Genomic DNA, 288,358 nt, shown 5'->3' with positions numbered 1-288,358 from the left:
ACTTCCTGCAGGAAGGGTGGGGCAGCAGTTCTAGTTAGTGTAGCTTACCCCCTGCTAGGGGACTGGTGTGCAGGGGCACGTCTCTGCTGGACGTGACCACGCCAGCGGCCAGCCAGAGCACCTAAAGCTCTGCTGGCCATGGAGACCAAAGCTTGAAGCCTCAGGAGCCAGGAGGCAAATTCCCTGGCATAATTTAGAGTCAGACTACAGAGAGAAAGTGCAGCATCTAGAAGAAAGCAAATATTCTATTTAAGCCTGTCAGTACAGCAGAGTCAGAGAGAAACAGATATAGCAGAGTGGAGTTTGCCTGCCAGTTTCATGCTAAAGTCACAGCGCCGATGCCTGCACGCAACAGTGCGGTCACAATGTATCAAATGGCATTGTAGCACAATCTCTATTGCTCCTGAGGAAATGTGGAACATTATATCCACGTAGAAACGCGTCGAGCATATAAGCTAATGCAGAGCAATTTGGCTTTTGTATCACAGAGATGGAGCTCACTAGGCAGGTAATTAGCAGTGACATTAAGCTGCTGCCTTAGGCTTCATTCACACGTCCGCATTTCTGTTCCGCATTTTGCGGAACGGAATTGCGTACCCATTCATTTCTATAGGGCCGCACGATGTGCAGCCCGGATCCAGAAATGCAGACCTGCACTTCCAGGTCCGCAATTCCGATCCCGAAAAAAGTAGAACATGTCCTATTCTTGTCCACAATTGCGGACAAGATTAGGCATTTTCTATTAAGTGCTGGCAATGTGCGGTCCACAAAATGCGGAATGCACATTGCCGGTGTCCGTGTTTTGCGGATCCATGGATCCGCAAAACACACATGGATGTTGCAACACAGGCTGTTGCTCCCATCCACTGACCAGTATAGGGTATGAATATAGGGATGGATACATAATAGCAGCTAGTCAGTTGTTGTGATTCCCAGCCTCTAGTGGCCGTTATGGTGATCCGAGTTCGCTTGTATTCACCAATACATACTACAGTGAGCAGATTCACTGCAAGCGTACTTTGCTTTTTGGTCAGGTTATCCCATGTGTAGATGGCATTTTTGTAAGTCCCTCTCTACAATCTGGGTTTCCTGTATGTCTGTTTTTTAATCGATTTTGATATATGAACCCTTCTTTACCAATTCTTGTAATACATTTTATTATTTTTGTTTTTTGTTTTAAACGTTCTATCAAGCTGTGATTATAATACAGAGAGAAAGTGCAGCATCAAGAAGAAAGCAAAGATTCTATTTAAGCCTGTCAGTACAGCAGAGAGAAACAGATATAGCAGAGTGGAGTTGCCTGCCAGTTTCATGCTAGAGCCTGCTGGGACCAAGACAAAGCTTGAAGACTGTTTCTGATAAACGTTTATTCAAGTAAAGCTGCTGTTCAACTACATACAAGGTCTGGACTCAATATTTCTTTCAAATCCCTCAATTATTCCCCCTATTTATTGCTTCGGAGCCAAAGCCTGGGGTCCAGCGGTATCTAGGTAGGAGCACCGTGACACATGTAAAGAGACATTTTAGGCTACAACATACCACTCTGCATTCCTACACCTGGGACGCGTGTTATATAGAGGGCCTTGGGGGAGGCGCCCGTTGCAGTATGTGAACACAATAATTAGTGATTATGGATTATCACCACAGTAGAAACAACATATATGAAAATTGAATTTTGAGTGAAAATATAACAGTTACCCTATAAATGTCTCTCTTTTTGAACTGGGGATTTAATACATAAATGTTCATGAATAAATTTAAGAAATTGCTACTTACTTATCTATCTGTATGGTTTCTACCTGTATTTTAGACCAGAACTTCATTATTTGGTGCAATTTGGACCTCAAAATATCTATAATCCAATGATTTATGTGCTAGTATTTAAATGGATATTTAAGCGAAAGAAAAAAAAAATTGTCCCGAAGCTCCACGTGTTGTAAAAAAATAAAGGAAATTTTTCTCACCTCACCGATCCCCAGCTGCTGCAGTTATGACAGTGGTCAGTTATTATGCTTTGGGTGGAGTGAGAGGTGTGGCCTTGTAGGGAAAAAATTGCCGTGTCAGCATATATTGTCCCTCTTTGTGATTTTCAAAAGTTGGGAGGTATGACCCATTAATCATTTTCTTCCAGCTAAGGCTAGTTTCACACGAGTGGCAAGGAACTCCGGCAGGCTGTTCCAGTGGGTGAACAGCCTGTCGGATCCGTGCTGCCGCTAGTGCACGTGTGCCCCTGGACTACTGCTCCAGCCCCATTGACTATAATGGGGGCGGGCCAGAGTTCCGGCGGCAGCACGGCAAACATGCCAAGAGGCGGCCAGAATAAAAAACTATGATGTCGTAGTACAGTAATGAGCAGTAATACAAGACACAACCCATGGGCAGCTGTGGTGCTGCTTCTGGAAAAAGCAGCCATATTCATTTCATCCTGGGCAACCCCTTTAAATAAAAGTATGAATGCATTAATTCTCGGTTAATTCAGAGATTAATTACTCTTTTTGCATCACTCTAAATAAAATGGGCAATAATTACTATGCTAAGGGGACTACTTTTGTGATTTGTTTTTGCCAAAATGTTAGCACACATCATATTACACATTTATTACTCAGATGCTCCTAAAAGAATGACTTTTTCTAAAATTTCCTATTATCATTTTGGCATGACCAGTTTTTGGCTATATTTTTTTGGCAAGTTTTTGGTGGACAGATATTTGGCACATGTCAACAGAATCGCGACGTATGTGGACAAATTGTTCGGGTCATTTAGACAGATTTTTGGCACATGTGGACGAATTTTTAGAGTAAGCCAACAAGTACCGTAGATGGTATATACTAGAGTAGACAGACTAAAGAATCATATATTTTTCATCCAGGATCAGCACTACGATAATTTGTTTACAAATTTGTATTAGTAAATCTGGGCCAACATATTCAGTAGTGGTGAGAGAAGCGAGCTTCGGATCATAGATCTGAAACTTCGCTCAAAACTTTTTTGAATGTTGTACGGAGATGAATATTTTAAAATTGTTTTCAAGTTGAGTAATTGATGTCCGAAGTTATGTACTGAAGTCTCGCGTGACTTCGGAGATAACAAATTTCAGATCGGCGGAGCCAATATATTTGAATGGAGACACTATGATCCTAGCCTCAGCATGTTTCTGAAGCATGGAAACAAATGAACAGAACGTACAGGCTCCAAAGCTCCATTCAGAAGTTCCTCCAGTAAGAGTTGTAATATACCTAAGCAATTTTTTTTTTATGGGGAGGCTTATCAGGACAGTGCCCAGGGGTGTAACTACCATAGTGGCAGATCATGCGACTGCTATGGGGCCAGGGCAAGAGGGGGCCCAGTTGGGATTATTCCCTCTTCTACTGAGGGTGAAAACATGGTCAGGACTCTACCCTCTAAAGCAGGCATGATCAACCTGCGGCCCTCCAGCTGTTGCAAAACTACAACTCCCAGCATGCCCAAACAGCCTACAGCTATCAGCCTACAGCAGGGCATTGTGGGAATTGTAGTTTTACAACAGCCGGAGCGCCGCAGGTTGAGCATGCCTGCTCTAAAGGAACAACTTTTAGAAAATGAGGCAGTGGAAAAATGGCCCAAGGGTCATTGAAAAGGGTTTAGGCAGAAACCCTTTGGTCCTGTGTGGGGGCCTGATTTGATCCTTGCTATGGGGCCTTTACTTCTCTATGTACGCCACTGACGGTCCTTTTCCATATTCTCTACACCTGCATGTGGACGTCATCTCCTGCACAAGTCAAAGTAGAGAGCAACTGCTGCTCTGATGGAATGAATGCAACCATACCTTATGTAGGGTTATATGTGATATAGAGATTTATACCTCAGGATACGTCATCAATATCTGATCGGTCAAACGTTAAGAAGAACGGACAAGCTGTCCCAAAATATCGACTTTACTAGAAAGTTCTATAAAAATAACAAGTAGTCCTCAGACATTGTATATGTTTAGGTAAAACAAGCATCAGTGTACAGTCTACAGGTCACACAGACTGTATGACCCAGTCAATGTCACTATAGCAGGGAAGGATATCCAAACACATAAGCCAGATGACAAAAAGTCTATACATAAAGCATTGTATGGCCAATACATCATATTGTATAAACATGGATCTTGTGCATAAAGTCAACCATGGATCAAACGATTAGAGTAAAAATGTGCTGACTACAATATTGCATAACCTTTGACCTCGGGATTCTAGGAAAATCACTGTCCCATTCTCCTGTGAAAGGTGAATGCATAAGCCGCCTTACAGTAAATGCTCTTTGTTCAATGTGCTGTGTGATTCCTGTATGAACTGGATATAGCATCCAGTTGTTCTACTGTGACAATGCTTACCCATGGCTGTTCTTGTTACAAATAGTCACACAGATCCCACCACCAAAATAGACTGTGACCACCAACTCCATGCATTCTGCACGTATTGTTCTCTCTCATGGCATCTATTCCATATGCTGGTGATATCTGCAAACTACCAATATGGACCTTAATAAACATAAAGTTTGTTATGTCCTTATTGGAACATGTGCTTACTCACAATTTATTTTCTTTATGGGGAGTCCTTCTTCCTGCAGCTCCAGGGGACTGCAATGGGGGCGTCCTGTGTGCCCTCATATGCTAATCTGTTCCTGGGGCTGTGGGAGAGGGAGATTCTACAGACTGATCCACCTATGGCCAATAAAATCCAGTACTGGGGTCGTTATATTGATGACCTGCTTATCATCTGGCAGGGTACTGATGAAGAATTTAGGGCGTTTATTGAATTACTGAATGTGAACAATAAAAATATTAGATTAACCCACACAACGAGCCGTACACAGGTGGATTTTCTGGATATCAGTCTGTGTGTGGATGATGAGGGTCGAATTACAACAGACCTATTTAGGAAACAGACTTCAGTAAATGACTTATTATCAGCTAAATCGGCTCACCCCCCCCCCCCCCCTCCCCAAATTGATTAACAGTATACCGATAGGACAATTCCTAATTCGAATTGCAGGCTGAAGAACTGCGAAAAAGGTTTTACGAGAGGGGTTATTCCACAAGCTCCATAGAGGCGCGGAGGTCCAGACGATAAGATCTCCTTCATACAAGTGTGAAAAACAACACCTGAGGAAACACGGTTTATTACCACATTCAGTGCGAGATGGTGGGAAGTTCGCGGAGCCCTCGAGAAATATTGTGATATACTAAAAATGGATCCGCAACCGAGTATGGCAATTCCAGCACACCCACACATTACCTATAGGAGGGCCAAAAATGTAAGAGATCACTTGGTGAAAAGTCACTATACAGTAAAACAACCTGGGATCTTCGGTTCAAGAGTCCCCCCATGGGGTAATAAGGAATGCGGGAGATGTGTAGCTTGCACAAATATGGATAAATCTGATGTATTCTGGCATTCCTCGCAGAAAAAAAAAAAATAGAATTACTTACCCAATCACATGTACGACCACTGGGGTCATATATTGGGCCATTTGTCCCTGCAATAAGATCTATGTGGGGATGACCTCTCGGCAGTTCAAAAGGCGTATCCGGGAGCATGTGTTGGCGATAGAAGCGGCTAATGAGACTGGTGAAAATTATATCCTGACAACAATTCGGGGACATTTTAAGGAAGTACACAATTGTGTAGGATATCCCCTAGGGGAGGTAAGTGGAAGAAGCTCCTGAGTCAGAAGGAAACACGCTGGATATATGTGCTTAATACCATCACACCATTCGGTTTAAACTATGGGAATAGTTTTGCCCGTTTTTTGTAGGCTTCTGTCCTGCTCCTTTGTTTTGGATTATCTGCCCACTTCTAATATTGCACATATTGTCTGGTTTGAGACGGAGACATCTTCCTTTGCCATTTAATTATGCAGACGCCGCGCTAATAGGTGGGGCTATTGCGCTGTGCCCCGATCATGTGACCACATAATGTGATAATTGTCACGTGACTCTTAGTGGTGACGAGTCTCGGGGTAGCACCGTGAGATTAGCTTGCTGTCCGGTTATTTTCAAACCAGCACAGGTGGTTTGCGAGTGGACGGATCATCATCAATGGGAGGGGTATATATAGGAAGGGTAGGGGACGGTATGCCCCCCCTCCCCCCCCCAGTTTGGTCAGAATTCTATACCTTATTACTGTTTGCTCCTTTCCTGGACTATCAATGCATGTATTCTAGTGGTGGTTGGGCATTTGCCCTTATTAAATATAGCCTGTATTTGGCGTTCAGCATATACTTATTATACTGTGGTTCTGTCCTTTCCTTCCACCACTACTTACAGATCATTGGATAGTGGGTATAATTGTCTATGCTGCCCATGTGATTGAGTGTATACTGAGCTTATTGCCCAGGTTGTTTTACTAACAAGAATAGTGTGGTGTTAAACAGGCAGGAAGTGCTCAAACCCATATGCAGTTGTGTGCATATATACAGTACAGACCAAAAGTTTGGACACACCTTCTCATTCAAAAAGTTTTCTTTATTTTCATGACTATGAAAATTGTAGATTCACACTGAAGGCATCAAAACTATGAATTAACACATGTGGAATTATATACATAAGAAAAAAGTGTGAAACAACTGAAAATATGTCATATTCTAGGTTCTTCAAAGTAGCCACCTTTTGCTTTGATTACTGCTTTGCACACTCTTGGCATTCTCTTGATGAGCTTCAAGAGGTAGTCACCTGAAATGGTTTTCACTTCACAGGTGTGCCCTGTCAGGTTTAATAAGTGGTATTTCTTGCCTTATAAATGGGGTTGGGACCATCAGTTGCGTTGTGGAGAAGTCAGGTGGATACACAGCTGATAGTCCTACTGAATAGACTGTTAGCTGCTTTTTTCTTGCCATAATACAAATTCTAAGTAAAGAAAAACTAGTGGCCATCATTACTTTAAGAAATGAAGGTCGGTCAGTCCGAAAAATTGGGAAAACTTTGAAAGTGTCCCCAAGTGCAGTCACAAAAACCATCAAGCGCTACAAAGAAACTGGCTCACATGCGGACCGCCCCAAGAAAGGAAGACCAAGAGTCACCTCTGCTGCGGAGGATAAGTTAATCCGAGTCACCAGCCTCAGAAATCGCAGGTTAACAGCAGCTCAGATTAGAGACCAGGTCAATGCCACACAGAGTTCTAGCAGCAGACACATCTCTAGAACAACTGTGGAGAGGAGAGTGTGTGAATCAGGCCTTCATGGTAGAATATCTGCTAGGAAACCACTGCTAAGGACAGGCAACAAGCAGAAGAGACTTGTTTGGGCTAAAGAACACAAGGAATGGACATTAGACCAGCGGAAATCTGTGCTTTGGTCTGATGAGTCCAAATTTGAGATCTTTGGTTCCAACCACCGTGTCTTTGTGCGACGCAGAAAAGGTGAACGGATGGACTCTACATGCCTGGTTCCCACCGTGAAGCATGGAGGATGAGGTGTGATGGTGTGGGGGTGCTTTGCTGGTGACACTGTTGGGGATCTATTCAAAATTGAAGGCATACTGAACCAGCATGGCTACCACAGCATCTTGCAGCGGCATGCTATTCCATCCGGTTTGCGTTTAGTTGGACCATCATTTATTTTTCAACAGGACAATGACCCCAAACACACCTCCAGGCTGTGTAAGGGCTATTTGACCATGAAGGAGAGTGATGGAGTGCTGCAGCAGATGACCTGGCCTCCACAGTCATCGGACCTGAACCCAATCGAGATGGTTTGGGGTGAGCTGAACCGCACAGTGAAGGCAAAAGGGCCAACAAGTGCTAAGCATCTCTGGGAACTCCTTCAAGACTGTTGGAAGACCATTTCAGGTGACTACCTCTTGAAGCTCATCAAGAGAATGCCAAGAGTGTGCAAAGCAGTAATCAAAGCAAAAGGTGGCTACTTTGAAGAACCTAGAATATGACATATTTTCAGTTGTTTCACACTTTTTTGTTATGTATATAATTCCACAAGTGTTAATTCATAGTTTTGATGCCTTCAGTGTGAATCTACAATTTTCATAGTCATGAAAATAAAGAAAACTCTTTGAATGAGAAGGTGTGTCCAAACTTTTGGTCTGTACTGTGTATATATATATATATATATATAAAGGGGAGCAAATCTTGCACTTGTGGCAACGGGCCACAAGTGCAGGATTTGCTCCCCTTTATATTTATGCACAACTGCATATGGGGTTTGAGCACTTTCTGCCTGTTTAACACCACGCTATTCTTGTTAGTTTGCTTGTATATGGAGGTGTATAAACTCCAATTTAAATGTGCCTGCTTTCCATCCACAGGCTACATTTAGGTGCACCTGTGAAGCCTGGGCCATACCAGCCAGTCTTGAGTGGGACTTGCAGACTCCTCCCTCCTCCCATTGCTAGCATGGTAGATGCTGGAGTTGACTGGTGAGTTATCTGTGAGTCGGTCCTCACACTCCTGTAATTCGTCCACTGGCCCCTGGTATTGCCCATATGGCTCAGGTAGGTGAGTGTTAGGACCCGAGCTACTTGAGAAACCTTGTCGCGGTGCTCGGGCTCAGACATGTCCTCCTGATGGGACATGTTTGCTAATCTCTCAATTTTATCATCAGTTTGAGGGCTTAGGAAGATCGCAGAGTGCACCTGTCCTTGTTGTTACCAGGTTGTTTTACACCTGTATTACTTTGGGGATAAATAGGTAATTATTGGATATGTTTTATATCCTTTTTTACTTTATTATTCTAGCCTTCTTTCTCATACCATTTTAGTATGTATCAGGATTGGTGTCTTATATCTGTTGTGTGTGTCTTTTTTTGATTAATCGATAAAGAATTGTTTTATAATTTGATATGTGTGGTATTTTTGATTCGGACTGGTTGGTTAGGGTTCGACACATATGTTGTACCCTGTTATTATATTTGTGGATGTAGTTTGTAATTCTCCAACTAGTCTATGTCTTTATCATGGTTGTGTATTTTCACGTTCATGATAATGGTTGTGATTTATAATTTTTTTCCCACGTAATGTAAACTAGAACTTTACAGTCATTGAAATGAGGACTAAAACCTGGATTTATGACCCAATCCTGGCACTACAGAAGAAAGACTCCGGATCTCTGAACTCCTTAGGTCTTATTCCCACAACTGCATCCTGCAAAAAATTGTTTCGCATCTCTGAGAGTCCATGTTGCATTACTGCAGGGTCCATTTGTCCTTTATTTTTACATCCATTTGTCATTTATTTTTCTTATTCCCATAAGGGTCTTTTGACACTATGTTTTAATCTTCCATTTAGAGTATGCACCAGCAAACATCCCAGAGTATCCATTAAACAGACCAATAGAAAATCATTAATTGATGGACACCATTTTTATGCTACATGAAATAATGCTGCAGACTACACTATTGCACACAGAGGCAACCTGCAAAAAACGGATACCACACAGTGTGTGTTTGCTTTAACACAGATGCCTATAGGGAACAGATGCCACTCGGGGGCATCCGTTTTATGGGTCTATATAACAGATGTTGGGACAACTTTTCTGTCAAAGGCTACAGGCTCTATTGTAGGAAATGGCTGCACCTCAATGGGGAGAAGATGGGAGGTTGGAGGAGTGTTTAAACTAGGGACTGGGGGAGGGTAATTACATTATAGGAGTGCAGAAAGAGATCGGGGGCAAGGTAATGGGACTGGGGGAGGAATGGAAGGAGGGACTAGAACAGTTCAGAAGGAAAAGTGTAGAGTAAAAATATACATAAACCTCTTAATTGTATGTAGACTAATGCCAGAAGCCTGACTAATAACAATGGGGAACTGGAATTGGTGATATGTGAGGAGGACTATGACATAGTGGGAATAACTGAGACATGGCTGGATGATAGCTATGACTGGGCGGTTAATTTACAGGGTTACAGTCTGTTTAGAAATTATCGCCAAAACCGGAGAGGGGGAGGGGTCTGCCTTTATGTAAAGTCCTGTCTAAAGCCCACAGTCCGTGAAGATATAAGTGAGGGACATGAATATGTGGAGTCACTGTGGGTAGAAATACACGGAGGCAAAAACAATAATACATTACTAATAGGAGTTTACTATAAACCACCTAATATACCAGAGTCCACAGAAAATCTACTACTAAACGAGATAGACGAGGCGGCAAATCGTAATGAGGTGGTTATTATGGGGGACTTCAACTACCCAGATATAGACTATAACCAAAGACAATTACCTCTCCCAACTGGTTCAGGACCCGACTAGAGGGACGGCCAGACTGGACTTAGTATTAACCAAAAGACATTACAGAACAACAGACGTGCAGGTTGGGGGACACCTGGGAAACTGAATGCTGTAGATCTCATAAAGGAAATCAGTTTCTATGAGGAGGTAAGTTCTAGACTTGACAGCGGTGAATCAATGGATGTCGTGTATCTGGACTTCTCCAAAGCATTTGACACTGTACCGCATAAAAGGTTAGTATATAAAATGAGAATGCTCGGACTGGGAGAAAACGTCTGTATGTGGGTAAGTAACTGGCTCAGTGATAGAAAACAGAGGGTGGTTATTAACGGTACACACTCAGATTGGGTCACTGTCACTAGTGGGGTACCTCAGGGGTCAATATTGGGCCCTATTCTCTTCAATATATTTGTTAATGATCTTGTAAAAGGCTTGCACAGTAAAATATACATTTTTGCAGATGACACTAAATTAACACGGAAGATGACAGTATACTGCTACAGAGGGATCTGGATAGATTGGAGGCTTGGGCAGAGAAGTGGCAGATGAGGTTTAACACTGACAAATGTAAGGTTATGCTTATGGGCAGGGCCACACCGCCAATTAGGCAAGGTGAGGAGATTGTCCTCAGGTGGCACGGCCCTGGATCTAAGTGTGGGCAGCGGCAGAGGCAGCTTCCATTGTGGAAGCGCTCATCTCTTTATATTCAGCTGTATCGTCGCCCTCCAGACAGTTGAAGGCTGCAGCAGGGCACAGGAGCGTCGTCTCCCTGCCCCACTCCTTCTGATAGGCTTCAGGCCTCGTGCTTGTAGACTGTCAGAGGCCGGCGCAGGTGGCGCAATGACATCATTATCATATCGCCGCCTGAGCCGGGAAGCACACATAGCAGGACACACACCGGAAGAGGCCTGCATCACATCGCTAAAAGTGCCATGGAGGTAAGCAAGTATGTGTTTATTTATTTTTTATTTGATACCCTGCAGTTTGGTCAACTTGAGGAAGGGGGAAAGGAGCATTATAAGGGCATCTACTGGGGGGACAATATAGGGACTATGGGGGCACTATATAGGGACATTTCTTATTCTGGCACAGACTATGAAGTGCACTATATAGGGAAATTCTTATTCTGGCACAGATTATGGGGGGCACTCTGGTGGCACTATATAGGAGAATTTTATTCTGGAACATTATGGGTTGCACCATGGGGGCACTATATAGGACAATTTTATTCTGGCACAGATTATGGAGGGCACTATATAGGGGGATTTTTATTCTGGCACAGATTATGGGGGCAACAGATAGGGGAATTTTACTCTGTCGTAGATTGTGGGGCGCACTATGGGGAAGGGGGGAGACAAGCACTATAGGGGCATCTACTGGGGGCACGATATAGGAGAATTTTATTCTGGCACCGATTATGGGGGCACTATATAGGAGTATTTTATACTACACATTGTAGGGGCACTATGGGGACATTATCTCTACTGGGGGCACTAAGAGGGGGTATTTTTGTACTGGCACACACAAGGGGGCATTGGCACATGTTATGGGGGCACTATTTGGACAATGGCTATACTGGGGCCAGTAAGAGGGGTATTTTATGTACTGGCACACAGTAGGGGCATTGGCAAACGTTATAGGGGGCACTATTGGGACATTGGTTCTACTTGGGAGTACAGAGAAGGTATTTTTTGTACTGGCACACATTATAGGGCCATTTTTTTTTGTACTGGCACACATTATAGGGCCATTTTTTTTGTACTGGCACACAACAGGGGTATTTTTTTTTTCTACTGGCACACATTATGGGGACATTATTTCATACTGGCACACATTATAAGGGGCATTTATATGCTGTTTCTTTTTCTGCAGTAAAGTATTGGGAGGCACAGTACTGGGGGTGACAGGTTGTGGTGTTCAGAAGGTGGGGAGGATGATGGAAAAGTAGAAAACTAACATGTCTGTCAATCTCTGCAGAGATGAGACCCGGCTGAAAGAAATGATCACGGTGGTCTGGTCTGAAAGGAGAAGGTGAGGAAAGAGAATATCTGCATCTGAGAAGTCACTGGAAGTAAGGAGGTATGGGGACGCTGTATTACCCTGTATGTTCTGTAGTGCTGTATATAATGTCAGGAGGTAAGAGGTTAGGTTGAGAATTTGGCATGGGAGGGGGGGGGGGGGCGCTGTTTCAATTTTCGCCACAGGCAGCAGAAAGGCTAGATGCACCCCTGCACATGGGAAGAAATAATGCAAGTCACCAGTACATACTAAATGGTAAAACACTGGGTAATGCCACACGTCAGTGTTTTGGTCAGTGATTTTCATCAGTGAATGTGAGCCAAAACCAGGAGTGGAGCCTCCATAGACAAGATATAAATGAAAGATCTGCACCTGTTCTGTGTTTAGAACCACACCTGGTTTGGACTCAAAATCACTTTTGGAAATAACTGACAGAACATTGACATGTGCATAAGGCATACTACTGACATGGAAAAGGACTTAAGTCATTTTAGTGGACAGCAAACTAAACTGTAGAAACCAGTGTCAGACAGCTGCTGCCAAGGCCAATAAGATAATAGGTTGCATCAAAAGGGGCATAGATGCCCGTGATGAAAACATAGTCCTGCCACTTTACAAATCTCTGGTCAGACCACACATGGAGAACTGTGTACAGTTCTGGGCTCCTGTGAACAAGGCAGACATAGTAAAGCTGCAGAGGGTACTGAGGATGGTAAGTTGCAACTAAAGTAATAACTGGAATTGGGAGACTACAGTACCCAGAAAGATTATCAAAATTAGGGTTATTTACTTTAGAAAAAAAGACGACTGAGGGGAGATCTAATAACTATGTATAAATATATCAGGGGTCAGTACAGAGATCTCTCCCATTATCTATTTATCCCCAGGACTATGACTGTGACGAGGGGACATCCTCTGCGTCTGGAGGAAAGAAGGTTTCTACACAAACATATAAGAGGATTCTTTACGGTAGGAGCAGTGAGACTATGGAACTCTCTGCCTGAGGAGGTGGTGATGGTGAATTCACAAAAAGAGTTCAAGAGGGGCCTGGATGTATTTCTGGAGTGTAATAATATTACAGGTTACAGTTACTAGAGATGGGTCGTTGATCCAGGGAGAAATTCTGATTGCCTGATTGGAGTTGGGAAGGAATTTTTTTCCCCTAAAATGAGGAAAATGGTCTTCTACCTCACAGTTTTTTTGTTTTTTTTTTGCCTTCCTCTGGATCAACTTGCAGGATAACAGGCCGAACTGGATGGACAGATGTCTTTTTCAGCCTTACAAACGATGTTACTATGCTACTATATTACATGTGTTAGGACCGTTCCCAGCACATACAGAAAATAGATAATGTGACACAGTGAGGGGAATGGTCTGGGAAAACAGGTATTTTCCTCCCAGCATGTGCTGCTGGGTTGATTTGCACCCAGGTGGGGCCAAATAACGGACTGAATTTTAATTGCCGGTCCGGGTTTTTGGCAGCACCTGGTTGTCCTTAAATGGGCAGCTGGGCTTAGCAGCAGGATCTCTGTATTGGGATCTGAGGCTTAAGGCCAGGTTGGAGGGCTGAGACCCATGGCCCGAGGAAACAGGCCCCCTAAAGCCTGCCGTGGACTGCTGGAGGCAGAACTGACATCAAGGTGACTTGTCTTATATGAACTTTCCAATTTGTGTGAAGTAACACCAAGATATACTTTCCATTGTGTGTGAAGTAAACACCAAGACTGCAAAGTAACTCATTACTTTGTGCATTTGCCTCAAGTGTGAATAAACACTTAAGTTTTTGCGTTAAGAACTTGCCTTTTGCCTCTGTACTGTGTCTGCTTACCCTATCTACCAGAACAAAACCCCACAATTGGTGGAGGATGTGTGCAAACGCAGTGAGTCAGGCGTGATCGCCTAAGTATTGTTGTTTCTCATTTTTCCTCCAGGCACGGTTGTATGTCTTGCATTAAACCAGCTAAATTTCAACCCGTGACCCTCGACAAAATGGAGGCCACAATTAAGGCTCTTGTGGTGGCTAACCAGCAGCAGCGAGAAACCAACCTGCAACAATGGGAGGCTAACAGGCAGCAGCAAGAAACAAACCAGCTGCTGTTACAACACGTGATGGCTATACAGATGGCAGAAACACCCCAAAGCGTCCATAATGTCCGGAAAGCGATCTTTAAGATGACACCCTTAGATGACTTCGAAACCTACCTGGCGATGTGCGAGAAGGTGGCCACAAGGGAGAAACTACCCCGAGACCAGTGGGCTGAGGTTGCCGCTCCGTTCCTGGTATCTGATTCTCAGCGGGTGTATTTCGACTTGCCGGACGATCAAGTGGCCGACTACCAGAAAGTGAAGGGTGAGATTCTGGCCAGACTCGGGGTGGATGTGTTGGTCCGGGCCCAGCAGGTACATCAGTACCGTGAGACCCCAGTATTATGACTTGTTTCACCTCTTGCAAAAGTGGCTACAGCCTGATGTGCTGAGTCCCACGGCTATGCTGTATCGATCATTAGCTGATATGTTCTGGAGGGCTTTGCAACCCCCTCTCCATCACTGGATCAGCCAGGTGTCTCCTGGAAATGGTGGACCTGGTGGAATGCTATGAGGCTACTAAGAATCTACAGGGGGGTTATTTTGGGAGGGGGGGCAATCAAACCCCAGGATGTACGCACTATGGGCCTGGCTCCGTTAGTCTGCTGGAAGTGTCAGGAGCCTGGCCATGTCAGGGCTGACTGTCCTCATCAGGTTAAGCCTATGGACACTAATTGTGGTTATCGTCAGTCGCTATATGCCAGGAAACTGTGTGCAACAGGTACACAGGAATCTCTAGACCACTTGTGCCAGGTGGAAGTGGGAGACACTCAAGCAGAGGCGCTGCTGGACTCGGGGAGCTTGGTGACCCTAGTAAGGGCTACCCTAGTGCGGTCCACTGAGTATACTGTCCGGAAAGTCGGGGTGATGTGCATCCATGGAGACTTAAAAGACTACCCCACCGCGCTGGTGTCATTAGCCACGGTAGCCGGCAGGTGGACACACGAGGTGGCAGTCGCCACAAATCTATACTACGAACTCATAATTGGGAGAGACTTTCTAGGCTTCCCAGTCCTATGGCCGGTTGTGAGAGTTACTGATACCCGTGAGTCAGGGGTAAACCCAGGAGATTGGATTTGTTCAGGAGGTAGGCCAGAACCCTGGGAACCTGAGGCCGAAGGGCCAGCAGTAGGGGTAACCGCCACTTCGGTAAAAAGGGGAAACAACACCGCTGAGTGTCTAAGGATGGGAAGGACTGGGACCTCCTTCTCCCCTATCTTATGTTTGCAGTGCGAGAGGTGCCCCAGGCCTCTACTGGGTTCTCGCCCTTCGAACTGCTATATGGCAGACATCCTCGTGGTCTGTTGGATATAGCCAAAGAGGCGTGGGAGCAACAACCCACCCCATATAAAAGTATTATTGAATACGTCACCCAGATGCAGGAACGTATGGAAACTGTTTTGCCTCTTGTAAGAGAGCATATGGAAGCAGCTCAGCGAGCTCAAAGTCGGGTCTATAAATCGCCAGGCTCTGGACCGGATCTTTAACCCAGGAGATTGGGTTTTGGTTCTGGTATCGACCATGGACGGTAAGTTCCTGGCCAGGTGGCAGGGACCCTACGAAGTAATCGAAAAACTTAGAGAGGTAAAATACAAGCTACACCAGCCAGGGCGGCGAAAGCTGGAGCAGGTGTACCATGTGAATTTACTCAAACCTTGGAAAGATAGGGAGACCGGTACTGATGACCGCCCGCGGCCGAGTTTTCTAGGGGAAGAGGTTCCGGCCCCTCAGTCTGATGCAAGGGAAGCGGTTGCCACAGTGAAGATTGCTGACAGCCTCTCATCTAAACAGACTCAGGAGGCCAGGGAGTTCATCAGCAGGAACACGGATGTGTTCTCGGACCTCCCCAGATGCACTTCCACAATTCAGCATGCCATTGTCACTGAGCCTCAGGCAAAAGTCTGGTTAAAACCATACCGGGTACCCGAGGCTCGGCGACAAGCCATATCGGTGGAAGTGCAGCTAATACTGCAACTAGACATTATTGAGTAGTCTAAAAGTGAGTGGGCCAGTCCTATAGTTTTAATACCCAAACCGGACGGGACGTTACGGATCTGTAACGATTTTTGGAAATTAAACGAGATTTCCAAATTTGATGCGTATCCCATGCCCCGGTTGGATGAGCTTATCGAGAGGTTAGGACAAGCCTCTCCAAAGGGTACTGGCAGGTACCCTTGACGGAGGCTGCCAAAGAGAAAACTGCCTTCATCACACCAGAGGGGCTGTACCAATATAAGGTGTTATTTTTTGGTCTGCATGGCGCCCCCGCCACTTTTCAACAACTTATGGACATTGTGCTTCGTCCACATAGTCGGTACGCTTCGGCTTACCTGGACGATATTGTCATCCACATTACCGACTGGGAAAGTCACCTACCCAAAGTGCAGGCTGTAGTAGACTCCCTTTGGAAGGCTTGGCCCCGACCTGTCACTACTAGGCAAGTAAAGTCATTCTTGGGAGTGGTGGGCTATTACATGAGGGTTGTCCCCCACTTTGTTACAGTGGCCGCGCCATTGACAGGGCTCTTGAAGGGAAGCAGGTCGGTGATAGTTCGCTGGGATGATCAGGCAGAAGGGGCTTTCTCCGCTCTGAAGTCGGCCCTGTGCGGGTCCCTGGTTTTGGTGACGTCCGACTTCAAAAAGGAATTTATAGTACAGACCGATGCCTCCAAAGTAGGCCTCGGTGCTGTACTGTCTCAGGAAATCAATGGGGAGAAGCATCCCGTTGTCTTCCTCAGCCATAAGCTCACCCCAGCTAAGACCAGGTACAGTATAGTGGAGAGAGAGTGCCTGGCTATCAAGTGGGCACTCGAGTCTCTCGGTTATTATTTGTTGGGGAGAAAATTCCGCCTGGTAATCGACCACTCCCCTCTGAAGTGGATGAGCCAGGCCAAAGAGAAATTTTTTATTTCCAAAGGGAAATAGTTCCTTTCCCTACAGAACTTGAAATTTACAGAGGAACACAGGGCAGGTCGGTTGCAGGGAAACGCGGATGCCCTGTCCCGAGTACATTGTCAGGGTTGAACAAAGGAGGGGGGTATGTGACACAGTGAGGCGAATAGTCTTGGAAGACAGGTATTTTCCTCCCAGCGTGTGCAGCTGGGCTGATTTGCAGCCAGGTGTGGTCAAATACCGGACTGGATTTTAATTGCCGGTCCGGGTTTTTGGCAGCACCTGGCTGTCTTTAAATAGGCAGCTGGGCTCAGCAGCAGGATCTCTGTGTTGGGATCTGAGGCTTGCTGCCAGGTTGGAGGGCTGAGACCCATGGAGGGCCGAGGAAACAGGTCCCCTAAAACCTGCCGTGGACTGCTGGAGGCAGAGCTGACATCAAGGTGACTTGTCTTATATGAACTTTCCATTGTGTGTGAAGTAAACCACAAGGACTGCAAAGTAACGCATTGTTTTGTGCATTTGCCTCAAGTGTGAATAAACACTGAAGTTTTTGCGTTAACAACTTGTCTTTTGCCTCTGTACTGCGTCCACGTACCCTATCTACCAGAGCGAAACCCCACAATACGCAGTGAATAAAGCTCTAAAACCGGTTTCTTAGTTTCTCAGTTTTTTTTGGTATCACGTAGCCAATGCTCACTCGCTATATAATGCTGAAATCTCCTGGATTTATCCCATGAGTCACAAAAATGCATTGCATCATATTATGTTTATGTGACTCACAGTATAAATCCAGGAGATTTCAGCATTACATAGTGAGTGCAGGTCTTTTCTTACACATTGCAGTACAGGACGCCGTACCCAGATGCGAGCACCACACTTGATTTGGAGTGCCAACTATTATTATTTTCTAGATATTGCATTAGCAAAGGATGTTTAAAAAAAACTGATAGCACACAGATTTCAATTTCTTTACACTCCTATTGACTTTAATGGGTGAGTCTGGTAGTCGTTCATACATGACAATATTTTTTATTTTTTATACTCAGTAGGCAAGCAATAATTTCTTAACAGCAGATGCAAATAATTAAGGTAACAATGCCTGCGACAGTGCAAGTCACAGGACCCTCATAACCAAGCCAGCCACAAATATTTTGAGGGTTGCTGTCCCTGGGTGAAAGAATGTAATTCCTGAGACCGCCTGGTGGACAGTGGAAGAGAAAGAACAGTCAGTGCAGTAGCAGTAACAGTCAGTGCACAATCAGCTGTCCTCTTCACCCTTCTGAATGCTAGCCACCTGAGCAGGCTTGGACTGGCCTAGAGGTGAACAGGTAAATCCCCCAGTGGGCTCCTGAGCAAGGTGGGTGTAGTGCCCTGGAGCAGGGGTACTTTGAAGTCTGGGCCTTTGTGGACATTTGCCCCTGTTTCCCCTATGCAAAGTCATCAAATCCTTACTTTATTTAACTTTAATGGGTTAACTTACACTGACTTATACTGTGTAACTGTATTTTATATGTTTATTGTGATTATATATATCCTGTTCATTTGCACTGTGTTTGTACCACACTTTCGAAAGGGTTAATGAATACTGAGAAAGGTTTGGGACTTTCTAGCTAATAATGAGAAGCTAATAATTTTCCACAGTTACCATAAGGGTTAAAGAAGAACAAGTTTTTGAGGGGAAAAGCCAGACTTGTTTACCACCAAAAACAGACCTTTTGGATGTCTGGTTTAGCTCTGTTATTATGTCTGTAGGTTTGTTTTTGTCTGGAAAAACTGCTTTGTCATTCCTATTAGGTATTATTGAAGTTCTAATGCAAGTCTATGACAGACAGAAATTGTAACTTTGTATTGGTTTGCTACAAGAAAATTTAGACTAGCATATTCATGGTCACTGGTGCATATGCATCAAGCGAGCATTCAGAAAGCTAATAACAGTATGGCTGCACAACATTTCACATACAAGCAATAGAACTGAGAAATGGAGATCATTCTAAATTAAAATTTTATTATACCTACTATAAATGAAAAAATAGAAGCTTTTTGCGCACATTTTTTGATCAAACGTGTGTCGGGCCCATCTACCAGGCGTCAAGGTGGCTTCCGCAGATGGGTACCTAACACTAACAGAACTGCCTCTCTTGGACTTACCTAAGACTTACCCAAGTTCTCTGTTTTATTGTTTGTATGTGAAATGTTGTGCAGCCATTCTGTTATTAGCTTTCTGCATGCTCGCTTGATGAATATGAACCTATGACCATGAATGTGCTAGTCTAAATTTTCTTGTTGTATAGATTGAGGGTAGCGGCCTCTTTTAGACAGCAACGCCCATCTACCTGGGACTTCTGAGCAGAGTATAAAGGAAGCTGGGTCCTACACTGCCCTGAATATTGTAGGCTTAGGCAAGTCCAAGAGAGGCAGTTCTGTTAGTGATAGGTACCCATCTGCGCAAGCCACCTTGACTCCTGGTAGATGGGCCCGACACACGTTTGATCAAAAATGTGCGCAAAGAGCTTCTATTTTTTCATTTATAGTAGGTATAATACCATTTTAATTTAGAAGGATATCCATTTCTCAGTTCTATTGTTTGTATGTGAAATGTTGTGCAGCCATACTGTTATTAGCTTTTTGTATTGGTTTGGGATGTTTCTCCACTCAACCCCTCCCACTAAAAGGTTCTGGTTGAGCTAGAAACTGTATATAAGGAGAGCAGTCAGAGCCCCTAGGGTTCTGCAGTTAGGGATCAGTGCATAGAAGAAGAGACTCTGCCAGACTGCATGAGTGACCAGATCAAGGAGCCAGCCAGACTACTGAGCCACGTACCCTGGGCCTCCAGCCTTTGGCCAGGGTACCAACCTTCTGAGAGAGGAACAGCTAGCTCAGGCCTTGCCTCAGCACCAAACCTGTCTTCTGCCCAGCAGGGGACTGGAGAATCCAGCCCAGTGCCTTGCCTGCATTGTTTTGCACTTGAGTTTCTCCAGTTAAGAAGCACCCTGATTTACTGCAGACCCTGACACTCTGGACTTATTTCCCATTGGGTTGCACCATGCCTTACTATCCCTTCCAGAGAGCAGAAACATGTGGTGACACCCTGACAGTGTCCGGGGTACCCAGCGTAGCATTAGGGCCAACCCAATCCCGGCCACTGTCTCCAATCCCCCACCCCCTGCACAATTGACACAGTAGACTGACAGCACTACATACAGACAGGCTGTAAATTAGGTGGCTGAGATGACATCTAGGCACAGAGTCAGGCCAGTCAGTATCCTCTTTCTCCGTGACCTGCCTTCTCAAAAAATCATCTTGAGTATGTTGCTGGCGCCCAGAATAAATCTTACTGGTGGGTCTTAGACGCCGCTGACGACACTAGAGAAATCTCCCTGTGTGGCACTTCTGCCACCCATGTCACCGGCCAATTTGCAACAGTTCCGATGAAGTCTGTTGGTTACAAAAATGCCTTTAGGAAAGATGTCTGATAAAACGCAGGAAGTAATGGTATGGTTTTTGTTACGGTGCAGAGTGTGCAATCAGACTAAGGCTACTTTCACACTAGCGTTCGGGTGTCCGCTTGTGAGTTCTGTTTGAAGGCTCTCACAAGCGGCTCCTAACGCATCCGTCCAGCCCTAATGCATTCTGAGTGGATGCGGATCCGCTCAGAATGCATCAGTCTGGCAGCGTTTGGCCTCCGCTCCGCTCGCGGACACCCGAACGCTGCTTGCAGCGTTCGGGTGTCCGCCTGGCCGTGCGGAGGCAAACGGATCCGTCCAGACTTACAATGTAAGTCAATGGGGACGGATCCGTTTGAAGATGACACACTATGGCTCAATCTTCAAACGGATCCGTCCCCCACTGACTTTCAATGTAAAGTCTGGACGGATCCGTCTGAACTACTTTCACACTGAGAATTTTTTCTAAGCTATAATGCAGACGGATCCGTTCTGAACGGATCCAAACGTCTGCAGTATAGGAGCGGATCCGTCTGTGCAGACAGCAGACGGATGTGCTCTGAACGCAGGTGTGAAAGTAGCCTAACATAGTATTGCTCAGGTGCCCTACACCTTAGTGATAAAAGCATGGCAATATCTGTAATCTTACTCAGTGACTGCAAGTTGAATATAAGAGGACCTAACATTTCAGGGGCAAAGCAACTGAGCTGTTAAGAGAACGGCACTCTAGAAAGGGAAATCTAGATTTATAGTATAGGTTATAATACAATCATTATAATTTGGGCATTGTTGTCTTCTAACCACTTATCACCAGTCCTAAACTTATTTCAGTCCATTTGTGGAACTCTGATAAAGAGAAAGCTCTGCGGCCAGCGCACACATGAAGGCAGGCCGGACCCGCTAACAGCGTCACTGGGATGTTAGCTCTGCTCTCACTCTCTGCCAACATTAGTCTATTAGATTCTGTGCAAATATTGACCTTCTGGCTGATAACGCGGTCACATGTGGGTTTTATCACCACTGTCAATATGGTGTACATTTGTAAGGCTATAATGGCACATTGATACCAGGTAAATTATACAAAGATGGGATGAAGGAGGTACACACTCCAGTGAACACAGTGCTGCTCAGCATCCAAGTCTGTGTGTCTGCTGTATAATGCAGGCCCAGCAGAAAAGAAAAAAGAAAACGGGCAGAAAATCATTCAGACTGTGTCATCATCCTAAACATGGTTCACTTAGTGACCCTCCAAGCTCCCTCTAAATAAGGTTTGTTTGCTTCAGTATAAATTCAGAACTTGACTGATTCTCAGCTTTTAGCATTCTATCGCTGCTGTACTATAAATCTGCTCTCTAGTCACTGACTTCCCGAGCCAATCTGTGGGGGGAAAGGGAGGGGGTGCAGCAGCCTGAGCCAATGATGAGACAGGAGGCGTGGCTCAGACTCCCTATAGCTGAGCCGTAGTCACAGATCACAGTAATTCAGCCGAGCTAAAAAGCCAAGCAGCAATATCTGGGGATTAAAATTAGACAGTCATCCCCTTGTAGATACTGACTTACATATCGTTTTGAGCCCCTGACTGGACAGTCACTTTAGAATAAAAAAAAGACACCATTCATAATCAGACCTGCAGGGGTTGACTTGGAACGTAAAGTGGCCCTGGAAAAAACCTAAAAGCGCCCCCCATGTTGTAGGCAGGTCCAAATTGAAATAAGGTGGGGCCACACAAGTAGGCAGGGCTGACATAGTAGGTGGGGTCAACAATATCATAGTGCAACACAAAATACCTCCCCAACAAAACTAAATACCACAGTGCTGCACTATGCAGTGCAGAAGCTGTCCCTCTGTGGAGCCCATCAATAGCTGCGTGTTCTGTCCTCCGCCAGTTGTCTCCAATTAAGATATACAACATGGCTCCCTTTCCCCGCTGCAATATTCAACTGCATCACCGTCCTGAGGACAGACATACAATTGAATGGAGGGCAGCATCTGCAGCTGCCGGACTAGTTCAGTACATGACCAGCCGCAGTAAGGCCTCTTTCAGACTGGCGATATTTCCGCGCGGGTGCGATGCGTGAGGTGAACGTATTGCACCCGCACTGAATCCGGACCCATTCATTTCTATGGGGCTGTGCACATGAGCGATGATTTTCACGCATCACTTGTGCGTTGCGTGAAAATCGCAGCATGCTCTATATTGTGCGTTTTCCAGGCAACGCAGGCCCCATAGAAGTGAATGGGGCTGAGTGAAAATCGCAAGCATCCGCAAGCAAGTGCAGATGCGGTGCGATTTTCATGCACAGTTGCTAGGAGACGATCGGGATGGGGACCCAATCATTATTATTTTCCCTTATAACATGGTTTAAGGGAAAATAATAGCATTCTTAACCGCCTCCGGACCGCCTAACGCAGGATCGCGGTCCGGAGGCAGCAGTCTGAGGCACAGTCACGCATATATGCGTCATCTCGCGAGACGCGAAATGCGTGCGAAGTAGTTTGAAATCAAAATGTGTAAAAAATGGCCTGTGAAATCCAAAAGGTGCTCTTTGGAATGTGGGCACCTTTGCCCACCTAGGCTGCAAAAAAGTGTCACACATCTGGTATCGCCGTACTCAGGAGAAGTTGGGGAATGTGTTTTGGGGTGTCATTTTACATATACCCATGCTGGGTGAGAGAAATATCTCGGCCAAAGACAACTTTTCCCATTTTTTTTTATACAAAGTTGGCATTTGACCAAGATATTTTTCTCACCCAGCATGGGTATATGTAAAATGACACCCCAAAACACATTGGCCAACTTCTCCCCAGTACGGCGATACCACATGTGTGACACTTTTTTTGCAGCCTAGATGCGCAAAGGTGCCCAAATTCCTTTTAGGAGGGCATTTTTAGACATATGGATCCCAGACTTCTTCTCACGCTTTAGGGCCCCTAAAAAGCCAGGGCAGTATAAATACCCCACATGTGACCCCATTTTGGAAAGAAGACACCCCAAGGTGTCACAAGTTAGCGGAAATTGATTTTTTTTTGTTTTTTCTCACAAAGTCTCCCTTTCCGCTAACTTGAGACAAAAATTTCAATCTTTCATGGACTCAATATGCCCCTCAGTGAATACCTTGGGGTGTCTTCTTTCCAAAATGGGGTCATTTGTGGGGTGTTTGTACTGCCCTGGCATTTGAGGGTCTCCGCAATCATTACATGTATGGCCAGCATTAGGAGTTTCTGCTATTCTCCTTATATTGAGCATACAGGTAATGAGATTATTTTTTTTCCGTTCAGCCTCTGGGCTGAAAGAAAAAATGAACGGCACAGATTTCTTAATTCGCATCGATCAATGTGGATGAAAAAATCTCTGCCAAAAAAAAAAAAAGGAGGGGAAAGGCGTCTGCCAGGGCATAGGAGCTCCGCCCAATATCCATACCCACTTAGCTCGTATGCCCTGACAAAACCCATTAATCGATGTGGATGAATAAATCATTGCCGGGATTTTTTTATTTTTATATATATACAAAGTGTTTTCCAAAGCATAGGAACACCGCCTCCTCCTCAGCTCGTATGCCTTGGCAAACGTATCTTTTACTGCAGAGGAGAGATCTCGTCTTGTAGCGCCGCATACACCGACTTTTGTGTAATCTGACAGCAGCGCAATGCTTCTGTCAGAATGCACATCAGTGCTGCAGCTAGTCGATCGGTTGGTCCACCTGGAAGGTAAAAAAAAAAGAAAACAAAAAAGAAAAAAACAGGCCGCAACTCAATAAATTTATTAACTTTATAATAACTTTTGAACAGAACATATAAACTTTAACTTTTTGAACATAACGTTAACTTTTTTGCTTACTGGTGATTTTTTATTTTTTTTTACCTTTATAGGACAAACCTCTCCTTCCCCATGGGACAATGTGCAAAGCGCAAATCGCCCAAAGATGTGGCGAAGTACATTATGCACTTTGTTCACAGGTGAAAGGAGAGGTTTGCAGCAGCTGTGTGTGAATGGGTCCTAATCGCCCTGTGTGCCTGTCCTGTGAGATGTGATCCCTATGCTAGGTGTACCTGTGTGTGGTACTTCCGGAAACACTCTCCAAAGCATAGGGCAGGGTGGTCAGGGCAGTCAGGACAGAAATAGCGGGTGTCAAGCCTTATTCCACTCCTGCTACAGACACGACATATTTTTCGGGGTGACTGTTGGGTTGAGGTACCGGCAACGACACTGGGGAAATGTCGCTCGTGTAGACGGCTAACTACACTGGTGGATGGGGCCACGGAACCTCCTGGATACAGGAGGTTCTTGATGATCTCTTCCTGAAATTTGAGGAAGGATCCTGTTCTCCAAGCCTTACTGTAGAGAACAAAACTATTATATGCAGCCAATTGAATTAAATATACAGACACTTTCTTATACCAGCGTCTGGTGCGTCGGGAAACTAAATACGGAGCCAACATCTGGTCATTGAAGTCCACCCCTCCCATGAGCAAATTATAGTCGTGGACACAGAGGGGCTTTTCAATGACACTGGTTGCTCGTTCAATTTGTATTGTCGTGTCTGCGTGAATGGAGGAGAGCATGTAAACGTCACGCTTGTCTCTCCATTTCACCGCGAGCAGTTCTTCATTACACAAGGCAGCCCTCTCCCCCCTTGCAAGACGGGTGGTAACGAGCCGTTGGGGGAAGCCCGTGCGACTAGTTCGCGCGGTGCCACAGCAGCCAATCTGTTCTAGGAACAAATGCCTGAAGAGGGGCACACTTGTGTTGAAATTGTCCACATAAAGATGGTACCCCTTGCCAAATAAGGGTGACACCAAGTCCCAGACTGTCTTCCCACTGCTCCCCAGGTAGTCAGGGCAACCGACCGGCTCCAGGGTCTGATCTTTACCCTCATAGATCCGAAATTTGTGGGTATAGCCTGTGGTCATTTCACAGAGCTTATACAATTTGACCCCATACCGGGCGCGCTTGCTTGGGATGTATTGTTTGAAGCCAAGGCGCCCAGTAAAATGTATAAGGGACTAGTCTACGCAGATGTTTTGCTCAGGGGTATACAATTCTGCAAATTTCTGGTTGAAGTGGTCTATGAGGGGTCGATTTTGTGGAGCCGGTCAAAAGCTGGGTGGCCTCTGGGACGAGAGGTGCTATTGTCACTAAAGTGCAGGAAACGCAGGATGGCCTCAAATCGTGCCCTGGACATGGCAGCAGAGAACATGGGCATGTGATGAATTGGGTTCGTGGACCAATATGACCGCAATTCATGCTTTTTGGTTAGACCCATGTTGAGGAGAAGGCCCAGAATTTTTTTTTATTCGGAAACTTGGACGGGTTTCCACCGGAAAGGCTGGGCATAGAAGCTTCCCGGGTTGGCGGATATAAATTGAGTGGCATACCGGTTTGTTTCTGCCACGACTATGTCCAAGAGCTCCGCAGTCAAGAACAGCTCAAAAAATCCCAGGGCCGAACCGATCTGAGCTGTCTCAACCCGAACTCCAGACTGGGCGGTGAAAGGGGGAACTAATGGTGCGGCTGAAGTTGGGGACTGCCAATCAGGGTTTGCCAGCACCTCAGGGACTCTAAGGGGTCTATGGGCCTGTCTGTGCGGTGGCTGCGACGGGGTAACTATTGCACGTGCCACCGTACCAGCTTCAACTGCCCTTCTGGTGTTCGCCACTTCACCATGTTGTACGGCAGTGCTGGTAATAGGTCCAGGGAGGGCTGTGCTGCTGGTGTATGCCTCACCACGTAATCCGACAGCGCCAGCCCCACTCTTCTGCCCTTGAAGCGGATCCTGCGCAACCTGTGGTCTAGCAACACGGGGCCGGGTACGCCTGGTGGTATCAGGGACCTCAACCTCCTCGTCCGAACTTTGTGTCAGAGAGCCACTGCTTTCTACAGGTTCGTATTCTGACCCGCTGGATTCATCAGATGAGGGTTCCCATTCCTCATCCGACTGGGTCAGAAGCCTGTAGGCCTCTTCAGAAGAATACCCCTTGTTTGACATTTGGACTACTAAATTTAGGGGGTATTCCCTGAGACTACCCAAGAAAAAAAGCAAGCCTGTCTTACAAATGGGAGGTTAGCGAAGTACCGGAGGCCGCTGCGATTGATAAAAAATATCAAAACTGATTTTTTTTTATCGCCGCAGCGCTTGCAAAGTGATTGTACAGTGGTAAAAAAAAATAATAATTTTGTTGTCACTGCGGCGGGGCGGGCGTGGGTGAACGCACGTGTGGGCGACCGATCAGGCCAGATCGGGCAAACACTGCGTTTTGGGAGGAGGGCGAGCTAAGGTGACACTAATACTATTATAGATCTGACTGTGATCAGTTTTGATCACTTACAGATACTATAAAAGTACAAATGCTGATTAGCGATACGCTAATCAGCAAATCAGTGACTGCGGAAAGAAGACACCCCAAGGTATTTCATGATGGGCATGGTGAGTTCATGGAAGTTTTTATTTTTTGTCACAAGTTAGTGGAATATGAGACTTTGTAAGGGAAAAAAAAAATCATAATTTTCCGCTAACTTGTGACAAAAAATAAAAAGTTCTATGAACTCACTATGCCCATCAGCGAATACCTTAGGGTGTTTACTTTCCGAAATGGGGTCATTTGTGGGGGTTTTCTACTGTCTGGGCATTGTAGAACCTCAGGAAACATGACAGGTGCTCAGAAAGTCAGAGCTGCTTCAAAAAGCGGAAATTCACATTTTGTACCATAGTTTGTAAACGCTATAACTTTTACCCAAACCATTTTTATTTTTTTTACCCAAATCATTTTTATTTTTATCAAAGACATGTAGAACAATAAATTAGCGAAAAATTTCTTTTTTTTTTTGAAAAAGTAAAATTTTTTGCAAAAATTTCGTTAAATTTTGATCAATAACAAAAAAGTTAAAATGTCAGCAGCAATGAAATACCACCAAATCAAAGCTCTATTAGTGAGAAGAAAAGGAGGTAAAATTCATTTGGGTGGTAAGTTGCATGACCGAGCAATAAACGGTGAAAGTAGTGTAGTGCAGAATTGTAAAAAGTGGTCTGGTCATTAAGGGTGTTTAAGCTAGGGGGGCTGAGGTGGTTAATACAGAATGCATAGTACAATAGGGCTGGAGGGGTTAAAAAAAATAAAAATTTAACTCACCTTAATCCACTTTTTCGCGCAGCCCGGCTTCTCTTCTGTCTTCATCTGTGAGGAAAAGATGATGATGGATCATGTGATTTACCATGTGATGAGCGCAGTGATGTCAATGCAGGTCCTTTACCCAGGTCCTGAAGAACGAAGACAGAAGAGATGCTGGCTGCGCGAACAAGTGGATTAAGGAGAGTTAAATAATTTTTTTATTTTTTTTAACCCCTACAGCACTAATTTACAAAGCATTTTGTATTAAGAATGCTATTATTTTACCTTATAACCATGTTATAAGGGAAAATAATACAATCTACACAACCTTGAACCCAAACCTGAACTTCTGTGAAGAAGTTCGGGTCTGGGTACCCCATTAAATTTTTTATCACGCGCGTGCAAAACACATTGCACCCACGCGATAAAAACTGAACAACGGAACACAATTGCAGTCAAAACTGACTGCAATTGCGTACCTACTCGCGCGGGTTTGCCGCATTGCACCAGGGACGCCTCCGGAGCCAAAACGTGACGCCCGTGTGAAAGAGGCCTAAGGAGTGCTTGGGCAGGCTGCTGGGCATCAGGTCACCAGGAAATTTCCCTGTAGGGTCTATGGCCAGTCCACCCCTGCAGACTTCAGATGTGGCATGTCATGTCCACAAATAAACACGGAGACTGAAGAGAGAGACCAAGGATCAGGTCAATTATTGGGAACAAACTTTGTACAAATACTCGTTCTCGATAACTGGCCTGTTTAAAGGTGCCACAGATCACCCGACAAATGAACAAACGCTTGTCTGTTGGGTAACTGCATCTTTTGTGTGGCAAAACACAGATGCCGCCCGTGTGCATTCTGCAATGTGCGGAACGGAACGGGCGGCCCATTCTAGAAATGCCTATTCTTGACCACGATTGTGGACAAGAATAGGGCATGCTCTTTATTTTTTGTGGGGTCGCAGAATGGGGCAACAGATGCGGACAGCACACGGTTTGCTGTTTGTGTCTTTTGCGGCCCTATTGAAATCAGTGGGTCTGCACCCGTTCCGGAAAATTCGGAATGGATGCGGACTCATTCATACGGTTGTGTGAATGAGCCCTAAAGGATCATTGATCGACCGGTATATCATCGATCACACTCATTATTGGCCCAACAAAGGCAGCCCATTCACAAACCAGCGCAATCTAAAGCTAGCCATAGACTTATGCCTGAACAGCTATCCTGCCCAATATGACAGAAAGAACATAAGATGGATGGAGAACTGCTTGTTGCTGATATACCTCACTGTCTGGAAATAAAGTTCATCCAGGACCTTCGGTTTCATAAACAGTATACTATAATGAACAGTAATCAAATAGAATGGGTAGCTCGGTTGTTGGCACTGGTGCCTAGTAAGTGCTTAGTCCTAGGTTCAAATCCAACCATGGGCTACATCTGCATGGAGTTTGTGTCTTCTCTGTCTTTGCTCCCATGCTCCAAAAGACATACTAATAGGAAATTTAGATTGTGAGCTCCACTGGGAAAGTGAGTGACGAAAATGTTGGTGTAATATACACTCACCTAAAGAATTATTAGGAACACCATACGAATACGGTGTTGGACCCCCTTTTGCCTTCAGAACTGCCTTAATTCTACGTGGCATTGATTCAACAAGGTGCTGATAGCATTCTTTAGAAATGTTGGCCCATATTGATAGGATAGCATCTTGCAGTTGATGGAGATTTGAGGGATGCACATCCAGGGCACGAAGCTTCCGTTCCACCACATCCCAAAGATGCTCTATTGGGTTGAGATCTGGTGACTGTGGGGGCCATTTTAGTACAGTGAACTCATTGTCATGTTCAAGAAACCAATTTGAAATGATTTGAGCTTTGTGACATGGTGCATTATCCTGCTGGAAGTAGCCATCAGAGGATGGGTACATGGTGGTCATGAAGGGATGGACATGGTCAGAAACAATGCTCAGGTAGCCTGTGGCATTTAAACGATGGCCAATTGGCACTAAGGGGCCTAAAGTGTGCCCAGAAAACATCCCCCACACCATTACACCACCACCACCAGCCTGCACAGTGGTAACAAGGCATGATGGATACATGTTCTCATTCTGTTTACGCCAAATTCGGACTCTACCATTTGAATGTCTCAACAGAAATCGAGACTCATCAGACCAGGCAACATTTTTCCAGTCTTCAACAGTCCAATTTTGGTGAGCTTGTGCAAATTGTAGCCTCTTTTTCCTATTTGAAGTGGAGATGAGTGGCACCCAGTGGGGTCTTCTGCTGTTGTAGCCCACCTTTCTTTCCCATTCTGACATTCAGTTTGGAGTTTAGGAGATTGTCTTGACCAGGACCACAACCCTACATGCATTGAAGCAACTGCCATGTGATTGGTTGACTAGATAATCACATTAATGAGAAATAGAACAGGTGTTCCTAATAATTCTTTAGGTGAGTGTAAGTAATAACTAAAATAGTATTGCAGTGTCCCACTGCTAGTGTTGATGCACAGTATCCCATAGGCTATATATGGAGAAAGCAGTGAGAGATTCCTAGTTACCAGGCAGGGCTGGCACCACCACTTCACCTATAGCAGGAAGCTGCAGCAGACTATCTAAGCTGTGGATAAGTACACAACTCAGAGCAGTGAGGAGCAGTGTTAGGGACCTATCTGCTCCTCATTGGCCGTCCCAACAGGAAGCCACTTTTTGTATTGCAGGTCAGTTCCTCTACATGGTTTTTATTGGTTGTCCTGCCTAGGAGCTAACAACCCCAATGCAACTAACTTGTGACCCATGTCTGGAGGACACATGGTGGGACACTCCCTAAAAGCTATTTTATTGGGGTACAGAGTTCTAGGTTATACTGGTGTACGTTTTTTTTGGGGGGGGGGGGGAGGGTTCTCTCAGTTTCTCCCCCCATCCCCCAGTTTTCTTATATGTATATGGGGTCATTTATTGCAGGTATTGAACCCTGAGGAGATGGAGTCAGCTTGAGGTCAGTTGTACTGATGTACAAGCCAGTTTTTCTAATCTGCCCCTGGTTGCTAGGGTTTTTTTATTGGATGTTTGGACCAAAGCGTGAAAATTTGACATCTGTGATTTGCTGTTATCTCCAGTGGCGGGAAGGACTTTTTAAATCCGGTTCTCTGGTGATTCATGTCAGTCGGGGCACAGAGGAGCTGTAATACCGTGCACCGCCCACCCTCCCCCTGTTCAGTCGCAATGTTTGTTGTAGGGGTTTTGTCGCCCACCTTTTGCTTGATGGACTTGTTTTATGACTTAAGAATGATCTGGTGGTTTTAACTATTTCTTTCATTAAGGATATTTTATTTATTTATATTTTATTCTGGCTGTTATTTATTAATTACTTAATCCTAAATAAACATTGCGACCAATTTTATCCACAAGGAAGTATCTGTGTCTTTATTTATTTATTTGCTTTATTATTAGTTTGTTAAGTATTGGGAGTTGTGCTGCCATGATGAATCACAGCTGGGATGTGCCGTTCACACAGATGAGACCACTGAGGCTGGCATTGGCAGGAGCAGTCACGAGACCACCAGGCTACTTCCTGATCCTGCATGGACCACAAGTGGCCAAGAACAAGGTAGAATCTGGACCGGACATTTATTTTTTATTTATTTTTCAAACAAGACACAGGTTAATTAAATTGGAGTCGGCTCCTAGGCAGGACAACCCCTTTAATATGTCCACTTTTCCATACAACCGATATCATGTCAGAACATTAGTGCTGGTACTTGGAATTGAACAATCTGGAGCCAAACTGTAGTGAAATGAACACCACAGAAAGTACTTTATATATACTACAGCTATGCTTTAAGCTTGTGAGGGTGTTTTATTACCATGATGAAACTTCTTGTTAAATATAGGATTGAAATTTTCATCACTCGTGAGCTGGTGAAAAATGAGCCTGCAGAGGAGACTTACGTAAATGAGAAGGGGTCAACCGTGAGCTTCATCAATGGGGGTAACGTGAGAACGTGTCACATAAAGGACACACAAGACTGACAGGAGCAGGCTGTCGTAAGCAAGGGATGGTCCATTACCAAAAAGTGTCAGTGACCTTCATCAACATATACTAAATATTATGGTATAATTCACTATAGAACTGCATTGCTGGAAATTTAAAGGGGTTCTCCGGGCTTTTAATATTAATGACCTACCCTCAGGTCAAGTCATCAATATCAGATCGGCAGGGGTCTGACACCCCGCACCCGCACGATCAGCTGTAAGAAGGGAAGGCGCGCACAGTTTGCACATGCCGTCTCCCTTCTCTCTTCCTGGAGAGACAGACGAGGGACAGCATGTGCACACAGTGCGCGCCGTCCCTTCTTACAGCTGATCGGCGGGGGTGCAGGGTGTCAGACCCCCGCGGATCTGATATTGATGACCAGTAGCGGACTGGGGTGCCTAGGGCCGACCAGTAAAATTTATTTTAGGGGCCCACCGTACAGATACATTCAAAGATTTCCTGCTCACACAGCAGAAAGATGCTACCAGATGATTGAATATGGGGGTCCCTGCAGCAACTGAGAAGGTAGGTCCTGGGGAGAAGAGGACACTGGCAGCTTTCCTCTACACCTAGAAGTCATCTCAGCTCTGATCGTGTCTATAATAATAAACTGGGGAGTTTCTTTAATAATCTATCAGGTTTTATATGCACATAGGCTGGTGGAGGTGCTGTACATTGAATATATGTATGTAGTGCATTAAGTCTACTGTGTTATGTGCCACTTGTGTAGAAGATGGGGGACTAGGGGCCCACCGGGGGATTCACCTGTACCCCTGTGGGTCAGCCCGAGCCTGTTGATGACCTATTCTGAGGTTTGGGGGAGAGAAGGGGGCTCATCAATAAGACTCCTAAGCTTGTGCATTGTATTGAGTGGACTCTGGTGCTCGGCTGGAGCTGCTGAAAGGAAATGCTTCAGCTATAATTTTTTCTGCCAGTTAAAACCAGAGAGTGACACATATCCTTTTTTTTTATTTTCTGATTGTAGATTTTTTTATTTCCTATTTCCTGAACATGATAATGAGGAGAGCCATCTTGCCCGAGTTGTTAACAGCATTTGGAGATAGGCTTTATAGCAGCCATCATGGGCCATAGACACAATAGACCGCAGGGGACTCATTGACTTATATGGGAGATTGTTATAGACATGCTCTGTGACCTTGCAGAGGTAATTTTCCCGGGAGGAAGTAGATAAACTGTGATATGACGTCGAGTGAATGGTAGATTCTGTGTTATCTATATATAGAGGTGTTCTCTATCATTGTAATCGTGCCTGTGAAGAAAAGTAATCTGTACAGATCGAGGGATGGCATCTATTATTACACCTAATGACCAATGTGAAAACTGCAGGATTTCAGGATTTTTTTTTTATATAGATAGTGACATGAAAAAATAAAATAAAAAAAAATCACATAAAATAATGTCAAATATTCTAATAAAAAAATGTCTAACATAAAAACGGGTGGGTTCATTTATCAAACTGGTGTAAAGTAGAACTGGCTTAGTTGCCCATTGCAACCAATCAGCCTGTTGTACATTATACCAGTTTGATAAATAACCCCATTGATTTAAACAATAGATCGTTTTCTGATGATACATTCCCTTTAATAGCAATTTTTTTGTTTGTTTTGAAGCCGGAACTTCAATGTTGCTCAAAAATACTATACATTGTATTGGAACAAAACTTATGGCTATGATGGGGCATGACTTATTATTCTTTGGCTCATGATTTTATGCTGAAGTTACGGTATATGTAGATATTCAGCCTCGTCTCATAAGAACTGCATGCTTATATGCTTATGTCAATTGCAATTCATTGGTTTTAGGCCTTGTGAAGAACTCCCCAGCAACCGTTCGGTTATTTTTGCTCCTGCTACTTAATCCCCGTGGATACCTACTCCTAAGGCCTCATGCACATGACCGTTGTGTGCACCCGTGGCCGTTGTTCCGTTTTCCGTGATTTTCTGCGGACCCGTTGACTTTCAATGGGTCCGTTGAAAACTCAGAAAATGCACCGTTTGTCATCCGCCTCAGTGATCCGTGTATCCTGTCCGTCAAAAAAATATGACCTGTCCTATTTTTTTGACGGACAACGGTTCACGGACCCATTCAAGTCAATGGGTCCGTGAAAAAACACGGATGCACACAAGATTGGCATCCGTGGCCGTAGGTTACTTTCATACAGACGGATCCGAAGATCCGTCTGCATAAAAGCTTTTTCAGAGCTGAGTTTTCACTTCGTGAAAACTCAGATCAGACAGTATATTCTAACACAGAGGCTTTCCCATAGTGATGGGGACGCTTCTAGTTAGAATATACTACGAACTGTGTACATGACTGCCCCCTGCTGCCTGGCAGCACCCGATCTCTTGCAGGGGGCTGTGATCCGCACAATTAACCCCTCAGGTGCCGCACCTGAAGGGCTTAATTGTGCGTATCATAGCCCCCTGTAATAGATCAGGGGCTGCCAGGCAGCAGGGGGCAGACCCCCCTCCCTCCCCAGTTTTAATTTCATTGGTAGCCAGTGCGGCCCCCCCCTCCCTCTATTGTATTATCATTGGTGGCCAGTGCGGCCCCCCCTCCCTCTATTGTATTATCATTGGTGGCCAGTGTGCGGCCCACCCCCTCCCTCTATTGTATTATCATTGGTGGCCAGTGTGCGGTCCCCCCCAGCCCCCCTCCCTCTATTGTATTTATATCATTGGTGGCCAGTGTGCGGCCTCCGCCCGATCATTGGTGGCAGTGAAGAGTTCCGATCGGAGTCCCAGTTTAATTGCTGGAGCGCCGATCGGTAACCATGGAAACCAGGACGCTACTGCAGTCCTGGTTGCCATGGTTACTTAGCAATATTAGAAGCATCATACTTACCTGCTGCGCTGTCTGTGACTGGCCGGGAGCTCCTCCTACTGGTAAGTGACAGATCATTAAGCAAGGCGCCGCACAGACCTGTCACTTACCAGTAGGAGGAGCTCCCGGCCGGTCACAGACAGCGCAGCAGGTAAGTATGATGCTTCTAATATTGCTAAGTAACCATGGCAACCAGGACTGCAGTAGTGTCCTGGTTGCCATGGTTACTGATCGGAGCCCCAGCAATTAAACTGGGACTCCGATCAGAACGCTCTGCTGCCACCAATGATCGGGTGGGTGGGGGGAGAGGGGAGGCCGCACACTGTGCCACCAATGATATTAATACAATAGAGGGGGGGCGGGGGGGCACACACTGGCCACCAATGATAATACAATACATGGAGGGAGGGGGGGGCCGCACACTGTGCCACCAATGATAATACAATAGAGGGAGGGAGGGGGGCAGGGGGGGCCGCACACTGGCCACCAATTATATTAATACAATAGAGGGAGGGAGGGGGGCCGCACACTGGCCACCAATGATAATACAATACAATAGAGGGCGGGAGGGGGGGCCGCACACTGGCCACCAATGATAATACAATAGAGGGAGGGGGGGCCGGGGGGGGGCGCACTGGCCACCAATGATAATACAATAGAGGGAGGGAGGGGGGGCCGGGGGGGGCGCACTGGCCACCAATGATAATACAATAGAGGGAGGGAGGGAGGGGGGCCGCACTGGCCACCAATGATATTCAAACTGGGGAGGGAGGGGAGTCTGCCCCCTGCTGCCTGGCAGCCCCTGATCTATTACAGGGGGCTATGATACGCACAATTAACCCCTTCAGGTGCGGCACCTGAGGGGTTAATTGTGCGGATCACAGCCCCCTGTAAGAGATCGGGTGCTGCCAGGCAGCAGGGGGCAGTCATGTACACAGTTCGTAGTATATTCTAACTTGAAGCGTCCCCATCACCATGGGAACGCCTCTGTGTTAGAATATAATGTTGGATATGAGTTTCCACGATGTAACTCAAATCCGATGGTATATTCTAACAGAGGCGATCCCATGGTGATGGGGACGCTTCAAGTTAAAATATACCATCGGATTGGAGAAAACTCCGATCCGATGGCATAATAGGGACTCCTGACTTTACATTGAAAGTCAACGGGGACGGATCCGTTTGCAATTGCACCATATTGTGTCAACGTCAAACGGATCCGTCCCCATTGACTTGCATTGTAAGTCAGGACGGATCCGTTTGGCTCCGCACGGACAGGCGGACACCAAAACGACTTTTTCCTTCATGTCCGTGGATCCTCCAAAAATCAAGGAATACCCATGGAAGGAAAAACGGACATGGATCACGTACCCCGGTACGTGTGCATGAGGCCTAAGGCCGAGTTCACACGGGCGAGATTTCCGCGCAGGTGCAATGCGGGAGGTGAATGCATTGCACCTGCACTGAATCTGGACCCATTCATTTCTATGGGGCTGTGCACATGAGCTGTGATTTTCACGCATCACTTATGCGTTGCGTGAAAATTGCAGCATGCTCTATATTGTGCGTTTATCACGCAACGCAGGCCCCATAGAAGTGAATGGGGCTGAGTGAAAATCGCAAGCATCCGCAATCAAGTGCGGATGCGGTGCGATTTTCACTCATGGTTGCTAAAATGACAGTCTATTCACTGTATTATGTTCCCTTATAACATGGTTAGTAGATCAGTCTGACTGCAATTGGGTACCTACTCCCGCGGGTTTGCCGCAGTACACCCGGGACGCATCCTGAACATATCCGTCACGCCCGTGTGAACTCAGCCTAACAATAGACATGGACATCTATGTGTATCAAGGACATGTGTACACACACTTCTGGACATTGTCTGCTTCTAACCACAAGACTGATCTACTTAATGAAAATACACAAGATAACACTTTAGGCCATTGTCTTGGAGAAAACACAGTGATTGCTTGTAAGCCATGGGACCAAGCCCCTGTTTTGTAAATTGAGTTTCTAAAACCCCATTGTCTCGCTGGCTCAGAGGAGGAGTTTGATGCTGCTTAAATTGAATGCCCTTGCTTTTCCATTAAACGGGTTTTGTTCCAGCATGAAGCTTTGGCTCCTGTGTGGATTATTATGCGACACCAGCGATATTTTACTCTGTGGAATCTTGGCGATATTATTTCATGGGAATAAGGGAATGACAGACGGTAACTCATATGCAGACCGTCACAGGCCTCATGCACACGACTGTATGTATTTTGCGGTCCGCAAAAATCAGATCCGCAAAAAATACAGATGACGTCTGTGTGCATTCTGTATTTTGCGGAACGGAACAGCTGGCCCCTAATAGAACAGTCCTATCCTTGTCCGTAATGCAGACAATAATAGGACATGTTCTAATTTTTCGCGCAACGGAAATACGGACATATGGAAACGGAATGCACACTGAGTACCTTCCGGGTTTTTTTTCGGACCCTTTGAAATAAATTGTTCCGCATATGGTCCGCAAAAAATCCCGGAACGGACACGGAAAGAAAATAAATAAAAAACAAACAACATCTCTTAGCAACCATCAGTGAAAAACGCATCGCACCCGCACTTGCTTGCGGATGCAATGCATTTTTCACGCAGCCCCATTCACTTCTATGGGGCCAGGGCTGCGTGAAAAACGCTGAATATAGAACATTCAGCAATTTTCACGCAACGCAGAACTGATGCGTGAAAAACAATGCTCATGTACACAGACCCATTGAAATGAATGGGTCAGGATTCAGTGCGGGTGCTATGCGTTCACGTCACGCATTGCACCCGCACGGAAAACTCGCTTGTGTGAAAGGGACCCAAGACTGTGCAATGAAACCATGTGAGTACTGGGAAAATAAATGAACTACTGGCAGATGGAGCACACCCCACAACATTAACCATTACATGAACAGGATTGGATCTACTACTGGAGAGAACTTTTTGGAAACTCTTTAGGATCAACACATAGGATAGGGGATCATTGAGACATCCACTTACTAATCCTTTGCAAGATGATTTATCTTTTTCAATCAAAAACATTAGATAATAATTTGTATTAAATATCTGAGCTATTAAAGGGGTTGTCCAGGTTCAGAGCTGAACCTGGACAGCCCTCCATTTTCACCCAGCCAGCCCCCCTGACATGAGCATCGGAGCAGTTCATGCTCCGATGCTCTCCTTTGCCCTGCGCTAAATTGCACAGGGCAAAGGCATTTTTCTGAGTTCCGGTGACGTACCGGGCTCTCTATGGGGCTGACAGGAACCCCGGTGACGTCACCGGCACTGATGGGCGGGATTTGGCTCTGCCCTAGCCAGTAAAACGGCTAGGGCAGAGCTAAAGCCCGCCCCTCAGAGCCGGTGACGTCACCGAACACACTGCTGGGCGGAAGTTACCGCCCGGCAGTGTGTTATTGAAAACACAAGAGCCTGTGCCCTGCGCGATCTAGCGCAGGGCACTGGAGCGCATCGGAGCATGAGATGCTCCGATGCCAGGCTCAGGAGGGCTGCCGGGGTGAAAATAAGGGTATGTCCGGGTTCAGCTCTGAATGGAAGCCAATGGCAAGCGATTCAAACATATTGGTCTTAAAGGGCTTCTGTCACCCCACTAAAGTTTTTTTTTTTTTTTTTAGCTACTTATAATCCCTATACTGCGATAGATCAATCTATAATGCTATTACTCATTTTGGTTCAGTAGTTAATTGAAAAAACTGACTTTTATAATATGCAAATGACCTATCTACCAGAAAGTAGGGCGGCTACTTGCTGGTAGTAGCCGCATCCTCCTTTCATAAAGACACCCCCTCCTCATGTTGATTGACAGGGCCAGCGAATGCGCTCGTCCTCTGCTGGCCCTGTCTGCATTAAAAATCTGGCGCCTGCGCCGTACCTGTCTTCAGTCGGCGCAGGCGCACTGAGAGGAGGACGCTCGCTCGGCCGCTCCATCCCCAATGCGCCTGCGCCGATGACATCACATCTACACCCGGCGCAGGCGCACTGAGAAAGGAGCAGCTGAGCGAGCGTCCTCCTCTCAGTGCGCCTGCGCCGACTGAAGACAGGTACGGCGCAGGCGCCAGATTTTGAATGCAGACAGGGCCAGCAGAGGACAAGTGCGTTAGCTGGCCCTGTCAATCAACATGAGGAGGGGGTGTCTTTATAAATGGAGGATGCGGCTGCTATCAGCAAGTAGCCGCCCTACTTGCTGGTAGACAGGTAATTTACATATTATAAAAGTCAGTTTTTTTAATTAACTACTGAACCAAAATGAGTAATAGCATTATAGATTGATATATCGCAGTATAGGGATTATAAGTAGCCAAAAAAATAAAAAAGACTTTAGTGGGGTGACAGAAGCCCTTTAAAGGGGTTTTCCAGAATTTTAATGGCCTAGCCACAGGATGCTGAAACTACACAGCTCCATCCATTCACTCAAATGGGAGCAGCGCTGCAGTAACCAGGTCTGTCCTCTACAGAAGAGACAGAGCTGTGTAGTTCCAGTGCCGGAGCTATTTGGGAACATTTGATCTACAGGAGGGAGGGTGCAGGGTGTCGGACCTTCGCTGATTTGATATTGATGATCTATCCTGTAAATAGGTGATCAGCACAAAAATCCTGGACAACCCCTTTACTCCAAAGTTTTTGGGAGGAAGATTCAACAAATGTATTAAGACGCATATAAAGCCAACCCCTTTCCATATGACCTCTTAGGACATGTGGACGTTATAGAACGGGTTGGCATAGTGTCAGCATTGACAGACACTATGTAGTAATGCATTTTCGCTGCAGTGGGCAAAAATATTAGCTTTCCATGTTTTATTTTTGTAAAATAAAAATACAAATAACCAGCTTGGCAATCCTGCTCTGTACATAGGAGCAAACTGCCCCTGCGTTGGGCAACAAGTTTTTTTTTCAGAATTTTTGATGGTGTTCAATGCAGATACTGAGTTATGCATAAAAACACACAGACAGAACTCTTTTGTCCAAGATCCTTTATCCATTAAAGGCGTTGACCAATCTATACATAAATTTGTAAAAAGGTCATAGACAGTAATGTTTCCTACATGTAAGCATAACTGCATATTTAGTACTGCACCCCAGCTGAGACCGTGTAGGCCCCGGCTGCCTCTGTATTGGTGTTGTAAACACAGAAAGCTGGAATCCCCCATGTCCATAGGACACAAGATGACCACTTCCTGGTACTGCACCCTTGCTGTATTCTGATTTGATTGTTCAGAATCTAATAATTCCTCCTGCATCCAAAGGGAAACCAATGAAGAATACAAAAAAATGTATTCATTCAGCAACACAGAATGTGTAGAAAAATGTATCACAAAAAATATATCTTGTGGAGGTACAGAAAGCTTTATGAGATAATATTAGCTCCGAACTCGGTTTCGGTTCCATAGCAGGGGAGAAAACACAATATACATTCATTTGTTACTTTAGGTAGTTTACAGTTTTTTTTTTTTTTAACTCCGACAACCGTAACCTTTCATAAAATTTTAAAAAGTAATATTCACCTAGCCCCATTCCTACGTTGAACGGAGAACACCATGCTCTACTCGGCAGCAGGCGCAATGCAGAGACATCATCACACCTGCTGAGCTGAGCAGGAGATCGCACAGGCTGGGAGATTTTCCCCATGCTGTGCACTTTTTTGCCCAGCCCAGAAGGGATGATGATGTCACTTCATCGCACCTGCTGCTGGGTACAGCACAGGTTGTGGAATGAGACCCGGGCTGTAATGGATGACAGACAGCAGCTGGACTTGAGCATGAGTTCGCTACTGTGGGAGAAGTGAGAGGGTGGAGAGGATGGGAGGGGTGATTCTGGCAATGAGGGTGGTTGTAGTCCTCCTTGGGGCACACCATGGAATTTGTGGGTCTCCTGCCTGGTGGTGGCTGGGGTGCCCTTGAAGTTAGGTGAGCAGCAGAGTGCAAAGCAGGAGATCAGGCGCCCAGATCAGATATAGAAACCAATGATCAGGCCGGCTCGGATGCAGTAAATATAGTCTCTCTTTTACTGAATAAATGATGGGTGTCAGAGTGCAAATACAAATGGCAGTCATAGTTCTCAGGTATCAGAATGGCTTTTTTCCAAAGGCCGTGTATAGATGATGGCTACAGTGTTGTTCCTCCATGAGTCTCTAAGGGTACTTTCACACTAGCATTTTTCCTTTCCGGCATAGAGTTCCGTCACAGGGGCTCAATACCGGAAAATAACTGATCAGGCATATCCCCATGCATTCTGAATGGAGAGTCAAAAGATAAAACCGTAGCGTGCTACGGTTTTATCTCCAGCCCAAAAAACTGAAGATATGCCTGAATCCTGGATCCGACATTTTTTCCCATAGGAATGTATTAGTGCCGGATCCGGCATTCAAAATACCGGAATGCCGGATCCGTCCTTCCGGCCTGCGCAGACCGGTAAAAATGTGAAAAAAGATACAAGATGGATCCATCTGTCCACATGACAAGCGGATAGACGGATCCATCTCAGAAATGCATTCAGTCAGCAGCAGATCGGCGGATCCGGCGAGCAGTTTCGACGATGGAACTTCCCGCCGGATCACACTGCCGCAAGTGTGAAAGTAGCCTTAACACAGATACATGCAATCTTCCCAAATGACCAAAGGTAATGCAATTTCTCTCAATATCTCTCTGCAATTTCCAACTGAGGGGTGCAGTCCTGGATCGGATGGCCAGTCTGGCTCAGTAGTGTGGCAGGCGCCAGAAGCAATATAACCCAAATTGTGTGCATTAACAACTGCAGTTGCATGCATGCATTACCTTTACTGTCTTTGGCCAAGCACTGTCCCTTTAAATGGTCCTCAACCTTCTGCAAAAATTCAATGGGCCAGATTTATCATTAGCTCAAGTCAGAATAACTTTTTTCTGCTCTGCACTATGCTCGCCAGTTTTCTGAAAGATTTACTATTGGGACTATTTGAAAATTCGCAAAAAATGTGCAATTTCACTCCAGTGAGGACCATGCTTATCTTATGAGACTTTTTAATAGAACATGCGACTTTTTCGTAAGGACGTGTGACTTTTGTAAAGCCGCTTACTGACGGATAAACTGCTACCGTCAAATCACATTTATTACAGTCTTAAAGGGCCAATCATAAATCTGACTTGGCTAAAACTGACTTTAGCCATATGTGAAAGTGGCGGGAGCTGTCAGAGTAATGACACAATAATATTTACACAATAATAGCATTTTTGAAACAAAAAAAAATAAAAAATAAAAAAATATCAGGTTTTCTCCATATTCTGGGAGACCATAGTCTTTTATTTTTTAGGCGATTGTCTTAGGTAGGGTCTCATTTTTTGTGGGATGAGACGACAGTTTGGTTGGTATGATTTTGGGGTGTGTATGACTTTTTGATTGCTTGGTATTACACTTTTTGTGATGTAAGGTGACAAAAAAGGAATTTTTTTACTGTTTTTTTTATTTTATTTTTATGGTGTTCATCTGAGTGGTTAGTTCATGTCATATTTTTATACAGCACGTTCTTACAGACGCGGCGATACCTAAATAAATAAAAAAAAAGTATACATATTAATTTTTTTTGTTTCATAAATGCTGTTATTGTGTAAAACTTATGTTTTAGTGTCTTATAGTCTGAGAGCCATATTTTATTTTTTATTTTTTGGGCCATTGTCTTAGGTAGGGGCTCATTTTTTGCGGGGTGAGGTGACGGTTAGATTGGTACTATTTTGGAGGTATGCGACTTTTTGATCACTTGGTATTGCACTTTTAGTGATGTAAGGTGACACATTTTTATAGAGCCGGGCGATACCTAATATGTCTACTTTTCTTTTTTTCCCCTAGGCACATCAAGAGTTAATACGCCGCCATCTGTGTTTTCACCGATGCCGGCGCATACAGCAGGGGTCCGGCTATCAGTGACTGCCGGACCCTGCCGCTGATCGGGCGGGCGCAGCTTCTGCACCCGCCCGATCAGTAAACCTTAATAGTCACGTCCCACTGCGCCATACTATTACGGCGCTGGGCTGAAAAGGGGTTAAAGTGGGTGTGTACCTCAGAGAGATCATAAAGTGCTTAAATAACTTAAAGTAAGAGTACAGATAGATTCCAAAAATAGGAGAAGATAATAAGGCGGCACTCACCCAGCAGTAGTACATACTAAAATCCTTTATTTCATCTAGGATGCGAGTAACCCATTTCTAGCAGAGTACACAGGGGCGGACAGCGATTCTTTCATGCATAGCGGCGACGGCTGTTTCGGGGCACAAATGCGCCTCTTCAGGCCGCTGACGTAAGAGTGTGTGAACACGCTGCCTTTTAACAACCATGGGGAAGGTTGTCGTGACAACGCATGACACCCTATCACCCTTCTGGTAGACAATACAATAAAAAAAGACTAATTGTCTATCATAATAACAAAACAATACAGCAATATGAACATCACAGAAATACATTGCGATCATTACGGTCATTCAATCCAAGTTCACCTGGGGCATTCACACACAGAATACACCTAGCTTTTTTCTATAACAATAATCTATGCCTATTTCCTCCTGTAGGGGGATTGGGAACTTGTTCAATGCCAGCAAACTCAAGAGTTCTACAATATATATTTATAATTGTATTTGGGTCTTCTCTCATGTAACCAACTGCGGTTTGTGTCCTGGATAAAACGGCTTCTCACCAACCTATCCCTGATAGTGTGACGCTTTCTAAAGGTAATCAATGCACCTGGACACCTTGAGGTCAGAATTAAAAAAAAACATTAAACGCCAACACAGCGAAATTATTCATGTCCACTCAGTATAAATATTATGCCCACGGCAACAAAGCCACAAAAGTGTTATTGTGCCAAGTCAAGAAGAGAAAAGTTGCGTCCTATATCTCCCATATTAAATCCCACGATTTTTAGGTAGTCCATAAAACAGAATTGATAGCAGTACAATTCTGCAAATACTATAGCCAGCTATACAATCTGCAAGATGCACCAACCCCATCCCAAACCATTTTGAAAAAAACAACAGACACAAAATTGGCGCAATACTTTGAATCTCCCCTCACTAACCAAGACTCAAGCTGACAAGTTAGGCTCCCCATATACCCTCTCCGGACTACAAGCAGCTTTAAAAGATTCTCCTTCAAACAAGAGTCCGGGCCCAGATGGACTTCCCGTCTTTTATTATTCCTCATTTAAAAGAGATCTTATTGCCCCGTTTACTAAGTGCAATGAAGCCCGGGAAGGTAAAACATTCACTAGAGATATGTTAACAGTGCAAATCTCTATTATTCCCAAGCCTAATAAAGACCATTCTCTCTGTTCAAACTATAGACCAATTTCGCTTCTCAACAATGACCTTAATCTGTATGCAAAAATACTTGCAAATAGACAAGCATTACTTACCTGAACTCATATCAGCCTAACAAGTAGGCTTCATTCCTGGTAGGGAGGGAAAAAATAACAATCAGGATTATAAATCTCATACAATTAGCTAAAAAAACAAAAAACACCACTAGCCATCTTAAGTATGGATGCAGAAAAAGCCTTTGACAGAGTAGACTGGCTCTTTATGGCTCAAGCAATGACTAAACTCGGGATACCGGATTCCTATATAGAAGGTGTTAGGACTATGTATCATGCACCCACAGTGCGCATCTTGGTGAATGGCACCCTTTCCCTGACGTTCAAAATATGAAATGGTACTCAACAGGGTTGTACCCTCTCACCTCTACTTTTTATATTGGTTATAGAAACACTTACAATCTTTCAGACAAGATAGGGACATCACGGGGATGAAGGTCGGGTCCACAATGCACCAAACAGCTGCATTTGTGGATGATGTCCTACTACTCATAACCAACCCAAAGTTGGCTTTCCTGGCAATTATATTAACATTCCAGACTTTCCACTTTTTATCTAACTTTTCAGTAAATCTATCAAAAACCACAGTCTTAAATGTGTCCATAAGCCCAAAAACTGTGGCTAACCTGCAGTCAACTACACCCTTTCAATTAACCAACCACTCAGTAATATTTCTGGGCATAGTAATTACACCTGAATTTTCGCATCTGTTCCGAGAAAATTTCCAATCACTGCCAAAACAAATGTAGGATTTGATAAGCTCATGGGATATCCCGTTTGTATCATGGTTTGGTCGTAGGACACTTATCAAAACAATACTTCTGCCTACGATTCTATACCATCTCCAGTCTTTACCTATCCCAATTCCCAAGAACTATTTAAAAAAACTACAAAATATCTTCACAAAGTTTCTTTGGAGTGGCAAAAGAACTAGATTACCCCTCAAATATACAACACAACACCCTAGAGACGGAGGGCTCTGTTTCCCCGAACTATACATCTACCACAAAGCAGTAATGTGTCTCAGCTGCCTGGAGTGGTTACGCCCAAGCTCGGGGCGACTTGACCTAATAGTGGAGGAAAGCATGTCGAACCTTCCATTACACTCTATAATTTTCCTAGAAAGATCCCAAAAGGGAGATATACTACAAACACATAGCTCTATCACTGAATATACGACGAGAACATGGCAGAACTCAAATTGGTCAGAACATTTCCTAACAAACCATTTTGCCCTGATGCAAATACGAGATGTCCTATATCAATCCTCTTGTCATTTTAGAGCAACGCTACCTGCGAAATCCAAAACTCTCTCCAGAAATGACATCCCTACCTTCGCTGACTTAAAAGTACACCCTCAGTTAACAGATCTCTCTACTTTTCACTCGTTGCATATTATTCACTTTATGAAGAACCACCTGAAAAACCTCCCTGATAAAGCTGATCAGCTTTTAAAAAATTGGCTCTTCAAGTCAAGGACCCAAAAGGAAAGATATCGAAACTATACATCTTCAAGTCCCTATCACGCCCAGATAGATATACGTTTATCTCAAATTGGGAATCAGAACTAAATATTAGGTTTCAAACAAAAGAGCTGAGCAGTATCCTGATAGCCCCCTTTAGGGTGTCCGGTGTGTCAAACTACAGGAAAGTAGTTTTAAAGTACTGACCCAATGATACTACACTCCACAACGCCTTCACCTTATGTTCCCTAAGTGTAGCCCCATGTGCTGGAGATGTAACTCAGAAGTAGGCACTCAGTCGTATTTGGTCGACTTGCCCTAAAATAACACCCTATTGGCATGAAATTTGTAAAATACTGTCTGATACAGTTGGGACAGTTGTGCCAGTATCACCAAAGCTGTGCCTCTTTGGGGAGTCTTGGATGCCCTAGAGACACACAAACCTTCTGTAAAATAAGCTTCATCCAGACTGCTTATAGCCGTTTACTGGAAAAAAGCAGAACCACCTCCGATTCAGCAATGGTTCCAAAGATGTGATCAACTGTACCAGATGGAACAGATAGCACACTGGGACTCCCGAACGCCCCATCGATTTGAAGTCGTTTGGAAACCTTGGAAGACTTTTAGAAAATTTTAATACCTAGAAAGAGGTAGTAGACAACAAGTTCTTCCCGTCCTAGGGATGGTATTTCGGATATCCCATTGGTGGACAGATAGACCTACTGAACAACTTCATAGTTAAAGAAAGAGTGCAATATATGAATTCCAACCTTGTTCCTCAAATAGGACGAATTTGTGACAATCACCCTCCCCCTTCTTTCTCTCCCTACTCTTCCCTTAACCTCTATTACTTGTTGGTCTCTCCCCCTCTTATTATTATGTTACATCTGCTCCTGACAGCGCATTTATTGGTACTGATCTTCTCATGTACAAAGCTGGTTTATCACCGTCTGTAACCAGCGCTTAGATAGGTATAGAGAATGCCATTCTTTGTCATATGTGGGGCGCTCTAGTATTTACAATCTATACTGTACCACTTGTCATCTTTGCATTAATACATTTATTTGTCTTGTTATATATTCAGGAAAAAGACTTTTCTTAAATCAAGGAGTTGTATGTTTGACAAAATGAATAAAAACTGTTTTAAAACCTAAAAGGTAATCAATGGTCTATCTGCATATTCTGTAAGTGCACTATCCCTTCTAAGAGTCTCCCAATTCCTATAAATAGTCTTCCTTATAACCTCAGCCATCAGGCTGAATTTAAAGGAAAAACAAACCTCTTTCTTAATCTGTCCTTCATTACTGAACTTACTTCCATCTGAAGCTCTATTCCTACTAGTAAGAAGATCACTCTGGGAGAACTTCCTTGCCCTATCAAGAGCTATGTCTAACATCTCTTGGGTTATCCCCTCTTATTCAGTCGTTCTTTCAATTTCATGGCTTGTTTTTAAAAGCCCTCACTAGTACTATTAATACGGAGTCTGATAAATTGCCCGTAAGGGACCAACTTCTTCACCGCATACGGGTGGAAGCTGTCATGGTGGAGCAAGGAGTTGATCGCTGTGGGCTTCTGATACCCACTAGTGACCAACTCGTCACCAACCACCCCGACAGTCACATGCAAAAACTCAAGTTTGGAACCTCCGAAGTTCAAAGAAAAGAACATACCCATGTCATTACTAGCATTAGGAGTACAGATAGTCAAGAGAAATATATCCACCATTTTATGTTGAATGACAAGATTGAACAGTTGAACCACCCTCTTATGCATACCGCCATTTTGTGATATCTTTTCAACACATGTTATGTACATGGACTATCTGCTGCGGAGGCGGCAGTGTTATATATGAAGAAAAGTTGAAGTTAATAAAGAAGTTATTTCAAGCATTTGGTGTGCTTTTTAAACCTACTGTTTCCATAGAACGGCGCTAGAGGAATAATTACAGAGTAATAGACAGTCTGGTTAGACTAAAAGTCAGAGATACCAAAATTCTTCTAATGCCACAGTGCAAAAGGCACTTCATAGTGCTGCGCCTGCGACAGGGATGCGCTCAGATGGAATCCGTGATTTGTGGACCGCAAAACACTTATGGCTATGTGCATGAACCCTTAATTGTAGGGACAAAATAGGATCAAAGGAAAGGAGGAGATATAGTGAGGGCTGGGATACGTTTTATGCATTTTCTGCATGTGTTCCTTTGACAAAGAACTTCTTTGAAAAGCAGTAATCATTTTCTTTATACTGTGTATCTCATATTAAATACACAACGCATTTGGAAAGTCTAAAGACTTTGCAATAAATTAGCAAAGATTTTGAACATTCTGTTTTCACTTTGTCATTTTGAGTGCAGAACGATGGGGAAAAAAAGTTTTTTTTTTTAATTTTAACACAAGGCTGCAACATAAAATGTGAAAAATGTGAAAGGGTCTGAAGACTTTTTCTGAGTGCATTGTATTTGCTGCTATTTTTTAAGACACGCAATTGGTCATCTGGTTTAAAAACGTGGCAGTAAACTATCAGTCTCCAGAAAATATAATTACTGTTAGCTGTGAGAAGAACAAGCCTCTTAATTACATAACAACGCTAAATTGAGTGCTGAATTCATATACAGCATCTGCAGATGAAGAGCAGTGAGTGAGTAATCACGTGGATGACATTCTCTGACAGATCTGCTTTAAATAAAGATGTCCCCCTCTACTGCGTAAGACACAACTCAGTTGACCCCGGAATTTCCTCTCTAAATATGTCACCAGACAATATTCATAGATTATTTACCGCTCTTCAAGCCCTATGGTGAACTAACTGCCTTGTGTTACAGCCAAATATGTCAAACTCTGGCTCAGTCCACAGTACCTGCTGCCATTTTTCTGCACCCCATTTCTCATGTTTTCTTGCACAGTTGAGTGGAAAATCAACTATGCACAAAAATCTAGGAAATGGGGGCAGAAAAATAGCAGCAGATGTTGTAGACGGAGACAAAATCTGACATATTTGGCTGTACCTGAAGGCATTGTGTTTGCTGAAGGGCTGTAGAGCAGCGGTCCCCAACCGCCGGGCCGCGGCCCAGGACCGGGCCCCGGAAGATTGTTTGCCGGGCCGCGGCAATACAGAGCAGCAGAGACGCCAGGTGCATGAGCGCCCAACATGCAAACACACACAGCCCGCGGCTGTACAGCGGGAAGGAAGGAGAGCGTTCCTTCCTTCCAACTGTGATGCCAGCCACTGCCACCAATGAAAATGCTTGATAAGGGCTAGTGAGGCAGGGATTGGTTGGGTCTTACTGCCCCACCAATGGAAATAAACATGACGGCCCGAGAGAGGGGGGGGTTGTCGGCATCCAGTTTCAGCTACTATCTGAGGGAGTGAGCGGGAGAATGACCTGCCGTTCCTCTTCCATGTCAACTTGAAAATATCAGCAGTGCAGCCGAGACCAGTGCAGCAGGGACCAGTGACCACTAGACCCTAGTCAGTTTTGTGCAGCCAATTCAGGTATAGTTACCATGTCAGCCTGAAATAAAGGCAGGGAGATATCACTGTAAAAGTAAGGCCTATTTCACACTGATTCTGCATTATGGTGAGTCACATTTAAATAATAAATGTAATTGTTATATAGTGTTATATATTTTAATATGCACCTTGTGTTTTGTTATGCGCGTGAATCAGTCAGCGCCGACCAGCACCCCTAAGCCCCGCCGGAGAACCCCCCACCCCACCTGGTCCCTGGGAAAATTGTCTTGCACGAAACTGGTCCTTGGTGCAAAAAAGGTTGGGGACCACTGCTGTAGAGCGGTACAAAAATGAGTGTCTGCAGGCAACAGTGAAGAATGTTGGAGGTTCTTTGTAAGTTTGGAGCTGCATTTCAGCTAATGGAGTTGGGGATTTGGTCAGGATTAATGGTGCCCTCAATGCTGAGAAATACTTACCCAGATGCTTATTCATCATGCTGTACCATCAGGAAGGCATCTAACCGTCTCCAAGCTTATTCTGCAGCAGGACAACGACCCCCGCACATACAGCCAATGTCATTGAGAACTATACTGTTTGTTTGCTTTTGCATGGCAGCCATGGTAGTGTGCACCTGCACTTTATTATATATTGTTTGGAGGTGCTGGTCTAATTTTATTTCTTGTAAGAACCATATTCAGCATAAAGGACAAGGACTTGTTTCTATAACTGTCAGTGTCCAAATCTGCCCAGTGCCCCAGTTCAGCGTGCGCACTAGGTATAGGGATCTGGCTGAAGCGAGCAGACGTTAGAGAGGTAGATGAACTGAGGTAGGCGGATCTAATGAAAGGGAGGGTGGCGATTTCACTTCAGAAGGCGGCGCTGGGCACCTAAATGATATGGCTGCAGCCGGGCACCCTTCACCATGAGACGTCCCCTTGGACACATTTTGAAGTGAGTGACAGGTGATATAAACCAGTTTTTTATGATTATAGAGCCACAGGCGCATTTGATAAAGTCACTTTAGGATTCAGTGTATTACTAGGGACATCGCTATATGTTTAGGTTATAGGCCTCATTTCTGATGACAGAACCCCTTTAAGATTCATTATATGGATGTGAGGTTAGCTCAATGACACAGCAGAAACAAAACAGAAAGCATAGAGTTAAACTGTTGTTGCTGGGAAGAATTCTAGACCAATCACAGCCAGGCTCACAGCCTGTGTGGGAAATCTCCCTAGTAGGAGCTGCTAGAATTATTACACCAGAGGAAAGAAGCTGAACAGACATTCACTCCACAAAGATCTGTGTTTTATGGAAGCAGAGAGGCGAAAATAGTTTAAAACAGTAATATAATGTTCCTACTGTTAATATAGTGATTAGAACTGCATACTGAACCAGTTGTGTGTTTACTTACAGTTCCATCATTTGCAAACTACAAAGTTCACAATCCAAATTCCATAAAACCATACCAGATCATACTCAACCAATCTGCAAATAGTTACTGCTAACTGCATATTGCAAATTGCAATTAAATTCAGCAAGTGAACTCGTAGTTAGACCTCAGATATACCTCTCAGAGAGATCATAAAGTGCTTAAATAACTTAAAGTGAGAGTACAGATAGTCAAGAGAGAAATATATCCACCATTTTATGTTGAATGACAAGATTGAACAGTTGAACCACCATCTTATGCATACCGCCATTTTGTGATATCTTTTCAACACATGTTATGTACATGGCCTATCTGCTGCGGAAGCGGTAGTGTTATATATGAAGTAAAGTTGAAGTTAATAAAGAAGTTATTTCAAGCATTTGGTGTGCTTTTTAAACCTACTGTTTCCATAGAACGGCACTAGAGGAATTACAGACTAATAGACAGTCTGGTTAGACTAAAAGTCAGAGATACCAAAATTCTTCTAATGCCACAGCGCAAAAGGCACTTCATAGTGCTGCGCCTGCCACAGGCATGCGCTCAGACTGTATCTGTGATTTGTGGACCGCAAAACACTTATGGCTATGTGCATGAGCCCTTAATTGTAAGGACAAATAAGATCAAAGGAAAGGAGGAAATAGACGAAAGGCTTGGATACATTTTGTGCATTTTCTGCATGTGTGCCTTTGACAAAGAACTTCTTTGAAAAGCAGTAATCATTTTCTTTATACTGTGTATCTCATTAAATATACTATGTATTTGGAAAGTCTAAAGACTTTGTTTGCAATAAATTAGCAAAGATTTTGAACATTCTGTTTTCACTTTGTCATTTTGGGGTATTGAATGCAGAACGATGGGGAAAAAAATATTTTTTTAAAAATTTTAACACAAGGCTGCAACATAAAATGTGAAAAAAGTGAAAGGGTCTGAAGACTTTCCGAGTGCATTGTATTTGCTGCTATTTTTTTAGACACTCAATTGGTCATCTGGTTTAAAAACGTGGCAGTAAACTATCAGTCTCCAGAAAATATAATTACTGTTAGCTGTGAGAAGAACAAGCCTCTTAATTACATAAAGCTAAATTGAGTGCTGAATTCATTTACAGCATCTGCAGATGAAGAGCGGTGAGTGAGTAATCACGTGGATGACATTCTCTGACAGATCTGCTTTAAATAAAGATGTCCCCCTCTACTGCGTAAGACACAACTCAGTTGACCCTGGAATTTCCTCTCTAAATATGTCATCAGATGATATTCATAGATTATTGTGCTGCTCTTGAGCCCTATGGTGAACTAACTGCCTTGTGTTACAGCCAAATATGTCAAACTCTGGCTTAGTCCACAGTACCTGCTGCCATTTTTCTGCACCCCAGTTCTCATGTTTTCTTGCACAGTTGAGTGGAAACTCAACTATGCACAAAAATCTAGGAAATGGGGGGCAGAAAAATGGCAGCAGAAACCTTCTTGTTGAGTTCCTTAAAAAACTGTTTACCTAGAATTGAAGATCTTGAACTGATAAAAATAAACTACTTCTGGTGTACAGTGTGTCTGGCCCATAGATAGTGTCCAAATCTGCCCAGTGCCCCAGTTCAGCTATTTCTTCCTTGTCCCCACTACAATGTACTGTATTTTTGCCCCATAAGATGCAATTTTTTTCCCTCCAAAGTGGGGGAAAAATGTCCCTGAGTCTTATGGGGTAAATACTAATGAGCGCTTCCATTATGGAAGCGCTCATTAGTACCGGAGGACCAGGAAGCAGTGAAGGCTCTGTACTCACCGCTTCCTGGTCCTCGGCTGTCGGCTGTGCAGTGGCTGCGCACAGCATGAGGGCGCTCTGTGACCTCACGCTGTGCGCACTGGTTCACAGCACAGCCAAATGAGAAGGATGAAGAGCGCTGGCGGTGTGGAGTGGCGGCGTCTAGAGCAGGAGGGTGCATCGGGGGGGCTTAAAATGGGCCATGGTGTCTAAAAACCAGTCCAGCAAAATCTGCCTTCCAAAAACTGTATGGCGCTACTTTTCTTTTGCGCCCTTATATCAGTTTACGCATATGTGGGGTATTTCTGTAATCCCCATTTTAAAAATTAAAAAAAAATTGATTAAAATGGAAAATCTGCCCAAAAAATGGAAATTTACAAATTTCATCTCCATTTGCCTTTCATTCTTAAAGGGTTAACAAAGTTTGTAAAATCAGTTTTGAGTAAATTGAGGGGTTTCTACAGTGGGGGTCATTTATGGGGGGTTTCCACTATGTAATCCCCACAAAGTGACTTCAGACCTGAACTGGTCCTTAAAAAGTGGGTTTTGGAAATTTTCTTAATTTTAAGAATAGCTTCTAAAATTCTAAGCCTTCAAACGTCTTAAAAAATAAAATGACATTTTCAAAATGATGCCAACATAACGTAGACATATGGGGAATGTTAAGTAATAAATATTTTATGAGGTATCACTTTGTTGTAAAAGCAGAGAAATTATAATGTTGAAAATTGCAAAATCTTTGGTAAATTTGGGATTTTTTCATAAATAAAAGGTGAAATATATTGACTCAAATTTATGACTATCATGAAGTACAATGTGTCACGAGAAAACAATCTCAGAATGGCTTGACTAAATAAAAGTGTTCCAAAGCTATTACCACATAAAGTGACACTGGCCTGGGCAGAAGGGTGAAAACTGGCTCGGGGTAGAAGGGGTTAAAACATTAAGGGCCTGGACCCCTGATGTTTTGTCCCAGGCCCCGAATGTCCTGCCTGCCAGATACATACAACTGTATTGCCATCCTCATGACAGCAATACAATTGAATCTAATGCCCCGCAGAAGGACCTGTGATGACATCACAGGTCATGTGATCATTTCCAAATCATTTAGCTGAAAAGGACCTGTGATAATGTCACTATTATGCTCTGCCTCTCCCTTCACTTACCTCTCCTCCATGTACAGACCTCACCACAGCTTCTTCCCAGGACTTCTCTTCACTGCTGAGCCGTCCTCTCCTGCACTGTAGTGCAGGAGAGGACGGCTCAGCAGTGAAGAGAAGTCCTGGGAAGAAGCTGTAGTGAGGTCTGTACATGGTGGAGAGGTAAGTGAAGGGAGAGGCAGAGCAATGCTGGGAGTTGTAGTTATTTAACTGGGATTGTATGTTAGGGCTGAAGGGAGGGAAGTTAATTACATGGGACAGTGGGGTGATGTTATTTACATGGCACTGAAAGTTGAGGGGTAATGTTATTTACATGGTGCTGTATGTTGAAGGTGGCTGGAGAGATGATGTGATGGTATTTACTTGGAACTCTATGGCGGAGGGAGAGAAATAATGTTATTTACATGGGACTGTATGGTGAAGGGGCTGAGAAATTATAATTTCTGAGGACACTAAACGGAGGAATATAACTACAGGGGGCATTATAAATACTGGGGGCACTGTAGGGGCATTATAACAGTAGGGGGCAGTATGAATAATGGGGGGCACTGTGGGGGCATTTTAAATCTTGGGAACATTATAGGCGCTCTTATTACTACTGGGGGCTCTATAGGATGGACTTAAAAATCTGCATTATTTCTACTAAGAGCACTATGGGGTCTTATTACTGCTGAGGGGTCTGTAGAGAGCTTTACTACTACTAGGGGAACAATATGGTCCTTATTTCTACTGGGGGCTTTGTGAAGGTATTAATAATACTGGAGGGCTCTTCTACTAATGGGGGCACTCTTGGGGAACGTTATCACTGTTGGGGCACTGTAGGGGGCCAGTATTACTAATGAGGGCATTCTAGAAGGGAATTACTATTGGTGGGACTATGAGGACCACTATTACTATGGGGGGCACTAATTTTTCTTCAGGATAGTATTTGGGGGTAGAGAAAAGTGAGGAAGCTAAGATGTCTGTGTGTCACACTCTGCAGAGATGAGGCGGCTGAGAGAAGTTGTATGGACTGAATGGTGAAGATGATGACAGAAGTGCTGCTGTATAGCAAGTACTGTAAAATGTCTTTAGCGCTATTGTTTGCAGGGTGGGAGGGTTGGGGTCCGTTGGTCGACTTAGAGAACTGGGCAATATGCATTGGGCTTGGGCCCCGGATCTTTTTAGACCCTAGCAATGCCCCTGCCTGTCACTGTTATTAATTGACTTGGATTAATTCCCCTCACACCAGAAGTCAGTTGTTGCACAAATTCTGATGGCCACAAAGTTAGTTAGACACTGGAAGGAAGAAAATCCACCCACATTAATGAAGCATTGGAGTATGCCATTATGAAAAAATACTGGCATTTCAGAGCATCAATACCTGGAAAATCTGGATGGAAATCCCATACTTCAGAGAATAGGGTTAATCCCTCAGGAATATGTAACTAGCCCACACAAGTATTTAGTCTTCCTTATGTTTGGTTAGCATCTCCCTGCCCGTATAGATAGTAAGTTTACTTTATATTCTTTAGATTCCTGTGATTTACTTTTTTACTTCCTTTTCCCCTCCTATACCTTGCACACCCCATTCCTCATTAATGCTTTCCTACCACCTATTCAATGACTGTTACTTCATGGGTTGGTGATGTTCAGTTTGACCTATGGGAATTTCCATTACCAGAAGCTACAGGGAAGAACACACACACTTTCCTCTCTTGCAATAAAGTTTGTTCTTTATCACATTGACTATAAGCTCTTCACTCCATGCTTGAAAAAATAAATCAAATCACACAACTTTCAGTACACGACCTGTTACTGTATAGTTTGCAGAACTCAAAGGCCATCTAGGATAAGAGCTTCAACCTCTGATATAAATAAAATAAAGGAATAAAATGAATGATGTAAAAGACAAAGTTGCAGCAAGCTTTCTTCTATTTTTATTTAAAATAACAGAACCCCAGATGATATTAAACGCCATGAAACGAGTGTGAACAGAGTCTAAATGACATTCATGTTACATCTACATGCAGTACAATGGCAGGTGTCGGCTAGTACGAGTAGTCGGGTACATGTACTTCTTGAACTATCCCTTTTTGGTGCAGCTCCATAATAAACCGCATTAAAAAAAGTTCAGAAAAGTTATGACACCCCCCCCCCCCCCCCCCCCGACGCTGCCTTTCTTACAGTCCTGGGGTCCCCCCTGTTCTATCCTTCTTACTTAGCTGGAGATGGCTGGGACTGACGCTTAGCCAGTCACCGGTTGGGTTGGTCAGAGCAGGGAGGTGCGAGCACTACATGTGGCAGTGCCAACTGGCAATTAAAGGGGAGCTGCTGCTTCAGTGCTAGTCAGTGGACTGGAGGGACCATTTACTGATGATACAATACTCATACAGTATAATACAGGAATAATCTGTGAGAGTTATATAATGGTACAGCATGCCAATGGCTGAATTAATTCCAGCACACTAGGACAAGTGATCATTGATTGCCTGTCAGTCCGCAGCTATTCAATTACATTCCCACTCCGAAGGCAGGTATACAAGAAAGCACCCAGACCTAAGAGGCGGGGAGCCCAAAGATACAGTCATTACATGCAGCAAATGATTATTTCTAGTGACAAGAGAGACACTTAGGATCTAAGAAGTGAGAGTATCCTTATTTTGCACCTTTTTTTCTGGTGCATTTTACGCCAACATTGTGTGTTATCTGCTGTGGGACATTGTGTGTTATCTGCTGTGTATTAGTTATTTGCACCATTCCGGTCAGCATGTAAATTATGACTTTTTATAATGTATTATCTATAAAAAGAATTATGATGTATAAGTAAAAAATGCTTTAAAAAATGCTTTTCCTGTAAAAAAAAAAAATAATAATAATTATGTTATAGTATGGGGGGAGATGGAAAAAAAAAAAAAAAAAAAAAACAGTAAACATAATTTGCATTGCTGCATCAGTACTATCAAATTACCATATTCTACATTTCAAAAGGTAAATGCTGCAAAAAAAAAATGTTTTTTTCTTCAACCTGCTCCATGTACCCCAAAATGGTACCAATGAAAGCTTCAACTTGTCCCACTAAAAGTAAGCCCTGATAAAGCTACATCAATGGAAAAAACAAAACTATTAGGCCCCTTTCACACGGGCGATTTTTCCGTGCGGGTGCGATCCGTGTCGCATTTCTCTGTGTCGGTCTGCATGTGGTTTTTGGCAGCACATGAGGGAGAAGTTTGCTGGATCTATTTCAAGCCCTCGCGGAGCGAATTATCGGCAGCATGCCCAAAAATCCTCGAAGCATGGATGTTGAGAAGCTCATTGTCCTGGTGCAGGATAGGCCCTGCCTCTGGGATCTCCGTTGTTCGGACTACCAGGACCGATATAAAAAGGACGCTGCCTGGGAGGAGGTTACCCAGGATCTATTTGCAGCCATATGGCAAACGACCAAAGGGCAAAGTCGCCGGAATTTAAGTAAGTTAACAATGTATACATGTTTGATCTATGTTGTCCTCCCTAGTATATAGGCCTTGTTATACCTTTGTTTACCTATCACTTTAGAAATTGATCCATGTTCCTTTATTGCCTTTCTATTACCAGTTGAAGAGGTCAAGAATCGTTGGCGGAGCTGCCGAGACCAATTCCGTAAGGAAATGAGAAAGCAGGGGCGGAGCGGGGCTGGTCTCCCCAAGAAAAGGCCGTACCTCTTCCGGGAGCAGCTAATGTTCCTCTGCGCTGTCATGGATCTGCGTCCGTAAGTCCATTCTACACAATAAGCTATACGCACTGTATGGGGAATTTTTACATACTGTGAATGTTTTGAATGGATCAATGTGAAATGTCATATTTATCACTAGCAAACATTCACATTGCTCCTTTCTTAACCTAAAGTAGGAGATTAAAATGATAAGTTGAGTAAAGATTGATGGTACGTAAATAATGTAGCAGGATGAACCCACATGCTCTATGGGACATAAGATGTGTAATAAATGTATTTTCAAATTTTCGTTTCCTCGTTTTGGTTAAAGTTAACACGATAGTATACATGAGTATAGACCTTATATTTCTGAGTGTGTGGGTTATCCCTGCTACATCTATACTACCACAATTACCACATATGTCTATTTTAGGTTGGCAGGGGAGTTGCTAGTGTGTGAAAACATCTGAGGCACAAGGCCACTGTCCAACACCCCCGTGAATCAAAGTTCCACCCATGAAGCTATGTCGCTATCCCCGGGGGGGAGGGGGGCATCACACTAGTTATTAACCCCTTTCAGCAGTCCCCCCTTCAGTGAATGGGGGAGTGCTGAAAGTGGTTTAATAACTACTGCGAAGAGACTAGCCATCTGTGCGACCCCCAGATCAACCCCCAACCCCCCTTGTACTAGTTCCGCTACTTATCTGCTGCGTTGGCATGAGTTCAGTCACTTCTGTGCCATCGGTGCTCAATCGCAGCAGATAAGTAGCGGAACTAGTACAAGGGGGGTGAACAGGGGGTTGGCCAGTTCCAATCAAAGGAAAAATTCACTGGAATATTTCCTTAACATTCTATCAGCAATCCAGCATAACATTCAGGGCACTGGACCAAACATATGGGGCACAAGCCCCGAATGGTTAGCCAAAATGAAACCTCGGTTTGTTGGGCCTGTTAGTACTATGTGACAAATGTAGATGGTGTAGCTCATGACAGGAATATGTTAATCGTTTTTTGGCGAATCGTCATGTTTATATATTTTCATCCTTTTGTAGAACGGAGGACAACCTAGAGGAGGATGAAGGAGAATCAGCACCCCAATTGTCAAGTGCCTGTGACGAGGAGCCGACAGCTGGGCAGCAGGAGAGTCTTCCGGGACCAACACCAGCACCTTCCGAGCCTCCTGCAGCATCAGGAGCTGATTCCCCCCCCTCCCTCTGGCTCTACCCATCAGGTCCAGACGATGGGCAAATCCCCCTGCCGAGTCCAACGTGAATGTCCAAGTTTTGGATTATTTATCTCGGGCTCGGCAGGAGGATCATCACGATATGTTTGCCCGTAGTCTGGCCCATTATATGCGGCAGCTACCTCCAGAACGATTGTTACGGACAAGAACTTCCGTAGAAATCGTTCTGGAGCTAGCGAATTCGCTTCCTGATCCCTCGATCATGCATGATGCCCTCGAAAATTTACGCCGCTATGGGCAACTAATTGTCCCCAAACACCCCACTGTTTCCCAGCCATTCCCTGACCAACCACAAATGCCCCCCCCAAGGGATCATTATGGGCCACTGATGGCGCCATATGTTCCCCCGATTCAGGGGGAGCCGAGCTATGGTCCTCCGGGACCCTCGCCCAGTCGAGCTGCCCCACCACAATGCCTTGGCCCCCCTTCCCAGGCCCAATATTCAAGGGCTCCTTCCCAGGGCCAATATTCCGGCCCCCCTTCACAGGGCCAATATTCCGGCCCCCCTTCACAGGGCCAATATTCCGGCCCCCCTTCACAGGGCCAATATTCCGGCCCCCCTTCACAGGGCCAATATTCCAGGGCTCCTTATGAGGGACAAGGTCCAAATCAGGCTGGACCCTCACAATATTCTGCCCCTCCTTATCAGGGATCTTGTTCGCCATCAAGGCAATATGTAAATTTGTAGGAATTTGGGCTGATACATTTATTTATTTTCATATACCCCCGATTTTATTTTAATATTGTGTGAAATTAAACACATTTTTATTTTCAAGCTTCTAATGTGTGTGATTTTATTTTATTGTGCATACACATACCACAATATATAGCTAGTACATTTGGACTAGACATTAGTAACCACATAGGACACATATGAAGAGTTAATTTTGCACACTAACACTGAGGTTCAATAGTTTTTATTTTTAGGGCTTCTTACATCAAAATGTTGGTCATAATAAATGTAAATGATTTAAAATGAATAAACAGGGCACTCAAGGATAACCGAGACCAAGTACTATAAGCAAATATTAGCTTTTATTACTACAACGAAAAAAGTTGATAAAACAATGTAGCACAATATATCACAAATATAACAGATAAAACTATGTATCATAAGGATTAAAACATGGGTAAGCTGTAGACATAGTAAATTGTATTTGATGACCAGCTGATAAATGTTCAACAATGCGATCTAATAAGCCTCTTAGTCCAATGGGAATGACTCCGAAAATAATGTCAATATTTCATTAACTGCAGTATTTCAAATAAATATGGCGACGTCACGCCAAAGCAATCTAGGTAGCGGCGTCCCGCTCCTGAATAGCTTGCAAAGAGAGATAATCCGTTACCTTTCCTTCGACCTGTTGTTCATCCGATGACATCGGATGAACAACAGGTCGAAGGAAAGGTAACGGATTATCTCTCTTTGCAAGCTATTCAGGAGCGGGACGCCGCTACCTAGATTGCTTTGGCGTGACGTCGCCATATTTATTTGAAATACTGCAGTTAATGAAATATTGACATTATTTTCGGAGTCATTCCCATTGGACTAAGAGGCTTATTAGATCGCATTGTTGAACATTTATCAGCTGGTCATCAAATACAATTTACTCTGTCTACAGCTTACCCATGTTTTAATCCTTATGATACATAGTTTTATCTGTTATATTTGTGATATATTGTGCTACATTGTTTTATCAACTTTTTTCGTTGTAGTAATAAAAGCTAATATTTGCTTATAGTACTTGGTCTCGGTTATCCTTGAGTGCCCTGTTTATTCATTTTAAATTATTTACTGTATTGAGAGAGTGGTCTCAATTCACAGGAGCACCTGGTGTGGTTTCAGTGTCTTAGTGCGACATTCCTTAATTTATAAATGTAAATGAGTTTGTTTTATTATACATACATACAAAACATAAAAAAAAAAAAAAAAACGCAGCACATCCACGTAGTAGGAAAAATGAAAAACGTTATTCACCAAGCATGCAACGTTTCAATCCTCTCAATGGGATTTTCCTCAAACCGAAAAAAAACCATTTGGACAAATTAGAGAAATTTTGCCACATTTTGGAGGTAATAGAGAAATGAGGTATTAGTATATATTTCACCTACCAGGTAGATTCGACTCTTTTTTGGCAAAATATGTAAGCTCGCAACCCACGTCAAGGGTCCTCATTATCTTGCGAGTCCCTAACTTCCAAAAAGCAAAACTGAACTAAACTCAAACCATCCTGGTTATGAAAATAGACTGCCAAACACAAAAGTCCATGAATTGACGACTACTGTGGAAATGGAAAAGAACCGATAGGGGACATAAAATAATCCGAAAAAAATTCACGCACTCTGAGTCCAGCAGATACAGATCGTCCAAGTAGTAAAGTGTCTCTTGATGATGGTGTACTGTACACTTGGGCATCTTCTTCTGGTGTGGCCTCATAGGTGCGTATGTAGTTATGCAGCACTACACATGCCTTGATGACCTGATTGACATTTTGTGGTGCCAGCTGTATTGACGACTGGAAAACACGCCATTTATTTGAAAAAATGCCGAATGTGCACTCCACAAACCTTCTGGCTCTACTTAACCGATAATTAAAATTGCGCTTCTTGGCATCTAAACCGCGTCGAGGATAAGGACGCATCAGGTGGCTAGAAAGGGCAAATCCCTCGTCCCCTACGACCACATAAGGCGCAGGTGGCCCAGTAGAGCCAGGAAGGATTGCTGGCTGTGGTACGTCCAGTTGGTTGGACTGAAGCCAGCGACCCATTCTGGAAGCCCTGAAGATGCGAGCATCTGCAGAACTTCCATAGGACCCAATATCTACAATGATAAACCTGTAGTTTGTGTCAGCCAAGGCCAACAAAACTACAGAGAAAAACTGCTTATAATTATAGTATTGGGACCCTGAGTTCGGTGGCTTCTTAACCCGTATGTGCTTCCCGTCAAGGGCACCAATACAATTCGGAAATTGAGCCCTTTCCTGGAAGCCATGGGCTATATCAAGCCACTGCTGCCTGGTTGGTTGTGGCAGCACTGAAGCCTTCAGTGTCAACCAAATGGCGGCACATGTAGCCCGTACCACGCCAGCAATTGTGGAAGTGCCCATTCGAAAAACAAAATGCAAACACGAAAAAGAATTACCAGTCGCCAGATATCTGAAAAGAAAAAAAAAATGGAATTAGATACTTTCATAGCATATGTTGGTAAATCGACAACATTACTTGACATTATTTAATGGAAAAGTAGCTGGTAAATATAAATGAAACAAGCACATAGTGGTATATTTAGTTAACAAATAATTTATATTCTGATATCAAAGTAAATAAGGAATAGCATTTAAACCTTGATAAAGTTCAAGACAATTAACATATACACACACAGGTGAGGTGTCCTCATCATTACAGGCCGCATTTGAATAATTAACCCCTGCGGAACTGGATTCTGGTGTGACTAATCTAACCACACACAGTTTCTCACTACAAATCAGGGAGTTTCAATACAGGTCTACTTCATTTACGCACTCAGGCAGATAATATTTAAACTTTACAATACATAGGCCATTGACCTAAAAAATATGTATTGTAAAACAGGGTGGCATTAAATAAGTATTTAGTATGAAAATATATATAGTCTTACCTTAAAGTAATAATAAGCCGTTCTTCAGGTGACACACTCCGCCGCATATTGGTGTCCTGAAAAGTTAAGGAAGGCCTCAACTCCTCCAACAGACGATCAAACGTAGACACCGACATGCGGCAATAATTGAAGAACTTTGGAGGGTGCGCACGGAGCTCTGCGTACAAGCCAACAAAGATACCTTTGCTGGCACGCAGCGAAAGTATTGGATGCACCCACATGCGCTTCCTCCGCGGCTCCTCCTCAAGCATTTGGGGGTGTTCGCTAAAAAAGCGGGAGACCAGCCAGTGCAAAAACACATGGTCAGTGGATGACAGGGTGAAAGTGGACATCCTGCAAAGGAAAATCCACTAACAAACACACACACCAATCAACACACAAACCACTCCACCAAAAAATGGAGCTGTCCAACAAAACAATGCATGATGGGGGTATTTATATGGTGTGTGCAGTTACAGGTGAATGTAGTGGATTGATCAGTTTTTTTTAACGCGCGTTGAAAAAAACGCATGCCATCCGGATGTCACACGCACGGGAAAAACGTCGGAACGCGAGCCAAACGTATAATGAACTGACAGCACTCGCCTGAAAAATCACAAGCTTTTAACTGAACGCACCCTGAACGCATCCGGCTAAAAAACATGACGCCCGTGTGAAAGAGGTCTTAAAGTCTTTTGTAAGTGGGTTGAGACAAAAACAAAATACTTTATCAAAAAAATTTCCTTTGTGAAAATTAGACTCACTAGTGATACTATGCATTTACTGACTAATGTTGTCAATATGTCATTATATCCTGATCATGTACAAAACAATGCATAAGCGATTGTATTTCATTTACTAATGAATATGGTTTGTGAAAAATTAAATAAAAATTAATACAAAAATAAATAAATAAAAAATTTGACTCTACATCATTGGTCACTGGCTGCCCTTAAATAGGACTATTCCTTAGGATAACATAGGTTTTATAGTTTTTGCGTTTTAATTTTTTCCCATTACGCCATTCGCCGTATAGGAATTATTTTTTCTATTTTAATAGTATGGGCGTTTTCAGTCGCAGTGATACCCATGATGTTTATATTTATTGTTATTAGTTTGTTATTTATTTATTATACGGAAAGGGGGGCGATTTAAACTTTAATATTTTTTTATATATTTAACATTTAAAAAAAAAATTGTCATGATTTTGTGGCTCATATATCAGCCTATAAATTATGTTTTTTCATTTTGTTCTATCAGGGATTTTTAAAATGCCATTTAACCACTTCAGCCCCGCTAGCTAAAACCCCCTTCATGACCAGGCCACTTTTTACACTTCTGCACTACACTACTTTCACCGTTTATCGCTCGGTCATGCAACTTACCACCCAAATGAATTTTACGTCCTTTTCTTCTCACTAATAGAGCTTTCATTTGGTGGTATTTTATTGCTGCTGACATTTTTACTTTTTTTGTTATTAATCGAAATTTAAAAATTTTTGGCAAAAAAATGACATTTTTCACTTTCAGCTGTAAAATTTTGTAAAAAAAAACGACATCCATATATACATTTTTCGCTAAATTTATTGTTCTACATGTCTTTGATAAAAAAAAAATGTTTGGGCAAAAGTTATAGCGTTTACAAACTATGGTACAAAAATGTGAATTTCCGCTTTTTGAAACGGCTCTGATTTTCTGAGCACCTGTCATGTTTCCTGAGGTTCAACAATGCCCAGACAGTAGAAAAACCCCACAAATGACCCCATTTCGGAAAGTAGACACCCTAAGGTATTCGCTGATGGACATAGTGAGTTCATAGAACTTTTTATTTTTTGTCACAAGTTAGCGGAAAATAATGATTTTATTTTAATTTTTATTTTTTTTCTTACAAAGTCTCATATTCCACTAACTTGCGACAAAAAATTAAAAATTCTAGGAACTCGCCATGCCCCTCACGGAATACCTTGGGGTGTCTTCTTTCCAAAATGGGTCCCTTGTGGGGTAGTTATACTGCCCTGGCAATTTAGGGGCCCAAATGTGTGAGAAGTACTTTGCAATCAAAATGTGTAAAAAATGGCCTGCGAAATCCGAAAGGTGCACTTTGGAATATGTGCCCCTTTGCCCACCTTGGCTGCAAAAAAGTGTCACACATCTGGTATCGCCGTACTCAGGAGAAGTTGGGGAATGTGTTTTGGGGTGTCATTTTACATATACCCATGCTGGGTGAGAGAAATATCTTGGCAAAAGACAACTTTTCCAATTTTTTTATACAAAGTTGGCATTTGACCAACATTTTGATTGCAAAGTACCGTATTTTTCGCCGTATAAGACGCACTTTTTTCCCCCCAAAAGTGGGTGGGAAATAGCAGTGCGTCTTATACGGCGAATGTAGCCGATTTTGCTTAGTTTTCAATGATACACCCGCCGCAATGCCGTGCGGCGGGTGTATCAGCTGTGAGGGAGGAGGGGCTGGGGGCGGCATCTGCATTTATAATGACAGCGGGGCCCGTGCAGTGACTGTATTCTACTACACGGGCCCCGCTCACTGTATAATCATATCCCTAATACCGTAGTTAATTGTTGTGTTCACTGCATGTAAAAGCATAATGTGCGATGATGAGCGCTGTCTATTACTTACAATTAGAAGCGCTCGCCGTTCGGAGCAGAGAGGAGGCAGGAGGCAGGCCGGGAGGACGGGCGCTGGCAGTGTGAGTCATACGTCACGCGCCTGCGCCGCCTGCTTCATTCATGAAGCAGGCGGCGTGGGCGCATGACGGATGACTCACACTGCCAGCGCCCGTCCTCCCGGCCTGCCTCCTGCCTCCTCTCTGCTCCGAACGGCGAGCGCTTCTAATTGTAAGTAATAGACAGCGCTCATCATCGCACATTATGCTTTTACATGCAGTGAACACAACAATTAACTACGGTATTAGGGATATGATTATACAGTGAGCGGGGCCCGTGTAGTAGAATACAGTCACTGCACGGGCCCCGCTGTCATTATAAATGCAGATGCCGCCCCCAGCCCCTCCTCCCTCACAGCTGATACACCCGCCGCACGGCATTGCGGCGGGTGTATCATTGAAAACTAAGCAAAATCGGCTACATTCGCCGTATAAGACGCACTGCTATTTCCCACCCACTTTTGGGGGGAAAAAAGTGCGTCTTATACGGCGAAAAATACGGTACTTTGCAATCAAAATGTTGGTCAAATGCCAACTTTGTATAAAAAAATTGGAAAAGTTGTCTTTTGCCAAGATATTTCTCTCACCCAGCATGGGTATATGTAAAATGACACCCCAAAACACATTCCCCAACTTCTCCTGAGTACGGCGATACCAGATGTGTGACACTTTTTTGCAGCCAAGGTGGGCAAAGGGGCACATATTCCAAAGTGCACCTTTCGGATTTCGCAGGCCATTTTTTACACATTTTGATTGCAAAGTACTTCTCACACATTTGGGCCCCTAAATTGCCAGGGCAGTATAACTACGCCACAAGTGACCCCATTTTGGAAAGAAGACACCCCAAGTTATTCCGTGAGGGGCATGGCGAGTTCCTAGAATTTTTTATTTTTTGTCACAAGTTAGTGGAATATGAGACTTTGTAAGGAAAAAAGAAAAAAAAAGAAAAATCATCATTTTCCGCTAATATGTGACAAAAAATAAAAAATTCTAGGAACTCGCCGTGCCCCTCACGGAATACCTTGGGGTGTCTTCTTTCCAAAATGGGGTCACTTGTGGGTTAGTTATACTGCCCTGGCAATTTAGGGGCCCATATGTGTGAGAAGTACTTTGCAATCAAAATCTGTAAAAAATGACCGGTGAAATCCGAAAGGTGCACTTTGGAATATGCGCCCCTTTGCCCACCTTGGCTGCAAAAAAGTGTCACACATCGGGTATCGCCGTACTTAGGAGAAGTTGGGGAATGTGTTTTGGGGTGTCATTTTACATATAACCATGCTGGGTGAGAGAAATATCTGGGGGGTGATCAATGACAGGGGGGTGATCAGGGAGTTTATATGGGGTGATCAGGGGTTCATAAAGGGTTAATAAGTGACGGGGGGGGGGTGTAGTGTAGTGTGGTGTTTGGTGCGACTTTACTGACCTACCTGTGTCCTCTGGTGGTTGATCCTAACAAAAGGGACCACCAGAGGACCAGGTAGCAGGTATATTAGACGCTGTTATCAAAACAGCGTCTAATATACCCGTTAGGGGTTAAAAAAATCAGATTTCCAGCCTGCCAGCCTCACAGGAAATCCCGGCCCTCGCGAGATGACGCGTATATGCGTCACTCTGCGCAGGGCTGCCGCCTCCGGACCGCACATCTGCGTTAGGTCCGGAGGCGGTTCAACTCAATATTGCTCATTTCTTATCCTGGCCTGCCATCTGGTGGCCAAAATAAGGATTGCAGCATGAACACTTTCAGCCTTGTCAGCAAGGCTGAAAGTGTTCAGCTCAACTACCGATGCCCCAATTGGCCACACTGGGCATCGGTAGGAAGCCCGGAAGTGCGAGCTTCCGGGTTTTTGCACATTTAGGCTAGGTCTACACAACGACATTTGTTGCGCGACTTTGACAGATAGGGCGCAACAGTTGTCGCGCGACAATTTTTATAATGGCAGTCTATGGTGTCGCACTGCAACATGTGGCCAATTATAAAAATTGTCGCGCGACATTGGTGCAACAAAATGTCGCGCGACAAATGTCGTTGTGTAGACCTAGCCTTAGATGCCGTGATCTCACTAGGTCACAGCATCTAAAAGCATTTAATTACCGCGTTATTGCCCGTCACGGTAATTAGCCGCAGGTCTCTGCTGTATAAAAATGCTGAGAGATCTGCTGGCCATGGTGCCCGCTGGCGGGTTCCACGTTTACACATCGCTCCAGCGAACGGGTTATAGAACAACGGACTGCACTCTTTATAATTAGGTGTTCACAGAAGGACTGTTAAGGGCCCTTTATATGGGCCAAGAATCCTGCAGATAATCGCTAACGAGTATTCATAAAAACGTTTGTTAGCGATTATCTGGAGGTGTAAATGTACTGCCAATTACTTTATTAAAAATTGAAACGCTTGTTCATTAGGTATTAAATCATTTGTGCGGTGACAAAAATTATCATTTGCCTCTGCTGCTGGCAAACAACTAGTCAGTATGGGACGAGCGATGGCCTTAGCCATACTCTGGAGGAGATTGCTGCATGTAAATGCAGTGGTCTCCTCTGCTGACGAGCTGGTGATTGTTGAAAAAAAACACTTCCCACCCGACAATCTGCTGCTGTATCGTCCCGTGTAAAGGGACCTTTAGGCTGGAATCACAAGTGACTGATGAGTTGCGGAATTGCTGTTGTGGATTTTCGTGTGGCAAAGCTGCAGCGATGTACAGTACCAGCAAAGTGAATGAGCTTTCAGCAATTCTCAGGCACAAATGGCAGAAAAAAATCTGCAGCAGAAACTGACCTGTGGTTCAGATTTGAAATTTACAGCATGTCAATTTCTACTGTGGATTTCATTGCAGATTGCACCCTTTCCAATGTGTCGGACTGGGGTGTTTAGGGCCCGCCCGTAAAATTTATTTTAGGGGCCCATCGTACAGATACGTTCAAATATTACCTGCTCACACAGCAGCAAGATGTTACCAGATGATTGAATATGGGGGTCCCTTCAGAAACTTTGAGAAGGTAGGTCCTGGGGAGAAGAGGACACTGACAGCTTTCCTCTATACCTAGAAGTCATCTCAGCTCTGATCGTGTCTATAATAATAAACTGGGGAGTTACTTTAATAATCTATCAGGTTTTATATGGACCTAGGCTGGTTGAGGTGCTGTACATTGAATATGTATTGTCTACTGTGTTATGTGCCACTTGTACAGGAGGTGGGAGACCTACCTTGCTCAGGGGCCCACTGGGGGATTCACCTGTACCCTTGTGGGCCAGTCCAAGCCTGAGTGCATCTAATCTGCAGCATGTAAAGCCAGCTTTTGGCGTTTCTTCTACTGCAGATTACAAGGAGAAATGCTGCCGAAAATCCGCAGCTAATCAGTCATTTGACTCATTTGTGAACCCAGAAATCATGTAGAAAATTCACAGCACCCCTAATATAAATGCACAATAGATGTAATGTGTATTAAATCAAAGCAGGTGCTTCATGTGACAGAAAATTACAAAAAGTCCGTTCCTTTTCAGCATCAGGACATAAAGGATAATTCCAGATTCAATTGTGCAACGTTTCGGTCTATAGTAAGACCTTTGTCAAGCCAAATCTGGAGAATGTCATGAGGACAATATGAGTGCGGCCTTGGCGCTCCCCATTTTCTATCACACGAAGCACCTGCTTTCATGTAATAAGGATTTCACTTATTGTGCATTTAAATGAGGAGGGGTGTGAATTTTGTACATTCCCTTAGCTAGGACATGTAGCAGTGAGATGAGACCCAAAGCCAGTGACATCTTGGGAATGTAGGCCGCATTAGGGTGCCTCTACACGCAGAAAATTCTGCCACTGAAAATCAGTTCCGTTAATTTGAATGGAGAGGCAAGCACATGGATTTCTGCAAGCTCCATTAGGCCTCATGTACACGAATGTGTGCCGGCTGTTCCATACATTGGGGGGCCGCAATTTGCAGTCCCCCAATCCATGGCTAACATCTGTGCGGTTTTCGCAGAAAGATTCAACCTGAATGGGTCTGATCAGACCGCACCATAAAAAGAAAATAAATAAATAAATAGAACATCCGCAATGCGGTGCACGAGCGGCACGGGCCCTTATATTGCGGACCAGCTGTTAGCGGGCTGCAATAGGGGCACGGCCGTGTGCTTGAGGCCTTAAGGTGAATGCAAATGATTTTCAGTCGCGGAATTTTCTGCTGCATGTGAAGGGGTACGATATCAGAGGAGGAGAAGGAATCAAGATGGTAGACACTCCATAAACGTGGCATCAACTGCAGGCATATACAAGACATACACAACAGCCTCTACTTTCTTATTTAATAATAGCCAATGCGCACTATATAGACAAAAAATAAATTGCCGGAGAGCTTCTTAAGATGTTAAAGTATCACATTACCATTTTATTGTTCTAAAACAAAGGGTGTGTCACAGGTACTCTCCTTCTACACGTCATAGACACAATTTAATACCCTGATACACCAGAACCTGCTCCTTCAAATAATCTCATAATAATTTGGCTCTGCGTTTTCTACTAATCCCACCATTCTCCGAGATACACGGGAGCTGCGGGTTTATAGCATATTAAACATAAAAACTTGCCTGCACTTTCAGGTCTAGGCAGCAGAGTATAAAAGGTAGACATGATCTTATGTGTAGGACGTGACCAGCCGCACATACTTTCCGCAGAGCGAATAGAGAAAGTCAAATGAAAAAAAATAAATAAATAGTGGATTAACACATGGTCTAGTGCTTGATGGAGGGCTAGAGGCTGAAGCAGACCTAGCACGCCAAGGGAATCTGCAGTTATAATGGCCCTGGCCGGAGAACACATGTTCTACACAGGGAGGAAAAAGAACTGTTTTAGAAAGCGCTCGTCGTCTCAAAGCCTAAAACTATTTTATTATTCTTGTATTTGTCAATTTTTTTTTTATATATCATTACATCATTACTTTTTAAAATTGTAAGATACCCCTGACATTTAAATTCTATTTATATTGGGGAAAATAGTAAAAAGTTAAAAGAATTTCTAAAATTATTACTCACGGTGTATGTTTACATAGAAATACTTAGGCTACCTGTACATGTACTCCGTATGCATTCCGTATTTCCGTTCCAAGATATTACATGTCCTATTATTGCCTGCAAATCACGTTCTATGGCTCCATTCAAGTCAATGAGTCCGCAAAAAAAAAAAAAAAAACGGAACACATACGGAATGTATTCCATATGTCTTCCGTATCCGTTCTGTTTTTGCGGAACCATCTATTGAAAATGTTATGCCCAGCCCAATTTCTATGTAATTACTGTATACTGTACATGGCATACAGAAAAACGGAACGGAAAAACGGAATGGAACCAGAAACACTACTGAAACTAAAAACGGATCAGTTAAAAACGGCCAGCAAAACACTGAAAAAGCCATACGGTCGTGTGAACAAGCCCTAATACAGTACCAGTCAAGTGTAGATTAGACAAATCTCATGTAAACGCTGCTTATTTTTCTTTTTGTGTGGAAATCGACCTGCAATTTGACTGGAATTTTGCAGCATGTCATTTGTTTGTGCTGTTTTTGGGGCAGATTTCACCCTTTTCATTGGAAGGGTAAGACCTACGGAAAACCCACATGAAATCTAAACCCAAATCAGCAAATAACACATGTGGATTTGGTGCAGAAATGCAAAGAAATCAGTGTGGAAATTTGTGCAGAATTTCGGCAAATCTACCCACAAAGTGTATGACAGATTACAAAGTCTCGTCTGCACACAGTGGAAAATTCTATTCCAGAAACTGACCTGTGGTACGGATTTATATCTGCAGCATGTCAATTTACGCTGTGAAATTCCACCATGGATTTCCCACTAAGGCCTCATGCACATTGCGGATCTGCAAAACAGGGGTGACGCCCTTGTGCGTTCCGCAATCTGCCGAACGGAAAAGGCCGCCCATAATAGAAATGCCTATTGTCAGCAAAACGGACATGTGCTGCTATTTTTTTCCTGCTGTGCCCGTAGAGTGCACAAGTGCTCCCTCCAACTTTTAAAGGGCCAGCACATTCACCCTAATCTTCCCCAAATCTTCCCCAGACAATGGTTGGCTACCCTGTGGTACTTAAGGCATACCTCCCACCCGTCCCAGATCCGGAGGGACAGTCACACATTTCGGCAGCTGTCCCATGGTCCTAGGATGGCTGAGGTATGTCCTGATTTCAACTGTATCTGCATCCTGAGGACACAGACATAAATTGAATCCAATGGTGAAGCAAGGGGCTGTCAGCCCCCTGCTTCACCATTCATCATGCTGTGCACTCTCCAGCAGCAGGTGTGATGTGATGACATCATCATGCCTGCTCAGCTGTGCAGGAGAGCGCATCATCGCATCATGCCTGCTGCTGGGGAGAGCATCATGTGCTCCATTCATCAGGGGAATGGGCATATGTGAGTAATACATTTTTTATTTTATTAACACTAAGAGGGCAACAATATTGTAGGGAGGACACTAAGGGGGAAGCATTGTAAAGGGGGCGGCTCTACTGTAAGGAGAGCCTAACTTCCACGTGGGTTACTAAACGGGCATTCTACTATGTGGAAGCACTAAGTGGACATTCTACCGTGAAGGTGGCACAAACGGAGCATAACTTCTCTGTGGGGGCAATCAGGATGTATAACTACTGTGAAGGGACACCAAGGCAGCATTCTACTGTGTGAGGACACTGTCAGGGAATAACTACTGTGTGGGACACAAAGGAGGCATCACTACTGTGAAGACAACACTAACAAAGCATTCTACTGTATAGGGGTAGTAAGGGGGAATAACTATAGTGTGGGGGCACAAATAGGACTGGGCGGGTTTGTATAGATAGTTAAAAATAATTAGCAGTGGCTCGCTGTGGTAGTGCCTCCGTGGACTTTTCAAAAGTTGAAGGACATGTATAAGGCAGATTTCCTTGTGGGAGGTTACCTAAGCAATAGGTTCTAGTTCACTAGTGTCTTGCAAACGTGTCCTGTCTCCAGGGCCGGTGCTACCATAAGGCAGACCAAGCGGCCGCCTTAGGGCGCACCCTGGGGGAGGGCGGAAAAATGAAACATGGAGGGGGAGAAATGTGACATGGGGTCTGATGGCTGACATTGGGGGCTGATGGCTGGGGGATGATGTCTGACATGGGGTTCTGATCTGAGGTCTGATTAACATTGGGGGTCTGATTGCTGGTCTGACCTGAGGTGTAATGGAAAATATTTTTTTCTTATTATCCTCCTCTAAAACCTAGATGTGTCTTAGAGGGCGAAAAATATGGTCCTTAAACCAGCCATTGTCTGAAGCAGAGAGAAGATACCAGGACCACAGAGAGGAAAAGAATGGGGGGGGGGGGGCGCCAAAATGTAGCTTCGCTTGTGTTGGCAAAAATCCTTGCACCAGCCCTGCCTGTCTCTGCATTCATCTGCCCATGTGCCTGCTTCCCGGATTTCACCCACTGCTGTTTGACCTGACTTCTGCCTGATCTCCATTTATCAGTTCACATGAATTCTGTCTACCTTGACCATGGCTTGTCCCTCTATTGCCTAATCCTTCAGTGCTCCATACTGCTGTCTGTTGACACCAGTGCATCAGCCTTACCTTGAACAGAGAATTTTCCAAGAGGTAGCAGCCTCGTGGTTCCCCTGCAGCAGAGTACAGATACTTGTATAGGGGTAAAAGGGTGAAGGCTAGGGGAGCCACTTAGATAACACCCTTAGGAGTAGCCCCAAGTCACACAACAGATCCACATCCTCTTCGTAACATGCCACTGGGGATCCTAAAATTAGATTATCAATAGCAATGTCCGGGAATAACTCTTTAAAGTGGTTGTCTTATTAGGACAATACTTTCTTGTTAGAAGGCTTCCCACACAATAAGGGGATCACAGGTTGTGCCTCAGTTGAGACCTACAGCAATAAGAAAATGATTACACTTACCGGTAATCGGATTTTCCTGACCCCACGACAGCACCTTAGAGAGATGGCTCCGCCCCCAGGACAGGAAACCTGCAGCATAAAAAGGTGGAGCCTCTCTCCCACCTCAGTGAGTTTCCATAGCATTAGAGGGACTCCCCCTTACGTTAGTTTACATTTTATACATATATACACTTTTTGCGACACCCGTGAACACACAGCTCTACACCAAAGGGAGGGAATAAAGAGGTGCTGTTGTGGGTTCAGGAAAATCAGATTACCGGTAAGTAACATTTTTCCCCTCCCCACGACAGCACCTTAGAGAGAGATTTCAGAGATCATCCTCAGGGTGGGTGACAGTGCCCAAGACCTTTGTGCCAAAGAGTAGGTCAGAAATACAATCGAGCTGAAGCCTATAGTGCTTATAGAAAGTGGACGGAGAAGACCAGGTAGCTGCCCGACAAATCTGTTCTATAGATACACTGGCCCTCTCCGCCCAGGAAGTAGACACCGCCCTTGTGGAGTGTGCTCTCACAGAAACAGGAGAAACACCAGATACTGAATATGCCAAAGATATGGCTTCTCTAAGCCAGCGGGCAATACATGCCTTAGAGGCCGTATTACCTTTCTTAACCCCACCGAATAGTACAATTAAGGCAGAAGATTTTCTCCAATCTTTAGTTACTCCCAGATACTGCAAAATACACCTCTTGACATTAAGGGAATGCAGCTCCTTTTCTCTGTCATTCTTCGGTTCTGACTGGCTAAAAATTACCTTTTAAATTCCACGCCGAAAGGTGTAGAGACTCTACCTCCGGGTGGAATACTGGACCCTGCGACAACAGGTTTTGGGATCTCTAGCAGAATCCATGGGTCCAAAACTGACATGGCTCTTAAAAGGGAAAACCATGCCCTCTTCGGCCAGAAGGGCGCTATTAGAATCACTCTCGCTTCCTCGTACCTGATCTTCCTTATCACTAGTGGAATTAACTGCAGAGGGGGAAAGGCATATCCCAGAGGGAAGTTCCATCTCTGGAGGAAGGCATCCACTCCAGATGGGTACTCCCTTGATATGAAAAACAAATGGAATTCCAGCACTTACGATTTTTGGTAGCTAAAATCTTCATCTTATTCAGGCAGTAGACAAAATAGACAGGACAACTTAAGTTTGCTATACTTGTGGGTGGATGTCCGGTCTATTTTGTCTAATGCCTGAATAAAAGACGAAGATTTTAGCTACCAAAAATCGTAAGTGCTGGTATTCCATTTGTTTTTCATATCAACGATATACAGGCTCACCAGCCTTTTCCGTGCACGCAGGTGTCTTGGATTGTTGGGTGAGCTGGACTTTCTTTGTGCATATTCACACCGCGGGTACTCCCTTGGACTGAGGGAAAAGAACTCTTCGACTTTCCTGTTTTCCCTTGTGGCGAACAGGTCTACTGATGGAAGACCCCATAAATCCACTATTTGGGAAAATACTTCTGGATTCAGAGACCATTCCCCCTGACGTAACCTGTGACGACTCAAGAAATCTGCCTGAGTATTCTAGACTCCTCTTATGTGTATGGCTGAAAGATGTAGAACTCTCCCTTCTATTTCTTTGAAAATCCACTCCAGTAAGGACTCTGACCTGGTTCCCCCTTGATGATTGAGGAATGAAACAACCGACTGATTGTCGGACATCACTCTCACATGCCTGTTCTGGATTATTGGTAGAGCTGCTCTCAAAGCTAGTAAGACCGCCCGTAGCTCTTTTCAATTTGAAGAAAAATATCTCTGACCCTGGGACCATTCTCCCTGAGAAATCTGATCCTCCACATGAGCTCCCCCATCCCCAGGGGCTGGCGTCAGTAGTTACTACTACTGGTTTCGGAAAGGACCAGGGAACTCCCAGAGTCAAATTCTCTGCTTCCACCAGTTCAGGGATGAAAGCATTGGATCTGATAGCTTTATAAATCGACTCCAGGGAAGTCCCTGCCCGTCTTGTGGCAGCCAGGATCTCTACTTGTAGTTGCCGAGAGTGCCTCTGAGCTCACTGGACCGCTGGTATACAGAACGTCAGAACTCCCAACAGGGACATAGCTTTCCTTATGGACAAGGCCTCTCCTGACTGAACCCTCTGAACTGCCTCTTGAACCCAGGCAACTTTCTCCACTGTGAGGAAAGTTTTCTCCTGTTTGGAATCCAGTACCAGACCCAAGAAAAACCTGACTTGTCGATGGCTGCATCCTGGACTTCTGGAAGTTCAATAACCATCCTAGGGATTGCAGGACATCCATCACACTGACACATGTCTCCCGAGACTGGGCCACCACCAGAAAATCGTCCAGGTAAGGCATAAACGTGATATTCTCCTTTCTGATGAAAGAAGCCATCTCCGCCACCACCTTGGTAAAGATCCAGGGCGCCATAGAGAGGCCGAAGGGTAGTGCCTGAAACTGAAGGTGAAAACCGAAATCGGATCTTACAGCCACCCTGAGGAATCTCTGGTGGTCTGGATGCATCGGGATATGATGGTAGGCATCCTTTAGATCCAGAACCGGCATATGGCATCCTGGAGATAAAAGATAGATCGCTGACCTGATAGTCTCCATCTTGAATTTCCTGGCCTTCAGAAATTTGTTCAGGCGCTTTAAATTTATAATCGTCCGGTATGACCCATCTGTTTTTTTCACTAGGAACAGAGTAGAATAGAATCCTCTCCCTTCCTCTAACTCTGGGACAGGAATCAACACATTTTTGTCTGTAAATTTTTTTATTTCTTGCATTAGTGCGAGAGAAGATTTCAAGATCACAGGACTTTCTGTGGGATATTTCATGAATTCCAACTTTAGCCCTTCCTGTAGAAGTCCCACCAGCCATTTTCCTGCAATCTTTTCCCAAGCAGGAAGGAAGAATTTTAATCTTCCCCCTACTGGGATCATGGCGTCATTGTTTTCCCTGTTTCTCCGCACGAGCGGAGGCTGATCTGAATAAAAAAAATTAAAAAAAACTTATTCCCAGATCTAGGCCTCCCTGTCTCCCATCTGCTTTTTATTCTGGAATCTGGACGGGTTCCGAAAAGGCCATTTATATTGCTTAAACTGGATAAAGGACTCCTGGGGAATTTTTTTTCTGTCTGCAGCCTTTTCAAGCAAAGAGTCTAGTTCTGACCCGAAAAGAAATTGTCCGTCACAGGGAAGGCCACATAGCCTCAGTTTCGAAGGCATATCTCCTCCTTTCCAATTTTTAAGCCACAAGGCCCGGCGTGCAGAATTAGAAAGGGATGCGGCTCTGGCCTCCAGTCTCACCGCATCCACTGAGGCATCCGCAATCAAATCTGCAGCCTTTTGGAAAGTAGGTATAGATGCTAACAACTGCTCCCTAGGACATCTGTCCCTCCAGTCTATCTAGCCACAGAGACATTGATGTGGCGGCTATACTAGGCCTGAACGCAGCCGCAGAAGACCCCCAAGTACTTTTAAGTGAAGAATCTATTCTTTTGTCTAAAGGGTGTCTTAAGAAACCCATATCCTCAAAAGGCAAGGAGGATCTCTTAGAAATTTTTTAAATAGCTACATCTAGTCTTGGGGCTTTATCCCAGGAGGTAGATGCTTCCTCCTCAAATGGGTACTTCTGTTTAAAGGTCTTTGAAATAAATGGCTTCTTATCCAGCTTTTTCCATTCCTTCTCTACTACTGCTAAAATAGACTTGTGAACTGGGAAACATCTACGCTTCCTTTCCCTCAGACCCTCAAATACGGAATCCTCCACTGATCTATCCTCCCTGGTGTCTAACTCTAGGGTAGATCGAATAACTTTAAGTAATTTGTCCGTATCTTCAGCCGGGAATAGGAATTTTCTTTCTCTCGCCTCATCAGAGTCCCCATCCATAGAATGAGACTCGCTGTCTTCGGACTCCACATCCGACTCCTGCCTCACCGCTCTTCTCCTTTTTCTATCAGCTTTCAGGGACACTTTAACCTCGGACATAAGAGACTTAAAATCCCTCAGAATACCCGGAGTCTCTTCTGCCACAGTTTTTTCAATGCACTGCTGACAGAGCTTCTTAGCATACAAACCCGAAGCAATAACTTCGGCTCATCGGAGCCAATACATTCTAATACTGTACGGAGCTCCTGCTCTGTACAGTATTAGAATTAAGTTTTATGCAAATCGACTTCCGATGTTTCATCCGAAGTCGATTCGCTCATCCCTAATGGCTATATAGCCATTATTGAACACTTAATTTTCAATAAAATGATACAGTGCTGCCACCTAGTGGCCCATATTGATATATTCCACTAATACCTATTCGTGCAGGTTCCCCGATCCCAGCCGGGGCATGTTGTTTCGGCAGTGTGCGGCTCCTGCTTCTGGACTGCTTAGATGCCTCTGCATGTAACTGGTTCGGTAAAGTAACAAGTGCAAGTAAAGTGGTAAAAATGTGTCTTGAGGAAAGCAATGTAAAATGTATTTTATTAGACCATCTAAAAGTTAGGGCTAATAAACTGCCAGTGTTGTACTGGCTATAGACCCCACAGGGAAATTCCTGGATGGGCGATGCCCAGGGGGCCACCCAAGCCCTTCTCATGGCACAACATTAATACATACAAGGAACATTAGGTATTTATGCACCAGGCCAGCAGCCACAGGTGCCCTCCTGAATTCAACTGTATTACTGTCCTCAGGATGGTGATAGGGCAGTATTTTATGCTGCACTGTGGTATTTGGTTTTGCTGGGATGGTATTATGTGCTGCACTACGGTATTCTTGGCCTACTTCTGTTGTCCCTTCCTACTCGTGGCTTATATTGACTCTGCCTACTTGTGTTGCCCCAACTTCTGTCAGTTTGGACTCTCCTACAACTTAGGGCTACTTTAAAGCAGCACTCCCACAAAAATGTTTATTCTCTGACCTGTTAAAACAGGTCCGGCGCTATAATAAGGCAGACCAAGCGGCTGCCTTAGGGCGCAGAGACGCCGAGCCAAGGGGGAGGGGCAGAAAAATGAAACTTAAAAAAAATATAAAATAAAAATCCCTTGCGCGCCGCCGCCCACCCGCGTTCTTCTCTCTGGGCTCCCGACAAGTTTGAGGACCTTTCCCACTCAGCCAATCAGTGGTCGCAGCTGTGTCACGTGTCAGGCCAAGTAATTTCCCACTGAGCCAATTACTGGCCTGACACGTGACACAGCTGCGGCCACTGATTGGCTGAGTGGGAAAGGTCCTCAAACTTGTCGGGAGCCAAGGGAGAAGATACCAGGACCACACAGAGGAGAAGGGGAGCTGCTGCAGACAGGACCAGGACCAGGTGAGCATAATGTTTTTTACACAAGATTAATAGGGGGGGTGACATGGGAGGACGGAAATGTGCCCTGGATGGTGGAGAAATGTGCCATGGAGGGGGAGAAATGTCACATTTCTCCCCCTCCTTTTTACATCACCCCTTTGTGTCACATTTCTTCCCCCCCCCCGATGACATATCATCCCCCCCCCCCCCCCCCCACCATGTCACATTTCTCTCTCTCAGTGTTACGTTTCCCATTCCACCCCATGTCACATCACCCCCTCCATGTCACTTTTCTCCCCTTCCATGTCACATCACCGCCACTGAGTTCCGGTGGGGGGGGTGGGCGCCAAAATGTATAATATCTCGCTTGCTCAAGCAGGTACTTCCTATTTGCGTTTTAAGCCTTTTTTGTTCCTATAAATTATAGTTTTGTAATTAGGTTAAAGAAAAACAACAAGTTGTTTCCTTCACTTTGTGAGTTTGAATTCAAATTGCTGGAATAAAGAGGGTTAGGAGACAAAAATGGGTGCCTTTTTAAAGTACAACTGTGTTCAACTAAAATCAATTTCTCTCACGCCACAAAAAATTTCAGGCTGCCCGTACATGCTCAGGATTGATCTGGCTTTGGCTACTTTCACACTAGCGTTCGATCGGATCCGATCATAATAATGCAGACGAAAGCTCCGTTCAGAACGGATCTGTCTGCATTATATTAGCAAAAAAATGCTAAGTGTGAAAATAGCCTGGGACGGATCCGTCCAGACTTTTACATTGAAAGTCAATGGGGGACGGATCCGCTTGAAGATTGAGCCATATTGTGGCATCTTCAAACGGATCCGTCCCCATTGACTTACATTGTAAGTCTGGACGGATCCGCACGCCTCCGCACGGCCAGGCGGACACCCGAACGCTGCAAGCAGCGTTCAGGTGTCCGCCTGCTGAGCGGAGGCTGAACGCCGCCAGACTGATGCAGTCTGAGCGGATCCGCATCCATTCAGACTGCATCAGGGCTGGACGGAAGCGTTCGGGTCCGCTCGTGAGCCCCTTCAAACGGAGCTCACGAGCGGACAGCCGAACGCTAGTGTGAAAGTAGCCTTTCTTGTGCAGTTTTGCAGCCAAAACCATGTGTGGATGTTAAAGTGATCATTAGGAGAGAAAAGTAGTAGGCCCCTTTCACACAAGCGAGTATTCCGCGCGGGTGCAATGCGTGAGTTGAACGCATTGCACCCGCACTGAATCCAGACCCATTCATTTCTATGGGGCTGTGCACACAAGCGGTAATTTTCACACATCACTTGTGCGTTGCGTGAAAATCGCAGCTATTTTACTATGCATTCTGTATTCAGAATGCTATTATTTTCCCTTATAACCATGTTATAAGGGAAAATAATACAATCTATAGAACACCGATCCCAAGCCCAAACTTCTGTGAAGAAGTTCGGGTTTGGGTACCAAACATGCCGATTTTTCCTCACGTGAGTGCAAGACGCATTACAATGTTTTGCACTCGCACGGAAAAATTGCGCATGTTCCCGCAACGCCCGTGTGAAAGAGGCCTTAGATTTACCATGTCAGATTAGATCACTGGTTTCTCTAGTGATGAAGGACCAGAACATTGCTTTACAAAGTATATGTACTGTAAAATATGGAAAGTGTAATCCTAAATAAAGCCCTTCCATTATATAAGTACATTGGTGTTCCCGCTCCTGATGACATCTACTAGTTCACGCTTGTCACAAATCACAAGGTTTCAAGGACAGGGTCTCCAAGCTAATTGTGGAAACTCTAAATGAGGTCAATGGGTTTTCATTTAGCAGAGATATCAATATCTAAGGCCTGACCCGCTAGACACAGCGTATCATCTTCCTCCAGTTGTCCTCAGAGATGTGACCTCTACTTTCTAAGCAATAAAACTCTGATAAATAAAATGCATTGACTAGTTCATTAATACTGTACTATTATATATGGGTAGTAAATAGAGATTTGCATCTACTGCTGAATAATACGCACACCTCCCAACTTTTGAATGTCCAAGGACAATATCAGCAACAAGTGTAGCAGCAATTATATTTTACACCTCTCGGGTACTTTCACACTAGCGTTTTTCTTTTCCGGTATTGAGTTCCATTGAGTTTTATCCTAATGCATTCTGAATGGAGAACAATCCGTTCAGGATGCATCAGTTCAGTCCCTCTTATGTTTTTTGGAGGGACAAAATACAGCAGCATGCTGCAGTTTTCTCTCCGGCCAAAAATCCTGAACACTTGAAGTGTATTAGTGTTGGCATTAAGTGTTCCGGAAAAATGCGCAGACCTTTAAAAATGCATTTTTTTTTATATCGGATCCGGTATTTCAATGCATTTGTCAGATGGATCCGCATCTGGATTCGTCTGACAAATGCCATCAGTTTGCGTCTGGATTGCTGGATCCAGCAAACAGTTCCGGCGATGGGAACTGCCTGCTGGAATCCTCTGCCGCAAGTGTGAAAGTACCCTCACACTGCCCATTGTCTATGTATAAACGCCCAATTCTACCAAGGTCCCACATTTCCCCATAGAGTATTTATTCCCCCTTGGGGTCTCCACACTGTAGTGATGCTCTCTTAGGCCCCATGCACACAAACATGTACTTCCCGTTGCCGTATTGTGGATCCGCAATACACGGGTGCCATTCCGTGGGCATTCTGCATCACGGATGCGGACCCATTCACTTGAATGGGACCGCAAATCCGGAGATGCGGAATGGAAGCATGGAACAGAACCCTACGGAGTGCTTCTGTGGGGTTTCCCCCCGTACTTCCGTTCCGCAATAAGATAGAACATTTTGAGGGCCGCACCACGACCACGGGGTGCACATGTTCGTGTGCAGGGGGCCTTAGTGCCCCATTCCAAATACAATGCTCCTTTAGTGTCTCTACACATTTTTTATGCCCTGCAAGTGACTCCCTAATAGTAAGAATGACCAATTAAAGCTCCCCTCACAATATTGCTGCCCCCTTAGAGCCCCGTCACAATAATGCTGCCCTTTTAGTGCCTACTCATAATAGTGAGCCTCTGCAGTTTAAATAAAAAATAAAAAAAAGTAATCCTTACCTAGCCCCGTTCCTCTGAAGAGTGGAGCACATCCTCCCCGGCCTGGGCTCTTTCCTGCTCAGCGCAATCGATTACATCACTGAGGTGCACATGCCGGTGAATGGTGGATGGCTCCCTGCTTCACCATTGTATTGAGTTGTAGATGCGTCCTCAGGACGAGGATACAGTTGAAATTCTCACATGCCACTGAAATCTGGGACTTTCCCACCGGATCCGGGATTGCTGGGAGGTATGAATACCTATTATACATAGCTATGTATCTATGAACATCAGGCTACAATAAGATAAAGGCTATATAATTGACGTAATTAAGCTCTGGTAATTATACTGGTCACCTATGGCCTGATGCAATGATCGAGCAAGGACTGTGCCGAGGTGACGTACAGAATGTTTGATGAAAAGTTGTGCAATTTCCTAACATACTTTATATTTAAATTACAAACTTTTCAAGACCTGAGTGATGAAAAAAATCCAACTTCAGTATGCTTTAATACAGTGGATTATGAAATCGATCACACCTCAGAGTTCCTGTGTGGGACTAATAAAGTGGTAAAAATAAGAATGAAAAAGATTTATTTATTAAAATCCACCTCTTTTCCCCAAAAACATTTTCTTTAAAAAAAAAAAAAAAAAGTTTTTTATTGTGCAAAAGTAAGCATACCTCAAAACTTTTAAAAACCCTAAGGAAGGTAGAAGACTCAGGCTACTTTCACACTAGCGTTCGGGGTTCCGTTTGAAGGCTCTCACAAGCGGCCCCGAACGCATCAGTACTGCCCTAATCAGTGGCGTACATACCAGGGTCGCAGGGGTCGCAGTTGCGACCGGGCCCGGCACTCCAGGGGGCCCGGCCGCCTGTGGACCCCCCCCCCCAGGCCGCTGGCAGGGCTCCCGCTGTACTCACATGTAATGGAGCGCTCTGGTGGGGCCCGGCATTAAGTACAGTGGCAATTTCGGGCCCCATCAGAGCGCTCCATGCCACCATTACATGTATAATATGGGGGGTGGGGGGGCCGGAGGGTCAAGTAAGGGGGGGGGGGGGGGGAGCACGCACTCACACACACACGGCCGGCAGTTCAGTTTCTATAGTGAAGCAGGGAAACCTCTCTGCTCCCTGCTTCACTGATCTTCAGAGCTCAGGAGCTCCCCCTGCTGGCCCCAGATCGCGCTGCTGCCTGTGGGAGGAGACCTAAAAACCCGGCAATCTGCCTACTCTCATCAGGGAAGAAGGGAAGTATGTAAGATTTTTTTTTTCTAATGCTGCAGACTGGGGGCAGGGGGGCAAGGGGGCAAAGGGGCAGAGGGGAGGGGGGTGGATTGATGGGAACAACTAGAGTGAGGGGGCACAAAAGTTGGCATCTCTACTGAGGGGCACCTAATCTGCCATAACTAATTTGACGGGGCACCTAATGTGGCATAACTACTGTGAGGGGGCACATATAAAGGCATAACTATGAGGGGGCACATATGAAGGCATAACTACTGTGACGGGGCATGTAATCTGGCATAACCAATGTGAGGGGCACATATGTGAGCATATCTAATGTGAGGGGCACATAATCTGGCATAACCACTCTGAGGGGACACATATCTGGGCAAATTTACTTTGAGGGGGCACATAACCGGGCATAAATACTGTGAAGGGGCACATAATCTGGCATTATTACTGTGAGAGGACACGTAATCTGGCATAACCACTCTGAGGGGGCACATATGTGGGCATATTTACTTTGAGGGGGCACATAACTGGGCATAAATACTGTGAGGGGCACATAATCTGGCATTACTACTGTAAAGGGCATATAATCTGGCGTTACTAGGTGAGGGGCACATAGTCTGGCATTACTACTGTGAGGGGGCACATAATCTGGCATTACTACTGTAAGGGGACACATATTTGGCATAACTACTATGAGGGGGCACATATCTGGGCATAATTACTGTGACGGGAACAAAGGTGGGCATAACTACTGTGAGGGGCCACAAGGTGGGCATTAGTACCGTGTGGTTGCACTTAGGGGAAATGTCCTAGATTACCCTGCTACACATTGGCATGGCTCAGTCTTACAGGCCAGCTGGTGATTTCACAGGGGCAGTCACCATCCCTTCCTTATGTGATTATTCTTTTTTTCTCACCACAGGGACCTTGTTCTGGATCCAGCGGACATCACGCCGACGCCAGCGACACCCTGGATGAGGTAGGACCAGATTTTATTAGGACTGGGTGAGTGTAGCCATGCATTGGGCTTAGGGCTCTTTAACACAAGCGGATCCCGTGCGAGGAATCCGCTGCGTAAATGAGAGCCAAGCCCCGTTCCGGACAGCAGAGACACAGAGCATTAACATGATTGATAACGCTCCGTGCCTCTCTGTGATCTCTTTACTACAAAATCACAGAGACATAAAGTTGTCACCGTGATTTTGTAGTAAAAAGATCAGTCAATCATGTCACTGCTCCGTGTCTCTGCTGTCTAGAATGGGGCTTGGCACTCAGTCACGCAGCGGATTACCCGCACGGAAAGAGCCCTTAGTAAGAAAATCTGCCGGTTCTTTGCAAAAATGTTTGCACTGTGGCCCATAACACTATAGTTACACCACTGGTAGGGGAGGTGGTGGGGGGGGGCTAGGAGGCAGGTTAGGGGGGGGGGCAACGGGGAGGGGGCCCCATAGATCAGTTTCGCACCGGGGCCCCATGGATTGTGTGTACGCCACTGGCCCTAATGCATTCTGAGTGGATGCGGATCCGCTCAAAATGCATCAGTTTGGCACCGTTTGTCCTCCGCTCCGCTCAGCAGGCGGACACCCGAATGCTGCTTGCAGCAAGTCAATGGTGACAGATCCGTTTGAAGTTGACACAATATGGCTAAATTTCAAACGGATCCGTCCCCCGTTGACTTTCAATGTAAAGTCTGGACGGATCCGTCTGACTAACTTTCACACTTAGAATTTTTTCTAAGCTATAATGCAGACGGATCCGTTCTGAACAGGTCCCATCGTCTGCATTATAGGAGCGGATCCGTCTGTGCAGACACCAGATGGATCCGCTCTGAACGCAAGTGTGAAAGTAGCCTCAGCAGACGGGTTGACGTAACTGCCTCATGTCTGCCTGTCCGAGAGCGCGCTTCACCACAGTATTCCAAACCATCTGATAAAGATGAAATCGGGACATGCCACAGCCCTTCCAGGACTGCGGGACAGACGCTAAAATCTGGGACTCTGCTGCCAGATCTGGGACAGTTGGGAGTAGGGGTGAGCGAATTGCGCTTCAGATCCAAGATCCAAAATAGATTCGTTCCCCAGCTTCGTTGTAATGCTGTACAGAGACCTGTCTCCGTACGACATTAAATGCATGGGCTGCGCGGCGGAAAAATTCAGCAAGTTCGAAGTCTCTGGTGACTTCTGTGAATAACTTCGGCCTTCCATTCTATGACTTTAAAAACAGAAATCCAAAGTCTGCTTTGGTACTGGTCGGTACCGAAGCAGACTTCAGATTCCGGTTTTAAAATGTTTTTAAAGTCATAGAATCGAAAGGCGAAGTTCCTCACCGAAGTCGCTCGAGACTTTGAAGTTGCCGAATTTTGCCACTGCGCAGCCCATACATTTTAATGCTGTAAGGAGACAGGTCTTTGTACAGCATTACAACAAAGTTGGAGAACGAATCGATTTCGGATCTCGGTTTCGAAGCGCGATTCGCTCACCCCTAGTTTAGAGGTATGAAGTAGTAAGGCTATTTTCAGATATGTTGTACAGCCTTCCAGCAGGTAGCAGGTGAGTTTACTTGTGACCATTCAATCCTGTTTTTGTTTGAAGGTAATGGTCCTCAATTATTTTTTTATTTTTTTAGTCGAAGAACAGATCAATAGCTACATAAAGTACATGAATTACGGTACTTACCTATGATATATACATTACAGCTCAGGTACACGTCTGCCACCTAGTGGTATTGTAGTAACATTACACAAAAAGCATCTGTTCTCCTCAAATACCTGTAACCCACTGGAGATCTGGGAGGCAGTGATGGCCAGTTCGCAGTGTTCGTCGACGAACACATGCGATCTGCCATCTTTATTCCCAAGTCCGGCGATGCAGAGGCAAGTCCTTAGCTGTGCCTGTGCCGCTCTGAAACACATACGGTCACCGGGAGCAGGCAGTTCCGAGAACAGCCTGATGAAGGCTGTTCTCAGAACTACATGCGGTCACCGGGAGCAGGCGTTTCAGAGCAGTTCGCGGCGCAGGCACAGGTAAGGACTTGCCTCTGCATCGCTGGACTTGGGAATAAAGATCGTCGGCGAACACTGCGAACTGGCCATTACTGCTGGGAGGTTCTCTCTTATTATTCCCAACTTTACTACATTAAGGGCTCATGCCCACGGCCGTGTGCCCCAGGCCCGTGCTGCAGACTGCAAATTGAGGTCCGCAATGCACGGGCACGACTGTGGAGCAGCCGCATGCAGATTGTGGACCTATTCACATCCGACGGTCCGCATCGCAAAAAAGTAGTGCATGCACTACCTTTTTTGTGGTGCGGAGGTTCGGCCAGAAACACCATGGAGGCACTCCGTAGTGCTTCTGTGGGGATCCGATCCGTGCCTCTGTTCCGCATCTCCGTGATTGCGGACACATTGAAGTGAATGGTTCCGCGATCCGTGGTGCACACGGCTGATGCCCGTGTATTGCGGAACGGCAATACACTGCACCTGTATGCGGGCTGCAATACCGCCACTGCCAGCCACCGGCCGTGTGCATGAGCCCTAAGGGTCAGTTTGTAGATATGCCACCTTCCTCAGACTGCCCTCCCTACTATCACAGACCAGTCCACAGAGAGGTTAGGAGGAGATTTATAAGATCCTGAAATTGCAGCGGTTATTAGGAAACTCCTGGCCTGGATGGGTTCACTCCAGTCTTCTATCAACATCGTCCTTTTCTGACCAAGGTATTCACATCCTGTTTATGACCCAACAATTAGAGGTGCACATCAGTGTCTTACCGAAACCAGGCAAGGAACATACTGTCCCATATCTTTAATGAATCTTTTCTAAAGCCTTTGCCGGCAGACCCTTCTAGCTATTGTCCATGTCGGATTTGTTCGAGGAAGAAAGTCCCGGGATATAGAAAAAACACCTTGCCCTTAGCGTCTACAGATAAAACTCCTCTGATGCCCGTGTCTGTTGGGTGATGCAGAAAAGTCTTTTGACCGGGTAGGAAGGGTCTTTATGCCACTCTTATCTGCACCGATTAAGAGCACAAACTGGCGAGCGTGCCCCTAATCATCTTTACTCTTTAATGGTGGTGCAGTATTTGGCTGCATTCATCCAGAGCCATCCCAGTATCTAGGACAAAAGTAGGGGGTCCATTTGCAGCGAGCTCTAGAGGAGCTGGCGCAAAGGATGGGAGTAGTAGTAGCCGTGATGAGGTCGACAGGACTATTTTTTCCATCATGTATAACAGTTATGTGTCCCCATAGACATGTATCAGACAAAACAGAATGCCTCCTAACCGCCTAACGCAGGATTGCGTTATGGCGGCGGTCGATCTGTTCCTCCTTGACGCGTCATCTCGCGAGACTTCCTGTGAACGCGCGCACACAGGAGAGAGTGTTCACAGGATCGGGAGGTAAACGAGTGGATCTACAGCCTGCCAGCGGCGATCATTCGCTGGCAGGCTGTAGATGCGATTTTGCTAACCCTTGAAAGGTATATCAGACGCTGTTTTGTTAACAGCGTCTGATATACCTGCTACCTGGTCCTCTGGTGGTCCCTTTTGCTTGGATTGACCACCAGACTACACAGGCAGCTTTGTAATAAGTAGCACCAAGCACCACTACACTACACCCCCCCCCCCCCCCCCCCCCCCCCGGTCACTTACTGATCACTGAGTGGGGCCTCAAATGCCAGGGCAGTATAATACCCCACAAGTGACCCCATTTTGGAAAGAAGACACCCCAAGGTATTCCGTGAGGGGTATGGTAAGTTCATGTAAAATTTAATTTTTTGTCACAAGTTAGTTAAATATGAGACTTTGTAAGAAAATAAAAAAATAAAAATAATATATATATATGTATATATATCATTTTCCGCTAACTTGTGACAAAAAATTAAAACTTCCACGAACTCACTATGCCCATCAGCGAATACCTTAGGGTGTCTACTTTCCAAAATGGGGTCATTTGTGGGGTGTTTCAACTGTCTGGGCATTGTAGAACCTCAGGAAACATGACAGGTGCTCAGAAAGCCAGAGCTGCTTAAAAATGCGGAAATTCAAATTTTTGTACCATAGTTTGTAAACGCTATAACTTTTGCGCAAACCAATAAATATATACTTATAGTATTTTTTATCAAAGACATGTAGAACAATAAATTTAGAGAAAAATGTATATAGAAATGTAGTTTTATTTGAAAAATTTTACAATTGAAAGTGAAAAATGTCATTTTTTGGCAAAAATTTCGGTCAATTTCGATTAATAACAAAAAAAAGTAAAAATGTCAGCAGCAATTAAATACCACCAAATGAAAGCTCTATTAGTGAGAAGAAAAGGAGGTAAAATTCATTTGGGCGGTAAGTTGCATGACCGAGCAATAAACCGTGAAAGTAGTGTAGTGCCGAAGTGTAAAAAGTGGTCTGGTCATTAAGGGGGTTTAAGCTAGGGGGGCTGAGGTGGTTAAAGGCGTCAGTTTAGCGTTCCGTCCTAGAATTCCGTTATAACATAATGGCATAACGTGAATGTGAACCCGTCCTAACAGTTTGTATTAGGGCTCATGCACATAACGGTATTTATTTTGCGGTCCGCAAAAATTATGGATGACGTCCGTGTGTATTTTGCATTTTGCGGAACGGCACAGCTGGCCCCTAGTAGAACAGTACTATTCTTGTCCTGTGGTTTTGTCCACATTATGGACATGTTCTATCCTTTGGCGGAACAGACATACGGAAACGGAATGCACGCAGAGTAAGGCCTCATGCACACGACAGTATTTTTTCTCGGTCCGCAAAACGTGGTTCTGTTGTTCCGTGATCCGTGGCCGTTTTTGCTTCCGTTGCGCTTCCGTGTGTCCATGTTACCGTTTTTTTTGCGGCCCGTCAGAAATCCTGGAATGGTTAAAAAAATGGCATTTTACTATCTCCACCCAGGATACTGGTATAAATCAGGGGCACCTGAGTATGCATTGGTGGCCATTTTCTGTAGTCTTTCCAGAGTACAGAGGTTATTTTGGCTGCTTCTCTTTGCTGTATCACCATGTCGGATTCTGAGGAAGAGGTCTTACTGCATTGGCTCGTTTCTCGGCAATGGGGTCCGCGCACTCCTTTGTTGAATGAGGAACCGAGTAGGAGGCGGCGATATTGGGTCCATCCAATTGTTTCACAACGGTACCAGAAAGGACACTTCCATACCCTCTACCAAGATCTGCGGCTGCATCTAGAGAAGTTCTTTGCCTTCTGTCGGATGTCAGTGGGTACATTTGATCGCTTGCTGTCGTCTCTACGTACTGTCCTTACCTTTATGGACACCAATATGAGGCGCAGCATTACTCCTGAGGAAAGGCTCATCGTCACGTTGAGGTAAGCAGTATAGTACTTGTAAAGTTTCACCAGTAATGTGCCGCGCTTGTGTCAGGGGGAACATGTGCTTGAAAATGGCTGCTGTGAAACATGTGCTACTGTTTCCTGAAGTCACCTTCTTTTTTAATCCTATTTTTATTGGGGGGTGTATTTTTTTATTTAACCTCTTGAAAACCTGCGACATATGATTCTTTTTTTTTTGGGTTAGGTTTATTTTAGCAGCTTTAAAACGTGTGTTCATCTAAAGGGCTCCAGACACTCCATGATTTCTCGCCATTCGCCTGTAGTTTGTTTAAAATTGTGTTTTTAGTCACTCAGCCATGTTACTACAGGCTGTTACATGCCTTTTTTGGCATCTAGACAATTTTGCACAAATACAGGTTTCTGTGTTTGTGTTTTGGAGTGTGTGAAAGAATTGGGTCACTCTGTCAGGTTCTCTATCGGTGTGTACCACCCTATTAGAAGTCTATATCCCAGTCTGTTCACTTTTTTAGGGGATTGTGCTGCTGCCAACCCCTCAGATTTCCTTGGAACGTTCACATAATGCCTATTGGTCGCAGATTACTAACCTTGCACATGACTATCTGCATTTTCCAAAGGGTAGAAACACTGTTTATGTTAAAAATTAGTGCTAGTACTGCCCCCACCCCAAATGATGCTCTGGTATGGTTTGTATTCCCCATTGCCAATATAATTTAGTTTAAGCATCCATGGACATGGTGCAGTGATGGCAAGCCGTTTTCAGACAGAGTTGCGACTGGTCATCCATCATTTGTCTACTTTACTGCCAAAAGCACACCAGACAATTTTGCATGAATACTGTAGTACAATATGGTTGGGCCTTTTGGTTTTTAACCATTTGCTAGACAATGCATGAATTAATTCCATGCTGCCTGTCGCTTGAATTGTGTGCTTTCGGCAGATCAATGCTATGTAAAGTCTAGGGTGTATATTTGATAACCCTCGAATTTACAATGGGTGTGGGCGCACACAGAGAGGCCCTTCCCATAGGTTACGCTCCACTAGACATAGTGTGGTTTAAAATCATGTAGTGTATAGAACGTTGTTAAGGAATCCAGACTCTGTTGTTCCGTTACTTTTTTGTTTTTGTTTCTCTCAACAGATTCCTTGCCACTGGGAACTCTTTTGCATCCCTGCATTGCGAGTTTCTATTAGGAACCTCCACGATCTCGAGTATTGTACGACACACTTGCCATGTCATCTGGAAGCAACTCCGAGAGACGGTGATGCCGCAGTCCAAGGTGGACGATTGGCTTCGGATCGCTGAGGGCTTTCAAAATTCTGCGCAGTTCCCAAACTGCATTGGGGCAATGGATGGCAAGCACATCCGCGTGAAGAAGCCGCCACACTCTGGGAGCCGGTACTTCAATTATAAACAGTTTTTCTCGGTAGTGCTGATGGCAGTTGCTGACAGTCATTACCGGTTTATAATGGTAGATATCGGGTCCTATGGAAGCACTGCGGATGCCCGCATCTTTAGTGCTTCTAGAATGGGTGAGCGGCTTCATGCCAACCAGCTTGCCCTGCCCGAGTCCAGAACACTGCCCGGATATGCAGGTCCGCCGGCTCCATTTGTCATTGTGGCAGATGACGGGTTTGCATTGACTCCACATGTTATGCAGCCCTTTCCAAAGCGTGGTTTGGATGTCAGGAGGCGTATCTTCAACTACCGGTTGACTCGTGCCCGTCGGTATGTGGAGTGCGCTTTCGGGATACTTTCTAGCAAGTGGAGGGTGTTTTTGTCATCCATACAGATGGCTCCAGGGAATGCTACCCTGGTGATTCAAGCTTGTGTTGTTCTGCACAACTTCACCAGGCTTCCTCTTCTGTAGACTTGGAAGATCTTCCAACATCTTCAGATTTGGGCTTGGAAAGGACCCTGCATAGACGACCAGGGACTGCAGGCATTGCAGTTCGTGAACTCTTTGCAGACTACTTTCACAGCCCAGAGGGGTCCTTGCCATGGCAGAGGGACTCTATTTGTGGCAGTTTTTGAAATCTTCTGGGCTCGTTAGTTTTTTGTTATTTCCTAGATAGATTACTTGAAATTATTGTATTAGTGGAGTGTAGGGACTCGCAAGGCAATGAGGACCCTTGACGTGGGCATGCGGGCTGAGATTTTGTGGACTTCGCATATTTTATTCGATCTACACATTAATTTAAATGATGCTTTGGTCTAAATTTAGTTAGACTATTTCATCTTTAAACTTCGATTATTTTGTCGATAAAATTTTCTAATACCTCATCTTGAAAGTAATTAAATTTAAAGGTGCGGTGCATCTTAACCCCTTCACGCAACATCACGTACATGTACGTGGGGGAATATGGTGCCTCACCGCATCTCCACGTGCATGTACATGATCGGCTTTCACTGTCAGCGCAGGGACCGAAGCGCTGAAGATTCAGTGAAGCCGGCGTGCTGGGGTTGCTAGGCAACCAGAGAAGCCGGAAGGAGTTGTATTAGACCCCTGACCCGCCCACGATCGCTGTGATTGGTCCAATACTGCAGAGTGACCAATCGCAGCGCATCGGGGCAGGTAAGGGGGGGTTAGGGAGGGACTGTGTGCTTCTCCTTCTCTGATCGTCCCCATTCCTGTCAGGGAAGGGATCAGAGAAGGAGAGAGTGACAATCTACAGTACCTGACACATGTATACTAGTCACGGAGCACTGCTACTTAGCGCTCCATGACTAGTATACTCGTCATGGCATTCAACTGTCACCATGTCTGCAGACATGGTGACAGCGCTGAGTGCCGGCTGTTACACACAGCCAGGCACTCAGGCTCAATGCCGAGGGGGGGTCCTGTGATCCCCGTATCGGCGATCGGGTAGTTAGGAGGGCTGCTGTACCTTTGCAGCCCCCCGATGGAGAGGGAGAGAGCTCCCAGACAGCCCCCCCAGAGCCCCGTCCTTACCCTTCCCCGTCTGCGCAGTTCTGAACATAACTGAGCAGACGGGGAAGGTTCCCATGGCAACAGGACGCCTCTCAGGCGTCCTGCTGTCCATGGTGCTGAACAGATCTATGCTGAAAGCATAGATCTGTTCAGTGTAAGTAAAATATAGTACAGTGCAATATATATTGTACTGTACTGTATTATACAGACATCAGACCCACTGGATCTTCAAGAACCAAGTGGGTCTGGGTCAAAAAAAAAAGTGAAAAAAGTAAAAATCAAAAAAACACATTTATCACTGATTAAACATGAGAAAAATAAAATTCCCTACACATGTTTGGTATCGCCGCGTCCGTAACGACCTGATCTATAAAACGGTCATGTTACTTTTCCCGAACGGTGAACGCCATAAAAATAAAAAATAAAGAACTATGATGAAATTGAAATATTGCCCACCTTACTTCCCCAAAAAAGATAATAAAAGTGATCAAAAAAGTCGCATGTACTCCAAAATTGTAACAATCAAACAGTCATCTCATCCCGCAAAAAATGAGACCCTACTTAAAAAACTATGGCTCTTAGACTATGGAAACACTAAAACATCATTTTTTTTGTTTCAAAAATGAAATCATTGTGTAAAACTTATATAAATAAAAAAAAGTATACATATTAGATATTGCCGCGTCCGTATCGACCGGCTCTATAAAAATATCACATGACCTAACCCCTCAGGTGACCACCGTAAAAAAATAAAAACGGTGTAGAAAAAACTATTTTTTGTCATCTTAAGTCACAAAAAGTGTAATAGCAAGCGATCAAAAAGTCATATGCACCCCAACATAGTGCCAATCAAACAGTCATCTCATCTCGCAAAAAATGAGACCCTACTTAAGATAATCGCCCCAAAACTGTAAAAACTATGGCTCTTAGACTATGGAGAAACTAAAAAAATGTTTTGTTTTAAAAATGAAATCATTGTGTACAACTTACATAAATAAAAAAAAAATGTATACATATTAGGTATCGCCGCGTCCGTGACAACCTGCTCTATAAAATTACCACATGATCTAACCTGTCAGATGAATGTTGTAAATAACAATAAAAAAAAAACGATGCCAAAAAAGCTATTTCTTGTTACCTTGCCGCACAAAAAGTGTAATATAGAGCAACCAAAAATCATATGTACCCTAAACTAGTACCAACAAAACTGCCACCCAATAGTAGTTTCTAAAATGGGGTCACTTTTTTGAAGTTTCTACTCTAGGGGTGCATCAGGGGGGCTTCAAATGGGACATGGTGTAAAAAAAAACTGTCCAGCAAAATCTGGCTTCCAAAAACCATACGGCGCACCTTTCACTCTACGCCCCGCTGTGTGGCCGTACAGTAGTTTACGGCCACATATGGGGCGTTTCTGTAAACAGCAGAGTCAGGGCAATAAAGATACAGTCTTGTTTGGCTGTTAACCCTTGCTTTGTTAGTGGGAAAAAAATGGGGTAAAATTGAAAATTAGGCAAAAAAATGAAATTCTCAAATTTCCTCCCCATTTGCCAATAACTCTTGTGCAACACCTAAAGGGTTAACAAAGTTTGTAAAATCAGTTTTGAATACCTTGAGGGGTGTAGTTTATAGAATAGGGTCATTTTTGGGTGGTTTCTATTATGTAAGCCTCGCAAAGTGACTTCAGACCTGTAGTGGTCCCTAAAAATTGGATTTCTGAAAAATTTCAAGATTTGCTTCTAAACTTCTAAGCCTTGTAACATCCCCAAAAAATAAAATATCATTCCCAAAATAATTCAAACATGAAGTACACATATGGGGAATGTAAAGTCATCACAATTTTGGGGGGTATTACTATGTATTACAGAAGTAGAGAAACTGAAACTTAGAAATTTGCAAATTTTTCCAAATTTGGGGTCAATTTGGTATTTTTTTATGCAAAAAAAAATAAATTTTGGGACTTAATTTTTCCAGTGTCATGAAGTACAATATGTGACGAAAAAAACAATCTCAGAATGGCCTGGATAAGTCAAAGCGTTTTAAAGTTATCAGCACTTAAAGTGACACTGGTCAGATTTGCAAAAAATGACCTGGTCCTTAAGGTGAAATAAGGCTGTGTCTTGAAGGGGTTAATAAAGTGTTGCATTTGGAGATACTGTGCATGTGTTTTTTGGCATGATAGACAAAATGAGAAGGTCAATGGTTTGTGGAATGTTTTTTAAAAAAACAGACACATTTTGGGTGCACCAAAGAATTTTTTCAGAAACTATTCTGCACCGAAACAGGTAAGGTACAACATTGTTTTAAAAAAAACACAACAATCAAATTTTCCACTGAAAAACAAACACCAAAAAATAAAATTACAACTCAAACAGGTCCTGAGTAAAAGACCCTGCTGGAAAGGAGGACCGTGGCCTTCCCTGAGCCTGCTGTGGTGGGACAGTGGGCAAACTGCCCTGGTAAATGGCCTGTGCTGGCCCTTGCATATGGCCATGGGGTGGCCCGTACTGGGGTTGTGGTGCATAAGGCGCCTGCGTCGGTTGCCTTTCAACTGGAAATTGTCCGGCCATTTGGGGCTGCCCCTCACTTTCCAGATCCTTCCTCCAGCTATTTAATCGACCCAGAATGTCCCCATGATTTGGGATTGCAAACAGCCTCAATACTACCGCAATTGAAGCCACGCACACATTGTATTCTTCTTCCGGCACTTTCTTCATCAGGGGCCCTAATCCCCGAAGCATTTTCTCCTCCACTCTGTCACTCCACCTCTGTGCCAGAAAATCAATGACGCGTGCGTCAATAACCTCCCGACTCTCTGGCACAGAGGTGGAGGGAGGGACTTGGCGGCGGCGTCTTGGCTGCGGCTGCCTGACACGGGGTGGACTGGAGAGTGGTTGTTGTTGACGGCCCTGAGAAGAATCCTCCGGGTCCTCTGCTGGCGTCGGTTCGGGGCTTATTGCAGGTGAAAGTAGAGCGGGAGTTTCACTCCCATCCGAAGAAGACTCCTCAGAGGGTTCCAGACTGTCCACAGTACTGTTTTTCAAAGACATGTAAAAACTCAATTAGATATTTCTTTCCAAACTTTTCAGAAAATCAACAGTGATATTAGGTGTTATCAGCCGTATACATACACTATATATATGGAGTGGCTCCATACAACATAATGAAAGAGAATACGCAATAAACACATGCATCTATGTGAACAGTGCAATTATGAATGTAATTCCAATATATAGGGCAAGATGGGTCCCAACTGGTAAAGCGCTAATGGTAAGGTAATGGTAAAAGGGTTGTGCGGGCTGAAATTTTCCAATGGTAAAACATGGTTTGCTGGTTGAAGCAGTCCAGCGAAAGAAGAGGAATACTCATTCCAGGCACAAAACCAGTGCGGATATTGACGCCATCTCACCAGTATGTGGCCTGCTTCATCCATACCAACATACAAGACGTAGGGTCTAACTGGTTGAACTTCTTTTACGGCTAACTAATAACATGTACTGGGCCACAATTGTGCATGATGAGAGCAGTCATTCTGAGACGGCTGGTCAAGCCTAGAAGGAACATCATTTTAAACCATTATCATAGGATTCAGGTTTTTTTTCAATGTACACGAACAAACCAAGGAATCAATGGTGGTCCTGGTGCCATACATTGAAAGCAATGTAAATGACGTGGGCTCTATATGGGAACTCTAAAAGCACCCGCTAATGTCAAAACTGATATAATAAATCAGGACTCGCATCAAAACGAGAGACATCCACATTTTGAGGTATAAATGACCTATCCCTATGAAAAGTTCCAAAGATTATCGTGGTGTAAGAACAACAGGAGCCAAACACGCAGAACATCTGTATGATGAGATAATGCGTGCAGAGCGCACGTGGCTTGTCGTTTGTGAAATCCTTTCAATATTCCAAACATCTATGTTCTGGGACCTGCCCAAAATTGATGCAGCAGGAACCAAACAGAGAGGGGGGTGCTATATGCGCACTACACGTGTCGTCTCATCATACAGCTCAGCAGCGGGATTGACTGGTGTGACTCTTCCACATAAAGTGATGGACACAACCAACCCCAGGCATGTGCAAACTGTTGCCCACCATCTGATGCACAACGACAACTCCAAGCAGGACTGGTTAACTTACAGCTATTCAGGCATGCTTGGCGTGTGCCTTCTCAAAATGTGGGATTGTGTCATTTTGTACATGGCAGGCCCCCAGAAAGTATATGCCTTCCAAAGTACAACACAAATGAAGCCATTACTTTCGTGTACACATTAGGTGAGGCATACACAAATGAAAGATTAAGCACAATGAGAAATGGCTCAACAAATCATAAATTACTTACGGCCTCAAGTCCATAACGGGTTTGAGAAACTGCAACTGGGCAGTATATATGTACGGTCTCTTCCGGGAGGGACCCTCTCCACTACGGCCCTTGCTGGAGACCTCACGCCGAAATTGGTCCCGGCAACTGGCCCATTGTGTTTTGGTTTGTTTCACTGTTCATAATGAACCAAAAAAAAAAAAAAAAATTAAAAAGGATCCAAACAAACCAGCATAAAATGTCATTTTACAAAAAAGGGAGCAAATAGGGAATAACAAGGTACCATCAAAAAAGGACAGAATAAACAGCACATGGTACAGACCAGCAGGTGTCTGGATACTAATGCAGACGAACAAGATGGAGGAGACTAGTCGTGTAAGCCTTGTGGCCCTAACTTTATAAAAAAAAGTGTAGGTCACAACTCTAAGATGCTCAAATACAAGGACATGTGTCTGGGACAAAAAGGACACAAACATGTGATTAGAAACATGAGAACTGTATGCTGGAGCAAAGGGTGGGACAGCCATTTACACTTAGAAATGGTGTTGTATGGAATGTAATAGACGTCACTTTAACAAAGCATGTGCGGCCCTTTATGGAAAATGAAGCTGAACCGCACAGAAAACACTATTGGGAACTCAGGGTTAAAAACAAAATCTGGTTGCCATCCAGTGGGCACGCACAGCACAACTACATTGCTCACACTTACCTAAGTCGGCACGGCCTCTGCTATCTGCTTTGGCCCAATCGTTTCGGCGGAGGCTACGGGCCACCTGCTCCCACGCAGCATCCTTTCTGGTACGATCCAGATACAGATTGCTGCGGGTATCCCAAATCTCAGGCCTCGCCTGGACCAGGGTGATTAATTTCTCAACATTCCACCTTGGCATTTTGTCAGGGAAATTAATGGCTGCCTCACCACACAGAGAAGCTTCCAGACACAGGTGGCTAGAAATTAGCATAACCTGTGACCCGAAACTTCCTGTACATATTATTTTTTTTCAATTTATTGCCACAACTTTTGCCAGACAGAGTGCCCATGGCAAATGAAATAAATAAAAACGGGCGCGGACGCGGGTGTCAAACGGGTGTGCAAACGCGTTTTTAACGGCCCCATTGACTTGAATGGGGCCGCGATCCGTTAGCCGTGAAAAAAATAGGACAGGTTATATTTTTTTCACGGCCTAGAAACACGGGTCACGGGCGCGGTGTAAAAACGGTGCACAAGCCGAGTTTTCAACGGACCCATTGAAAGTCAATGGAGCCGCAGAAAAAAAACGTCTAACGGCACAACGGCCACGGGTGCACACAACGGTTGTGTGCATGAGGCCTAAGGCTACTTTCACACTTGTGTTCAGAGCGGATCCACCTGGTGTCTGCACAGACGGATCCGCTCATATAATGCAGACGATGGGATCCGTACAGAACGGATCCGTCTGCATTATATTGTAGAAAAAATTCTAAGTGTGAAAGTAGCTTCAGACGGATCCGTCCAGACTTTAAATTGAAAGTCAATGGGGGACGGATCCGTTTGAAAATTGAGCTATATAGTGTCAAATTCAAACAGATCCGTCCCCATTGACTTAACATTGTAAGTCTGGAAGGATCCGTTTGCCTCCGCACGGCCAGGCGGACACCCGAACGCTGCAAGCAGCGTTCAGGTGTCCGCCTGCTGAGCGAAGCGGAGGACAGACGGAGCCAGACTGATGCATTCTGAGCGGATCCGCATCCACTCAGAATGCATTAGGGCTGGACGGATGCGTTCGGGGCCGCTTGTGAGAGCCTTTAAACGGAACTCACAAGCGGAGCCCCGAACTTCAATGGGTCCGCAAATCCAGACATGCGGAATAGTGCGGAACGGAAGCACGGAACGGAACCCTACAGAGTGCTTCCATAGGGTTTCGTCCCGTACTTCTGTTCGGCAAAAAGATAGAACATGTCCTATCTTTTTGCGGAACGGCCGGATCGCGGACCCATTAAAGCGAATGGGCCCACGATCCGCTGCGGCTGCCCCACGGACTGTGTTCGTGCATTGCAGCCCGCATTTTGCGGGCCACAGCATGACCACGGGGTGCACACGTTCGTGTGCAGGGGGCCTTAATGTTGTAAGTATCCTACTCACTCGCTTGCTGTTTTCCTCTCAGTAGCAGAGACCTGCTGGCGCGGTGGTGCAGACACAGGTACGGTGTTAGGCTACATTCACAACACAGTGTGAGTTTTGAGGTCCGCAAAAAAAAAAAATGATGATATCCGTACGGCATCCGTTTTTTTTTTTTTTTCGAATATATTGTAACAATGCCTACCCTTGTCTGCAAAACAGACAAGAATAGAACATGTTCTATTTTTTTTTTTGCGTGGCTACGGAATGGACATATGAATGTGGATAGCACACTGTGTGCTGTCCCCATTTTTTGCGACCCCATTGAAATAAATTGGTCTGCATCCTATGCGCAAAAAAAAAAAAAAAAAAAAAAACGGGGAAACAATATATGTTTGTGTGCATGAGCCCTTAGGCTGAGTTCACATTAATGTTATTATCCGTTCTTCTGATCTGTTCCGACACCGGAACTGCCCGCCTGATCCGGAAAAACGTGTGAAAACGGATTACATTTGAATCCTGATCAGGATTTTGATCACAATGAAAAAATGCATTGGAAAAAACGGATCCACCATTTATGGACTTTTTTTCAAATTTTTCTGGTTTAATATGCAAAAGCCGGATCCGGTTTGACTGAACACACGGCGCCGGATCCGGCGTTAATGCAAGTCAATGGGAAAAAGGCCTGATCCGGCATTCAGTCAAAGTGTTCAGGATTTTTGGCCGGAGGTAAAAATACAACATGCTACGGTTTTCTGAAAAGCCTGATCAGTCAAAAAGACTGAACTGAAGACATCCTGATGCATCCTGAACGGATTGCTCTCCATTCAGAATGCATTAGGATAAGGGCTCATGCACACGACAGTATTGCTTTTTCAGTGTTTTGCGGTCCGTTTTTTACGGATCCGTTGTTCTGTTTTTTGTTTCCGTTGTGTTTCCGTTTCCTTTCCATTTTTCCGTATGCCATATACAGTAATTACATAGAAAAAATTGGGCTGGGCATAACATTTTCAATAGACGGTTCAGCAAAAACGGAACGGATACGGAAGACATACGGATGCATTTCCGTATGTGTTCCGTTTTTTTTGCTGACCCATTGACTTGAATAGAGCCAAGCACCGTGATTTGCGGACAAGAATAGGACATGTTCTATCTTTTCACGGCACGGAAATACTGAAATACTGAAACGGAATGCACACAGAGACACTTCAGTATTTTTTGCTGAACCATTGAAATGAATGGTTCAGTATATGTTCCGCATACTGAACTAAAAAAACGTCCAGTATACTGAACGCAAAATACTGTCGTGTGCATGAGCCCTAAAACTGATCAGTTCTTTTCCAGATTTGAGCCCCTAGGACGGAACTCCTCGCCGGAAAAGAAAAATGCTAGTGTGAAAGTACCCTTGGATGGAAATGGCTTAACTGGATGCCAAATGTGCTTAAATGATGCGCATGATCTATTTTTCTACAGGATCCGTTTTTTTTTTCTTTCGTTTTTTTCTGTTCCTCTGAACCCGGCCTAATGTGTGGTGAGGGGGGGGGGGGGGGGTGTGTGTGTCAGGATTAAACCTTTCTGGGACAAAGATTAGCACTGATACCTCCTGCGCTGCCAGAGGATGCATGTAATTTATGACAGGGCGCAGGCCTCATTATAAATTAGGTGCATTCTCTGTCAGTCTGTGCACTTAAATTGAAATCTACTCCAGTTCATAGCTAATATAGAATTCATTCGTTTACTCCAGAAAACCGGTGTAAATGATGATAACTGTGCTGGTGCCGACGATCCTTCCCACCCACACTCCACTCCTTTTTCTGAAAATGGCACCTTGGCGTTTAGAAAGTTGCAAACCTGGGGTTTGTGACTTTTTTTCTGCCAGAAGGCCCCCCCCTCCCAATGTGTTTTCCGCTTACCAATCTACACCCCAAATTGCACTTCTTTATAATTTAACGTCTCCATTGCTTCTTGGAAGAAAAGCCTATTGAGTTTGTCATACAGCAGGTAATCGGCGACTCTGGAGCCCGGCACAAGTTCCATCAATATCAAAGTGGCATCACAAGATGACATACTTACATCACCGAACTGCCAGGGGATCCCCTCAAAATTCCTGGCCTCATGCACACGGCCGTTGTTTGGGTCCGCATCCGAGCCGCCGTTTTGGCGGCTCGGATGCGGACCTATTCATTTCAATAGAGCCGCAGAAGATGCGGACAGCACTCCGTTCCGCGGCCCCGCAAAAAAAAAATATATAAATGCCTATTCTTGTCCTGCAAAACGGACAAGAATAGGACATGCTATATATTTTTTTTGCAGGGCCTGGAACGGAGCAATGGATGCGGACAGCACACGGAGTGCTGTCCGCGTCTTTTGCGGCCCCATTGAAGTGAATGGGTCTGCACCCGAGCTGCAAAAACTGCAGCTCGGATGCGGACCCGAAAAACGGTCGTGTGCAGTAGGCTAAATGCACACGATCAGGATTGCGTGCGGAAAATCCGCACTGTAGGTCATGTACATTGTATTCTATGAGAATTTGAAATTCTCAGTGCACACGATGCAGATTTTTTTTTTTTTTTTCGCGCGGATTTTGACCTGCGGTGCGGATTTTTAAATCCGCAGCATGTCAATTTATTTTATTTTTCCTGACCGGATTTTCTTCATTCACTGCGGAAAATCCGCACAGAAACCGCACCAAATCCGTACGCAAATCTGCACCAATTGATGCGGATTGACCGCACAGATTTGCCTGCAAACAACTGCGGATTTCAGTGCGGATTCTCCGCACATAAATCCTGAACTGTGTGCATGTGGCCTGAGGCCCAACTCTGAGCACAGATTCCACATCATGATTAGAGAAATCACTTCAGTTTTTTCTGTGGCACAGTTTTTAAAACCACAAGCAGGAAAGAGAGAGGAAAAAAAAAAAAAAAAAAAAAAAAAAAAAAAAAAAAAAAAAAAAAAAAATCGCTGTATGAATCAACAAGCAGTTTCTCCATTTAATTCAATGGAGATAAATTCCAAGCCTGTCCATTGTGGCCTTTCAGTATGGAAACTGTGCTAAAATTCACAGAAAAAATACCTCTTGTGTGAACATATCCTAATAGTAGTCAATGTAAGGAGCTGGGGGAGATTTATCAAAATGGTGTAAAGTAGAACTGGCTTAGTTGCCCATAGAAACCAATCCGCTCTCACCTTTCATTTTCCAAAGGAGCTGTGCAAAATGAAAGGTGGAATCTGATTGGTTGCTATGGGCAACTAAGCCAGTTCTACTTTACACCAGTTTTGCTAAATCTCCCCCATTTTGCCAGAGCCCCAGTCATTATTCGTGCCTCATATGAGCCTGGAGTGTAGAAGATGGCGTCACCTCACTACCTGTTCTGGCAGCCACATTGGTTCCTTCATGATGGTGCCCTTATGGCCACCCCCTTAGTACATGTCTCCACAGCTGTGTGACCCCCATTACCTCACCTGAGCTCTCACACAGGGTAATATAGGAAACACCTAATGGCTTCCTAACCCCAGCAGCACCTGTTCTCCAGCACACTAGTCTATGAGGCCGCCCTGGGGCTGCTCCATCACAATGGCCGCCTCATCCGCCGCTAATTCACGATAGCTGTCAGCTGAACCAGCTGTATTTATGTAAAATACGGGGCGGCGAGGCGTGTGCGTCCATTAACTGTATATGAGGCCACTCGTCATGTCTCCTCCCGCCGACAGCGCCGGCTACAACATCATGGCGTCGGAGGCAGCAGCTGCGGTACCCGCGGAGGCCGCCAGCAGCAGCGACAGTAATGGCTGGCACCCAGAGGAGAGGGTGAGCTCCATAGGAAAGGAGGCCATTTGCGGGTTATAATGGTGGAGCCATGAGCAGCCATCTCCTCTAGCAACCTGAATGGCTCTTACTTTTCCAAGACCATGTTCACACTTAGTGGAGAGGCTGCAGATTTTCTGTATGAAAATTTTATATAAATATATATATTTTTTTTTTTTCTGGTGTCCTGAAAGATGCCATATTCTCTATGGGTTCAGCAACTGTCTGCACTCCAGAAGTTGTGTAACTACAACTCTCAGTATGCACACTTGCTTAACTGTTTTTGGAATTCCACATAAAAGTATGCTGGGAGTTGTAGTTTCACAACAACTAATATGCGGGATGTCTCTGACACTGCGAGCCCTCCTTATTTTACAGGATTTTATATCCCGGAGGTCTCAGGTGTGAACGGGTGACTTATTACCATGGCTGCCAAAAATTGCCTCCTCCATGTTTTAACTTCTGGGCCTGGATCTGAAAAGTGTCCAAATCTCCTAATGAATGATTCCAAGACCTGAGGTTCTGTTCACATGGGCAGTTTTCTCTGTGATTTCACTGGGGTGTGCAGAAATCCCTGCTCCTGCTGCACAGGTAACCCCATTACTTGCTATGCGGCTAATGTCAGATGACCGTAAGTCTACTGAACTGAGGTCACACAATGCCGGGACTACAGTTCAGTAGACTGATGGTGAGGATGGAACTCGCAGCATTGTAAAGCATTATGATGCTGTGAATCCACTTCAGATGAGCATATGGGAGACTACAGCTCCCACGTGGACACATACAGCTACATGGCGACACTGGACGCGGCCTTGATCGCGTGGGCATCACAGTAGAGAGGGTGATCCTATAGAAATAAATGGGGTGGCAGCACGTGTGCCATAACTGCGACCCGTGTGCAAAAACTCCAACAAAATTGTGTGTTTTTTTTTTTTTTTTTTTTTTTTTTTTTCTGGCCTATTAACCACTTCAGCCCCGCTAGGTGAAACCCCCTTCATGACCAGAGCACTTTTTACACTTCGGCACTACACTCCTTTCACCGTATATCGCTCGGTCATGCAACTTACCACCCAAATGAATTTTACCTCCTTTTCTTCTCACTAATGGAGCTTTCATTTGGTGGTATTTTATTGCTGCTGACATTTTAACTTTTTTTGTTATTAATCAAAATGTAACTATTTTTTTGCAAAAAAATGACATTTTTCACTTTAAGCTGTAAAATTTAGCAAAAAAAACGACATCCATATATAAATTTTTCGCCAAATTTATTGTTCTACATGTCTTTGATAAAAAAAAAATGTTTGAGCAAAAAAAAAAAAAATGGTTTGGGTAAAAGTTATAGCATTTACAAACTATGGTACAAAAATGTGAATTTCCGCTTTTTGAAGCAGCTCTGACTTTCTGAGCACCTGTCATGTTTCCTGAGGTTCTACAATGCCCAGACAGTAGAAAACCCCCACAAATGACCCCATTTCGGAAAGTAGACACCCTAAGGTATTCGCTGATGGGCATAGTGAGTTCATAGAACTTTTTATTTTTTGTCACAAGTTAGCGGAAAATGATGATGATTTTTTTCTTTTTTTTTTTTCTTACAAAGTCTCATATTCCACTAACTTGCGACAAAAAATAAAAAAGTACGGCGATACCAGATGTGTGACACTTTTTTGCAGCCTAGATGCGCAAAGGGGCCCAAATTCCTTTTAGGAGGGCATTTTTAGACATTTGGATCCCAGACTTCTTCTCACACTTTCGGGCCCCTAAAAAGCCAGGGCAGTATAAATACCCCACATGTGACCCCACTTTGGAAAGAAGACACCCCAAGGTATTCAATGAGGGGCCTGGCGAGTTCCTAGAAATTTTTTATTTTTTGCATAAGTTAGCAGAAATTGATTTTTTTTTTTGTTTTTTTTCTCACAAAGTCTCACTTTCCGCTAACTTAGGACAAAAATTTCACTCTTTCATGGACTCAATATGCCCCTCAGCGAATACCTTGGGGTGTCTTCTTTCCGAAATGGGGTCACATGTGGGGTATTTATACTGCCCTGGCTTTTTAGGGGCCCTAAAGCGTGAGAAGAAGTCTGGAATATAAATGTCTAAAAATGTTTACGCATTTGGATTCCGTGAGGGGTATGGTGAGTTCATGGGAGATTTTATTTTTTGACACAAGTTAGTAGAATATGAGACTTAGTAAGAAAAAAATAAAAATAAATTTCCGCTAACTTGTGCCAAAAAAAATGTCTGAATGGAGCCTTACAGGGGGGGGTGATCAATGACAGGGGGGGTAATCACCCATATAGACTCCCGGATCACCCCCCTGTCATTGATCACCCCCCTGGTAAGGCTCCATTCAGACGTCCGTATAATTTTTACGGATCCATGGATCGGATCCGCAAAACACATGCGGACGTCTGAATGGAGCCTTACAGGGGGGTGATCACCCATATACACTCCCTGATCACCCCCCTGTCATTGATCACCCCCCTGTCATTGATCACCCCCCTGTAAGGCTCCATTCAGACGTCCGCATGATTTTTACGGATACATGGATCGGATCCGCAAAACACATGCGGATGTCTGAATGGAGCCTTACAGGGGGGTTATCAATGACAGGGGGTGATCAGGGTGATCACCCCCTGTCACTGATCACCCCCCCCCTGTAAGGCTCCATTCAGACATCCGCATGATTTTTTACGGATCCATGGATCGGATCCACAAAACACATGCGGACGTCTGAATGGAGCCTTACAGGGGGGTGATCAATGACAGGGGGGTGATCAATGACAGGGGGGTGATCAATGACAGGGGGGTGATCAATGACAGGGGGGTGATCAGGGAGTGTATATGGGTGATCACCCGCCTGTCATTGATCACCCCCCTGTAAGGCTCCATTTAGACGTCCGTATGCGTTTTGCGGATCCGATCCATGTATCCGTGGATCCGTAAAAATCATACGGACGTCTGAACGGAGCCTGACAGGGCGGTGATCAATGACAGGGCGGTGATCAATGACAGGGCGGTGATCAATGACAGGGCGGTGATCAATGACAGGGCGGTGATCAATGACAGGGCGGTGATCAATGACAGGGCGGTGATCAATGACAGGGCGGTGATCAGGGAGTTTATATGGGGTGATCAGGGGTTTATAAGGGGTTAATAAGTGACGGGGGGGGGGGGTGTAGTGTGGTGTTTGGTGCGACTGTACTGACCTACCTGAGTCCTCTGGTGGTCGATCCTAACAAAAGGGACCACCAGAGGACCAGGTAGGAGGTATATTAGACGCTGTTATGAAAACAGCGTCTAATATACCTGTTAGGGGTTAAAAAATTCGGATCTCCAGCCTGCCAGCGAGCGATCGCCGCTGGCATGCTGGAGATCCACTCGCTTACCTTCCGTTCCTGTGAGAGCGCGCGCCTGTGTGCGCGCGTTCACAGGAAATCTCGCGTCTCGCGAGATGACGCATATATGCGTGACTGTGCGCCAGCCTGCCACCTCCGGAACGCAAATCTGCGTTAGGCGGTCCGGAGGTGGTTAAAGGGGTTCTCCAGAAATTTCTCCTTGCTCCTCGACGTCAGAAAGCCAGAGCGCTGTAATCTCACTATGTGTGAGCTAGCGCATGCGCAGTGTCATCATTGTTCCTTCCCTGTGCTGGCATCAGCCTCAGGGAAGGAACTGCGCATGCGCTAGCTCGCGCATCACAAGATTATGGCGCTTTGGCTTTCTGACGTCTGGGAGCAAGGAGGAGATTCTAAGGATGCGGGGCGGTGCTGGGCTCCTTCACGCTGGACTCATCTCCCGTACAGGACACATCTCAGGGTAATTTGCATATCGATCAAACCGTGTTTGCCTTTATTGTGTATAAAAAAAACCACAGAGCTATGGGGACTGGATATTGCGGATGTGCTAGCGGCCATCTAGCAACCCATGTCCTTAGCTCTATACCCCAAATCTCGGTGACTGATTCCCTTTAAAGTAATATTTAAGTGTTTTCATTTTCTTAATTCCCAGAGAACTCCTTAAAAGGGTATTCCCATCGTAGACAATGGGGGCCTATCACTAGGATATGCCCCTATTGCCTGACAGGTGCGGGCCTCACCTCTGGGACCTGCACCTACAAGGAGAACAGAGCAAAGAAAGTTGAGGAGGGCGCACCGCGCATGCGCAGCCGCCCTCAATTCATTTCTATGGAGCCGCCAAAAATAGCCGAGCGCTGGCCGGCTATTTCCGTCGGTCCCATAGAAATGAATGGGAAGAGTGGCCACGCATGCACGGAGTGCTCCCATTCACTTCAGTGGGAGAGGCAGGAAGCTGCGCCTGGTGGTGGACAGACCCCAGGAAACCTGGGGTCCTCCAGCCACAACTCTCCCCGACTCTGTTCTCCTTGTAGGTGTGGGTCCCAGAGGTGGGACATGCCCCCATTGTCTAAGATGGGATAACCCCTTTAAGTTGCTGGTACTTAACTTTACTCGCCTTGTAACCCCATTCATCTCTATGGGATCGCCATACACTGCAAAGCCCCTGTGATCTTCTGTGAAGCCAACTTCTCCGTTTTGCCAGTGTACACTTGGGTGGTCTTTGTGGTTGGAGAGGGTGGTGACCTGAGCTATTGCCTAGTGTCAGCTGTATATGTGCACGTTCACTGTAATCACAACTCCGTAGATTCCTGGATCTTGTTGACAAAGTCCACTTCAGGATCAGAAGAGGTTACAGTGATTGCCCTCCTTCATACCATGAAACTGCTAAAATGAGGAGGCGAAAGGAAGATGTTATGGGAGCATCTGTCCCCTCCTCCACTCCTTATCCCTGGGACCCCCAAGTAGAAAGTTGTCGATTTTATAGTTTATTCTGTTTTGGGTTTCATTTTAGGACAAGAACCATTCTGATCAGAAACCAGGGAGACTGGACTCTCCACATTTCTATATTGCGCCTCCTCCTGAGCTGCTGGGGGATGTTCTGAAGGAGCATTACCACAACCTTCCGTACATGGCCTCCATCAATAAGATGAAGAGACTGTCTTCCGGACATTACTTGTGTCTGGAGAACTTTGAAGAAGTTCTGGAAAGGAGGCATGCAGCCAATGCCAAGGAAAGGGAGCGAGTGAGTATGTACAGTCCACGGCACTCCGAAATCTTTAATGGGAAAATCAAGTCGTCAGTCTCAATCTACTTAGCCGTGGCATAGGGTTTGCTAAAACTTAGTGTCACTGTACTTGGGGAAAACTTTTTGATATGTCACAGCAACGTAACAAAAGTTTTGTTTAGTGGGATTCCGAGCACTAGAATGAGAAGAGGAGCACTTGCGTAGCACTTGGTCGCTCCTCACTGCAGGAGACAGACTCAAGACTGACTCTGTAAAGTCTATGGGTCCATCTCCTGAAGTGAGGAAAGTGCGATGTGCAAGTACATATCGCTCCTCGTTCTAGCGATCGGTGGGGGTCTCAGGGCTCAAACACTCACAGATTAAGACTTTTGCTCTAATTTCATGACATATCGAAAGTTTTCCTAAAGTACAGTGGCAGTATAAAGTAGTGACAGAAATGCTGATTTCAGCGGTGTGTCACTCATGAGCTAAAAGGGTTGCCGAGAACCAGCATCATAATCATTGCAGCACAGTCCTTGAAAAGAGTCAAATCTACCTGAGAAGAGTCCTGGTTATCCATAATCCCCTGCACTCTCACCCATCTGCTGATGATTGGCAGTTCTCTCTTAGAGAGAGGGGGAGAAAGCTAGGTAGAAGACTGTCAGCCATCAGCAGGTGGGCAGGAGAGCAGGAATTCGTGAATAACCAGGACTCTTCTCAGTGAGGTCAGCATAAGGCCTCTTTCACACTGGCGTGTGCGCCCCGTTGCCGTATTGCTGTCCGCAAAATGCGGGTCGCAGTACACGAGCACAGTCCGTAGGGCAGCAGCAGCAGATCGCGGACCCATTCACTTGAATGGGTACACGATCTGGCCGTTCCGCAAAAAGATAGGACATGTTTTATCTTTTTGCGGAACGGAAGTACTGGATGAAGCCCCACGGTTCCATTCCGCATCTCCGTATTTGCAGACCCTTTCAAGTGAATGAGTCCGCATCCATGATGCGGAATGCCACCCGTGTATTGCGGATCCGCAAATGTGGTCTGCAATACGGCAACGGGGCGCACACGCCAGTGTGAAAGAGGCCTAAAGTTGATGACAGGTTCCCTTTAACTTGTGGGGCGGGTACGGTTATATGCATGGATTTTTCACGTGTGGGTATTTAGGCATGGTGTGTGATACAAGGTTTTTACGTGTGGGTTTTCACAGGCGAATATTTATGCATGGATTTTAGTGTATTTTTACATGGTGAATTCCACACTGGTTTGTACGCGTGGCTTGTGACATGAGGAGGCCTTTGGTGCAGGTTTTTCCTTGGGGATTTTCACACGCCATTGGTGCTGGTTTATGTGTGCAACTATCTGCGCAAGGTCCCCCCTCCATGTATTTTTCTATGAATTCTTGCACGTGGATTTTGGGGCTGGTTTTTACACAAGGATTTTCACATGCAGATGTTTGTGTGGGTTGTAATGCGCAGAGTTGTTGCTACTTTTCGTGCATGGACTTGGGTTTATGTGCAGATTTTGGTGCTTGTTTTTACCTGCAGCTCTTGGTGCGGGTTTTTATTTGCAAGTTTTAATGCGCATAAATTGGTAGGGATCCGACACCCAAGACCCCTGCCAATCAGCTGGTTGAAGAGAAGACCCCGCATCATGCGAGCGCAGTCGTCCCTTCATTGATTTTCATTGCAGCGGTGACAAGGTGTAATTTACAAGCTGTCCTATTCACTTCAATGGGACTCTTCCTATTCAAGTGTATAGGAATGAGCAGGTAAACAATGAAGGGAAGGCTGTGCTCACATGAAGCGCGGCCTTCTCTTCAGCCAGCTGATCGGCATGGGTGCCAGGTGTCGAACATCCGCCGGTCTGATATCGATTAGGATAGCTCATCAAAATAAAATCCCGGAAAACCCTGTTAAGTAATCTGGTCTTCCAGAACAATTCATGTGGGAAACGTTTATTTTTAGACTGTCCCTCGATTGTCAGAAAAAAGCACTGAAGGATTTATTTTTGCATATAGTACTGCGCAACTGGGGGTAATCTGCCAAGTTACAAAGATAAATCAATCACAGTTCTGAATAGTCAGCTGTCAGTGACATCAGTAAGTCCAAATCTTAGCCGTAACAGACAGACCTCCATTAAAACATGACCTTATTATATTTAAATGTGAGGAAAAACAAAATGTAGGCAGGGGAGGGTTGATATAAGGGGACAGGGTCACCCTATTCTATCCCTGTTTCTTGCATCCCTGCAGAACAGAATAGTGGTCCTGATGAGGGCAATCCTGTATCGGTGATCTGAAAAGAGCCCAAGAGGCTGTACTTATCAGTGCTGGAGCGGTCTGCAAAAAATAAGGATGACATCCGTGTGCATTCCATATTTTACAGAACAGCTGGCCCCTAATAGAACAGTACTATCCATGTCCGTAATGGGACATGTTCAAATTTTTTTATCTTCTCTTTTTTTTTTTTTTTTTGGGTGGCATGGAAATAAGGACATACGGAAACAGAATGCACACGGGAGTGACATCCATTATTTTTTTTTTATTTTTTTTTTATTTTTTTTGCTGACATTGAAATGAATGGTCCCACATATGACTAGGGCTGCAGCTAACGATTATTTGAATAATCGATTAGTTGCCGATTAATTTCTACGATTAATCGGGGAAAAACGACAAAATTACAAAACAAAGAGGTTTATATGATTTTACTTGAAAAATTATGTTCAAAGGCCATATTAACAAATTGTGGACGACCCTATTATGGGGAGGGGGATCTGTGGACGACGCTATTATGGGGAGGGGGATCTGTGGACGACGCTATTATGGGGAGGGGGATCTGTGGACGCCGCTGTTATGGGGAGGGGGATCTGTGGACGCCGCTGTTATGGGGAGGGGGATCTGTGGACGCCGCTGTTATTATTATTATTATTATTATTATTATTATTATTATTATTATTATTAATTATTTAAGCGCCATTCATTCCATAGCGCTGTACATATGATAAGCGGTGCACATACATAACAGACAATTGTACTAATCATAAACAAGATGAGTTACAAACTGGTACAGAAGGAGAGAGGGCCCTGCCCGTGAGGGCTTACAATCTACATGGTATGGGAGAAGGACACAGTAGGTGCGGGTTGGGTTGGTCATGGCGGTATAGAGGCAGCAGGGTCATTGGTTGTAGGCTTGTCTGAAGAGGTGGGTTTTCAGGTTTCTTTTGTAGGATTCCACTGTAGGTGAGAGTCTGATGTGTTGGGGTAGCGAGTTCCAGAGTATGGGGGATGCACGGGAGAAATCTTGGAGTCGATTGTGGGAAGAGGCGATAAGAGGAGAGGAGAGAAGGAGGTCTTGTGAGGATCGGAGAGTGCGTGTGGGGATGTATCGGGAAAGTAGCTCAGAGATGTAGGGAGGGGACAGGTTATGGACGGCCTTGTATGTGTTTGTCAGTACTTTGAAGTGGATTCGTTGGGCAATGGGGAGCCAGTGAAGGGATTGGCAGAGGGGAGAGGCAGAGGAGTAATAAGGTGAGAGGTGGATTAGTCGGGCAGCAGAGTTGAGGATAGATTGGAGGGGTGCGAGGGTGCTAGATGGAAGGCCACAGAGGAGAATGTTGCAGTAGTCTAGGCGGGAGATAATGAGGGCATGTACGAGCATTTTCGCAGATTCAAAGTTAAGGAAAGCACGGATGCGGGAGATGTTTTTGAGTTGGAGGCGGCAGGTGGTGGAAAGGGCTTGGATGTGCGGTCGGAAGGAAAGGGCAGAATCTAAGGTCACTCCAAGGCAGCGGGCTTTTTTGACTGGGGATAATGTGCAGCCATTGATTGTGATAGATAGGCCTGTTGGGGGGGTTGAACAAGATGGGGGAAAGATTATGAATTCTGTCTTATCCATGTTAAGTTTAAGAAAGCGAGAGGCGAAGAAGGATGATATAGAAGATAGACATTGTGGGATTCTTGATAGTAAGGTGGTGATGTCTGGACCAGAAAGGTAGATTTGTGTGTCATCAGCATAGGAGTGATACTGAAAGCCATGGGACTCTATGAGCTGTCCCAGGCCAAAAGTGTAGATTGAGAAGAGCAGGGGTCCTAGGACAGAGCCTTGCGGGACACCAACAGAGAGGGCATGAGACGAGGAGGTGGTGCGGGAGTGGGAGACGCTAAACGTCCGGTCTGTGAGGTATGATGTGATCCAGGAGAGAGCCAGGTCAGTGATGCCAAGAGATGAGAGAGTTTGCAACAGAAGGGTGTGGTCAACAGTGTCGAAGGCAGAGGACAGGTCAAGGAGAAGGAGGACAGAGTATTGTTTCTTGGTTTTGGCTGTCAGTAGGTCATTGGTGACTTTGGTAAGGGCAGTCTCGGTCGAGTGGTGGGTTCGGAAGCCGGATTGTAGGCGGTCAAAGAGGGAGCAAGAGGAGAGGTGGGAGGACAGTTCAGAATGGACATGTTGTTCAAGTAGCTTTGAGGCATACGGAAGAAGTGATATGGGGCGATAACTGGACAAGGAAGATGGGTCAAGTGAAGGCTTTTTGAGGATGGGTATAATGGTAGCATGTTTAAAAGCAGAGGGGAAGACACCAGAGTTTAGTGATAGATTGAAGAGATGAGTTAGGGCTGGGATAAACACTGGGGTGAGGTTAGGGATGAGGTGGGATGGGATGGGGAGGGGGATCTGTGGACGCCGCTGTTATGGGCATAACAGTGCACAGATCCCTTTCCCCATAACAGTGCCATACACAGACCCCACCCCCCTCCCCATAGCAGTGCCATACACAGACCCCCCCCCCCCCCCACCCTTCCCCATAACAGCCCCGGCCCCGCTGCTTAGTCGGACTAATCACTGCATCTTTATTTTACCTTACAATGACCCTCCAGTAACAGGCAGAGCGGACGGCGGCGTAATGTCACTTACTCACGTGACGCACCTGCTCCGCTCACTTTATGAATGAAGGAGGCGGAGCAGGGGCTTCATGTGAGTAAGTGATGTTACGCCGCCGTCCGCTCTGCCTGTTACTGGAGCGTCATTGTAAAAGGTAAAATAAAGATGCAGTGACCGCCCGCATAGCAACGAATCGTTGATTATTCGATAACTGGATTCGTCGACAACGAATCCAGTTATCGATTATAATCGATTAATCGTTGCAGCCCTACATACGACACCAGCCTAAATGGATATTCTGGGATTGGTAGAATGGCCTATCCTCGAGCGTGCGCTCATCCTTTCCACACCATTTAAAGAGATCAAGTAACCGAATGTATTTACAGATCAGAAATATCAACAGTGGGTTTTCCAAGCTGAAGACTATTGTGCCGCTGATCCCAAAAGACAGAAAACCAAGCAAGGTGGACACCTTAAAAGCAGCCACAGAATACATAAGACTTCTTCATGTAATTCTGGAGGAAACTGGAGGGTTTGAGGTAAAGACTGGCACAGAGTTACATTACATTACCCAGGGATCTGTGCTGTTTATGCAGATACATTGGGTCTTATACTTTAGACTGTATTCAAAGCGAGAGGGTTTTCTCAGGGTTTTATGACATGCCTACAGGACATGACATTGAGAGTATGGCCCTGAAGACCCCCAACTGATCCTGGTCGCAGTTTGAGAACAGGTTGCACATTTGCCCTCTCTCCACGAATATTAATGGGATTTACACTGTGTTCTCCATTAGTGCTCGGGACTAAAAATTTTGGGTCTAATCTCTAGACATGTCCTCAAACACTCTTGTGAGAAACCCCTTGCTTATATAATATATATATAAAAAAGCATAATCTACAATTGATGATCCCGTGCATGAGGAAATGATTTTGTGTTTTGTGGCAGCCCAAGGCAATCGGGTGCTCTTAAAGGGGTTGTCCAAGATTTTACTACTGATGGCCTGTCCTCTCTGGGTAGGTCATCAATATCTGATTAGAGGAGATCTACCAATAAGCTGTTCCAGGATGGGGCCAGAACTGCACCACTATGTCCACTGTGTAGTGGATGGAGCCGGTTACTGCAGCGCTGCTCCCATTGAAGTGAGTGCATTCTACGGCTAGCTTTTTAAAGGCTGCTGCAACCTTAAAACCTCTTGATTCTAGGGTAATAATTCTTTACTGTTTTTCTGATCTGCTTTTCAGAGAGTTGAAGATGTTCCTGATGTGGAAACTCATGAGGGGTACCTGGGTCCGTTCCCTCTGAGACCGGACTTCATGGGCTCACTGTCTGCTGAAATGCGCGTTAAACCTCTGGGAGATATTCAAGAAGGAATGCCATTTATGGTGAAGACTGAAGACCCCATGGGTTTATGGAGGGCTTCTGGCATGTTTCCTGGCTATATGGGATTTTTTCAGATTCAAGAGAATGGGAAGCTGGTAAGAAAATGCTTTTGTTGATGGCTAACCCAATACTTGCAAACATATCTAATATTTCCAGCACCAGAACCTAAGCAAACCTGAACTCCACCAATGATAACAGTTGTGATTACTTGACATCTACAGTAGTTACCTCTGGATAATTTTTTTTTTTTTTCAGGCGTTTCAGGGCAATCATTGAGCAAAGCCTTGTATTCTCTAGACACGGTGAGTGTACAAATGAATGGCTGTATTCTTGGTGATGGAACCCCTGAATTGGAGGCTTAATGAACATTCTGCCTATTTATTAAAGCAATAAATGTCAGATATGTGAGGGGCCCACCTCTGGTACTCTCATCTCCAGAACTAGGCTCTGAAGTGAAAGGAGAGCACGCCCACCCTCCAGTCACCACTGCAGGAGTCATGAAAATAGCCAAACACTGGCTGGACAATTTCCAGCAGTGAATGGAGAAGTGACTGCACTTACATGACTTGCTCTCCATTCACTGCTATTTTTGAAAGTCATAAATAACCTACCTAGAAGAACAAGCCAATAGGGTACCCATAAAATGCAATAAATATCACTCTTTTCCCCGACACCTCCACAACAGCACTGACAGGAGGGTGTCCCCGCCCCCAGGACAGGAAACAACATAGGAGCAACAATTCAAAAAGGCCTCCTGCCCCTTACCTCACCAGTCGTTGTTTCCTGTCCTCGGGTCGTAGGAGCGCTCCTGCAGTGCCAGGAAGATCTATTGTGCCCAGCCTGGATCTATTCCCCACGTGTTGGGAGGGCTGGTGCAGGAGACTGGTCCCCCGGGGTCGCGTTCGCCGCCCTTTCCCGTCTCTGGAGTAAGCCCTGCTGGCAGGCATCCCCGGGCTTCACAAGTCCTGTGCGCATGTGAAAATCGCACGGGATTTCAGATCACCAGGTGAGAATTTCGCGAGATTTCGAGCGCGTCACTTCTGGGTTAAAGGTGAGGAGCTGAGATGCCAGCATTTTGTGACGGCAGGCGGCCATCCAGCTCTCACTCACCTGGCGTTCAGCATCCCTACCTCAGGAGAAGATACCGCCAGGAAGCCTGGTGATCCTGCCTCTGCCAATAGCCCGGTAAGCCTTCTCCCCCAAGGGAGAAAAGATTTTTATTATATTGGGTACTTATGTTCACATCTGGTGAGGTGGTGGCCCTGGTTTTTATGGTGTCTTATTACCCCTATGTCTCCCTTTTAGGGCACAGACCATGACTCACAAGCCAGCCAGCGAAGTGGGTCGCAGAAAATGCGCCATTTGTGAAAAGTCCTTTGCTTCAAAGAGCAAGAAAGCTTTGTCAAAAGTGCACAGAAAAGATGGTGTCTGAGGAATCTCCATCTCTCCTGGAGTCTGAGAGCAATTATAAAGGAGGAAGTTAATTCCGTTGTTGATTTAAAAATGGCTTCAGTCACCACGGCCATCTACCTCAGAGATCCCACACCTCTGATGTTCCCCTTGAAGTTGATGAGGGAGAATTAGCTTCTGACTCCGATTCGGCCTCTTCGGATGACTGCTCTGGCAGACCCCTATTTCTTCCAGAAGAGACTGACGGTCTATTAAAATCTATCCGTGCGACCATCCATATTGAGGATGTTAAAGAGGTCCACTCCATACAGGATCACATGTTTCAGGGGCTGGGAGAAAAACATAGAAGGGTCTACCTGATCCATAATAATATTAAAGCTTTAATATCGAGAGAATGGAAAGACCCTGAAAAAAGAACCACGGTCCCCAATTCCTTCAAAAGGAAATATATCTTTTGAAGAATCGGAAACAAATTTATGGGACAAAAAACCTAAGGTGGACGCTCCAGTTGCCCGTATTTCAAAAAAATCTTCCATCCCGTTTGAGGACATGGGACTTTTGAGGGATCCCATGGATAAGAAATCAGAGGGCATGTTCAAAAAATCCTGGGAAACCAATACGGCAATGTTACGTCCTAGCATTGCCTCTACCTGTACAGCCAGAACCCTCTCAGTCTGGCTAGATCAGTTAGAGGAACACATTGCAGCAGCTACCCCTAGAGAAGAAATTCTGGCGTTCCTCCCCATGCTTAAAAAAGCATCTAACTTTTTAGCAGATGCCTCGGTTGGCCTCGTCAGACTCTCAGCCAGGTCTGCTGCACTCTCCAATGCGGCTAGGACGACAGTCTGGCTTTGCTTATGGTCGGGAGATGCAGGCTCTAAGAGTCTACTGTGTTCCATCCCCTGTGAGGGAGACAGAGTGTTCGGTTCAGGGTTAGACGATATCCTTAAAAAGGCATCTGATAAGAAGGGGTTCCCTCTAGAAAATAAATACTACCATCAAAGGCAATCCTTTCAGAATCAAAGAGACTAGAATGGACCCTAAAAAGAGAGGGTGCCAGGAAATGGCAACCTTCTAAAGGTAGGGGTTTCCTACTTAACCCCGAGAGTACTTCTCGCTCCACCCAATGACGCCAGATGTCCTGTAGGGGGCAGATTGAGGGCTTTTTTTTTTTCCAGCCTGGGAAAACATCTATACCTCCCCGTGGGTTTTAAATGATCTAAAGGAGGATCTAAAACTCAAATTTACCTCCCTTCCCCCAGATCGATTTACAATAAACAAGAGACTCTTCCCAAAGGCAAAACACTTTGTCTAGAGTCAGAGGTATCCTCCCTAATAGAAAAGCTGGTAATTACTCACCGGTAATTCTGTTTCCTCATGGTCACGACAGCACCACCAGAGAGATGGACTCCTCCCCCAGGGTCAGGAAACCTAGAGCACAAAAGGAAGCACTTCCTTTCCCTTCATCAGTGAATTACAGAGATCTAGGAAGCCTTCCAGTTAGTTAACATCTTAAAAAACGCATACAACTTAAACAACCAAAGAACAAGCTAACAATTACCCTGGGTTCACACCTAAGCGTTCGTTTTACGCGCGTTTTTGTCGCGCGTTTTTATGCGCGTTTTTTGTAATAGTAAACGCGTGTTTGACGCGCGTTTGTGTCATTGACTGCGTCAAAACGCCCCAAAGAAGCTCAAGTACTTGTTTGAGCGTCGGGCGTTTTACAGCGCGTTCGTACGCGCTGTAAAACGCCCAGGTGTGAACCCTTCCCATAGGGAAGCATTGGTTTTCATGTCTTAAGCGTTTTACAGCGCGTTTGAACGCGCTGTAAAACGCTCAGGTGTGAACCCAGGGTTAGGGTGGGACCACCGCCTGAAGCACTTTACGGCCAAAAGTTAAGGAAGAAAAGGAACCCACGTCCAGTCTATAGTGACGGAAAAAAGTGTGTGGAGACAACCAGGTAGCCGCCCTGCAAATCTGGTCAATGGAGGCCCCTCTCCTTTCTGCTTGGGAAGATGCCACCGCCCGAGTGGAATGGGACTTCAGATTATCCGGAGGAGACAAACCTGCAGAGACATAAGCTGTAGAAGAGCCCTGCCTGATCCCTCTAGAGATGGTGTCTCCTCTTACTTTGTCCCCTTTATTTGGCCCTGACACCTGACTAAAGAGTCTTCCTGAGGTCTTTAGTCCTCTATGTATTCCAGAACACATCTACGTAAAATCCAACATATGAAAACGCCTTTCTCCTTTGGAAGAGGGATTGGCACAGGAGGAGGGCAGCACCACTTCCTGGGACATATGAAAAGCGGAGACCACCTTGGACAGAAATGCTGGATCTGGCTTAAAGATTTATTCTGTCTTCTAGGATTTGAGTATAGGGCTCCCCTCCCCTACGAGCAGATGTCACTGCGACCAAGAGGGCGGTCTTCTGAACTAGCAGTCTGAGCGGAATATCGGCTAAGGGCTTAAAAGGACCTACACATAAGGACTGAAGAACCACTGAAAGATCCCAAGTTGGCGATTGTATCGGTACGGATAACTGCAGTCTCTTGACTGACTTATGGAATCTGATGATCCAGGGATGATCCGCAATCTTCTGGCCAAACAAAGCTCCCAATGCAGAGACCTGAACTTTGAAAGTGGCCACTCTCAACCCCTTTTCCAGACCTTTTTGCAGGAAATCCAAAATATCTGTATCTGTCGAGCTGGGTTTTTCCGGTTCAAAGGAAGCAAGGTAATCGTGGACAGAAATTTTCTCCAGATCCTGACCTAAATCTTATACGTAACTTCTTTCCTGCTGGCTTGTAACGTGGAGATGACGGCATCAGACAATCCCTTAGCTTTTAAGGTTAACCTTTTCAAAAGCCAAGCCGTCAAATGGAAATCTAGCAACTCCGGATAACATACGGTACTGGGCCCTGTAAGAGTAGGTTGGGAAGGACCCAGGGATCCCCTAGCGACATCGCTCTTAGACAGGAGAACCAAGGCCAAAAGGGGAGCCACCAGGATGACTTTTGCCTGCGCCAGCGGGGGAAAAGCGTACGCTAGGTCCCAATCCCATTTTTGAGATAAAGCTGTCCACTGCTAGAGGTCCGTCCGCCAGAGATGGGGAGTAAAATCTGCTGACTTGCCTGTTTACGCTCGTGGCAAAGAGATCTATCTGAGGCTTGCCCCATAAGGCTGAGATCTTCCGGAACACCTCTGGATTTAACTTCCACTCTCCTTGACGAATCCGGTGTTTGCTGAGAGAGTCTGCACTCAGGTTCAGGTCTTCGCAGTGATGGGCAAACTGCGGCTCTCCAGCTGTTGCAAAACTACAACTCCCACCATGCCCTGTTGTAGGCTGAAAGCTGTAGGCAGTCTTTGCATGCTGGGAGTTGTAGTTCTGCAACAGCTGGAGAGCCGCAGTTTGCCTATGACTGTCTTAAGTGAACCGCTGATATTGAATTTAGTTGGGCTTCTGCCAGAGAGAGAAACTTTAAGACAATGACATTAGACTTGCACATCTGGTAGTTCCTTGTCTGTTGATTAGGGACACAGTAGTTGTATTATCTGATATTTTTTTTACATCTTACCCCTGATAGAAGGAGCTAAGGATTGAAGGGCTGTAAAAACTGCAAGAGTCTCTTTTGTAACTTGAATATCTAGTCTGAGACTCCGGATCCCAAGACCCCTGGCAGTTTATCTTCCCCCATGTGCGCCCCCCCACCCAAAGGGGCTAGCATCTGTGGTTATTACCGCAGAACATCGAGGGTTCCAATCCAGGCGTCTGGATACATTTTTCCTCCTGCAACTACCAAACTAAGGAAGCGATAACATCATCAGACAACTTAATCTTCCTATCCAGGCCTGACTGAGAACCATCCCAGGAATCAAACAGTTGTAATTGCAAACTCCTAGAATGCAGCTGACCCCATGGAACTGCAGAAAAAGCGGCGGTAAACAGACCTAAAAGAGACATACCCTTCCTAATGGTTATAAGGGGAGCAGAAGAAACTTCTTGCACAAAAGATACATTTTTCTCACTTTTCTGTCTGGGAAGAAAGGACTTTTGCACCTCGGAATCTAATAAGATTCCCAAAAACACCTTCTGTCTTGTTGGAAGGGGAGAAGATTTTTCCCAGTTAATTACCCAACCCAGTTTTTCCACAATTGTCTGTGTATGAACTAGGAAATCCTGTACCTTTTTCCTTAGACTCTGCCACCAGCAGGAAGCCGTCTAAGTACGGGATGAAGATGCCGCCCCCCTCTCTGATGTGGGCAGCCATCTCGGCAATTATCTTTGTGAAGATCCTTGGAGCGACGGCAATTCCAAATGGTAGGGCACAGAACTGTGGGTGCAACAGATGGGAGTTGACATGAACTGCCACCCTTAGGTACTTCTGGAAGTCCTTGTGGATGGGCACATGGAGGTAGGCGTCCCTTAGGTCTAGAGATGCCATATAACAGTCCTTTGTTAACAACAGATTTATCGTTGACTTCAGGGTCTCCATCTTGAACCGATGGTAAGTGAGAAACTGATTCAGATGCTTCAGATTTATGATGACTGAAGGTTCCGTTTTGGCTTTTTTTATAAGGAAGAGAGTCGAACAGAAACCCTTACCTATTTCTTCTGCTGGAACCAGAACCCCTTTTTCCATCAGTGATCAGACTTCCAGCTGGAGAGAAGACAGACCCGATGGACCTGGTGGACATTTTGTGACTATGTAACGCGTAGGTGGCAGGCTGCAGAAGTTCGAGACGGAGACCATCCCTTATGGTCTCTAGGACCCACGAACTCCTTGAAATTGACTGCCACTCCCCCAAGAAGTTTCTTAGCCTGCCACCTACCCGCAAGACCCTGTCATTGGGGGTTGGGCTTTTTAGAGGAGGAAGAAAAGGGCTGGTTAAACATAAAGCCACTACCTGGTGAACCCCTCCATCTAAAGCCTGACTGCCCTCTACCTCTATCCTGGCCCCCTCCCCTTCGCACAAAAGGACCGGTATTGCCTAGACGACTGAGGAAGAGGGAACCCTTTCTTCGTATCTCCCGCTTTTTTCTAACACATCTGAGGACCGAACCAAAAAGCAACTCGCCCTCACACAATTTACTTTTGGAGCTGAGATCCCCCGACCAGTACTTTACCCATAGAGCCCGCCTAGCCGAGTTAGTCAAGGCCCCAGCCCTAGCGGACAGCCTCAGGGTATCCGAAGAAGAGTCCGCCAAGAAGGCGGCCGCTTGCCTAATTGCGGGAAGAGAGGCAAGCGGTTGCTCCTTAGGAACTTCATTTTGGATATCTGCTGAGAGCTGGTCAATCCATAATATCATGGACCTAGCCACTGAGGTACCTGCTATGCTTGGTTTAAGAGCTGCCCTCGTGGACTCCCAGGCTCTCTTAAGGAACCCGTCTGCCTTTTTATCCATGGGCTCCCTAAGAGACCCCAAATCTTCAAAAGGTAGAGAACCCTGTCTAGAAATCTTGGCAATAGCCACATCAATTTTAGGCAGATGATCCCAGGAACTGGTCTGTCATCAAAGGGGTATTTCCTCTTTATGGCCCTAGGAATAAACTATTTCTTATCCAGGTTCTCCCATTCCCGTTTAAGTTGGGACACAGTCCGTTGAATAGGGAAAACTTTCCTTTTCTTTACTTCAAGACCCTCAAACATGATGTCCTGGATGGATTTCTGCTCTCTAGCCTCTTCCAGACCCATAGCTTATCTTACTGCCTTGACCAACTGATCCGTATCTTCACATTGAAATAACTGTCTGACATCATCTTCAGACCTTTCCGGCTCCTCTTCTCCTGCATAAACGTAAGAGAAATAGCTGGGGCAATATCATATATACAAAAATATACATTGATGTAAAGGTCGGACAAGCCGCAGACTATACCTGAGTCCGAATGGGCCATAATTTAAACCTTCCTCAACGTCAGATAGCACTGGGACAGAAGGGGTAACTGCCGGCTGAGGTGCAGGTGACTTGAAGCGCTGGCAAAACTCCTCTTAGGGAGGCTTCTATTTGGTTCTTGACCATGTCCTGCATCTGCAGTAGTAATGACTGCGCTTCTTGCTCAACGACCTTATTAGTGCAGCTGACACAATTAGGCTTATTATAGTCAGCCGCAAGACTGACTTTGCACATGGCACATTCTTTGCTCAACCTTTTTAGATTTCCTGGGACGCTCATCCTAAAAAGAAAAAGGTAACCATACCAAGGGTCAGGAAAAAAAATTATTCACAAGCCAAACTCATACACTCACCACCTCGCCCCACGGTACTGTAAATGGGACCTTGGTAGAAGATTCTGAGCAAGCCCTCCTGGAGACACTCATCTTCTGGGCAAGCTGAATCACCGAAGCTGGCTGTTCAGCTCACTTAATGGAGGCAGAACTGCAGCCAAAGGAAATTCTTTTAAATCTGCCGCTCTGAGCCGGCGTCTGACTTAATCAGTAAGCGCCGCCTCCCTCCTCCCCAGCCCCATGTGATTATTATTTTTTTGTCCCGCCTCCAACATGGCCGCAGCCATCGGCGCTCCCAGCGCAACCACGCCTGAGCACCGGACCTGTCCTTCACACCACCCACAGCTGCGATACAGCTGAAGCGGTAAGCTTTCTAACTAACCTGCTGCGGCCCCTCCCGCACTACAAGCAGCCCGCGGCTGTGGTGAGGAGAGGGAGCAGGAGGTGGGCAGAAAGTCAAAGGACCTGCAGCTGGGGGTGAATGAACCGGCTACACACCGGGAGCCATACGGGGGACCTAGCTACCTTGAACTACAGGAATTTCTAACTTCCACAGCCCCCCAGCCAGACCCTACACACAACCCATCAGGCTATGAGATTACACCAGGCTTCCTAGGGACAGGAAACCACTGATGAAGGGGAAGGAAGTGCTTCCTTTTGTGCTCTAGGTTTCCTGTCCCTGGGGGAGGAGTCAATCTCTCTGGTGGTGCTGTCGTGACGGGGAAAGGAGAGTACTCCTTCCTGTTTCAAAAGATCAATACGGGAAGTGGTTCTATTCTCTGGTCTTCCTAGTGCCGAAGCCAAATGGGTCCTTCCGACTAATAATAAACTTAAAATCCCTAAACAGATCAATCATTTATGAAATATTCAAAATGGAAACCATAAAATCAACAATAAACCTCCTTCCTCAAGACTGTCTGATGGCTACATTAGATTTACAAGTTGCTTACTATCATGTCCCAATATATCCACCCCATCAAAAATATCTTAAGAATCGCAGTCTTTATAGGAGACTCATTGTGCCATTTCCAATTCAAGGCGCTTCCATTCGGGCTTGCCTCAGCTCCAAGAGTATTTTCCAAAGTCATGTCCGACGTTATAAAATGCCTACATCTCCAAAAGATATTAATACTTTACCTAGACTATTTTTTTGGTAGCGGCAAGCTCCAAAGAGATGCTCAAACTCCATCTCTCCCGGGTCCAAGACTGCTTCACCACTCTAGGGTGGATCATAAACTTCAAGAAGTCGGATCTGTCCCCAAAAAGAAGTAAAATCTTTCCCGGGGTTCTTCTGGACTCTCCTTTTTGTGATGTCCTTTTTACCAGCAGACAAGAAGGCAAAAATAATGCTGGAAGTCTACAGATTCTGCTCCCAAAGGACTGCCACCCTCAGGAACATAATGATGATCCTGGGCCTTCTCACCTCCACGATTCCATCTGTCAGATGGGCTCAGAGCCATACTGGGGTAATCCAGTCTTTTCTCCTTTCCTCATGGAACGGAATGATCTCTGCCCTGGAGGTTTACCTCCCGAGTGCGGTAAAAACATCTTTAAGGTGGTGGCAAGTACAGAAACACCTAGACACGGGGGGTCTATTGGAGACAGAAGGACATGATGCCTATTACCACAGACGCCAGTGGTTTAGGATGGGGAGGCCATGCGAATGGGAAGGTACATACAGGACGAATGGAGCCCAGACATGATAGATGCCTCGTCAAATGTCAAAGAGCTCATGGCCATCTTCAAGGTAGTTACGTCTCTTCACACACCCTCTTGCTCAAAGCACGTAAAAGTATTGTCCGACCAATACTACAGCGGTCGCCTACCTCAAAAGGCAAGGGCGGACAGAGTCGCTTTTTAGCAGCCGTAGCTCGCAACATTTTTTTTCTAGGCAGAACGAAACCTATCGTCCCTTTCGGCAGTTCATGTGAAAGGAGATCAAAATCTCGTGGCCAAATTATTTTAGTCTGACAACAGTCAAAGAAGGAGAATGGTCCTTAGATCCCCAAATGTTAAAAAAGATCTGCGAAAAATTGGGCTATCCGGAAATAGACCTATTCACCACAAGGGAAAACAAACCAACCAAAAAGTTCTGCGCTCTCTCTCTGGGCAGGGCCAGCCGCTTTGGTTGATGCCCTAGCCCAACCTTGGCCGAACACTCTATTGTATGCCTCCCCCCACCCCGCCCCCCTTCAGCCTAATACCGAGAATGCTGATGAAAATAGGGGAAGAACGAGCTTGTGTGATCCTCATCGCACCTTACTGGCCAAGGAGGGCTTGGTTTCCTCTACTGCTAGAAACTGTCCAAGGGGATTTAATGGACATTACCACAGAACACGGACCTTCGTTATCAGGGTCCCATGTGGCATCCAAGCTTAAAACAACTGAACCTGACGGCCTGGAAATTGAACGGTCAGTGCTAAAAGAAAGGTCTGTCAGATGAGGTGGTTGCTACACTCATGCTGAGCCGCAAACCAATTACCTCAAATATACTTAAAGACCTGGAAAGCCTTCCAGACCTTTTCAAAACGTTCTCTTTATCCTGACATCCCTCAAATTCTAGAGTTTCTGCAAGCAGGTCTAAACAAAGGTCTTCGTCCTACCACTCTAAAGGTTCAGATATCTGCCTTCAGCGCCTTTCTGGATTTAAGACTGGCTGATTCCCCTCTTATTAAACGCTTTATCAAGGGGGCTACCAGAAAGATTCCGACTGTTTGTTCCATGGTTCCACCTTGGGATCTGAGTCTAGTCCTCTCTGTATTAATGGAGCCTCATTTGAACCGGTGGATGAAATCTCTCTAAAACTATTAACTTACAAGACAGTATTCTTAGTGGCAATAACCACCACCAGAATAATTAGGAAGATACAAGCCTTCTCCTGTAAGACACCCTATTTGTCTATTCTAGACTATTGTATAATTCTAAGGCACTGTCCCTCATTTCTTCCTAAAGTGATCTCCTCCTTCCATTGTGGTCAAGAAATCTCGCTGCCATCCTTTTGCCCACATCCTTCCTCTCAAAAAGAGAAGAAATTTCATAACCTGGATGTAAGATCTGTGTTGGCCTATCTAAAAGCCACGGAGGCGTTTAGACGATCGGACCAACTTTTCCTTCAACACCAGGGGGCCAATAAAGGAAAGGCCGCCAGCAAGTCTACCATAGCCAGGTGGATTCTGGATGTTATCTCCACTGCTTACATCAAGAAAGACCTTTTACCTCCTGTAGGAATAAGAGCCCACTCCACTAGGGCAGTTTCATCCTCCTGGGCAGAATCTGCCTCGGTCTCTTTAGACCAGATTTGTAAAGCGGCCACCTGGGCAAGTCCCATGACTTTCTACAATCACTATAAACTAGATGTCCAAAAGAATCTGGACTTATCCTTGGGCGTAGAGTTCTTGCCGCTGTTGTCCCGCCCTAGTAGATTACTCTGCTAATCCTCCTGTCAGTGCCGTTGTGAAGGTGCCGGGGAAAAGTATAAATTACTCTTACCGGTAACTATTTTTTCCAATAACCTCCAAAACGGCACTGAGTTTTTCCCTCCCAAATGGAAGTGTGTGTTTATTGATTTCTGCAAGTATTATGCTTCTTATATTGTCAAATGATGTAATTTGATATTTAATACAATTTTCTTTTGCATCTTCTAGTACTCTTACTGACTGTTGAGGTAAGGGGGAGGAGGCCTTTTTGAATTGTTGCTCCTACGTTGTTTCCTGTCCTGGGGGCGGGGACACCCTCCTGTCAGTGCCGTTGTGGAGGTTATTGGAAAAACGAATTACTGGTAAGAGTAATTTATACTTTTATTATGACACCTGATTAGAGATTAAAATTACATGATGCAAGGAAAGGTGACAGAAACCACATCCATTCCTGAACCACAGAATGTAAAATGGGAATTATTCAAGAATTTACAATATAACTGGACCATAAGCAGACAAAATGCAAAACCCCTGGACGATTATACTTTTTAAATAACTATGGTCTGGGCGCAGCTACTTAAGTACCGTAATGGTCTGGATTTAGCTATTGCATATGTGTTTTTGTCTGTTTATTGTCCAGTTATATTGTATATTCTTGAATAATTCCCATTTGACATTCTGTGGGTCGGCAATGGCGTAGATTGTCGCCTATCCTTGCATCATGTCATTTTAATCTCTAATCGTGTCATAATAAAGATTGATATTGTATTTTATGGGTACATTATTAGCTTGTTCTTCTATGTAGGTTATTTATGGCTTTTGGTGCTTGTAACGAGTAATTCATACTTGGGTATATTGTAAACACGAGCAGTGTATTATACGCTGCTGTTCAATTTGTTGTGTGTTTTTTCTGTTTTGGTTTTCTTTGTTTTATTTTCGAGAGTCTCATAGCAGTGAATAGAGGGGATGTTTTGCATGCGTGGTGTGCTCTCCATCACTTCGGGGCCCTGTTCTAGAGATGGTGATATCCCATAAATGTTGAGATGGGACAACACCTTTTAAAGATGCAGACAGGGCAACTATAATTTTCAGGTACTTTAAGTTGTGTTTTTTTTTTTTTTTTTTGTTTTGTTTTTTAACTAATAAAAATGTCTGAAAACCATACGATATGTCCTCCCTGTTTTTATGATCCACCCCTGACATTGTCTTCAAAAAGTAATCTAAACTCTGCATTAATATGGCCTGTGTCAAAGCATCCAGATTTCTTTTGTGTTTTTGTTGAAATGGGATTGTCTCACTTCAGTAAATAGCATTTATCATGTAGAGGAAGTTAATACAAGGCACTTACTACAATGTATTATGATTTGTCCATATTGCTTCCTTTGCTGGCTGTATTCAATTTTTCCCTTCGACAGCACCAGGAGAGAGGATCCTCCGTCCAGGACAGGAAACCCACAGATATTTAAGGAGGGGGGGGCCTGTCCATTCCTCAGTGGTTTTCCTGTCCTAGGAGAGGATTCCTACAAGCGTCTGCTGGGGAGTAGTTTCTCAAGTTAACCTCGCCGGCTGGGCTGGGGAGCGTGTCGGGTGAGTTCCCCCGCTGTGCGCTCCCTGCAGACTGTGGGGGCGGCGTACCTGTAAACCCAGGAGGTCCCTCCTTTCTGCTTCTGCCTACAGGCTCCATCTGCAAGGAACCGGGAGCGCAGGGATTGCGAACATAGCGCTTCCCGTCCGTAGTATCGTGAGACCACGGGCGAGATCTCGCGATACTTTGTCTCCTGGAGGGTGGGAGATTTGAATTTCCGGCACATTTAGCCCAGATAGTGGCCTGTGGATCCCTACTGTGAAGGACCTGATCCAAGGCACCCGTCTACCTCTGCACCTTTGGTATGGCTGGAGGGTATGTATGTACGGCAAGGCATTCTATTCCCTTCTTTTGGGTTTCCTTTTAAATTGGGTTTCTTATGGCATATTGTCTTTTATGATAAACCCAGGAAAGTGTCTGCTAAGACCAAGCATAAGGAATGCAGAATTTGTAAGGCCAAATTGCCCCCTTCCTATGTTAAGCTACTCTGTCACTCCTGCATAGAAAACACTAACTGAAGAATCCCCCTCAATGTTCAAATGTATGAAAAGACTGATTAGAGAAGTGGGTAACGCCCTTAAATCTAAAAAAGTAGCCCATAAAAGCAACAACAGCTCCTCTTCTGGGCAAAGGTTTTCGGATGTCTCTAGTTTGGATGAAAATACCTTTAGTGGAAAGTAGAGAGGTTTCATCCGAATCATCCTTGGATGAGGATAGAGGTGGTAGACCCTTCTTTCCCATTTAGGATGTTGATCAAATTCTAAAAGCAGGTAGAGCTACAAAGAATATTGAGGAGCCCAAGGAAATGAGATCAGTCCAGGACGTAATGTTTGAGGGGTTGAAAGGAAGACATTTTATTTTTTATTCACAAAAACGTGGCAGCCATGATGACAAACGAGTGAAAAAAATCCAGACAAACGTAATTTTATTCTTTTGTCGGAGCTGATTCAGTACTCTGGGACCACGCACCGAAAATTGACGTACCGATTGCTAAAGTGTCACGCAGATCATCTTTGCCTTTTGATGACCTAGGGCAGCCATGGACGCCATGGACAGGAGAGCAGATAGCTTCCTAAGGCGAACGTGGAAGTCAGCAGGGGTTTCACTTAAACCAAACATAGCGGCTAAAATCACTGCAAAAAATGCACCAAAATGATACGCAACTGACAATACTAGCTAATTCCTCAAGCCGATGTTAAAAGCTGAGAACTTTGCCAATATCTTCCAGTCAGGAACATATATCGGAGCCCCTCATGCACCACATCACGGTGTCTCAGCAAGCATGGGGTACTACCACCAGGTGCAGCTCACAGCTTTATTCTACCTCAGTGCATTGGGGATACCACTATGGAGGCATGTGAGTCTGGCCAGGGGAGGGCTGGCAGCCTTAGTCCTGGGGGGCAAATCCAGTCAAGTGGCCCATTTTTAGCCCTGCCCATTATTAAAAGCCCCTCCTACATATAATAGGCCACTCCAACAAACACTGTACAGCTGACATTCTATAGTTGCGGCCTGTCTCTACAAATCATACGGAGAGAGGGGGAGGTCTGTCCTGGCTGCACTGCCTGCTTCACATTATACAATAAACAGCAGGCTACAGCCAGGAAGCTCCTCCGCTCTCCTCCCTTCCCAGATCCTGCTCAAGCCCTGTGGTTCCCCCCACCATCTGCCATCCGCCCGTGGCCTGCTGCCCCCTTTGGCCGTCCTCACCAGCTCTGAATCCTCCTTCTGCAAATGGCAGGGGAGGAGCCGGAGCATCTCCTCTCCTACATGGCGCCCCATACCTCTTACATCCAGTGATGTCACGTTTTGTTGTAGACGTTCTCTTTCTTTATCTTCTCCATTCAGACCAGACCGTCATGATGATTTTTCAGCCATCTCCCGTCTCTGCAGAGATTAACAAACAGACCTTAGTTTCCCACATTTCCATTATCTTCTGAACACCCTTTCCTGACACCCCCCAATACTATACTACAGAAACAGTCCCCCTGGAAATACTGCTACCACACAGATGGTGCCCCCCTCAACAATTATTGGCACACAGTGCTCTAAAAAATAACTGTGCCCAGACACTAATAGAATAAAGATGTCCCCCAAAAATAATTGTGCTAAGCTGATACTATGCCAGGGTGCCCCCCAAAGTAACAGTGCTCCCCAAAATCCCACCAATAGAAATAATTATCTGCCAGGGCACACTTAGTAGTAATAATGCCCCTATAGTGCCCATACTAGTAATCATGTTCCTCATAGCCCTCCAGTAGTAGTAAAGCTCTGCATAATACCCCCAGTAGTAAAAATTCTCCCTATAATGACAGTACATGAAATACTCTTGCGTAGTGCCTGCAGTTGAGCTAATGTCCCCATAATGTATGCCAGTATAAAATACCCCTATATAGTGCCCCAGTAAATGCCCTCATAGTGCTCCTCTATCCCTTCCCCATAGTGTCCCCCATTATATGCCAGTAAAAAAATGCCCCTTCTTAGTGCCCCCAGCAGATGTCCCTATAGTGCTCCTCTCCCCCATAATGTGCCAGTAAAAAATGCCCCTTCTTAGTGCCACCATATGCCCCATAGTGCTCCACTCCCCCATAGTGCCCCCAAATAATGCCCCATAGTGCCACTCTTCCCTATAGTGCCCCCCATAATGTTCCAATAAAAAAGGCCCCTTTAGAGCCCCAAGATGTCCCCCCCCCCCCCCTACACACACACTCACACACCTGTGCCAGTAAGAAATGCCAGCTCCCCCCCCCCCCCTTCCCCCGTAAAGAAAAAAACCCAAAAAAACACTAATACTTGCCTCAATCAGCAGCGATGCGATGCAGGCCTCTTCCGGCCTGTGTCCTGTGCTGTGTGCTGCCCAGCTCAGGCGTCGCGATGATAATGACGTCATTGCGCCGCCTGAGCCGGCCTCTGATAGGCTGCAGGCATTAGTGCCTGCAGCTGATCAGAAGAACAGGGGAGGGAGACATCTCTCCCTCCCCTGCCCCACAGCACAGGTATCTGTATTGCTGTCCTGGGGACGGCGAGACGGATGAATATGGAGATGAGCTCTTCCACAATGGAAGCGCTCATCTCCTACTGTCTGCCGGCCCTGAGGAATTTAAAAGAATAAATTTATTTGTTAAAGACGGCCCAGCGGCTGTTTTCGATGCTGGGAAAAATAAAAAACTAAGAATGTGCTATGTGCAAAACATCATTGTCATCTTCGTATGAAAAGAGGTTATGCCAAAGTTGTATTGACAAGACCATCTCTGATGAATCGCCGTCCCCTTTTAGAAAATATTAAATTGCTGATTTAAAAAAAGTGAAGAAATCCTTGAAACCAAGCAAAAAATGTAAGGGTTCAGAAAGGGTCAAAGGCTCTTTGATTAGCCTATCCCAGGATCCTTCCTCTGGTGACAGTGATTCCCCCTCAAGATACTTCTACCTCTGATTCGACCTCTGTTATGAATAGAGCCTTTTTTTTTCTCCCCCGGAGGACACTGATAGTGCTTAAGGTCATAAAATCTACCATGAATATTGAGGATGTTAAGCAAGATAAGTCAGTGGCAGACTCTTTATTTGAAGGGTTACAGAAGTATTCTTTCTCTAATTCAAAGGGAATGGAAAAAGCCATGGAAAGGTATTTATCACTAGGACTTTTGAGCGAAAATACCCCTTTGAAGAGGAGACTTCATCTGTGTGTGGAAAAGCCCCTAAGATAGATGTCGCCATTTCAAAAGTTTTAAAAAAAATCCTCTCTCCCTTTTGAGGATACTGGTGTTCTTGGGGACAACCTGGATAAGAAAACCTGAGTCTTTCCTAAGAGGGGCATGGGAAGCGTCTACTTCCTCATTCCATCCCAGCATAGCTGCTACTGTGACTGCCAGAACCTTAGCTCTTTGGTTACAACAGCTCAAAGTCCAGTTGAAAGATAGGTGCCCTAGAGATCAAATTTTATCCTCTGCCCACCTTACCGAAAGCGGCTGACTTTTTAATTTTTTTTTTTTTTTTTTTTTTTTTTTTTAGACTCCTCTGTTGATGCAGTTAAACTTAGCGCTCAGTCTGCATCCCTTACAAACTCCGCTCGTAGGGCGCTTTGGCTTAATTTCTGCTTTGAGGCCACATCCCCTCCACTCCAACTCTTATGTGGTATTCCCTGCCAGGGAGAGTTTCTATTCGGTCCTGACTTAGATGATTTGTTGGAGAAGGCAGCTGATAAAAAGAAAAGGTTTCCTACTCTGAAGTACAGGCAGTCCTTTCGTTCCTTCAGGGTTAATTCAAATAGACAGTTTAGGGACAAAGGTCAAGAAATTTGGCAGGGAAGGGGTTCTTGTTCGGAAACTCTTCCTCATCAAAGAAGCAGTTGCAGCAATGACACTGGGCTAAAAGTGTGTGGGGGGGGGGGGGGGGGGAGACTAAAATTCTTCTTTCCTGCCTGAGCAATTGCAGGACCATGGGTTTTAGATATTATTCAAACAGGCCTAAAACCAGAGTTTCGCTCCTTGCCTGCATCAAAGGTTTGTTACAAAAAATTATGTGAAAGGTTATTTTCCCATAATAAAAAGTGCAAGATCTGATAGAAAAAGATGTCCTTGTTCCTGTTCCGCACAAAGAGCTGTACAAGGGTTATTTTTCCCCACTGTTTCTGGTACCCAAGTCAGATGGTTCACACAGGACTATTATCAATCTGAAGGATTTGAACAAATTCTGGTGTTCGAAAAAATTCTAAATTGAAACCATGAGGAACACTATACATCTTCTGTTTCCTCAGTGTTTCATGGTGGTAATAGATCTAAAAGATGCCTATTTTCACATACCCATGCACCAGGAATTCCAGAAGTCTCTCAGCGTTGTAATCTCTATGGACTGTCATCTGCAGTAGTATCTATTCCAGGCATTACCCTTTCGGTCTGTCTATGGCCCCGAGGATCTTTACCAAAGTGTTAGCAGAAATTATATATTTTATAAGACTAAAGGATGTGTTGATAATACCGTACGTTGATAACCTTTTAATCATTCCAAAATCCTGCAACAGTTGCAGGGAGGCAGTTCAAATTGTAATATTTTCAGGAGTTTGGCTGGATGGTGAACAACACAAAATCCAGACTAAAACCAGTAAGGCGGCAGAGGTTTCTTGATCTAATCTTTGACTCTGACACAGAGTACATCTCCCGGAAGAAAAAATTTCAAAGATCTCAGTCCAAATCGGATCCCTTTATTCTACATCTCTGACGATTCAAGAAGCACAAAGGAGCCCTAGATGTCAGGATAAAAATATCAAAGACTACCTTAAGGGGTCTCTCTTGATGGTTGGATAAAGAAAATTTGAGTCGGGGTATTCTGTGGGCATATCCAGATCAAATTGTCCTAACTACGGATGTAAGCCCCTGGGGGTGGGGAGCTCATGTTCAGGGTCGCAGCTTTCAGGGTCAATGGTCCCCAAGTCAGACTTTTTTTTTTTTTCCCTCCAACTGGAAGGAGTTAGTGGCAGTGAAATTGGCACTGGAGGCTTCCCATTCCCTTCTAGGCTCTGGTCATGTAAGAATATTATCAGACAATCAGGTGACGGTAGCCTATTTGAACCACCAAAGGGGAACAAAGTCGGTAGCCCTGGGTTGGGAAGGAAACCAATTATTGATGAGGTTGGAAAAGCAGGTCGGTCATGTTTCAGATCTCCATATAAAGGGAAAAGAAAACTTGCAGGCAGACTACCTAAGCAGATGTCGCCTAAGACAGGGAGAATGGTCCTTTAACAGTTTAATATTTTCCAAGATCACAAGGTTGTGGGGTATGCCAGTAATAGACCTGTTCGCCTCAAGCAAAAACAAGAAGGTAGATATGTTTTGTTCACCGAATCCAAGGGTGTACCCTTATGGGGTAGACTCCCTCCTACTGAAATTTGAACTTTTCTCTAGCCATAGCCTCCCCCCCCCCCTTTCAATTACTGCCAGTAGTTCTGAAGATCAGGAACGACAGAGCGAGAGTAATCCTCATAGCTCCCTTTTGGCCGAGAAGGGCATGGTTTACTCTTCTCGGGAGAATATCTGTCTCAGAACCGTGGATTCTTCCAGAGATTCCCAGTCTACTGTCCCAAGGTCCAATATTACATCCAGCAGTAGACGGTCTACACCTAACTGCTTGGAATTTGAAAGGAACCTATTAGACGGGAAAGGTTTTTGTATGGGGGCTTATTTCTACACTGCTTAAAAGTAGAAAGCCAGTAACAGTCTCTATTTACGCTAGAACATGGAAAAAATGTATACATTTTTGTAAATTTAACCGTGAAAAATTACCTCTTTTCAGTCCCTATTTCTTATGTTTTGGAACTTCTGCAGAAGAGTCTAACCATGGGGCTGGCAAAAAGCACTTTAAAGGTGCAGGTCTCGGCCTTGTCAGTACTATTTGAATACATTTTTTTGCTGCAGATCCTTGGGTCCTTAGATCCTCCCTTTACCACGATTCTTGAAGATGGTCAACATTCATCCTGACCCGGCTTTCCTGCCTAAAGTCTCCTCAAAATTCCATAGATCTCAGGAGATCATTCTTCCTTTTTGTGACCATCCTAAAAACTCTATAGAGGAGGAGTTTCATACCCTTGATGTTAGAAGATGCTTGTTGCATTATCTCAAAATTTCTGAAGGATGGAGAAAGTCTTCTGCCTTGTTCATTATTTTCTCTGGACCCAATAAGGGTAAGAAGGCTACCAAAAATACTTTGTCTAGATGGATTAGACTGGGTATTTTGCAAGCTTTCTTGGAGTCTGGTCTTTCACCTCCAACCTCGGTTAAGGCTCACTCAACTCGTTCTGTTTCCACTTCTTGGGCTGAAAGGTCGGGTGCTTCCATAGAACAAATCTGCAGGGCTGCAACCTAGTCTTCTCCCTGTACTTTTTTCCGACCTTATCGTTTGGATCTTTACTCTTCCTCTGATCTTTTTTTTGGTAGGAAGGTTTTACAAGCGGTGGTCCCTCCCTAAGGAAGGGCGTTCTCTGTAATTCTCACTGTCGTGGGGGAGGGGAAAACTGATTATTACACTTATTGGTAATTGGATTTTACATGACCCCATGACAGCACCCTTCCTTATTCCCTCCCTGTCTTGAGTTCTGGGTTCTTTCCTTCCTGAGTGCACAAAAAAAAAAATAATAATAATAATTCCATCATGATCAAAAAAGACAACGCCCAATGACTCCAAGGTCGGAGGGAGGCTGTTGCACTTTCTCCCAGCCTGATCAGATTTCAAACAGTACCTGGATTCTTCAGTCCTTGCGGGAGGGATTCTGACTGGAATTCAAGAGCCTTCCCCCAGAAACATTTTTGGTAAGAGGTAAGCCCATGGGCTCAGGAGGCTCTGGAAAAGGAGGTTATCTCTTGTCCTCCATCAGAAGAAGGTATGGTGTTCTACTCAAACCTTTTCTGGTTAAATAAATAAATGAATATGGAGAGTTCAGAACTATCATAAATTTTAAGATATTAAACAAGTTCTTAGTATACAGAAAATTCTAAAAGGAGACAATGAAGTCAGTAGTGGACCTCCTGTACAGGGCCTATGATGGTCCTGGACATCAGGGACACATATTACGATCTCCCAATATACCCTGCTCATCAGAGGTTCCTGAGAGTGGCACTGAAGATGCAGGGATGTCTGAGACATTTTCAGTTCCAGGTGCTACCCTTTTGGAATCTCTATGGCACCGCGGATCTTCACAAAGGTTCGCTGGTAGTGGAGATGGCAGCCCATATAAGAGAGAGACATCCTGCTTGTGCCGTATCTGGACGATTTCCTGATCATAGCCCAGTCCGGACAGGCCTGTTTCACCCAGATGACAAAGGTGATCTGCATTCTGAACGCTCTGGGGTGGATAATCAATGTGGAAAAATGCAGAATGGTTCCTCAGAAGGTTCAGCAGTTCCTGGGCATATTACTGGATTCTACATCTCCGAAATCTTTTCTGCCTCCAGAAAAGTTCCAGAGAATAAGGTCAGTGATACATCAACTTATTCAGAATCCTACTCTGTTGATCAGAAAGGGCATGTCAGCTCTGGGAACTTTAACCTGCATTCCAGCGGTTCTGTGGGCTCAGGCTCACTCCAGGAGCCTTCAATGGGAGATTCTCCAGACTTGGTCAGGGAAGGGAGAAGAGTTGGATAGAAAAATGTCTATTTCCAGTCAGACATGCAGTTCCCCAAGATGGTGGTTGGATCCAGTCAATCTTGTCCAGGGGGTTCCCTGGAGGATTGTGGATCCAATAGTAGTAACCACCGATGCCAGTCCAGTTGGCTGGGGAGCTCGTGTCCAGGGCAGGGTTCTGCAGGGCCCCTGGGATGGATCAATATGTGCAGCATCTTCAAATGTAAAAGAGTTGATGGACGGTTCTTCTAGGCTTGCAGGAGAGTTTCCCTTGCTAGGGAACCGTCATCTAAAGGTTTTGTCAGACAATAGTTCTGTTGTAGCTTATCTGAATCACCAGGGAAGGACCAGATCCATAGAGTTACAACAAATAGCTGCTCAGATTTTTATTAATTTTTTTCTTTACTAGAGTGCTGTCATTGTCGGCCCTTCATATCAGGGGAATGGAAAACCAACAGGCAGATTTTTTGAGTAGTCTCAAACTAGACCAGAGAGTGGTCCCTAAATCATTATTTTTTTATTTTATTTTTTTGTTTTTTCCCCCCAGCTAGTACAGCTTTGGGGGGGTACCATTGGTGGATCTCTTTGCTACACGATCCAACAAAAAGGTGGAAAAATGTAGTTTTATTTTTTTCCCCTCTTCCCAAGAGACCTTCCTTCGTGGTGGATGCCTTTCTACAGCCGTGGGACCAGGGTCTTCTCTATGCATTCCCACCTCTTTCAGCTGATCTCCAGGATTCTCAAGAAGATACAAGAGGACAAGACTTTGGTGATCATGATGGCACCTTTTTGGCCCCATCGTGCTTGGTTCACATGGCCGAGGCTTCTTTCAGTCAGGGAGCCTTGGGTGCTACCAGTCATCCACCTCTCCGATAGAGGGCCTTCACTTGATGGCTTGGTTTTTGAAAGGTCACTGCTAATGCATAGAGGATTGTCTGAATTCTTTATTTCCACCTTGCTTAAAAGTAGCAAACCGGTAACCACTAGAATTTGCTAGAACCTGGGCGGCTTTCTTTGCTTTCCTGGGAGTTGATCCTGCCCCACAGTGTAGTCTCTCTATTCCAAGGATTTTGCAATTTCTTCAGAAGGGTCTTTCCCTTCGTTACTATAAAGGTGCAGATTTTCGGCTTTAAGCGTTTTGTTTGATGTTAGATTAGCTGTTCATCCTCTTAGGGTGCATTCACACGACCGTAAGTGTTTTGCGGTCCGCAATCCCAGGTGTCAGAAGGAATTGGAGTTTAGATACTTGGACATTAGGAGATATGTTCTAGCTTACCTGGATGCTACTAGAGAATGGAGAAAGTCAGGGGCCTTGTTTTGTCCAGGATTCAGGTCCTAAAAAGGGAAAGGCTGCTAGCAAAAGTTCCATAGCCAGGTGGATTAAGCAAGCTATCAGTCTAGCTTATGTTTCCTTACAATAACCAGTACCTGTGGAGTGCGCCGCTCAACCCATAAGAGCGGTATCTACTTTGTGGGCAGAGAGCAGATGCGTCTATTCACGACCTTTGCAAAGCAGCTACCTGGTCTTCTGCTCAAACCTTCTATAGGCACTATAGACTGGACCTTTCTTCTGTCTGACCTTTCCTTTTGGGCGTAAAGTCCTGCAGGCTGTTATCCCACCCTAGTTCTCCATCTGAGATCTCTCCTGTTGCGGTCATAGGACGAAGGGGAAAATGACAATTACTCTTACCGGTAATTTGGTTTTCCAGAGTCCATGACTGCACCCTTATAATTCCCTCCCTTGATTTTGGTGTTGGTGATGGGTCTTGGTTATGGTGCACAGGGTGCGCAGCAAAAAATAAATTTGATTAAATGCAATGGTTTTAGAAGGATAATTATCGGGGGATGCTCTCTGTCTCTGAAGACCACTGAGGAATGGAGAGGCCCCTCCTTCTTAAATATCTGTGGGTTTCCTGTCCTGGGCGGAGGATCCTCTCTCCTGGTGCTGTCATGAACTCTGGAAAATCAAATTACCAGTAAGAGTAATCGATTTTTCCATCACTGCTCGTATCCAGGAGTTACAACCACCTTGCAATCCATCAGTGGTGGTCGTGCTCGAACACTATAGATAAAACCGCCAGCCTCTCTGGTGACCGGGACTGTGGGAATGCGCACAGGCTGGTGCTTTTTCCTATAGTGTGAAAGCACGACCACCACTTTTGGATTGCAGGGTGGTCACAACCATGGAAACGAGCAATGTATAATTTGATGGAAAAATGAATCCAGCCAGCAAAGGAGACAATATGGATAATTACAATACATTAGCGAGTGCCTTGTATTAACTTTCTCTACATGTACTTTATTTACAGTGGAACTTTATGGTGAACAGATGCCACTATATGGCATCAGTCTGAGGCATACGTTTTTTGTAAAACTGATGGGGGGAAAAACGTGATGTGAACCCAGTCTAAGAAACCAACTTCTGCATCGTTTTATCATATCAATAATTTAGGCTAGAGCAGGAATCAGCAACCTTCAGCACTCCAGCTGTTTTGAAACTACAATTCCCAGCATGCTCCATTCATTTCTATGGGAGTTCTGAGAAGAGCAGTGCAAGTATGCATGCTAGGAGTTGTAGTTTCACAACAGCTGGTGTGCCAGAGGTTGCCTACCCCTGGGCTAGAGGATAAGTTTTCATAACACTTGTGCCATGATAAGCACAAACATCGCCCAGAAATGCAGTCATTGTAGTCCACATATCACACTTCTGCACATTAAAGGGTTTAACCATGATTTCCATTTTATGTCCTGTAATTGGGAATGGCAATAATTTTAAATCTCAGGTAAATTACGGGTGTGAACTGCTACGTTTCCTCCAGAGTTGTAATTCAACAAAAATGTCACTAGGTGGCATCAGTGTCCATATTGCTTGCATTTCAGCGTCTGTGCTGTCGTCTTGTCCCTTTCTAGCTCATATGGAATTTTTTTCCATATGAAATGTAGTGACGTCTTATATACTGCTGTAGAATTATTGTGTAGAGATTGCATCAGTGATGATTTAGGAAGCCATGTTTCCTGACAAATGAAACTTTTATGTTCAGTATCCACTAACAGACTGTGGGCAGAGTGCAGATCACTGGCATTACAAGGCCTGCTTGCATCCAGTGCCCACAAGTTATCACCCAGCCACCGCCCCCCATGTTGAAACGCTTACTTCCTAACAGCATTTTTTGAAGATGAATAACCAGCTTCATGTTCTATTTTTTATTTTAGGTTCCTGTGGAAATGACATGAATTCTAAAGACACTTATTTTTGTTATATGAAATGACTATTGGAGTTTTGTAATATTAAAATATTAAATCCTAAGTTAAAATAAAATTATTTTTGGCAGGCAGATTTGTGTTATGTGGATTCTCCTGGTACATGGCATTGTGTAGCAGTGGTTTTTGGATACTGTCTTTGTTAGGGAAATGATCTATGAGTAAATGAGCATGCCGTTCTGCAGTGAATGTGAGATCGGGGTGTGCATGCGATGTGGTAGAGGTGGGCACTGGCAGAAGAGACATCGGTTATACCAAATTAGATCCCACATAATTTTTGACGAGAAGGGACTCACCCCAGAGGATAACTGCGTGTATTAGATTGATCATTACATAGATACGGAGATTTAAAAACACAGATCCAGGTTTTTCCATCGTAAATCATTCAGATTGCTTCTACCCCTCCGTGATAGAACATAAGCATCCAGTCTGCTGACACAGTAGCTCCAATTACCAGCTGTTGGGTAGGGCATTCCACAGTCTGACATCTCTAGCTGTAAGGAGTCTTTTCCTTGATGTGTAAGTCACCTTTCCTCCACATGTAATGAATGTACCTGGATAGAATATATCATTGTGTTCCCTATGCTGCCCACACAGATACACTGCATAAAATGAGAGAAAAACGTAGTGATTGAGCAGCGATTGACATAGTATAAACTGCTAGTGGTGCTTGTTCAATGATCACACAACCAAGGTGGTGCACCACTTATTTTAGCCGCCATGCTAACGCCGAAAGGCGTCATTGCGGCGGCTCTCCCAGGTCACACTAACGCTGATTGGCGTCATCTCGCGTGAGCTGAGATTTCCAGTGAACTTGCGCACACAGGAACGGAAGGTAAGTGAGTGGATCTCCAGCCTGCCAGCGGCGATTGTTCACTGGCAGGCTGGAGATGTGATTTTTTTTATTTTTTTAACCCCTAACAGGTATATTAGACGCTGTTTTGATACCAGCGTCTAATATATCTGCTACCTGCTCCTCTGGTCCCTTTTTTGTTTGGATCGACCACCAGAGGACACAGGCAGCTCTGTAAAGTACCACCAAACACCACTACACTACCCCCCCCCCGTCACTTGTTAACCCCTTATGAACCCTTGATCACCCCCCCCCCCCCCCCCCCGTCATTGATCACCCCCTCCCCGTCATTGATCACCCCCCTGTAAGGCTCCATTCAGATGTCCGTATGTGTTTTACGGATCCATGGATCGGATCCTGCAAAATCACCTCATATACACTCCCTGATCACCCCCTGTTATTGATCACCCCCCTGTAAGGCTCCATTCAGACGCCCGTATGTGTTTTACGGATCCACGCATCCATGGATCGGATCCGCAAAACACATACGGACGTCTGAATGGAGCCTTACAGGGGGGTGATTACCCCATATACACTCCCTGATCACCCCCCCCCCCTGTCATTGATCCCCCCCCCCCCCCCCTGTAAGGCTCCATTCAGACGCCCGTATGTGTTTTACGGATGCACGCATCCATGGATCGGATCCGCAAAACGTATACGGGCGTCTGGATGGAGCCTTACAGGGGGGTGATCACCCCATATACACTCCCTGATCACCCCCCTGTAAGGCTCCATTCAGACATTTTTTTTTTTGGCCCAAGTTAGCGGAAATATATATATATATATATATATATATATATATATATATATATATATATATATATATATATATATATATATATATAGAGAATAAATAAAAGACACCGCAGCACATCCGTTTGGTGAAAAAAAGTGGGACCCTTTATTCACCTGTGCGACGTTTCGGTCCGCTCACTGGGACCATTCTCTTGCTTGAGAATGGTCCCAGTGAGCGGACCGAAACGTCGCACAGGTGAATAAAGGGTCCCACTTTTTTTCACCAAACGGATGTGCTGCGGTGTCTTTTATTTATTCTAGAATTTACACCTTGGTAAGGTGTGTTCACCGCTGGCACCCACACATTTACTACCAGGAGTGCCGCTCTGAATTTTCATCGCTATATATATATATATATATATATATATATATATATATATATATATATATATATATATATATATATATATATATATATATATATATATATATATATATATATATATATATTATTTATAATATTTTTTCTTACAAAGTCTCATATTCCACTAACTTGTGTCAAAAAATAAAATGAACTCACCATACCCCTCACGGAATCCAAATGCGTAATTTTTTTTTGACATTTATATTCCAGACTTCTTCTCACGCTTTAGGGCCCCTAAAATGCCAGGGCAGTATAAATACCCCACATGTGACCCCATTTCGGAAAGAAGACACCCCAAGGTATTCCGTGAGGGGGCATATTGAGTCCATGAAAGATTGACATTTTTGTCCCAAGTTAGCGGAAAGGGAGACTGAGAAAAAAAAAAAATTCCGCTAAAAAATTTCTATGAACTCACCAGGCCCCTCATTGAATAGCTTGGGGTGTCTTCTTTCCAAAATGGGGTCACATGTGGAGTATTTATACTGCCCTGGCTTTTTAGGGGCCCGAAAGCGTGAGAAGAAGTCTAGGATCCAAATGTCAAAAAATGCCCTCCTAAAAGGAATTTGGGTCCCTTTGCGCATCTAGGCTGCAAAAGTGTCACACATCTGGTATCGCCGTACTCAGGAGAAGTTGGGGAATGTGTTTTGGGGTGTCATTTTACATATTTCTCTCACCCAGCATGGGTATATCTTGGTCAAATGCCAACTTTGTATAAAAGAAAATGGGAAAAGTTGTCTTTTGCCAAGATATTTCTCTCACCCAGCATGGGTATATGTAAAATGACACCCCAAAACACATTCCCCAACTTCTCCTGAGTACAGCGATACCAGATGTGTGACACACTTTTTTGCAGCCAAGGTGAGCAAAGGGGCCCACATTCCAAAGAGCACCTTTAGGATTTTACCGGCCATTTTTTACAGATTTTGATTTCAAACTACTTACCACACATTTGGGCCCCTAGAATGCCAGGGCAGTATAACTACCCCACAAGTGACCCCATTTTGAAAAGAAGACACCTCAAGGTATTCCGTGAGGGTCATGTTGAGTTCCTAGAATTTTTTTATTTTTTGTCCCAAGTTAGCGGAAACTGATGATTTTTTTCATTAATATTTTTTATTTTTTTCTTACAAAGCCTCATATTCCACTAACTTGTGACAAAAAATAAAAAATTCCATAAACTCACCATATCCCTCACGAAATACCTTAGGGTGTCTTCTTTCCAAAATGGGGTCACTTGTGGGGTAGTTATACTGCCCTGGCATTCTAGGGGCCCAAATGTGTGGTAAGTAGTTTGAAATCAAAATCTGTAAAAAATGGCCGGTAAAATCCTAAAGGTGCTCTCTGGAATGTGTGCCCATTTGCCCACCTAGGCTGCAAAAAAGTGTCACACATCTGGTATCGCCGTACTCGGGAGAAGTTGGGCAATGTGTTTTGGGGGTGTAATTTTACATATACCCATGCTGGGTGAGACAAATATCTCGTCAAAAGACAACTTTTGCCATTTTTTTTTTTTATACAAAGTTGGCATTTGACCAAGATATTTATCTCACCCAGCACGGGTATATGTAAAATGACACCCCAAAACACATTCCCCAACTTCTCCTGAGTACGGCGATACCACATGTGTGACATTTTTTATTTTTTTTTGCAGCCTAGGTGGGCAAAGGGGCACACATTCCAAAGAGCACCTTTCGGATTTCACCGGTCATTTTTTACAGATTTTGATTTCAAACTTCTTCTCGCTCATCTGGGCCCCTAGAATGCCAGGGCAGTATAACTACCCCACAAGTGACCCCATTTTGGAAAGAAGACACCCCAAGGTATTTTGTGATGGGCATAGTGAGTTCATGGAAGTTTTTGTTTTTTTGTCACAAGTTACTGGAATATGAGACTTTGTAAGAAAAAAAATAAAAAATCATCATTTTCCGCTAACTTGTGACGAAAAATAAAAAGTTCTATGAACTCACTATGCCCATCAGCGAATACCTTAGGGTGTCTACTTTCCGAAATGGGGTCATTTGTGGGGGTTTTCTACTGTTTGGGCATTGTAGAACCTCAGGAATCATGACAGGTGCTCAGAAAGTCAGAGCTGCTTCAAAAAGCGGAAATTCACATTTTTGTACCTTAGTTTGTAAACGCTATAACTTTTACCCAAACCATTTTTTTTTTTTTTTACCCAAACATTTTTTTTTATCAAAGACATGTAGAACAATAAATTTAGCGAAAAATTTATATATGGATGTTGTGTTTTTTTTTGCAAAATTTTACAACTGAAAGTGAAAAATGTCATTTTTTTGCAAACAAATCGTTAAATTTTGATTAATAACAAAAAAAGTAAAAATGTCAGCAGCAATGAAATACCACCAAATGAAAGCTCTATTAGTGAGAAGAAAAGGAGGTAAAATTCATTTGAGTGGTAAGTTGCATGACCGAGCAATAAACAGCTAAAGTTGTGGAGTAGCGATTTGTAAAAAAGGCCTTGTCACTAGGGGGGTATAAACCTGTGGTCCTTAAGTGGTTAGGTTCTGCAGCCAGGTATATGTTGTCAGTCACATTAATACTGGGTGGCATCTCCCCATACTGTGGTCCAAGCAGTCACTCTGGCATGGTAACGGTCATGCAGATGCTGGGTATCCTTCTGTATTATGTCATTACAAGCTCTATCAACTTGGAGCCGTAGTTCAGCGAAGGGGGATGTTGGCTGCTGTGCACGGGCAATCCGTCGCCCCAGCCCGTCCTAGACATTTTATAATGCCTATACAGGCTACTCTCTATATAAACGTCTTGTGCGTATTAATGCAAGTCTGCGGTGTCATGATTTTTACTAAGGGTACATTCACACAACCGCGTGTAATCCTTTCCGTTTTGCGGTTCGCAAATAACGGAACAGTGTGTCCGCATTTTGCGGACAAATGACTTCCGTTTGTGTTCCGTATGTCTTCCTTTTTTTTTTTACGGTCTGCAAAAAATGGAAGGGAAAAAAAAGCAATTCCGTATGTCATCTGCATTTTGCGGTTCCATTGACTTGAATGGGGCTGCGGACCGATCTGTGCGGACAATAGTAGGACAAGCTTCATATTTTTGAGGACTAGAAATGCGGAACCACGGATGCAGACAACATACTGAACGTTGTCCGCACATTTTATTCACCCATAGAAATGAATGGATCCGCATCTATTCTGCAAAATCCGGATCAGATGCGGATAAAATTATACGGTAAGTGTGAATGTACCCTAATACTATCGGCGTGGTGGTCTAGCGGCTAGTTAGCCTCCTGGTGGGCATTAGTGAACATTGGACATGGTACCTGCCTCAGTTTTCCAAGCCCCTGGCTCAGGGGGGAGTTGTTATTTAGACTAGTATTGGTTTCTCTGAATAAATACCAACCTCTTAGGACACGTTCACACCACAGCTATCTATTTCCAGTCTGCTCCGTTACAGAAGTGCCGGATCCAGCAGATAACTGTAATGAACGATGCTGAACAGACTCCATTGACGATGATTGAGTCCTTTTAGTTTCCTTTTGGGATCCTGTCTTTTTGACTGACTGCAACAGATCTGGAACCTCCAATGCAGAGATGAACAAGCCCTTTACGTTTTGTAGGCCTCTGTGTTATATGTACCATTTGTGTGCCTTTTGCATTTTGCGGACAGACCGTCCAGCCCTCAATAGAACAGTCCTATCCTTGTCTGTAAAACGTTCATAAATAAGGGGTTGCGAAACGGACGGACATTGCGGCCCCATTGAACTGAATGGGTCTGCATCTGATGCAAAAAATGCAGCTCAGATGTGGACCGAAACCACAGTCGTGTGCATGAGCCCTTACTGCAACTTTCCTTCTCCTCCTATTTGCATTTTTATGGGAATATCTCAGGAACAGTACATGCTAGAGAGCTGAGACCTGGTCTAAAACCTTCCCGGACACCTGGTGTACCTGTGTGCCAAATTTCGTGATTGTAAATGCGACGGTGCAGATTCCTTTAGTGGACATACATACATACACTCAGCTTTATATATTAGATGTACACACACACATACGCACACACCCATGGACATCGTCTATACGGCCTCCACACATGCAGTTCTGCTTCTGCTGAGGTCTTAACCCTTATTTAGGCCCCATGCACACGAGCGTGTGCACCCCGTCGTCGTGCTGCGGCCCGCAATGCACGAACACAGTCCGTGTGGCAGCCGCAGCGTATCACGGTCCTACTCACTTGAATGGGTCCGCAATCCGGTCGTTCCGCAAAAAGATAGGACATGTTCTATCTTTTTGCAGATCGGAAGTATGGGATGAAACCCCACGGAAGCACTTGGCACCCGTGTATTGTGGATCCGCAAATGCGGTCCGCAATATGGCAACGGTAAGCACACGTTCGTGTGCAGGGGGCCTTAGACTGGAGCTGTTGATTTCAAGAAAGCATGAAGTCCTCATCTTCTGCTAAACGATACAAGCCTGCTGTTCAGTCTCACAATTACTATGACATAATAAACAACAGTTGTTTAGCAGCTCGCCTACGCTTCCCACAAATTGGAAACCTTGACGCATACAATGGGTTGCCAGCCATGATGGAGAGGGCAAGCAAAATGTTTATTCTTCAAATGGCTGTTATATGTTAAGAATCTCTTTCAGGCTCAACAGTGGCGTGCCTAGGGTGTTTGGCACCCGGGGCGTGTCCTTTCTCTGGCACCCCCCACCAATACTTAAAAAAAATTGTACCCCCTTACAGTAGTATTGCCCTCATTGTACAACCTTCACAGTAGTTTTGTCCAGATATGTGCCCTCTCATGGTAGTTATGCCCATATTGTGCCCCTTCAAGGTAGTTATGCCTTCACTGTACAACTTTAACAGTAGTTATGCCCACATTGTGCCCCTTTAACCACTTCAGCCCCGCTAGGTGAAACCCCCTTCATGACCAGAGCACTTTTTACACTTCGGCACTACACTCCTTTCACCGTTTATCGCTCGGTCATGCAACTTACCACCCAAATGAATTTTACCTCCTTTTCTTCTCACTAATGGAGCTTTCATTTGGTGGTATTTTATTGCTGCTGACATTTTAACTTTTTTTGTTATTAATCAAAATGTAACGATTTTTTTTGCAAAAAAATGACATTTTTCACTTTCAGCTGTAAAATTTTGCAAAAAAAACGACATCCATATATAAATTTTTCGCCAAATTTATTGTTCTACATGTCTTTGATAAAAAAAAATGTTTGGGCAAAAAAAAAATGGTTTGGGTAAAAGTTATAGCATTTACAAACTATGGTACAAAAATGTGAATTTCCGCTTTTTGAAACAGCTCTGACTTTCTGAGCACCTGTCATGATTCCTGAGGTTCTACAATGCCCAAACAGTAGAAAACCCCCACAAATGACCCCATTTCGGAAAGTAGACACCCTAAGGTATTCGCTGATGGGCATAGTGAGTTCATAGAACTTTTTATTTTTTGTCACAAGTTAGCGGAAAATGATGATGATTTTATTTATTTATTTTTTTCTTACAAAGTCTCATATTCCACTAACTTGCGACAAAAAATAAAAAATTCTAGGAACTCACCATGCCCCTCACGGAATACCTTGGGGTGTCTTCTTTCCAAAATGGGGTCACTTGTGGCGTAGTTATACTGCCCTGGCAATTTAGGGGCCCAAATGTGTGAGAAGAACTTTGCAATCAAAATGTGTAAAAAATGACCGGTGAAATCCAAAAGGTGCACTTTGGAATATGTGCCCCTTTGCCCACCTTGGCAGCAAAAAAGTGTGACACATCTGGTATCGCCGTACTCAGGAGAAGTTGGGGAATGTGTTTTGGGGTGTCATTTTACATATACCCATGCTGGGTGAGAAAAATATCTTGGTCAAATGCCAACTTTGTATAAAAAAATGGGAAAAGTTGTCTTTTGCCAAGATATTTCTCTCACCCAGCATGGGTATATGTAAAATGACACCCCAAAACACATTCCCCAACTTCTCCTGAGTACGGCGATACCAGATGTGTCACACTTTTTTGCTGCCAAGGTGGGCAAAGGGGCACATATTCCAAAGTGCACCTTTTGGATTTCACCGGTCATTTTTTACACATTTTGATTGCAAAGTTCTTCTCACACATATGGGCCCCTAAATTGCCAGGGCAGTATAACTACGCCACAAGTGACCCCATTTTGGAAAGAAGACACCCCAAGGTATTCCGTGAGGGGCATGGCGAGTTCCTAGAATTTTTTATTTTTTGTCGCAAGTTAGTGGAATATGAGACTTTGTAAGGAAAAAAGAAAAAAAAAGAAAAATCATCATTTTCCGCTAACTTGTGACAAAAAATAAAAAATTCTAGGAACTCGCCGTGCCCCTCACGGAATACCTTGGGGTGTCTTCTTTCCAAAATGGGGTCACTTGTGGCGTAGTTATACTGCCCTGGCAATTTAGGGGCCCAAATGTGTAAGAAGTACCTTGCAATCAAAATGTGTAAAAAATGGCCTGCGAAATCCGAAAGGTGCCCCTTTGCCCACCTTGGCTGCAAAAAAGTGTCACACATGTGGTATCGCCGTACTCAGGAGAAGTTGGGTAATGTGTTTTGGGGGGTCATTTTACATATACCCATGCTGGGTGAGAGAAATATCTTGGCAAAAGACAACTTTTCCCATTTTCTTATACAAAGTTGGCATTTGACCAAGATATTTTTCTCACCCAGCATGGGTATATGTAAAATGACACCCCAAAACACATTGCCCAACTTCTCCTGAGTACGGCGATACCAGATGTGTGACACTTTTTTGCTGCCAAGGTGGGCAAAGGGGCACATATTCCAAAGTGCACCTTTTGGATTTCACCGGTCATTTTTTACACATTTTGATTGCAAAGTTCTTCTCACACATTTGGGCCCCTAAATTGCCAGGGCAGTATAACTACCCCACAAGTGACCCCATTTTGGAAAGAAGACACCCCAAGGTATTCCGTGAGGGGCATGGCGAGTTCCTAGAATTTTTTATTTTTTGTCGCAAGTTAGTGGAATATGAGACTTTGTAAGGAAAAAAGAAAAAAAAAGAAAAATCATCATTTTCCGCTAACTTGTGACAAAAAATAAAAAATTCTAGGAACTCGCCGTGCCCCTCACGGAATACCTTGGGGTGTCTTCTTTCCAAAATGGGGTCACTTGTGGCGTAGTTATACTGCCCTGGCAATTTAGGGGCCCAAATGTGTAAGAAGTACCTTGCAATCAAAATGTGTAAAAAATGGCCTGCGAAATCCGAAAGGTGCCCCTTTGCCCACCTTGGCTGCAAAAAAGTGTCACACATGTGGTATCGCCGTACTCAGGAGAAGTTGGGTAATGTGTTTTGGGGGGTCATTTTACATATACCCATGCTGGGTGAGAGAAATATCTTGGCAAAAGACAACTTTTCCCATTTTTTTATACAAAGTTGGCATTTGACCAAGATATTTTTCTCACCCAGCATGGGTATATGTAAAATGACACCCCAAAACACATTGCCCAACTTCTCCTGAGTACGGCGATACCAGATGTGTGACACTTTTTTGCAGACTAGATGCGCAAAGGGGCCCAAATTCCTTTTAGGAGGGCATTTTTAGACATTTGGATCCCAGACTTCTTCTCACACTTTCGGGCCCCTAAAAAGCCAGGGCAGTATAAATACCCCACATGTGACCCCACTTTGGAAAGAAGACACCCCAAGGTATTCAATGAGGGGCATGGCGAGTTCCTCGAATTTTTTTTTTTTTTGCATAAGTTAGCGGATATTGATTTTTTTTTTTTGTTTTTTTTCTCACAAAGTCTCACTTTCCGCTAACTTAGGACAAAAATTTCAATCTTTCATGGACTCAATATGCCCCTCACGGAATACCTTGGGGTGTCTTCTTTCCGAAATGGGGTCACATGTGGGGTATTTATACTGCCCTGGCTTTTTAGGGGCCCTAAAGCGTGAGAAGAAGTCTGGAATATAAATGTCTAAAAATGTTTACGCATTTGGATTCCGTGAGGGGTATGGTGCGTCCATGTGAGATTTTATTTTTTGACACAAGTTAGTAGAATATGAGACTTTGTAAGAAAAAACAAAACAAAACAAACAAAAATTTCCGCTAACTTGTGCCAAAAAAAATGTCTGAATGGAGCCTTACCAGGGGGGGGTGATCAATGACAGGGGGGTGATCAATGACAGGGGGGTGATCACCCATATAGACTCCCTGATCACCCCCCTGTCATTGATCACCCGCCTGTCATTGATCACCCCCCTGTAAGGCTCCATTCAGACATCCGCATGATTTTTTACGGATACATGGATACATGGATCGGATCCACAGAACGCATGCGGACGTCTGAATGGAGCCTTACAGGGGGGTTATCAATGACAGGGGGTGATCAGGATAATCAGGGTGATCACCCCCCTGTCACTGATCACCCCCCCTGTAAGGCTCCATTCAGACATCCGCATGATTTTTTACGGATCCATGGATCGGATCCACAGAACGCATGCGGACGTCTGAATGGAGCCTTACAGGGGGGTTATCAATGACAGGGGGTGATCAGGGTAATCAGGGTGATCACCCCCCTGTCACTGATCACCCCCCCTGTAAGGCTCCATTCAGACATCCGCATGATTTTTTACGGATCCATGGATACATGGATCGGATCCACAGAACGCATGCGGACGTCTGAATGGAGCCTTACAGGGGGGTTATCAATGACAGGGGGTGATCAGGGTAATCAGGGTGATCACCCCCCTGTCACTGATCACCCCCCCTGTAAGGCTCCATTCAGACATCCGCATGATTTTTTACGGATCCATGGATACATGGATCGGATCCACAGAACGCATGCGGACGTCTGAATGGAGCCTTACAGGGGGGTTATCAATGACAGGGGGTGATCAGGGTGATCACCCCCCTGTCACTGATCACCCCCCCTGTAAGGCTCCATTCAGACAGCCGCATGATTTTTTACGGATTCATGGATACATGGATCGGATCCACAAAACGCATGCGGACGTCTGAATGGAGCCTTACAGGGGGGTTATCAATGACAGGGGGGTGATCAGGGAGTGTATATGGGTGATCACCCGCCTGTCATTGATCACCCCCTGTAAGGCTCCATTCAGACGTCCGCATGTGTTTTGCGGATCCGATCCATGTATCCATGGATCCGTAAAAATCATGCGGACGTCTGAATGGAGCCTTACAGGGGAGTGATCAATGACAGGGGGGTGATCAATGACAGGGGGTGATCAGGGAGTGTATATGGGTGATCACCCGCCTGTCATTGATCACCCCCCTGTAAGGCTCCATTCAGACGTCCGTATGCTTTTTGCGGATCCGATCCATGTATCCGTGGATCCGTAAAAATCATACGGACGTCTGAACGGAGCCTGACAGGGGGGTGATCAATGACAGGGCGGTGATCAATGACAGGGGGGTGATCAGGGAGTTTATATGGGGTGATCATGGGTGATCAGGGGTTTATAAGGGGTTATTAAGTGACGGAGGGGGGGGGGGTAGTGTAGTGTGGTGTTTGGTGCTACTGTACTGACCTACCTGAGTCCTCTGGTGGTCGATCCTAACAAAAGGGACCACCAGAGGACCAGGTAGGAGGTATATTAGACGCTGTTATGAAAACAGCGTCTAATATACCTGTTAGGGGTTAAAAAATTCGGATCTCCAGCCTGCCAGCGAGCGATCGCCGCTGGCATGCTGGAGATCCACTCGCTTACCTTCCGTTCCTGTGAGCGCGCGCGCCTGTGTGCGCGCGTTCACAGGAAATCTCGGCTCTCGCGGGAGGACGCGTATATGCGTCCACCCAGAAGAGCAGGACCGCCGGCAGGACGCAATCCTGCGTACGGCGGTCCTGAGGTGGTTAAAGTACTTATCCCTTCATTGTGCCCCATTCACAGTTGTAATGCTCTCTTTGTGTCTCCCTCACAGTAGTTATGCCATCTCTGTGCCCATTTCAAAATAGTAATGCCCTATCTGTGCCCCATTCACAGTTGTAATACCCTCTCTGTGCCCCTTAGAGTAGTTATACCCTCACTGTGCCCCCATACCAGTAATAATGCCCTCTGTGCCCCTTCATAGTAATAATGCCCCCTCAGTGCCCCATAACAGTTATGCCCACCCATGCTCTCTGTGCCCCCTTCACAGTAGTAATGCATTCTGTGCTCCCTTCATAGTAGTAATGCCAATTGTGTACCTTCATTGTCCCCCCTTAATAGTAATAATGCTCATTTTGCCTCCTTTACAGTAGTAATGCCCATTGTGCCCACTTCATAGTTATAATGCCCATTGTATCCGATTTATAGTAGTAGTGCCCATTGTGCCCCTCTAATACTAGTTATGCCCTTTGTAGTAGTAATGCCCTCTGTTCCCCCTTTGTAGTAGTAATGCCCTCTGTGCCCAATTCGTAGTAGTATTAATGCCCTCTGTGCCCCCACCATAGTAGAAATACCCTCTGTGACCCCACCATTGTAGAAATGCCCTCTGTTAAATAAAATTAAAAAAAACACAGTACCTACTTACCATGTCCCGTTCCTGAAGCTCACAGTCCTCTCTCCCCTACAGACACAGATCGCTCTGCAGCACCGTATGGGCGGAGCCTATGCAGATTTTTGGTCTGCAGGCTCCACCCACACAGGCCGGCAGCGCGATCTGTGCCTGCAGTCTGAATGGTGGAGTGGGGAGAAGTCTTCCTGCGTCACCATTCAGTGGGGGAGAGACAGAACGCAGGGAGCTGAGCGACAGGACCCAGCTCCCTGTGTTCCTGCAATGAACGCTTCCATCTATATTGATGGAAGCGCTCATTGCTTCTAGGCTCAGGTATCCTCTGAGAGCCAGCACCAGGGTGGACCGCCCTCCCCCTGGGCACGCCACTGAGGCTTAATACTGCAATTAAATTTTGTTCTGAACGTATGCAGATGATCACTCAGACAGAAATCGGTTGTGTTTTCTAGGCTGTACTGCCTCCCCCTCCATATATGGGATGTAAAAATTCAACTGCCTGATCCGTATCTGCAATGGGACGCCTCCTCCCAGGGCCCTCCTATTGCGTCTCAGGTTTAGTAAGAATGCCGAGTGGTATAGTGCGGCCTTAATGTCTCTTTGTGTGTGTCACGGTGCTCCTATCTGGATACGGCTGGACCCCAGGCTTTGGCTACGAAGCAATAAAAAGGGGGAATAATTGAGGGATAAAAGAATAACTTGAGTCCAGACCTTGCGAATGCTATGCTAATAAATTAGAGATGCTTGGCAAATACATTTTGTACAAAAATATTTGAGCCCGTCTGCCGCACGTCAAGGCGACCTCTATTTAGACGGGAACCTAACACTAAATACACCTGTTGCGTGCCATGACTGCCACCATGAAATTCAGAAGGTGTAGGTTCCACATGCATGCTGGGCCCCTTTTTGGTTTATATCTCTGTAGTGCCAAAATGGCCTCTATTGAATCCAGGGACTACAAGTTCCAACATGCATGCAGAGCAAACATATACTCATGCTAATTAAAATCAGCCTGTGAGGCAAAACAGGTTAACAGGAGTGCACGACCAAATAGGAGTCAGTCGCGTATCCCAAATAAACTAGAAAGAAAAAAGGGGGTTAGTCAGCACATCCCAATGCGCATGTGCACGACGCCACGGCTGAAAACATAAATAAAACACATAGTGCAACAGCACTCTGCAAACCAAATACAGTACAAAAACGTATTACATTGTGAATGCCATGCTAATAAATTAGAGATGCTTGGCAAATACATTTTGTTCACAATGTAATACGTTTTTGTACTTTATTTGGTTTGCAGAGTGCTGTTGCACTATGTGTTTTATTTATGTTTTCAGCCGTGGCGTCGTGCACATGCGCATTGGGATGTGCGGACTAACCCCCTTTTTTCTTTGAGTCCAGACCTTGAGATGATGTTCAACGGCAGCTTTGCTTGAATAAATGTTTCTTCAAGCAGTTTTCAGGCTTTGTCTTGGTTCCAGCAAGCTTTAGCATGAACTGGCAGGCAAATTCAACTCTGCTTTATCTCTTTCTCTCTGCTGTACTGACAGACTAGCTTAGTGATTTTGGTTTCTCCTTTATGCTGCACTTCACTCTTTAGTCTTAGTTTCAGCCAAGGAACTATTCTCCTGGCTCCTGAGGCTTCCAAGCTTCTGCCTCCATGGCCAGCAGAGCTTAGGGTGCTCTGGCTGGCGTGGGCACATCAGGCATTGACATGTGGCTGCACTACCTTCCCCTGTCTAGGGAAAACTGGAACTAACTAGAAACTTCTGCCCCACCCTTCCGACAGGAAGCATGATTGGGTCAATGGAATGGTAAGTCCCAGTCTCTCTAACTATAGCTCTGCCACCTGCTGGTGAACCAGGCACCTTACTTGTAATAAACAGTTACATAACAAGATTTTCAATGGACAATATGGAGATGACCTGGAACAAGATACATCAGATGACATACAGGTTAGCCTATTGGAGATAGTAGCAGGGTGCAGGAGTGATAACACCACTCTGGGGTGTTACATACCCCCTTACTTAAAACCAAACCGCCATCAGCTTGTGCTTAGGATGTCCTCCTAGGATACCCAAGGAAAGTTAGAGTGAACATCAGGAGGATCCCCGGTAAATTTCACTTGCAGCATATAGTGAACATCATGAGGATCCCCGGTAAATTTCATCTCCAGCATGTAGTGAACATCAGGAGGTCCCCTGTAAATTTTACCTGAAGCATATAGTTAACATCACGAGGATCCCTGGTAATTTTTTAACCTGCAGCATGTAGTGAGCATCACAAGGATCCCTGGTAAATTTCACCTGCAGCATGTAGTTAACATCACGAGGATCCCCCATAAAGTTCATCTGCAGCATGTAGTAAACATCACGAGGATCCCCAGTAAATTTCACCTGCAGCATGTAGTGAACATCAGGAGGGTCCCCAGTAAATTTCACCTGCAGCATGTAGTGAACATCAGGAGGTCCCCTGTAAATTTTACCTGAAGCATATAGTTAACATCACGAGGATCCCCCATAAAGATCACCTGCAGCATGCAGTGAACACTACGAGGATTCCTGGAAAATTTCACTTGCAGCATGTAGTGAACATCACGAGGATCCCTGGTAAAATTCACTTGCAGCATGTAGTGAACATCACGAGGATACCCAGTAAATTTCACCTGCAGCATGTAGTGAACATCACAAGTATTCCTGGTAAATTTGGATTGGGGGTGGATTACGCCAGACGTGTTTCGGGGACTTCTTTCCCCTTCCTCAGTGGCACGAGGATACCCAGTAATTTTCACCTGCAGCATATAGTGAACATCAGGAGGATCCCGGGTAAATGTCACATGCAACATGTAGTGAACATCAGGAGGATCCCGGGAAAATTTCATCTGCAACATGTAGTGAACATCACGAGGATCCCCAGTAAATTTTATATGCAGCATGTAGTGAACATCACGAGGATTACCGGTAAATTTCACTTGCAGCATGTAGTGAACATCACAAGGATCCCCAGTAAATTTCATCTGCAGCATGTAGTGAACATCACAAGGATCCCCAGTAAATTTCATCTGCAGCATGTAGTGAACATCACAAGGATCCCCAGTAAATTTCATCTGCAGCATGTAGTAAACATCACAAGGATCCCCAGTAAATTTCACCTGCAGCATGCAGTGAACATCACGAGGATTCCTGGTAAATTTCATCTGCAGCATGTAGTGAACATCACAAGGATCCCCAGTAAATTTCATCTGCAGCATGTAGTGAACATCACAAGGATCCCCAGTAAATTTCATCTGCAGCATGTAGTGAACATCACAAGGATCCCCAGTAAATTTCACTTGCAGCATGCAGTGAACATCACGAGGATCCCCAGTAAATTTCACCTGCAGCATGCAGTGAACATCACGAGGATACCCGGTATATTTCACCTGCAGCATGTAGTGAACATCACAAGGATGCCCGGTAAATTTCACGTGCAACATGTAGTGAACATCACGAAGATCCCCCATAAATTTCACCTGCAGCATGTAGTGAACATCACGAGGATTCCTGGTATATGTCACCTGCGTCATGTAGTGAACCTCACAAGGAACCCCAGTAAATTTCACCTGCAGCATGCAGTGAACATCACAAGGATTTCTGGTAAATTTCACCTACAGCATGTAGTGAACATCATGAGGTTCCCTGGTAAATTTCACCTGCAGCATGTAGTGAACATCACGAGGATCCCCAGTAAATTTCACCTGCAGCATGTAGTGAACATCACGAGGATCCCCAGTAAATTTTATATGCAGCATGTAGTGAACATCACAAGGATTACTGGTAAATTTCTCCTGCAGTATGGAGTGAACATCACGAGGATCCCTGGTAAATTTCACCTGCAGCATGTAGTGAACATCACAAGGATTACCGGTAAATTTCACTTGCAGCATGTAGTGAACATCACGAGGATCCCCAGCAAATTTTATATGCAGCATGTAGTGAATATCACAAGGATTACCAGTAAATTTCACTTGCAGCATGTAGTGAACATTACGAGGATCCCTGATAAATTTCACCTGCAGCATGTAGTGAACGTCAGGAGGTTCCCCGGTAAATTTCACCTGCAGCATGCAGTGAACATCACGATGATACCCGGTATATTTCACCTGCAGCATATAGTTAACATCAGGAGGATCCTGGGTAAATTTCACCTGCAGCATGTAGTGAACATCACGAGGATCCCCAGTAAATTTTATATGCAACATGTAGTGAACATCACGAGGAACCCCGGTAAATTTCACCTGCAGCATGTAGTGAACACCACGAGGATTCCTGGTATATTTCACATGCGTCATGTAGTGAACATCACAAGGATCCTCAGTAAATTTTATATGCAACATGTAGTGAACATCACGAAGATCCCTCATAAATTTCACCTGCAGCATGAATTCAGCATCACGAGGATCCCCGGTAAATTTCACCTGCAGCATGTAGTGAACATCATGAGGATCCCCAGTAAATTTTATATGCAGCATGTAGTAAACATTACAAGGATTACCGGTAAATTTCACTTGCAACATGCAGTGAACATCACGAGGATACCCGGTATATTTCACCTGCAGCATATAGTGAACATCACGAGGATCCCCAGTAAATTTTATATGCAGCATGTTGTGAACATCAGGAGGATTACCGGTAAATTTCACCTGCAGCATGTAGTGAACATCACGAGGATACCCGGTATATTTCACCTGCGTCATGTAGTGAACAGCACAAGGATCCCCGGTAAATTTCACCTGCAGCATGTATTGAACATCACGAGGATACCCGGTAAATTTCACCTGCAGCATGTAGTGAACATCACGAGGATACCCGGTAAATTTCACCTGCAGCATGTAGTGAACATCACGAGGAACCCCGGTAAATTCCACCTGCAGCATGTAGTGAACATCACGAGGATTCCTGGTAAATTTCACCTGCAGCATGTAGGGAACATCACGAGGATTCCTGGTATATTTCACCTGCAGCATGTAGTGAACATCACGAGGATCCCCGGTAAATTTCACCTGCAGCATGTAGTGAACATCACGAGGATTCCTGGTATATTTCACCTGCAGCATGTAGTGAACATCACGAGGATTCCTGGTATATTTCACCTGCAGCATGTAGGGAACATCACGAGGATTCCTGGTATATTTCACCTGCAGCATGTAGTGAACATCACGAGGATCCCCGGTAAATTTCACCTGCAGCATGTAGTGAACATCACGAGGATTTCTGGTATATTTCACCTGCAGCATGTAGTGAACATCACGAGGATCCCCGGTAAATTTCACCTGCAGCATGTAGTGAACATCACGAGGATCCCCGGTAAATTTCACCTGCAGCATGTAGTGAACATCACGAGGATCCCCGGTAAATTTCACCTGCAGCATGTAGTGAACATCACGAGGATCCCCGGTAAATTTCACCTGCAGCATGTAGTGAACATCACGAGGATTCCCGGTATATTTCACCTGCAGCATGTAGTGAACATCACGAGGATTCCTGGTATATTTCACCTGCAGCATGTAATGAACATCACGAGGATTCCCGGTATATTTCACCTGCAGCATGTAGTGAACATCACGAGGATTCCTGGTATATTTCACCTGCAAAGCCTGATGAACGTTTAAAAATAAAAAACAAAGCCTTTATTAAAGTCTGTTTAAAAAGAGGGTGGGGGAAACCCATATGTCACAGTCTGTGACCATCAGGCAACTAATCTTAGGAATGTATACAGAGAGGGGAACAAATACCTCTGCACATTAGAAAGACTAGGCTAGGACCCGACTTGCTAGCTGGAAATTGCTATAAATATGCAGGCCGGGGTAAGGGACACTGAAGTCAGTGTGAATGGATGCAGTGTGTGTGTATAACCGGTGATCCTATAAGATGTATATACACGGATAAGGTTGTGCCAACTGGTACATGTATCCTGAAATGCTCAATACACTTGATCGCACTGCCTCTGTCAAATAGAAGTCTCAATGGACTTGCAACCACTAGGTGTAGTGCAGATTCCAGATCAATATATATGTATGGCTGATGGTAAATACCTAGGTCACAACCCTATATCCGCAGCCAGTATTGGCTATATACAATCACTCAGAGCCAATATGATTTAGCTCCATTCACACACCTATAGCCAGTATGTTTTGGCTCATCCATTAATCAATTGCATACTCCAAGGCTGACTAAAGGGTTAATTGCATCTAGTGCAGTCCTGCCTAAAGAGCTGTGTCCTGATACAATGCAGCAGCTCTACGCGTTTCCACGTGACCTGTAATTATCACGCATCTTCAGGAGCTTATTTTTGCTACTAATGTCAAGACAGTACAAGCCGCACTGTGATGTGCTATGGCTATTGGTGCTGTAATGGCCACTCGCGGCCGATAGAACGCCGAGTTCATATGGCCGAGGCCCCGCCCATCAGGAGGAGTGTGCCGATAACATCTCCAATCAGAAATAGGGGCGGGCTCTCTGGCTCCGCCCTCTGACCGGCCGATGCCGAAAATGATTCTTACACCTCCTGACATAGATTGCTTTTCTCGCAATAACAGGGGGAATGAAAATCGCGGCGCATGTATTGTCATTGGATCCAGAGCAGGTCCGCAGAACAGGGTGCCCTCAGGATTCATAAACTGAAAAAGCAAGTACCGCTCCCATCCATGTCATATGACAACAATAGGGAGGGGTAAACTAGTACACTGATAGACTCAGAAAAGTATCACTAACAATCGCAGCTCAGGTGTGATATGTAAAATATACACCCAGCATGTATAGGTGCACATCAACATAACCCCTGATGTACTAAAATGGAGAGACTGAACAAGATGCAATTGCATCATATTATAAGGCAGCATATAGATATGTGTACAATACAACTCCAATATCAGACGTACAGCTCTAATCTAGGTAACACATATCATCCCGTATGTATTGGGGCTACTGTATTAGATGAAGCTGGCAAAAGATATGGACTCATTAAGCCCTAGTTGTTGAACTGGATCCAATGACAATACATGGGCCGCGATTTTCATTCCCCCTGTTATTGCGAGAAACACAATCTTATGTCAGGAGGTGTAAGAATCATTTTCGGCATCGGCCGGTCAGAGGGCGGAGCCAGAGAGCCCGCCCCTATTTCTGATTGGAGATGTTATCGGCACACTCCTCCTGATGGGCGGGGCCTCGGCCATATGAACTCGGCGTTCTATCGGCCGCGAGCGGCCATTACAGCGCCAATAGCCATAGCACATCACAGTGCGGCTTGTACTGTCTTGACATTAGTAGCAAAAATAAGCTCCTGAAGATGTGTGATAATTACAGGTCACGTGGAAACGCGTAGAGCTGCTGCATTGTATCAGGACACAGCTCTTTAGGCAGGACTGCACTAGATGCAATTAACCCTTTAGTCAGCCTTGGAGCATGTAGTCAACATCACCAGGATCCTCGGTAAATTTCACCTGAAGCATGTAGTAAACATCACGGGGATTCCGATAAATTTCACCTGCAGCATGTAGTGAACATCACGAGGATCCCTGGTAAATTTCACTTGCAGCATGTAGTGAACATCACGAGGATCCCTGATAAATTTCACTTGCAGCATGTAGTGAGCATCACGAGGATTCCCAGTAAATTTCACCTGCAGCATGTAGTGAACATCACGAGGATCCCCAGTAAATTTCACCAGTAACATGTAGTGAACATCACGAGGATTACCGGTAAATTTCACTTGCAACATGTGGTGAACATCACGAGGATTACCGGTAAATTTCACTTGCAGCATGTAGTGAACATCACGAGGATTCCTGGTAAATTTCACTTGCAGCATGTAGTGAACATCACGAGGATCCCTGATAAATTTCACTTGCAGCATGTAGTGAACATCACGAGGATACCCAGTAAATTTCACCTGCAGCATGTAATGAACATCAGAAGGATTCCCGGTTGTTATTACCTGCAGCATATAGTGAACATTATGAGGATGACCGGTAAATTTCACTTACAGCATGTAATGAACATCACGAGGATGACCGGTAATTTTCACCTGCAGCATGTAGTGAGCATCACGAGGATCCCCGGTATATTTCACCTGCGTCATGTAGTGAACATCACAAGGATCCCCAGTAAATTTCACCTGCAGCATGTAGTGAACATCACGAGGATTCCTGGTAAATTTCACCTGCAGCATGTAGTGAACATCACGAGGATTCCTGGTAAATTTCACCTGCAGCATGTAGTGAACATCATGAGGATCCCCAGTAAATTTCACCAGTAACATGTAGTGAACATCACGAGGATTACCGGTAAATTTCACTTGCAACATGTGGTGAACATCACGAGGATTACCGGTAAATTTCACTTGCAGCATGTAGTGAACATCATGAGGTTCCCTGGTAAATTTCACCTGCAGCATGTAATGAACATCAGAAGGATTCCCGATTGTTATTACCTGCAGCATATAGTGAACATTATGAGGATGACCGGTAAATTTCACTTACAGCATGTAGTGAACATCACGATGATCCCCAGTAAATTTTATTTGCAGCATGTAGTGAACATCACGAGGATTTCCGGTAAATTTCACTTGCAGGATGAAGTGAAGATAAGGAGGATCCCTGGTAAATTTCACATGTAGCATGTAGTGAACATCACGAGGATTACTGGTAAATTTCACATGCAGCATGTAGTGAACATCACGAGGATTACCGGTAAATTTCACCTGCAGCATGTAGTGAACATCACAAGGATTCCCGGCAAATTTCACCTGCAGCATGTAGTGAACATCACAAGGATTCCTGCTAAATTTCACCTGCAGCATGTAGTGAACATCACGAGGATCCCCAGTAAATTTCACCTGCAGCATGTAGTGAACATCACAAGGATTCCTGGTAAATTTCACCTGCAGCATGTAGTGAACATCACAAGGATCCCCAGTAAATTTCACCTGCAGCATGCAGTGAACATCACGAGGATCCCTGATAAATTTCACTTGCAGCATGTAGTGAACATCACGAGGATACCCAGTAAATTTCACCTGCAGCAGGTAGTGAACATCACAAGGGTTACTGGTAAATTTCTCCTGCAGTATGGAGTGAACATCATGAGGATCCCCAGTAAATTTCACCAGTAACATGTAGTGAACATCACGAGGATTACCGGTAAATTTCACTTGCAACATGTGGTGAACATCACGAGGATTACCGGTAAATTTCACTTGCAGCATGTAGTGAACATCATGAGGTTCCCTGGTAAATTTCACCTGCAGCATGTAATGAACATCAGAAGGATTCCCGATTGTTATTACCTGCAGCATGTAGTGAACATTATGAGGATGACCGGTAAATTTCACTTACAGCATGTAATGAACATCACGAGGTTGACCGGTAATTTTCACCTGCAGCATGTAGTGAGCATCACGAGGATCCCCGGTATATTTCACCTGCGTCATGTAGTGAACATCACAAGGATCCCCAGTAAATTTCACCTGCAGCATGTAGTGAACATCACGAGGATCCCTGGTAAATTTCACTTGCAGCATGTAGTGAACATCACAAGGATTCCTGGTAAATTTCACCTGCTTCATGTAGTGAACATCACGAGGATACCCTGTAATTTTCACCTGCAGCATATAGTATACATCAGTAGGATCCCTGCAGCATGTAGTGAGCATCACAAGGATCCCCGGTATATTTCACCTGCGTCATGTAGTGAACATCACAAGGATCCCCAGTAAATTTCACCTGCAGCATGTAGTGAACATCACGAGGATCCCTGGTAAATTTCACTTGCAGCATGTAGTGAACATCACGAGGATTCCTGGTAAATTTCACCTGCTTCATGTAGTGAACATCACGAGGATACCCTGTAATTTTCACCTGCAGCATATAGTATACATCAGTAGGATCCCGTGAAAATTTCACCTGCAGCATGTAGTGAACATCACGATGATCCCCAGTAAATTTTATTTGCAGCATGTAGTGAACATCACGAGGATTTCCGGTAAATTTCACTTGCAGGATGAAGTGAAGATCAGGAGGATCCCTGGTAAATTTCACATGTAGCATGTAGTGAACATCACGAGGATTACTGGTAAATTTCACATGCAGCATGTAGTGAACATCACGAGGATTACCGGTAAATTTCACCTGCAGCATGTAGTGAACATCACAAGGATTCCCGGCAAATTTCACCTGCAGCATGTAGTGAACATCACAAGGATTCCTGCTAAATTTCACCTGCAGCATGTAGTGAACATCACGAGGATCCCCAGTAAATTTCACCTGCAGCATGTAGTGAACATCACAAGGATTCCTGGTAAATTTCACCTGCAGCATGTAGTGAACATCACAAGGATCCCCAGTAAATTTCACCTGCAGCATGCAGTGAACATCACGAGGATTACCGGTAAATTTCACTTGCAACATGTGGTGAGCATCACGAGGATTACCGGTAAATTTCACTTGCAGCATGTAGTGAACATTAAGAGGATCCCTGATAAATTTCACTTGCAGCATGTAGTGAACATCACGAGGATACCCAGTAAATTTCACCTGCAGCATGTAGTGAACATCACAAGGGTTACTGGTAAATTTCTCCTGCAGTATGGAGTGAACATCACGAGGAACCCCGGTAAATTTCACCTGCAGCATGTAGTGAACATCACAAGGATTCCTGCTAAATTTCACCTGCAGCATGTAGTGAACATCACAAGGATTCCTGGTATATTTCACCTTCAGGATGTTGTGCACATCACGAGGATACCCAGTAATTTTCACCTGCAGCATGTAGTGAACATCACGAGGATACCCAGTAATTTTCACCTGCAGCATATAGTGAACATCACGAGGATACCCGGTATATTTCACCTGCAGCATGTAGTGAACATCACGAGGATCCCCAGTAAATTTCACCTGCAGCATGTAGTGAACATCACAAGGATTCCTGGTAAATTTCACCTGCAGCATGTAGTGAACATCCCAAGGATCCCCAGTAAATTTCACCTGCAGCATGCAGTGAACATCACAAGGATTACCGGTAAATTTCACCTGCAGCATGTAGTGAACATCACAAGGATTCCCGGCAAATTTCACCTGCAGCATGTAGTGAACATCACGAGGATCCCCAGTAAATTTCACCTGCAGCATGTAGTGAACATCACAAGGATCCCCAGTAAATTTCACCTGCAGCATGTAGTGAACATCACGAGGATTCCCGGTAATTTTCACCTGCAGCATGTAGTGAACACCACGAGGATACCTGGTAAATTTCACCTTCAGGATGTTGTGCACATCACGAGGATACCCAGTAACTTTCACCTGCAGCATGCAGTAAACATCACGAGGATTCCGGTAAATTTCACCTGCAGCATGTAGTGAACATCACGAGGATTCCCAGTAATTTTCACCTGCAGCATGTAGTGAACATCACAAGGATCCCCAGTAATTTTCACCTGCAGCATGTAGTGAACATCACGAGGATCCCCAGTAATTTTCACCTGCAGCATGTAGTGAACATCACGAGGATCCCTGGTAATTTTCACCTGCAGCATGTAGTGAACATCAGGAGGATTCCTGGTATATTTCACCTGCAGCATGTAGTGAACATCACGAGGATACCCAGTAATTTTCACCTGCAGCATGTAGTGAACATCACGAGGATTGCCGCTAAATTGCTGTCTGTCTATTCCTTTCAGCAAATATTTGCTGGCTCTGTGGGATGGCTTCTATCTTATTTGTTTTCTATGTTTCCTTTATGGAAACTAGAATTGTAATTTATTTCCATAATATGCATTTAATCCAGTCACTGTCAGGTTGAAGGCGCATCTCTTGGGGGAATAGGGGAATTCTAACGTTAACCCCTCAGTTGCTGAACAGCATCACTGGTTGTGCAGGGATATTCTCCGGTCTATTGTGATGAGGTTGCACAGAGCATCCCAGGGATGCTGCACGGCGGGTGGGTGTGGTAGGGGGAGGGCGCACACAGATCACTGTCACTGCCTTTTGTTTGCCAGCTGTACAGAGCGAGGGGCAGGGCTTCTGCTCCATAGCCAGAAACCAGGAGGAGATAACATGGGCTTCCCAACCTGCAGGAGATAACATTCCAATTGCAGAGATTCAAGGTACGTCTCCATCTTCTCCTTATTGAACACAAGGCTGCGGATGCTGTAAAGGTGCAGCACCAGATGTGTTCTGCTTCTATTTAACCCATTGTGCCCATTAGTAGATTAATGCATGACTTGTCCATTGACTACCTATTATTGCTATAGCGCCAACATATTCTGCAGCGCTGTAGAGAGATTGGCATAACCCCTGCCCTGTATTCAGTGGGTTTTACAATCTAAGATCCCCCTCGTGAGCATGCATACCCTCCATAGGGCCAATTCCATCAGAAGCCAGTCTGTAGGATAGACCATGCTATGGCATTCAGGCGATTAACCATTCAGTCTCTTTTACTAGCAATTATTGAATGTTTTTTTAGTGTCGGGTGAGTGTACGTGTTTTTTTCTTTCTAGACAAGTAAATCTGAGTGTAAAAATAATGGATGTAACGTAGCTGTGAAATAAAGCACCCTGCTGTGCCTCTTTTCATGGCTGCAGTACTGTCAGCAGCCACCGGGGGCATGCAGGCTGCAGAGGGATGCGCTGACGATAATAAAATAATGCATGTTATATTAGTACAAACACATGATGGAAGACATGCCCATCTGCTGTACGCTGTCCGGCATGTTCCATTTGTGGCAATGCAGAAGCAATAATGAATGCAGCGTGGGAGGACGGGAGAGGCTGTGGTCCTGGACCACTGCTGTACTCAGCTATGGAGATACCTGCTGCTCCTAAGAGCAGTCCTCTAACAAGGGGGGGTCATCTCAGATCTGGCTTAACCATTCCAGCGCATGCACATGTATATGAATGGAGTGGCCCTTGTTAACCCTTAATCGACTCAGATACAAGATGAGGGTGTGACCCGCCAATGAATGGTTGATGTGACTATATACTGGGTGTGACTGGTGCGTGCCGGTGATAAACTTGCAGCCTAGGCCTCTGGACATTATAGGTGTTAGGGCTCATGCAAATGAACATATTTTCTTTCCGTGTCCATTCCGTTTTTTTTGCGAATCGTATGCGGAACCATTTATTTCAACGGGTCTGCAAAAAAAAGCGTGTACCTTTCCTTTCCGTATGTCCGTATTTCCATTCCGCAAAAAAATTGAATATGTTTTATTATTGTCAGCATTATGGACAAGGATAGGACTGTTCTATTAGGGGCCAGCTGTTCCGTTCCGCAAAATACGGAATGCAAATGCGGATTGCAAAATGCATACGGTCGTGTGCATGAGCCCTAATAAAGAGGTTAGGATGGAAAAGCAAGGCTGTTCCGTTACGCAAAATACGGAATGCACACCTTATTTTTTGCGAATCCGTTGTTTGCGAACCGCAAAATACATACGGTCATGTGCATGAGCCCTAAATATAAGTGCTTGAGTCACCTCCTTTTAAATATTCTGTTTCCTAGTTCTATCGTTTTATCAGGAAAGTTGTGTGAAAACCAGTATAGCCATCATTAGCCCCTATACAGTCAGCTGTCCCAGACTCCTGAATGGTAAATCTGCCAACTGCCATAGGCACGGCCATCCAGCCCCTGCAGAAGTCAGAGAAAGGCTCCATGTGATAGCGGCCATATTGAGTGTTAGGGCTCATGCACACAAACATTTTTTTTTTCCGTTCCGTTTCTTTTTTTAAAGGTCCATATGCAGAACCATTCACTTCAATAGGGCTTGAAAAAAAAACGTGCATTCCAAGTCCGTTCCACAAACAATATAGAACATGTCCTTTTCTAGTGCATCTTGTGGACAAGGACGAGCGTTGTTACAATGGATCTGCAAAAAACGGATGCAACACGGATGTCATCTGTTTCTTTTTTGTTTGTTTTTTTGCGGATCTGTGTTCTGCGGACCGCAAAATACATATGGTTGTGTGCATGAGCTCTTAGCCTGCATTTCCAGGTCCAGGTATGACTACACTGTAGACTACTCAATGGCCATGTAAAGGGGTATTCCAACCATTTATGTAGAATAATACATTTTTAGATAAGTGATTATTCCTCCATCCCTCCCCACCAGCAAGACCTTGGTGCGGAGGAGTTGTATGAAGTCAACAATGTGTGATGCCGCTCCATACAACTCAATGGGAGCGGCAGAAGTAAGAGCAGTGGGTTCCTTATAGTCAGACCCCACCCATCCAATATTTATCATCCACTACTTGAAATATCCCTTTAGGCTGAATTCGCGCCTTTAGGCCTCAGGCACACGGCCGTTGTGAAGCCATTCTGTGTATTGGGTACTGCAATTTGCGGTCCCCAATGCACGGGCAACATCCGTGCAGCGGCCGGGATGGATTGCGACCCATTCAACTTGAATGGGTTTGTGATCCGTCCGCACCGCAGAAAAAATAGAACAAGTTCTATTTTTTTGTGGTGCGGAGGCACGGACAGAAACGCCACGGAAGCAGTGCCGAGTGCATGAGCCCTTATTGTGGCGTTTTTCTTGACTTTAGCGTTCTTTGGTGCACTTTTTGCAACAAACACAACACCAGCTCCATAGGTTAGCTGGAAGTCTATGGGAGTCTTGAAATGCAGGACACGTATTTTTTGTTAGTGGCCTTTTTTTCAGTTTGGGTGTGTTTTTTGTGCAGGATGCTGAAGCAATGGCGTTTTTTTTTTTTCACCTGTTTTTTCCATCCCAAGAAAAAATATTCAACCTAAATTTGGTGAGATGTTTTGTAATGAATTGATGATATATCAAATAATATGTCAAATATAATGTTCTACTTCTCGGCTGAGGACACGGAAATGTTAGTTTATCGCTGTCCATCTACAGTTAGCTTCCCGGCATTGAATATTAGCGTACCGTCTGTCTCTTTCCACTGCTTGGCTCATATTTCGGGACATCAATAGTTTGCTCGCCTGCAGTATTGCATGAGGTCATCTGTTGCAGCACAATGATGGAGCTGGAGCTTTCAAAGCTGTGTCCCTTTAACCCTTTAGTATCCTTTGGATACAGTTACTGGTAATACTGGACAACTGTACTGTACATAAATATCCCGCACTGGCCATCTGCACTTTCTAGTTCTCTATATACAGACGGAGTATTTCCTCATCTCGTTGATTAGGTGTCTGCAGATGTTCAAAAGTTGATGAAAAAACCTATGTTTAAAGGGAATGTGATGGCCTATTTTTGAAACCAAGGGGGTCATTTATGAATAGATATACAACACTTTTTGGCATATATCTGTCGCATATTCGTTCGCGAGAACTTGAGCTCATTCTCCCCGGCTAAGAGCTGGTTGCGCTCACAGCCAGGGAGAAGATAACCACTCCCAGGGGAAATACAAGTCTCCGCCTAGTATAACCGAGTCGCCTCATTATAATATAAGGCGCTAAAATATACGGGCGGACGAACGGGGGTTCTAGAAAAAAAATAAAAGTGCCATGGCATCAGTGGGGGCCATTCTATAAGGTAAAATAATAATTATACTAGAGCTAGCCTGATGAAAGGTCCTCATTAAGTGCATATCGTCTAAAACTAGTTTTCATGCTAAACATATTTTTAAGAGTTTTTGGTGTTTATGTGACTAATAATAATCTGAAACTTCTGTATAAATCACTTGTCAGCAGTCATTTCATTATCATCGAAGGCAGGATTACAATGACAGGTAACACACATATATAAGACAAAGGATCCACCATTTATAACTTATGTATTCCTCCTCCCTGCACAATGACCTCTGCACTGGTCACAGAGCATGCCCACAGCACTCTCTCTCTCTAGAAGTCAATGAACATCTGCAGACTACAGATTCCTGTAGTCAGTGTGGCTGCTGTAAAGCATATCTCTGAGTGCTGTCAACAGCATCTCAAGCAAGGCCTCAAGCAAGGCCAACCCCATAATCATCTACAATCTGATGACGCAACCAGATTAGAAATAAAGGATAGGTATCATTATCTGGTTTTAACTAGTTAAAATATCTACCGTATATGATACGTTCCTTTTGAAACCCATCAAAAGTAAGAATGTAGCTTCTGTCGTGTATTAACCTCAAGGTAGGTTAGGTGCTGTGCCACAGAGGCAGCCCATGCAGGAGGCGCATTCTAGGTTAATCTCATGCCACTTTAAAGGGCATCTGTCAGCAGTTTTGTCCCTATGACACTGGTTGACCTGTTACATGTGCACTTGGCAGCTGAAGACATCTGTGTTGGTCCCATGTTCACATGTGAGAAAAATGATGTTTTATTATATGCAAATGAGCCCCTAGGAGCAACAGGGGCGTCGCCGTTACTCCTAGAGCTTCAGCTCTCTCTGCAGCTGCCGCACCCTCTGCACTTTGAGTGACAGGACTAGGCAGGCGTGGTCACATCTACACTGCCTGACCCTGTCGATCAAAGTGGAGAGGGACCAATACAGATGCCTTCAACTGCCAAGCGCACATGTAACAGGTCAGCCAGTTTCACGGTTACAAAACTGCTGACAGATGCACTTTAATAGGTGGAAAGAAACTGCACAGAGATCTGGTCTCCACAGCTGCTGAAATGTTATCCTAACCATAAAAAGGAGACCACTTGAGATGGTTAGGAAGCTGGTGGCCTCAAGCAGCACTTGAGAGACGGGGACTCCATTATCTATCAACAGAACGGAATAACTGCACTTCTCCGACTATCCGAGAAAAAAAGTTCAACTTAAGGGTTCAAGAAAAAAATCTGAGCTTCATACTTGTTCGTAATACATGAACACTTTATTCAGTAGCCAGGAATCTTGTATCTGCAGCACCATCCAGTCTGAGGGCAGTAGTCCACACCCATACAGAATGTGGTACGGATGGATGCTGCTGGACGGGCCTCTGATATGGAGGACAAGCAAGGTTAATCTAGTCCACCCTATGTTACAGTACATGCTAGGTCAGCCATTTGACCACACACGTGACATGCAAATTGTCCATTGATCCGGTGAGATGTGTACAGAAGCAATCGCTGCGTGCATTAACCCAAAGCGATGTCACAGGAGTCATGCATCTGCCTGAGCTAATGGATGAAGGAGCCTCAGATGCCGTGTTAGTTCTTAGTGCTGGTTACAGGGCACCTCCCGGGGTTAAATCGTACAAAGCTCACTTTTTGTAATAATGTTTTTGCGTGATTTATTATTTATTTTTATGCTCTATAAATGTTTTAGATTTTTGGGTTCAGGTAGGAGCTCGGTGGCTCAGGAGGATCTGTATTACCTTATCCTATTCGCTCCTCCATTCTGTCTTGCGGATCGCCCCATGTGTGTCACCAGCTATAGGAGAGGGTTGCATGTAAATCACCCTCCAATGTGACTCACTCGAGTTATTTTAGATTCACGCCTATGTGATCCTCCCACGCAGCTGTGTGAATACCAATCTGCCGGCTCCTCATGACAATCTGAAAGTCTCCGCTGTGGGGAACGATCACATTGATTTTTAATGGAAAAATTAACACTTAAAACGGAGAGATGTGGTTCTACATGAGGATATTCTTCACTGTAAGACCAGATGCTAGCGGCAAATCTCAGGCCAAGCCAGAGCCCCACAGAATGCGGGTGCAGCCATTTCCTCCCCAGAAGGACTTGTTGCTCACGCTCATGCTCCATGCTGATGTATGGAATTTCTTCATGAGCTAGCTATTTACCTGTTTGAGTTTTAAGTCTTAAGCGATATTACGTGACTTTTTTTAAATATATATTTTTTTATATCTTGGAGGCTCCACCGATAACCAGCCGTCTCGGAAGATATCATTTTGCAGTGCTTGATAGGACATTGGCATGCAGTGGGTATGGTGCCGCAGAAAGCTCTACATGAAAAATGTGTTTTTATGAGGTTTTACTGCAATTGCTGCATTTTGAGTAGAAATCGTTTCCCATTTCTAGGAAGAAAAAACAGGTCCATATTTTGTACAACTGTATGGGGTGGAAGAAATCCTGCAACACAACAAAGGGCTTTGGGATCAAGGTATCGAAATTCCACTACCAAACTGACCTGCAAACATCCAAATCAGGGTTCATGCACACAAACGTATTATCTTTCCGTGTCCGTTTTTTTTGGCAGACCGTATGCGGAACCATTCACTTCAATGGGTCCACAAAAAAAAAGGAAGTTACTCCGTGTGCATTCCGTTTCTGTATATTCGTATTTCCGTTACGCAAAAAAATAGAACATGTCCTATTATTGTCCGTATTACAGACAAGGATAGGACTGTTCTATCAGGGGCCAGCTGTTCCGTTCCGCAAAATACGGAATGCACACGGATGTCATCCATATTTTTTGCGGATCCGTTTCTTGCGAACCGCAAAATACATACGGTCGTGTGCAAGAGCCCTAATAAAGAGGTTAGGAAGGAAAAGCAAGGCTGCTTACTTCCAAACAACAGCGCCACTCTTGTCCACGGGCTGTGTGTGGTATAGTAACTCTTGGCCTAGCCTGGCCTTTGCTCATACTAAGGCCATCACTACTTCATTGGCTGGGGTTCAACAAAACACACCCACATCAATCAGCTGTTCTGGCACCAACTCATGTATCCTGATATTTAGTTTGATATCACCTGAGAACAATACATTAAAGGGGCTGTCTCACCATGATGATTTACCAGCTATCCTACGAGAACAGGGATGCCTGAGGACCCTGAATGAATGGAACGACGATGACATGTGCCCCCTCTGCTCCATTCATCTCTATAGGACTGCTGGAGATAACCCAACTCTGTACTTACTTCTCTTAAAGGGGTTGTCCGGGCTCAAAGTTGAACCCGGACATACCTCCATTTTCACCCCAGCAGCCCCCTGACTTGAGCATTGGAGCAGTTCATGCTCCGATGCGCTACCTTGCCCTGCGCTAAATCGCGCAGTGTGTTCGGTGACGTCACCGGCACTGATGGGCGGGCTTTAGTGCTGTGCTGCCCTAGCCAGTAAAACGGCTAGGGCAGTGCTAAAGCCCGCCCATCAGAGCCGGTGACGTCACCGAACACACTGCGCGATTTAGCGCAGGGCAAGGGAGCGCATCGGAGCATTAGATGCTCCAATGCTAGCCTCAGGGGGGCTGCCTGGGTGAAAATAAGGGTATGTCCGGGTTCAGCTTTGAACCCTGACAACCCCTTTAAGTGGTTCCATAGAGATGAATGGACTGGATGCATGCGTGACCATCGCTCCATTCATTTTGGGGACTCAGGGACTCTTGTAATCATTAGGGGTCCCAGCAGTCGAAACCCCATCAATCAGATACTTATTACCCATCCTGTAAAAAAGTGGTGAGTTGTAAGAGACAACCTCTTTATAGAGAATCAGTCACCTTGGGCAGGGCCTAATAAGTACAGTAATATCTGTAAAGAACATCTGCTGTTGACTCCAGATCAGTAATTTCTATATTGATACTCACCCCCATTCCCCAGCTATCCGCACACAAACCATCCATGGAATGCATTGGGAGGACTCCTGTGCATGCGCACATAACAGAGAGAACTCCTGTGCATGCGCACATAACAGAGAGGACCCCAGGAGAAGTCCTCTCTATGCATTCTTCAGCTGGCTTGTGGCACATAGAGGGGAAATGGGGGTGAATATCGACAGATTGCCTTTAAGAGGTTGAGCTCTGAGCCTGGACATAAGCTCCTCTTCACACACAAAAAAATGTTCAGATGGTGTACCCTGCTCCCCTTCACACATCTAGCCTGTATCAGTGGAGCCTCAGAGCATTTCTAGATCTGATGCTTCCCCCGGCCCTGTAGGACAAGGGCTCTTTCTTCACTACTGGTGATGTACTGGGCTTCTCATGGGCATGCTAGGCAGAGGCTTCCGCCTAGTACTGAGCCCAGTGACATCATCAGCACAAATGGATGGTCTACACCGGGATCACTGCTAGGCGGAAGCCTCCTCCTAGGATACTTGAAAAAAAAAAGCCGGGTACGTCACCGGCAGTAAACAAACAGCCCTTGCAGGAGCATCGGAGTAAGAAATGCTCTGTTGCTCCACTTATACGGGCTAAATGTGTGAAGGGGAGCTTAAGTGGAAAAGCAGGGTGCACCATATGAACATTTTCTTTCTTGGGGGAAAAGCTTCCTATTGTGGATGATATTTTGTGTGTGCTCCTTTACCGATGAGTGTCCCAATAGTAAAGAATATTGAAAAGCCCGTAGGATCAAGGTCATTTGCCTCACTTCCCACTTTTTTGGCTTTTGTGATGTTCGGAAACCTGTAGCTTGATTCTCTTTTGTGTTTTCATTTCCATTAGAAGAGTGCAAAAGGGTAACCGTTCTACATAACAATTGAAATCAGAAAAGATCAGACACATCCCGCTTAATGAATACTCTTATCCGCCTCCAGTTTGCACAAATTAATGACCCTAGTGGGAATTTTGCAGACTCATTAACTTACTGGAGACCTTAAATATCTTAATATGAGCTCGTTCTTCTATGCATGGATATACTTGTAGAAAATATTTATCTATTTGGTTCCTTTTAGCTGAAGGTTCAAAAAATGTTAAAGACACATTCAGGGCTGGTGGGGCACATCACCCACCCCTGCTGAAAGGGGCATCATGGAAGACCTGGCACCTATGGCTTGCAGGCAATGCAAATCTTAACTTTAATTGTATAGTAGTAATATTGGTGTACTTTATGTATAGGGCTATTATTTAGTCCCTGTGTGTTGGCAGTGTTTCAGCATTGTATGGTGGTACTGGGTGCAGGAGCGGACATAGACAGTAGAGGTCCCCTGTACAAAAACGGTATGTGGGCCCCTTGCCATATAACAATTAGTTTATAAAATGTGCTCCTTGTGCCTTACTATGACCATTTAGTCAATTCTTAATCTAAGAGATCAGAATCTATCGGTAATTTTGAGCCAAGGAAGCCTTGCCTATGGGGCCTCTGGTCAGAGTACATGCTGCACCAAAGGTATGCCCGCTCCTGATTGGGTGGCATTGGCACTTAGGTACTGTACAGCACAGTACATTACTGTTGCAGTGTATGGAGGTGTTGCCATTGTATAGGATTGTGTGGTGTGATTATGAGCACTCATTGGAATGAAGAAAGTGGTTCGTTTTGAACAGTATAGACAGTAAAAAAAATCTTATTCTACCACCTAGGTTGGAGGGTTCAGATCAGGAGCGGACTGGGAACTTAAAGTGGCCCTGGAAAAAAAGCTAACAGTGACCCAATGTTGTAGGTGGATCTAAACTGACAGAAGGTGTGGCATCTCAAGTAGATGGGGCCAATACAAGTTGCCAGGGTCTGTAATACCATAGTACAGAACCAAATACTACAGTGCAGAACAAAATACCTCCCCAGAAGCTGTCCCTCTGTGGTGGCCATGAATAGCTGCCACGTTCTGTCCTCCTCTAATTGTCTCTAATATGGATCTGGAGCAGGTGGTATAGGAGGTGAGATGTGGGCCACAACACCAAGCCAGCCCTACCTTCAGCATGCTGCCTGGACTTCCTCTAATAATGACCACCTATAGTTCCCCCAGTACTATGTACCCGGCCAGCGGCAGTGAGGAGGGCTCAGGAGGCCCTATAGGGTCTATGGCTAGTTCACCCCTGGTTCAGATATGTCTACAGTATTGTAAGTTGACATACAGCATTGTGAACAGGGGGATCGAGGACAATGAGCTGGTCAGGCAGGGCACTTTGTCCATATGACAAACAGTCCAGCTGCACAACCCTCTTCAGCACAGCATCATGCAATGTATCCAAACATGAGGGACAGTCAGATGTCGTAGGATGCAGCAGAGGGCCATAGCGTATCCTCCTCTCTCTTTCTATATTAATGATATGGAAAGAAGTTATGAAATGCTGATATCATCAGTCCCATCATCTGGGCTTCATGTGCCACGTGCGAATCCTTTAGATAAACTAGGGTGAAATCGCTATTATATACATTACATAGACCTTGTACATTTTAAATAATCAAACATATGGATATATTGGTGGTAAAGATAAAAGTAACTAATCCAAAAGATTTCTTCTCTGTCCGCACAGTTTTACAAAATTTTCTTTATTTGCTTTTTTTAACATTCTATATAAAGGCAAATGAAGCAAGTACAGAACAAAAATTGGTGCTTGAAAGTTGTGCCATATTATGTTGTGACGATGATCCTTGTCCATTTTCCGTCTGTAAGGAATGTTCCCGATCCAGCTGGACCACACCTGTCCATACATTACATAGGTAGCCATTCATTTTCATGTAATCTTCAGGGAATTGCATCACCTATATTTACAAACCGGATTCCAAAAAAGTTGGGACACTATACAAATCGTGAATAAATACTGAATGCAATGATGTGGAGGTGCCAACTTCTAATATTTTATTCAGAATAGAACATAAATCACGGAACAAAAGTTTAAACTGAGAAAATGTACCATTTTAAGGGAAAAATATGTTGAATCAGAATTTCATGGTGTCAACAAATCCCCAAAAAGTTGGGACAAGGCCATTTTCACCACTGTGTGGCATCTCCCCTTCTTCTTACAACACTCAACAGACGTCTGGGGACCGAGGAGACCAGTTTCTCAAGTTTAGAAATAGGAATGCTCTCCCATTCTTGTCTAATACAGGCCTCTAACTGTTCAATCGTCTTGGGCCTTCTTTGTTGCACCTTCCTCTTTATGATGCGCCAAATGTTCTCTATAGGTGAAAGATCTGGACTGCAGTCTGGCCATTTCAGTACCCGGATCCTTCTCCTACGCAGCCATGATGTTGTGATTGATACAGAATGTGGTCTGGCATTATCTTGTTGAAAAATGCAGGGTCTTCCCTGAAAGAGATGACGTCTGGATGGGAGCATATGTTGTTCTAGAACCTGAATATATTTTTCTGCATTGATGGTGCCTTTCCAGACATGCAAGCTGCCCATGCCACACGCACTCATGCAACCCCATACCATCAGCGATGCAGGCTTCTGAACTGAGCGTTGATAACAACTTGGGTTGTCCTTGTCCTCTTTCGTCCGGATGACATGGCGTCCCAGATTTCCAAAAAAAACTTCGAATCGTGACTCGTCTGACCACAGAACAGTCTTCCATTTTGCCACTCTCCATTTTAAATGATCCCTGGCCCAGTGAAAACGCCTGAGCTTGTGGATCTTGCTTAGAAATGGCTTCTTCTTTGCACTGTAGAGTTTCAGCTGGCAACGGCGGATGACACGGTGGATTGTGTTCACTGACAATGGTTTCTGGAAGTATTCCTGAGCCCAGTCTCTGATTTCCTTTACAGTAGCATTCCTGTTTGTGGTGCAGTGTCGTTTAAGGGCCCGGAGATCACAGGCATCCAGTATGGTTTTACGGCCTTGACCCTTACGCACAGAGATTGTTCCAGATTCTCTGAATCTTCGGATGATGTTATGCACAGTTGATGATGATAGATGCAAAGTCTTTGCAATTTTTCGCTGGGTAACACCTTTCTGATATTGCTCCACTATCTTTCTGCGCAACATTGTGGGAATTGGTGATCCTCTACCCATCTTGGCTTCTGAGAGACACTGCCACTCTGAGAAGCTCTTTTTATACCCAATCATGTTGCCAATTGACTTAATTAGTGTTAATTGGTCTTCCAGCTCTTCGTTATGCTCAAATTTACTTTTTCCAGCTTCTTATTGCTACTTGTCCCAACTTTTTGGGGATTTGTTGACACCGTGAAAATTTGAATCAACGTATTTTTCCTTTAAAATGATACATTTACTCGGATTAAACGTTTGATCTGTCATCTACGTTCTATTACAAATAAAATATTGACATTTGCCATCTCCACATCATTGCATTCAGTTTTTATTCACAATTTGTTTAGTGTCCCAACTTTTTGGGAATACGGTTTGTACTAATTAGAGCCGGATTCTGAGTAATCTTTTATTCTACTATGTTTTTATTTTCTGTTTGTAGGTTTTTTATTCCTGTACATAATTATGGGGCATCCACCTTGCCTGTGCTGCTAATAGCGTTAAAGATTTACTTTACAGCAGCCCCGTGGACATAGGAACCTATAGAACAGGCATCCTCAAACTGCGGCCCTCCAGCTGTTGTAAAACTACAACTCCCACAATGCCCTGCTGTAGGCTGTTACCTGTCGGCTGTTCGGGCATGCTGGGAGTTGTAGTTTTGCAACAGCTGGAGGGCCGCAGTTTGAGAATGCCAGCTATAGACAGAAGATGTTTACTGATTGTGTTGTGGGCATGCTCTGCGACCTATCTAGAAAGAAAGAAGATGAGCTGTGACCATCACCTACTGTGAATGGTGGATCCTCTATTATCTACATATAGGTGTGACCTTTCATTGTAATCCTCCCTGTGATGATAATGAGATGAATGATGAAATTGATCTCGGGAGAACAGGCAGCATCAGCCTATTAGGAAGCTCAGTGACCAGAACAAAAACTGAAGGATTTCAAAGATTTTTTTAAATAGAGATAGTGACAGCACCGACAACATAATGCCCCTTTCACACGAGCGAGTTTTATGCGTGGGTCCAATGACGTGAACGCATAGCACTCGCACTGATACCTGACCCATTCATTTCAATGGGTCTGTGTACATGAGCGTTTTTTTTTTCACGCATCAGTTCTGCGTTGCGTAAAAAACGCAGCATGTTCTATATTCTGCGTTTTTCACGCAGCCCTGGCCCCATAGAAGTGAATGAGTGAAAGCAAGTACGGATGTGATGTGTTTTTCACTGATGGTTGTTAAGAGATGTTGTTTGTAAACCTTCAGTTTTTTATTGCGCGTGCGTGAAAAACACGCATGAAAATGCATTGTACCCGCACGGAAAAAAACTGAATAACTGAACGCAATTGCAGAAAAATGACTGAACTTGCTTGCAAAATGGTGCGATTTTCACTGAACATATCCTGAACGTATCTGGAGCCAATCCGTCACGCTCGTGTGAAAGATGAGGAAAAGTGGAGAACCGCAAGTTCCGGTGCCAACCAAAGGCTAAGACAGCCACATTCATGTAGTAGAGATTGAGGCACCCAGATTTTTTATTTATGCATTATTTTCATATTCCAGTTGCCCAATTTTTGCCCAAATCAGAAAATAAAGAGAGCCGACCGGACGTTTCGGTCTCAAACGGACCTTTCTCAGCGGTCATAAATTATTTTATCTGTGAGGCGTATGGGGTAATCAATCGGCAGCTCGTGTGAAAGAGGCCTAAAGGAGACAATATTGATACGTGTCCCCCACTAAATAATAAGGATACTGGAAAATCTCACTTCTCTGTCACTCCAGGACAGGGTTAACTCCACTCTGCTATAATGTCTGCCTGGCAGGATGACAGCAGGAACTGAGATTGCTGCATTATTCATTTTCATTTGTATTTACCACTTGGTTCCATCACAAAACATCCATTTTTCATTAATTACTGATTGGATGTGAATCTGTTCCAAGCCTATAATTATATGTCTGCAGTTACCAGAACAATCTACAAGTGAAATCAACTCAAACACACATTTTGGGGTAATCTCATTTTCCACTTTATAGGCACAACTTAAGAAAATGACCCATTAGTAGAGAGGAATGGCACAGAGATGTATCTCTATAAGAAGCTAAGGCCCCATGCACAGGACCGCTGTGTGTTTTGCAGTTCGAAAATTGCAGATCCACAAAACACGGATGGCGTTCGTGTGCGTTCCACAATTTGAGGGACGGCACGGACAGCCATTAATATAACTGCCTATTCTTGTCTGCAAAACGCGGGCAAGAATAGGACAGGTTATATTTTTTTGGCGGTGTCACGGCTGAGGATGGGGAAAACCCTCAGCCGTGCGGTGCCAGGAGATGGAAGGGTTGTCACTTGGCCAGAACCACAGAATTAGGGAGCAGGTCACCTCCTAGCGCTTCCCTAATCTGACCCTGACTCCTAGCTGCATGGGCCGCCCTTAAAGGTAGGAGGGCCCATACTCAGGAACCTCGGATCCCTACTGACCCTCCGTCGTTCCCTGAGCTAGGAGCTGGGTAGACAGCCCGTTCCTCCAAGACACGGAGAAACAGAAGCCTAATGAGGCCAAGCTACAAAGGAAACAGAAACACCTTATGGCAGTGACAGGCAAACGCAATCAACACAACACTTACCTGCCACAGACAACACAACCAGGAACCCATGTGCAGGTGCTGTTTGTTCAGGACACCAACAAAGACAGCACACACAGACCCGGACCATAAGCTGCAATAATACAGAAACCCCACACACACCTAGATAACACCGAATAACAAAGTTTTATGACCAGAAGGGAGGCCCCCACTGGTAGATGGTAAAGTAACCAGGAGGATGTCTCCAGCAAGCATGGCTGAAGCACCCTCTCTGACTACTGCCTTACACTGAGGCTTTATAGGCCTAAGAGGCCACACCCAACGGTCAGACACACCCAGTGACTCACACACACACTGGGAAGGGAGTTAACCCTTCCAGCACCAGGGAAGGGAAAACACCACTTAAAGGGGAAGTGCACACAATACATAAACACAAGTGCACACATACACAGATATCACACACAACCGCATGCACAGCATAGCAAGCTGCCACATACATACTGTTGCCAGCGGCAACCACAGGTGAGGCAAATACCACAGCCCTCACCTGTGATTGACAACCAAACTAAACCGCTGACAACCGCGGTTCAGGAGTCACGGTCATGGCCGTGACAGGCGGACCACGGAACGGAAGAACGGCCCCATTGAAGTGAATGTGTCCGCATCCAAGCCGCCAAAACTGCGACTCAGATGCGGACCAAAACAACAGCTGCGTGCATGAGGCCTAATTCAGATGCTTTTAAAGGGTGTCTCCACTGAAAAGCAAATATCAACCTACAATGGGATGTCATTTATAAGTGAGCGTAGGTCGAGAATCCCTTCTTTCATTACTTTCATCAGTTAGCCAACGCAGAAGACAGACAGAGTGTCTCTGATGCCGAATGACCTGCCGTCAAGCCCAATGATTTCAATGAGAACTGTACAATGCTTTTTTTTATTCCCCGTGTGGTGATGAACTTTGGTTTCCACACAGATTACAGCTGTTTCCTTAGGGCAGGGGTAGGCAACCTCCGGCTCCCAGCTGTTGTGAAACTACAACTCCCAGTATGCATACTTGCTCTGCTCTTTTAAGAACTCTCATAGAAATGAATGGAGCATGCTGGGAATTGTAGTTTCACAACATCTGGGAGCCGGAGGTTGCCTACCCCTGCCTTAGGGGTTAGAGCAGCAGGACACTTTTATTACTTACATAGTATGGACATGTTCCCCAGTGTTTTACAGATCATCACTCACTGTCCCCATTGGAGCTCACAATCTAAATTCACTATCAGTATGTCCTTGGAGCCAGGGGTGTATATATCACGAGGCAAACAAGGCATTTGCCTAGGGCGGCACTTGCCAATGGGGCGGCAAAATGCCTTGTTTGCTTAGTGATAGTTACACTCCAGTGACTGCTCGCTCCTCTGCCTTCGGCATCCTCCTCCTCTCCGTCTCTCTGGAACAGTCCCCGCCCCTCCCTCTCTCTCCTCCAATCAGGGGGAGCATTACATGGGGGAGCGGTCACATGACCAGTGCCGGACATGACCAGGGACACGATGGCTGAGGATGAGCTGGCCTCCAGGCTGAACCGGCACCTGCGGATGGAAGACCCGGCGGAGGCGGAGCAGGACCCGCCGCAGATGAGGGTCTTCAACCCATACACCGAGTTCAAGGAGTTCAGCAGAAAGCAGATCAAGGACATTGAGGGGATGTTCAGGCGGTGAGTTCCCGGAGTGCTGGGGCAGTGACCCCGGTGCCCATCACCAGTCTCTGATGCGCTGGCCACACGCAGATGGAGCTGAACTTGTGTCTGCAGGGGAGAACTAATCTCCAGTAAGAGCTTGCCGTACGTGCAGTCCTATGCAAAACTACAGGCAGCGCGCGAGAAGTGCTCAGTGACAAACTCAGCTCTGCTACATCTGTGTGTAATGAGCACATATACGCTGGATGGACATTTAGGGTCCAAAGCGACCAATCAGTGCCTTGCTTTCTTCTTTTAAACCGTGGCCCCTGATTGGCTGGTTTATGTGGGGGCCCCATTGGCCCTCTTCACCGCTTCATGTTGTTAATAGAGTGGTCCTCTAAACATCCCACATAGACAGATTTCCCTACACATCGCCCTTCATTTTGTGATGATTCTTTTTCAGGAAAGGGTGGAGCCTAAAGAGGAAGGGGTGTGGTTTACAGGGGAAGGGGTTTGGCTTTGACAGGGAGGGGTGGGTCAAATTTATATTAGGGGGGTGCCTGAGTTTAGTCTCGCCTAGGGAAGCACAAAACCAAGATACACCACTGCTTGGAGCACTGGGGGAAACCCACGCAAACACAGGTAGAAAATACAAACCACATGCAGATGTTGTCCTTGATCAGATTTGAACCTAGAAACTCAGCGCTGCATGAGCCCTAAGTCTCAAATGCTGCACCATACTTCCCCGTGTAAGGCCTCACGCACCCGGCCGTTTTTGTGGTCCGCATCCGAGCCGCTGCATTTTTTGCTGCTCGGGTGCGGACCCATTCACTTCAATGGGGCCGCAAAAGGTGCGGACAGCACTACGTGTGCTGTCCGCATCCGTTGCACCGTTCCGTGGTCGTGCAAAAAAAATATAGCATGTCCTATTTTTTCATTTTTGCAGACAAGAATAGGCATTTCTACAATGGGCTGCCCGTTGTGTTCCGCAAATTGCGGAAGGCATACGGGTGGCTTCAGTTTTTTACGGATCCACGGTTTGCGGACCGCAAAAAACGGCACGGTCGTGTGCATGAGGCCTTAAGCTGATTGTTTTGTCTTTCTTCACTAAAAATTCCTCCTTATTTTATAGTGATTATTTATAATCCGTGTAGTAAAATGATACTTTTGTGTTTGTTTTTATATGTATTTTACATAATTTTGTTGCCTTTTGTTTACTTATTTTTCAATATATTTCTATCCGATTCTACGCAGAAAAAAAACACTGTGCTACTTGGAAACTTCACTGTGCAGAGCTCTGACTGCTGACAGATTGTGGGACTATCCAGAATAGCACATGAAAAACCCTTCCTAAATGTTCTGTTCTCTTCCCATATTTTTGTGGATTTTACCATCTAGTTTTAGTCCTCCTGTTATGTTTACATTGCAGTAACATTCCTGTGCTTGCAGTGCAACATAGTAACATAGGGGGGAACTGATCATTTTTGGTGTTTTTGGTGTCAGTTTTAAATCTGGTTTGTGTCGCTGCGCCACATTTATGAACTGGCGCTCAGTTTTATTCAATTTGGCGCAATATGGTTTAGCCGCTCTCAGTGAAAGTACGCCAGGAGATTGCAACTTTTAAGAAAGTCAAACATCATAAATGAGACATACCACAGTTTGAATCTCTAATCCTGAACCACGTTTTTTTTTTTTTTTTTTTTTTAGTTTACTGAGGTGGCAAGGCTCACCAAATGTCGCAAAAATATGCACAAAATGACGCATGCAACATCTCGTGACATTTTTACTACCATAGTAGATTTGATAAATGACCTCCATTCGTTGAGGCTGAAAGAAGACGTCCGTCCAACCAGTTCAGCCTGGTATTCTACAAAGTTGATTTAGAGCAGGCATGCTCAACCTGCGGCCCTCCAGCTGTTGTAAAACTAAAACTCCCACAATGCCCTGCTGTAGTCTGATAGCTGTAGGCTGTTCAGGCATGCTGGGAGTTGTAGTTTTGCAACAGCTGGAGGGCCGCAGGTTGAGCATGCCTGATCTAGAGAAAAGCAAAAAAACCTCATGAGGTAGAAGCCAATGTTCCTCATCTCAACAGGAAAGAAATTTCCCAAACTTCAAATCTGAAAATCAGAATAGCTATAGCACTCCAGAAATACATCCAGGCCCCTCTCTAGTAGCTATAGCCTGTAATATTATTACGCTCCAGAAATACATCCAGGCCCCTCTCTAGAAGCTATAGCCTGTAATATTATTACGCTCCAGAAATACATCCAGGCCCCTCTTGAATTCCTTTATTGTACTCACCATCACCACCTCCTCAGGCAGAGAGTTCCATAGTCTCACTGCTCTTACCGTAAAGAATCCTCTTCTATGTTTGTGTACAAACCTTCTTTCCTCCAGACTCAGAGGATGTCCCCTCGTCACAGTCCTGTGGATAAATAGATGATGGGAGAGATCTCTGTACTGACCCCTGATATATTTATACATAGTAATTAGATCTCCTCTCAGTCGTCTTTTTTCTAAAGTGAATAACCCTAATGTTGATAATCTTTCTGGGTACTGTAGTCCACCCATTCCGGTTATTACTTTAGTTACCCGTCTTTGAACTCACTCACTCACTCAAGCCCTACATCAGGGATCAGAAACGTTCGGCACTCCAGCTGCTGTAAAAACTACAACTCCCACCATGTGCACTTACTTGGCTGTAGAAGTGAAGGGAGGATTCTGGGAGTTGTAGTTTCTAAACAGCTGTAGTGCTGGAGGCTGCTCTACATTGTACACAATATTCCATGTGGGATCTGACTTTAAAATCATCTCATGTGTTAATGAGCAGGGCTGCAGGGTGTTTCATGACGGTAATGAACCAGTCCTCCCCACAGCCCTTTCCCAGCAGTACGCCATTATGTACTGAAACTTCTAAACAGAGACACATAATAGGCACAGATTCATCAGCAGCGTCTTGTTGAAATGTCACTGAGAAAGGCCATGTGCATTGACCTGATGATATAAGGACAGGTCTAAATACCAGGGGCCAGTCACAAGCGTATATGACAGCAGCGCCCTGACTGATATCTCCTCATACAGCAGACACTCGATTTCATAAAATCTAATCTAATGACATTTTATTTCTCAGAAACAATAGCTTATTCCTACGTCCGTTATTACAATTGTCCCTGTGGCGGCCCCAACACGCGGATGATTATTAAATGGCAGTGAGGTCCGTATGGCAGTGTAGGACAGGGATCAGCAACCTCTGGCACTCCAGCTGTTCTGAAACTACAACTCCCAGAATCCTGCTTTCCCTTCTGTGAGAGTTATGTGCATGCTGGGAGTTGTAGTTTCACAGCAGCTGGAGTGCTGAAGGTTGCTGATCCCTGTTGTAGGACGTGGCCCTCGCAGTGGTCAGACACTTTTTCTGTGAGACATGGATCAGAATAGGTCCTGTCCCGAGTTTGACACCAACTCTTAATCTTCTTGGACGTCTATGGGTCCATGTGCAGTCTGTTGAACACACAGATGGGAAATATGTTTGTACAAAGTTTTAATTTTACCCATTTATATAGGAATTTGTTCACACTAGTGCTCATTTATAATGAGAGCCTCAGCACTTTGTTGTATGGCGGATATGACTGGGAGCCAATGGACCCCACTGAATTAGAGTCCTCCAGGTTCCGTTGTGATTTCTGTAGATGTGATGAATAGCACTGCATCTACCGTTGGATATTAGAAGGAATTAGTATGAATAGCCCTACCTGATGGGTCCATGACATGGATCTTGTATGACAGTAAACACTATCCCTACAAGTCTGTGCTACAAACCTGTAGGAAAACGTGTGGTGCCTTATGATGTTTCCAGGAGGCACTATATCCTCACCTACAAGCAATGCTTTGTAAGGCTGCATATGATGGAGCATTTCACAATAAATTTCTTCCAGATCCTATGGATAAAAGCTCTGAGTCACTGGACAAACCTCTAGACCAGGGTTTCTCAACTCCGGTCCTCGGGACCCCCCTACCAGTCATGTTTTTTTCAGGATTCCCTTAGTATTGAGCAGGTGATTATAATTAGTGTCCATGCATCAGGACTTACCACAGGTATTCATTCTGTGGGATATTCTCAAATCCTGACCGGTAGGTGCGTCCCGAGGACCGGAGTTGAGAAACCCTGCTCTAGACTGAGCCATGTAATGAATGCCTGTCTGGTTTTAACTATCCCTTTTCTACAACCCATATATCTACCTAATGCCCGTTTCACACTGCCAGCGCAGCCTTCCGGCAGGCTGTTCTGGCACAGAATACAGGGAATCGGTCAGACAAAAAACATTGCACAGCAGTATTTGTCCAGCTGTTTCACTGTATATTTGCTGGATGTGCGGCTGGATCAGCCCTGGTTAATGGGGCCGGACAGCATTCCGGCAGCGTTCGGCAATGCCCGATCCAGCAGGCTGTTCACAGCCAAAACGGCCTGCCAGATCGGTAAACGCTACTGTGCAACTAGCCTAAGACATTTGTAATTGCTCATATTCCTAGTTCAGCACTCTGGACAGCAGCTCACTGCACTCAAAGAAGTCTGTTCTCTGCTCAACAGGAACGCTCATGGTTGGTCTGTAAATCCTGTCCAGGCTAGGTTCACCCGATATTTATGATGTTTGTTTAGCATGTATTCTGGGAAAGCTCCTTGTATACAAGCTAAACATGTCCATAGGCTTACATGTCTATTGTATGGCATCTGTCACAGGCATCCTTTTAACATATTTGTCCTGTCGTATACGTTACAGGCTACAGCTATTGATCACCTACTGTATCCTCAGGATAGGCCATCAATATCAGATTGCTGAGGGGCTGACTCCCAGCACACCTGACGATCATGACATGTTTACCTGCACGCTGTCTACATTATGGCGGAGGTGCAGGGTAATTACAGCTTCACTTGAATGGGTTGTAATCACCCTGCACCACCACTACAATCTAGATGGCATGCAGGTAAACACTGAGGAGGACACAGCCCTTGCACGAGTGCCACCACCCCTTCAAACCGCTGAACGGTCGGGGTGTTTGCAGTTGGACCACCGTCAATCTGTTATTGATGACCTATTTCTTAGGATAGGTTATCGATATCAATAACTGAAGACCATAAATATGACAGGAATAAAGCCTAGTAGAATTGTGTGTTTTTAGTAATGCTCAGTCTAGATAAGTATAAGATTTATAGGCCCACCATATAGATGTAGAAGACACAGCATGCAGCAGATCCATAGACACATCATATAAACACTAAAGGCTTAGCAGGCAGGCAACATATAGACATAGAAGGCTAAACATGTAGTACATCTATAGATCCATCATATAGACCTAGAAAGCTAAGTAGGTATCAGGTCTATAGCCCCATCATATAGACATAGAAGACTAAGCAAGCAGCAGGGATATAGACCCACCATAGAGACATGCAAGGCTAGCAGGTAATAGGCCTGTGTCCAGTGGCGTACATAAGCAGGCCCCATAGCAGTTGGATGGTCTGCCGCTATGGTAGTTATGCCCCTGCCTGTGTCCATTGCTGTCCCACTATGTCTCTTAAGAAAATAGGGGATCATTTACAAACAGATACATGACACTTTTTGACCTATATCTGTTGCAGATAGCGGTGCAAAGGTTATTTGCACAGCAATCTGCGACTTTTCCCTGTTCACACAGGTCTGAAAAAGTGGGCAGGGAGGGGGCAGGCCTGTCTCATTTATCAATTTCTATGCCTATTCTAGGTGTAATAAATGGTCTAAATCTACACCAGCAGGGTACACCGAAGTTATGTAGAAGACGGCACAGTGCAAATCTTACCCAATGGCAAAGTTTGGATATGAGCAATGATGGGCGCTATAGTACTCCTTTTCTCTATCTTTCCGTCTACAGGATCTAAGGCTGGCAATATTATTCTTGCAAACTTGTCTGTAATTCTCTGCTGAGGAGTTCAGTATTTAGATACACCTGCCCAGGACTGTGCCAAAGTGTGGAAGGGTGTATTAGCAATGTCCCCTTCACTGCAGTAAAGTCTTTAAACAGCAGATACCTTGCTGACTGACTCCAATGCTCGTCCATGCAGATTCTGGACCTTCTAGTTCTTTCTTTCTCTTTCTGGAGCCCTGTAGAGTAGAGATGGCTTTCTTCTTCCGAGACATGAGCACATGTAGCTCCTCTCTCTTCCTATATTCACACATAGCTTTTCTTTGAGATATGTGTGAACATAGCCTCAGACAGTATAGGGGCACACCCTATTGGCAGGAGTTGTACATTTATTCATACTCTTCTAGGAGGCATTACAGAGGAACAGCATCATCCAAAGTGATAAGTGAATGTAGTTCAGCATTGGTGTTTCATGGGGACGATAAGTACTATTTACTATGTATATACAGTCCTAATGCCCATTAGGTGTATTTTTTTGGGTAATTTTGTTTATTAGGTTATTGACTATTAACCATATCTGTTCTGCTGATTTTTATGCTTCAGTTTATGCAGTTTTCCTGTAAACATTTTTATGTTTTACCTTTTATTTGGATGCATAAATAACCATAAAAATGCAAAAACGAATGTAAGGGGATTCATTTTAACAAACTACTGTGTGAGCGATGCCCCCATGGACCCCCAGAGTCTCTGCATCTACCAGTAATCTAAGGGTGAAGTCAAACCAGTTTATACCATGAGAGAATGGCCTTTTCCCAATGGGAGCTGCTTCTACCTAGCAACAATGGAAGCCAATTTTCTCTGCCTTGGAAACAGCCGGGGCGTGCCAGCTACTAATCTGCCATGGACGCTCTGTGCAGCCCTGTACTAGCCTTCCTGCTGCTCCTCTGTTGTATATTGTCACTTTAACAGACATTAATTACACTCTGAAAATAACGCGTTCAAACCCTTAGGCACAAGCGCAACAACACAATCCCCAAGTGGCACACGAAATGAATAGCCAAGAGTGTGACCGTGACTCATTCTGAAAAGGTACACACAAGAACATTGCTCTGGCTTCTCCCCGCTCTCATTTTCTACCGACTTTACATTTTGGGGGTCATTTATCAAATCTGCTATGCCAGTTTTGCAGCGTAAAAATACCTAATTTCATGCCAGCGTGCAACATTTGATGCAAATTTTTGCAATATTTGTTCAAATTTTGTGACATTTGGTGAGCCTCGCCACTTTTAGAAGTGGAATGAAAAGTAGATCAGGATTTCTCCTTTAAAGGGGTTATCCTACGATGAATGTAAAAAATGAAAATCTGATATCACATGACAGTCCCTTTCTAACAAAGGGAGAACCAGCCCTGTACCTCACCCGGATCCAGAGCTCCCCCCATTCATTGCTCCAATAGATTTATTTTAAACTAGGAAGATTAGGGGATGTGCACTTTCTCTGGGGCTGTGTCCTTTCTGCTGCAGCACGTGGCAGTTGAAGGATGGAGCATGTGCTTCCATCTCAGTAAGCAGGACAGGGAAATTAGAAAAAGAGCAAACAGCAGGTGGCGCTATACAGATAGATTTCAGTGAATAGCTCAGTGGCTATAATACATTTTTAATTTCATGCAATTAGAAAAGTATGCAGATCCAGATAATGGTTTGAACAATGTAGAATTTTGTAGAATTTTTTTTTCGTGGGACAACCTCCTAATTCTCATTTATGATGTGCAACATTCTAAAAAGTCGCATCTCCATGTTTTAACCCCTTAGCAGCAATTTCCAAGTACAGCTCTCTAGCACCAGTAAGGATGGAGGCAGGTTGGATGGCTGAAATTTAGAACTTGTATTGTACTGGCCTAGTGGTAGTCTGGGTGTAGCCCTCACCTCACAGGTGGTCACTCTGCTGTCTGACTTCTCAAGGATTTACTTGAGAAAAATTGTTGGTCGTTCTCTCTGGATAATCCTTCTTAGGAGCAGGAGCTCAGCAGTGTGCTTCCTCTCCTCTCTTAGGTTGAACTAAAAACTCCTGGTAGGAAATAGCACCAACCCACTCCTACCAAGAGGGGAGGAACAGGGTGGTTAGCCCTGTTGCTGCCAACCTTTGCCATCCACTCCCTACTGAAAATAGCAGCCAAAAACATACAAATAGATAACAATATATAACACATAACTATTTACAATATTCTAAAACATTGCAGATACCACCAGGTATGGGGTACTACACCTGATTAACAGACAGTCATAGAAAATATATAAGGTGCACTCGTAAGGTAAGAAACCCCAAAATACAGTGTTAAAACATTTGATTTGGGGGTTTAGTGCTGGAAAAAGTTCCAGATTATCAGATTTTCTAGGTTACCATTTACCAACTGCATACAGACATCATAAGCCAGATCCTCCACCAACGTAAGAATGTAGAGCTGTCCTTTATAGGAGTTGTCTAGACAGTAAAAAAAAAATAAGATATGGTATACTTTAAAAATCCCTTTCAAATGCTTTCTGGTTCCCCTTTCAGTCTCTATATACTTCCTTGTTTTGCCTTCAGTCTCTCTACTGTCTCTATGTGCTTCCTGGTTCCCCTTTCAGTCTCTCTACTATCTCTACGTACTTCCCGGTTTCCCTTCAGTCTCTCTACTGTCTCTATCTACTTCCCGGTTCTGCCTTCAGTCTCTCTACTGTCTCTACATGGTTCCCCTTTCAGTCTTTCTACTGTCTCTATGTGCTTCCTGGTTCGCCTTACAGTCTCTCTACTGTCTCTATCTACTTCCTGGTTCTGCCTTCAGTCTCTCTACTATCTCTATGTGCTTCCTGGTTCCCCTTTTAGCCTCTCTACTATCTCTACGTACTTCCTGGTTCCCCTTCAGTCTCTCTACTGTCTCTATGTGCTTCCTGCCTCCCTTCAGTCTCTTTACTGTCTCTATCTACTTCCCGGTTCTGCCTTCAGTCTCTCTACTGTCTCTACATGGTTCCCATTTCGGTCTTTCTACTGTCTCTATGTGCTTTATGGTTCCCCTTCAGTCTCTCTACTGTCTCTATGTACTTCCTGGTTCTGCCTTCAGTCTCTCTACTATCTCTATGTGCTTCCTGGTTCCCCTTATAGTCTCTCTACTATCTCTACGTACTTCCTGGTTCCCCTTCAGTCTCTCTACTGTCTCTATGTGCTTCCTGCCTCCCCTTCAGTCTCTTTACTGTCTCTATCTACTTTCCAGTTCTGCCTTCAGTCTCTCTACTGTCTCTACATGTTTCCCCTTTCAGTCTTTCTACTGTCTCTATGTGCTTCCTGGTTCCCCTTCAGTCTCTCTACTGTCTCTATGTGCTTCCTGCCTCCCATTCAGTCTCTTTACTGTCTCTATCTACTTCCCAGTTCTGCCTTCAGTCTCTCTACTGTCTCTACATGGTTCCCCTTTCAGTCTTTCTACTGTCTCTATGTGCTTCCTGGTTCCCCTTCAGTCTCTCTACTGTCTCTATGTGCTTCCTGCCTCCCATTCAGTCTCTTTACTGTCTCTATCTACTTCCCGGTTCTGCCTTCAGTCTCTCTGCTGTCTCTATGTACTTCCTGGTTCTGCCTTCAGTCTCTCTACTGTCTCTACATACTTCCCAGTTCCTCCTTCAGTCTCCGTACTGTACTTCCTGGTTCCCCCTGGCACAGAAATTTGACCATTCAGCCAATCAGTGGCCACAGCAGTGGCCTTCCTGAACCAGTGATTACTTGTGTGGCCACATTTCCGTGTCCATAGGGACTAGGAAGTACAAGGAGAAGCAAGGGACATAGGAAGCGTGGGAATGTGAGTGGCAGGTGGGGGATCAATGAGATGAGTCTTCCTTGTTATGAGGCTGCTGTGTCTGAGACATCTGGTATAACATTACATTTGTCAATGATGGCACACATCCTCCCCGTGTACCTGTAATGCTCATGTTACAATACTTTCACACTTGCGGCAGAGGATTCCGGCAGGCAGTTCCGGCAATGGATCCGGCAAAACGTATGCAAACTGATGGCATTTGTCAGACAGATCTGGATGCGGATCCGTCTGACAAATGTATTGAAATGCCGGATCCGTCTCTTCGGTGTCATCTGGAAAAACGGATCCGGTATACATTTTTTTTTGCATTTTTTTCAGTCTGCACATGCGCAGACCGGAAAGCCGGGTCCGTTTTGCCGGAATACTTAATGCCGGCACTAATACGCTTCAATGTAAATTTATTCCGGCAAGTGTTCAGTCTTTTTGGACGGAGATAAAACCGTAGCATGCTGCGGTATTATCTCCGTCCTGAAATGGCAAAAAGACTGAACTGAAGACATCCTGATGCATCCTGAACGGATTACTCTCCATTCAGAATGCATTAGGATAAAACCGATCAGTTCTTTTCCAGTATTGAGCCCCTAGGACGGAACTCAGTGCCGGAAAAGAATAGCGCTAGTGTGAAAGTATCCTTAGTACAAGTCAGGAGACCTCCTGTTATGTTTCTGCCTTTTACTTACTAAATTAGAATTTAGAGGATGCTATAGAGGGGGATGGGAATATAATGATCCTGTCCTCGTTCTGGGGCAGGGAAGGAGCATTAAGGATGACTGCCCCTTCTAGACCTGCGGGTTATATTTTATCAGGGGTGACTTTCCCTAATACATAAGCATTAAAATGTCTCTACATGCATTAGCTAGAGGGTTTATACTATTAAAACTGCATCTGAAATAATCCCAGGCAAATTTGGGCTCCAGTACAGGATTTGATAATCCCCCTGCTGCCTGTGCCTGCTGAATGATGAGGAGAACTTGGAGCAGAAGCAAAAGTGGGTCAAGATGGCCTTAGCCTTCTCTTATGGAGTCTGCTCCACATGTGGCGCCTGTAGCATCAGTTTCTCTGTCTATGGAAAGTCTCAAAGGGGTTTTTGGGAATCAAATATTGATCAATGTTTGATGTGGTTCATATCCCCAGAACTCCCTATGATCAGCAAAATAAAAGGACAAGCCACTGTGCCTGTGTAAACAATGGGCCATGTTTAAAGGGGGGGGCCTTTTATGCCCCCCCCCCTATTAAAAATTGATGGCCTATCGTAATGACAGGCCACCAATATTTTTCTCGTGGAAGCACCTTTACATATATGGAAAAGTGTATATGCCCTCTGATATCAGAACTCATAAATACTTTACTGGGATCAGAATAATGATAGCCTATCTTCCGGATACCGGCCGTGTGCGTTCTGTAAAAGTCACTTCTCAGTAATCAGCTCATTAAAATCACACACAGGATTACAAGCATAGGTAACTCCTATAGATGGATAACATAAGATCCAACATTCATAATAGGTAATGGCCACAGCTTATCTACTCCCCCTCTCTGAATAATGACCCCTGCACGGTTCACAGTGTTTGTCTATAAAATACTCCCATAGAAGTCAATGAACATGCAGGTTCCCATGGTCCATGTGGCTGCTGTAAAGTATATCTCTAAATGCTGTAAATGGCAGCTTGGGCAAGATGGCCGTCCCCATAATCCTGTACAGGAAATTAAAAAAATCTACAGTCAGAAAATAAAAGCATATTAGAGTGTGTACAGTATCAGTAGCTGGTTTAATTAATAAAAATGTATAGGTTTTATATATTTGCTCATTGAGAAGGTCGCACATGCTCTGTTTCATCCTTCAACTGCCTCCTGAGCTGTGATAGGCAGAGAACTCCAGCAGAAAGGACACGCCCCCTGAGCTGTGATAGGGAGAGCTGAGACACGCCCCCTGAGCTGCAGCAGAAAAGACACTCCCCTTGAGCTGTCAGCTTGATATAAATCTAGAAAGCAATGAACGGGGAGATCTCTAGATCCATATGGGGTACAGGGCTGGTTCTAGCTTTGTTAGAAAGAGATTGTCATGTACTATATGATGTCTGATTTTCATTTTTTACATCAATCATGGCATAACCCCTTTAAGTATTACATGGTGCCCACTGTCTGTTCCTGAGAGACATGCTCATTGCAGCCGCTGTCGGCTCCAGCTAATATCTCACTCTCGGCCTCCACTGCTTTCCTCTACTGAGATGTTTGATTTTGATTAAGATTCTCTTGAAGGGGGGTGTTGAAATGTGGGTGGAGTAGGCACTGGGTTTATCTCACAAAAACAGCCATCTGTCCTCCCTCTTGTCACCAGATTACAGAGTAGATCCTCGTCAGAACTGTGACACACGTGGTTCTGTATGCTCCATCTCCGTCTCATGGGACAGCCATCTGAGCCCAGGAGCGTCTGTCTGCAGAGGAAGAGCCCCCATTACTGCGCCTCTTGTCTGTTATTTTATATCCTGAGTGAGTAATTGATGCACTGGGCTCCCTGCGACCGATCAATGTCACTTTTCTAGCATTAGGGAATATGGGAGATATGTATACAATGCAGGACACAAACTGGACCTACATGTGCACTCCGTGCAGGCAGCAGTATATTTTTTTATTTTTTTATTGTAGATACAATGTATTAGGTTTATTATTATTATTGTTACTGAATATTACAGAACTTTATGTTTTTCTGATGTTTCACTTGCAGTATATTGTGCCATCTTTGCCATTATTAACAGCCAGATATCTGTGATTGGGGTTAAGGACTTCTAGTCCTCAAATAGTTTCATTCTCTGCATTGGTAAGAGGCAATGCACACTGCTATGTGTATACATGTCGTGTAAGGGGGTATTCACACCATGAGGCTGGGTTTGCACACAGCATTTTGTTGAGTTTTTGGTGCCATTTTTGTTGTTATCCATGCCATTTAAAAAAAAAAAAATTGTCCCCAGGATAGGTCATCAATATCAGATCGATGGGAAAGCGGGCTCCAGCACCCCCGCCGATCGGCTGTTTGTAGTGGTGGCATTGCTCATACAAGTTCTGCCTCCTCTTACTGCGCCTCGACTCCATTGCAGCGGCGGTGTAGTGTAATCGCAGTTTTAATGACCCTGCGCTGCTGTTACAATGTAGACGGCATGGAGATCATTTTGAAGAGGATGCAGCACTTGTACAAGCAATGTTACCAATACAAACAGCTGATCAGCGAGGGTGCTAGAGTGTCTCCCCCCCCCCCTCCCTTCGATCAGGTATTGACAGGTCATAAATATTAAGCTACTGTACAACCCCTTGAAGCAGAACTCTAGAAACAGTTGTACACGAACCTCAAAGTGTTAACATTGCCAACAACTGTAATATTCACATAAGGACAAGATCCGGCCGAAATCTACACCTTTCATTCATTTGTCCTTATTTCTTAAATCATACAAATATATTGCTATATCTCTATCTGTCTACCAGAGTGGAGAAAGAAATCAGGAGGACATTACGTATCATAGTGCCGTTTATTAGTGGAATCGCTGGGCACTATTTTCTATACAGGAGAAGTTGTTAGCAGGAGCTCACTGCACTGCACTCCTGGGAGATGCAGGTGCTTGATTATCACATTAGCCATTGTCTGTGACTGCCCACCCTCAGAAAGTGAAGAGACCAGAGCTCAAGAGGGATGAGTAAAGGGCTGAGAAGTTTACATGTTCTCATTGGGTTTCAGTCCTTCATGTACATACAGCGCTGCTCATCTAAGTTTTTCTTGCACAGTATATATTTCAACCAGGCGTTTTGATCCCCGTGTTATAGTGTTACCTTTTTATTATTATTTCCTTCTCTATTCATTGATTATTCAGTCCTCATCTTTGTATCTTCTATTTCTATTTCATCCATCATATCTCATCATGTTGTAGATGTATGCTTTCTGTAAGTGGTTTAGGCCTCTCACATAGCATGCTTTTTTTCACCAGATTTTTTTTTTTGCTTAATTTTTGTGCCATTTTCGTGGCTTGTGCAGGGTGTCGGACCCCCACCGAGCTGATATTTATAGGCGATCAGTACCTAAGTACTGGAAAACCCCTTTAACACGATTTACGTTATGGCATATGTTGGCGTTCACACCCTGAACTTTATTTAGATGGGCCTACCATCTATGCACCTAAACTCTCTATAGCTTGACATATTTTATCTGCCATTTCTCCTTCTAGCTGTTCTCCTACAGTGGAATCCCTTGTGTAAATCGAAGTATATGCCAGCATGCTCTCATGGCCCATGGGACCCAATGCCCTTCCGGGCTGTAAGCATGGAGCCCTCCACTCCTGGGGTACAATATATGATTTGTTAATGGGGTTATATAAGCACTAAAATAAAAAGAGCTTCCACATTTGCTTATACATATAGTTACAGCGCAGACCTCGTGAGACTCGGGGACGTCAGCCGCCGGGCGGAGGGTGATTTCTATGCATTTGTCATTAGAGGCCGCTCTATGGATGGGATACATAATGAAATACTGTAAGTACACGTTCCTCCCTGGGACTGTCCTTGACGACTTGATTATATTTTAATGAGAGTCTCTATATGGGAGTGTGTGCGTAAAACCAATACTTTATCATGTGTATTGTGTATAGTACATTGCTTGCAGGGTATGGCACACATGCTCCTTTGCATTTATAGATCTTTTTACATAGGCGATCCAGTCCATGTGGCATCTCCCATCTGCTGCATTTGTCATTCTGGAAAAAAAATTGGCTGCCGCTCAGAAGTTGCGACATGTAAAGCTGTGCGGCTGGGTTCAGCTGGATGTCATGTGTGCCTTGGTTTTGGCAGTGATAGGTGTGTTGGGTTGGCAGCAGCTGTGCTGACGCTTGTAATGTGTGTGTGCAGATATGCAAGGAGCGAGCTGTGCGAGCATCCCTCCCCGTCTGTGTCCTAGCAACTCCCGGGATGCAGAGCCCTGGTAAGGAGGAGGCGACAGAGGAGTGGGAATTGTGTGCGAGGGACTGATTCACCGCCATCCTGAGGGCCTCATATGGAGATGTGAGTCATGATGCCAAAATTATTGTTCCGATTTCTATAAACCCTACGTAAAAATACAAATACTACAGCTACCATCTCCATCCGTGCCCACGGCCATGCAGTATAGACATCCTTCTCCTCCATTGCTTGTGCACAAAGCTTACAAAATGATGGGAGCCTTAGGTTGCTTCACTGATCTGCCTGAATTTGATACCACGAGTTTATGATTCTCATACAGGGTTAAAGGGGTTGTCCCACGAAAAATATTCTACAGTTTTCAAACCAGCACCTGGGTCTGAATACTTTTGTAATTGCATGTAATTAAAGATTTAGCATAACCACTGAGTTATTCAATAAAATTTATCTGTATAGCACATCCTGCTCTATGTTTTTTCTTATTTCTTTGTCCTGCTCACTGAGATGGCCGCACATGCTCAGTTTCATCCTCCAATTGTCTCCTGATCTGTAATAGGGAGAGCATGGACACACCCTCTGAGCTGTGATAGGGAGAGCATGGACACACCCTCTGAGCTGTGATAGGTAGAGCATGTACACACCCTCTGAGCTGTGATAGGGAGAGCATGGACACACCCTATGAGCTGTGATAGGGAGAGCATGGACACACCCTATGAGCTGTGATAGGGAGAGCATGGACACACCCTATGAGCTGTGATAGGGAGAGCATGGACACACCCTCTGAGCTGTGATAGGGAGAGCATGGACACGCCCCCTTAGCCGCAGCAGAAAAGACACTCCCCTTGAGCTTGATATAAATCTAGCAGAGCAATGAATGGGGAGATCTCTGGATCCATGTGCAGTACAGGGCTGCTTCTAGCTTCTGTCATTTTTCGATTTTCATTTTTTACATTAGTCATGGGATAACCCCTTTAGCCTAGTGGGCACTAAGAGACCCCAGTTTAAATAGATGAGCACAATTGGGGTCATTTACAAAGCTCTCTACATCTGTTTTACTGCAAAAAAGGGGGTCAGTCAGCACATCCCAATGTGCAGGTGCACGCTGCCATGGCTAGAAACACAAGGAAAAAAGACAATGCAACAGCACTCTGCAAGTACAATAATACCATAATTATTGAAAACATTCTGGTGCTTATGCTACACTTATTTTGCAAATTTGATTCTTGGCAAATACATTTTGTACACAATTATAGTTTTTTGTACAAATTTTTGTGTTTGTTATATTCCCTGTTGTTTGTATCTGGGCCTGAGACAGAGACTTCCATTCGTCCATCTGGGAAAGAATGGGTCCATCTGGTCCTAACCTCATTCCGGGGCCTTATAGGGATATAAGGGCCTAGGTATACAGCATATGAATATTCCTACCTTCAAGGTCTTTTCATATTGATAGGTAGTTAGGGCCTGGATTAGGGTTGTTTAGGAGGTGACCTGTTCCTTCCCTTGTTTCCAGGCCCAGTTACTGTTCCCCTTCCCTCCTGTGTTTAGTGTGGAGTTTTTCCCCCACACTGATCGTGACATTATAAACCGCCGAATAACTGTCATTTTGGTGTCTGTATCAGTTCAGCCATGGATGTTATCGCTGCACTGACCGGACAGCTACAGGGGCTGTCTCTGGAGTTGGATGACCTCCGCACGACCGTCTCACAGATGCAGAGACCACTGTTGGCTGACCCTAGTAGTGGTTACCTGACCTGTCCTGAACCTAAAGTTGCTCTCCCGTATAGATTCTCGGGAAAGGGGGAGAATGATAATTTTATTCAGTTCAGGGAAGCATGCAAATGGTACTTTAAGTTGCATGCACACACTCATCTGGGGACGAGAGCCAGAGAGTGGGTGTGAGTATTTTGTAGCTTAAAGGGGATGCCCAGTCTTGGGCTTTTTCTCTGCTAACTGGATCACAGTCTCTCCCATCAGAAGATGCATTTTTCAGAGCTTTAGGTCTCATCTATAATGACCCGGACCGAACCTCCATGGCCGAGACTAAGTTACGCGGCCTGCGTCAGGGATAGCGTTCGGCAGAGATCTATTGTTCCGAATTTAGGAGGTGGGCTACGGATACTGAGTGGAACGATACAGCTCTCTGTAGCCAGTTTTGTCAGGGATTATCTGAGAGGCTGAAGGACGCTTTAGCCTTTCATGAGAATCCTGAGTCGTTGGAAGTCGCTATGTCTTTAGCTGTACGTATTGATAGACGCCTAAGAGAGAGATCTAAGGGTCCACTCTCTCAGGACGTTCTATTACATAACATACCATATTCCTTTGACTCTTTGAGTGAAGAGACTCCTGAGCTTGTACCTGGGGATGAACCCATGCAATTAGGGGGGGGCCACTCTGGGATCTGCTTTCAAAAGTAGGAGTCGCAAGCAGGAAGTATCTTTTTTCTGCGGTCAAGTGGGACATTTTGTAAATATATGTCCAAGCATTCAGCAGCAAAAAGAGAAACAAAAAGGTGCGTCTAAATCCCATCTGACTATCGGAGGTGTGAGTGGGGGAGAATGTGCATTTGTCCTTTGCTGGTAGTACCCGGTCTTCCAACATTTTGTGAATGACATCTTTCATCACCTGGTGGGGAGGTTTGTGATCGTGTATTTGGATGACATTCTTATTTATTCTCCTGATATAGAAACACATCAGAATCATGTGAGACAGGTGTTACAGATTCTAAGGTATAATAAATTGTTCGCAAGATTAGAGAAATGTGTTTTTACGGTACACGAGGTGCAGTTCTTGGGCTACCCGCTGTCATCTTCGGGTTTTTGAATGGATCCTGAGAAAGTCTGTGCTGTATTGGACTGGGATCGACCTAAAAATCTAAAGTCTCTTTTGCGATTTTTAGGATTCACTATTACCGAAAATGTATTAAGAATTATTCAACAATAGTAAAACCCTTAACAGACATGACTAAGAAAGGGACAGATGTCTCTGTATGGTCTGATTCGGTGTTACAAGCCTTTTCTGCGATTAAGGAATGCTTTTCTTCTGCTCCCATATTGGTGTAGCCAGATGTGTCACAACCGTTTATTCTGGAAGTGGACGCATCCGAGGTGGGGGTAGGAGCAGTTTTGTCACAGGGCCCATCACCTGGTAAATGGCGACCATGTGAATTTTTCTCAAAAAAAAATATCCCCCGCTGAGAAAAATTATGATGTGGGTAACAGAGAGTTGCTGGCCATTAAATTGGCTTTTGAGGAATAGCATCATTGGTTGGAAGGGGCGATTCTTCAGGAAAGACTGTTATTCTGGTGGTAGTTGATCGCTTTAGTAAAATGGTACATTTTATTGCATTACCAGGCCTACCTAATGCTAAAACCCTTGCACAGGTATTTGTTGACAACATTGTGAAACTTTATGGCATTCCCTCTGACGTGGTCTCACGTGGGACTCGATTCTGGAAGGCGTTCTGTACTCGTCTGGCTTCGGCTTTTCATCCTCAGTCGAACGGACAGACGGAGCGCACTAATCAGAGTCTGGAGACTTACTTGAGAGGTTTTGTATTTGAGAGCCAGGAGGAAAGGTCTTCCTTTTTATCTTTGACAGAGTTTGCCATAAACAATCGTAGTCAGGAGTCCACTGGTGAGTCGCCATTTTTTGGGGCCTATGGATTTCACCTGCAGTTTGGCACATTTTCTGGTTCTAATACTTCTGGTATCCCTGAGGAAGAACGTTTTTCTGCATCATTGTCATCAACATGGCGAAAAATTCAAAATAACTTGAAAAATACGGGCAACAAATATAAACGTGTGGCTGACAAGAAACATTAAGTTGAAGTTACCTTCCTGGAAGTTGGGTCCAAGATTTATCGGCCCATATAAGATCACGGCCATTATTAATGCTGTAGCTTTTCGTCTTGAGCTTCCTCAGGCCCTGAAAATTCATAATGTGTTCCATAGGTCTTTGTTGAAAAAATATGTGGAACCATTACAGCCATCTTCCTTGCTACCCGCTCCGGTCATGGTGGAAAGTAATTTGGAATTCGAGATTGTGAAAATAGTTGACTCTTGAGTTCTCCGTGGATCCCTTCAATATTTTGTCCACTGGAACGGTTATGGACCGGAGGAGAGGATGTGGGTACCGCTATCCAACATTAATGCCAATCTTTTAGTAAATGCCTTACATAGATCTCACCCGGATAAGGTCAGTCCTGGGTGCCCGGAGGTCACCCGTAGAAGGGGGAGTACTGTGACGGACGTTCCCGTGGCAGGTACCAGGAGATCGGAGAGACTGGCAACTCGTGGATCTTATTGTGTTTGAGGACCAGATACCACAGTGCAGCACAATATACTGCCCTAGCAGAACCAAATACCACAGTGCAGCACAATATACCACCCCATCAGAACCAAATACCACAGCGTAGCACAAAATTCTGCCACCCACACCACAGTATGAAACTGTATCATTGTTCTGGGAAGGTGCAGAAGTGCCTGATGCTCCTACATTAATTAATGCTGAGAGCACCAGATCTGTATGTACCTGTCTGACGGCCCCCAGGGCATCGGCCCACTGGGAAATTTCCCAGTAGGGTCTATGGCCAATCCGCCCATAGCAATAACTAAGTCCTGGAGAAACCTCTTTAAAATATATAATAAAATGACTTCATAACGCTTCTATGGTTTTGTACACACTGAGGCTTACAAACGTCCAGCCTGCAGATAGTTAAATCCCTGCCCCCTCCGCAGACAGCACATTCAGCACAGCTCATAACCTGGTGCCAGTTACCCAACCTTAGATTTATAGTATAATTTTGATGTGCTGAGGCGTGCATTTTAATGGCATGTGAATGTGCAGTTCTGGGACAACAGGCTGATCTCACAGCTTTAATCCTCTCCGCAGACCGTTCTGATGGAGGCCGGACCCAGAGGCTCATCATCGTCATTGTGCTAAGTGCTTGGACCAGAAAGCGCCAGGATAATGTGCGGAGATGTAATGTACTGGGAGAAAGACTAATGCGTTTCCACACAGGCGCTCTGAGAAGCATCATGTTTAATGACTAACAGCCAGGAACACATTTACTTTCAGGTTTTTCTGAGTGGCCTCGTAAGCTTCCTTTTTATCTTAAAGGGGAAATACAGACACATTGACCATTTATCTGATCTTTCATAGATACACGTGAGAAGGTGACATAAGTGAAGTCTTAACTCCTGAGGGTATTACAATGTTTTTTGAGAGCCCTGACACTGAAGATCTGAACACAGCCTTGATTGATTTTAATGGTCCTTTGCTTAGAGCAACCTTCAGCACTCCAGCACTTCTGAAACTTCAAATCCCAGAATACTCCATTCACTTCTGTGAGAGTTAAAAGAACACCAGAGCATGCTGGGAGTTGTAGTCTCACAGCAGCTGGAGTGCCGAAGATTGCTGACCACTGGCGTAGAGTGCCAAAGGGGTTTGAAGAATCTACGGAGCACTTACAGTTCGGTTATCAGTGTCCAGGATCTTCATCACCATATTAATGGTAGATCAGGTTATATAAGTAAAGAGAGCCTGTAGGTTAGAACGTTCCTACGAAAAGGTTAGAAGGCTGAAATGATCCGGAAAAAAAGTCACAAAAAGAGCTGGCTGCGAGCGCTGTACTTAACATTACAGCCCCAATATATAGACTTTAGTACGGCTTTTGATACTGTCCCACATAGAAGGCTTATCAATAAAGTGCAGTCTTTGGGCTTGGACTCCCATATTGTTGAATGGATTACGCAGTGGCTGAGGGACAGACAACAGAGGGTTGTAGTCTATGGAGTATATTCAGACCAAGGTCTTGTTACCAGTGGGGTACCTCAGGGATCTGTTCTGGGACCCATATTGTTTAATATCTTTATCAGCGAAATTGCAGAAGGCCTCAATGGTAAGGTGTGTCTTTTTGCTGATGATACAAAGATTTGTAACAGGGTTGATGTTCCTGGAGGAATACACCAAATGGAAAAGGACTTATGAAAACTAGAGGAATGGTCAAAAATCTGGCAACTAAAATTTAATGTTGATAAGTGCAAGATAATGCACCTGGGGCGTAAAAACCCAAGAGCAGAATATAAAATCAGTGATACAGTCCTAACCTCAGTATCTGAGGAAAGGGATTTAGGGATTATTATTTCAGAAGACTTAAAGGTAGGCAGACAATGTCATAGAGCAGCAGGAAATGCTAGCAGAATGCTTGGGTGTATAGGGAGAGGCATTACCAGTAGAAAGAGGGAGGTGCTCATGCCGCTCTACAGAGCACTAGTGAGACCTCATTTGGAGTATTGTGCGCAGTACTGGAGACCATATCTCCAGAAGGATATTGATACTTTGGAGAGAGCTCAGAGAAGAGCTACTAAACTGGTACATGGATTGCAGGATAAAACTTACCAGGAAAGATTAAAGGACCTGAACATGTATAGCTTGGAAGAAAGACGAGACAGAGGGGATATGATAGAAACTTTTAAATACATAAAGGGAATCAACAAGGTAAAAGAGGAAAGAATATTTAAAAGAAGAAAAACTGCTACAAGAGGACATAGTTTTAAAATTAGAGGGGCAAAGGTTTAAAAGTAATATCAGGAAATATTACTTTACTGAGAGAGTAGTGGATGCATGGAATAGCCTTCCTGCAGAAGTGGCAGCTGCAAATACAGTGAAGGAGTTTAAGCATGCATGGGATAGGCATAAGGCCATCCTTCATATAAGATAGGGCCAGGGGCTATCCATAGTATTTAGTATATTGGGCAGACTAGATGGGCCAAATGGTTCTTATCTGCCGGCACATTCTATAATATATATAGGACAGTCTCACATTCGAGCAATTGTCATGGAAACCCGTGACCCTGGGGGATCTGACCATGAAAGGCCGCGGAGGTTAGTTGGGATTCGCTGCATGACATTTAAAATCCTGACATCTCAGAATCTAACACCAGACTGTCTCTTTGTTATAACGCACACATGCTGAGGAGGTGGCAGTCTGCTGCTGAGGAGCAACTTCCAGAATGCAGCCAGTCTGATTGTCAGTGAACTTATACAGTTGTGTTTAAAATAATAGCAGTCAGACATCACTAACCTGATCAATCACTGTTTTTGGTAGAAATGAAATTTCTACATGGCAAATAATTTACTAGCAGGTGTAGTAGAGTAATAGAAACCCAACCGACCCAACTGTCATGACATGCATGCTGCTGATTCTGTGTAATTCAATCACTTATTGAAAGGGGCATGTTCGAAAGAATATTCATTCTTTGTAAAACAGGTGGCAATTATTGTCCTTATTTAAGGAAGGAAGGCAGCGAAAGTTGTACATGCTGGTTACAGTGTATTTCTCTCTGAAATTCTGAGGAAAATGGGTCGTTCCAGACATTGTTCAGAAGAACAGTGTACCTTGATTAAAAAGTTTATTGGAGAGGGGAAAGCATATAAAGAAGTACATAACATGATAGGCTGCTCAGCTAAATTGATCGCAAATGCTTTAAAATGGCAACCAAAACCTGAAAGACGTGGAAGAAAGCGAAAAACTACCATTCGAATGGATAGAAGAATAGCCAAAATGGTAAGAACTCAGCCAACAATCAGCTCCAGGAAGATCAAAGAAGGTCTAAAGTTACCTGTGAGTAGTGTTACAATTAGAAGATGCCTATGTGAAGCCAAGCTATCTGCAAGAAGCCCCCACAAAGTCCTACTGTTGAAAAAAAGACACGTGCTGAAGAGGTTACAATTTTCCAAAGAGCACATTGACTGGCCTAAAGAGACATTTTGTGGACTGATGAAAGATTGTTCTTTTTGTGGCCGGAGACAGTTTGTCAGACGACCCCCAAACACTGAATTCAAGCCACAGTACACTGTGAAAGATTAGAAAGATTTTGAGCTTTATTCACTTTTTTAAACACACTTCTATTATTTTAAACAAATGTAAGTTCTAGAATTCCTAGCTCAGTTCAGTTTCGAGAGCAGCAACTGCGCATGCACCGCCATACATCTGGGTGGTGGCATTTGCTTAGGTTCTGCTCCCGAAGTCAAATTTGAGGTTCAGCACCTGCCCCACTACTCAGCTCAACAGCATAGGGTCCAGAATGTCAGGGTTCGGACAAGATGTCCGTCCATGTCAATGAACAGGCAGGTGGACGCTTCTTCACCAGCGGGGGACAACTCCTCACAGGTAGAACTCTTCCTAATAAGACAAATCGATTTGTTACAATCTCTTCTCCCATCCCATGTGTGGTACTGTGTCTTTTATTTAAAGGGGTTATCCCACTATAAGTATTACTATGCAATGAATAGAGCATTTGAAATGAACTATTACAATATACATGTAAGAAACATTACAATTCCCTCTCTGGTAGCGCCCCCTGCTGATTCAGGTCCACCCTCTTCTATATTCAGAGTTGGATCAGATATCTTCCTGGCTCCTTCCTCCTCTCAGTGCCGGTGCAGTTATCTCTTAGAGAAGCAGATGGAACGGCCCAGACACCTTTCATTTATCCCCACTTCTAAATTCATAAAAGTATACAGCTATATCTCTCTAGACAGTGGAGAAGGAAATTGTGGAGGCATCTCATATGTAAGGGAATATTTTCTATGCAGGGGAGGGGTTAACAGGAGCTAAATGCAATGCATTCTGGGAGATGCAGGTACCTGATGAGCTGCTGTCCATCCACAGAAAGGCAAGAAAGTCCCCCAGATAAGGCTACTTTCACACTTGAGTTTTTGCCTGATGTGGCAGGGATCAGCAAAAACTTTTCTGCTACTGATAATACAACCGTCTGCATCCAAAGGATCCGTTTTATTATCTTTAAAATAGCTATGACAGATCAGTTTTCTATTATGTCCGAGAAAATGGATCCAGCTCCATTGACTTGCATTGTGGGTTATGCCAGATCCGTTTTGCTCTGCATACCATGCCGCACAGAAAACTACAGCTTGCTGCAGTTTGCTCTCCGGTACGGGAACGCAACCAAACGGAACGGAATGCATTTTGGAGCACTCCGTTCTGCTCAGTTCCCTTTTGTCCCCATTGACAATAAATGGGGACAAAACTGAAGCGTTTTTCGCTGGTATTGAGATCCTCTGCCGGATCTCAATACCGAAAATGTTAGAAGCAAGTGTGAATTTAGCCTAAGTGAGTAAAATACTTTAAAAAAAATGTTTTTCTAATTTGTGTGATGAGTCCTTTAAGACAATCTGAAACTGAACAGTGCTTTCCATCTCTATAGTCATGGCAATGACAGGGGGATAATTAGTCTTGAGAGCATGGTCAGACTAGCCCACCAGAGGAACATCCAGTGGGCCCAGGCTCTGATACCATAATGGGCCCCAAAGGTCCTGGAGAGAATATCCCATTTGATTGCCTTTGGAGCCAATCACTTATTAAACTTTATTGATGATATAAGGGTTGGGCCTCAAGCTTAATTTTCTCTGGTGGGCACCAAGGTGCCCAGTACGACACTGCTTGAGGAGGTCAGAGTGGACTACCTTGATCCAGAGTAAATTAAACTGATGGTGAAGATGTTGGCAGCAGATTAATCAGGTCTCCATTAGTTGTAACACGAGGACCAGAAATAAGAGCACAACATATGAATATAACGTCAGATCAGGATCTCAGCACATCTGCTTCTGGCTTTCTTCTCACTCAGCTCTCTCTCTCTCTCTCTGTACATGTTCAGTAAGGCTCCGCCCCTTCCTGTCTTTTTTTTTTTTTGCAGTACTTTATTGACAATATAACACTGTGTCTGGAAACAGGCAATCCCGAGCATTATTCCAACACCCTCACCCACTTATCCTGTTAGTCCCATAGCTGGCTTGAGTTTTTCAGACTTGTACTTGGGCAGTTTTTTCCTCATAGCATCAGCTGCCATTTTTTCAGTTTCACAGTAAACAAACGGAATGATGCCTTGTTCCACCAAATTATGCAGGTGATGATATTTCACATCAATGTGCTTGGCTCTTGTGCTAATTTTCTCACTGCTTGTAAGTTTAATGCATGCTTGGTTGTCTTCATAGACTATTGTTGGTTGACTTAATGTTTCACCAAGATCTTCCAAGAGTTGATTCAACCAGGCTGCAGATACATATTCCGCTTCTGTAGAAGACAAAGCAACAGAAACCTGTTTTCTGCAAGACCAGGAATACGAACTTTCGACCAACTTGAATGTGTGTCACCACCAGACATCTGAGAAGCTCTGACAGATGTCTTTCTGAACCTCCTCCTTGAGCTTCCTTTTGTTTTGCTTTCATTTTCTCATCTCGTTAGCCTCTCTCAGCTGTCATGTAGTTGCACTGATTGCATCCCTTTAAATTCCTTCCCAGACTGCTTCACTTTGCGGTTTATATTCCTTCCTGGAGTGTGTGCATGCTGATCCTACTTCTGAGTCTTCTACAGATAAGTTTTGTTCATTCATTTGTGTTTTTCTGTTTGCTGGATCCCAGGTGACCCTGACTCCCTCCGTATCAAGTGTAGGGAGCCGGTGGCCGTGTCCCCTCACTATTATAGGGTGTTCAGGTGTTATACAGTCGAGGTACAAGTATATGCGATCATCTACCATTGGGATTTTCGCATAGGCTGAGCAGTCAGGGAGAGAGCCAGGTCTGATGCAGGGCTCTCCCTTTTGTTCCTTAGTTTTGGATCCAGTCAGTCGGATATTCATTTTGTGTCTTCTAGTTTCCTGTACACCTTCCGTGACATTGTGTAACCGCTTGTGGATTTACAGTCCTCTGAATTACCAGCCCAATCTTCATCTACATAGCCTAGAGTTTAAGATCTCCTGAGGCAGATATCTTTAAACTTTACAGTATTTACAGTTGCTCTCATATATCTAAGAACTTTCTCCAGCTTTGCAATCTCTTTGACGTGGTTTGCTTACGTGTCTCCAATACAAATAAACAACCAATAATAATTGGATATGTGTGACACTAAATCAATAAACACCAAAAGCAAGACACGCATGTAATATAATGACATAATTTATGACAAGAATTTCACAATACACATAAAGCAAATATAAAAATTGGCAGCAATGTTAGAGGTGTTATTACACTAGATGTTCCCACTGAATCCACAGGGTCAAAAATGACACAAGAGGGACATATATCGTCACAAATTACCAGTACAAAATACACTGTCTAATGAACAACAATGTGTCCTAACGCAGCACATATACAATAATATTATTAGTGTCCATATGGTTAATCCAAATGGATCCAGGTCCACAGAGGAACCTACATCCTTCACATATAATGATATAATATCTGATGGTATAACCACAGCCAAGTGCAACCAATTAATCATATATCAATATAAGGTAATGCTGGAGTGTCATACAGACCGGGAGTGCAGCCGAAACACAACCCCAACGCACGTTTTGCCTACGCTACCTCCTTGCTTACGTGTCTGCAGAGATTTCCAACTGTTGCTGTGATATCTGGGCGTGTCGTGCATGCTACATACAATAGTGCCCCCACTGCTTGTCTGTAACTTTCATTGTCAGGTAACAGATCATCTTCTCATGACTGTGGCTCTGACTCCAGAAGTGTCTTGACCATGTAAGATAACTGTTGAGCCAGGATGCCTTTGTTTGATCTAGTTGATCTTCTGACTTGAGGTTGATCTGGTACATGATCTGGTACTACTCTAACCAGATTCCTGTATGTTCTTTCTAGTTGCCTTTGGATTATGACTGAAGTTGTTCTTGTTTAGGATGAACTATTGGTGTGACGTCATGAAACCTGAATGACACATGACTCTCATCAATCACTACATCTCTACTAATTGTTATCTTGTTGGTCTCTGGATGCAGGATTCTGTAACCCTTTTGAGATTCACTGTGGCCTACAGGATACCTTCCTTGGCATCGGATTCCCATTTGGTACATTTTTCTTTCTTTCAAATATTCTTATATGGTGCAGTCTGGGCTTCTTATTGTTCCATTGCTCATATGGCGTTTTCTCAGTACCTTTACTTGGTAGTCTACAGGTCCTTCTCAAAAAATTAGCATATTGTGATAAAGTTCATTATTTTCTGTAATGTACTGATAAACATTAGACTTTCATATATTTTAGATTCATTACACACCAACTGAAGTAGTTCAAGCCTTTTATTGTTTTAATATTGATGATTTTGGCATACAGCTCATGAAAACCCAAATTTCCTATCTCAAAAAATTAGCATATTTCATCCGACCAATAAAAGAAAAGTGTTTTTAATACAAAAAAAGTCAACCTTCAAATAATTATGTTCAGTTATGCACTCAATACTTGGTCGGGAATCCTTTTGCAGAAATGACTGCTTCAATGCGGCGTGGCATGGAGGCAATCAGCCTGTGGCACTGCTGAGGTGTTATGGAGGCCCAGGATGCTTCGATAGCGGCCTTAAGCTCATCCAGAGTGTTGGGTCTTGCGTCTCTCAACTTTCTCTTCCCAATATCCCACAGATTCTCTATGGGGTTCAGGTCAGGAGAGTTGGCAGGCCAATTGAGCACAGTAATAACATGGTCAGTAAACCATTTACCAGTGGTTTTGGCACTGTGAGCAGGTGCCAGGTCGTGCTGAAAAATGAAATCTTCATCTCCATAAAGCTTTTCAGCAGATGGAAGCATGAAGTGCTCCAAAATCTCCTGATAGCTAGCTGCATTGACCCTGCCCTTGATAAAACACAGTGGACCAACACCAGCAGTTGACATGGCACCCCAGACCATCACTGACTGTGGGTACTTGACACTGGACTTCAGGCATTTTGGCATTTCCCTCTCCCCAGTCTTCCTCCAGACTCTGGCACCTTGATTTCCGAATGACATGCAACAGTCCAGTGCTGCTTCTCTGTAGCCTAGGTCAGGCGCTTCTGCCGCTGTTTCTGGTTCAAAAGTGGCTTGACCTGGGGAATGCGGCACCTGTAGCCCATTTCCTGCACACGCCTGTACACGGTGGCTCTGGATGTTTCTACTCCAGACTCAGTCCACTGCTTCCGCAGGTCCCCCAAGGTCTGGAATCGGTCCTTCTCCACAATCTTCCTCAGGGTCCGGTCACCTCTTCTCGTTGTGCAGCATTTTCTGCCACACTTTTTCCTTCCCACAGACTTCCCACTGAGGTGCCTTGATAAAGCACTCTGGGAACAGCCTATTTGTTCAGAAATTTCTTTCTGTGTCTTACCCTCTTGCTTGAGGGTGTCAATGATGGCCTTCTGGACAGCAGTCAGGTCGGCAGTCTTACCCATGATTGCGGTTTTGAGTAATGAACCAGGCTGGGAGTTTTTAAAACCCTCAGGAATCTTTTGCAGGTGTTTAGAGTTAAATAGTTGATTCAGATAATTAGGTTAATAGCTCGTTTAGAGAACCTTTTCATGATATGCTAATTTTTAGAGATAGGAATTTTGGGTTTTCATGAGCTATATGCCAAAATCATCAATATTAAAACAATAAAAGGCTTGAACTACTTCAGTTGGTGTGTAATGAATCTAAAATATATGAAAGTCTAATGTTTATCAGTACATTACAGAAAATAATGAACTTTATCACAATATGCTAATTTTTTTAGAAGGACCTGTATTTTGAACATAGCAAGCTGTCATGATTGCTTCAGCCCAATATGTTGTTGGTAGATCTGCATCAAACAGCATACTACTTCCACTTTCACAGAGAGCTCGATTCTTTCTTTCTGCAACTCCATTTTGTTTGAATTGTATGGTACAGTAGTCTGGAATAAGATTCCATTTCTCTTTAAAATAGTTTGTGTCTTCTCACTTGTGTATTTATTGTCTGCATGTAGAGTCTTTGGCTTTTTCCCAAATGTTTTACTTACTTCAGAGAGATATTCTTCAAGTTTCTCTGGAACTTTATTTTTGCTATGAAGCAACAACTGTATACCTTGACTAATAACCAATAAAAGTGATCAAATATATTTTCTTGCCAAGGGTGAGCGTACTCATTGGACCACAGACATCTGTGTGGATTAAGTCAAGTGGCCGCTCTGATCTTGTGGAAATGTTTTTCTGGACATTTTCCCTTTAAGACAGTTTGTACATTTCATCATATGAATGCATTGGTCTGTTTTAACACCTTCAGCAAGCTGGTTCTGAACTAGCTTTCTCTTTGCTTTTGGGTCTCCATGTGCAAGACATCTGTGCCATACGTGAACACAGTCCTTGTGCTGTTCTTGTTTGGCAGTGCACACATTTTCTTTACATTTTAGTTGATACAGTTCACCTGTATCTTTTCCTTCTTCAAGTGTGTACCCTTGTTTTGAGATGATGCAGATGTCATTCTTAAAAGTGACTTCATTGCCCCGTCACATGAGTTTCTTCACAGTCAACAAATTGAGACATACAGCACATCCTTTACTGGAATCCTTCTGCTTTGTGTTGGGGAGACCTGACAAATAATGTAGCTATCTCCTACTCCTTCATACACTGACCATTAGCTAATATCACTTTCTCTGTATTACTTTGGTCAAGGTTAGAGAAGACATTTGTCATATGACTAGTTGCTCCAGAGTCTATGCACCATGTATGGTTTGATGTACTTGAATTAATAATAGATGCAGCTTTAGTACTAGGAGTGTTACTTTCTTCACTAACAGTACTTTTAACTCTTTGTTGATCACTCTGCCTTTTAAGCTGATTCATTCTAGCTTTCCAAACTCTGCAGTCAGCTTTCAGCGGACCTGTTTTCTTGCACACAAAATACTGATATGTCTCCTCTCTTTTGCTTGTGACTAGATTCAGTGTTTTTAATGCAGATTCTGCTCTGTGACTGTTATTTCCATTTTCTGATCATCTCTTGAACTCCTCTACAAGCTGGCCTTTAACATACGCCAGAGTGAGCTCATTAGTCGGACGTGGATCTAGTGCGGTCACAAGTGTGTCATACCTTTCTGGAAGACTGCAGAGTAACAGTGCGGCCACAGGGAAAATTTTATTTCTTCTACAATACCTCGCAGGCGCTCTACAATTTCTGAAGTATTTCTTATGTAGTCCTGCATGTCCTGGACCTTGCGTAGCTTAGACTGGTGCAGTTTTCTCAGTAAATGGAGCTTGTTGCCGAGATGCATCCTTTCGTGCACTTTCTGTAGCTTCTCCCACAATCTGATCATCATCTATACTGAGGGAGATAGTGCTCTGTGCTTTCTGATCCTTCTCCATCTAATCCTCTGGTGGTGGGTCTGGTTTATATTCTTCTGTGTATTTCCACATACTGTACCTTCTCTTATTAGAAGCTTCTTCACCACTTCAATCATGGGCATGGAGATGACACCACTCTTCTCCTGTACAAGTGTTTGAGTGGGAGTGAACTGAACAAAAACTGGGGTCTCCTTTTCCAAGAATGAAGGTGTATAGTGGATCACAACCACTAAAGAGTCCAGTCTCTGGATGAGTCCAGTTCCGAACTAGACACTTCTAGAAATTCCAGTGAGGCATTCTTCCTCTTACAGGCCTCAACATACCTCAACATCTACAACATAGCATTACCTCCAACCTCAAGTTATGGATTTGTTCCTAGGATTGAGATTAAAAGTGGCAATCACTTAACAGACTTACCCAGGCTTATCGTGTTAATAGTCTTACACGCACCACTGTTTGCTGTAGCATTGCATTATGAGGGGATTTAGTCTTAAGATTACCTTAAGAGTCTAGCATTGAATTTCCCACCATGATGGAATGTGTTTAGGAAAATCTTTCACTTCCTGTACAAACAATTTCCTTTAATAAATTTACATACCTACAGGTAAGGGCTCTTTCACACCTGCGTTCTTTTCTTCCGGCATAGAGTTCAGTCGTCGGGGCTCTATGCCGGAAGAAAAATCAGAAGAATCAGGATTATCCCCATGCATTCTGAATGGAGAGAAATCCGTTCCGGATGCATCAGGATGTCTTCAGTTCAGGACCGGAACGTTTTTTGGCCGGAGAAAATACCGCAGCATGCTGCGCTTTTTGCTCCGGCCAAAAATCCTGAACACTTGCCGCAAGGCCGGATCCGGAATTAATGCCCATTGAAAGGCATTGATCCGGATCCGGCCTTAAGCTAAACGTTGTTTCGGCGCATTGCCGGATCCGACGTTTAGCTTTTTCTGAATGGTTACCATGGCTGCCGGGACGCTAAAGTCCTGTTTGCCATGGTAAAGTGTAGTGGGGAGCGGGGGAGCAGTATACTTACCGTCTGTGCGGCTCCCGGGGCGCTCCAGAGTGACGTCAGGGCGCCCCACGCGCATGGATGACGTGATCGCATGGATCACGTCATCCATGCGCATGGGGTGCTCTGACGTCATTCTGGAGCGCCCCAGGAGCCGCACGGATGGTAAGTATACTGCTCCCCCGCTCCCCACTACTACTATGGCAACCAGGACTTTAATAGCGTCCTGGCTGCCATAGTAACACTGAACGCATTTTGAAGACGGATCAGTATTCAAATGCTTTCAGTTCACTTGCGGTGTCACGGATCCGGCGGGCACTTCCGGCAAATGGAGTACACGACGGATCCGGACAACGCAAGTGTGAAAGAGGCCTAAGGCCAAGTTCACACTTCAGTTATTTGATCAGTTATTTCCAGGCGCAGGTGCAGATATTTTCATTATACCTGATCTCACTACTGGTGTTGTCTCACAATAGCTGATGGAAATAACCGATCAAATAACTGAAGTGTGAGCCTAAGGCCTCATGCACACGACCGTGCTGTTTTTTGCGGTCCGCAAACCGCGGATCCGCAAAAAACATAAGCCGTCCGTGTTGCCTTCGGAAATTTGCGGCAATATAAATGCCTATTCTTGTCCGCAAAGCGCGGACAAGAATAGGACATGTTATATTTTTTTTTGTGGGGCCGCGGAACGGAGCCATGGATGGGACAGCACACGGAGTGCTGGGCGCATCTTTTGCGGTCCCATTCAAGTGAATGGGTCTGCATTCGAGCCGCCGAAACGGTGGCTCGGAGATGCGGACCCAAACAACTGTCGTGTGCATGAGGCCTAACTTAATAATGTTATGTAAGGCACACCTTGTACTTAGTCACCTTCATGACTGTTTCGGTAACTACTTGTATTCCTCATGTAATAGCAATTCTAGAGCATTGATTCTTATAACTCCATATTGTGCCATCCCTTTATTATTCCTGCTAGAAGTTATGAATGAATTGCCAGCAGTCTGCAGTAAAGGTCCAGATGGGTATCACAAGTGTGTGTGTGTGTGTGGGGGGGGGGGGGGGGGGGGGGGGTCTGACCCTGAATAGTCTGACACTATCCAAACCGTTTTGTAAGTGATTGTGCAGGGACACACCTGATAACGCCCATATTTACAGTTCAGTGTCACAGTTAATGTCCTCTAGTATTCTCCGCTTCTTCAGTGTCTGTGCAGAGCAAGGTCTGCTGATTTGAATACTAGAGAATATACCGGTGGTTATTTCGCCAAGGAATACATGGCGTTATAATTCAGAAAAATATATTTTCCCAAAATGCTTAGAATAACAGCCCAACCAAGAGAGGGATGTCAGTAAACCACTATATCTGGTAGCTACTGCCAAAAGAAACCACAGCATACTGAATGCAGCTTTGGGCTGTAGGACGTGCTGGAGGAGCAGAGCAGATTGATGTATAGTTTTCACTATATAGCGTCAGTATAACTTGTATTATACTAATTTAAATCCCTGTTCATCAAGGGAACCAATGATTGACATGAGATAGCTGTCAATCATAGATAGGACCGCCCACTGGACTCTTAAGCCCAGAGAAAACATATAGTGAATTCATATAATTACACGTTATTCTAAATATATTTCCCATAAAACTATATATCAATCTGTAGAAAGGAAGGTTTCCAGCACTGTAATGTTTTTCAGTAAAATCTTCCTCTTTATTGAGGTAACATTAATCCATATACAGACAAATCCTTATACCATGCGATAGTTTACGCGTTTCGGACACAATGTCCTTAGTAGTAACTTAGGTTGATGTTGAAGTGGGGGAATTTAATTCATTCCATGCTTTTGCCATTGAGAAAGTTACTGCTCCTCTTAGAGCAGGCATGCTCAACCTGCGGCCCTCCAGCTGTTGCAAAACTACAACTCCCAGCATGCCCGGACAGCCTATAGCTATCAGCCTACAGCAGGGCATTGTGGGAGTTGTAGTTTTACAACAGCTGGAGGGCCACAGGTTGAGCATGCCTGCCTTAGAGGAAGGGATCATAAATAAGCTATTTTATTAAGAGAGGCTTATTGGACCTTTAGACTCACCACTAGGATGCCTACAGGTTTGGATCGGAGAAAAGAACTTATGTACTTCTATCAGTGATCAAATCCTTTTGGTCAAGGATGGATTGCAGTTTAGTTCCACGCCATTGTATATTTGAAGACTCAGTTGTATTTATTTGATTTTATTTCAATTTTGTAAAATGATGTCTGTCTCTATTCACATTGTGCGTTTTTTCTTTTTTCTTTTTATTATATGTTGCTCCATTTAGAGTAACGAGTTGGGTGGTGTGTTGCATTAGGTGTGAACTTGTGTCCTGCTTTATGACTGCCCTGACACCAGCCCTCAAAACTCACATGTGAGTTGCATAACAGGTGGTTTTGATGTGATGGGGGTTAATTTTGTTTTGCTCTTACCTCCCCACACCCCCCACACCCCATTTCCTGTGGGGGTTGGGGTTATTGGTGAGACTTTAAATTTCCCCACTTCAACATCAACCTAAGGACTTTGTGTCCAAAATGCGTAAACTATTGCATGGTATAAGGATTTGTCTGTATATGGATTAATGTTACGTCAATAAAGAGGAAGATTTTACTGAAAAACATTACAGTGCCGGAAATCTTCCTTTCTATATGTTCCAAGGACTACCTGTTCATTCCGAGCACGCGGAGCATTTGTGAATAAGGTGAGCTGGATGTGTAAACTTTTGAATATCTATATATCAATCTGCTCAGCTCCTCCTGCTCTATAACATGCTGTCCTAAGACCAGACTGGTTCCCTTTTTAGCAAGTTACTAAAGTTTTATGTAGCTTATATATAGAAAGTAAAAAAAAAATAAGATTGAAAATTGAAGATGAACTACAGTTGTAAGAAAAAGTATGTGAACCCTTTGGAATGATATGAATTTCTGCACAAATTGGTCATAAAATGTGATCTGATCTTCATCTAAGTCACAACAATAGACAATCACAGTCTGCTTAAACTAATAACACACAAAGAAGTAAATGTTACCATGTTTTTATTGAACACACCATGTAAACATTCACAGTGCAGGTGGAAAAAGTATGTGAACCCTTGGATTTATGAACTGGTTGAACCTCCTTTGGCAGCAATAACTTCAACCAAATGTTTCCTGTAGTTGCAGATCAGATGTGCACAACGGTCAGGAGTAATTCTTGACCATTCCTCTTTACAGAACTGTTTCAGTTCAGCAATATTCTTTGGATATCTGGTGTGAATCCCTTTCTTGAGGTCATGCCACAGCATCTCAATCGGGTTGAGGTCAGGACTCTGACTGGGCCACTCCAGAAGGCGTATTTTCTTCTGTTTTAGCCATTCTGTTGTTGATTTACTTCTATGCTTTGGTTCGTTGTCCTGTTGCAACATCCATCTTCTGTTGAGCTTGAGCTGGTGGACAGATGACCTTAAGTTCTCCTGCAAAATGTCTTGATAAACTTGGGAATTCATTTTTCCTTTGATGATAGCAATCCGTCCAGACCCTGACGCAGCAAAGCAGCCCCAAACCATGATGCCCCCACCAGCATACTTCACAGTTGGGTTGAGGTTTTGATGTTAGTGTGCTGTGCCTCTTTTTCTCCACACATAGTGTTGTGTGTTTCTTCCAAACAACTCAACTTTGGTTTCATCTGTCCACAGAATATTTTGCCAGTACTGCTGTGGAACATCCAGGTGCTCTTGTGCAAACTGTAAACTTGCAGCAATGTTTTTTTTGGACAGCAGTGGCTTCCTCTGTGGTATCCTCCCATGAAATCCATTCTTGTTTAGTGTTTTATGTATCGTAGATTCGCTAACAGGGATGTTAGCATATGCTAGAGACTTTTGTAAGTCTTTAGCTGACACTCTAGGATTCTTCTTCACCTCATTGAGCATTCTGCCCTGTGCTCTTGCAGTCATCTTTACAGGACGGCCACTCCTAGGGAGAGTAGCAGCAGTGCTGAACTTTCTCCATTTATAGACAATTTGTCTTACCGTGGACTGATGAACAGCAAGGCTTTTGGAGATACTTTTATAACCCTTTCCAGCTTTGTGCAAGTCAACAATTCTTAATCGTAGGTCTTCTGAGAGCTCTTTTGTGCGAGGCATCATTCACATCAGGCAATGCTTCTTGTGAAAAGCAAACCCAGAACTGGTGTGTGTTTTTTATAGGGCAGCTGTAACCAACACCTCCAATCTCATCTCATTGATTGGACTCCAGTTGGCTGACACCTCACTCCAATAAGCTCTTGGAGATGTCATTAGTCTAGGGGTTCACATACTTTTTCCACCTGCACTGTGAATGTTTACACGGTGTGTTCAATAAAAACATGGTAACATTTAATTCTTTGTGTGTTATTAGTTTAAGCAGACTGTGATTGTCTATTGTTGTGACTTAAATGAAGATCAGATCACATTTTATTACCAATTTGTGCAGTAATCCATATCATTCCAAAGGGTTCACATACTTTTTCTTGCAACTGTATTTCGCTTTAAGATTCAGAGACACAGAGGAGCAAAACATAAGTGTGTTCTGCTAGTCAAGCTAGACACGGGTCAGTGGGGGCTATTACCACCCCTTAGGACCAGTTTCATATTGATCTAGTTTCTTATGATTTCTGGATATCAAAGTCACAAAAGTTTTTTAAGATAGTGGCAAGAATACTGAGTTCAGTCCAGCTGGGCAAATGCCAGCTATACCAATCATTTAGCTTAGGTGCATGCCATACACCTCTATAAAAGTGTGATAGATACAGTACCTCTGATACTAGATCTTCTTTGTAACCCATAGGACTCATGTGCGGTGAAGAAAGAAATAATCCACAAAGATGAGCAACCAAACCACCCCTGAGGCTGTGACCTCTCCTCCCCTGGAGGGACTTAGATATTTTGAGCGATATACAGAGAATGATCCAGAATACCTGCGAATTCGGAACATGGCGGCCGACCTAAGGCAGGATTTCAATGTCATGGAGCAGAAGAAACGTGTTACCATGATTCTACAGAGCCCGGTACGTAGTTACCTAGAATAGGGAAATAAGAACTGCATGTCTTACCGAATACTTCTAACCATGATTGCTGCTGCTACTACCTCAAGCGCAACTCCAATGTAGATTGTAAAAATGATCTCAAATGTACTGCACATATTGGTTGGTGTCTGAAGGTACATGGGCTATTGGATGTCAGCTTTTATGGATTCATTCAATGGATATTTACTAGTACTAATAAACAATGTGAGCCTAGTCAGGGCCTTCCTGATGCTTTACATGCCAAAAATGTAGCCTCCAGGCAAAACTGAGCCCTTGTGGAGCCCCCATTGCAAAAATGCAGCGCGTGTTTAAAGAGCCTTTTACATGGACTAACGCAAACCGTATGAGGGACAAACAATGGTTCGTATGATTGTTTGTCCACGATACATTTCGTCACCAGCACATCCTGGGTACACGGGACAATGTTCTGCTGACAATTTTTGCATTTGCGTAAAGGTTACAATCAGCCGACAAAGAGTGTTTGCTGATTAGCTGACCAGTCTCTGGGGTTGCTAGGCAGGTCAATAACTGGCCAAATAATAGCGCCTACAAACATTATTTCCCAGTCATCAGTCCATGTAAAAGGACTTTGAGAGGACAAGACCAACCAGGAACCTCATAGTAATGGCATGGTCTGCCTCTATCATCGGTACATCCATGTTTCCCTCCACTACCTTCCCATCTACTGGAGAAAACAACTTTCTAATTGACCACTAATATAATGAAGCCTACTATTGTTCTCTTGGCTCTCAGGAAGCCCATTTTTTACAATTGTAATTGTTTCTAATGGACTTACTGTATCTCCTACTAATGCAGATGTACAGGTCCTTCTAAAAAAAATTGCATATTGTGATAAAGTTCATTATTTTCTGTAATGTACTGATAAACATTAGACTTTCATATATTTTAGATTCATTACACACCAACTGAAGTAGTTCAAGCCTTTTATTGTTTTAATATTGATGATTTTGGCATACAGCTCATGAAAACCCAAAATTCCTATCTAAAAAAATTAGCATATCATGAAAAGGTTCTCTAAACGAGCTATTAACCTAATCATCTGAATCAACTAATTAACTCTAAACACCTGCAAAAGATTCCTGAGGCTTTTAAAAACTCCCAGCCTGGTTCATTACTCAAAACCGCAATCATGGGTAAGACTGCCGACCTGACTGCTGTTCAGAAGGCCATCATTGACACCCTCAAGTAAGAGGGTAAGACACAGAAAGAAATTTCTGAACGAATAGGCTGTTCCCAGAGTGCTGTATCAAGGCACCTCAGTGGGAAGTCTGTGGGAAGGAAAAAGTGTGGCAGAAAACGCTGCACAACGAGAAGAGGTGACCGGACCCTGAGGAAGATTGTGGAGAAGGACCGATTCCAGACCTTGGGGACCTGCGGAAGCAGTGGACTGAGTCTGGAGTAGAAACATCCAGAGCCACCGTGTATAGGCGTGTGCAGGAAATGGGCTACAGGTGCCACATTCCCCAGGTCAAGCCACTTTTGAACCAGAAACAGCGGCAGAAGCGCCTGACCTGGGCTACAGAGAAGCAGCACTGGACTGTTGCTCAGTGGTCCAAAGTACTTTTTTCGGATGAAAGCAAATTTTGCATGTCATTCAGAAATCAAGGTGCCAGAGTCTAGAGGAAGACTGGGGAGAGGGAAATGCCAAAATGCCTGAAGTCCAGTGTCAAGTACCCACAGTCAGTGATGGTCTGGGGTGCCATGTCAGCTGCTGGTGTTGGTCCACTGTGTTTTATCAAGGGCAGGGTCAATGCAGCTAGCTATCAGGAGATTTTGGAGCACTTCATGCTTCCATCTGCTGAAAAGCTTTATGGAGATGAAGATTTCATTTTTCAGCACGACCTGGCACCTGCTCACAGTGCCCAAACCACTGGTAAATGGTTTACTGACCATGGTATTACTGTGCTCAATTGGCCTGCCAACTCTCCTGACCTGAACCCCATAGAAAATCTGTGGGATATTGGGAAGAGAAAGTTGAGAGACGCAAGACCCAACACTCTGGATGAGCTTAAGGCCGCTATCGAAGCATCCTGGGCCTCCATAACACCTCAGCAGTGCCACAGGCTGATTGCCTCCATGCCACGCGCATTGAAGCAGTCATTTCTGCAAAAGGATTCCCGACCAAGTATTGAGTGCATAACTGAACATAATTATTTGAAGGTTGACTTTTTTTGTATTAAAAACACTTTTCTTTTATTGGTCGGATAAGATATACTAATTTTTTGAGATAGGAATTTTGGGTTTTCATGAGCTGTATGCCAAAATCATCAATATTAAAACAATAAAAGGCTTGAACTACTTCAGTTGGTGTGTAATGAATCTAAAATATATGAAAGTCTAATGTTTATCAGTACATTACAGAAAATAATGAACTTTATCACAATATGCTAATTTTTTTAGAAGGACCTGTATACTGAAGGGGGCCTCAACTTCCATACAGTATAGGGTCCTTATATTGTCAATTTTAGTTGGATTTTTTTGACAATGGATATTGTATGAGGGGGATGAACTATTTCTACAACTTTCCTGTATATAGTAGTTTTATGATTGTTATATTTTTGTGCAATATTTGTTTTCTTGTCCACTTCACTTTTACATTTGGTTCCATTTACTTTCAGTCTTTTAGGGAGGAACTGGAAAGTTTAATTCAGGAGCAGATGAATAAAGGGAACAACTCCTCCAACATCTGGGCTCTCAGGCAAATCGCTGACTTCATGGCCAGCACTGCACCATCTGTCTTCCCCACCTGTCCAGTCAGTACGTTCTTCCATTTTCATTTTGGGGACTTGGGCTAGGGAGGGGGAACCTAGTGAGTGCCATTAACTTTTATAGGACATTTCCACAAATGGATTTAATGTTCTGATTTCATATTTTGCTCCTAAGCAGCAGATTTCAAATTGTTCCTTTGTTCAGGGGCGTAACTCTAGGGTGTGCAGAGGTAGTAGGCACACAGAGGTTCTGGTCCTAAGGGGGCCCGGCATGGGAGCTACTCTGCAAATGGCACATTCAAAACACATGCAAATGAGCCTCTAGGAGCACTGGGGGCGTTGCCGTTACACCTAGAGGCTCTGCTCTCTCTGCACCTGCTGTGCCCCCAGCACTCTGAATGACAGGGCCTGTCGATTGAAGTTCAGAAGGTGTTGGCGCTAGTGAGATGGCACTCTTTCCTTGGGAGATACCTCTCTGCACGCAGGATAGGGGATAAGTGTCTGTGGGGATCTGACCTCTGGGGCCCCCGAAGAATACTAGAACAGGAGTGCATGTGTCCAATTAGGATTGAGTGACAGACACTCATGCGTGTCCACTGGTCAATTCAACTCTATGGGGCTACCGGAGATAGCAGAGTACAATCGCTCAGTTGTCTCCAGCAGTCACATAGAGCTGAACGGAACAGTGGACATGAATGTGTGTCTGCTTCTCAAAAAAGCCTCATAAATCCCAATTAAGTCAAATAGTTCCATTAGGATCCATTATATTTCTGATTCTGTGTGTCAAAAATGGTGTAAAAAAAATTCCACGTAATCGAGGAATGATATTCAGCCTCTTCTACGTGACATGAGGTTTGGCATTCCAGTACGCGTGTAATCTGTGGGGTGACTGTTAATGGAAGAGGTTTATGACAAAAAGGTTGGGAACCAAATTCCCTGTCAGGAAGGGAGACAATGTGGAGCCTGAGGAGAAATGTTATGTATAATTATACTGTATCTACTATGACTTACTGCTTTGGCAGCCTCTAGGCCTCCATCTTGTTCAGAGAACCACCGCTATAAATTCTCCCTGGATTTAACGATCTAACCTTCATTTTTCAGACTCGTCCTTGGTGGCGCCTATCAATGACCTCCACTGCAATGATCCTGTTCCTTTGGCTAAAGGTGAAAGGCTAATGAGATGCAAGCTCGCCAGCATCTACAGACTCATAGACCTCTATGGCTGGGCCCAGCTCAGCGGGACCTTTGCTTCAGTGAGTAATCTGCCTTTTTTTGGATTAACATGTTCTCTCACTTGTTTCGTAGGATAAAAAATAAAAATAAAAATAATTTCCCACCTGTAATGGAAAGTGAGCGCCGTGGATCAGGGGGTTAGCCTTTTTTGTTGCCTTGCAGCGCTGGGGTCCTCAACACCTCCGATTTCCTTCCGCACTTCAAGACATACTGCAAAGTTAAAGAAGACTTTTCACCTCTCCTGACATGTCTGTTTTAGTAACTACTTGCATCATCCATGTTATTATATGACCATCTATTCTATGACTCTTGACCAGTGTTGAGCGAATCAAGCTTTGGATCCTAGATCGAAAGTCGCTTTGCTCAAAACTTTGGTTTAATGCTGTACGGAGATCCGTTTCCGTACAGCATCAGGCCGTTGCCTGGCCGTGGCCATATTGCAGCCCGCAAACCCATTCACATGTTCTATTTTTTTGCAGTGCGGACGGATCAAAGACCCATTCAAGTTGAATGTGTCTCGATCCGTGCCAGGCGCCGCAATGGCCGTGTGCATGAGGCCTTAAAATGTATGGTCTCCGACGAGGCGAAGTCTCATGAGACTATGGTGAATAACTTTGGTATTTGATTATTAAACTGAAAAAACATTTTAAAAACGGGTATCTGAAGTCGGCTTCGGTAGCAACTGGTACCTCGGTACCGAAGCTGACTTCGGAACCAAGTTTTAAAATGATTTTTTAGTTGAAAAATCAAATCCCAAAGTTATTCACTGAAGTCTCGCAAGACTTCACCTCGTCGGAGGACATACATTTTAATGCTATACAGAGATGTATGTCCGTACAGCATTAAATTAAAGTTTTGAGCGAAGCGACTACGGATCTAGGACCTGAAGCTCACTTCGCTCGTCCTTACTCTTGACACTTGTTCCATTCCTTTAGTATTCCTATTGGAAATGTATGACTGAATTACTAGCCGTTTGCAATGAAGGTCCAGATGGATGTCACCAGTTGGGAGCGTGTCCCTGAACAGGGTGACACTGGCAGCACTGACTAGATAGTGTCAGGCTGTGCAGGGACAACCTCCCACCTTTTTTTTTGCAAACTGCTGGCAATTCCTGCAGAAACCTCTAGTAGGAATAGCACAACACAGAGTCATAAGAATAAATGCTCCAGAACAGTTTTCACATGGGAATACAAGTAGTCACTAAAACAGTCAGTGACTGTCAGGTTGTCAGGTTATTTGGGAATCGTTGCTGAAGTTATAAACCAATGGGATTTTCCTTTCAGGTGAAGCAGGGATGTCACCTATTTCGTGTGGGTGGTGTATATGGGCTCAGTTTAGAAGAAACATTTTCATGTACCCCATTAGGGAATTATAGGGGGGATTCTGTGTTCAGGACCCTAATCTCTTGGCCAAAGTGAAGAGTGGTTACAAAGAGTTTCTCTTACCCTAGAGCAGTGATGGTGAACCTTTTTAAGACAGAGTGCCCAAACTGTAACCCAAAACCCACTTATTTATCGTAAAGTGCCAACACAGCAATTTAACCTGAATACAACAGTCCAATATAGTATATCTTCCATTTACTTTATCATTTAGCTATAATAGCCTGTCTACATTCAATGGACTGCCTGTGCTGTTCATAGTGCGTCCTGCACTGATGAATGGCAGGAAAAGTCTAAGGCATATTGGTACACCATAGACTTTTTCCAGGGTGCGGGTGCCCACTGAGAGGGCTCTGAGTGCCACCTCTGGCACCCGTGCCATAGGTTCGCCAACACTGCCCTAGAGGACCTCTCCTGTGTAATGCGTAGTTGCCCCTGTGGTGGCGCTGCAGTAAATTTAAACACCTAAGGCCAGGTTTCCCCACTGATTACAGCTAATTGCTAAGGGTCCTAGCAAGGGGACAGTTTTTCATCAGTTTTTTTATCAAGAGACTATACTAAGAACCCGTTTACATGGGCCGACACAAACGGCACTGATTGGGTACGATCATGGCCCCATCGTTTAGTGGTGTTTGCATGCAGCAGTCATGTAGATTCATAGTTTGTCACACCCCTATTTCCAAACTAGGATTTTCTGCCACGTGAACCAGAGTTTTCTCGTTTTCTGGCTAATCGGTGACAAATTTACGCAGGCCAATTATCGGAAACAAGGATTCTTAGGAATGACAAACATGCTCTAATAAATCTCTTTGTTTCACTTTCAGATAAGAGTTAATAAAGAACAGGATCATTTCTTAATAAACCCGCGTGGAGTGGCTTGTAGTGAAGTGTCGGCTTCCATCCTGGTACGTTGTAAAGTAATTATGGGGGCTGGTAACATCTAAAAATTACACCGCACAACAATGATTGTGCTACTGAGAGAAAAACATGTGATTTATACTAAAATGAGCGCGCCGGCTCCAAATATGAACTCGGAATTTGCCTGACACGTCTAGATTTTAAGTTATACAAGCAAAGCCTATTCAGTTATAATATTAATGCATTATATTGGAGATGTCTGTGAAGGTTCTCGTTTATCCAGGTCATGGTATATCTGTAAAGAATAAATCAAGGCAACTGGACGTACTGTAGATTTCTTGAAAACGTTTCACTCGTTCTTCCAACGAGCTTTCTCAATTCTGTGGAGAACCTGTCACCGGGATTTTGTGTATAGAGCTGAGGACATGGGTGGCTAGATGGCCGCTAGCACATCCCCAATACCCAGTCCCCATAGCTCTGTGTGCTTTTATTGTGTAAAAAAAAACGATTTGATACATATGCAAATTACCCTGAGATGTGTCCTGTCCCTGACTCATCTCACGTACAGGACTCATCTCAGGGTAATTTGCATATGTATCAAATCAGTTTTTTTACACAATAAAAGCACACAGAGCTATGGAGACTGGGTATTGCAGATGTGCTAGCGGACATCTAGCAACCCATGTCCTCAGTTCTATACCCCAAATCCCGGTGACAGGTTCCCTTTAACCGCTCCTGAGCTTTGATAGGGAGAGACATGCAGCAGAAAGGAGAGGCCCACTGAGCTTTCAGCTTCATATAAATTTAATAGAGAAATTGGCACAATGAATAGGGTGATCTTTGGATCCATGTGAGGGACTGGCTTGGTTAGAAAAAGATTGTCATGTACTATAAGATGTCCGGTTTTCATTTAACACATTAATTGTCTTATGGACAGTTTCCTCTCCCTATGTTCCAGTTGGTTATCCAAAATGGCTAGCAGTTTGCAATTAAGGTCCAGATGGGTGTTACCAGTTTGGGGGGGGTGTTCCTGGCACTATCCAATTAGAGATGCACGTTTCAGGGACACACCCCCAACTAGTAACATCCAGCTTGACCTTCATTGCAAACTCTGAATAATTTGTTTATATCTTATTGTAGGAATAATAAAGGAATGGCACAGTCAGAGGAATAGACATTCCAGAATTACATGGGGAATGCAAGTAGTTACTAAAACAGAATTTTTTTTCTAAATCAATAAATTGTTTCCCTCCCCATCAACCCATCAATGGCACCCTAGAAGGTCACCTACTTTTTGTCCTTGTAAGTACATGATCTCATTGCCCAGGCTCCGTACATGCATCTACACTAGGGTGACCATGTGTCCCGGATCGCCCGGGACAGTCCCGCATTTGGAGAGTCTGTCCCGGGTCCTGGTCACCCTCATTCCAGGACAATGCAGTGTCCCGGAATGACCTGAGCCGCCGACCGCTGCTGTGACAGTCACTTCTTTATACTATGCGATCGCCGAATCAGATCGGCATTGCATAGTACTGTCCTGTGTGTGTGTGGCTCCTCCCCTGCCTTGCTGCGCGGGCGAGTAGCGCGACCGCGTGATCTTAGACTCACGTGACGTCGGCCGGGCCGGGATCTCTACTGTGCCTGTAACTGTGCGGCCGTTATCAGCATTAAAGTGGACAAAATGGAAGTTTAACTTTGCAATGAATAATGATGTCTGCCTCTTTTTTGGGTAGCAAATATTTATTTCTTAGAAAGTTGGATGTTGTGTGACTTGTAAAACGTGTAGTAAGTTAGTGACTACATGGAATTAGAGGCAGGAAATGGAAGGTAAGTGCAAATTAAAAGATAAACGGAGAGAGGCTCAGGCAACATATGAGCAATGGATGTGTAGATGTTAGGGCATGCAAGTCTGGAATATTGTTTTTGACATTAGGAAAAAATGAATAAAGGTGCTGTGTCTGTGGACGGGACTTCTCCAGTGAAAATGTGTTTATCTAATGATTAAAATAACAAACATAAAAATACCACAGATTGGACATTTGACACACTGCCGCCCCACTAGTATTTGTCAGATAATTTGGTTTGGTTACAATTACATGTCTGTTAGTCGACCCATTGTACAGCGCTACGGAATTTGCTGGCGCTATATAAATAATAAAATAAGTGAATGGCAGTTAGGAAATGTGGTCACCCTAGTCTACACAGAAGCACTGCGGATCATACATGCAGAGCTAGAGGCCCTGGGTGAGGCCGTCACATGATCGTATCACATGACCCCAGATGAGATGATCGCATAGGCCATTTTTTTTTTTTTACCTCTGGCTGGATTATTTTATGTTTTTTTTTATACTTTTTACATGAATGCTTCCCAGTTTTCAAAAATCTCTACTTGCTGTCAAAATAGGTACTTTCATTGCTTCTTTCCAGTGGATAATCCCATGCCCCGGCCTTACAGATGCACGCCTTGTTACATCTGTAATCAGAGCCATGTCTTGTAACGAGCCGTGCGCCTGTGTGTCCTTCACATGACCAGAAAAGGTTTTCAACCTATTGAATGACAACAAGCAGAGGTCTTAAAAAACCCTGAGGAATGGTCACAGAAAGTACATCATTATATCAGGGGGCTAGAAGTCATATGACACCTAGAGTAAAATAAGATGGGCCCTCACCATCTAGTGGCGGAAATCTGTAACAGCAGCATATGTACTGTAGTACCAATGAAAAGCATAGCTAATAGCGCCATGATACACCAACACTCACTGAAAGGAGTGGGCAGATTTACTAAGACTGGTAAATGCCTCTTAAAGGGCATCAGTCAGCAGGTTTGTCCCTATGACACTGTCTGACCTGTTACATGTGCGCTTGGCAGCTGAAGGCATCTGTGTTGGTCCCATGTTCATATGTGCCCACGTTGCTGAGAAAAATGATGTTTTAATATATGCAAATTCCATTTGATTCAGAGCTGGGCAATGTCTTCCACAGGTAAAAGTGAATATTTTGGGGGAGATGGTAGAGGTTGGTAGCTCCAGCTTTGAGGTGGACGCCAGCGACTTCAGCCTGCACTCAGCTATCTACTCAGCGCGACCAGATGTGAAATGTATCATTCAGCTCCATACAGCAGCAACCACGGCGGTGAGATAAGTGGAATTATACTTCATCCTATACGATCCATGCCTGCTTATGGCGGATCCATCCTTACTGGTCACAAGGGTCTCCGGCTGAGGACATTGTTCTGGTTTATTGCAGGTGTCAGCGATGAAGTGTGGCCTCCTGCCTATCTCACATGATGCTCTCCTGGCAGGAGAACTCGTCTATTATGATTTCAATGGAGACATGGAAGAAGAAAAGGACAGGATTGAACTGCAGAAGTGTTTGGGACCCACGTGCAAGGTCAGACTACTACTTTTCTCCATTACTTAGAGAGAACCTGTCAGGTGATTTCTTCTGTCTATCTAAGATCTGGATATGATAGCGGGAGAGAAGCTGAGCTCTGGGATATATAGGTTGATATGATCTCCGAGTAAAAAGCAGAGTAAATCCTGACAGGACTCCTAGTAGAGACAGATTGACCCAGACAGAATGATTGACAGTCTTCTGTATACACACCCTGATAAAGGGAAAGCTGTCAATCACAGTGACAGTCCTGACATCCCCGCCCACAAACACTGTCACCCGTAGGAGTTCCTTCAGGATTTTTTTTCCTTTAGGCCCCCTGCACATGACTGTATCCATTGTGCGGTCCGTGAATCCCTGATCAGCAAAATACGGAAGCAGTCCGTGTACATCCCGCAATTTTTGCGGACCCATAGAAATGAATAGGTCTCCCTTGAGAACATTGAAATACAACATGCCCAATACTTCTTTACCCCGACTGGAAACCCCCATGCGCATTACATGGTTGGCAGATGCCATCAAAACTGGCCAATGTTGAAGTACCGTAATGTTCATGGGCAGTTTTACTTCCGGATCTCTCTCAGTTTTATTCTTTAGGCATTGTAGAGAACAGCTTGTAAGGTTGTGGTTTGCTTTAACATTTTAGGTGCTTGTCTTGAGGAATCATGGGGTTGTTTCTCTGGGCGAATCAGTCGAAGAAGCTTTTTATAAAATTTTCCACCTGCAGGCGGCCTGTGAAATCCAGGTAGAGTATATATCACTGTGATGTGAACACTGTATTCGAGGTATTTCTGCATTGTATATTTCTTTTTATAGTCTAAATAACATTCTCCCACCTGTACATCTCCTAGCCGCTGGGAGTTGTAGTTTTGGAGGAGGTTGGAGAACACTGGTGTAAATGAACAGATAGATAGAGGTTCCCACATGAGCTCACTGCATCTGAGGAGTTAAACTGCCGGGATTGGAGCCATACATTAAGCACCCACAAATGATGACATGGGCACAACTCCCGCACCATCAATGTGTCACACTTATGTTTATTCACGTTGAAGGGGTTGTCCGGGTTTAGAGCTTCAGCATTAATGAGTGGAGCATCGGAGCATTCTATGCTCTCTCTTGCCCTGCGCTGAATCGGTCAGGGCAAGGGCTTTTTCTTTAGATCCGGTGACATACCGGGTTTCACTATGGGTATGCTAGGCTCCCGGTGACATCACTGGCACTAAAAACAGGCTAGGGCAGCGCTATAGACCGCCCATTAGTGCTGGTGACATCACCTGGAACACTGCTAGGCAGTGTCCTCCGCCTAGCAGTGAGGATGTAAACCTAAACTACATTTGCCCCGCGCAATTCAGTGCAGGTCAAAGGAGAGCATCGGAGCATGAAAGTAGGTTTTTGAAGTATTATAATAGTGCATTGCAAGGGGGAAAGGGTTAACAGGGCCCCCAAATATCCTGTATAATTCATAGTACTGTTAAAGGCACTATTTGGACTCCTCAGCCTCCAGGGCCTGAGGGCAACAACAACGTCTGTTCCCTCTATAGTTACTGCTGCTGCCTCATTATCTATGAATTACCCCGCACACGCCTGCCCCCTATGTGCCCTTAGTGGTATGTGTCATGTGTAGCATCCATGATAAATTCAGAGGTTGTTTCACCTTAGAAGATAGCATAGCTGTACTGCCCCTCAAGAGGTGATAACCAGGACAAGTATTGGCAGCCAATGGGGCATATTTCCATCAATAAAAATCAATGCAATAAACCTTCCCACATAGGAGTCCTACAGACATTACATGTAATACTGAACCATGACCTCATTTTCATTAAAATGTACGTGGAAAGGACTACCTACCTGTCTGACTGTGACTGACCTGTTCTCATGTTTTAGGCCTCAGCCGTGCCTAGTGCCGGAGGGTCGGAGAATCTCATCCTGCTAGATCGAGAAAAGTATCGTCCACATGAAGTGGGCACCGTTGGCTGGGCAGGGAGCATGTTTGGACCCATGCAGAAGAGTAGATTGGGTGAACACGAATTTGAGGCTTTAATGCGAATGATGGACAATTTGGTGAGTTTTACATCACGTTTCCTAAAACATTGACACCAATAACTCGGATATTCTTCAAGCAAATATATTATGCTCTCAGTTTATAATGCGTCTGAACTACACAGAGGAAACCTGGTAAATTATATTTATTTAAAGTGAATGTTTCATCAGAAAATTCTAGTTTTTATGATAAACCGATTTTTTTCAGCCTATATGTAGACAACAGAGGATCCACCATTCACAGTCACAGCTTACCTCCTCCCCCTTCCTGCACAATGACCTCTGCACAGGTCACAGAGCAACACTCAGAAGACGTTAGTGAGTGATGTCGAGTGTACAGGTCCCACATGGTTATTGTTAACATTTAAATATAGGTGATACATTCCTTTTACCTAATTGCCCAGTATTTGTATAGAGCCATCATATACTATATGGCTGTATAGAGAATACACACCCTTCACTCACTATTTTATTTCACAAATCCTCGCACTAGGTGTAATTTATTAGGAAGCCAACTAAGCTAAGGCCAGGGAACTCATAGGAAACCAGAGTTTATGCAGGAGAACATTCCAGTACCATGTAGGTATTATAGCCCAGGTCCAGGCCTAGCAAGAAAGCAATGGTAACCACTGGTACACCACAAACACATCTGCTGATACTAGTGTATATTTCATCATATGATACATTTGTGAACCCTAAGACATTTTGCATCCTGATTTTTGATACCCATTTAATCGGCTGGTTCCGATTCCACAGCTTGTGTAAACAGAGGATTGTGGGGTTCCAGAAGGAGGATAGGTCATCAGTACTTAAAGCTCTGAACCTGGACATACCCACATTTTCACACCTGTTGGATACGGCTATGCGATCCTTGACCAGGGAGGAAGGACAGGGGTACTGGAGGATAATTATTATCTACTTGGAGCTCGTCAATATTTTGTTGTCGCTCTACCTAAAAAGTAGCCTCCATAATCAACACATACTGGTATAGCAGTGTTCCCGGTTTACGTCTCCGACTCTGATGGGTGGGCTTTAGCGCTGCCCTAGCCGTTTTACAGGCTAGGGCAGTGCTAAAGCCTGCCCTTTAGTGCCGGTGACGTCACCGACTCACTGCTGGGCAGAAGCCTCTACCTAGCAGTCTTTATGCAGAGCCTAGTACATCACCGTGCTCTCAGGAGAGCATTGGAGCATGAAATGGGCGGCCGGAGGGATGAAAATGGGGATATTTCTGGGTTCAGCTCTGAACCCAGAGAACCCCTTTAAAGGGGTTCTCCAGCCATTTCTTCTAATCCATAGGTTTTAATAACCTGTGGAAGGAAGATGTTTTACATAGTACTTAGAGTAAATGCAGCTGAACCATCCGGGACCCGGGGCAGAAAAGCAGGCAGCCTGCTGGACAGAGGCTTCAGTTAAAGGGGTTGTCCGGGTTCAGAGCTGAACCCAGACATGCCTCCATTTTCACCCAGGCAGCCCCCCTCACTTCAGCATCGGAGCAGTTCATGCTCCAATGCTCTCTTTTGCCCTGCGCTAAATCACGCAGGGCAAAGGCATTTTTCGGAGATCCGGTGACGTACCGGGCTCTCCATGGGGCTGCCAGGAAGCCCGGTGATGTCACCAGCACTGATGGGAGGGATTTAGCGCTGCCCTAGCCAGTAAAACGGCTAGGGCAGCGCTAAAGCCCGCCCATCAGAGCTGGTGACGTCACCGAACACACTTCTGCCCGGCAGTGTGTTATTGAAAACAAATAAGACCTTGCCCTGCGCGATTTAGTGCAGGGCAAGGGAGCGCATCGGAGCATCAGATGCTAGCCTCAGGGGGGCTGCCTGGGTGAAAATAAGGGTATGTCCAGGTTCAGCTCTGAACCCGGACAACCCCTTTAAGCGAGGGACGAGAAACTAATATGTAAACCATTTTTCTTCCATGGTTAGTAACAAATCTGGATTGAAGGAAATGGTGGAAAAACCCCTTTCACTTTTTAAACCCTGAAAAACCCCTTTAAAGTTTTACTTTGTATAAGCTGAGATTCCACCCTATGGTAAACAAGGGGTAAACAGCTTGTTGGCTTGCCGACAGTATCTTGTCTCTGTTGTTAGAAATGTTCTCCGAGTTTTTCTAGGTTCTGTTATTTAATATGAAGGACCCTAGTATGCTGCCCGATATTCAGTCAGGACAAGCACCGATAATCACGCCCATTAGCGCTTGTTTGCATTGGCCTACTAGGCCCCTCTCACACGAGCGAGTTTTCCGTACGGGTGCAATTAGGGTGGCCACTGGCTTCACCCTAGAAAGCCGGACCTCACCGACCACGCCCACAACTCCCAAAACCATGCCTCCAAACCATGTGAAGCCACGCCCCTGTCCCAGTGAAGCCACGCCCCCACTGCCGGCCGGAAAAACACAAGGGAGGAGAGGGTAGAATTTTCAGACCGGAAGATGAGCTGGGGACAGCCGGGGCACTTCTCTCCCCCTCAGTCAACCACAGGGAGCCATGTCTGTGGCTCTAGTGGCTGACTGGGGGTGAGAGAAGCCTTAGTCAGTTGCTGCAGCTCACACTTAGACAGCGCAGTGCTGCTGTCTGAGCGTGAGCTACTAAAAGGGTGGACATCCCTGTGTCTGTCCAGGCACTGCGCCAGACGGAGGACAGGGAGCCAGAAAACCGGACTGTCCGGCCTAAAACCGGACATCTGGCCACCCTAGTTGCAATGGGTGAATTGAACGCATAGCACCCGCACTGAATCCTGACCCATTCATTTCTATGGATCTGTGTACATGAGCGGTGATTTTCACGCATCATCTCTGTGTTATGTGAAAATGGCAGTACGTTCTTTATTCTGCGTTTTTTACACAGCCCTGGACCCATAGAACTGAATGGGGCTTTCGTGAAAAACGCATTTCATCCGGATGCAAAGGGTTCTTCTCTGATGGTAGCTAGGAGATGTTGTTTCTAATTTCTCCGTTCTTTTTTTCACATACAACAAAACTGATTGCACCCGCACGGAAAAAACAGCACCACGGAAAGCAATTACAGACAAAACTGACTGCACTTGCATGCAAAACCTTCAGTTTTTTTCCTGAACAGATCCAGACACAATCTGTATTATTTGTGTGAAAGGGGCCTTACTCAGGCCAAGACAAAGTGAATGTGGGCGGAATGATCACTACCAAAATCATTCCTCCCCTATCCAGTTCTACTGATTATCAGCAGCACACCCCTGCTAATAAATTATGGAAAATGAATCCAGCCAGTAAAGGAGGCAATATGGACAATCACAATACATTAGTAAGTGCCTTGTATTAACTGTCTCTACATGATAAACGCCATTTACTGAAGTGAGAGAACCCCTTTAAGTTATTATTTCTTTCATTATTTACTGTTTTTGCAACTAAAACAGGAGATCAGTAGGAGTATTATCACCTGAATAAACTTCACACTTTTCAAAATGACAGGATCCCACATGCACTCCATTTAGTAAAATGTGATTTCTATTCCATAGGGTTACCGCACAGGCTATACATACCGCCACCCGTTTGTCCAAGAGAAGACAAGACACAAGAGTGATGTTGAGATACCCGCCACAGTAACTGCATTTGTCTTTGAAGAAGAAGGTGTCCCTCTTTCAACCTTACGACAACATGCCCAGAAACAGCAGAAGGAGAAGACCCGCTGGTTGAATACACCTAATACTTACCTGAGGGTCAATGTGGCAGAGGAAAGCGTGAGCAGCCAGAGAAGCAAGACCACGGTGAGGAGCTGCTTGATATTCGTGAGGCCTTTTTTCACTGGTTATACCTACATAGCAGTCCATAGAGCACTATGTCTAAGAGAATGCTGCTATGAAAGCTATTGGGCATGGAGAGATATCAGTCACATGTGGTCCTGGTGCCTGAGGGGGTCACATAAGAAGACATAAGTATTATAAATGGATTGTGGTAGATGGGAGACCAGTTACATACAGTTACATTTTGCGGAACGTGTGCAGACCCATTCATTTCAATGTGACCGCAAAAGATGGACACCGTGTGCTGCCCGCATCCGTTGTTCTGTTCCTCGGCCCTCCAAAAAAGTCAATCGCGGACAAGAATAGGCATTTCTATCATAGGGTGGCCATATGCACCACAGCCTCCTCAAACAGCTAATTGGCGGGGGTGCTGGAAATCAGATCCGTGCTGATGTGATAGGCCGTCAATATTAAACATGTGGTAAACCCCTTGAGGGCTACATTCACATGTAGCAGATATTTTTCTGTAATTTGTGTGATCTGAGTTTCAGATGAATCTCGCCAGACTCTTCAAACAGCTGAAGAGTCTGTCAGAAGTTGGACCCTCACCAATCAGATATTGATAACCTATCCTAAGGATAAGCCATCAATATTGAACCCCCACAAAACCACTGTAAAAGGGTTTTGCAGGGCTGGTATATTGATGAAGCATCCTCAGGATAGAGTTAAAGTTTGATTGAGAGCCCCAAAGATACAGTTTTGGAATATGATAGAGTGTATGGACCATACCAATTTGTTATCTCTGGGGTCCATTTTTCAGTGGCTGAAAGCAGATGAAGTGGTAAAGCCCAGCAGTGGGATGCCTATCCGTATAGAGAACCCCAACCAGTTTGTGCCGCTCTTCACTGATCCTCGAGAGGTTTTAGAGACCAGAAATAAGGTGGGTTCAAATACTACAGAAACAACCCGTACTATTTCTAGTGGATCTCTTATAGGAAAACTTCCTTTTGCTTGTCCTACAGTCTTTGCAAAGACACAAACAGTGCTTTTTGCTCTTATTGACCAGATGCATTCCACTTCTGCGGTGGTGTGCATATAAGGGAGGGGATCCCAGAGAAAAAAAGGTCAAAATGGACCCCTAAATATGTATGTTTCCATGAGCCATAGGCCTTTTTTCTCACCCCTTCTTTGCTAACATAGTAGTTCCTGTGGAGAGGGGAGTCTTACATAGGTTCTAGTTACCTATTAGGCCCCCTCTTGAAGAGAGCCCCAAAGCAGCCACTTGGTCCATCTCTATGGTGTGTATGCCTTTGCACTTTGGGTTTGGATCATAATCAGGCATTTATGTTCCTAAGAATTTGAAGTTCCCAGCAACCCAGCACAGTATTACCAAATTTCCAATATCTATTTTTTCCTGAACTGTTTCACCTTTTACCAGTTCAAATTATATTTGGTGTGCTTGCAAAAGTTCTTTGCAGCCTTGTTTGCCCCCTTTTACTTTTTTCATCTATTTTAGATTAAGTTAAATTTTAGTAGTTTTATAGTAGCCGACAAGGCTTCTTCCCCATAAGAACTGTGTGAAATATTCAGACACAGGGGTTAACAAGTGACTGCTTCAAAAGAGGCTTAGGTGTTTTCTTAGAACAGAATAACATTTGCTTATGGAAAAGTAAAGAATTCTGGTTTAGCCCCTTCATGCACTTGGGAATACCTGTGCACCAGGGGTGCCGGTGGATTGTATGGAGCGTGCTCACAGGCTGTGACTACTCCATACACGGCAGGTGATAAATTCAATTCCAGTTGTTAGATGCAGCAGTTAATAGCGACAGCAGTATCTGAGAGGTCACTCTCCCCTCTGATCGGCACCCCCACGATGCAATCACATGGTGCTGGTCGGTTCTATGGCAGCCAGGGCCTTCTGAAGGTCTCCAAGCCTGCTATGCTTCTGCTTCTATTATACCCTGTCTCTGGCAGGATTAATAGAATGCCAGCAAAATCACTATTCACAGCAGTACAGAAGTATTGCTGTGAACAGGAAATAGTAGTGGATTGTAGTGGCTCACTCCTTAGTAGTTACAGGGTGGTGCTGCAAGCTCATATAGAGGGAATCACCCCACCCTCTGTTAAAAAGTGAATGTAACAATGGAAAAATGAGCGAGCACTCATACACTTGGCAACCAAATTGACATATGCAGAAAATATTTATTATTAAATCCCCATAAAATTCAAGTGATAAAAATAATAAAACCAGTGTATTATAGCAATGACATACAAAAACTACAATCACATACACTATAGTAGATATAATAGTATAGTCGATATTGTATTAAATGATAAAATATATGATAATAAAATATTCGATACTAATCTGTAGTCGATAAATTCACTGATATAAATCACACACCAAAAACTTCAAGTATTGTCCAGGTCTTATATATGCTGTTATTGTGAAGGGGGAGGTAATTCCTCTGTGAATCTATCTCAGATTGGGAAAATGAGTGTCACTTTAAATATCGTAGGTGTATTTCCCCTGGGAACGTAATGTATTCATAAAATGTCCACAGGAATCCTGATAATGTTGGAATAAAAAGTCTCTTATGGTATTTATTTTTAAAGTCGAGGTAAACTATAAAATCGGTGTTTGGCTTACCGTCTGGTGTCTGCTGTCTCCCTGTTGCTTGAGTGGAGCTTTAAATGTCTGCCGGCTTATTTGATCGCTCCTTCCAGCAAGCTGGTTCAAATTTCACGAGAGTTCCAAAGATCGCGGGAGTTGACACTCTGTTCCGCAATTTCCTTCGGTACAGCTTTTTGACGATAAAAATAGTTGTTCCTTTACTGTAAACATTTTTTCTTTCTCTTTATGGCCATACAGTTTTATCGGAGGCTTCTCAATACAGGGACATCACTTGTTTCACTATACGCGTTTCGGGTAGATTCGCTCTCCCTTCCTCAGTGGTCAAGTGTCCTCCATTTTTATCCATTCCTTAATTACTTCCCAACTCTCAAACACCTGCTGTTCATGCTGTTCCCAATTGATCAGGAAATCCTCCCACATAATCAGGGGATAATTCTATACAGCATTTGAAAAAGAAAATGTTTTATTTTTGGGGGACACATGCGTTTTTTTGCCCAGATGTCCCAATTGGTGTGATATACTGATGTATGAAATATAAACTTAATATCTAATTGCTAACACATATAAAATCACATTTTAATGATAAAATATTATTAAACAAATTATTTAGATTAAAATCCGGATATAAAACTATAAATACTCCCCAACATTTATAATGGATTTGAGGAATCTTGAAAGTTGGAGATTTAGAGGATTCTAGGAATTTGATAAAATTCTTGGAATTTAATAGATTAATAGAATGGATTAATTTAATGGATTAATAGAATGCCAGCAAAATCACTATTCACAGCAATACAGAAGTATTGCTGTGAACAGTAGAAGCCATGTTTCAGCTGCCATTAAAAAAGTTAAAGAAAATAAAAAAGTTAAAATAAGTTGATAAAAATAAAATGTTTAAAAATATATATATATATATATATATATATATATATATATATATATATTAAAATAAAATAAAAACTTCTAATTTCTCTTATAATAAAATTACATCAAAAAGGATAAACATAATTGGTATTGCCACACCCCTCAAAAAAACGAGACCTCCCACTGCTAAAGGAAAAGTAATAAAGTAAATAAAAGTTATGGGTCAGTGTATGGTGAAACAATAGATTTATTTATTTTGAGATTTTTTTAAGTAGTGAAACATAATATAAGCATATCATTTATATATTTAAGTAGAAGATGAGGAGGAAATAAGTAAAACTGAATTTCCAAAATTGACTGCATCCTGAAGCTGTTAAATATGTCTGGTCAGCAGATCAGGAAGGACATTTTTCATTTTTAGGGCTCGGGACTGGTAGTGGTCATCATTGTTACACACAAACTATTTAGAATCGGATAAAACAACTTCTGATTCTGAATGGTATTCCGTGGTTTGATCTTAACTAGGGTTGAGCGAACCTGAACTGTAAAGTTCGGGTTCGTACCGAACTTTAGGATTTTTAGACCCCGAACCCGAACATTTCAGTAAAAGTTCAGGTTCGGTGTTCGGCGATTTCTTGGCTGCTATTTGAAAGGCTGCAGAGCAGCCAATCAACAAGCGGTTAACTGTGTGTCCTTAGAAGCCATCACAGCCATGCCTACTAATGGCATGGCTGTGATTGGCCAGTGCAGCATGTGACCCAGCCTCTATATAAGCTGGAGTCACGTAGCGCTGCACGTCACTCTGCTGTTATTAGTGTAGGGAGAGGATGCGGCTGGTGATTTCAGGGAGAGAATAGGAGAGAATCTTTGTTCAAAACGTGAATCTAACTCAGCGATCTACATACATTTTGTTGTGTGGGTGCAGGGCACAATCTTTTTATCCTGCCCTGAACCCAGTGACCGAAAAAAAAACTAACTTTTATAAGTCAGTTAGGTGGGCGGCGGCGGCGGCGGCCATTTTATGCAAGCTCAGTGCACCAGCACTGCATCTGAGCTTTTGTGACATTGAAATCCAAGCTTGAAAAACAGCACAAATATTCTGTTTGTAAAAAAAATCACCCTTTTTTGGCAATATACAACATCTGGTGCATTTGCAGGATTAGTCTGTGTGCAATTTAAGCTAGAAATACAGCCCAAAAAATACACAATTTGTATGGCCTTTCAGCATCAAGACGTTTTTGACACAAATCTTTAATTGCAGCCTAGTGTGGGTCAGGGCGTGCGAGATACACCCTTTAAATACAGGGGTTCTATTCAGGTATTTGAAATACAGCCATTTTGGGCAAAAATCTTTAATTGCGGCCTAGTGTGGGTCAGGACATGTGAGATACACCCTATATATACAGGGGTTATATTCTTCTATTAATAAAACACCCTTTTTTGGGCAAAATACACAATTGTTGCGCCCTTGCAGCATCAAGACGTTTTAAATTCCAGGGTTATATACTGCTGTCATATTCAGTTATTAAACAAACACCCGTTTGGGCAAAAAAATAATATTTGGCAGCCTTTGCTGCAGATGTAATTGTGAGATACACCCTTCATATATTTGTGTTATATTTAGTTATTTGAAATACCGCCATTTTGTGCACAAATCTTTAATTGCGGCCTAATGTGGGTCAGGGCGTGTGAGATACACCTTTTATAAAAAGGTGTTCTATTCAGTTATTTAAAATAAAGGCATTTTGGGCAAACAAATTTAATTGAGGCCTAGTCTGGTTCAGGCCGTGTGAGATACACCCTGTACATGCTGTCATTCTATTGTACTGTTAATTAAACGCCCATTTAGGGCAAGATCCTAAATTCGAGAAATATGAGGAGAACGTCAAATAAGCGACGTGGCCCAGGTTGTGGTGCTGCTGGTGGAGCTCCTGTTGCAGGGAGAGGATGTGGTCGATCTGTGCCAGCTACACGCACAAGTGAAACCCCTTCCTCAGGTGCGAGTAGGCGAACCTGTAGCGGTATTTTGTCGGGCCTAATGCGGCTCTACGAATGGTGAGGCCTGAACAAGTACAGGCAATAGTAGATTGGGTTGCTGACAGTGGCTCCAGTTCATTCACATTGTCTCCTACCCAGTCTCCTGCTGAAAGATCAGAGTTGGCACCTGCAGCCCATGTCCATCAGTCTTTCTCCTCACCCCCTTGCAAATCAGCCAAGCAGTCTGAGCCCCAAGTCATGCAGCAGTCTCTTCTGCTTTTTGATGACTCTGCTAGCAGGGTTTCCCAGGGCCATCCACCTATTCCTGCCCCAGAAGTGGAAGAGATTGAGTGCACCGATGCCCAACCACTTATCTTTCAAGATGATGACTAAACACAGGTGCCAACTGCTGGGGCTTTCGAAAGTGTGCAGACCGATAAGGAGGGCAGGGGTGAAGACTGGGTGAAGACTTTTTTGTGAAGTTCGTCCGAACCTGTCGAACCCGAACATCCAGGTGTCCGCTCAACTCTAATCTTAACCATCTGCAAATTTTCTTTTATCTCAATCTAAAAAAATTATTTTAGATCAGAGGTGCTGCCATCTGCTTCCCCACAAATGCACCATTTTTTGTAAAATTCTTCCAGGTACTGGAAAACACCTTTAAATAAAAATAATAACAGCATGTGAAATTCCAGGTGGATGATTGTGTCACAATTCCTGACATTAATCATTGTATTCAATTCACTATATGAAACAGATTCGGGAGCAAAATCGCCAAGATGTGAAGTCTGCCGGGCCTCAGTCTCAGTTACTAGCCAGTGTGATAACGGATAAGAGCAGAAGTCCGGTATGTACATATTTCTTATAAACTAATCTGGAAGAAATACTGTTGTCATGTTTAATATTATAATAATTCTTCAGGGGGTGCAGGTATTATATTGGCCCATACCCATTGGTAATTACCTCTACACAGCACACAGACATAGGCAGTCTTTGTCATATATTATCTACATGGGTACATCTGAATGCATACATACTAATAATTGGAGCAGTCTAATACTGTCATGCCGATAAAATACTCCGTTTTAGAAAATACATTTAGATACCCTGCTTAGAGATTGTCTTGGTAGTAAAGAGGGGTTCCTCATTTGTAACCAATGAGCACGATGTAATGCTTCATTATTCCTGTGGAGGCGCTGTTGGAAAATTTGACACCTCCTACCAGTGCCCCTGCAGGTTACAGATCGCTGAGAGTCTCATCAGCAAGGCATCTTGCAATCATCTTACTTTGGTGGCTGGCTTCTAACAAAAAAAAGGGTTTTTCAAATCAACCTTTTTAAGTTGCCCGTGGATTTTTTCCAGAAATCTTATAACTGTGGTCCAATATTTAATATCAGGTGGAAAACTATTTTTTTTAGAGTATTTGTTTTTCTTTTTAATTTTTAGCAGTGCTGTACCACTGAAAATTAAATACAAACAACTGTTCTTCCTCAGCAGTCAGCACAGCATTATAAAACTCTCTGTGCTATTTAGACATTTGTGGTATAGTTAACAAACTATATAGATAGGTAAACCATTAGCATTTTACTGCTGCTGTGAGAAGAATGTTATCTGAAGGGTAATCCATAATAATAGTAGGTGTAACACCCCTTTACAGCGCTATTGTTCTCTTGATAGGCCTAGAAAATGATGCCCTCAGAAGAGAATTGCACCCGTCTAATGTGGGATACTCTAATAGTCACTCACCCTCTTCCTTCTCTGGTCACAGTGATGGTCTGACTGAGAAAGTCAGGAGAGGCTGTTGTACTAAACATCCAAACGAAGAGAAAGTTAAAGAGCCAGGATAGGAGGAAGAATACATGGAGCAACAGAAAACCAATCACCTGTTTTTAGTTTTTTTAGTTTTTTTATTTACACTGCGTATTAACCTATTGGCGGTTTAATATGTATTAACAACAATTTTTACATCTTTACCTAGACCAGCCTTACTGTTATCCCAATTCTGCACCTACTGTTATCATAAGGATTAACCTTCAGATAACATGTTCTCTTCACAGCAGCAGTAAAAAGGACAGTGACTTCCCTATATCTATAGGAGTTTTATCTCTCTGTGCTGATTCCTACAGAAGGACAATATTTTGTATTTCATTTTCAGTGCCCTAGTACTGCCAAAATGAAAAAGGAAAACAGCCAAAAATTCTAAATAAAAATGTTTTCTATGAATATTTAATTTTAAAATACCCATTTCTGATGGCGTCCCTTTAAGCTTTATTCACATAAAGACTGAAGATAAGTGCTTGAGTCTATGTTTGAGACTGTGGACTGCAGCCAGTTTTGTAAGTGGTTTACAAGGTAACATACAGTAAATAAGAAACTTTTTCGATATGTTAAGTCTGCAGATACTCAGTTGGCCACCAAAACAGAGGCAGAACTGAGAGAGCAGCCGGTAGAAGAGGTCCCACCGGAACCTGAGCCACCGAACCCTTTTAGTCTGACTGACCAAGAGCTGGAAGAGTATAAGGAAGAGGTGGAAAGAAAGAAGCATGCCACTGATGGTGGGTAGGGGTATAAGTCTTTTGTTGAACAGGTGTAATATATTTCCTTTACTGCCCCACGTGCACTATATGTGTAGTTGGAACGGTAATGCTTACTGATACAAGGGCAGGTTACAGTGTCCGTTCCCAGCAGGATGTAGACAAGTCACAATGTTAGAAACAAATAGATGTAATACTAGCGCTCCCGCCACCGACTGGTAGTCAATCCTATTATTAACACTTATTGATGCCGCTGCTGGGTTTGTACAGGTGGATTGCCGACCCCCAAAATGTTATATAGGTATATGGATAAAAGAGCTGTAAACCCGCGCTGACTAAAAGTGTTCAAATATGTCCAATGTTCAGAGGCGTACATAGGAATCACTGGGCCCCATAGCAAAAATCTGAATTGGGCCCCTTAACCCCGCCCACTACCCACCATGGCCCCTCCCACTTCCTGACTTTGCTCCTCCCATGCCACACCCCCATTAAATAAATTTATACATGACCTACAGAAACTGTTAGGGGTTTCCTGGGGGTGACCTGTCACATGGGATATCTGCTGCAGCCTGCAGGTCTCCTTATTTGGGGTGCCATGTTAGGCTACTTTCACACTTGCGTTCGGGTCTCCGCTTGTGAGTTCCGTTTGAAGGCTCTCACAAGCGGCACCGAACGGATCCGTCCAGCCCTAATGCATTCTGAGTGGATGCGGATCCGCTCAGAATGCATCAGTATGGCTCCGTCTGTCCTCCGCTCAGCAGGCGGACACTTGAACGCTGCTTGCAGCGTTCGGGTGTCCGCCTGGCCGTGCGGAGGCAAACGGATCCGTCCAGACTTACAATGTAAGTCAATGGGGACGGATCCGTTTGAAGTTGACACAGTATGGCTCAATTTTCAAACGGATCCGTCCCCCATTGACTTTCAATGTAAAGTCAAAACGGATCCGTTTGCACTATCATGAACAAAAAAAAAAAAATGTTTTTTTTTTTTTGTTCATGTTAATGCAAACGGATCCGTTCTGAACGGATCTAAGCGTTTGCATTATAGGTGCGGATCCGTCTGTGCAGACACCAGACGGATCCGCTCTGAACGCAAGTGTGAAAGTAGCCTTAAAAGGAATCTGTCACTAGCAATTTACCCCCAATTTTTTTTTCATGAATCCATGTTTAACAGAGTACCTGTTTTCCATCTGTCTTGTTCTTTTGATTGTGAGTCTTGTCATGTCTTCAAAAAAATCGATTCTTATGATATGTAAATGAAGCTGTAAGGAGCCCAGAGGGGCGTTATTCTTTCTCCACGGTGCCCAGGAACGCCCCTCTGAAGTGCCGTGCCCGGCTAAGTTTGAAAACTAATAACGCCTCCAAGTTCATCTAAATCGCCTCCCAGAGGCGCGGCTAAGTGCTCAACACCCCCCTCCTCAGTGCCGCGCTCTGCGGCAAACACCCCGATCCTCCTCTCGCCGGCATCCCAAATCCCACGCAGGCGCAGTGCCGTCAGTCATCTTATCATAGCGCAGGCAATCGCCGGCACTGCGCCTGCGCGGGATTTGGGATGCCAGCGAGAGGAGGATCGGATTTGGGAGGCGATTTAGATGAACTTGGAGGCGTTATTAGTTTTCAAATTTAGCCGGGCACGGCACTTCAGAGGGGCGTTCCTGGGCACAGTGGAGAAAGAATAACGCCCCTCTGGGCTCTTTACAGCGTCATTTACATATCATAAGAATCGATTTTTTGAAGAAATGACAAGACTCACAATCCAAAGAACAAGACAGATGGAAAAAAGGTACTCATGGATCCATGTTTAATAAAGTACCTTTTTTCCATCTGTGTTCTTCTTTTCCATGTCAGTCTTGTCCTTTCTTCTAAAAATCGATTCTTTCTGTAAGGACTGGAGCCCAGAGGGGCGTTTTTCTTTATCCACGGTGCCCAGGAACGGTGCCCCTCTGATTAGTGCCGTGCCCGCCTAAATATGAAAACTACTAACGCCTCCAAGTCCATCATTTAGCTGAATCGCCTCCCAGAGGCGCGGCTAAGTCCTCAACACCCGCCCCCCTCCTCAGCGCTGCGCTCTGCAAACACCCGATCCTCCTCTCGTCGGCGTCCCAAATCCCGCGCAGGAGCAGTGCCGGCGATTGCCTGCGCCTGCGCTCTGATAATACGGCTGAGGGCAACAGCTTCAACATCGTCACTGGGCTCTGCGCATGCCCAGTGACGATGTGCATGGGGGGCCCTGGGGAGAAAAGCAGCCGCATAGCCGGCTGCAGGTCATCAGTGGGCGGGGCCTTATCTGCGCTACGGGCCCCCCAGTGCCGCGGGCCCCATAGCAGTGGCGTGGTCTGCCTCTATGGGCGGTACGCCACTGCCAATGTTCCTGGTTAATATGTATTATTACTTAGTCACAGTTAGAGTTTTTACCTGCCCCAGGCGTGCTCAGGTAAGCCGGATTACATACAAGCTGGTTGATGCTTGCGTCCTCTCGTAGTCATTCCACGGTAGCTTCGCAATATCTTCAGGCTTCTGTCACTCACGTACGCGCGGCTCCGGCCGGTAGCTCGCGCGTGTGGGTAGAAGCCGCTTGATGTCAGGGAGACATCTTCTTCTGTGTGACATCACACTGTGCTTGCTACGGATGCCTCCTAGGTCCACACTATATGGTCTTCCTCAGGGATAGATGTGGATCCCGCTACCTGGAGTTATATGCGAGTTTGTTTCCATAGTAACCAGTCTGTTATATATAAACAACTTGTACGGAGCGTTGTGTATGCGTGTCTTCTGCCCCAACTGTATATTAATATAAACACAAGACCAACGCTGCCCACATGCCAGAACTACAGTTAGTATATGCAATACATATATATATATATATATATATACACAATAATATAAGAGTACCAGCTCCTACAACAAAACATAGAACCTACAAAAATTGTAGCTCACGGGTACCAATACAAAAATATACTTAAAAAGATAATAACCAGGAACCAAGGGAGAGACTCACCTACAGAGCTCAGTGTACCTAAACCAGGATGGCGCTACCCCGACGCCCGTTTCGGCGTGCCTTCTTCAGGACCATCATACCGGCCCCCTGACGAAGGCACGCCAAAACGCGCGTCGGGGTAGGGCCATCCTGGTTTAGGTACACTGAGCTCTGTAGGTGAGTCTCTCCCTTGGTTCCTGGTTATTATTTTGTTGCCGTCAGCAGTCTATATATTTCCTGTCCCTGTTTTATGGGCAGTACATCTTGTTGTGACACTGTTTTTTGGACTGTTGGGAACATTTTTGGAGACTTGTTGTCCCTTATGCATATATTGCTGTAATATATGAGACTCAGCCACACGGACATATGTTTACAAATTGCTGTTTATTATAATATGTAGCCAGTGTCCCACTGGGATGGTGTTTTTCTTTGCTGCTAACTTTTTTAATTACGACGTCTTTTATGTATGTACAATTGTAATTCAATAAAGTATATTTTTGTATTGGTAGCTGTGAGCTTCAATTATTGTATGGTTCTGTCCCATCTGTATATTGTATGGTATAATTTATGCTACCAGGGGCAGGTTGGAAGCCCCCAAAGAAATTCAATTTTCTTGAAGGATATATATTTTTGGAAGCCCCCCAAAGACATTCAATTCTCTTGAAGGATATATATTTTTACATGTAAATTTAATGTCTTTGGGGGGCTTCCAACCTCCCCCTGGTAGCATAAATTATACCATGCAATATACAGATGGGGCAGAAGACACGCATACACAACACTCCGTACAAGTTGTTTATATATAACACACTGGTTACTATGGAAACAAACTTGCATATAACTCCAGGTAGCGGGATCCACATCTATCCCTGAGGAAGAAATCAGTGAATTTCGAAACGCGTCAGCAGTAGTGTGGACCTAGGAGGCATCCGTAGCAAGCACAGTGTGACGTCACACAGAAGAAGATGTCTCCCTGACAACATCAAGCGGCTTCTACCCACATGCGCGAGCTACCGGCCGGAGCCGCGCGTACGTGAGTGACAGAAGCCTGAAGACATCGCAAAGCTACCGTGGAATGACTGCGAGAGGACGCAAGCACCAACCAGCTTGTATGTAATCCGGCTTACCTGAGCACGCCTGGAGCAGGTAAAAACTCTAACTGTGACTAAGTAATAATACATATTAACCGGGAACATTGGACATATATGAACACTTTTAGTCAGCGCGGGTTTACAGCTCTTTTATCCAAGTTACAATGTTATATAAGTTGCAGAGGCAGCGTTCGACCGGGGTTAACACGGCCCAAATGCGGCCATATGAGGGCTTATTTTTTCTGAATGGCACCATTTTGGGGTACACTGTAATAATGTTCTACATATTTAAAATGTGATATCTGTTATTACATAAATGTGAACAGACAAAGAAGCTGCAGATGAGGACACCCAACCATCACTGGTGACACCTCCTACTTCTCCTGTAAGGAGTCCAACAAAGACAACAACTGTGACCGTGTCTCCTTCCAAGTCCTCTGAAGGTAAGTTCCTTCACGTGATATATTCAGTAAAGATCAGCAATTACGGCCAATGTCATCACGTGGACGGTGCATTACTTATGGTTACAACCTCATAGTTGGTCGGGTATGATCCATGTTGTGCATACCAGCACTGGTGATCGGAAGTGAGGTTTTCTTAGCAAATTTAGTGAGTTTTGCTTAATTCAACTCTAGAATATTAGGATAGATGAATATGGCACTAAACCACACTGACCAGGTAACACGTGGCTTCTCCTTCCACTCTGGTTATACAAGCCGGTGTATAGGTTCCTATCAGACTATATGGTCTTCATGTGAACATGCAAAGTCCGAACATTACTCCGACTCCATAGGAATTGATCCTTACCTGTCTCTTTTTATCTCCCTAAGCTTTATCTGTACTCATTGTGATCATACGTTGTCATTGTGTTGTGTGTGTGTGTCGCCACAATGTTTCCCTTCTCTTTCCATGTGCTGTCTCATGGCAGGAGTCACCTCAGACTCTGAATACCTGTCTCTGTAGTAAGTATAGACACCCTGGCTTGTTGTTTTTTACCCCTTATGCTTCTGCTCCCCAAATAATCACCTATGTTAAGACACAAATATTTGGTTACCATGCAAGACAATATCCATCTATCTATCTATCTATCTATCTATCTCACATCTATCTATTATCTATAATCCTCAACATTGAAATTGCAACACCAAGAAGGATAAGCCATAAGGTCATATAAATCGAGAAAATTACAGGTGTCGCTAAGATTTTCCAGCACCTAGCTCCAATCTGTAACGTGCGAGGGACATGAAAGCCAGATTCAAAGCTATATTTTTTTTGCCACGTGAAATCACAAAAAGTCATGTGGGAAGATTACAATGCCTCCTGTTCATTGACGTGCCAGTTATCACCACTTGCCAATCACTAGGTGCCTAGGCCAAGATGTCAGCACTGTTCAATGTTGCATATCCTGGTTGTTGGGAGAATAATGACGAACTGGAATGACAGCAAGAGGTGCACAGAGATGAACCTCTGCAGGGATTTATTGTCTGAATAGAAGAATGACTCATAGTTATCCATTCTGTACTGCAAGTGAAAATGGACATCACATCCCAAGCCTAGTGCCTTGGGTGGCAAACTGTGTCTACACAAACCATCAGAATGATTTTATATGACATTGGACTACAAGCCAGACCTCCAGCTACTGGAGTTCCATTGACCTCACGCCACCGCTTTCAAAGGCTATCATGGTGGACAGCAAGATGGCAATGGAGGCTGGAATGGAGGTCTACCCTCTTCAGTGATAAGTCCCACTTTTGTCCCACAGTGATAGCCAGAGATTGGACTGGAGATCATGTAGGCAACACCAAGAAGGGCCCCTCACAAGGGACCATCATACCGGCCCTACTGCCAGGATTATAGTGTGTGGTGATCCTCTAGTCTTCTTTTCAGGTACACTGAGCATTATATTGATTTGGTTGTGGAACCAGTTGTACAACCATTTTTCAAAAGTGTCCCAGAAGCCATTTTTTAACACGCCAACACCAAGCTAAATGTTGCTCGAGCTACTGTGAGCAGCCTGTGAGGCCTAAATATGCTACCGCAGCCTGCAGCGGCTCCTGTCTTGTCTCCCATCAAGCACATCTGGGACATCATTGGTCGGCAATTGCAAAGGCGTCTGCCAGCAGCAGATCTTGATGTTTTGCGTGACTAAGTGCATTTAGCAAGGCAGTGCATTCCTCAGACAACCATCATTAACATATCTATCGATCCTATGATTTCCATAATTCTACAACTTTTCCTTCTTGGTGTTGCAGTGTTAAGGAATGTATCTATGTATCTTTCTATCTATCTATTATCTGTCTCTATCTATCTATCTTTACAAATTAAACACGATTCTCCAGTTATCACACTGGTTACATTGCATATAATATGGGAAATATTTTTATTGCCTGGTACCCAAATTTGTTTTCAGTGTATGGAGCCCCTTCTAACAGCACATCACTTCCCATGCCTATACTGTTTCCTTTTGACTGGACTTTGGAGGACAGTAAGTGCTTTACATTTTCAGGAGCCTCCTACAAATGCATGTTGTTGTGATGTGATGTCTAATGCCGCAGGCACAGAAAGACTAATGCATTCCTTTTGAACTAACAGCCGGATCGGCAATAACACTGATTAACTCGGAGTCGTGGTGTGTATACTTCTAGCTGCGTGCTTTGAAAATGGGGCTTGAAATGGTGGTTATTTTTGTGTAGCGCTAAAGTGTCTTCACATGTGTACGGCACTTTACCGTTAATAACTTTACAAATACTTTTTGTATCTCTAAAGTGTTAATAGTGAGATACATCATACTTATACACTTCCAGAGCTGCATTCACACTTCTGCTGGACTCTTTTTTTCCCTGAGCTCACAGCTCCAGGTAGCCCCTGCTGGTTCATAGTCCTAGTGTGTTGCACTGTGAGTTATGGACTTCAATGGGACTGTAAGGTTCATGTGCACGATGTTGAACAGGGCACCATTCCAGGATGCCACCTTTGCAAAAAATCAGCTTGCTAAATGTCTGCTTTGCTATAGCTGCCCTGGTCAGTTATAAGTGCTGAGGGCAACTCCGGCTCAGGCACTGTACATGCTTACAGGACAGGACTGCTGAAGTGCTTATAGTAGCATGAAAACCACCGGCTCCCATTGCATAACTCACTACCAAGTTCCAGACTACCACAGAAACAACATCAGCATAGGAATTCTTCACCCTACGCTTTATGGATGGGGCTTCCTCAATCAAGCAGCCACAGAAGACTGTAAGATCACCACGCTCAATGCCAAGCATCAGCTGGACATGATTAAAGGGGTTTTCTCAGATTTTTATATTGATGGCCTATCCTCAGGATAGGTCATCAATATCAGATCGGCTGGGGTCCGACACCCGGCGCCCCCACCTATCAGTTGGTTGAAGAGAGGGCTGCGCAGCGTTCCCCTTATTGTTTACCTACTTGCGGTCGACATCGCCGCGGTGAGCAGGTGTAATTACAAGCTGTCCCGTTCACTTCTATGGGACAGCTCCTTCCTATTCAAGTGTATACTACAGAGCGGCCCATAGAAGTGAAAGGGACGGCTTGTAATTACTCCTGCTTGATGCTGTGGTTGAGACTGCGAGCAGCTAAACATTGAAGGGAAGGCTGCGCTCACACGCAGCATGGCCTTTCCTTCAACCAGCTGATTGGTGGGGGTGCCAGGTGTCGGACCCCCGCCGATCTGATATTAATGACCTATCCTGAGGATAAATCGTCAATATTAAAATCCCAGAAAACTCCTTTACAGCAGGTTGGGCTGTGGAGCAATAGTAACCTATTATCCAGAGGGATGAACCATGGTAAATCACCTGGCACACCACATACATAGGCCGGTCTAGGTTTGACAGAAACCAGGGAACGCTTCCTGCTAAAACTGTAATAGACTGTGTTTAGGAAATTCACTGTTAGACTTCTTGCACACGAACGTGTGTGCCCCGTGGCCATGCTGCGAGCCGCAATGCACGAACACCCACCGTGGGGCAGCTGCAGCAGATCGCAGACCCATTCACTTTAATGGGTCCACGATCCGGCTGTTCCGCAAAAAGATAGGACATGTTTTATCTTTTTGTGGAACGGAAGCACAGGACGAAACCCCACGGAAGCGCTTCGTACTGCTTCCGTTCCGTGCTACCATTCATGCACACAGAACGGTGCCTGTGTATTGTGGATCCGCAAATGCGCACGCGTTCGTTTGCAATAAGCCTTAGACCAGACCAGGCTAGCTCAGCTGAAGGTAATGATGCCTTTGAATTAGCGATCCGCTTCTTCATTCCAGAGAAAAAGTTTTTTTAAACCATATGCAAACAGTTAAAGGGGTTTTGCCACAAAAAATATTCTAGCTTTTTCAAACCAGCACCTGTATTTGAATAAATTAAAATGTTTGTATAGCCACTGAGATATTCAATAAAATGTATCCGCACACACTTAAAGTGCACTGAGGGCGGGCCCAAGCCATTCTATGTATCCTTGCTCAACCTCCCACTTGATCATCAGGAACAGGTTCCTGCACAGTCATCTCACCTCGACCTGTCAACCAAGAAAGAGAGGGAGGGGCTGACAGAGGAAGCAGGAGGAGCAAGAGTGCACAGAGTGACTTAGGCCCGCCCTCGATGCACTTAACTGCTCATTTGCACATAGATTCAAAGTAGTTTTTCTCCAGAATGAAGCAACAGATCTCTAACTGAAAGTATCATTGCATTCAGCTGAGGTAGCTCTACAAGGCATTGTAACTGGTGTAACAGAGATTTTCCTGGTGACAGATTCCCTTTAATGCTTCAGTTGCAGTGTATGGTGACCGTCTAGATCATTGTGTAGCAAAAGTTTTAGAAAGTCCTTTCCTGATTCCCTGAAGCACAGTCTGCAGCATACAGGGGCCATATATCTACAATTTGGGTTCACAATATTTGTGGCTCGGTGGAACAGGTGCCATAACAGAGAGGAGGTTCCTCAGAGTGGCCCATGGGCGATGCACATAGTAAGAACTTCATAATATAATACCAAATAAATACATCATGAAAGACATTTTGAAACTTTTTATTGCAACGCATTTCAGTACCAGACTGGCATGTTCATCAGGCTAATTGTGCCAGGAACAACAGAAGCATCATGGGCTCCCTTCAGAGGAAGTTCTGGATCTGGGTTAAGGTCCAGTTGACATCTGCATTGTTATTTCAGATGTTCTGCTCCATATTAGCATCAGAACAATGAAAATAAAGTCAGTTACTGGTTATGCTACATGACAGAAACCAACAGTTCCCGATGGACCCTGTTGACTATAATGGGATCCATCATATTTACGTGTCCACCTCTAGGTAGACAAACTACAGGACAGAAAAAACAGCTGTCTGGCAGCTTCTGAACTTAAAGGTGAACTATCAAAGGTCTCTTTATTGATATGAAAATACCATATTCCTACAACTCCAGCATCCCTAGGAAGTGTTGTCATAGGGACTTCAGTCAGTAATACCTCCAGACAAGAACACAATAGAGGAACCTTTCTTGCACATGTATTGAGCAGTATGCTTTTTATAATAACAAGTCTTGAGTTGTCCTGTGTAAAGCTGCTAAAATCTCCATTAGGCAATTTGTTAGTCATGTTCTGTTCCTGGGAATCTGACTGACAACCAATGTCACACTGCTCTCCTGCTAAATCTGCCTAATCCATCCCCGGCTCCAGTACTGTTGTATAACTAGAGGTCCCATTCAAGAATCTGGAAAAATGGCAACCCCTATGGAAGCGGTAATGGCTGCCATATTGGTTGTTAACTAACTTAATCCATCTTGCCTGTTGATATTAGAAGAAGTAGAAATGGTTGGCATTAATGAACTCTCATATTTTTTGTGTGTGTCTTTCCAAAGAAGCAGAGAAGGAGGAGTCAGTGCCGGAATCTGCTAAAGTCACAGAAGAGAAGGTCCAACCAGCTGTGGTGCTAAACGGCAAGGAGGAGGATCAACCTCCTCAGGATGAGACACCTCCAAAAGTCACAGAAACCCCTAAGGGGAAAAACGAGACAGTGCCCAATGCCTCTCCAGAAGGTTCCCCCACTAAATCACCTTCCAAAAAGAAAAAGAAGTTCCGCACCCCATCATTCCTAAAGAAAGGCAAAAAGAAGGACAAAGAGAAGGCAGAGTCTTGATCATCTGGTTCATGAAACTGTTCTGTCACATAAGGTACACCGGCTCCTTTGCTCTCCAGGCTGGGGCAGGCGTAGGGAGCTACATCTACTACTGCTAAGTATGGACTCAAGAGTCTTAAGGGGATCTTTATTCCTGAGGTGTCTTTTATAGGGGATTTGTACTGCCTGGGCCCTTACAACACAGCATGTTCACTGACTCTTGGGACAGATACTTGCTCAGCTCTTTAAAAAATACATTTTTATAATCGTCCACTACTTAGCTGGCTTCTTGACAGACTCCATCAACAACGACATTACTGGTTTTGTGGGGGGGTTTAAGTTTATTTTTGGAGTATTTAATAGTGCAATGTGTTTATTTTAGTTCTGTGAAAGTGGTGAAAGTTACAACATGGCTGCCAAGGGTCTGCCCTGACAAAAATGGCGCAATAATAAGAATCAGTAAGTCACTATGACATGCCTATATGAATTCTGTAGAGCAGCAGTTACCTTTTTAATCTTCTTGTTTATTACCTTATTTATTATAGACCTGCTCTCTTCATGGTGATGTCAGTAGGCTACTTTGGTTATAGCACTTAGACATATAGGAACTTAAAAGGTTTAGATACACAAAAAGAGCCCCTTAAAAAAAAAAAAAACTCATGCACCTGATGTACATCTAGGGATCTAACTTGAGATCCTGGGCCCTGATGCAAAACCTTTAACAGAGCCCCTCGCCTGCCATGTACCATTACCAATACTTGTCTTCTCATATGGGATGGAGCCCTATTGGGTCCCCTAAGGCTTCAGTGCCCAGATGTATCTGTACCCCCTGTGGTTAAATCCCTGGAAAGTCCTCAAGTCCTAGTTCTCACCTTCTGCTCCAAACCATCTTGAGCAATCAATAACCACTCAGATGGAGAAGATGTGGCTTTCATTGACAGGAGGATAAGCTGCAGTTTTCTATTCAGAAGGAAATTACAGTGACAAAACTATTATATTGAATTTATCAGTTTGCTGTTTACAGTCGTTAAGCAGGGGCGGGCAACATAAGCAATAGGTGGAAATAAGTCCTGAGCATCTTCAAGGATTGGACTTTACCATTCACGAACAGAAATATCAGGGGGCAGCATCTTCACAAACCTCCTTAACCCAACAAGAAAGACTGTGCTGCCCAGTGATACCATCCCGCCAACACACACATTTTGTACCAAGATATTTTATTTGACAATCATCATTTATATTTAAAACTAGCAGAATTACCCAGCTTCACATGGGTCTATTTTGTTTGTTGTGTGTAGTTAAAAGATATCATCAGTGCCCCCCATAACAGTGACATCCACAGTGCCCCCCATAACAGTAATATCCACAGTGGCCACCATAACAGTGACATCCACAGTGCCCCCATAAGTGACATCCACAGTGCACACCATAATAGTGACATCCACAGTGCCCCCATCACAGTGACATCCACAGTGCCCCCATAACAGTGACATCCACAGTGCCCCCCATAACAGTGACATCCACAGTGCACACCATAACAGTGACATCCACAGTGCCCCCATCACAGTGACATCCACAGTGCCCCCATCACAGTGACATCCACAGTGCCCCATAACAGTGACATCCACAGTGCCCCCATCACAGTGACATCCACAGTGCCCCCATCACAGTGACATCCACAGTGCCCCCATCACAGTGACATCCACAGTGCCCCCATCACAGTGACATCCACAGTGCCCCCATCACAGTGACATCAACAATGCTCCCATAACAGTGACATCCACAGTGCCCCCCATAACAGCATCATCCACAGTGCCCCCCATAACAGTGACATCCACAGTGCCCCCCATAACAGTGACATCCACAGTGCCCCCCATAACAGTGGCATACACAGTGCCCACTAATGCCACCCACAGTGGCCCATAACAGTGACCTCCAAAGTGCCCTTCATAACAGTGACATCAGCAGTGTCCCCATAAGTGACATTAACAGTGCTCCCATAATAGTGACATCCACAGCACCCCCATAACAATGGCATCACCAGTGCTCCCATTACAGTGACTTCCACAGCACCCCCATAACAGTTAAGAAAAATGGCTGGGTTTCTATGGAAACCATGTGTAAAACAAAAGTGAGTTGTTATGGAAACCTGGTGTAAAACTGTGTGTATGCCAGTGAGGCTAAGAATGAAGGACCTGTGAGCTTCTATTGGCTAATATGGGTCATGTGATGATGGAATATTAGCTTTTTTATGACGATTTGTTTATTGTAAATATCTCAAGAACATTACGTACTAGAGAGCTGAAATCCCGTCTAAAACCTTCAGACGCCCCTATGTGCCAAATATGGTGCAGATTGTTCCATTTGTTTGGCCGTAAATAAAGAACAGACAACAGAAATTCATTTATATATATATAGTGGGATGCGAAAGTTTGGGCAACCTTGTTAATCGTCATGATTTTCCTGTATAAATCGTTGGTTGTTACGATAAAAAATGTCAGTTAAATATATCATATAGGAGACACACACAGTGATATCTGAGAAGTGAATGAAGTTTATTGGATTTACAGAAAGTGTGCTATAATTGTTTAAACAAAATTAGGCAGGTGCATAAATTTGGGCACCACAAAAAAGAAATGAAATCAATATTTAGTAGATCCTCCTTTTGCAGAAATTACAGCCTCTAAACGCTTCCTGTAGGTTCCAATGAGAGTCTGGATTCTGGTTGAAGGTATTCTGGACCATTCCTCTTTACAAAACATCTTTAGTTCATTCAGGTTTGATGGCTTCCGAGCATGGACAACTCTCTTTAAGTCACACCACAGATTTTCAATTATATTCAGGTCTGGGGACTGAGATGGCCATTCCAGAACGTTGTACTTGTTCCTCTGCATAAATGTCTTAGTTAAATTTGAGCAGTGTTTTGGGTCGTTGTCTTGTTGAAAGATCCAGCCCCGGCGCAGCTTCAGCTTTGTCATTGATTCCTGGACATTGGTCTCCAGAATCTGCTGATACTGAGTGGAATCCATGCGTCCCTCAACTTTGCCAAGATTCCCAGTCCCTGCACTGGCCACACAGCCCCACAGCATGATGGAACCACCACCATATTTTACTGTAGGTAGCAGGTGTTTTTCTTGGAATGCTGTGTTCTATTTCCTCCATGCATAACGCCCCTTGTTATGGCCAAATAACTCAATTTTAGTTTCATCAGTCCACAGCACCTTATTCCAAAATGAAGCTGGCTTGTCCAAATGGGCTTTAGCCCACCTCAAGCGGCACTTTTTGTGCTGTGGGTGGAGAAAAGGCTTCCTCTGCATCACTCTCGCATACAGCATCTCCTTGTGTAAAGTGCGCCGAATGGTTGAACGATGCACAGTGACTCCATCTGCAGCAAGATGATGTTGTAGGTCTTTGGTGCTGGTCTGTGGGTTGATTCTGACTGTTCTCACCATTCGTCGCTTCTGTCTATCCGAGATTTTTCTTGGTCTGCCACTTCGAGCCTTAACTTGAACTGAGCCTGTGGTCTTCCATTTCCTCAATATGTTCCTAACTGTGGAAACAGACAGCGGAAATCTCTGAGACAGATTTCTGTATCCTTCCCCTAAACCATGATGGTGAACAATCTTTGTCTTCAGGTCATTTGAGAGTTGTTTTGAGACCCCCATGTTGCTACTCTTCAGAGAAAATGAAAAGAGGAGGGAAACTTACAATTGACCCCCTTAAATACTCTTTCTCATAATTAGATTTACCTGTGTATGTAGGTCAGGGGTCACTGAGCTTACCAAGCCAATTTGAGTTCCAATAATTAGTTCTAAAGGTTTTGGAATCAATAAAATGACAACAGTGCCCAAATTTATGCACCTGCCTAATTTTGTTTAAACAATTATAGCACACTTTCTGTAAATCCAATAAACTTCATTTCACTTCTCAAATATCACTGTGTGTGTCTCCTATATGAGATATTTATATATACGATTTATACAGGAAAATCATGACGATTAACAAGGTTGCCCAAACTTTCGCATCCCACTGTATAGATATTCCAGGATCTTGTCCCAACATTTTTTCTATATCTATAAATTAGACGCAAGATATGTATGTCAATATTGCTTTCTACTGCACATTACCATCATAATCACTCGGAGACAAGAGCATACTCTAAGAAGGAAGGTCGCCATTGCAAAATCACTGTGAGACCTGGACAATAGTGATTGTCCAAAGCAGAGAGCCTCTTTAGGCATGGGGAGACCATGTGGTTACTAGGGAGCCCTTAAAAAGAAGGGGCCCATCCTTGGTTACTTCTATGCACTTTTCTAGAACTTGGGCAGAACACTCCTCTCCAGAGGAACTGCATTGTACCTAAGTCAGAGGGTGGTGTGTTGAGTTGGTTCAAGGGTCACATAGAGGGTGTGGAGGCAAAAAAACTGAGCCTTGTCCTGTAGGACACAACGCAGCCCATGAGGGTCCATTTTGACTACTGCTGTGGCCCCTAAAGGGCTCTTCTATGTTCATTGACTTTAATTCCATATTTTCACTCTAATAATAAATGGAACACATTGTACACATGCATTATAATACACTATGTAATAATCTGAAAGGCGGTGACATGTGTATATGCATGCATGCATGTATGTGTGTAGAAACACACGTGACATAGGAAGATACAGTAGTATCGTGCATATGAAGGAGAAATCTCAATAATACAGATTACTGTTTACAAGCTTTGTATCTTTCAAATTGTAGCTTTTGGGACCAAACCAGAAGTGTTCTGCACGCACTTGCTTTTGTAGTAAAAGTTTACATCACATGTTTCTGCTCTCGGTATCTAAATGCATGGGACAAACTGACCATGTGGCTCGTAAAAAAAAAAAAAAACATATTAAATATTTTTTAGAAATTTCTTAAAAAATAATAGCCATCTACTACATCCTGCTTAAAGCTTGGGCATCAAATGATTGTCAATGTGGTTGCGGCCGTGACAAGACTGCTGCCCAAAAATCAGGCCTGCTGCATTTTTGGTCCCAAGTCCCATGCGACTTCTCCATCATAGACCACAATGTAAGGGCTTATGCACACAAACATATTTTTAATCTACATCCTGCATGTCCTATTCTTGTATTACTGTTCTATTATGGGCCGGACGCTCCGTTCTGCAAAATGCGGAACAAATACAGCCGATATCCATGTTTTGCGGTTCTGCAATTTTCACACCGCAAAACAGGCAACGTTTGTGTGCATGAGCCCTAAGCCACTTGTGACTATGATTGCATGTGACCTGTCAGTGATTTGGTTGTGTTTTTACAGCCAAATAGTAAATCTTTTCGATTTCGAGTCACCATGTGGCCCCAGCCTTAAAATGTACCAATTGTTTACACAGTAGTGGCCATTTAAAGGGTATGTAAGGAGGACCACACAGAAGAAATGAAGAAGACACCCTTGAAATGTGGGCCTTCAATTGCCACTAGTAGCCCATCCATGGGCAGATTTTACTACTACACAAACCCTGAAAATGCTCAGGGCTCCAGAGAGCAGGGGGCCTCCTACTGGCCACAAATGGTTGGCTGAAAGGAATATTCTAGCTGCATAGGAACCCAGGGTAAGGAGTCCTTCCCATCTGTAGAGCAGAAGAAGAAGTGCCCAGGCTACACTACTGAGTGGGGCTTAGTTGTACAATGGGGAGGAGCTTAGCAGTGCAATGGGGGGGGCCAAGAAATGCAATGGGGGGCCCAATAAATGCCATATCTACTTTTAATCCCATCATCTAAAGGGAATTTGGGCAACCATTATTAAAAATCCAGCTACCCCAAGTCAGGTTATGCCCTTGTGGGAAGACTAGGCTGGTACCACATAGCAGTGGCATGGTCATTGCCAGAGACTGAGCTCAGCATAGAAGTGATGGTGCTCCCTGTGTGTAGGAAAGAAGCGCTTTCTTTTCCATATGCCTGTGTACTAGGACTATGTCTCAGGGGGGATTTACTAACCACTAGTCTAGTTCTGCCTTATATCTAAGAAGCTGATACAAGTCGCTCCTCACTTCTTCTGCACTCAGTAAATGCTGGGTGTCTCGCTGAATATTTAGCTGTTTGCGCAGTGTCACCCGCTCTTTGCCTGAATCAGCCCAGATAGGATTTTATTGTGTCTTGTATTCCACTTGTCTGACAATCGTACCCATGGAGTTATTTCGTGTCTCGCTCCTTGATGTATATAATAACCCTCCACATACGCCATGAGCCTGTTATTGTGAAATGTACATACTATCTCTTTTACTGCACGAGCCGCTCTCGCTGTTTTCATCCACTGGAGCCTCTCTTTACTGCTGTACCTGCGAAATAAACTGAATTCACAGTGGGATGTTCAACCTTGGCGTGATCTTGTATTTATTTAATGCTGCCAATATACTGATCTACCTTTCTTACAATGATTTGGAAACAGATGGAGAATATGTGGAGTTATGACATGTACCATGACTAAGGGCGCATGCACACCGCAAACTGCAGATCCGCAAAATACAGATACCGGTCGTATGCATCCCATGATTTCTGCCGGCCCTATAGTAGAAATGCCTATTCTTGTCTGCAAAACTAACAAGAATAGTTAATTCATATTTGAGACATACCCTGGGTAAGGTTTATCAAATAGTTTATTTACAGATGCCTATGCAGGCGTTGAACCTATCTTGTCCCAGGTGAAAATTTAATACTTCACTTTTATTATTATTCGGGTTAAAATATGTGCTTTATACCTTTTATTTAATTTTACTTAATGAACCAAATAATAGAAAAAGATAAAAAATACAGTAAACACTCCACTGCTTGGTCAAATGATGCTCAGTGAGTCAGGAGGGAGAGCACGTGCACTATCTCTCACCCCTGTCACTTGGATCCAGTGTGGGTGCCTGTGAGAGTGGTTTAGACAGTATAAGTTAAATCCACGGCACTCCGAAAGTTTTTTTGCTAAATAAAATTTCACATTTTAATTCTTAGTATACAGAATATCATTCATGTACATCCAGTGCAATTCATTTACATATAGTGAGTATTATGCCATATCAGATAATTCCCGAAAGTTTCGGTCTGTGCGACCTTCTTCAGCGGGGTCTGTAGGCAGGGTCAGGTGGCAGGCGCTGGATGATCCAGCGCCTGCCTCCTCACCCTGCCTACAGACCCCGCTGAAGAAGGTCGCACAGACCGAAACGTTCGGGATCCAGCGCTTGCCTCCTCACCCTGCCTACAGACCCCGCTGAAGAAGGTCGCACAGACCGAAACGTTCGGGATCCAGCGCTTGCCTCCTCACCCTGCCTACAGACCCCACTGAAGAAGGTCGCACAGACCGAAACGTTCGGGATCCAGCGCTTGCCTCCTCACCCTGCCTACAGACCCCGCTGAAGAAGGTCGCACAGACCGAAACGTTCGGGATCCAGCGCTTGCCTCCTCACCCTGCCTACAGACCCGCTGAAGAAGGTCGCACAGACCGAAACGTTCGGGATCCAGCGCCTGCCTCCTCACCCTGCCTACAGACCCCGCTGAAGAAGCTCGCACAGACCGAAACGTTCAGGATCCAGCGCTTGCCTCCTCACCCTGCCTACAGACCCCGCTGAAGAAGGTCGCACAGACCGAAACGTTCGGGATCCAGCGCCTGCCTCCTCAGCCTGCCTACAGACCCCGCTGAAGAAGGTCGCACAGACCGAAACGTTCGGGATCCAGCGCTTGCCTCCTCACCCTGCCTACAGACCCCGCTGAAGAAGGTCGCACAGACCGAAACGTTCGGGAATTATCTGATATGGCATAATACTCACTATATGTAAATGAATTGCACTGGATGTACATGAATGATATTCTGTATACTAAGAATTAAAATGTGAAATTTTATTTTGCAAAAAAACTTTCGGAGTGCCGTGGATTTAACTTATACTGTCTAAACCACTCTCACAGGCACCCACACTGGATCCAAGTGACAGGGGTGAGAGATAGTGCACGTGCTCTCCCTCCTGACTCACTGAGCATCATTTGACCACGCAGTGGAGTGTTTACTGTATTTTTAATCTTTTTCTATTATTTGGTTCATTAAGTAAAATTAAATAAAAGGTATAAAGCACATATTATAACCCAAATAATAATAAAAGTATTAAATTTTCACCTGGGACAAGATAGGTTCAACGCCTGCATAATTTGCGGAATGGCCACACGGATGCGGATAGCACATAGATTACAACCGTGTGCTGTCCACATTTTTTGAGGCCTTGTAATAATGAATGGTTCCACATGTGATCCGCAAAAAATTTGATTAGGACACGGACCCAATATACCGTCGAGTGCATGAGACCTAAAGGGTATCTGTTATGCCTTATTCACACAGAGTTCAGTAAGTGATTTACATCAGTGATTTTGAACCAAACCCAGGTACGGCTCCAAACAAAGAACAGGTGAAGATCTTTCCATTATACGTAGAGAAGAGCAAAGTTTTCACAAATTCAATTCAGCCGCTTCACCAAATTTGTCTTAAGAAATTTGCTTTGTTACGAATTAATTCGTCATGAAGTGCATTAAATCAGGTCTATCCCGGTGTGCAGTTAATCTTTAGGGAGAATGTATCTCATGGTACATCACTGTGTAGCTAGTCCTTTCTGGTAGTGAAACAGTTACTGTGCGTCAGGATGACAGGCAGGTCACATATATGGACGTGCATATCATCGTGCAGGCCGCCAACAGTCCTAACTAACCACTAGCTAAACCAAAAGATAAACATACAGCAGCCTTCAGTAAAGCAAACACAAAGCAAAACAAAAAACGCTGCGTGCCCCTGCAGGTGTCCCAATGACTCTTTAGTGGAACAAAATAAGGACATGGAGGCAGTGGAAATAAAGTAGTGGAGGAAAAAAATGTTCTTTTAATCCACGTTGCGGCACTGCAAACACATACTTTTGAATCCCTTCTGTTAGCTGTAGAATGACTGTGTGTCACTATTTGGCTCAGTTCACACGTTAGTTATTTGGTCAGTTATTCCCATAATTTCTTGTCAGCCAAAAGCAGGTGTGAGTCAAACCCACAAAACAGGTGTAAATCAATTTATAATACCTAATCTAAGAGTAGGCTTGGCTCCTGAATGTGGCTCACAAAAACTGATGGAAATAACTGATCAAATAACTGAAGTGTGAACTCAGCCTTAAAGGTCAATGTTAGCATCAGGTCTAATTTATTGGCGTGGACTGAACCGTGCAGTGGCCCAAGATTCAAGTAGTGGCCCCATGACAGTGCAGAGGGTGTCAGCAGTAAGGCTGTGTTCACATCACTGTTTATTTTTCCCTTCTTCTGATCCATCAGAATAGCCCAAAAAAGGCAGATCCTGAATGTTGAGCATCTGCCTTCAGCATATTGTCAGCATTTGATTAGTATTTATAAGGCAAAAACAGGAGTGGGTCCAAAACAGAGATAAAATGTGATGGAAATATTTGCATGTCTTCTGTGTTTTGGACCCACTCCTGCTTTTGGATTCCAAACCATGGTCAAATCCTGATGCAAAATAATGACCGTGTGATGGAGGCCTTATGGACGCTCAAACGACAGGACCGTTTTTTTTGGATGGATCAGAAGAATACAAAAATAATCTGTGATGTCAACACGACCAAACAGGGACACTAGTGTCCCCATTACAGACTGGTGAGGGTGGCAACAGCATGAAGAGTCACAATAGTGGCCCCAGAACAGAGTGAGGAGGGTGGCAACAGCATAAAGAGTCACAATAGTGGCCCCAGAACAGAGTGAGGAGGGTGGCAACAGCATAAAGAGTCACAATAGTGGCCCCAGAACAGAGTGAGGAGGGTGGCAACAGCATAAAGAGTCACAATAGTGGACCCAGAACAAAGTGGGGATTGGGGGGCAACAGCAGTGGCAGATCACAGTAGGAGCAGATGGCAGTAGAGGCAGCAGACATGTGGCATCAGGTGGGTGGCAGTACCAGAATAGTGGCAGCAGCACATGAGCACAAAGAAGTAATGGGCCATTTGTCACAATGCAGCACACTACAGTCAGCCTATTACTGTCCGAATGATCTAGTCTGTTGCATCAGGCACCTGATTCATCCCAGGGCAAACTCAGCCAGTTGATGCTTAATTTAAGTTTGGTTGCCAGTAGTCCAGGGTATCTTGGATCTGGGGTGAGAACTGTTCATCATAGACTCAAGACTTAAAGGGGTTATCCAAAGTCTAAAACATGCCCCCCAATGCCCTTTCCCCTCATACAGATTATACTTATACCACGCTCCCTGGCACCCACATCTCCTCGTTGTACAGATCAAAACATCTGGCGGCGGGAGAAACAGGCAATAGCAGGCCGCAACAGGAACGAGCCTCCCTAGCATAGCAGAGAGATGCAGTGGTGGCTGTGCGGGGATCAGGAGCGATGCAGGTGCTGGGGAGCGGGGTAAATACAATCTAAATTAGGGGCCCTGGCATTGGGGGTCATGTATTAGACTTTGGATAACTCCTTTAAGTTGCTGCTGGTGGTGTTCCTGCCTCACCCCTACCCCCTTTATCAGTCATGGCAGTGGAGAGTGAGCTCAGAGGGTCCTCCTGGTTAGACCTTCGTGAGGATGGGTGATGGCGCACATAGGCTTTCTGAAACTTTAACTCCCAGAATCCTCCTTTCACTTCTATAGGGGTTACAAAAGCAGCCAAGTCAGTGTTCATGCTGTGAGATGTAGTTTCACAGCAGCTGGAGTGCAGGAGGCCGCTGATCCCTGGTCTAACGTCTAAAGTTACATTGGGGAGTAGTCCTGTCCATCTGCATCGTCAAGAAATCAGTCATGGGTTTCCTCTGCTCATACAGTTGGTCCAGCATGTGGAGCATGGAGTTCTAGTGTGTGGAAACGTTGCATATGAAGCGATGTAGGGGAATTCTGCCATTGCAGGGCAAAGCGGGCATGTTTTGCACGGTAAGAGTGGCTGAAGTGCATGCACAGTTTTCTTGGCATTTTTAAGACGTCTTGAAGTTGGGTGTAAGACTTCAGGAACCGAGTGACAACCAGATTGAAGACGTGCTCCATGCAGGGTGAATTGGTCAGCCCTCTCTGACGCAGCAAAGACAGAATATTCTTCCCATTATCGGTAATCATGGTTCCTATCTCCAGTTGGTGGGGAGACAGCCAGGATATGCATCACGGCCTTTAGTTTGCGCTGTGACACTGTTGCCACACTTGCGGTTGCCCGTGGCAATGTGTTGCTGTGAGAGCATGCAGTGGCAGTGTCTCAGCCTTCTGGGTGATTGCCGTGACATGGTTGCCACGCATGCTGTTGCTGGTGGTTACGTGGTTTTGTATGCTTGTGTGTGCACTTCCCCTTTAAGTTGTAGCCTCCCTCTGTCTGGTGATTAAGGGTTAAATCCTGGACTGGGTGTGGTCATACTGTCACTGTGGGGAGTTGGGGAAACCCCCCACCGTGCGGTGTCAAAGGGTAAAAGGGATCAGCCTGGCCAAAAGGAGGAATAAGGGAGCAGGTCACCTCCTACAGCATCTCTAATCCTCTCCCTGACGCCTCACCGTATGAGCGGACCCCGATGGTAGGACGACTCATACTCAGGATTCCTAGAGACCCTAAGTCGCCCTGTAATCCCTCACCAAGGAGCAGGGAAGAGACGACCTGTTCATCCCAGTAATGGAGGAACAGGAGTCTCTATCTGAGGCCAGGCTGCAAGGAGAGGGGAACACATACAGCATAAGGAGATGGCAGGTAAGCAAAACCAATAACACACTTACCTGCCACAGACACACTGACTGGAACCCGTGCACAAGTGCTGCTGTCCACACCAACATTAAAGGACACAGCACACACCACAAACCACACAGGAACCCAGGACAACCAGAGCTGCAATAAACATAAGACAGGGGAATGTCTAGCAAACATGCTGGACACCAAACACCACCAGACATGTAACACCAAACTAGACATACAAACACCCTGAACATATAACCCACTTCATACAAAAAAGGACAGGAAGGGAAAGAGACACCGGGATAACATTGGTGACCACAAGATGGAACACCCTGGACTGGAGCAAAGCTCCAGCACCAACAACAGCTGAAGTACAACTGACTCCAGCCACTGAAACCACAGAAGATATAAGCCAAGTGACCACACCCAGTCAGGGAGTTAACCCTTACAGCACCAGACAGAGGGAGGTTACAACTTAAAGGGGAAGTGCACACACAAGCATACAAAACCACCGGCAACAGCATGCGAGGCAACCATGTCACGGCAATTACCCAAAAGGCCGAGGCACTGCCACCGCATGCTCTCACAGCAACACCGCAAGTGTGGCAACAGTGTCACAGCGCAAACCAAAGGCCGTGACAATATGATTTCTTGGTTGATGACAAGGAGCAGTTCCTCCCCGGTGTGACTCCATTCGCCCAGGCTGACAAGGTGCAGAACCAGACGACAATGCCGTGCTTTGCATAGGTGGTATGCTAGACTGTGCCTACAGTGAAGGCTGAGGACAAGGTGGAGGATGAGGAGGCAGAGGAGGACATTGGCGCAGCAATCCCATGATTACAAGCCGGTGAACTAGATAAACACGCCTATCTATTATAACACCTGGTGAGACCAAGTCTGACGCACAGTAAGTCTATGTATAACAGAACAGATTATGTATTAATGGCGCAGCAAGTATACTTGAGACATGTGCCTATATATTAGACCACCTGTTGACAATGAGTCTGACGCACGGTAAATCTATGTACAACAGAACAGATAAAAAATAAATGGGGCAGCAGTTGAACAATATGCACAGGGCGATTACACTGAGCCTGCACTGTCCCTACAGTCTCCCTATGCGCTCCCTACAGTTTCTCCCTACTTATCCAATATTGTACAACTTAAAGCTTCCTAGAACACTGTCCCTAGTGCTTGCCACGTCTCTCCCTATGCTCAGTTCGAAATGAAATGGCGGCAACAGCGCAGGATGAGGCTTTCTATAGGCCTGTGACATCATTCCTGAAATTTGGAGCGAATTCCACTTGGATGACCTTTGAAGACCTTTAGTCCCAACAGCATGATTAGGCCTCATGCACACGACTGTGCCGTTTTTTGCGGTCTGCAAACAACGGAAGGCGCCCGTGTTGCCTTCCGCAATTTGCGGAGCGGAACGGGCGCCGGCAATATAAATGCCTATTCTTGTCCGCAAATCGCGGACAAGAATAGGACATGTTATATTTTTTTTGCGGGGCTGCGGAACGGAGCCACGGATGGGACAGCACACGGAGTGCTGTCCGCATCTTTTGCGGCTCCATTGAAATGAATGGGTCCGCATCCGAGCCGTCAAAACGGCGGCTCGGATGCGGACCCAAACAACGGCCATGTGCATGAGGCCTTAAAGGGAACCTGTCACCAGGATTTTGTGTATAGAGCTGAGGACACGAGTTGCTAGATGGCCGCTAGCACATCTGCAATACCCAGTCCCCATAGCTCTGTGTGCTTTTATTGTGTATAAAAACCGATTTGATACATATGCAAATTAACCTGAGATGAGTCAGACCTTAAAAATATGACTCTTCTCTGGTCACACAAGTAAGATATGACTCTTTTATGTTAATTTGCATATGTATCAAATTGGTTTTTTTTACACAATAAAAGCACACAGAGCTATGGGGACTGGATATTGCGGATGTGCGAACATGCTGCGTGGTCATGTCTGTGTACTGCAGTCAAGCTGCCTCTAATTAAACTAATGAGACCGCATTGTTCAGTGGGTCTGCATTGTTAATGGCCACGCAGTGCCTTCAATACTTCAGAGCCACTACAATACAGATCCATTCAATAATTCGGTCTCATTAGTTTAAATAAAGGCAACTGCAGCCTGTACAGACAACTCACTCGCCACTGCATCCTGACCACGCCTTATTGTCATACCCTTATGCTGAATGCACAAGGCCGTGGAACACGGCCGTGAGCGGTCCGTGGTATCCCGGCCTGGCATCCTGCTGACAGCAGGAGCGCACGGCGTCATTGGTTGCTATGTACGGCGCACGGCGTCATTGGTTGACTGTATTACTGTAGTGCAGCGGCGGCATGAAGCACACAGCGTCATAGCAACCAATGACGCCGTGCGATCCTGCTCTCAGCAGGATGCCAGGCCGGGATACCACGGACCGCTCACGGCCGTGTTCCACGGCCTTGTGCATTCGGCCTTATAGTCAGTTTATCTATGAAAACCACGGACAAAACACAGATGCCATTTAGTGCCCCCAACATAGTATGATGACCCTATAAGTTAGGGTGACCATATTGGGTGACCATATTTTGGTTTTTAAAAGGGAGGACACTTGGGGTAAGATGATGGCACTGGGCAGATGGACACCTGCACTTGGTGGAAGGTCGGGTGTAATGCAGAGTTGCAGACATCAGACCAGGCAAAACACCTCTACATCACACTGCTGGGTGCAGCCAGTCATGACTAGAAATTTCTGGATGGTGGCCAACCCTGGTCCATCCCCATCCTTTGGTGGGTTCACATCAAGTTTTTGCTATCTGTTTAATGGATATGTTGTACAAAAAAAAAAAAAAAAGGATACAAAAGCACAGCACACCACGCTGTTGTATCCTGCAGAGTCTGGTAAAAAAAAAAAACTATACATTAACGTATACTTTTTTTACAATGGAACTGGAGAACGGAGGCCATCAGTCTGAGGCATCCTGTAACATATAAGTTTTTTGTATACATTAAACGGATGGCAAAAACATGATGTGAACCCAGCCTTACAGCAAAGAACTGCCCTATACAGCTGGCCCTTTAACACTGCCGCGCTGTAGCTTCCACCAATACGGTGCCTACTGCCAGTGGCGGATTGGAAACTTAACGTGGCCCTGGAAAAAATACTAAAAGTGGCCCCGTTTTGAAGTCAGGTCCAAATTGATAGAAGGCAGGGCCAGCAATACCATATTGTGGCACATTATACCGCCCCAACAGAGCCAAATACCACAGTCCATCATAAAATACAGCCACCAGCAGCACAAAATACATCCCTAAAAACTTCCACTGGCCGGCTGTGAGGGGGACCCAGGTGGCCCTCTGGGCATCGGCCCACCGGAAAATTTCCCTGTAAGTCTATGGCCAATCCGCCCCTACCTGTTGCTGCCTCGTGTGCCCACAATACTATAAAGACAGTGCTGCCCTACACCCCCAAATGCTGTTCTGCCAAGATAAAAGTGCCCAAGGACATGGCTACAGAAATAGAAAATGATGGGCCCAAAGGCAAACTTTAAAACCCCAGACTAGTCCCCAAAAATACAGACCTCCTGACAGACCCTAAAATTAAAACCAACCCCAGATTAGCCCCAGATTCATACAAACCACAGATTGGACCAATTTTTACAGAACACAAAATTCATGTAGCCCCCTAAACCCCCTTCCTTTACATCCCTGCAGACCTCAGATCAGACAAAAACATAAATAAGACAGCGCTTTTTCTTGCAGTGCTGCACTGTGACCGGACGTCACACAGCGGGAGGTCATAGTACGTGCCTATGTGCACATCCAGTCAGTGAGTGTTCTTACTGGGGGGCACTAATGGGGCATTATTCTTACTAGTGGGCACGAATGGGGACATTATTAATTCTAGGGGGCACTAATGGGGGCATTACTCTTACAGGGGGGCACTAATGGGGGCAACTTTCTTACTGGGGGCACTAATGGGAGCATTATTCTTACTGGGGGCACTAATGGGGACATTATTCTAACTGGGAGCACTAATGGGGCAATTTTCTTACTAGGGGCACTAATGGGGGCATTATTTTTACTGAGGGGCACTAATGGGGGCATGATTATTACTGGGGGCACTAATGGGAGCATTATTCTTACTGGGGGCACTAATGGGGGCATTATTCTTACTGGGGGGCACTAATGGGATCATTATTATTACTGGGGGCACTAATGTGGGCATTATTCTTACTGTGGGCACTAATGGGGGCAATTTTCTTACTGGGGCACTAATGGGGGCATTATTTTTACTGAGGGGCACTAATGGGGGCATTATTCTTACTGGGGGCACTAATAGGAGCATTATTCTTACTGGGGGGCACTAATGGGGGTATTATTCTTACTTTGGGGGCACTAATGGGGGCATTATTAATTCTGGGGCGCACTAATAAGGGCATTATTCATTTTGGTGCACACTAATGGGGCCATTACTCTTACTGGGGGGCACTAATGGGGGACATTAATTCTGGAGCGCACTAATGGGGGCATTATTCATTCTGGGGCGCACTAATGGGGGCATTATTCATTCTGGGGCGCACTAATGGGGCCATTACTCTTACTGGGGGGCACTAATGGGGGACATTAATTCTGGAGCGCACTAATGGGGGCATTATTCATTCTGGGGCGCACTAATGGGGCCATTACTATTACTGGGGCAGTATTAATTCTGGGGGAGCTAATGGGGGTTTTAATATTATTGGGGGGCACTAATGGGGGCATTACTATTACTGGGGACACTAATGGGGGCAATATTAATGCTGGGGGCACTAATAGAGGCATTAATATTATTGGGAGCCACAGTATGACAGCCACACCCCACAATCACACCCCCTTTGGGGTGTGGTTTAACTTGGCAAGTATTTTTTGTTGGGAAAGGTGGCCGCCCTAACCACACCAGTCCCCCTAGTACATTGCCTCCCCCCACTGTAACTGCCTGTACAAGGGGCAGATATAGGCGGCTAGGTTCACAGAGGTGGGTCTGTTCGGAGACTCCATTGCAGATTGGGGCAAATAAAACTGCCGCCTGCACAATGATGGACCCCATTATAGTGACTGGAGCCCATGGGGTGTCAATGAGGTCCAGCCTTTATCAGATCTGGTGCATCATTGTATTTATTTATTTTTTTGCTCCAGCGCTGAAAAAGATAAATGAAAAATGTGCAGCAAATGTAAACCTATCTCGGTAGCTCCTGCCAACCAATCACAGCACAGCTTTCTTTGTTCAAAGCCATAATAAGAAATGAAAGCTGTGCCGTGATTGGTTACTACCAGTTTTGCGTTCAGGCATAAATCCATTCCTTTTTCTGCTGTGATGCCCGGCCCGCGCCCCCTTCAGGATCCTAAACCACATGACACCGCAGGCTTGTTGACTTCCGGCCGGAACCTTGCAGTTGGAGGCTTGCTGTTAGGGGAAAGGTTTTGGGTGCGCGCAGTGTCTGGAAACTTCCAGGCGGTGTTTTTCCGGTGCAGCGAGGAGATGGTTCGCAGCCGGAGCCGGTCCCCGGACCGGCGGAGAGGTGAGAGCTGGATGTTGGGGTTCTGTGTCCTAGACAGGCGCCGGTTATAGGTTGTGGCGAGCGCCTTATGGTGGCGCAGGAAAGTGCGAGACAACGGCTTAAAGGGAACCTGCACCGGGATTTGGGGTATAGAGCTGAGGACATGGGCTGCTAGATGGCCGCTAGCACATCCGCAATACCCAGTCCCCATAGCTCTGTGTGCTTTTATTGTGTAAAAAAAAAAAAAAAAACGATTTTATAGATATGCAAATTACCCTGAGATGAGTCCTGTAGGTGAGATGAGTCAGGGACAGGACTTATCTCAGGTTAATTTACATATCTATCAAATCGTTGTTGTTTTTTACACAAAAGCACACAGAGCTATGGGGACTGGGTATTGCGGATGTGCTAGCGGCCATCTAGCACCCCATGTCCTCAGCTCTATACACAGAATCCCGGTGACAGGTTCCCTTTAACTAACCATCCCATACAACGTGCGGTCCTTGTATTTCCCATACTCCCAGAGCCGGACCATCTAACTGACGGATAGTTACAGCATTGAGGGGCGCCCCCGATCCCCAGCAGGTGCCGCCATGCACCTGACCCCTTGCCCACAGGATAGAGGATAGCTACTAGATGGGAGGGGGCCACTGATACCGAGAAAATCAGTGCGGAGGAGTCTTATATTATCCGCATGCGGTGTACACTTTCTGCAGCGTAATTCACACCACTTGACTCTAGGTGCGGATTGTATGTATGCGGCTTGTCCGTTTACGCTGTGGGCCTCGCCCTTACCCCCTGAGTCCGGCTGACCCACCCCATGCCGAGAACAGAGTGCCGCATCAGGTTTAGTGCGCAGATAGCCTTCAAGGGGCAGCCTCTTTTCACCATGGGTGGTGATCAAATGGTTAAACAGCTGGAGTCAGAGGTTTGTTTGCTCCAGTTGTCATTATGCAGCCAAGCACTCGCCCTAGGGCAGGCCAGCTCTCTCGTCCTTTAAAGAGCGCCTGTCAGCATGATCAACCCTATTAAATTGGTCCTGCTGAGTCAAATGATAGTTTTTTTCCTATAGAATGAGCCTGCTGCCCAGATATATAACTTTTTATCTTTATGCAAGTTTCTTATTTCAATCACCCGAGAATCTGGCTGGAGCCGTTGAAGCACCTCTAACGCGATGCCCCTCTGCTTTGGCATCCTTCACTCTCACCCTTTGATTGACAGGGCTAGATCTATGTTCTTGCCCCAGCGCCAAGACGGCGCAGTAACTCTGCGCTTGCGCAGTGGATCTGGTGAGCTCGGAAAGCAGCATCAGATCCACTGCACAAGAGCCAAGTCACTGAGCTGGCTCGGCACAGGTGTGAGGACACGGGACTAATGGAGGTCTAGCCCTGTCAATCAAAGAGGAGAGACAATGTCCCTGGTTTATTAGGATTGATCTTGCTGACAGAGGCTCTTTAAACTTCCAGACCAATGGAATTACGTGTGCAGCTGCAGCCAGTGACTGTCCTCAGCAGTGACATGCCACTTGGGGACTCATCACCTCTGAGACCAGTCATTGGCTGCAGCAGAGCATGTGACCATGCCAATGATGCAGCGGAAGTAAACAAGCAGGAGACGGGGCACACGGCGCAGGTAAGTATGACAGGTAAAAAGGACTTATTCCCTGACATTCTCTCCCAGTGTTTGTGTCGGTTTCCTTTGGATTCTCCGGTGCAAAGAGGAATAATCTGGGGAACGTAGATTGTGATTTCCACTGGGGACAGTGAGTGATGATGTCTGCATAGTGCTTCAGAATACGTCAGTGTTATATGTGAGGAAAGTAAGATGTCCTCCCCTCTCTAGTGTCTTCTAATGCAGCAAGATGTCAACCTAATAAATGTGTTTTCATGTTTGGTAGAACGCAGACGTTCCAGATCCACTTCCAGAGAGCGTGAAAGGAGGAGACGAGAGCGATCCAGGTCCCGAGAGAGACGGAGGAGCCGGTCACGTTCTCCACATAGACGCCGCTCCAGGTACCAGCGTGCAGTTTTTTTGCTTGGTCATCTGCTTGCACTATGATGTCTGCCTGCATACAGATATATACACACACCGATATATGGCCAGTCTGCCTGCATACAGATATATATATATACACACCGATATATGGCCAGTCTGCCTGCATACAGATATATACACACACACACCGATATATGGCCAGTCTGCCTGCATACAGATATATATATACACACACACACCGATATATGGCCAGTCTGCCTGCATACAGATATATATACACACACACACCGATATATGGCCAGTCTGCCTGCATACAGATATATACACACACACACACCGATATATGGCCAGTCTGCCTGCATACGGATATATACACACACACACCGATATATGGCCAGTCTGCCTGCATACAGATATACACACACACCGATATATGGCCAGTGTGCCTGGACTGGAAATTCCACATGGAGAACATAGAATGATATACTTTACTGTTATGTTGTCTCCTCCCCATAACTTCAGTCCTGCACCCGGGTCCTGTTCAGCCATCTTTCATTCACCAGCTTGTTTACGTCTGGCCGGATATGGACATGGTCAGTTGTGCCACTTAAGCCAGTGACTGGCTTCAGTGGTGGCATGTCTCCAAGAGGAACGGGACCCAGGGCGCAGGATCGGAGCAGCTAAGTAGGACTCTGTCATTAGGTGATCCACGCTAAGGGCCATAACTAAATTGTTAATAATTCCTGAAAAAACCCTTTTAAGAATTATTCCCATCTTGTAAAGTGGGGATATATCTCTAGGATTAGCCCTGATGATACGATTGGTAGGTGTCCGACCTGAGCAACGCTCACCAGTACTGAGAATGAAGGAAATGCACTGCACTATGTAGCACTGTGTACTCTTCTACAATTTCCTGCGCAGCGCTGCTGTGGAGCTGGGAACTGCTGCTGACCCCATTCATTTGAGTGGAGCAGGGCTGAAGTTCCTTGTTCCCTTGCAATGGCTAGGTGCATTGCTGTGCAGGGAAGGAGCTGCAATGCTGCATTTCCTTCATTCTAAGGATTGTGCGGGGACCTAAAAGTCAGACTCTCGTTGATCATAAAGTGATGGCAGATCTAAAAAAAAAAAAACACTAATTAGCATCAATGCTTGTGGCTGTAACAGGAGCTTTCATTACAGTATGATATTGCACACCATTCTGCTGTATTCAACATACCTGTACTGACTGTAGGGGAAATCATCTTGGCGTGCCTTGATCACCTGTTCTCGTACACAGCAACCAATTTGAGCACACAGAGCTGCAGTGTAAAGCATGAGGGAGAAACATAACACTGAAGAGACTGCAGGTGCTTCAGACTGTCCTAGGCCTCCTTTTCAGCTTGTCTGCCATAACCCGAATATTATGGGATAAATAATCGGCTGACGGCTAAATCCACACCTCGTGCCCTCGCCTCACCCCCATCTACCTCGTAAACGTGCACGCTTGTATTTGGAGAGGGTGCATGTTTACTTCAGTAGGGAGAGGCGGATAAGCTGCGGCTGGCTTGGAGAGAGAACAGCTTGCACATAGTGAAATCCAACATGCCCAATACTTCCTTACCCTGAAACCAGACTTGGGGGATACAGTAGTAGAGGTCCCCGTACCCCCTTACATTGTAATGTGTATGGCCAGCTCTACACTACCATGTACTAGGACTGGGTGATTATGACCTGAATTAAAATCGCCATTAATTGAACATTTTACCTTGATTCCATTTACTGAACGATTATTTTGTTAGTGATCTGCCCGGCAGACTGCTTGGGCCCCTGAACGTATCGCCAGCACTGTTCTGTTTAATGGGAATACCATCTGTCCCAAGAGAACACGATTTAGAGTGCCCTGGGAGTACCACCTGTACATACATGTACCCTTTATGATGCAGCAGCTAATGTGGTAGGAGCTTGAGATTCTTTTACATGTCTTTGGAGGAGACACCGTGTAAGGGAGCAGGGATTACCAAAGATGCTGCCTCCCATACAGCAGGTCCTGGGTTTGAGACCCGGCAGAGACAAGCTGAAAGAAGATGTAGGATAAAACTTGTCTATACAGGGCTATCCCCAAGCACTGTCAGAATGCTGAGGGGCCCCTCCCCCAGGGCATCCCACTTCATTGTCAGCGCGTGGACCCCAGGACTCCATAGAGCAGGTAACTCAACTATTATATTTCAATTAATTGCCCAAAACTAGCATGCAGTTACCCTGCAGTGACTGGTCATGGCTGATGAAGCAGAGCCAGCATTTTGGAAAATACATTGCAGGGAGCAATACCCATGGGGGTGGGGGCTGCATAGCCTTTTGTAGACCACAGCTGGGATTCCACTTTACTGTGAATTAGAGCTTTGAGATCGTTATGTTTTTTTTTTTTTTTTGTGGTTATCAGGTCACCCCGCCGGCACAGGTCTTCCTCCCTCTCACCTGGTAGACTTAAGGAGAGGCGTGATGACGATAAAGATGGTAAAGATTCAAAAGTAGTCAAGGAGCATCAGATCACAGGTGAGCGTGCCTTTATATGAGGTTTAAACCACGGAGGCTGTGTGCCACGTGTATTATGTCTTGCAGGCACTGATTTCTGCCTTTGCTGAAAAGGAGCGTGATTATTATTATTTTTTTTCTGATGTACCAAAATTCAGGCGCATGATTCTTGCACAAAATAAGCCTCCTCGCAGGTAGGTAATATCTAGACTACGCCAGGTTTATCACCCAGCATCAGCCACTGTGCTAAATCTGGCCCATTTGTAGCTGTTATTAGTCTACCTTCACACTGGCGGCAGCAGGTTGTTCCCCACCGGATCTGTGCTAACGCTAGCCCACCGTGCCGTCGGAAGTCCGCTCCGGATCCTGCTACGGCCACTGTGAAGTAGCCTTAGAAAACCCCATTCTGTCCATTGGTTCTGCATACACTTTCTTCCTGTAACCTAAATTATTTGGCGAGGGTGAAGCTGGTCATACAGTGTTGTAGTGGCAGCAGGGTCACTGGTTGTAGGCTTGTCTGAAGAGGTGGGTTTCCAGGTTTCTTTTGAAGGTTTCCACTGTAGGTGAGTCTGATATGTTGGGGAAGAGAGTTCCAAAATATAGGGGATGAAAGGGAGAACAAATTGGAGGTGATTGTGGAAAGAGCAGATAAGAGTAGGGAATAAGGTCTTGTGAGGATTGGAGATTGCATGTGAGATGATCCTGTGTGATCAGGTTGTAGATGGCCTGTATGTCAGTCTCCTCACGCTGATTAAGGTGCTCTCTCTCCAAGGAGAGTTAGTTCCCCCCCATCCTGCAGCACTTACAAATGCCCCTGCACTACAAGGCTAACTGCACACGTTTTAGCCGCCCGTCTTAAAGCCCCATAGCTAGCGGTGTATCCCCCAGAGTTATGAAGAGGTGCCGGCTTCCCCATAACTTCAGGGCATTCAGCACCAGTTCTAAATGTAAGACCTCTTCTTAGCTGGCTTACATTTGGACCATTTTCTTCACCTACAACAGCCTGCTGACCCGCCCCCTTCTTTAGACCTTGCGTGAGCGGGGAAAAGTCGCAGATTGCGGCGCAGCTAACCATTGCTCTGCCATGTGCACCTGAAATACGCCTAATTTAGGTGTATTTCAGATTAATAAATGACTGGGCTATCTGAGTTATAGCTACCTGTAATCCATATAAACATTTGACAGTTTTTCTCTGTATAAATCCTCCTCCCACTGTAGACGCTTATAAAGGCCATCGCTAATCATATAAGTTTATTCTGCAGCGGAGGAACTTGAAGGAAAGACTGAAGAGGAGATTGAAATGATGAAGATGATGGGTTTTAGCTCATTTGACACCACTAAGGTAATGCAAGTATAATCTTTTCAGTAGATCTGTGTGTCACAGTACATTACACTGTATGTTCCCCTTCTACCCTAAAAGTTACAGTGACCGCAATCGGAATGAAATAGAAAATGAGACACGAGCTCCTTACTCAGTATTGTAAGCCTCTGAATGTCTGGAGATATTCTCCCCTAGAAACTGGAGTATTTGCAGACTTCACTCTTTAGATACACTTGAACAATACCAATGGGTTGTAAAGAGCTTATGGCCTTTAGCTCCCTGACATATGATGCACCAGGCACCCTCCGGCAGTGACCGGATTCGGAGAGGACTCGGATCCTTGTTATTTAACCCCTCAGATGCTGCTGTCAGTAGCAGCCGCGGTATTGGGGGGGTTAGGCAAAGTGAGAGGGCTCCCTCTGTCCACCAATCAGAGACCCCACTGCTGATCGGTTGCTATGACAGCCTGGGGTCTTGTTAAGGCTCTCAGGCCTGTCATGGTGATCTGCCTGCAAAGTCATGTCTGAAGCTCAGCTTAAGGCTCCATTCACACATCTGTAATAATGGGTCCGCATCCGTTCCGCAAATTGCGGAACAGGTGCGGACCTATACATTCTCAATGGGGACGAAATAGATGCGGACAGCACACAGTGTGCTATCCGCATTTCCGGAGCGCGCCCCGATCTTCCGGTCCGCGGCTCTGGAAAAAAATAGAACATGTCCTATTCTTGTCTGCAATTGGGGACAAGAATAGGCAGTTCTATGGGGATGCCGGCCGGGTGTATTGCGGATCCGCAATACACTATGGACGTGTGAATGGACCCTTAGGCCTCTTGCACACGAACATGTTTTCATTCCATGTCCGTTCCATTTTTTTATACGGAACCATTCATTTCAATGGGTCTGCAAAAAAAGGCAGGTACTCCATGTGCATTCCGTTTCCGTATGTCCTTATTTCTATTCCGCAAAAGAAAATAGAACCTGTCCTATTATTGTCTGCATTATATTGGAGATGTCTGTGAAGGTTCTCGTTTATCCAGGTCATGGTATATCTGTAAAGAATAAATCAAGGCAACTGGACGTACTGTAGATTTCTTGAAAACTTTTCACTCGTTCTTCCAACGAGCTTTCTCAATTCTGAGTGACTGTACAAGAATTCTCTGGGAATAAATATGTAACTGAATCAACATCTGGTAATTATACCCAGCATGGGGTCAAAGGTGTGAAATAAAAAAAAAGTGCCGCACCTGAGGGGTTAACTGCCGCTGATCGCAGCTCCCTGTCAGAGGCAGGGTGCCGGCTATGCGATTCTGCTGCCGGCACCTGTCTCCTGTATTATGTGTTAGACTTTATTTGGGTCCAGACTTAACGTATTAGGCTACACAGAGCGGCGTCCAGAGATGTCCCAGCACTTACTATTATTCCTGGGAACGGCGGGCGAACGGAGCGGTGCCCAGGAATAATAAGTGCTGGGACATCTCTGGGCGCCGCTCTATGTAGCCTAATACTTTAAGTCTGGACCCAGGAAATTCCTATCATTGGTGGCGCAGTGCGCCTGCCCCTCTCTCTGTTCATCGGTGGCAGCAGCAGCACAGGGGGAGGGACTGCTTCCTTCTCCCCTGTGCTGCTGAGGGAACATGAGCGCTCATGTTCAGAGATACTAGACAGCGCAGCCCAGTATCAAAAAAAATGGAAATCCTGGTATCATATCGATACCGGGACAAAAGTATCGATTGGGTATTGAAATTTCAATACCCGCAACAACCCTACACCTTACATCACTAAAAGTACAACAGCAAGCGATCAAAAAGGCGTACGCCCACCAAAATAGTACCAATCTAACAGTCACCTCATCCCGCACAAAATGAGCCCCTACCTAAGACAATCACCCCAAAAAAAAAAAAACTATGGCTCAGAATATGGAGACACTAAAATATTTATTTTTTTGTTTTAAAAAAAAGCTGTTATTGTGTAATACTTAAGTAAGTAAATAAAATAAAGTATACATATTAGGTATTGCCGCGTCCGTAATAACCTGCTGTATAAAAATATCACCAGACCTAACCCCTCAGGTGAACACCGTAAAAAAAAAAAGTGTAAAAAAAACAAACCAACCATTTTTTGTCACCTTACATCACAAAAAGTGCAATGGCAAGCTCTCAGACTATGGAAACACTAAAATGATTCATTTTTTTTTTTTGTTTAAAAAATGAAATCCTTGTATAAAACTTACATAAATAAAAATAAAAAAATAGTATACATATTAGGTATCACCACGTCTGTGACAACCTGCTCTATAAAAATACCACATGATCTAACCTGTCAGATGAATGTTGTAAATAACCAAAAATAAAAACTGTGCCAAAACGGCTATTTCTTGTTACCTCGCCTCACAAAATGTGTAATATAGAGCAACCAAAAATCATATGTACCCTAAGCTAGTACCAACAAAACTGCCACCCTATCACGTAGGAAACTTCTAAAATGGGGTCACTTTTTTGGAGTCTCTACTCTAGGGGTGCATCAGGGGGGCTTCAAATGGGACGTTGTCAAAAAAACTGTCCAGCAAAATCTGCCTTCCAAAAACCGTATGGCGTTCCTTTCCTTCTGTGCCCTGCCGTGTGCCTGTACAGTGGGTTTTTGAAAATTTCTGAAAAATTTCAAGATTTGCTTCTAAACTTCTAAGCCTTGTAACTTCCCCAAAAAATAAAATGGCAATCACAAAATGATCCAAACATGAAGTAGACATATGGGGAATGTAAAGTAATAACAATTTTTATAGGTATTACTATGTATTATAGAAGTAGAGAAATTGAAACTTAAAAATCTGCAAAATTTTTGGTAAATTTGGTCATTTATTTATTTTTATTTTTTTATAAATAAAAATTATTTTTTACTCCATTTTAACCAGTGTCATGAAGTACAATATGTGACGAAAAAACTATCTCAGAATAGCCTGGATAAGTAAGAGCGTTTTAAAGTTATCACCACGTAAAGTGACACTGGTCAGATTTGCAAAACATGGCCTGGTCCTTAAGGTGAAAATGAGCCAGGTCCCTAAGGGGTTAAATAATAAAATGTGTCACAAAAAATTAACTCTCATATGGCTGTTTGAATGGAAAATTTTAAAAGCTATGGCTCTTTGAAAGTGGGGAGGAAAAAAACGAAATGCAAAGACAAAAATGAGCCTTAAAGAGGACCTTTCACTACTCTACAAACGAAAAACTAACTATACCTGTGGGCAGAGCAGCGCCCAGGGGTCCCCCTGCACTTACTAGCAAGTCTGGGCGCCGCTCCGTTCGCCCGGTATAGGCTTCGGTGCCTGCGCTCCCTCTGACTGTTTTCTTATAGGAGGCGTGTCCCTTGCTGCACTGCTGGCCAATCGCAGCGCACAGCTCATAGCCGCTCTGCCCACAGGTATAGTTAGTTTTTCGTTTGTAGAGTAGTGAAAGGTCCTCTTTAAAGGGTAAAAAAAAAAAAAGTCCAACATTTTTGAGTTTGCTGGCACATTCGTGGATGAAGGACAGGGCAAAAAAAAAGGTGCTGCTAGTACTGGTGCAGAGCTCTTATTTCAATATGGTGATGCCCGACACTACATATGTAGCTGCCAAAATGACCGTGTCTTTCTTTGTTCTTTCTCAGGGGAAGAAAGTAGATGGATCTGTTAATGCATATGCCATAAATGTGTCTCAGAAAAGAAAATACAGGTAAGGCCTTGCATGTCCACATGACTTTTTTTTTTTTTTTTTTTATGTAATTGGCTATACTTTTGTATAGGTAAGTGCAGCTTGCTCTTTGCTCCCCCAGGTATTTCAGTGGTGCGGCTAAAACAGCGTTGCTAGGTGTCCTCCGTCTCCTATCTTCTATGTACAGAGGCTGTAGTAGTGGGCAGTCCCAAATGTTGCGTGTGCGCTCCCGTCGGACCAGAATAGTGCCGATATTAGCGATAAAAATTTGCAATAAGAATATTCGCAATAAAAATTTGCGATTAGAATATTCGCAATCAACTACTCAGGAGGAAGAGGGCGTGTTTAAGTCTGCAGAAAGTCTGGTTAGGGTGAGGCTGTGCGTTCCCAAGATGAGCCGAATGAATTCTGGGTAGTTAGGGAGGGAGGTCTTAGCCTCAGGGTAAGGGTCCATTCACACATCCGTATGTGTTTTGCGGATCTGCAAATTGCGGATCCGCAAAACACAGACACCTGCAATTTGCGGACCGCACATCACAGACACTATAATAGAAAATGCCTTTTCTGGTCCGCAATTGCGGACAAGAATAGGACATGTTCTATTTTTTTTCAGGAACGGAATTGCGGATCCCGGAAATGCGGATTCGCATCCGTTCCACCCCCCTATTGAAAGTGAATGGGTCCGCAAATTGCGGAACGAATGTGGACCCAAATTACGGACGTGTGAATGGACCCTAAGGGCATTGGCGCCATCTTGAGAAGAAGTCTTGTGAGGAGCGGTTGCTATGGACGGAATCTTATTAAACAAGTGGTATGTGAACACAATAATTAGTGATTATGGATTATCACCACAGCGGCAACAACATATATGAAAATTGAATTTTGAGTGAAAATATGACGGTTATCCTTTAACACTTCAATAAATGGTTATTCCACTTGTTAAAAGTTATTCCCTAACTATTAGATTAGTGATGATCTTATTGCTGCCCCCGCCTTCCAAAATTATCATCATGTTGGGCATGCAAACTCTCTCTCTCCATTCATCTCTATTGGAGTTCCAGAAATAGTGAAGAGCTTTGCTTGGCTGTCTCTGGAACTCCCACAGAGAGGGGTACAGGGTACCCATTTTTTGATCACTGAGGCTCCCAGCAGTAGGGTCCCCATCAATTTAAGGTCTCATGCACGCGACCATATGTATTTTGCGGTCCGCAAAAAATACAGATGACGTCCGTGTGCATTCCGTATTTTGCAGAACGGAACAGCTGGCCCCTAAAAAAACAGCCCTATCCTTATCTGTAATGAGGGCAATAATAGGACACGTTCTATTTTCTTGTGGTACGGAAACGGAACACACACAAGTAAACTTCTGTTTTTTCCACCCATGCACATCATACAATCATCTTTGTCTCCCAATTCCAAGATCCACAACTTTTCGTCTTTCAGTTAACAAAGCTGTATGAGGGCTTGCAGGACAGGTTGTATTTTTTTTTTTTTTTTTTTTTTTTTATCCTGGTAGGGCCTTAATAGGCTTTCAGCCATGAGGGCCTTAGTTAGGCCCCTAGCTGTCATGTTAACCCATTGGTGTATAACATGAAGTGGAGGATCTGACTGAAGGAGGCCTCTCTTTGTCAAACACCTTATATGCTTACTATGGACTTAGTTTGACCATCTGCTTACTATGGACTTAGTTTTGACCATCTAGGATCAGAGTAATCTCCAATGCTGTTAGCTGCGGCAGAAGAATGACTGTCTGTCCACTGCTTTCCTGCTACTTATCTGGTGGGTACACTGACAGTACCCATAAGATCACTGTGCTCTATAGATCTCCAAAGTAAAAAATGGGGGTTAGTCAGCCCATCTCAGTGCGCAGGTGCACATCGCCATGTCTGGAAGCACAAAAGCAAAAACACAAATTATCAAGTAAATACAATAGTGCCATACTCACTATAGAAAATGTACTAATGCTATTTTATAAATGTGAGATTCTTGGCAAATACATTTTGTACAAAATTATTTCTGCCCGTCTGCCAACAACAAGGCAATCTCTTTAGGACAGGAACAGTACATACTACCTCCTCTGACCCCCTCCCCATTAAATTCAGGGAATGCAGGTCCCACATGCATGCTAAGCCCACTCTTTATTATACCTCTTTTACTGCACTCCTAACTAAGGCCTCATGCACACGACCGTTGTGTGCACTCATGGCCGTTGCTCCGTCTTCCGTGATTTTCTGCGGACCCATTGACTTTCAATGGGTCCGTTGAAAACTCGGAAAATGCACCGTTTGTCATCCGCCTCCGTGATCAGTGTATCCTGTCCGTCCAAAAAATATGACCTGTCCTATTTTTTTGACGGACAACGGTTCACGGACCCATTCAAGTCGATGGGTCTGTGAAAAAACACGGATGCACACAAGATTGGCATCCGTGTCCGTAGGCTACTTTCATACAGACGGATCCGAAGATCCGTCTGCATAAAAGCTTTTTCAGAGCTGAGTTTTCACTTTGTGAAAACTCAGATCCGACAGTATATTCTAACAGAGGCTTTCCCATAGTGATGGGGACGCTTCAAGTTAGAATATACTACGAACTGTGTACATGACTGCCCCCTGCTGCCTGGCAGCACCCGATCTCTTACAGGGGGCTGTGATCCGCACAATTAACCCCTTCAGGTGCCGCACCTGAAGGGGTTAACTGTGCATATCATAGCCCCCTGTAAGAGATCAGGGGCTGCCAGGCACAGGGGGCAGGCCCCACTCCCTCCCCAGTTTTAATATTATTGGTGGCCAGTGGTTACTGGTTGCCATGGTTACTTAGCAATATTAGAAGCATCATACTTACCTGCTGCGCTGTCTGTGACCGGCCAGGAGCTCCTCCTACTGTTAAGTGACAGATCATTAAGCAATGCGCCGCACAGACCTGTCACTTACCAGTAGGAGAAGCTCCCGGCCGGTCACAGACAGCGCAGCAGGTAAGTATGATGCTTCTAATATTGCTAAGTAACCATGGCAACCAGGACTGCAGTAGAGTAGTGTCCTGGTTGCCATGGTTACCGATCGGAGCCCCAGCGATTAAACTGGGACTCCGATCGGAACGCTCCGCTGCCACCAATGATCGGGAGGGGGGGAGAAGAGGGGAGGCCGCACACTGGCCACCAATGATAATACAATAGAGCGAGCGAGGGAGGGGGGGGCGCCGCACACTGGCCACCAATGATATTCTAACTGGGTAGGGAGGGGGGTCTGCCCCCTGCTGCCAGGCAGCAGGGGGCAGTCATGTACACAGTTCGTAGTATATTCCAACTTGAAGCGTCCCCATCACCATGGGAACGCCTCTGTGTTAGAATATACTGTCGGATATGAGTTTTCACGATGTAACTCAAATCCGATGGTATATTCTAACATAGAGGCGTTCCCATGGTGATGGGGACGCTTCTAGTTAGAATATACCATCGGAATGGAGAAAACTCCGATCCGATGATATAATAGGGACTCCTGACTTTACATTGAAAGTCAATGGGGGACGGATCCGTTTGCAATTGCACCATATTGTGTCAACGTCAAACGGATCCGTCCCCATTGACTTGCATTGTAAGTCAGGACGGATCCGTTTGGCTCCGCACGGCCAGGCGGACACCAAAACGACTTTCCTTCATGTCCGTGGATCCTCCAAAAATCAAGGAAGACTCACGGAAGTAAAAACGGACACGGAACTACGGAACCCGTTTTTGCGGACCGCAAAAAAAAAAACGGTCGTGTGCAAGAGGCCTAACCTGTCTGTCCCATAGGCTGATAGTAATTAGTGTAATTATAAAGCTGTGGCCTGCTCTCTTTGCATTTATTGGAGGCCATTTGGCACTAGATGCGGTAAAATTTAGAGTGGGCTCAGCATGTATGTGGAACCTGCATTCCATGAATTTAATGGAGGCCAGTTTGGCACCAGTGAACGTGGTATTTAGTGTATGTTCCTGTCCTAAAGAGATTGCCTTGTTGCTGGCGGACAGGCACAAAATGTTGTACAAAATGTGTTTACCAAGAATCTCACATTAATAACTTGGCATTAGTACATTCTCTATAGTGAGTATGGCACTATTGTATTTACTTTATTATTTGTGTTTGCAGAGTGCTGTTGCATTGTTTTTGCTATGTATATATTAGGGATGTCCCGATACCATTTTTTTAAGGCCTCATGCACACGACAGTATTTTTTCACGGTCCGCAAAAACGGGGTCCGTGGGTCCGTGATCCGTGACCGTTTTTTTGTCCGTGGGTCTTCCTTGATTTTTGGAGGATCCACGGACATGAAAAAAAAGTCGTTTTGGTGTCCGCCTGGCCGTGCGGAGACAAACGGATCCGTTTGACGTTGACACAATATGGTGCCATTTCAAACGGATCCGTCCCCATTGACTTTCAATGTAAAGTCTGGAGTCCCTTTTATACCATCGGATAGGCGTTTTCTCCAATCCGATGGTATATTTTAACTTGAAGCGTCCCCATCACCATGGGAACGCCTCTATGTTAGAATATACTGTCGGATATGAGTTAGATCGTGAAAACTCATTTCCGACAGTATATTCTAACACAGAGGCATGGTGATGGGGATGCTTCTAGTTAGAATATACTACAAACTGTGTACATGACTGCCCCCTGCTGCCTGGCAGCACCCGATCTCTTACAGGGGGCCGTGATCAGCACAATTAACCCCTCAGGTGCCGCACCTGAAGGGGTGAATTGTACTATCATATCCCGAGGGCAGACCCCCCCTCCCCAGTTTGAATATCATTGGTGGCCAGTGCGGGCCCCCCCCCCCCCTCTATTGTAATAATAGGTTGGTGGCAGTGTGCGGCCCCCGCCCCCCCTCCCTCCCTCTATTGTAATAATTTGTTGGTGGCACAGTGTGCGCCCCCCCGCCCCCCCCTTCCTCCCTCTATTGTAATAATTCGTTGGTGGCACAGTGTGCGCCCATCATCGGCCCCCCCTCCCTCTATAGCATTAACAAGATTCATACTTACCTGCGAGCTGCGATGTCTGTGTCCGGCCGGGAGCTCCTCCTACTGGTAAGTGACAGTTCATTTAGCAATGCGCCGCACAGACCTGTCACTTACCAGTAGGCGGAGCTCCCGGCCGGACACGAACATCGCAGCAGCCAGCAGGTAAGTATGAATGACCACTGACCAACCAAAGGGCCCAAAAACAGAACTATAACATTCCAAGGAGACGTTGTACTGTATGGGGGGCAGCCACAAGGAGACGTTGTACTGTATGGGGGGCAGCCACAAGGAGACGTTGTACTGTATGGGGGGCAGCCACAAGGAGACGTTGTACTGTATGGGGGGCAGCCACAAGGAGACGTTGTACTGTATGGGGGGCAGCCACGAGGAGACGTTGTACTGTATGGGGGGCAGCCACGAGGAGACGTTGCACTGTATGGGGGGCAGCCACGAGGAGACGTTGTACTGTATGGGGGGCAGCCACGAGGAGACGTTGTACTGTATGGGGGGCAGCCACGAGGAGACGTTGTACTGTATGGGGGGCAGCCACGAGGAGACGTTGTACTGTATGGGGGGCAGCCACGAGGAGACGTTGTACTGTATGGGGGGCAGCCACGAGGAGACGTTGTACTGTATGGGGGGCAGCCACGAGGAGACGTTGTACTGTATGGGGGGCAGCCACGAGGAGACGTTGTACTGTATGGGGGGCAGCCACGAGGAGACGTTGTACTGTATGGGGGGCAGCCACGAGGAGACGTTGTACTGTATGGGGGGCAGCCACAAGGAGACGTTGTACTGTATGGGGGGCAGCCACAAGGAGACGTTGTACTGTATGGGGGGCAGCCACAAGGAGACGTTGTACTGTATGGGGGGCAGCCACAAGGAGACGTTGTACTGTATGGGGGGCAGCCACAAGGAGACGTTGTACTGTATGGGGGCAGGACAACAATTTTTGAAGCCCCTCCCTCCTCAGTATAATAGTCTTGTGGCCATCATACAGTAATGTATATTTCTTCTTGCCCTAATGCCTGCTTTTAGAGATCAATGTGCAGCTTGCAGGCAGGAAGGGAAGGACCAGGGCGATAGAAGACAGACACAACACCTTTATTTCTTTCTGTCTGTGACCACTTGGGCTGGTTATAATCTTCTAACTAAGCTTTATACACTTACTAGGGTCGGTTCCTATAACTTTGTCTGGACTCTGGAGAGGCATTTAGATTGGAAGTTCGGATCTTTTTTATGAATCGGTTCATTCGAATCAGTTCATTCAAAAGAATCGAATCATCGGTTCACTTGCTGAGTCGGCTCTCAAGTGAACTGAAGGTCAAGAGGGGCTCGCTCCTGGCAAACACAGCTCTGCTGCAGTGGAGCAGACTGATGTAATTACAATGTATAGTCATGCAGGGTCTCAGAGAATCGTCTGAGAGTTTTAGTTAAAAGAATCGAATGAGTCAGAGACGTGTCAGAGTCCCTGCCAGGCTTCCTGCTCTGCGGCTCCCTGTGTGTACAGGGTGCATGCAGCAGTGTAGCATGTAGCAGAGCAGGAAGCCTGGCAGGGACTCGGTGACAGTCTCTGACTCATTCGATTCTTTGAACTAATAAACTCAGACGATTCTCTGAGTCCCTGCACGACTCCCCTGTGCTGTGAGTCAGTGCTGGACTGCTGGCTGCCTCTGATTGGTTGGAGGGCGGGGCTAGCTTCCACTGTCGGTCCTATTACACTGCCTGCTGCTGCCTCTTTGCTAATCTGACTGAGCTGTTTCGCACGGATCAGCTCAGTCAGAGGAATCACAGCTGTATTTGCTGTGCGAGATGCAGGGGCAGGCCGCGGACGGACACAGACACATTTAGAAGCGGCGCACAGGTATCGGCAGTGGTATCGGGGACATTTGCACGAGTACATGTACTCGTGCAAATGTCCGGTACCGATACTGGTATCGGGACATCCCTAGTATATATCTCCATCAGAGAGGGCAAAGAAGCAGAATGTTAAGGGGATAAAACAAATGTGGATTTCACCGAGTGTTGTATTTACTAGTTGTTCATCCTATGCTGTTTTGGATGAAGTTTAACTACTTTTGATAGGGGTGTGACAGGCTGTAACGATGGCAATGTAACTTGACGTACAGAGGTAACAATTACGTAGAGAATATTAATAAAATCCCCGATACATCTCTCAGTGGGAATCGCAGAAGATAACAGTAGAAATGACACGAAGGCCGTTCTGAACGCTCACTTACACAATGGTTACCAGGCAACAGTGCCAGGCAAATGAGCAAGAGCACATGTGCAAAAGATCAGGGCAAATTAGCTTATTCTGTAATTGTGACAGCATGTGTCATGAGAAAATGACCTATTGTTTAAATCGTGTTTTTATGATAAACCTATTTTTGAACTTTTTTGTGATATTTCTAATTTACCATACTACCAACTATAAAATCCTGCAGTTCGCGCACTGCCCACTAATAATGGGCGCCACCTCTTGGTCTGTACAGATCATTTAACTGAAGATATCTCCTTATCACAGGCCCGACTAAAGGGGTTGTCAGGGTTCAGAGCTGAACCCGGACATAACCCCTTTTTCACCCAGGCAGCTCCTCTGACATGAGCATCGGAGCATTTAGGCCCCTTTCACACGGACGAGCTTTCCGCGCAGGTGCAATGGGTGGGGTGAAAGCATTGCACCCGCACTGAATCCAGACCCATTCATTTCTATGGGGCTGTGCACATGAGCGGTGATTTTCACGCATCACTTGTGCGTTGCGTGAAAGTTGCAGCATGCTCTATATTGTGCGTTTTCCACGCAACGCAGGCCCCATAGAAGTGAATGGGGCTGCGTGAAAATCGCAAGTGCGTATGCGGTGCGATTTTCACGCATGGTTGCTAGGTGACAGTCTATTCACTGTATTATTTTCCCTTCTAACATGGTTAGAAGGGAAAATAATAGCATTCTTTAATACAGAATGCTTAGTAGAAGGTCAATTGAGGGTTAAAAAAAAATAAAAAATTAACTCCCCCTCCTCCTCTTGATCGCGTAGCAGTCGGTCTCTTCTTACTTCTTTAATCATGAGTTGCCGACTAAAGGACCTGTGGTGACGTCCCATCACATGGTCCATCACCTTGGTGATCAAGAGGAGGTGAGTTTAATTTTTTTTTTTTTTAACCCTCAATTGACCTTCTACTAAGCATTCTGTATTAAAGAATGCTATTATTTTCCCTTATATCTACACAACACTGAACCCAAACCTGAACTTCAGTGAAGAAGTTCGGGTCTGGGTACCACATTCAGTTTTTTATCACGCGCATGCAAAACGCATTGCACCCGCGCAATAAAAACTAAACGGAACGCAATTGCAGTCAAAACTGACTGCAATTGGGTACCTACTCGCGCGGGTTTGCTGCAATGCATCCGGACACGCTAGTCTGCAAGGGGCCTTAATGTTCCGATGCTCTCCCTTGCCCTGTGCAGGGAAAGGGCTTTTCCATTAGATCTGGTGACGTACCGGGTCTCTGCTTGGCGGAGGCTTCCACCTATCAGTGAGGCCCTCTCGTTTTACAGGCTAGAGAAGGGCTAAAGCCCGCCCATTACTGGTAACGTCACCTAGCAGTGTAAAAAATATATAAGCAAACCGCCTTATTCAGAGTAGGGCAAGGGAGAGCATCGGAGCATGAAATGCCTGGGTGAAAGTGTATGTGCTCTGAAAAAAATGACTAGTATCGCCTATATAAAGATAAGACAGGATCCACCTTTCACAATAGGTGATATCACAGCTTATCTACCCTCCTGACCTCTGTACAGGTCGCAGTGCTTGAATATCCAGAAGAAGTCTTTGAGGTCCCCTCCAGTCTAATGTGTCAATGGCCCATGGTGGCTGCTGTGAAGCATATCTCTAAATATCCAGACAAGATGGCTGCCCCCATAATCATGTTCAGGGAATAGAATATAAAAAAATCCACAATTAGAAAAAAAAAATGTTGATGTGTTGCTGTCTGGTTTGAAAGGGGTTGTCCTAGGTTCTTTAAGTGATGGCCTATATTCTGCATCACTAGCAAATCAGTGATGGTTCAACGTCATGTACCCCTGCAGATCAACTGTTCTGTGTAGCTACATCGACAGAAGTCAGCGCCAGAGCTACACAGCACCAGCCACATTGTAGTGGTAGGGGTACACTACTACAGCACTGCTCCCATTGAAGTCAATAGGAGCAGTGAACTCCCGCCACTACAATGATGATGGTTCTTTGCAGCCTCGACGCTGACTTTTGTCGATGTAGCTACACAGAACAGTTGATTGGTGGGGTGTCAGACCCCTGCTGATCTGCTAGTGATGGCCTATCCTAAGGATAGGTGATCACTTAAAGGGGTTATCCCATGATTAATATAAGAAATGATAATGCTAGTACATGACAATCTCTTTCTAACAAAGCTAGAACCAGCCCTGTACCTCATAGATCCAGAGATCTCCCCATTCATTGCTCTGCTAGATTTATATCAAGCTGGCTGCTCAAGGGGAGTGTCTCTTCTGCTGCAGCTAAGGGGTGTGTCTGAGCTCTACCTATCACAACTCAGAGGGTGTGTCCATGCTCTCCCTATCACAGCTCAGGAGGCAGTTGAAGGATGAAACTGAGCATGTGCGGCCTTCTCGGTGAGCTGGACAAAGAAATAAAAGCAGGCGGCGCTATACAGATACTTTTTATTGAATAACTCAGTGGCAATGCCATATGTTTAATTGCATGCAATTACAAAACTATTCATATCCGGGGGCTGGTATAAAAACTGTAGAATATTATTAAGGGCACAACCCCTTTCACTGCCAGAAAAAAAAAAATCAATTACATATTCCCTTTAAAACCAAGTCACACTGATTAAAACCCTATAGTGGAGATGAGATATAGTGTAGTACTCTATTCATGCATGCCATAGTATCTTCCTGTGCAGGCATGCCCACATAGGGCACTGAGCGTCACGTCCACTTCGCTGCTCTCTTCTAATGGACAGCCAGCAGTTCGGTAATGAGGAGCTCCAGGCAATGTTCCTTCTCACTGCACATTACACAGTTCACCTCGGTTATCTGGTCTTTCCAGCGCTGGGGATTCTTCCTGCTGTCACCGATCAAGGCTTCCTGCACTCCCTGAATAAGGCTACCAAAGTCTTATATGGGAAGAGCTGATGAGGTTTTCTAAAGAAAAACGTTCTTTTAATTATTTTAATCGATGGCATACTCGATTGCAAAAAATATTCGAGCCCTAGTCTGATCTCTAGTACCCCACTGACACAGCACTCACTCAGCATGCAGGGGTTGCATTACATTTTTCTGACAGAATAGAAATGTTGTTCTTAGCATTTTTGAGTATTTTTAGCCAAGGAGGAGTACAAAATAAAAAGATGGGTGGCTGCTTTTTGTTTTTTTCCTTCTTTTTTTTTTTTCTGGCTCTAATATTTGACACTATTTTGGGATACATATAATTTATTAACTTTTTGGGGGATGGAATTGGGAAATAAAGCAGCCCAGCCATTGTTCTATGCAGTTTAAATTTAGCGCATTACTTGTTTTCTGTGGGTCAGTACCATTACTGCAATACCAAAGATATGTATTGGGGCTCGTGCACTGGCCGTTTGTATAGTGCTTCCGTGGGTTTTCTATCCATGCCTCCACACCGCAAAAAAGTAGTGCAGAGGCATGCACAGGCAAGTCTGTGACACTGAGCCTGTGGCACGACGTAATAGGCGGGGGCCCTTCGTTAGACCGCTGGCCGCCATGCAGGGCTGTGGAGTCAGTAAGCCAAAGCCCTGACTCCCCCATACATGGCGCATGTTTAAGTGATAACTTAATTTAAGCTTTTTATCACCCTTATGATACAATAATCAAGCTATTTAGGTAAAACATAAGATATATATTTATTGGATACAACTTTAGAACACAAAAAACTTTTAATAAATTGTAAATATGCAAAACGCTGCAGTAAGGGCTCTTTCACACTTGCGTTGTCCGGATCCGTCGTGTACTCTATTTGCCGGAATTACACGCCGGATCCGGAAAAACGCAAGTGAACTGAAAGCATTTGAAGATGGATCAGTCTTCAAAATGCGTTCAGTGTTACTATGGCACCCAGGACGCTATTAAAGTCCTGGTTGCCATAGTAGTAGTGGGGAGCGGGGGAGCAGTATACTTACCGCCCGTGCGGCTCCCGGGGCGCTCCAGAATGACATCAGAGCGCCCCATGCGCATGGATGACGTGTCCATGCGATCACGTCATCCATGCACGTGGGGCGCCCTGACGTCACTCTGGAGCGCCCCGGGAGCCGCACGGACGGTAAGTATACTGCTCCCCCGCTCCCCACTACACTTTACCATGGCAAACAGGACTTTAGCGTCCTGGCAGCCATGGTAACCATTCAGAAAAAGCTAAACGTCGGATCCGGTAATGCGCCGAAACGACGTTTAGCTTAATTCCATGGGCATTAATTCCGGATCCGGCCTTGCGGCAAGTGTTCAGGATTTTTGGCCGGAGCAAAAAGCGCAGCATGCTGCGGTATTTTCTCCGGCCAAAAAACGCTCCGGTCTGGAACTGAAGACATCCTGAACGGATTTCTCTCCATTCAGAATGCATGGGGATAATCCTGATCAGGATTCTTCCGGCATAGAGCACAGACGACGGAACTCTATGCCGGAACAGAAGAACACAAGTGTGAAAGAGCCCTAAGTGGGGAAAAAAAATGTTTTCAACAAAAACATCCTGAATAACATTTGTGGGGTGAGCCTATGAATTTGTTCCGAGAAATAGTATTGCCTCCTTCATAGATGACCTCAAATCTGATCGAATTATTTTAAGGCTAGAGAACAGCCTCTCTATAGGACATTTAGGACATTTAATGATTTTTCCCACATTCTTAAGAAAATATCTTCAGCACATACTGCATTGAACTAACTGTACCGTCCATTGATTATATATCTTTGGAGTCAGTCGGTCTATTTTATAACGACTCTGACTCCACCAAAATGGACACCGACTCCACAGTCCTGCCGCCATGAGAGCCTCTTCCCTCCGTCTTAACTTCCTGGTTACTGCTGTCTCCATTGACCACAGCATCCAGAGGATTAGGCTGCCGGTATTGGAGTTATCTCTGATCCTGGCAGTTTAGGGTGTATTACACAGCCTGATTGTCGGGCGGGGAAGCGGTCCTTGCCGGCAATCGTCCACTCGCTAGCAAAGGAGACTGCTGCCGTTGCATGCAGCGATCTCCTCCCCATGCTGTATAGTGGTTTACCAGTGGCAGACCATTATTAAGACACCGCGATCTGCTGCCTGCTATATATTTCCAAAGATGAGTCAGCACTCCAATGAAAGTAGGGGAATAAAGGATCCATTTTCTACTTTCATTGGAGTGCTGCCTCGTCTTTGGAAACTATACTTATTTATAGCTGTCTAAGCCTGCGGCTGAGAGGACCTGCACCCGTTAATTCTGGTCTTGTGCTGCTGGGCTGCTTTTTTGTTATATATATTTTTTTTAACCTGTCAAAAGATCTGCATTGCCCGATGAATTTATTGCGCAATCGGTGGCAATATTAGACTGTCAGATAAACGCTAACGAGCATTACTACGAATGCTCATTAGCAATTAGCAGGTGTCCTTTTTACAGTGGAAGCTCAGCTCTGCCGGACGCCAGCGGTGATCCAATGCAATGTATCGGTGCAGCCTTTGTGGTGCCTGTTCAGACCCTGCAGCCCTCACCAGCATAACAGCGCAGGGAGTGATCCAGTTCAGGACCAAACAGTCTCATGCTGAGAAACACTGCAGAAAGATGTTTGCCAAGTGTAAAGGCATCTAATGTACCTGTTTTAGAGTATTAGTGCAGCCTCTGGCCCCTTGACTGCTTTTCCGTGCACAGTGGTGCCTCTGGCCGCGGCGGACGGTCTCATTCACTTGTATTGACCTTCAGTTCTGCACAGCAGCAGACCAAGCGACTCTGTGGAAGGCTTGAAGGGGCTGCAGCGGTGGCCCCTTCCTTGTCATTCTCTGACCTGTGGGATCTGATGAAGCAATGGCATATCTGAGCTATGTGCCTCCACGTTTAGATAGTAATAACTCTTCAAAACCACAGGCAATCCGTATTAAGGATAAAAAACGTGAAATCGCCTCACTGCTCTACATTGTTGGTTGTCACCAAGCTTTGGCTACTTTCACACTGGCGTTTTGGCTTTCCGTTTGTGAGATCCGTTCAGGGCTCTCACAAACGGTCCAAAACGGATCAGTTTGCATTCTGAATGCATCAGTTTGTCTCCGTTCAGTCTCCATTCCGCATTGGTGTCCGTCTAACGAAACTGAGCCAAACGGATCCGTTCTGACACACAATGTAAGTCAATGGGGACGGATCCGTTTTCTATGACACAATCTAGCACAATAGAAAACGGATCTGTCTCCAATTGACTTTCAATGGAGTTCAAGACGGATCTATCTTGGCTATGTTAAAGATAATGCAACCGGATTCGTTCTGAACGGATGCAGACGTTTATATTATCTGAACGGATCCGCACCAAACGCTAGTGTGAAAGTAGCCTTTCCTTGACACAGATGAATCTCTATTCAGTGATGATAAAATGATGGTTAAACCTCTAACGTTGTGCGTTTTGTATCCATGCAGGCAGTACATGAACAGGAAAGGAGGCTTCAACAGACCTCTGGACTTCATTGCCTGATGTGCAGGAGCGCTGTGTACAGTATGTATACTCAGGACCCGCCACCAGGGGAAGCAGTCACTGTGGTTGTGCCATAGGGGCATTGGTCGGGGTGATTACCCTGGGATCCTGTGAGACTTGAGTCGGAGGATGGTTGGGTTTAGTTTTCTCTTTTTATTTAGTTTTTGACTTGTATGTATTGTATTTGTATTGTATAATAAAAGGTTTTCTTATGTATTGCCGCCTCTCTCCGTCCCACCCATTATCATCCGTCATGCCACGTCCTTCCCATCACATTTGCTGACATTTTTGTTTTGGAACGTGTGATAAATTTGCCGGAAAACAACATTTTTAAACCCGCAAATGCATTTATGTATTAGGCTACTTTCACATTAGCGTTTTCAATTGCCGCTATTGAGATCCGTCATAGGATCTCCAATAGCGGAAGAAAACGCTTCAGGTTTGTCCCCATTCATTGTCAATGGGGACAAAACTGAACTGAATGGAGTGCACCAAAATGCGTTCCGTTTGGCTGCGTCCCCATCGCGGACAGAATAACGCTTCAATGGTGTTCATGACTGATCCATCATGGCTTTAGAAGACATAGTGCAACCGGATTAATTCATGATGGATGCATGCCGTTGTATTATTGTAACGGAAGCGTTTTTGCAGATCCATGACGGATCCACAAAAAACGCTAGTGTAAAAGTAGCCTTACCTAGAAGTTACTAAAAGGAAATGATGTAAGATGGTTTATGGCGTATTGTATGTGGCTCATATGAAGAGCGCTCTGCCTAGATTCATTTTCAGAGATTACAGTTCTCTTTTTATTGTGGCCATTTTAATAGGAATAAAATTGTAATTGATCTTTAAAAAATAAAATAAAAAAAATTATGCCCACTTGAATACTTATTGCATCCACCCCCATCATCCAGGCAGTCAGCTCCGTCTGTAGTGTTCGTCTGCTACATATGAAATATGAGGAGGGGGAGCCTTTTTTGTTGCCAGCTGGGGAGTGACCCTAGATATCCTATGTACTGTTTGTTTTTGTGACTACAGATAAGGCTCTGTCCACCCGTCCGCATCCGTTCCACAAATTGCGGAACGAGTGCGGACCCATTCATTCTCTATGGGGCAGGAATGGATGCGGACAGCACACAGTGTGCTATCCGCATTGCCAGAGCGCGCCCCCGATCTTCCGGTCCGCAGCTCCGGAAAAAAATAGAACATGTCCTATTCTTGTCCGCAGTTGCAGATAAGAATAGGCAGTTCTATGGGTGTGCCGGCCGGGTGTATTGCGGATCCACAATACACTACGGACGTGTAAATGGACCCTTAGGCTCTGTCCACACTGCAGCGTGTCAGTATGTTGGAGGTATACTTGGAAGTTTTTCCCAACATTCTCTGATATTAGCCACAGTAAAAAAAAAAATATAGGTGCACTGTATAGAAAGAGTAGAGTTTAAATGG

General features: G+C 44.7%; 3 protein-coding genes across 9 annotated transcripts; all 3 read left to right on the top strand.

Moving 5' to 3' along the window:
- Nucleotides 1–101,327: 101,327 nt before the first annotated feature.
- Nucleotides 101,328–114,207, top strand: FIGLA (folliculogenesis specific bHLH transcription factor). The gene is made up of 6 exons (XM_044277015.1): nt 101,328–101,444; nt 106,305–106,535; nt 111,781–111,933; nt 112,637–112,870; nt 113,073–113,077; nt 114,081–114,207. Exons 1-6 carry the CDS (start codon nt 101,328–101,330, stop codon nt 114,205–114,207), a joined length of 867 nt encoding a protein of 288 aa, XP_044132950.1.
- An 11,208-nt stretch (nt 114,208–125,415) lies between these two features.
- Nucleotides 125,416–247,864, top strand: ADD2 (adducin 2). 7 transcript variants are annotated; one of them, XM_044279294.1, is made up of 17 exons: nt 189,143–189,270; nt 191,185–191,295; nt 191,668–191,820; nt 212,676–212,895; nt 215,553–215,691; nt 216,744–216,895; nt 219,079–219,159; nt 222,095–222,244; nt 222,359–222,502; nt 223,152–223,250; nt 224,390–224,566; nt 228,040–228,288; nt 229,085–229,204; nt 234,498–234,587; nt 236,133–236,295; nt 240,668–240,784; nt 246,210–247,864. In XM_044279294.1, exons 4-17 carry the CDS (start codon nt 212,713–212,715, stop codon nt 246,485–246,487), a joined length of 2,142 nt encoding a protein of 713 aa, XP_044135229.1. In that variant the 5' UTR covers nt 189,143–189,270; nt 191,185–191,295; nt 191,668–191,820; nt 212,676–212,712; the 3' UTR covers nt 246,488–247,864. The 7 variants fall into 7 exon arrangements, with proteins under 7 accessions (XP_044135231.1, XP_044135229.1, XP_044135230.1 ...); XM_044279295.1 differs by lacking the exon at nt 191,668–191,820; XM_044279300.1 differs by lacking the exons at nt 191,185–191,295; nt 191,668–191,820 and adding an exon at nt 241,270–241,303 and having other exon boundaries at nt 246,210–246,320.
- A 15,733-nt stretch (nt 247,865–263,597) lies between these two features.
- Nucleotides 263,598–287,125, top strand: SNRNP27 (small nuclear ribonucleoprotein U4/U6.U5 subunit 27). Its single transcript, XM_044283123.1, has 6 exons — nt 263,598–263,729; nt 265,606–265,720; nt 268,123–268,235; nt 269,477–269,556; nt 273,178–273,242; nt 286,855–287,125. The coding sequence occupies exons 1-6, from the start codon at nt 263,690–263,692 to the stop codon at nt 286,907–286,909; spliced, it is 468 nt and encodes a 155-aa protein (XP_044139058.1). The 5' UTR covers nt 263,598–263,689; the 3' UTR covers nt 286,910–287,125.
- The last annotated feature ends 1,233 nt before the right edge of the window (nt 287,126–288,358 follow it).

This window comes from Bufo gargarizans, chromosome 2 (genome assembly GCF_014858855.1).
Source record: "Bufo gargarizans isolate SCDJY-AF-19 chromosome 2, ASM1485885v1, whole genome shotgun sequence".
In the NCBI taxonomy this organism is placed as follows: domain Eukaryota; kingdom Metazoa; phylum Chordata; class Amphibia; order Anura; family Bufonidae; genus Bufo; species Bufo gargarizans.
Note: the sequence above shows the minus strand (reverse complement) of the source record. Positions and strands in the feature narration are given on the sequence as shown.

Bases quoted from the DNA above. Each gene is read 5' to 3' on its own strand.
- FIGLA (XM_044277015.1), top strand. From the start codon at position 101,328: ATGTCTCCTCCCGCCGACAGCGCCGGCTACAACATCATGGCGTCGGAG. The intron at 101,445-106,304 runs GTGAGCTCCATA...GTTTCATTTTAG, and splicing joins GCTGGCACCCAGAGGAGAGG to GACAAGAACCATTCTGATCA. The intron at 111,934-112,636 runs GTAAAGACTGGC...TCTGCTTTTCAG, and splicing joins AGGAAACTGGAGGGTTTGAG to AGAGTTGAAGATGTTCCTGA.
- ADD2 (XM_044279296.1), top strand. From the start codon at position 212,713: ATGAGCAACCAAACCACCCCTGAGGCTGTGACCTCTCCTCCCCTGGAG. The intron at 223,251-224,389 runs GTAGAGTATATA...CTCATGTTTTAG, and splicing joins AGGCGGCCTGTGAAATCCAG to GCCTCAGCCGTGCCTAGTGC. The intron at 234,588-236,132 runs GTATGTACATAT...CGATATGTTAAG, and splicing joins CGGATAAGAGCAGAAGTCCG to TCTGCAGATACTCAGTTGGC.
- SNRNP27 (XM_044283123.1), top strand. From the start codon at position 263,690: ATGGTTCGCAGCCGGAGCCGGTCCCCGGACCGGCGGAGAG. The intron at 263,730-265,605 runs GTGAGAGCTGGA...CATGTTTGGTAG, and splicing joins GTCCCCGGACCGGCGGAGAG to AACGCAGACGTTCCAGATCC. The intron at 273,243-286,854 runs GTAAGGCCTTGC...GTATCCATGCAG, and splicing joins TCTCAGAAAAGAAAATACAG to GCAGTACATGAACAGGAAAG.